The 288,358-nt window shown below is 42.5% G+C and overlaps 1 protein-coding gene and 1 long non-coding RNA gene across 2 annotated transcripts; one reads left to right on the top strand and one right to left on the bottom strand.

Moving 5' to 3' along the window:
- Nucleotides 1–23,062: 23,062 nt before the first annotated feature.
- Znf462 (zinc finger protein 462) lies at nt 23,063–157,300 on the bottom strand. The gene is given in 14 exon segments (XM_037202640.1): nt 23,063–25,998; nt 27,355–27,478; nt 33,704–33,836; nt 47,389–47,612; nt 56,748–56,884; nt 58,292–58,559; nt 83,808–83,999; nt 87,445–87,563; nt 90,606–90,709; nt 92,868–93,032; nt 93,810–96,136; nt 96,139–99,429; nt 99,900–100,152; nt 156,852–157,300. Coding segments are annotated over 13 exon segments (7,512 nt in total). The 5' UTR covers nt 100,120–100,152; nt 156,852–157,300; the 3' UTR covers nt 23,063–25,790.
- Nucleotides 157,301–159,219: 1,919 nt separating this feature from the next.
- Nucleotides 159,220–161,149, top strand: LOC119087410. Its single transcript, XR_005090844.1, has 2 exons — nt 159,220–160,112; nt 160,235–161,149. It is a non-coding gene; the product is annotated as an uncharacterized LOC119087410 (long non-coding RNA).
- The last annotated feature ends 127,209 nt before the right edge of the window (nt 161,150–288,358 follow it).

Genomic DNA, 288,358 nt, shown 5'->3' on the forward strand with positions numbered 1-288,358 from the left:
CTCCAGCACCATGTCTGCCTGCACACCACCATGTGCCACCATGATAACAATGGACTAAACCTCTAAATTGTAGGCGAGCCACTGTTCTCCTTTATAAGAGTTGCCATGGTCCTGGTGTTTCTTCACAGCAGTAAAAACCCAAACTAAGACAAAAAGCTACTGAAGTGGAGGACATCCTAATGCATAGGAAGGCACTCTGCATCCCTCACGTATCAGAGGTACTTCCAACATCACAAGAATTCCCAGGCATGTCAAGCAGTGCTCTCAATTTATAATATTCCTTCACCAAATGATGATTAAGTACCTATGTAAGGCTAACTCTAATTGCCTAATTAGCAGCTAGTATTGCCCTTTTTCTTAATTTTTTTTATTACTTTCTTATTTATTTTGTGTGTACAGTGTGTTTATGTGCATGATTTTGAGTGTGCCACCGACAGAGGACAACCTGGAGCAGTTGGTTCTGTCTCTCTATCAGGTGAACCCAGGGGATTAAACTCAGATTACTGGGCTTGGTGACAAGTGCTTTTCCTCTCTGAGCCATCTGTCTCACGGGCCAGCTCCTTCTTAATTGAACCCAGTTTTTGCCCCTGATGCCATTTCTATTCCAGACAGAAATCCCAACTCACAGGAGAAAAGCAGATGATGGTCAGGAGTGCTAGGCACTGTACCTATAGACTGATCTAAACTGGCAGAAGCAGATTTCAGGGAAGGTACAATAGTCTTCTTGGCAGATAGGCATTTTCTCTCTTTTAATGTGAACAGCAAAGTAACTAGGGATTCTGCTAAGACGTCAAGGGAAATCAGCTTTAGGGTGCAGGTGACATTACTAGTGACCAGAGAAAAAGATCAGCAGGATCCAAGCTATGGATGACTTCATGAATCACTGACCTTTTTATATAGTGTCTATAGATTCTGTTACTCAAAAAATTACATTTAAATTGTAGCACCAGAAACCGGACAGCAGCCTCCTCCCCTGCCTCCCATTGCCAATCATTTTCCCCTGTGCATTGCCCATGGCCTACCTTATGAACTCTTTTGCTTTTCTTCTCTTCATCACTATTAGATGTATTGGGAGAAATGGGTATATGGCCTGAGTGTTCGTCTGTGGGCTGCTGCTGCATCTGTGGATAGGTCCTAATGTTGCTCAAATTGCCCCACTGCGGTCGCACTCGGAGAAGGTCATGAATGTCGCTTGCTCGAACATCGCGACTTCTTCAAGTGCTCTCCAACAATACCTAAGCTATGCCTCCAGAGATGTGGCCAATGCCCTGTTACACCACCTTGGTGCAATCAACCTCAAATTACATAAACTATCTTCTTTCTGGGGCTTAAGGGGAGTTTAAGTATTTCAGCTCGAGATCGGTCATGTCATATGGTAGAACTCAACTATCTCCTTGACTACCTGATAATGGATAAAAGTAGGGTACCACTCATCACGAGAGCCTACTTCTCTCATACTCTTTATGAGAGGGTGCTACACAAAATTTTGACAGCCAAGGAAGCAAGGAGTGTGGTTAGATTTACACACTGCGCCGTGCAAGAACACAATTCAGCAAACATAAAAAGCTTATACAGTATTTAGCCCCAGGCTCTTGATCATTTGCCCTTCTACCCTTAAGAGGGAGACACCTACTTACGCTGCATGTTTCACCTGATTTCGAGAAGCACTATCTATTGCCATGTTTACACACGCTTTAGGGCATTTTCAGGATATGAGCGATTTGAAGTTCAACAGAAGTCAGTGGCGATGATACGAATGGAATCACCTATAATAGGAAGATACTTATAGAGGAGAGCTCTGTCCACACAAACATACAATTTGTAATGGAAGATGCTTTTTCCAAACAAAACGCGAATACGTGCTTCTTTATTATTATCTGAAAAGAGATGGAATTGAAGAAAGATTTACTTCTATGAAATATATTTATTTTAATGAATATTAAGAGAGTGTGGGGGTTAGAAAAGAATAAACGGAAAAGACAAAGTAAAATATGAGAGATATTAAATAACCATTTTTTAACTTTTTAATTATGAAAGCCAACTGAACCTTCAGAGTGGCTTATAAAATTAAACTCTGTGTGAACTAAGCGTAACATGGCGCTGGCCTGTGCTAAGACTCCTTATTCAGTCAGACGTCAATTGAAAGCTCGCACAATAGACTTACAACTTCTATAGTATACAAAGTAGAACTGAACGAGATTGTTGCCTGAAGAAAAAAATGTATTGCATGATCTAGAGCTGGGACTTCTCACACAGCACAGCTTATAACTTTACACACACGAGCAAGAGTTACACACCACATGAATAGCAGAATACTACTATACAATCGCAGAAGAAGAATTGAGAATAAGATAATGGTAAGAGAAGATAAGTGAGTTATTCCACAGCAGAGATCACATAATGTATATCTACAATCTGCTAAATTTTTGTGATAAGAAAAACTTGTAGCATGGAAAAATACCTAGGTGAGCAAGCTCCATGTTCATTTTTTCTTTCCTTCCTCCTCATATGATAAAACAGTATTTTTCAATTACTTAGTATGGGATAGAGTCTATAGTGTATAACCTCAGAAAATTAGGAGGAGATATGATATAACTAGCTCTATCAGATATGTAGTACTCTCTACATATGTAAAATTTATATATTTTCTTCATGAACCAAATACATCCTAGGTAACGCAAATAATAATCGTGTACTCGAGCAGCTCCAAACGCTATATAATGTAATAAGATAATGCACACATATTAACGCATACAAGAAGCAACTTATCTCAGAAACACCAATATTTTACAATTTGCTAAAGATACATCTCCAAAATTATTTTCGAGTGTATGTTAATTAAATTATAAGTCCATAAATATTGAGCCTCATTTTTTCACAATTCAAATACCTATACAGCTATATAATAAATGTAAGGATAACTTTAACGATTTAAACACGCGGAAAGTGGAACAAGAAGGACATAGATTAATGCCATCTAAAGGCACAGTATTACTTAGTCAATGTTAATGTATGCAAAGAGAATTGCATGGAGATCTCACAGTACACTTTTCGGTCATATATAGTGGCAGCAAAACGTCTCTATGGAAGGATAAACATATGAGTCTTTTGTCTCTCGGGATTAGCATCAAATCCTTGACCACAGATATATGTTCAGCTACGCTTCGAGACTCTTTTGGGAAATAACAATCTACATTAGCTTTCTAAATCTGTCTGTGATAAATACTAACGTGTAAACATGCAACAAAAGCTTATTCTAATTTCCAACTCACTGATAGAATTGTGGAAATAGAGAACGAAGGCAATTTTCGAGTGCACAAGAACCCGAGATGAAAAATCATTAATAATTATTCCGCCAAATAACTGTTTATTTTCAGGAACTGGTTCAAAAATTCGAAGCAAAGTCCTCCGAGAGCTAAATATATATAGCGATCTCAAGACATTGTAAAATAGTATTACTAGATGGAAAAACTCTGTTTCGATACATACAAAATACCATATAGGGCAGAGTATGTCCAGTCAAAGAGTGTGACAAGAAGCATCGAGAGATCATAGATAATATTAATGTTCGACACTCAAGAGTCAGAGATCGCACCACCAATAGAGGAGAGGAGCAACGTACACTACATAACCACACTACACACACACGCACGACAAAACAGATCATGATACATCATTCTCTAGAGAATCTAACTGTATCCGTTTAGAGTTAGAGACTGAGAGTAAAGCAACAAGAAAGACATAGATATATCACACACTCTCTCTATTAGATGCATCTGAAGAGCTTGGGTCCTATGGCTTCAATGAAAATATCATGATCTTATATTCAAATAGTGTGGGATGCCTCACATTTCTTGACATAAGAATATAAGGCTCACAATATATATAGGAAGGAAAAGTGTAGTACTAAGTCAGTATCTAATAACATTGGGTTGTTGCTCATACACATAAAGAGTTCTACATAACAAATTTTCAATCCCCAGAGTCACTGTGTTGTGGTGAGGGCCTGGATTAGATTGGGCATTGGGTACAGGTCCTATAAGGTTTCAAATTATAGCTCTAAAATTAACGTGGTTTTTTTTTTAATTGGAACTGTCCACACGCATAGTGATGAAGCGTCTGTGGAGGTTCTGAGCGTGGCAGAGCAACTATGAGTCACTTAGAGTAACACGAAGGAGCACAATGGTGTTGCCTCAAAGGACAGAGGGTACTCTCTAATAGTATACATAGTGTTAGAGAGCTTCTCCGTTCTAAGATGATTCACAACAATAAAAAATAAAAAACCTAATATAAAAACATAAGGATAAAATGAACAAAAAAAAAATAGATCTCGCGGACAATGACTAACAGAATTTGTTGCATAAGTCTAGACTATTCTTGTGGAACACATCTCTCAGGTTAGGGTTTATACTAGATATAGATGCTAGGTATTCTCAAATAATAGAGAGAAAAATCACGAAAAACCTATAATGACACGACAATATTAACTCATAGAGATCTATTTGAGATCAGAAGAGTACTAGCGGGTAGGGGAATAATTTCTTGTAATGGCTCTAAGTATGTAGTGGATAATTACATGAACATAGCGTGGATAGTTCATGGAGATATGCCTAGGATGATAAGAGTTCCTTGACAAATATAAAGAGAACCGTTCAAAGAAATGCGCACGGGCAATAAAATAATAATTAAAAAGAGTACAGATTGGGTATCGAGAAAAGCACCTGAGCATATCGGTACTATATGTTCTCTCTATAGGAGCAACTATGTTCGAGAATGGACAAATAATCGATAAACTTCAGGTGTGTTATGTACAATACATTATACCTCTCTACACTCATGATTGAATATGTTCTAATTTTGGGGTTGATTTTTTATTGTGGCCTTCTCTCAAAGTATCTAATGAAAGACAACAAAGCCATTGGCTATAAAAGATTAATAAAATGTACTAAAAGCTCTGATAATTTATCACTAACATTTTCAAACCTACCCTCGCTTAGATTTAACAGTTATCTTACTGAGCGTATTAATAGTGAAAATCCAGGGAATTAGATGATCGACTCACGGACGCTTACCACTGAGGAAAAACAGAGGTCATGTGACCAAAACAGAAAAAACTAAGAGGTATACTAACAAATGTTATGAAACTCGCAAGAATGGAAAACTAAAACATGACATATGAATATTTTTCAACGCCAAACAGCAAAAGGATATACATTTTCTCAACACCTCAATAGATGGAACCTTCTCTCAAATTGACCACATACACTCGTTAACAAAACATAATTCTGCAACTCACGCATATAAAAGAAAGTTGGATATATAACACTCATACTATTTATTGGACCCACCATGGCTACGTCTAGAAATTAATATTCAAACACAAAATGCTAAAATACGCTTACAAAGTCATTGGAAAAACTGAACAATGTCAACGTGAATCAGTCAGCCTCAGAGAGTCAAGGGTAACGCAAATATACAGAAAAGCACAAAGATAAACGAATCTTTCCTAATTCTTGAGAAATAAGAAATATATGACATACAAAACATATACCAATATCAATACTTGATGGGGTAACACTATAACAAGCACAGTATGCCATCAAGTTCGAGGGAACTAGGTTCATAGCTCTCTTAACAATGCTCACCAGGGACTTAGAGGAATTATGGAGAAAATCTACAACACCTAGCAAGAAAAGACTTACCTCAGACGAGATTTCTTTTGAACAATGTCATAGAAACAAACAAGAAGAAAACACACAAACTACAACTAGACGAGAGAGGACTGAGGGAGTGTTAGCAAACTCCAGGGAATAAAGTATCAAAGTTGAAGCAAAAGGCTAGAATAATCAAATAAAAATAGTCAAATAGTAAATGAAGAACAAATACGATAAAGGATCAGTCACTTGTAAAATCAATAGAGAGTATGGCGCTTCTTTGTTATCAGAGAAATCCACACAAGGATCTATAAAACCATAAGAAAACACCTATCGATCGCCGTCGCCATACACTCAACTCACAAAATAATCACTCACAGGACAGGAGAGATATATCACAAATATAACAAGAAAGCAGCAAAATAGAAAGATAGGTATAGTCATCAATCTACACAGGAGCATTCAATAAATATCATACTAATAGGATCAAAAAAAACGACTGTATAGCGTGCCATAAAAATTGAGGTGAGTAAAATGCTGAAAAGACAAAATGACAATTTTTCTTGACGAGACTAAGTACCAATTGCTAACCAGAACTGTATGGAGAAATACTATACGACCACAAATATCAAAATTTAATCATTCAAACTAGAATCTAGACTATTAAGGAGTAAAAAATAGACCATAAAAAGAGAAAACCGCTAAGGGGAATAGAGAGGCAGTTCAACATGCATCTTTTCAAATATATGATTCTCACACATTCATAAGTTGCAGTATAATATTCAGATATATAAAATAAACAAGAATAGTCCTGAGGGCCACTGTATTATCTATGGAGTTATTCACATACGGAGTGAGAGTAATCTTAGATACCCTCAGAATTTTCAAATAAAGATCGATAGCATTAAATTATCATATAAAATTAACTCCTAGAAATTGTATCTAAAACTACATATAAAAAGAAGAAACATATTATTGCCAAAATTTTTTATTTAACAAGGCTACAATTACCCCCTTCATACCTGTGTGTGTGTGGTGTTGTGTGTGTCGTAAGGACCACTACTCAGTAATAACAACACACACACACACAGCACACACACACAACACAAACGCGAACGCACACAATAGTAATGATAAAAATAGATAATAAGAGAGATAATTACACAGCATACAAACTTTCCAGAATGCTACCACTATGGAATCTTTGGTAGTAGATATTGGTGGAAATAGTAGTTCTCAGAGCGTAGCTCAGAGGAGTTGGCAAGAGTACATGAAAGATAATCAGGAAGGTTACAAAATCTATTTAATATGAGTGTTATAGTTTGACTTATCGCTTGTAGTTAGTATTCACAATATTTATGTCTTGGAGTGTCAAGAGTATATATATAATCAGACAGGCATTAGATATCTCATTAAGGCGCTATATATTGGTTGGGCATTACTAGGAAAAACTCACTCCTTTTAATCTAGTGCATTTCAGAGCATAGAACCTCTCTAGGGATCTCTGTGAGTTCAAGGGCTACATCAATTGCTTTACATATTCACGAATCAAAGATCCCGCCCCTCTTCCCTCCTACATTGGAAATAGCACGCAAGCATGGTGGACCCCTTCATTAACATTTAATATCACTCCAGACAACGCCTAGCCAACTTTCACATTCGCTACGCCTGGCAGCGGGAGTGGTGGGCAGTAAAGAAGGAAAGAGGAGAGGATATTAACGAGGACGGTGCAGGTCGTGAGAAACTAGAAAATTTTGGCCTTGGCTCTCAGAATGCCATATGGGATGGTATATCAGAGACCGTGGCTGGTTAAGGGAACATCACTTAGATACTTTTGAGCAGTAATTTCACTGAGACCCATTCCGGATGAAGGACTCAGATGGCTTCCAGTCTGAGAGAGAGACATCAGCAGAAAAACGAACAGGTCAACTATGAGCCGATCTGGTGAGCGTGAAGATCATGCTTCGGCCTTCGTTCTCGTTCCTCTACATCTTGATTGTTATGTGAGAGGTGCATGCAGCCACTAGGTGAGACCAGGCCAGTGCCGTAAGTGACTACTCTGCACACAACGAAACTGGGGTTTCAGCATATACTCTATCCAAATTAAGAACTTGTCATTCAAAGGATGATGTGGAGTTGCTAGCGCATGGATCCAACATGAGACTTGAGTGGTGAGAAGTAAGTCACGATAGCAGTAATAAAAAGTCACCAACATAACACATAATCTCGTATACATATGGCAGAGGGCCTAGTCCTGCCCCTCAACCAAAGATGACGAAGATTATCACATAAGCAACATAAAAAAATATAAAGTACATAAAATAACATCAATGGCACAGATACACTGAAAAGAAAAACAGTACATAATGAAATTTTGAGTAGGTCTTATATATACTCACACATTAGATATAGGCTGCAGAAAACAGTCATTCCCTGTTACGCTGAAGGATATAGCATCTAGGGAACTACATGGACAGTAGAACATGTACTATCATATTTATCTACTCGCATCCATTTGACAAGTGGAATTAACAAATACTAGAAGTGATTAAAAAAGAGACAAATTAGAGAATGAACGCAGACTCCGATCGCATTATGAGTGTGTACGAGTAAGCTAGCCATTACTAAAGGAGGACCAAAGCAGCGGACAAGCTGAAAAGCTGACAAAATTCCAAGCACTGGATCACCACGTAAAAAGGAGGGAAATAGATGAGATTCCCCATGAGTAAACTGGGGATGAGGGGGGCCCAATGGAGGGTAGGGAGGATGAAGAACATAAGTTAACAGGATGGAATGCCCTGATGGATGTGGGAGGAGGGCAATGGGAAAGAATAACCATGATAAGGGAGGGAGACATCATAGGGGATAGGGAGAAAAACAGGTGCAGGGAAGTTCCAGGAATCCACAAAGGATGACCATCTTAAACTACTTAGCAAAAGTAGAGAGGTGCCTGAACTGTGCTTTTATCCCAGTAATCAGATCAGTAAATGCAGCCAACATGTTAATGCGAGGCTATGAGCTGTATCCAGTAAGCTGGTGAAAGGAGATGTCAGAGTGAATTCATCGCCAAAACAGGCTGAACTCAGAATACAGTCAAAGAGAGAGCCACGCCAGGATTCTATGCAGCTAGATCACACATAATGAGAGAGGGCAATATAGAAAGCCATATACTATTTTAGCCGAATCAACATAATTGAAGTGAGTACCTACACATACAGTGAAAAACTACTTCATGCTAGGGGAAACGTACAATACAAAGTGATTGTTCGCAATAGGGGATATCACCTTCGGGAGTTCCATAACCTATTCAATGCACATAGTACTTTTGTATTTAGAGTGGCTATAGTGTGTAGCTATAGATTAGAAGTAAGGTCTTTAAATAGGAGATCAAGAATGATACAAATTGGAAGAGGAAAGATAGAGTATAGGGAAAAATGGTCACGTATTTCACTCTCGTTGAAGACGATATGATATGTATACATAAGTGACGCGCCAAAAATTTCTGCGCAGGGAACATCTAAGCTGATAAAGCACTTTCAGTAAGTGGCAGGATTACAAGATTACTGAAAAAAAAAAAATCAGTAGGTGCGTATAAGTTATCCTAGGATCAACTATGATGACTCACTCTCACGCTTTTAAAGGAACAGAATTGAGGAGAAGTGATAATTTTTTCAGAAGTAAACAATATCGATCCTTTTATTCAATAAAGTTCAGACGACAAAAGATTAAACATCAGAAATATCATTGGCAGAGAGTTACATAGCCTTCTGTTAACCATAACTCAATAGGATTAAAACCTGTGTTGGATATAGTTTTAGAAATTTTTTCACAAAGTATACTTTTGAAGAATGGATAAAATTGAAATGAAGATTGTGTTAATTACAGTGAATATAGGAAAGTATATAAAGCTTCTGTCGTGCATTGTCAGTCTCCGTATTTCAGCGAGAACCTTACGAGGTAGACGAATTTAATTACAGATTTAAAGAACTGAAAATTTGCGCCTAAAATAGGCCTCGCAAAAGCTGCAATAGACAAGTAATACTTAAACAAAGGATGAATCAAGGTCGCTCTTGTATGCTACGCATCAGAATCCCATGAAGTACAACTTACTATTATGTTAACAGACTTTAGAATATAGAAACAATACTTTCATACAAAATAAAGTTCTTTGTATACGATAATATTACCTAAATAAGACGCACCATAGAGTTGTATCACTCACAATCGCCTAAATTCGAATTCCTTTATTATGGGAACGTTTAAATCCAGTATACAGCGGGATAAGGGAGCTTTCTGGGAGGCTCATACACTCGAGATATATTTCTGCTTTCTATATATAGGATTCGCTTATGACTAATAGTTTACAGTCGGTGTCTATATGTGAATAAATAAAAAATCATGCCTTTATGAGTGTACTAAGGGTTGAACTCACCATATAAGAAGCCGTTTGTTAAACTCCATTGGCTTGTGACCAATGAGTGTGGGAAAAATACTGTATACAGAATTTTGGAAGGAGTGTGTGAGAGAAGCACCCGTTTGGACCAATTAAATCCACAACATCCTACAAATTACAAACGATTCAGGAGTTTTATATGATCTGGCAAATACATACCAGAACCAAAATTATAGCGCCAACATAGGAAATAATCAGAATAGCCATACTTCTAAACAAATGTGCGCTCAATATAGTATGTATTTATTTTAGATAGACGGTCGCTTGCACATGCAGCACTAGGAAATAGTAGCAAGTTTAGGGAATATTTATGTTGAAAGTGTCGGGTACTTTGAGGCACGATGCAGGGCAGAGAGAGAACGGCCAAAGAGAGGAGAGCATCGAATTTCATCAGTAAGTAGTTGGGATCAAAGGAGGGTGACGAGAGCACGCAACTCAACATCATCGATAAAGTCTCTCGAGTTAATTCACTTTAAGGGAGGATTAAACTTCACATTCACTATTATATAATACTAAAATAAAAGAAAAGTAGTAAAATTTACACCTTTTCTATTAGAAAAAATTGTGGCAAAAAATGTGTGTGTAAAAGGAGATATGACCATTCTAATTAAATTCTCTCTGAATATTTTTAGTCTCACTAACCAATGTTTACTGTATGTTGCTTACGCACATGGAAATGAGTCTAATTGAATAAACATGTGTGAGGGTGAGCGCATAATGATAAATACATCTTCGTGAGGAGTATAGCTGTATGGCAGACAACTTAGTCATTGCAACATATATCATATTTTACATTCTGTTTAATGCTCCGAATCTATGTACTTAAATACATAGTTTCATACTGAGAAACTTAGAAGAATGACAGACATACTTTTATTTATAGGAGGAGAATTGAAATGAAATATTGGAAGGTGACACTGGTGGTGATTCGTAGCTAATGGCGAGTCGAAAACAATTGGGGCACAGCCACTTGTTTGGTCTCATATGGGAAAGACCGATCTACGCCAATCCCGACATCTTTCTGACCAGAAGGGGGGGCTTATTTTCTCAAAATATTTATACCACTTAAAGTGATACTGCAAGTTAGAAGACTTATGAGTCAGAGAGATATAGCATAAAATCTAATTAAAAAAATGGAGTGCAGATCTAGAGAATTCTCCACAGAAGAATCTCAAATGGCCAAAAGACATTTAAGGAAATGTTCAGCATCCTTAGCAATCAGGGAAATGCAAATCAATATGACTCTGAGATACCATCTACACCTGCCAAAATGGCTAAGATCAAAAACACTGATGACAGCTTATATTGGAGAGGATGTGGAGAAAGGGGCACACTCCTCCACTGCTGGTGGGAATGCAACCCTGTACAGCTACTCTGGAAATCACTGTATCTCCAAAAACTGTGAGTCAACCTACCTCAAGATCCAGCAATACTACTCTTGGGCATATCCCCCAAAATGCTCAAACACACCACAAGGGCATAGCCTCAACTATGTTCATAGCAATATTATTTGTAATAGCCAAAACCTGGAAACAACCTGAATGCCCCTCAACTGAAGAATGGATTAAAAAAAAAATGTGGTACATGTACATGATGGTACATGTACACAGTGGTAAAAAACAATGTCATCATGAAATTCATAGGCAAATGGATGGAACTAGAAAATATCATCCTGAGTGAGGTAACCCAGACTCCAAAAGACAAACACAATATGTACTCACTCATAAGTGAATATTAGACAAAAAGCAAAAGATAACCAGGCTACAATCCACAACCCCAGAGAAGCTAGGTAAAGAGGAGGACACTAAGAGAGACATGCATGGATCGCCCCAGGAAGGGAGAGGGTTAAGATCTCCTGAGTAAACTGGGAGGGGAGAATAGAGGGGATGGGATGGGAGGTGGGGACATGAGGTTTCAAGATGGCCAAGTTGGGAAAGGGATGGAGAAGGAGAGCAATGAAAGAGATATCTTAACACAGTGAACTATTAAGGAGTTAGGGGGAATCTGGAACTAGGGAAATCCCTAGGAACTCACAAGGATGTCCCCAGCTAAGTCTCATAGCAAATGGTGGACAGGGTACTTGAACTAGCCTTCCACTGTACTCAGATTGGTGTCTACCTTAATTGTCATCCTAGAACCTACATCCAGTGACTGATGGAAGCAGATACAGAGACCCACAGTCAAGCACTTGGCCAAGATCCTGGAGTTCAGTTGAAGAGAGGGAAGAGGGATTATAGGAGCAAGGAGGGTCAGAATCATGATGGCGGAAACCACAGAGATAGGTGATCCAAGGTATTGGGAGCTCATGGATTCAGGACTGACAGCTGGGGAGCCTGCATGGGTCCACACTAGGCCCTCTGAATGTGGGTGACAGTTGTGTGGCTTGCTGTGTTTGTGGGTCCCCTGGCAATGGGACCAGGACTTATCCCAGGTACATGAACTGGCTTTTTAGAGCCCATTCTCTATGGTGCAATGCCTTACTCAGCCGTGATGCAGGAGGGAAGGGGTTTGGTCCTGCCCCAACTTGGTCTTCCAGCCTGTGTTGACTACCCAAGGTAGGCCTTATCCACTATGAGGAGGGGGTAGGGGTGGGATGGGGAGAGGTGTGGGGGAGTGGGAGAAGGGGAGAGAGGGGGAACGGGTTGGTATGTAAAATGAAAAAGTTTTAAATTAAAAAAGATACAAAAATTACATTTATGTATTTATTATCATTGGGGGGCACACAGCATGTTGTGCTTATGAAAGTCAAAGGACAACTTGGGGGGCGTCTGTTCTCTTTTTTTGCTACGTGTATCCAGGGACATCAGGTTTCACAAGTTCCCATTCCTTGAAATTATGCATTGCCTCATTCTTTAAGCCACACTGAGTTGGGATTCTCGATACTGCAGGGCATAGCATCTTAGACACATTGGTGATGTCCCTTTGCCAGGCACAGTGACAGGCTTGGGACATGTCAGTGAGACACAGTCTTTGCTTCTGGTGGGATAGGGGAGGCTCACTGGTTAGCAGAACATGAAGTTCCAAGAAATCAGGCCAAGGATTTCAGTAAGCCCTGAAGGTTATGGGAGCATCAGGGAGGGAGGGAGGCCTCATCCAATCACAGGGTAGAAGGACACTTCCTGGAGGAGACGGTACATAAGCTTAACCCTGAATGATCAATGGTGATTTGCTGGAGACGAATTTGCTTGAGCCTGAGAAAGACAGGCTCATATTTAAATTTCAGAATGATTCTTCTTTGAGACTGTGGCATAGAGAATGTCTTACTCTCAAATGCTCATACATATTGGTACCCTGAGGAATTAGGGTCAGATACCTATAATCAATCCCAGCACTTGAGAGGCTCAGCCGGCAGGGTTGTATGTTCAAGGTTAGCCTAATCCATAGTGAATGTCTAGACAACCTGAGGTATAGAGCTAGATTCTGTCTCAAAAACAATAACAATTGGGGGGGGGTGGGCAGAGAGAGACAGAAAGACAGCTAGAGACAGGGAGACAAAGTTCTCCACGGATAGAGAAACAAGTGCTCCCAGTCATCAAGGAACAAACCACGAAGGCGATGGGGTGGAAGATCAGTTGAATCAACTGAGCATACTTTGGGAAAGGTGTTATGACAAAGGTGCTGTGGGAATGGTACTAGGCTAAATGCCTCACATTTAATTTAAGTTGTATAACATGCACACTTGTCCTCTGTAGCTGGAGAGTTTCTGCTTGCCACAGTCAGGACAAATCTCTGCACCGCCAGTCCCACAGCCGCTCAGACCCAACCAAGTAAACACAGAGACTTATTTTGCTTTCAAACTGTATGGCCGTGGCAGGCTTCTTACTAACTGTTCCTTTATCTTAAATTAATCATTTTACAATCTATACTCGCACGTGGTGTGGCTTATTGCGTCTTCACAGGCTGCTGTCATGCGGTGCTGCAGTGTCTCTGGTCATGGCGCGCTGCAGCAAGTCTTCTGCCTCCTTTCTTTTATTTCTCTCTCTGCTAGTCGGCCTATCTTTCTGCCTAGCACGGCGATCAGGTTTTATTTATTAACCAATCAGAGCAACTTGACATACAGACCATCCCCCAGCACAGCCAAGTGCAGACCATCTCAAACACCTGCACTCAGGCCCATGGTCCTAATCATCCTCTATACGACCTGCTGGTAACGCACAAAGAATCAAGAAGGCTCCACAGACATACAAATCATCCCACAGCATCCCTCACTATCTGTTGGGGATTGGTTCTAAGACATCCCATGGATGCTCCAGTGTCCCATACAAACGGGCCTTGTCTATTTGCCACCCACGCATACATCTCTGTCCAGACATAAGTCCTCTGTCTGTCAGTTGCTTGCAATCCCCAAATGCTAAGTGACTAGCTTGACCATGTTATTAAGGACCTAATGACAAGCACAAAGTGTCTGTGCACGTTCAGCACAGATGCACATTTCTGTTAAGTGAATGTTTTTCCTCCCTGTGGTCGGTTGAATGTATAGTTGCAGAAGCTACATGGAAAGAAAGCTGACTGTATATGACTCCGTACTGCTGTGCCGATAATACAGATGGAGCAATTGGGATAAGAAGAAGATCAAGTTAATTGCCCAAAGGCATAGAGTAAGTGGAATAGTAAGGATCTGAGTATTATTCACAGTTCACAGTCGTGACACGGTTTCAAAATTCAGCCACCTTAAGTTCCTGCTTGCATGCCTTTTCTCCTATCCCGTGGTGTCCAAACACCTGGATTATCATCCAAAGGCCCATCAGAGCTGGAGAGCTGGCTTAGTGATTAAGAACATGTACTGCTTTGAAAGAGGACCTGAGTTAATTTCCCAGCCCTGACTTCTGGCGGCTTACAACTGCCTCCAGCTACAGGGTATCTGTCACCCTCTTCTGGCCTCCTCTGGAAATGCACCCATGTGCATAAACCCCACACAGACACAAACATGTTAAAAAGAAAAAGCAAAACCTCTAAAAGGCTCCTCAGAGTAGAGCCCCTTCCTCCCTGAGCCAGTGATTGCAGCCTAGAACCCACTCACCACCCTAGGGAAAGTTTTTGTTTTTTTTCTGATACTTGTGCCTTGATTGCCTCTATACTAATTGCTTTTCTCATTGCTGTGGCAAAATACCTGGCTGTGTTTTCAACAGTCCAAGAGCTCAGCCCATAGAACAGTGCTGCCCACATTTCAAGGTGGGTTTCCTTACCTCAATTAACCGAATCAGGAAAACCCCTCACAGACACACCCAGAGGTTTGTTCTATATGATTCTAGATCAAGTTGACAATCTGTATTAATTACCACAACCCCTGTCCTTCTTTGGTCCCAAGCAGTACTCCCTTTTCTAAAACACCCAGCAGCCTCTAGGCTGATGCTAGACCTGAAAAGGACAGACAAGAGGCAGGGCCACCAACAGCCGGAGGAATGGGGGCCACGAATGAGCTTGGGCCTGTAACTGTAGTCTGTTCACACAGCCTCCTGGAGTGGGCCCTTTCAGCTCCAGGGAAAGGTCAGAACTTCAATCTGATGTTTTCACACATATTAAATGGATTTCAGAAGTACTGTTGCTGCCTGGCTCCTGTCTTTAAACAATGTGGTTAAGCTGCTGTTGCTGTGAGAGGCTGCATTCCTTCTGCATTGTGATGTGGTTTTTGGAAGTCATGCATGCAGTCAGCTAAACCAAACTTAGCTGTTTTGTTAATGAGAGCAAGCTCAAGAGAGAAATGATGAATAGAGAGTTTGCTTTCCAAGTCTAATTCAAAAAACCAAATAATTAATTAAGTTGGAGGGGAAAGGAAGTGTCCCTTCAGACTCCTGGGATGACTCTGTCCTTTCTTCACTCAGTGGGTGGTGGGGGTAGTGGTGGTGTGTAGGATGGGGTGTAAGGGAAGTTCCCCCATCTCCTCCGACTAACAAAAATACCTTCTGAGTGCTGTTCATGTTCACATTAAGCATGCTGACACAGTCCGTTTTGTGTCTACACCCCTGTGGCAGCTAATTCTGGCTCCTGCCACCCTTCACTTCCAGTCAGTCATCACTGAAGGCCTTACTCTGTCCACCTCTGAGAAGAAAAGGATTGGTTAAGGAGCCTGTAAGCAGGAGTGCTGGAGTTCAGTGTTCTGGTGTTTTCTTAGGGAGAGCCTGGAATTGCAGACAAAGACATTTTTCATCTACCGAGCTGCATATTTTTACTTAGATATTTAAAAAAGCAATATCAAGCTCAGAGAGTAAATGTAACATTGATGCCAAATCAGATGAGAACTAACACTTGGTATCAACAGGAATATATTTGAATTTAAAAAGGCTAGCTGCATCTGACAGCAATGTGTCTCTGCTTCTGAAAGTCTGGGTTGAGCTGGGGGAGGGGAGAGCAGAGCGTTCCATCATCCGTCCATCCATCCTTTTCTCCCCGAGACGTTATTGAGTTCTGATACGGGGCCAGGTTCTGTGGATGGCAGCTGAGAGACAGACACAAATGAGACAAGAGACGTGGTGGAACCGTAGTGGGAAAAGTACTTGGGCTGCTTGTAAACCCTGTGTGAGCTGTGACTCGTCAGCAGCTACTGAACCCTTCACTGAGGACCCTAACCTACAAAAACACACCAATAATAGCAGTCACCTCAGATGTTAAGCTCATGTTGGGCTGGATAGTGATCTGCCCATCCTAAAGATACATTCATCTGGGATCCACATGATTCATTTGGAAAAGGAGTGCTTTCAGGGTGTTGGGAGGGATCTTGGGATGATGTCATTTCCAATTGGGATGGGTTCTGAATCCAGTAACTTGTGTTTTTAGAAGAGAAAAAGAAGCTCTGGTAATGTAACACTTGCCTTGGCATGCCCACTGCCCTGGGTTCCCATCCCTAAGATCATAATAGCAGGAGAGAGAGAGAGAGAGAGAGAGAGAGAGAGAGAGAGAGAGAGAGAATGAACATAGAGGGAGTGATGTGAAGAATGAAGCAGAGGCTAGAGTCATACATCCATCAATTACAAAACACATCTCTGCCACCAGAAGCTAAGAGGGGCCCCGAGCAGAGTCTCCCCAAAAGTCTACAAGAGAACACCTGGACTTTGGATTTCTGGCCTTCCCAACAATAAGAATATTTATACGTGTGTCAACATTGCTATTGCTTTAACCCACCAAGCTTGTGGTCATCTGTGACAGTGTTGCTGAGAAAAATGCATGCAAGGTCTATGAATGACAGAATTCTTGAAGCTTGGAGATCTGTTCCTGGAATATGACCAGTCTTTGTGGAGTGTTTATTAAAACAGGGAAGAGGTGAACGTGAGGGCGAGGCTCTATGCCCTGGGACGTGTAAGGAGATAGGGAAGGCTTCCCATCTGAAGTGACATTTAGGTTAAGTGTTAAAGAGCAGATGATTCCAGGAGAAGAAAGGAGTTGGCACCAAAGCCACATGCAGTGTGAGCTGCCTGACATTTTCAGAGAGTGATGACTACAATCCTTAGAGGTATCATATGAACTCCGATTGAATGGTGCTCTCTACATACTCTGGGCACACGAGACTATGGAAACCTTTGACATATATATCATATCTAGTGCCTGTCTTTTGTGCACCTGAGGTCAGTAGACAAGGGGTGGGGTGGCAAAGAGGTTCTGTGTGTTTCCCTGCAAGTAGGCCCTGTCATATCTCTTGGTGAGCTCTGACCTTTGGTCAGAGTGACCACTAGGGTTGAAGTCTCTGTTCCAAAGGGCTGCAAGAACCCACCAACTCAGCCTCAATCAACACAGAGAATGGAGTCTTCCATTTTAACTCAGCTTTGGGATCTTTTTACTCATAGGGCTCAGTTAACTAAACGAAAGTGAACTTGCCTTGACTTCAGCTAGGTATCACTTTGCAGCAGTTAGAACGGCTTCTGTCTAGAAATATCAAACCATACTAAATGCCAATAGCTTAAATACACATCCTTTGACTCCCCAGCACCACCCCCAGCACACCAACAATACATTTGTGGACCAGCCTCCTTCTATTTACTGAACCATTGAGCACCATCGAGTGGAAACAAATCACTCATGCTCATGTGGTCTCATGATTGCTGCTGCCATCTATTCCAGGAGAAATTCCAGTAAGAAGGAAAAAAGTAAACAAGTAAAAAGGAGTAGGAGTAAATAAAATAATCTGGAGAAAGAGATGGAACCCATAGCCAGAGAGGAAAATATTCTTAGAAAATTTCAAGAGTCCCTTCTCTTACATTTTTCTGATCAGAATTGTGATTGCTGTGGGTTGTCCTTCTGTACACTAAATGTATGTTGCTTTCATTGGTTGATAATAAAAGCTGCTTTGGCCTATAGCCAGGCAGAATAAGGCTGGGTGAAAAAGCCAAATGAAGATACAGGGAGAAGGAGGGCAGAGTCAGGACAGATGCCCCAAGACACCCAATAAACAGGATGCTGGAGGACCAGTAAGCCACAGACCATGTGGCAATAAATAAATTAATAGGAATGAATAAATTTAAACGAAAGAGCTACTTAATAACAAGCCTGAGCCATTGGTCAAACATTTATAATTAATATAAGCCTCTGTGTGATCATTTGGGAAGTGGCTGCTGGGTATTGGGGAGTTGCTGGTGGGACAGAAACTTCTGCTTACGTGTGATGTTTGTTACACATATCTGCAAAAGAAGCTGAAGAAGCCAGGAGTGGTGGTGCATACATTTAATCCCAGCACTTGAGACACAGAGACAGTGAGAGCTCTGTGGATTCAAGGCCATCCTGGTCTACAAAAAAAGTTTCAGACCAGTCACGGCTATGAAAACAAAACAAAGCAAGACCAAGAAAGAGAGAACAGCTGAAAAATATGTTTTCAAAAGCTGGGCATGCCAGGCATGGTTGCTAAACACCTTGAATTCCAGCTCTTAGGAGGCAAAGGAAGCCAGATCTTTGAGTTCAAGGCTAGCCTAGTCTACATAGTGAGTTCCAGGCCAGTTGAAGCAACATATTAAACCTCTGTCTCAAACAAACAAACAAACAACAACAGGACAGTGAAGCACTTAGCTACTCCATGCTGAATGGAAAATGATGAGGCATAGGTACTTTAGATTAATTTGACAAACATACTTTTTCTTAAACTTAAACCTGTCAATACCTTGGTTAAACTTCCTTACCAGGTTTACAGTTTCTATCAGCATCTCTACTTCTTCATATTAAAAATTCCCAGCATGATATTCAAAGCTTTGATGAGTTAATTCCATGGCCAACTGGCTTTGGGACTCCTTGAGTGGGTCACCCAACACTACTTGTCACTCAGAATAACAGACAGCATTTTGTCCCTTTGTCTGCCTTCAATGTCCCCTCTGATCCCTCCTCCCCTTCTTCCTAGTATGTATCCCACACCCATCATTTAAATCCTTATCAGGGGTTCAGCCTCTTTCCTAAGTTCTTTATCCCTGATCCCTGAGGTGTTCCTCTGTATTTATCTTTTCAAATATTTTATTTATCTGTTTATTATTGTGGGGGCACATGTTGGGTGTCAGAGGGCAACTTGTGGTGTGAGTTCAATCCTTCTATCTTTTACGTGGGTTCCAGGATCAAACTCAGGTCATCCGGCTTGGATGACAAGTATGTACCTGCTGAGTCATGTCACTGGCTCCCTTCTTCCTCCTTTCTGAATCATTCTGTTATGCATTGCTTTGCAGGCTTTGGTAACAGAGTTTTCAGTTTGCTCCTGAACACTATAGAATGGGCAAGAATTCTTCCCTTTCTGATGAAGTAGACTTGTGTTGAAGACTCAACTTCTTAGAGGCAGATGAATTTGACAGTCTAGCCTTTTTGTTATTAATAAATTCTCTGGGTTGAACTATGTAGAAAATTTAAAAGCTCATTAAAAGTAAGCAAAATGCTTGTTAAGTCCTGCGTGTTCATCTTAGAAATAAAGCTAGGAAGCTGCGGGGGGTGGTGGGATTTGGAGGTGTATGGCTCACACCTTTAATGCCAGCACTTGGGAAGCAGAGGCAGGCAGATCTCAGTGAGTTTCAAGGCCAGCCTGGTCTACAAAGCAAGTTTCAGGACAGCCAGGACTGTTGCACAGAGAAACCCTGTCTCAAAAAAACCAAACTAAACATAATAATAATAATAATAATAATAATAATAATAATAATATAGCAAGGTACATGGGTTTAAGTAACCTGCCCTTGAGTGCGGGTGACCTGAGTTTAAATCCAGTCCTGACAAGTAATCTCTGCTTTGTATATTCATGGCCTCTACTTCAGTTCCTGCCCTGACTTCCTCCATGATGGACTGTGGTGTGGAAGTGTAAGTAAAACTAGCCCTTTCTTCCCCAACTTGTTTATGGTCATGATCTTTTGTCGCAGCCACAGAAACTCTAATCAAGACAACTCTAACTTTCAACTTGGGCAGGCGAGGAAGCTGCTGACAAAATGGTAAGCGCATCGTGATGTGAAATGTAAAAACTAGTAAGCTTGAATGTGCAATAACTCCTAGGAACTACAGATCATGCTTACCCGTTCCTATCATCCAGTATGCTAGGTGGTCCAAAAAGTTTCAAATTTTGATGACTGTGCAGAAACACGAAAATTATTTACACCATGAAGTAAAAAGAATTTTTATAAAACTATTCATCACATTTGTTTATTTGTTGATGTATTTGGTTTTTTGTTTTTGTTTTTGTTTTTTGGGTTTTTTTTTTTTTTTTTTTTGGAGACTGGGCTTCTCTGTGTAGCCCTGGGTGTCTTGGAACTCACTCTGTAGACCAGGCTGGCCTTGAACTCAGAGATCTGCCTGCTTCTGCCTCCCCAGTGGTGGGATTAAAGGTGTGAGCTGCCACCACTGGCTGTTCATCATATTTGAACCGTGGGAGGAGAGACGGACCATCAAAGGGCTAGAAAACATTCCAGGATATGAGTGTGGGAGGGACTGAAGTGACTTTAGTATCCCCTCCCAGCTGACATTTCTTTAAGAACTATAAAATTCATTTATTTATCTATTTATTTATTTTGAGACAAAGTGTCATTATATATCCCTGACCAGGCTAGAACTCAACAGATCTACCTGTCTGTGCCTCCTGAGTGCTGGGGATTAAACATCCACATCACCACACCTAGCTAAAAAGAAATTCTTAAGGTTTTACTAATGCTTAAAGCCCATTTTTTCCCCCAGCTCATGTGTACAAGGCAGGAGGTGCTTAATTTTGTTAACTTTATTCCAAAGAGTGATGATCTAACAGTGGGCAAAATGAGCAAATGGGGGGTGGAGGCAAGACATATCGTACAGCACCTTTTGCTTAAGCACAGGACTAAAGGCTCACGAAACAGATGATGATGCCATTTGCCTTCCTACACCCAAGGCACTCCCTAAGTTGGAAAGAAGAAAACATATTCACTCTCAAGATCAGTATGTAAAGGGCTAGCTACATCAACACAGAGGCCCAAAGGTTCCTAAGATGAAATGCAGGCTCTGGCAGAACCCAGCACCTTTGATGGAAGCTCCCTTTCCAAATCTCACATATCCACCTACCTCATTTGTGAGCTGTAGAAAGACCTGAGCCATGTCAGTCTGTCTGTTATCCAGCACCAACTCCCTGCTCAGAAATGTTGTGCTGGCACTTGACTGATGGGACCAGCATCTATGTTGTGAAGAAGACAAGGTGTCCGTGTATTCTGTTGTTTTGTTTTTCACTGTGGTAGAAGCTCATAGCTCACATTCTTTCTGGACTCAGTGGTAGCCTGGACCAGATGCTTTCCAGCCCCTATGTGGATAGTTGGAGCTGTGACCAGGTCTAGCTCATGACGTGTGTGCTATCACCTGGGCTCAGTGCTGTTAAGCTCTCATAGCGACCCTTGTTTTATGTGCCGTGATGAAAGCATCATCATGTCATCATGTGAAAAAAGCTAGGGCTACAAGAGTGAAGACCACTCCACAGACCTGAATCAGACCCCTACCAAGCCAGAGGGGTCAGACTTGGCCTTGTGGCCCCAACCACAGCCAAGGAATCTGCAAATTCCATCCTCTCTATCTAAAACAGCAGAAGCATAGGTTAGACATAAACTCAGTTAAAGATCCTGTTCATAATTATTGATGGAAGCCACTGGAGAACAGCAGCTTTGCATCAAGGAGGCCAATTGAATGAGAAACTTAATGCGACGTCCTACAAAATCCCGAGGACTCCTGAGAACTTTTAAAAAATATTCTTATTGATTGATCCTTGTTTTGTATTGTCTACCGAGCAAGCGCAGACCCAGACACCTGGTGGAGTAGTCTATAGTTTCACAAAATGTATTTTTGTCAACTCACAGCTACCATCCCTTGGCATCCTTACCTGGTTTCATTTCCATCACACATACAGCCTTGTGACGTCTGATTATCTCATTTCCTAACTCTCCATTGGTGAAGGGCATATAAAGGATTAAGGAAGGGTGAAGCAACCAGGGTGTTAGTGTGACTAATTCCTCCTTTGGCTTACAACAGGGTAGCTCAGAAAACATTAAGAGAATGGCGATAATGTGTGCCTGATACACAGTAAGGTAACGTGTGGCACAGGGTTTGAAGAGGTAAGGGTGACAATCAGGATATTCCAGGGACTGTGACTATCATGGGCTCAGAATTCCTGGATGATGTTTCAGGATTGACATTTGTTCCCGAAGCTTCACTTTGAACCACAATTTTTTTTTGCAGGGGGTTGTGCACAGGGGTGGGGGTGGGATTATTGTAGTAATCCTGCATCAGCCTCACAAATGCTGAGATTTCAGGTGTGAGCGACCACAACCAATTGATTCTCATTTTGGGTGGAAAACATTCCCCCCAATAAAATTTTCATTGGTGTTGCACATGCTGATGCAGGGATGCTGATATTTGAAAACTCCAGCTCACAGCTCACCCTGCTCATCTCTGTTTTTCACATCTGTGTAGATTCAGTACATAGATTGAAAAGTGGTTTTGTCATTCACTGCCAGCCTCCCTGTCTGTAATCACACCCATAAATGACTTACAACAGATGCACATAGACACATGTGAAAAAAATTCTTTATTAATTTCTCACATTTCATTACAAAATGTATGTTGCAAACAACTTGAATAACCTACTTGTGGTTTTTATTTTTATTTTTTTTATTATTTTTTTGTGTTTAAACCCTTGGCTTCAAGGAGTCAGGATCCCTCTGTCTTTCATCAAGTTTCAGGAAACACTGATTATTGGAGTCAATAGGTTATCATTTTGCTATTTATTTTCTTCTCTCAAGCTCTGAAAAAAAATGTCCTCTGTATAAATTAAACAACAACAAAAAAATGTTGTAAATTCTATGTCATTACAGTCAACAGAAACAGAATGCATCCAAAATGTGCGGCCACAAAATATCAGGTATATGTTCAAAAAAGAAAAAAAAATGACATTCTAGCCTTGTTAAAAGGATAATGGTCCCATATTTTTATTAACAGGTTAGGAAAACAAAATCCAACAGATGACAATATTTACATGTTATTTGAAAAATAAAGTAGTGATAAAAGCATGTCACAATTATATTCTTTTTGTCTTTTTCTTTTTTCCTTTTGTTGTTTTGTTTTTTTTGTTTTTTGTTTTTTGGTAACCATCATAAACATCCAATCCAGGTATGAAACTGTTCAGAACATTTGAAATGAGGCCAATCAAAAGCAAATAAGGACACAAAAGAATCTTTGTCTAGATATTTCACACTTTCCCCTTTTTTCTGATTTCATATGATGGCCCCCCCATTCCTAAAAAAAATTAAATTAACATCCTACAAATAAAAATTCTTAATAGCAAAAAAAAAAAAATAAAAAAAAATAAAAATAAAAACAAAACCAAGAACATGCTTTTCAAGTAAGTACTTCACAAATTCGACATCTTTCCATGGATTTTATTTGAAGCTGTGTGGGACACTGTCATCTCAGTAATCCCTCTTCCCTTCTGACCCGCCCTCCCAACCCATCAACCCTTCCAAGTTAAAAAAAAAAAAAAAAAAAAAAAACAACAACAAAACAAAACAAAAGAGACATGATAACCAAAGGACTTACATTTGCCCACACACATTCATCGCACATGTGTACATATGCACATGTACACACACACACACACACACACACACACACACACTTCTAAAACTTAAGCTTCAGGAAAACTCTTCTCTACTTTTGGAACGAAACCCCTTGTTCACAATCAGAACATACTATAAATGTAGATTTACGTTTAGTCTAAGCTGCTCTCGCAAAAAAAAAAAAAAAAAAAAAAAAAAAAGAAGAAAAAAGACAAAAAACTAATGCGGGGAAACAGAACAGCTAGATGGAAAGAAAAAACCACTTCTCCAGGCTCCCTGTAGGATATGCTACCTCTTGCCCGTGCTCACGAAAGGGATGGCTCCCCAAAGAGATGAGAAAGCCTCATCACACACAAGGTCAACAAAATACAGAGTTCACGTCACACACGAAAGCCAGTCCAATCGAACAGAAGCTGTTGGTGCGAGATGGATGACGTGTTCGTTTGAGAAGAAAGGAGAGGGTGAGAGGACCTCTTTGTCTGGCCCACACGCTGCATAGCTGTGCCGGGAGTTTGGTTCTTTAGTTAAATTAAAAACAACAACAAAAAGGGCAGTTAACCTCTTTGTTATTTCCATGTCTAAAATTATAAAAATTCCTATGCGCGTGCGCACACACGTGTACACACACACACACACACACACACACACACACACACACACACCCTCTTACTCTCCCTTGATCTCAAATGAAAACAACAAAACACACGAAGAAGAACGTATATGGAAAAGGACCAACTGAATTTTGTGCTGTGTTTGGAACACTCCAATTGAGAGAAAATAAACACGTGGCCAACAAAACCCCACAATCACCTTAAAATTAGTTCACATGAACCTACCAAATTCTAAATTATAGCTGAACACTAATAAACAGCTTACCTGGAGTACAGGGTGACAATTCACACACAGTTATCTAGTAATTAAAGTCTGTTTCTTTTTTTTTTGTTTTGTTTTTTACTAAAATAATTAAAAAAATCACAGTATTTTAAGAAATAAAACCCACGTGGGGATTTTAAGCACAATTTGTGTTCCTTCTTTAAAACTCTTTTTTCCCCCTCCATTCACCATCCTGTCCAGCAGCTCTCTCTACATTTAACCACAAGGGCGACAGGTAGTACAGACAAATGCAGAGATATCCCTTGGTTAAGTCTGAGGTACTAGGAAACAGGTGACTGTTTTATGCAAAGCAGTTTTTTTTTTCTGTTCTGTTATTATTATTATTATTTTTTTCTCCCAAAGCGGCTGCAGTTAGGTCTTGAAAAAGCTTAAGGTATTAAAACTAGAAAAACGCACTGAAAGTCGTGCGCCCAAAAAGTTGTTCCCCTAGGAGAAGTCTTCTACTGTCCCCGAGCTTCGGTTTCCACACACTGTCCGAGAGGGTCGCGGAGGAGAGCGCCATGCCCGTGGAAGGTACTTCCCAAACCGCAGCAGATGACAACTTCCGTGGTGAAGATCCGGAAGGATGTAGCGACGGGAAAGGAGCCACATATTCCAACCATTTAAATAACTTTAATTTACATACTCACTCACACAGGTACCAGTGCTTTGAAAATAGATTGTTCAGTCCTAAAAGCAGCTTTGTTCTGTCTTCTCTTCTCTGTCCCCTCCCTTCTCAGCCCACGCTGGCCCTCCCACATTTTCATCACGGTTCAAGTAAGGTTTGATAAGAATTTCACCAAACTCTTATTCGTTTTTGGCCTCTGCATTCTCCAGGAGAGATTTGTCGGCAGCTACTACACAGATGGCTACTGTTTCACTCTTTAGGGAAAAGTCTATCCCGATTGGCTCATCGTCTTCCTTGGCCTCTATGGAGGGCAGCTGCAAGCTATCCTCCGCCATCTCTTTTGTATGGACTTCGTCTCTGCTCACTTGGTTTGTATCATGCAATGCCCTGGAAAAGCAAAACAAACAACAAAAACATTCATAAGCCAGATGCCGTGGCACATGTCTCTAATTCCAGCACTTAAGTAGTGGAGCCGCGTGCATGGGCTTCTGGAGGCCAGGCTCGAGTTCAAGGATCATTCCCCAGGCATCATCATCTTTTTGTTTTTGTTTTGAGACAGGGTATTCTCACTGGCTAGGCTAGATACAGTAGTCCGGCCAGCTAGTAAGCACAAGGGATCCTTCTGTCTCTGCGCCCCCAGAGCTGGCATTATAAACACACACCACCATGCACATTTGCTTTGGTTTTCGGAGACAGGCTTTCTCTGTGTAACAGCCTTGGCTGTCCTGGAACCGGCTCTGTAGACCAGGCTGGCCTCGACCTCGGAGATCCTCCTGCCTCCTCCTCCTCCTAGCAGTGCAAGGATAAAAGGCGTGCTCCACTCTGCCCAGCACGTCCAACTTTTAACCTGGATTCTGAGCATACAGCTGAGATCTTCAAGCATTTTCCGAGCAATTGCTTCAGCCGAGCAATCTCCCTGGCCCCTCCCATGCTTTTCCTAACTAAATTAATAAACTCTATCCTTACTTCTCTGATTCTGAAAAAAGCATTGGAATTCTATGTGTATATAACTAAATTACCAGTAATTTTCGAGTTCTCACGTAGACCTTTCTTTCTAACAATTTGGATCCTTAAAAATCTTCAGTGTTGTACTGTGCTTTGATTATGCCATGTTTTGTTTCTGAATTAATATTATGTTTTGATATCATCTCCTTCCCTCAGCTATAATGGAAAAATAGCAAGAACAGCCTCATGTTCAAACTCGTTAGCTGAACTCCGCAGCTTAGGTACTGGCCAATAACGATGAAGACAAAAAATCTAAAAACTTTACAGGCCACTCACACAAACCACTACCTACTTCTCTCTGTCTGGCAGACTAAGGGTTCCTTGCAAAGAGAACCATTTTATGTTCAAAGAGGTTCTTGGTCAGAACCTAACAGAGATGTTCTCATTTGCCTGGGAGGCAGGTGGAACGGAGCTGCATCTCTGAGGTAAGTCAGGGGCACGATCAAGGCCACTCATGGAACGAGCAACAGGGAAGCCAGAAACTCAGACCCAGGCTCACATTGTCTCAGAGAATGCCCTGTAAATGCCAACTACAGGGACACACTACCCTTGAGTCTGGGGGATTTCCTTCATCTGATTGGTGTTGGAGCGGCCTTTTAAAAAATAAGAGGAGGAGTCTGGCTCCTCTGTTATCGCTCCCTGTCCTCCGTGCCTGTAAGGTGGCACGGGGCGGTCTATGTAGTATCAACCTCCCTCCCACTCTCTCCTTGGGTCAATGGTCTTCTTAGGGCCACTTACATGCCATGTCTCAACACATGTCTTTCCCACTCAGAGCCCTGTGAGAACGACCGTCCACAGAATTCACACGGAAATCGCTTCTCAGTGTTCACACCAGTCCCTCGGTCAGAAAATCTCATCAGCTCTGCAAACAGAAGGAAAGGGCGAGCGTTACCCGTGTGCTTCCAGAATCAACACACCCTGGGGAATGGCTCCTGACTTACCTGGGAAGCTACACTGCGGGCCGTCACCAGACTCCTCACTGGCTCAGGGTTTCTCTTAAGCACATTTCCTGAAAAGCTTTCGTGAACTGTCCTGAGTTCCAGTCACCAAGGCTCCCCATTTCTCACTTACACAATAGCTTCCATCACCAACAACTTTCCTGCCAGAAAAAGACTCCCCAGCCTACTCTAAGGTCCCATAGCATTTATTTTCTAATTAACCCATCCCTTCTGCATGCTCTGGGTGAGGGCTTGGCAGCTTGGCAGCAACTCAGTGTCTCTCTGAAACAGGTTTTATCTTTTCACTCAGAAGAAAATAGAGCACAGAAAGTACCTGACCTGCTTGCGCGGTATAGACCAAAGAACTTTCTACTCATCCCAAGTGAGGCCGATGCTTCACAACGTGGGCAACACTTTTGCGGGATGCTTAGGAGCCCTGCAAAGAACCTCCCATGAACAGGGTTCTAGACAACTGTGAGGTGGGGGTGGGGGCCTGCATAAAAGCATGTCTGGGACACCGAGATGGCTCGGTGGATTGATGCTGCTCGCCACCAGGCTTGATGATCGGAGTTTGTCCCTACAGCCCACATAATGTGAGAAGAAAACCGGCAACTCCTCCAAGTTGTCCTGAGACCTCCACATGTGCCACACTCTCTCCCACACGCAATAAATAAATACATGGAATAATTAAAAAAACAAAACAAAACAAAAAAAAAAAACCATGTCCCCAGCCAATGACGGATCCTGGTCAGCTGCCCAACATTTATTCCTTAACCAGTGGTATTCACAAATGCAGGGATACACAGACGTTTCTGAATGGGTCTGGTGTACACATCAAATATTGACCTAGCTGTTTTATGTACTCCTGTGTTGCTGGCACATGTTAGGGGTCTGATAAATGTGGATTGTTTAGCTAATTGTTTTTAAGCCACACCTCCTGGCAAGCTCAAAGATGAGGGCTCGCACTGCCTTTGTGCTGACCTGAGTCCTCAGCCCATATGTCTTTCATTCGTCCACCGAGAGCCAAGTCCTCGCATTGGTAAGCCAGTCTGCAGAAAGGGTGGAGTTTGGGGAAATTGAATCATCTTCATCCCTGATCACTGGGTCCCACGGACTAGATGTCACAGGAAGACATCTCCTTGTTGAAATGCCCCATATTTCATGAAATCTTCAGGACATTAACTGGGGCTCTGTGATGCCTTCATCCTCTTCACAAAAAGCTATGTGAACAAGGCCAGTTTTCACAAAAGACGAGACATTTTCTCACAAATTAAGAAGATCACCACACAAGCCATTAAAAATAATTGCACAGACTATCTTCCTTGATTCTTTTCACTGGAAATGAGACAGCACCATCTGCTCTGCACATTAATTCCTTAGCAGGGATTATCTTGGGCAAGAAATCAACAGAATGCCTTCCTGACTCCTCCCCGCTGCATAATGAGAGGGGGCAGGGTGGGCAGTGTTCCGCTTGGGTTCCTTTCAATTTCTTCATGCGTGGCTTCTCTCTGAAATCCCTCTGAGCTTCCCAGGCCGATCTTGCCGAGTGTCTGTGTGGAGTACACTCCCCAGTTCTCTTGTTTGGAAAGGAACTGGGTAGCAGGAAGGCTGTGGATCCCCCCCAACGGAAGGCTGTCTATATGAAAGCCCAAATTATTCACAAGGAGAATCTTGCTCCTTTGCCCTCAGGAAACATGAAGCCAGTCATCTATTGTCTCAGGGGCACATGTGAAGCTTCATCCTCAAAGAAGAGGACATTCTACCTGTCACATCTCAAATCACTCTCCCTCAGCTTGAGAGCTGAGCTAATACCCCCTCCTGCCCTCTGCCAGAAACCAGGATGTCTGGCAAAAACACCCCAGGCTATTGTTGGCTCTGTCTTCTTGGCAAGAATCCACTGAGATGGTGGAAGATTGATTCTAGATTGTTTCAAAGGAGATGGGACAAAGGAAGCCGTTCTTGCAAGGATGGTGGCAGGGAAGGGACAGTTTCGGCTTGCAATTCCCAAGGCACTCAGGTCAGTCTCCCCTACCAACTTGTCCACCCGAGAAGGACTTTTGCTTCATGTGGTTAGGTCTTGTGGATGCAGACACAACAATTTCCAACGAGAAGCAGAAGCCCCCCGCCCCCCCATTCTCTCTAGTTACTAGAGGTCTCATGCTGAGAGCCCATAAGTAAAGGGGGGGGGCGAGCTGGACGAGCATGGAGATGCGCTTGCCATCCCGCACATCTCACTGGTTGTGTTTCCTCATGGCCTAGGCTTGTTTTATCTATTTTGGGGGAACATCATTGGGGAAACGGAGGACTCTGGCATGCTGATAGTCTCAGAAATAGCTCGTGCTCAGCCTTAGACATGAAGTCATAATACCCAACAAGAAATCTTTTATCACCTAAAGAGGAGCAGCAAGGCCACAGAGTACCAGGAAGAAGAAGGAGCCTTTGTGCCCTTCGGTGAGAAGCACCTCTCCCTCCCTCTCCCTGAGGACATTCAAACAGTGCAGAGATGTTAAGGATTTGCTGTGAAGAACATATTTGTGAAAAGGGTTTTAAAAAAGAAGAGAAAAAAGCCACACTTCTGGAATCACAAGCGTTTCCCTTAGAAGACATGGCAAGACCCACAGGTGAGGCAGTTCCGTTTGTGTAGTCTTTTTAGGCTGGCCACAGGCAAGCAGCTTTGGACTAGTTAGCACACCTTGGCTGTCAGACTGCTATCTTTGTTGATTGGAGATTCAAAGGCCAAACTAGATCTCTCGGTTATCACAGTGGAAGAGCATGGGTGAGAAACACGCCAAAAAAGAAAACAGAAGACACCTGCTCAGGCCAGCCAGATGTTCTGCCATGGACCCTTAGAGTCTAGCCCTAAGGTCAACTCACCCCCAGATTTTATGACTAGGTTCTTGTTTGGAAACATATGCAGTGTGAGAGATCTGCCCTAGAGCCAGAAGATTGAGATTCAATGCCCACTGGGTTTATAATTTAGCTATCTACTTTACTTTAGATAGGTCATAAGTTTGTCAGCCCTATTGTTTATAGGTCCATGCCTTGGTGGTCATGTCATTTAATTACTGTTTTTGGCAGTGATGAGGGGGTAATCCAAGGCCTCTTACACTATAGCCAAGTACTCTATCAGCAAGTTACATCTTTAGGCCTCACTTACCTTTATATCAAGGTAAGCACAAAGACCCCAAAGAGCCACAAGAATCTAGAGTGAAGAGGATAAAAAGTTCAAAGCCAGGCAGTGGTAGTACATGCCTTTAATTCTAACATTCAGGAGGCAGAGTCAGGTGGATCTCTGTGAGTTCAAGGCCAGCCTGGTCTAAAGAGCGAGTTCCAGGACAACCAGAGCTACACAGAGAAACCCTGTCTCGAACAACAACAACAACAATAACAATAACAACAGCACTACAATCTGTGACTTTAAGATATACTGCAAAACTAAGGTAATTAAAACAGCATGATACTGGCCTAAAATCACATGCACGGACCAATGGAACAGAGCAGAGAGTCCAGAAGTAAATCACACAGTCACAGTCAATTCATTTTGGAGCAAGTTCCCAATATCACATAATAGAGGAAAAGAGAGTCCTGTAAATAATTACTGGGACAATTGGGCATCCAAGGCAGAAGAAAGAAACTAGATCTGATCTCCCAGCAAGTAAAAAAAACTACTCAGAATAAGTAAGAGATTGAAATGTAAGCCCTAACGCCATAAACCCTGCTGGAAGGAAACACGGGGAAATCTTCATGACACTGGTCTGAAAATGATTTTTGTAATTTTTTTTAACATGACCTCCAAAGCACAAGCAAAAAAAAATAATAGACAAATGGGAGCTAAATCAAGCTGAAAAGTTTCTGAACCTCGGAGACATCAGAATGAAAAGTCAACCCACAGAAGGGGTGGCGACATCTGCAGACTACACATCTGACACAGGGTCAACATCCCTGATATATGCGGAATTCAAACAACTCAGTCAATACTTGAGTGAACAGTTTCCCCAATTAAGAAACAGACAAAGGTTCTGTGTAAGCATTTCTCAGAAGATATGCAAAGAGATACCAGCTATATAAAGGCACTCCGAGTCACGAATTGGAGGGAAGTGCAAATTCAAACCTTAGGTACCGCTCCATAGCAGTTAGAGTGTCTATTACCAAAAGAGAGAAAGCTAACACATGTTGGCAGAGCTAAGAAAAGAACAACACTGTAGACTAGTAGTAAAGTAGGAATATAAATTAGGGTAGCCATTATGGGACACCGCAAGTTCCTCAGCAATCTCACTATGGAGTTGACACACGAAAGAAAAGGAAGCGAGTGTACCAAAGAGATGTCTGCCCTCCGGCACTACTCACAAAGACACAGAGTCCACCTCAGTGGCCATTTGTGTATGAAGGGACACAGAAAATGTGACGCACACACCCTTCGGTATACCGTTTATATTATTTCACTCTAAGACAGGAAATCCTGTCATTTGAGACGACATGGATGAGGACTGCACGTTAAAGGAAGTAAACCTTTAGGCACAAAGGCAAATACTAAATAGTTCCACTCCGTGTGAAACCTCAGTCAAATTCAGTGATGCAGAGAGTGGAATGGATATTTCCAAAGCCCAGGGGTGGGGAGCTGGGGACACATTGGTCAAGATACCAAATTTCAGGTAGGCAGGAAGAATGAGTTTAGGAGATCAATTGCGTAGCTTGATGACTATAATTAATAATACTATTGCAGTTTGAAATTGCTCAGTTGATGAAGTTCTTACTTCCCAAGATAAGCATGTGAGGGAAAACTATGTTAACAGATTAGTTAACATTTAGCCATTCCACGATGTATACCTATTTTAAAACACCATACATACATTTTTTTTTACTTGCCAACTAAAACCAAAGAAAATACCAAAGTTCAAAATCTGAAGTTTTTAAGTTAAAAAAATTATCTATATTGACCACCTTAGAAGAGAAACACTATAATTATCACTGTCACCATCACTATTATTTGACAGCTGGTGATCTCACAAAGACATAAAGCAAAGTCCTATAGACTGGGGGCCAAGATCTGATGGGGGAACTGTAGAACCCTTCATGCTACAGGAGACTGACGAAGCTCAGTAATGGACACTAACAGGATTTTCCCGTCACTGAAATGTGTAGCTACAATGTTTTTTCCTCATATTTACAATATCCACGCATGGACTTTTGCTCAGTCTGTAGTAACTCAAGTGACACAACCCAACCTATGTTCTTTCTTACTAATTTTGAGTATGTGTGTAGGTATGTGCATATGAGTGCTGGTACCCACAGAGACCAGAAGGAGTCTGATCCCATGAAGCTGGAGTTACATACAGGTGGCTGTGAGCTGCCAGAAATGGGTGCTAGGAACTTAGGTTCCTTCAAGAATAGCAAGCATTCTTAGCTGCTGAGCCCTCCTTCCCCCATCCCTACACACACACACACACACACACACACACACACACACACACACACACAATATTCGATGTTCAACCAGTAGACAAGGACAACTTTCCAGAACTACTCCTAAACATGTTATCTGCCCCTAAACACATTTGAGTCTTTTTATCTTAGAATAATGGCAGATTGGTAGGGGTTGGAAAAATAGTTCAAAACTCCCACAAAACCTTTGCTGGTGTTTTCTGCGTATACAGGGAAGGGTGAGAGACACTGTTTCTCCCTCTTGACAGAGTGGAAATAGAGAAAGGTCCTGCAGGGGGCACTTAGAGAGTTCAAGTTCATTGCACCCTCTCACTATGACCCTAGCAGCGATCATTCTAACGGAGCATGCAATTTCAAGTTCACTCCTGTTCCTCGATAGCCCTACAGCATCATTCAGCTTGCTCTTTGGCCATCTTCATTTTGAAGGTTCCTCAGAACAGTTTTCCTTGCTAAGAACCATATTTTCTCCCTCTAGCAAACATATATCTATAATTAGGAAGAAAATGTCTGTTTTCCTTGGAGTTTCTTTAGCTGGTAATAGTTTGTAAAGACAAGGCCCCCGATGGCGCCTAAGCCAGTCTGTTCTGCTACTTAACCAAGAGGGATCATTCCTTCTGTTCTTCCCACAGCAGCCTCCTGCCTCCCGTCTGTCTCGTTGTGGACGTTCTGGGTGCCATCTGGGACTCAGAGGGCAGGGTGAGACTAACCTCTGTCTTCAGCCTTGCTGCTCACTTCGTCGTCCTTGTCCTCATCATCGCTGCTGGAACTCTCCATCTTCTCCTTCATCTGTTCCAGCTGATCCAAGTTAACCCGTCCAACCAGCTCAAAGTTACGGCTGACCTGAAAAAGGGCCAAGCAGATGATGGAATAATGAACCACAGACTGCTCGGGCTCGCTCTGGAGGATATGGTTCCAGCATAATTCCCCCTCTGTCAGTGTTTGCATCCAAGACCAAGTGAGCTAGGAGCCTGAGAGGTCCTTTTCTTCACCCTGGCTCTCAGCAGCAGATCTGTCCTGGACTCTCCATTCCACAGGGAACAACACTGGAGCTCCTTACCAAACTTGTGAGACACAGGTACAGAAAACAAAGCCCAAAGCATCACAAAACCTACAGCACAGAGTCAACACTGTGTTAAAAGATATGACTATCTTTAACTAGCCAAGCTTCCAATAGTTCTGCATGCAAAGAGGCTCTTACAGGTCTCCTGACCACCAGCAGTGAGAATCAGAACTTTCTTCCATGATCCTGTCAACCTGTGGTTCCAGCCAGGACCACAAGACTTTTGACTCTTAGCTCTAGTTTAAATGGAAGAGTCTACTACTGCTACTAGTTTAGCTGCATGTTTGAAACTAACCATAGCCTATTTATGAGACTAGGGTTACCTGCAAAAAACCATGGCTAACTAACCATAAGAGCTCACTAAATGTGTTAACTATGGTTCAGTGGGAAACAGCCTTACTGCTCAAATATGAGGACCTGAGTTCTGATCCCCAGCACCCAAGTGAAAGCCTGGATGAGAAGGTCCAGGTTCAGGAGACCCATCTCAAAGTGGAGAGCATGCACACACACAGTGGCTAGTTTTTATTTACCTAAAATGTCGTTAGAATAAACCGGGACCTGAGCTCAAAGTATCACTCAAAGGAAGCAATAATCCAGACTATAAAGTCTAATGAGTTCTGGTTGCCAGGTCAACAGTAGCACAAAATTTGCCTTCTCTGTTCATCTCATCGACCTTTGGCAGCTGCACACAGGGAGCTGTAAGGGATGACAGGGAAGGCCGCGAGAACAAGCCAGAGATTACGGCTCTGTAGGAGGTGGGTGCTCCGATCTCCTTGTTGAAGGCCAAGGGAGGGGGATGCCAAGACAAACATGACTCTGTTTCTGCCTCCAGAGGCTCACAGTAGAGTTGACGGATGAAGGCAGACGTCATTAATTAGGTAGGCCGACTCCACAGCTGCCATGGTAGACAGTGTGACGAGGGCACAGGAGAGGAAAGAGGGCTTACAAGACAATTCCAAATAGTCTCTGGGGCCAGGCTGGGACAAAGATTTGCTGAGCACCACCAATTCCATATGCCTGGCAGATGGGATCGTCATCATTTGCTGTGACAAATGTGAGGGAACTTGACTCAGTACCAGGGCCAACTCAGGGCTGTGATAAGATTTAATACTGCCCTGGCAACTGGGTGTGGAAGATAGGTACATCTGAGGGGAGGCAGGAAACACTTTCGTGATAATACACTGGTCTACCTAGGAAAACGGAACCCGGGAAATCAGTTGATTTTGCTCTCTCCTTGCCAGGCCTGGGGTTCCCCCTCGAAGCCCCTAGTTCTCACGAAGCTCATGGCAACAGAAGGAGATCTGTCATTAAACCAAATGCTCTTTTGTCCCTCTCCTGTTTTCATGGATTTCTGATGAACTGGGCTGGTGTATTTTTCCTCCCTAGAAAACTGTTCACGTTTTGGATTCTGCACAGTTTTAAAACAGTATGTGGCATTTCCATGGTAGACGTTCATCCCGGGACAACCCGGGATTTATCTGTCCTGAAGACGGCTATAATCTTCGCAAGGCAATTAAGACTTAAAACTACTTTTTTTTTTGCGATGTAATGAGAAGATTTCTAAAATTAAAAAATCTTTATAGTGCAGGGTTATTCTAACATTTAAAATCCCCAAACTAGCCATCTAAATGCTAATCTGAACACAGAAGGAAGATGCCTTTCTCCTGTCCTGCTTAGTCCGCCATTACATCTGTCTGGATCACTGTAAGCCCCATTCCAAAATTGGTTCCGCAGCATCCATTCTCCCCTCTTCCTGTATCTGTTCCCTGGTGTGGTCACAGTCATCTTTAAGGAAATGGTAGGAGGCTGGGGAGACAGCTAAGTCAGTAAAAGCTTCCTATACAAGAGTGAGGAGCAAGGTTTGGGTCCCCAGGACCCATACAAAAAGTTGGGCATGGCCGTGCACTCTTCAATGCTAGCTCTGAGGACCTGGAGACAGGAAGGTCTGCCAAGTCTGACTGGCCAGCCAATGAAGCTGAATGGGTGAGCTTGAGAATTGGTGAGAGTTCCTGTGGAGAGCAATTGAGGAAGACACTCAGTGGCCACCTCTGGCCTTCATACATGAGTATACATAAAAGCCATCTACATACACACATATGTCACAGACACACACACAGAAGATATTAATCTTCGCCCTGAGGACAAAATTCAATTTTTTTTTTTTGCTGTGGTTTACACACCTTCCCCAAGCTGCCCTTGTTCCCATCTCCTTACTTACCAAGCTTCCCAGCACATCCCTTTTCCTTACCCTGTACTCCCGAGCCTACTGTATCCCTCATACACAATATCTCCGTCCCCCAGCCCAGCCCCATCCCTTCGCCAAGGAAGCCTCTTTATCATTGACTCTGCTGGTTCTCCCTGTCATAGCACCCATACTGGCTCACCTCCTAGGCAGATGTCCCATTCCCTAAACAATCCCCCTGCCTCTCCCTCACCGAGCTGCAAACCCTGAGGATAGATTTTCTGTCCTCTTACTGCTCCATCTCCCACGTCAGCAGAGTCTACTTCAGAGTGGGCATTACTCGTATCGCCTGGCTACTGGCTAGCTTCATTTTAGTGTCTCCAATGTCTTCTGCCCTGCATGACATAGTGTTCTGTGAGTGAATGTCATCTGTAATCACCTTATCATATTTCATCAAGGGGATATGATCTTCCAATTCCCCTATGTATTTATCTGGGGTTATGTTATTCCTGGCTCTCGCTCTAGTGTAGCAATAAACCTTATTGTATATAAGCCTTTCTTTCATGTGAAGTTTTCATTTTACAACTGAAATTTCCAGATGTGAAGTTAAAGGGTCCAAGTCAAAGGGGGTAGACTTGATTAAGGTTCCAGTGTGTTTCTCAGTTAGCTTCTGAGAGGATCAAAGGTCCTCCCTAGACCTGGTGATTGGTGGGTAGCTCACTAATGTCTTGATGCCGAGGGTGAATTGAGGGCAATTCACCTCCCCAAGTCCCCGGTCCAGAAGCAACCTATGATCACCTTATTTCCATAAAAGGTGACAGCTAGGAGAGAAAGGGCAGGCCCAGGGGCTTTGCATTTAGAACTTGGGTTCTTCCCAGCTTTTTGAAGGTAAAAGAAGTCACATATGTTCCTTAAACATGCGTTGTTTAGATTATAAAACTGTATGCTGACCCACAGGTCCTGTGAAAGCCACAGGTGAGTGTCCCTAAACCAAAGTCCCCAGTGCCTTAGTGCCTAGAGAATGCAGCTGTGCATGGAAAACGTGAGACTTGAGGTGTATGAACTGATTGGCAAACACTGACTCCTGAGCTCTGAAACGATGACCCCATGAAATCCCTTCCCCAGCCAATGGCAACTTTCACAGCCTTTATCTTTCGTTTTTTTTTTTTTTGTTTGTTTGTTTGTTTTGTTTTTTGAGACAGGATTTCTGTATATAACAGCCCTGGCTGTCCTGGAACTCACTCTGTAGACCAGGCTGTCCTGGAACTCACAGAGATCTGTCTGCCTCTGCCTCCAGAATGCTGGAATTAAAGTTGTGCACTACCACACCCAGCTACAGTCTTTCTTATTTGTTGGTTTTAAACCATTCAGGAGTTGGGGGATAGGAGGAGAAAGAGATTTACATCTGTCCTTAGCATGCATCTTCCCCCCCCCCCAGATTGATTTAATTATGCAACTTATTAAAATTACCAAGTTGAACATGCATTTTCATACGGAGCCCAGATGGGAGCCCAGACTTAGAGAAAAGACTGATTCAGATATGCTTACTGGAGACAGAAAGGAACTTGTCACCCTCATCTTCAGGTGACATCACAGACATTAAGCAGGGAGACTGTCTTGAAAAGCAAGTCCACCTTACATTTCCAGAGCTTCAGGGGCAGAGCTCAGCCTCCCGTCTGCTGCACATATTTATCCTCACCTGAGACACCCAACCGGGATGCGTGTATTACCTACAATTTGCTATCACCATCCGAACAGCCAGAGGGAACTTCCCATTTTAGAAAAAGTAACAGTAGAGAACAAGGAACCATGGCCCATTGCTTACGTCAGTCATGCCTGGTGGTCGCTAGCCAAGACTGTGGTGTTGAGAATGACATACACACAGGCTGAGAAATTTGTTCTGCAAAGGGTCATGTAAGTGACTCTTGTAAGCTTTCCGGACCACAGGGCCTCTGCCACAGTGACTCAACTGCTCAAAAGCCACCAGGAACACTATGTGAAGATGCATACAGCTGTATGCAAACAAACACCTCATTACAGACAACGAAATAGGAAATCTGTACTGTTTCACTGGCCACAAAATATGCTTTTGAGTTGTTCAACTATTTAAAAATTTCAAACACTTTCTTGGGTGATGGGCTATGCAAACTCAAGTGGTGTGCTGGAGTTAGCCTATGGGCCACCCTTTGCTAATCCCTGACTTAGGCACAGTTGCAAGCAGATGGGAATACAGAAAGGGTAAAAAACAAAATATTATCTGTATGATTGCCCACAGGATGATGGGCAGAGATGTAGATTAAAAATGTTGCTGAAGGATCTGAAGGGATGGTTCAGCAGCTAAGAGCACAGGCTGCTCTTTCATAGGACCCAGGTTTAATTCCCGGCACCCACAAGGTGGCTCACAGCATCTGTTACTCCAATCTCAGGGATATAACACCCTCTTCTGACTTCTGTGGGCACCAGGCATTCATTTGGTGCACAGATACACATGAGCCAAAACACCAGTTTACATAAAAATAAATAAGATAATAATTTATTAAAAAGTATGTTGCATTCTCAGATAGCAGCACCTCTGCTAAGAGTTAAAGTAAATGCTTAAAGAGAGGACATTCAGTGTTCATCCAGGTTGTCCTGAATGGCAGGGTTCCTTTCCTTTTTCTGGCTGAATAATATTTCATTGGCGTACACACCACAATTTTCTTCATTTATTCACACACCAGTGGATACTTATGTGGTTTCTATGTAAAGAATATAATGAATCAGGAGCTTCAGGGTCTCAAGGGGATACTATATCTTCACTTACATATTCAGAAGAGGAACTGTTGGATCATACAATGGTCCAATGACTTCATTCAGTATGCCTGGCAAGTCTCCCACTAAGCTATATCTCCAGTTCTTTTACTGTTTTCTTCTTTTCCTATATGAGACAAGGTCTTACTATCATACTAAAGTAGCCAGGCTGACCTTGAACTTTCAGGCATCCTGCTTCAACATTCGGAATAGCTGGGGTCACAGGTCTGAGTCACCAGGTCTGGCTCAATTTTTATCTTCTTGAGGAACCTCCTGATTGTTTTCTACAGTGGCTGGACCAATTTATATTCTTGCCAACAGTGCACAAGGATGCTCTTTCCTCCACGTGGTCCACAGCACCACACTGTGAATCTCAACAATAGACCACTTTAGTTGTCAGATATGCCTCAACTAAGTTGGAAGAAAAATGAAACATCCCAGCCAAGAGAAGCAGCTGAGTGGTCTGAAAGTTCTTCAGAGACCAGCTGTGAGCTGTGTTGTGCCCTCTGACTTTATGGCTGCTTCTATCAAGCACGAAGCATGCTGGTTTGTGACTCTCAGTTTAAGGTAAGTCCTATCTGCTTAGAAATCATCTAGGGTAGCAAACATGTCTTACTTTGCTGTGCATGGCCAGTGTGGACTGTTTGGTCAGGCATGTTGTTCACATTCATTGAGTGTTATTTAAATTTATTGATGATGAGATCACAATGTATGAAGAATTCATAACATTCTCATCTCATAAATTTGCTTGCTGGTATGAGAATAAAATTGGACACTTTCTAAGAAATTAAAAAAATACTAGTAAATATCTGTTGTACACTATAAATGTATGTGGTAGTTTTGACATGCATCCCTTTATCCTTAGATTGCTGTGTACAGAATGGTACATACAGTCGTCTTCCACATCAGAAGATGAGGCTACAACAGAAAACAAGCGCTAGAGTCATGATGTGGGCTCTCTTCTCTTCAGGAGTCATAGCTCAGGCTTTTTCTACTTTAACAAGCCACCTGTGAAAGCGCAAAAGCACTCACAGGATGCAGGGAAAAAATGCCCACTAATCCAGGCCAAAAAAAAAAAAAAAAAAGTATAGATAACCATGTTGTGTTGCAAACTCTGATGGGCAAGTGGCATGCCTTGAGATGTTTTCTTCAAAACACAAGTTTTGTTAAGAACAGTACAGACAACAGATGATCCTGACATAGTTACAGGGGTATGGGGCACAGAAGAGAAGAGCCAGGTCCACTTTCTTGAAACACCTTGTGTTTTTGACCGACTTAACTTGACCAAAGTCCAGATGAAGTCTACTTCCTGGAAACCCTGGTATCTAACTCCAGACACGAGTTCTGAAGAAAGCCAGGAGAAGGACGGCATCAATAGGCTCTGATCTGGCCAGCTGAGCTGTTGCCAATCTTCTGGACCCAAAACACAAAGGCAAAAGATGCTGGCAAGGCCACCAAGTTTTGGTAAGTTGAACAGACAGGCTTCCTCAAATTTCATCTTTGAAAAGTGATTTCACAGATTCCTTTAGTGGAGTATCTGTAGCAGGAGAGGTGCTGGTAAATTGTGGAAGGAAATACAGGAATGTGTCTGAAGAGAAGCAAGCTGAAGTGAGAGCATTAGGCTTTTGACTGGGGAAGACAGTGGATACTTTCAAAGGTTATGAGTAAATAATGTCTTCGTTTAATGTTGACATGATAAATATTGTCCAAGGCTCTTGGAGGCACACACCTCTAGAAAACAGTCACATTTCTTCCTTATCTGATTCTGGTTTCTCTGTCTTCTCAACCCCATGAAAGAGACAGATGTCCAGCTGACACACCATAAAGCCAACAGGAGGGAGAGCAGTGTTGAGATCAAGCAAGCCTCCAGAGAGGCCTAGAGCCTGTGGATGTCTTCAGAAGCCCTGGGACTGTTCACTGGTAGTTAGTTTAGAAATTAAATACAATAAAAAATGTGGCTAATGGTATGTCTGATGGCTTGGAATGAGGGAAGATCTATGGAACTGAGATTCCTTTTTTCATTTTATTAAAGAATAAAGCTCAGGGATAAATATTATGAAGTAAATCTGAGAGATCCACAGAGTGAGAGACACGATCCTGCCCCTCTCCACTTCTTGGATCAAAAAGGCCACACAACCCCTCGGCCCCTCCTGTTCCTCCTCAATGTGTCCTTCTATCTCCCTCTCAGTCGGACAGGAAACTCTTTGGTCCACTTGGGCCAGCTGAATGTGAACTCAGCTCTCTGAACTGGTCAGACTCTGTTGGTGGTCTCGGAGCAATCAACACAAACAGATCTCCCCCAACACTATAGTTTAAACTTGAACTCAATTTCTGAAACTTGTACTACTGTTTATTTCATGAATTCAGAAAACTGAATTAAGAGCCTAGAGCTTGTTGCTGCTTGCTTCTGTTTCTCAGAAACTGGCACACACACACACACACACACACACACACACACACACACACACACAGTCAAAAACACACATTTCTTAGAGTTCAGTTGCTTGAGGCTCCATTTGTATAAAAAAATTAAAACAACTTCAAAGTAAATTCAATTAGTAAATGTATAATGCCTCAATAGACTATCCTAAATGTAATATACTGAGCATGATAATTTTATGAGAAAACCAAGTTAGAAATAATATATTTTTATGTTCCTTTAAGTAGAAAAAGACTTCAGAATCATAAAGAACATTAACAAGGTACTGTATATATTTAAAATTTCTTTTAAAAAGTGTGCTTTTTCTTTTTATAAATGTGAGAAGTGTAAGTTTTTTTTTTTTTTTTTAGCAAGACTTAAAGGTTTCTAGAAGTGTTAAGTGTGTTTCATGGGGACTGTGCGAAGTAGCATCACTGACTAATACTTCATTGCGTATGGGGGGGGGGAGAAGGAGGAGAAAATGACAGAGAATAAAATGGGGCCTTCTAGAGGACCTAGGAAGATGAGAAAAAGACAGGGAGTGAACAGCTGATAAAAATGAAACAGCTGCACTATTTACTTTAGACCCCAGGAGATTACATGTGATTCCTTGCTTGCTGACAGAGAAAGGTCTAGAAGGACAGGATTCTGTTAGTCACCTCTAAAATGAGGGTCCTGATTGTCACCTTTTCTCCTCTGCACTCTGGCTTCTGAGGATAAACATGGCAGCCTACATCAAGTGCACTTGACATTTTGGTTCTTAAATGCAATGATGTATTTGACTTTAAGGACCCTTTCTGCTATTAGCAGCTTTTTGTCCATCCGACACATGATACCAGTATCTTTAAAGATCCTCCTCAGGTTTACAGCCTTGGCAGTGAGAACTCAGATGTCCAAGGTTGGAATGCCCAGCTTTGTTTAATAAAATCCTTTGAAGGAAAAGCACATCCTATAGTGCCTTATAGTTTCTTTTAGGTTTTCTCCTCCGTAAAACATCCCTCAAAGTGATTTGTGACAGAATATAAAAAACAACACACTCAATAGTGTCTTATTGAAAACATGGCAGCAATCCCCAATTCAAATTTTATTGTTGACAGCTTATGCATTAATCTGGTTCTATTGGTCCAACAAGCAATTTGATAGGAAATAGTACAGAAGTTTAGTAACTACTGAGGACTTACTCTGTGCTTGAGTTTGGGGATTAGAGTATAACTCACTGACCATCTAATTTATCTATTTTAACTAATAATTCAAATTTTTTTAAAAGTAGATTTACTGTTTGTACAACCCTTACCCAAATCAGCTTAGGAATATTTTTACCTCTGAGACAATTCCTCATATCCTTTATAATCAAACCTTACTTCCAAGATTCAGCCCCAGACAACTTCTGAGTTACTATCCTGGTGCTACAGTTATGCATTTTCTAGAAACTCACATAAAACAGAAGTCTGGCTTCTGTCCATTTAACATGATCTAAGATCCATCCATGCTATTAAATGTTAGTAATTCATTCTTTACTCATGAGTAGTTTTCCACTGGACAGACGGTCTGTATTTCATTTATCCATCTGCTTGAAGCCAGTGTGGTGGTTTGAATAAGAATGGCCCCCACAGGCTCATAGACTTAAATGCTTGGTCATTTGGAATGATGCTACTTGACAGGGATTAGGAGGTGCCCAGTCCTCTTGTTGGAGTAGGTGTGGTCTTGTTGGAGGAAGTATGTCACTGTGGGTGGGCTTTGAGGTTTTAAGGTCCCAAGCCAGGCCCAGGATCTCTCTTCCTGCTGCCTGCCGATTCAGATGTAGACCTCTCAGCTACATCTCCAGTACCATATCTACCTGTGGACTGTCATGTTTCCGAACATGACAATAATGGACTAAACCTCTGATTGTAAGCAAGCTCCAATTAAATGCTTTCTTTATAAGAGTGATTATGGTGTCTTTTCACAGTAATAGAAAATTTAGTAAGAGAGACAGAGTTGGATTGCTGGGTCTGATGCTAACACGATACTTAACATTTCATTAGCCTGCCAAACTGCTCCAAAGTGGCCATATACTTTTACACTCCTACCAGCACCCCATGATATTTTTCACTTTCTCCACATCCTCAACAACATCTTAGTATTGACAGCTTAGTATTGACAGTCTGGTATCGAACACCTTGGTAGATAGTGAAAACTTAATGTTTCTTTAATCTCTACTTTGCTAGTGGTAGATTGTGTCAAGCATCTTTGAATAGACTCATTTACCCATTTGTTTTTATCATTTTTAGAAAAGTATCTATTCAAATCATTAAGTTGAATTGGAACAGTTCTTTGTATGTGCTGGTTCCATGGCCTGGTACATAAAAACTTGGGCAAATATCTGCTTCAGGTCTGTTTCTTGGCCTCTTTTCTTAATGCCATCTTTTAAAGAGCAAACATCTAATTTTGATGACATTCAGCTTATATTGTTTTTTCTCTTTATGTCCACAGCTTTGGTGCCTTATCTAAGTATTATTCTGCCACCCAATGTCTCAGAATTTTCTATTTCACTAATGTTTACAGGTTAGCACTAATATTATGATCAATTTTAACTGATTTTTGTATAGAGTTATGTAAGGACCAAGGGTTGAAATTTACATGTGCAAATCCAATTGTTTCAGAAATACCTTTGAAAGAACACCATCTCTCTATTGTATTGACGTGCTTGGTGGAAATCAATTGACCACATCCACATGACAGTCTATTGTTGAACTTTTTCTTCTGGTTCTTTAATCTGTATCTGTTCCTGTGCCAATGCCACACTCTCTTAATTACTGTAGATTCACTTTAAGTTTTGGAAGCAAGAAGAGTTGAGTTCCCCAACTTCACTGTTTCTCTTCACCATTTAGACTAACTCAGTAGTTCGCAAACTCTTAATGCTATGACCCTCTAATACAGTTCCTCATGTTGTGGTGATCCCAACAATAAAATTATTTCGATACTACTTCATATGGGTAATTTTGCTCTTATTACGAACCATAACATAAATATCTGATAAACAGGATATCTGATATGTGATCCCTGTGAAAAGGTCATTCATTCCCCAAAGGAGTCACAAGCCACAGATTGAGAACTACTGGCCTAATCTGCAGTCATTTACATCACCACAAAAATTTTAGGTTTAGTTTATCAATTTCTATAAAAAAATATTTCCCAAAAGTTTGGACAGAGATTATATTACATCCATAGATCAGTTTGGGAAGAAATGATCAATGCTGAACTTGTTGCCTATTTCATGAACATGGTATGTATTACAATAATGTAGGTCTTTCAGTTTCTCAGTGGGACTTGTGCTAGCTCTCAGTAACTAGGGCTTATAGCTCTTAGGTTAATTTCATCCCAAATTAGATTTTATTCCTTTTGATGTTAATTCATGTAATTAATCTTTTACAATTTTTGTTTTTAGCATTTAGGAATTTATTTTTGTGTGCCTGTCTTATACCCTGCTACCTCAATAATCTCCTGAGTATTCTAGTAGCTTTTTTTTTTTGTAGTTTCATCAGGATTTTGTAGCTACTAAGGTTTTCGAATACAAGTTATATTTCTAATTCTCTCAGGCCTTTGATTCCTTGCTTTTGTCTTACAGTCACTGACTTTTACATCTGAATCATCAGCGAGTCTCTTGAGCACACTTACAGCCCCATTCCTTTCCCATGAATTCTGATACTTGTATACCATTCACCTTGATGAACAACCACACTTTCCTAGTGCACAGCACCAGTGCCCATCATCGGAAAATCATCATTTAGGAGGGGGAAATGAATAGAAAATGGGAAAAGGAAAGTGCTGCTATCTAACATGAATCTCATGAACTTAAGAGACAAAGATGAACACCACTGGGCATGCTCTCAAAGTGGCAACTCCTCAGCCTTAGGCAGGTACTCATTAGACTTAACACACTTGTCAACCATAAGAAAGGGCAAAATTTAACAACATACCACAACACGGTAAAAATATAACAAGAATTATCTAAAACACAAGATTTTATTACTGAAATTTTTTTTAGTTCAGGCCTTTTGTACTTCATTTTGTACCTCAGGCCTTTTGAGAGCAGGGTTGTCTTGATGCTCCATACAATTCTTGCTATACAGGAGCATAATTCAGTTCACAAAGAGTCTATGGAATATAGACTGAGTGTCAACATTCAGGGAGTACAAGGACTTCATCTCCTCTTACTAGGCTTCTGAGCATGTATAATCATCCCCATGGTTAAACTGGAAAACGACCTTAATATCAAAGCAGCTTCCTAATGCATACACAACAAAGCAATGGAGCAAAAGTAATCACTCAGGTTTCTTTGTTCTAACGTTCTAAAATCGGCCCCTCTTTCTGGAGAACCCCACTTCTCAGCCCACATTCCCCAGCTCCAGCCTTGAACACACTGTTCAGGAAGCCTCTGGCTCCATTATTTGGTTCAGTTTCTAACATCCCCTGGATATCCTAGTAGCTTAGAAGCCACTGCAACAACTAGGGAAGAATTTCTCTTCCTGACTTGCTCTGTTCCCAGATACCAGCCTGAAGGCTTGAACGCTATAATAAAAAGACGACTGTGCATAAATGATGCGTCCATGAATGACTACAAGAAGCTTGATCTGAAATACAATTGCCCCCGAGTTAGGATGAGAAATGCCTAGAAGACAGAAGAAGCTTTAAAGGATATGAAAATTTCCAGGAAGGTAACCTTGGCTTTCGTTCTCAGCTTTTACTTCAGGGGCAGTCATGGGCAACTGGAAGTTGCCATCAACCATGAAATTGTGAACCTGAGACAAAGCTCAGGAGCCAGCAGAAAAATTTTAGTCCTTACCAAGAAATGATTCAGACTGAAAAATCTATCACTTGGGTTTGGAAACATAAGAAAGAGTGGCTGAGTTTCTGCTGAAGAGGTCACAGAATGAGAAAAATGGAAACAGCATCAAAAGTGCTTTTCATTATGTCTTGAGGAAATGCTTAATAGATGTTTTGGATCAGCTAATTAGAAAGGATTTCAATAGGCTATTTCCAAAAGCAAATACTAATCATAACTCCTCCTGTGCTTGGGGCCATATGCAAAACCTGGGTAATCACCTAGAGCCACAGTAAGCCAAATAAACCCTACACTGAGTAAGATAGCCATTATGTATGGCTCTAATTCTCAGCAAACCCACAGAAGAGAATTTACCCCACAAATCTCTATCACGTGTCCTTCCTAGTCCATTAAAAAAATCAGTTTCCTACATTGTTCAGATACACATAGTGATGCCTTTGAAAGTCTGTGTAATTAGCAAAACCCTGGGAAGAACTTACATGGCTGAGAGTCAATGGGTTGGCAACTAAGAGCCCACAGCCTGGCACCTTTTGTTGGATAAAGTTTTATTCAAACACTTCTGTGTTCATTCACTGATGCACTGTCTGTGGTTGCTTTCTTGTTATAGTAATTGTGGGTTTGAGCAAATTGCCACTGAAATCATAGACGGCCCACAAAGCCCAAACAGAGCTACTGACTGCCCTTTACAGGAAGTCTGCCAACACTGTGATAACATGTTTAAAATAAGACAGAAAAATTTTGTTCAGGATAAAAAACAAAACAAAACAAAAAAACAGGATACGATATTTTATATATAGTACAAACAAAATCAGATAAAACAAATGAAAGCAAGTATAGAAAAGATGCCTCAAAGTTTTGGATGGTGGAGGTATGAGTGACTCCTTCACTCTACCTATTTTTTTTAACAAGTCCTACAATGATCATGTATTTCTTTTATTCTAAGAAAATGAAGGTTTACTGTAATCATTAATTGAATTCATCTCCCTATTTTGCACACAGTAGGTATGACTACAGTGACCTATCTTCTGAACCACACGCTGACCTGTCTCCCCACTGGGGCCCTCCCCACAGGAGTGCTGAGGTGGTGGGGGGAGGCAGGAAGTCCTGGGTGAGTACCTTATGCTCATCCCGAAGGTGAGTGTCCAGTTCCTCCGTGTGCTTGGTCTCATAGTAGCAGAGCTGGCATTTGTAGGGTTTCAGTTCACTGTGCTTTTCTATGTGTTGCTGGAGGCTCTCGTCACTGGAGCAGGTGAAGGTACACTTATCACAGCGGAAAACTACTCCCTGCAAGTATTTTGACAGTTTGGAACGGCACACTTCAATGGGGACAACTCGCTCTTCTGTGGAAACAAATCGAATGGAGAGATGGGCATTTTTACTGATGGAAAGCAGATGTTCCTTCTTTGGGATATAAGAAACGGACCCATTCAATGCTGATACTTCTGGTGGGTCTTGGTCTGCGAACAACACACACATGCACACTGTCCCTCCCTGCCTTCCCCACATGGCACATAAGCCTCTGGCACAACTGGGTACTTTGAAGACCAGATGCTTCTGTGTACTCAATATCAGGTGTGATGTATAAGCAGACGTGGGGCAGGTGGAAAGGTGTTAGATAACTTCTGAATGGAGGTGATGAAGGCAGGTTGGGCATGGAAGTGGCTGCCATCTTTACCAACATTAATAACCACTGACAAAAACCATTATAATATCCTTGAACAAGTGCAATAATAGCTGGATGCCTGGTGTCTCTGAGGGAAGGAAATGGATATTAACTGGGCACCTAAGTACCACCACTGTGTTTCGTCTTCTAATGACATCATGGCTGGAGTTACTCCCATTTTCAGAATAAATAAAAGTATGAAATAGCCCCCTACTTACATACTTGGGATCAAAGCCAGGGTCTCAGACATGCTAGGCACGTGCTCTATACTGAGGTACATCTCCAGTGAGAAACAAACTTTAAAAATGTCCTAAAGTTCGCAGTCACTGCAACCGACAGAGCTGAGATGTGAACCCAGGTTGGCCTCACTGCTACTTCTATTCCTGTGTCCCCTTGAAGATGCTCTTAAAGATGCCCTTCTCTGGTCCTGAAGGCAAGGGGATCTCAAATAGAACAGCAAATCTAGCAACCAACCAACCCGTACATTTAGCTTACAAGTGAAATGGCTGTGGGCAGCACTGAGGGGAGGGGGTAACCCCTTGGGAACCACTGAAGGTTTGTGCCACTCTAGAAAAATCTGTAATCCAATTGCCACAAGAGGAAGAAAACTCAGAGCAGGGAAGAGAGGATGTGAGTGCCTTTCCCACTCACATACCAAATGTTGTAGGGCTGGAAATGCATGCACTTGTGTATTTTGCTCTCTCTCACCCTTGTGTTTAACTGCTCAAATTAAATTTCACACCAGTCTGCCCAGAGTATTGGCACACGTGCCAGATATCCATAACTGGGATAAAATTAAAATCTGTGCTATATATGCAAGAATCAAATATAGCATGTGTTTTCATGCTGAGTCTGGATTTCAGAAGACTCTGGAAGTTTACAAATGGACGCACACAACATATACTTATATTATTTAGAAACAGCAATGTATTATTAAATCAGAAAAGCATGATTTTATTCCCAGAGACTCTGAGTAGCTAGTCTTTTGCACGCCGATGCGACTGCCTCCTCCAGCTTCCCCTTCGTTACCGGCTGCATTCGGACCCGAGGGAATTCCCCCCACCCAACATCATGTCTCCATCTCAACCACAACATTCTAACTGTGGGGCACTCACTGCCTTGGAGCCCTGGAATGTAGCGCCTTATCGGCCAGCAAAATGCTGGGCAGAGGAAGCGTGGAGGGTGGTGTCTACAACATACTCCCCAGAGATCTAATGCATATGTTATTTTCCCTATACAAAGAATCAGTTGCTTATTTAGAAATATAAATATTTTTAAACTAAAGTATAGCAGACAGCTAAGAAACACATGATTATAAAGTAATCCACACATTTTCTTAGAATAGCAAATGTGTAACAGTCTTCTAAGCCATTCAGTTCCACGGTTTGGTGTAAACGGAGGAGGGAAATGTCTTGGCATAAACTAGTTGGCCTGAAGAAGTCCATGCTAGTATCTTCTACTCCTGGGCTCCTTAAGAGAAGCCTAGCTGACATCTGCGGGCTAGACAGTTCTCTGTTGTGGGGCACTGTCCCATGGATTGTAGTACTTAGCAGCTTCTATGGTCTTCATCCACCAGATAATTCTAGTATTCATTCCTGTGACACCCCAAAATGTCTGCAGGGTCGTGCACCTTTGGGAGGCTGGAAGGATTGGCTGAGAGCCACTGCTTTGAGCACTACCAAGCATGAACTACTGTGGCTCCATGTAATGTGGACCTGACTAAGACCCTAAACTACAGTGTAGGGACAGAGGAGCAGCAGCCACACAGAGACTAACAGGCACACTGAGGGTGCAATTCACGCAAAGGGCTGCCACGACCATTTTTGGCACTTCCTTGAGGCTACAGCCCTCCTGTTCCCTCTCTACTTGTTCCTGATTTATCTTGTCATCTTTACGGCTTCCTCTTCTATTCTTTGGCTCCAGCCTGGCCCATCTGCCCTAGATCTGTCAACCTCCATGGAGATGAAGAACAGCTGGGCACACTTTTCCATGTAACAATGCCTCCAATGCCACGGCGACAGCTATTTGGTCACTCAACAGTCTGTTTCCCACAGTCAATTATTGGTTCTCCCAAACCCCATTCTGATGGATCCCCTTTCAGTTCCTCTCCACCTGGGTTAGCGTTCCTTGCAGTTTCTAATTTCACAATGTATCATTAAGAATTTTATCCAAAGGTCGAAGCATTCAAAGTCATGCCCTGGAGTTCAAATGCTAATAATAATAATAACTAATACATGACTTCACAATTGATTAAAAGCCTGCTATGAGGCAAGCTCTATTAGGTGTTAGTGTTGTATATGGAAATATCAGTTATTATTAGTGTTATCATTCGAAGATGTCTGCACAATCCCCCCAACAATAAACAAATAAGTAAATGTAATTTTAAAAATTACAAAACTTCCCATTTCCAAACTAAGCTATAAGTTAAAATGGACCAAATCCCTTACTTATATAAATGTGTGTTTTCATTACCTGCCAAGCTAGACTAGAATGTTCCAGGTATGGACTCGATCCTGCCTTGGCTATAGGAGCTCATATTTCAATGAGAACTCATGGTTCTTTCTTGACTTCACACCCCTCAAAATTACCCTGGGTAAGAAATGGCCTGAATTGTACCCATTGTGACTCAGCTCCCTCCCAGTGATGGTTGCAAAAAACACAATGATGTCACCAGTTCACCACATGATGGATGGTCAATTTCATCTCCTCCTACCCAACTGGCACTTACTGCTGCAGTGAGACCTGAAACTGGACAGTCTGGCCTCCAGAGTGATGAGACAGCAAAACACCTGTGTCCTGAGGAGTAGCAGCAGCAGCAGAGCCGAGCATGCTGCCATGCTGCCAAGGAGCCCAGCAGAAAGGCTGCAGAAATGCAACCACCGAGGGCCATTTCTTAGAAAGAAGCCGCAGGACTGTGGGTTCTGCAACACTCTTAAGTTCCCTTCCAAGAACACCCCAAGTCCTAAATGAGGCAGCGAAAAGCTGGAATTCCTTTATACCCACAAACTTAGCGGGCAAGGCATCAATCCAGAAGACTGAGCCCAAAGGTCCACTCACTACTTGTTGTTAAGCAATGAGAGACAAAGGCCGAAGACAGGAGAAAACCATTGAGAAAACAGGCCAATGTCAGCGCACTTGGGAGATGGAGGCAGGAGAGTTTGGAGTTTGCCTGGGCAAGGTACTAAGTTTCAGGTCAGGTTGGGCTCTCTAAGACCCTATTTCAAAGGGTTGTGAGAGGGGTGATAAGGAAGAGGGGAAGGAGGAAGGAATGTGAGAAGTTGGAGGGATAGGAAGAGAAGAAGGAAAAGAAAAAGACATCATTATTTTTTTTTTAAACATTCTAAAATAAAGCCACAAATAGATATAGAAGCAAAAGCAAGCAGCTCCTGGTAAGAGCTATTAGGTTTTGACATTAGCACGTTTCTAGAGAGAGCTGGGAACAGTTAATACCTCTATCACGTAAGGATACTGATGGGAGGGAACATATAATTTCACTAAATCAAAATAATATTGGCCGTCTGATTGATTTTCTCTCCTAAAACCAGTGACCTAACCAGTTAGGGGAGATGACTTCCATTCAGCATGGCCACCTTCAAGGCTTAGCTTCAGTCAGCATTCATTTATAAAGCAGGAAACAGAACCTTGAAGTTAACAACTTAAGAGCAACCCCCGCAATTACACAGCCACATAATCAAAACATAAATATTTGTGAAAACGATTTCAGCCCTACAAATTCAAATCTGTGCCCCAAATTTCAGGCTTGCTATAAAGGTACACGGGACAGCTGGGCAAGCTGTGTATGGGCACCATACTTCCAATGGTCGTACACTCACAGCCATGCAATCATGAAGTTTCACTCACCCGTTTACTATGTCTCTTTCCACTAAAGCTCAACTTCCCTCAGGGAACAAATGTTGCCTGGCTCTTCATGGCTGAATTGCCCAATTTCTTAAAACACCAGTAGGTATGCTACAAATCCACCACTCAAATGAAAATCACCCAGAGTCCTACCAAATGAGTTCATGAAACAAACTTCCAAGTTAAACTTAACATATCTCACCAGATGTTGACTGATATAAATCCATAGCTCTTAAAGAAAGGGATAGGTCCAATGATTCCTTGCTTCAACCTTGCCTAAATTCTTATTTAACAGGTATCTAACTGACAATCTGATTTAAAAAGACCTCTCCTGGCTTCCTATCTGTCTACTAAACAGAGGTCAAACTTCTGCCTCTAAAGCCTCCAGAACACACTTTCTTCAAGGCCTCTTATTCTCTTCAGGTACCTGGAATAGCCTGATGCCATGCTGCAGATAGATCTTGCTTCCAGTGGCTTCAGTGGTTTATTAATAACCCCCCCCCTCCAAGCAGCGGTTGATAGTGTCCCCAAAGTTTATGTCCACTTGGAACCATAGAATATGACTATTGGGGGGGGGGCTGGAGAGATGGCTCAGAGGTTAAGAGCACCGACTGCTCTTCCAGAGGTCCTGAGTTCCATTCCCAGCAACCACATGGTGGCTTACAACCATCTGTAATGAGATCTAGCATCCCTCTTCTGTATACATAATAAATAAATCTTAAAAAAAAAAAAAGAATATGACTATTGGGATAGAGTTTTTGGATGTAATTAACATGAGCAAGGTCATATTACATTAGGGCTGGCCTAAAAGCCAATGCCTGATGTCTTTATATGAGAAATCACAGAAAGAAACACACTGGGAATGAGGCCCTGAGAAGAAGAAGGCAGAAGCTGGATGGATGCCACTGTAAGCTAAGGATACCAAAGAATGCCAAAGAGCTAGGGCATGACAAGGAATCAAAGCCAGAGTCTCATCCAGGATAGGAAAGAGATCTATCACTGACTTGTCACCCCCTTATCCCATCAAGGATGGTTTTTGTCAAGTTTTACATGATGCACAGCCCTGCTGATAATTCTAGCCTCTGTAACTAGGAGAGAACACCTATTTAAAGCCACCGAATTGGTATCCATATATCTCAATGCAGCCCAAGTCTTCCCTGTGAAATGCGACCATGGCTCAGTTCGAAAGCCATCTTTGTCCATGACCTATCTCTTTCCTGGGCATAAATAGGACTCCTAGACAACCATTATTCACTGTCTTGTATATGCTCTGAATGTGTTCATCTGGAGGAGGCCAAGATGGCTTTTCTATTCTGCATCATCCACCAACAGCCACACAGAGTGCAGCAAGTAACCAGCAAACAATGAGTGTTTGCTGAACTCATGAATCAGTAGGATGCTCCCTTTGCCAGTCCACATCCTTGATTAGTTCTCATCCAGACTTCCATGGGATGGATTCCTCTCCCCTCCTCTCTTACTTAAATGCATCACTCTGTCCCAACAAAAAGTGACAGCAACTATCCTCGTCAGTAGCAAGTCTGTCTCAGGGCCAGTTCAGAAGTTGTTTTTCTTGCCTTTCATCCCAAGGTTTTTAATTAACTGAGGCCTCAGAAACATCTCATGCTGTGGACCCTAGAGACCAAAGATGTTTATTCATCCGGAGCAGGCAGTGCACAGGTGCAGAAGCCTCATCTTATTACTCTGGGATCAGCCCCAGTGTTGATCTGCAAGGCAGACATCTGACCGCATCGCTGAGATGCCAAGACCAGGTTCTCTCTGATCTGCCTTCAAGGGGAGATGGACACCAGAGCAGAAGTCAGCAGGTACAGCTGTCTTGGGGCCCTCTGCCACATGTGGATTGGGGTCCTCACCTTTGACCTCTGGCCCTACAAAGAGATCTGTCCTTAGACCAGTTTTCCCAGCCTCTAGAACACTGAACAGGTGATATGAGCTTCCCAAGGGTAAGAGTGATGCCTGGGAGTTAAAGCAAGTGCTGCGGGTCTAACACACCTGGGTTCCAATCCCAGCCTGTTACCCAAGAGTCCTTGGGCCGTAGGGAAGTTATCCAGCTTTCCTGTACCTGTTTTTGTTGTCTGTCATCAGGGAAACAGTCATATCGACCATGCTGGGGTTGGTGAGTTTACTCAAGCACTCAGCAGGGTGCCCATGGCTGAGTAAACACTCACTAACAGCAGCCACAGGCTCTTGTCCTCACTACTGATCCTTAGCTCCACATATCGGGACCACATTCCCACCTTGGTGAGGACAATATTCACATATCCAGAAACTCTCTCCCTAGACAAACAGAAGAGACAGTGCCACCAATGATGGGGAATGGCGTGAGACCCAAGAACAGAAGATTGGGGCTGATTCCCTGCCTGCTGGCTGAGCGACTCTGGCTCAGTTACTTTAGCTCTCTACGACCCTACGGGATAAATTGAGTCACCCGAAATCCAAAACTTTGCCAGCACCAACTGGATAAAGGATATTCAACTGACATCCTATGTAAATATTCCAAAATCTGAATACTCCAGAACTCAGAAACACTTCTGGTCTCTAGCATCTCATACTGTGGAGCATTCAACGTGCACTGTATGTCTGGGCCCAGTACACACTGTTGCACCCGTGTCTGTTCACTGCAGAGATTCCTTCCAGACTTTGGTGTCTAGATTGTGGGAAACTGTTTGATAAACACCCCAAAGCCAACTTTCTTTCCTTCCCTTTCTTGGTGGGCAAAGATCGCAAGGCCAAATCTGCAGGTGTGGCCAACGAGAGATGGGGCTCTTGCACACGCAGGCTTCTCCAGACTGCAGCTGAGGTCATCCCTACTGTCAGCTGCACTTTGTATTGGCCTCACTTTCTTTCACAATTGCCTTCATTTCTTCACTTGTTTTTAATGCAACAGCTCAGCGGGAATGACTCTGGGCTACTCTAAATCCTTTGCGAAATGAAGCACAGCTCCAATAAATACACCGAATTAAAAAAGCAGAAAGGGTAGAGACCAGCAAAACCTCCCACAGACTTCAGACTTCCTCAGCTTTGAGCTTCGCATCTGCCACACAGGAGGCCATGTGATGCTGCTGCTGCCTATAGTGCTGCTGATGAGGCAACTGGGTGCCGGGAGCTCTTTGTCAAGTGTTCCTGGCCTCCTCACAGAAGCACTCTGCCTCTGTCTTCCTTAACTCTGCGCTCAGCCAAGGAAAGTCATTGAACTTGTCAGCCACCAAAGCTCTGATCCCACCGTGCAGCAATATGGGAAATGATTGCAGCCAGTGAGGATTCACCGCAGCCAGCAAGGACTCACTGTTGATGTGCTCTGGGCACTGGTTCTACTGATGGCCTCCACCCAAGCCAGGATGGGCACACAGCTACCAAAACACATGGGCTGGGGGACCGGAAGCCAGGTGACTGAGGCAAAACACCAGGCAGACCGCTGAGGGCCAAGAATCCCTGCCTAAATACTGCTGCGCTGCTTTTGCCTGCCTCACAGGTGGTTGGCCCAGCCAGCTACCATCTCTCATCTCATTAGAATGCAATGGAAGGAAGAAACACACAGCGCCCTGTAGGTGTTGTGTCTTCTACGAGATGTTGGCAGATATAAGCACATCACGAGCATGCAGCCTAAAGGTGGTGGTTCTGGAGACATGGAAGCTACTTGATAAATGTCTCCACCCTGGCAGCTGAGGGACACCAAGGCAGGAAAGTGGGTGACACGTGCTGCTTTGGGCATGTGTGGCAGATACTGGAAAGCTTTTCAAGGTTAGAGGCAAAAGAAAAATGATGAGGAAGGAAGGGTGGGAAGCAAGGGATGTGAAGGTGAGTAGACTGCAGAACAGACAAGACTGGCAATGGGGACTCCTCTTTCCACCCTCCCGCAAGAGGATCTTTTGGCCAAAATGCATTATCAACGTGTTTCCTTCCAATACTAAGGACTCCCATTCGCTAATGGTATGGGTTTTTTGTTTTGTTTTGTTTGTTTGTTTGTTTGTTTGTTTGAGACAGGGCTTCTCTGTGTAGCTTTGCACCTTTCCTGGAACTCACTTTGTAGATCAGGCTGGCCCCGAACTCACAGAGATCCACCTGCCTCTGCCTCCCGAGCGCTGGGATTAAAGGTGTGCACCACCACTGCCCGGCTTGGTTAATGGTATTTTAATCGGCCAAGAGCAAACTTAAAAAAAAAACAAAAAAAAAGTCCAAGCGGGCCAGTCCATGTCTGTTTATAATCCCAGCAACCCCGGGAAGTTGCTGAGGCAGGTGGATTTCAAGTTTAAAGCCAGCTGGGCTCCACGGAGAGATCCTGTTTCAGAAGTGCAAAACAGAGTGGAATGACCCAGCCCAGCGCTCTCAGAAGGATCCCTGCTGATCAGGGAGAATGCACACTCAAGTACCCCCCACCACACTGTGCAGCCACGAGGGAACCCCACCAGCTACTGTCTCACAGAATGATCATGGCTCACAGAGAAGCCATACAGAGTACGATCCAAACCAGGATGATCCAGCGTTCAATCCATGGGTTTGCTGCCCAGCAGCCCACTTTTGTGCTTTGGAACTTTCTCCCTGTCCATTTCAGAGAAAATTTCACTTTGTGCTTGGGAAAGCATCATTTTTGTCTTTGTTTCTCACGCTTTCCTTCCCCAGGCTCGCTTCACACATAGCTAGAATCCCTTGGTAGCAAAGGATTCAGAATGGGAAATTCCTGACCCCCAGAACCCTGATGGAAAGATTCCTGAGGACCCCCCCCCCCCGCCCCCTTCTCCCTCCAGGAAGGAATTCTACTGACAGGAATGTGTCTTTTCCATGGATATCAGTGGTTGTCACAGTGACTCTTCCTGGGAGGAGCAAAGCTCAGGGAAGAGGGCAACACTGCTGTGGTACCCAGGGAACATACTCAAAATGCTGCAGCATTACCGCCCACCCAGGACCCGAGAGAGAACTGAGCTCATCTGAAGGTTACCTCGGTGCAGCACTATGTGGTCGATCATGTTGCGTTTGTATTTGGTGTGATAGAGGCAGAGAGGACAGCGGAGGTCTTTGGGGCCTTCCTCTGGGACCGCCGAATGCCCAGCTTCCACGTGCATAGTAAAAGCAGATCTAAGAGAGAAGGGACAGAGACCATGACAAACAGTCACTGATGTGTCTCCTGCGGGCACACCTCTCACAGGTGTCCACATCAGGCTCTGCTGCTTGAGAAGCCTCAACTGAAGCTGTTCTGTTTGCTGACCACAATCCCCTTGGCCAGTTAACCAACCCATCAATGAACAGAAATACAGTGGCAGCTACTCAGAACCTTTGCTACTTGGCTGGGATCAAGGTTTCGTGTAAAAAGAAATAAATACCCTACATACTTCATTCTTGAAAATTAGAAATTGCCTGTTATGCCAAGTCTGGTGGAGCGTGTCTATAAACGGCAGCTGCTCAAAGGGCTGAGGTTGAACGATCACCTCATTGAGCCTAATGTGGGCTAAGTAATGAGTTCAAGGCCAGCCTGGATAACTAACTGAGAACCTGGATAGATCGCCCAGCACCACACAGACACACAGAAATTAACTAATACAAAAACAAAATCCCTCAGAGGACCAACTCTGTCTCCCATCGGGTATTGGAAGGGCTGTTGGAAATCTTGGCTGACTCATAAGCTGCCTTCATGAATCTTCACATCTTCACACGTAAAGCATGATGAGAACAGGTTGTTCAGGTGTCAGTCATGGTGACTGCGACTAGGTCCCCTCAACTCAGAATTGCAGGCCCTGCTGCCTCTCCCTCCGCCCATCTGACATCTTTGAACTTGGCAAAACCTTGAATGCCTCATTACAAGTGCATGATGGGCAGATAGGATTGCTCAGTGGTCAAGCCTGCTGTCAGGTCTGATGACCTGAGTTCAACCCCCAAGACCCACATGATGTTGGGAGAGAACTGACCCCCACAAATGTGGGACCTCCCGTGTCCTCCTGCAGCCCCACATGCGCATGGTGACATGGGTGTGTACACACACGGATAAACGGATCAATAAGTGGTAAGAGTTCCTCATAAGGAAGGGAGTGGGCGTTACCCTTTGGCAATCTTTCTCTAATGAGTTCTTTCTCACATTTCCTTAATATATCTACATTTGCTTCAAAAAGACAAAAAATGAGAGCTAGAGTTTAAAACACACACACACACCCCAAAAGAGGATGTTCTCTGAAAGAAAAAACATGTTCCATTCCATTCCTGGTCCTGCAGCGGACCAGGGCAGTCCTTCGATCCAATCCCACATTGTTTAGAAGCCCATAGGCTCTGACCACTTGTTCTTAGGTAACTCTTGCCCCCTTCCTCAGGTCCCAAGCAGTCTTTCTGAAACTAGCTTCCTTCTGTGAAGACTGAACCCAACCTTCATTCCACACACTGGCAGAAGAACCTTCCTGGAGCTGCAGGCGGGGAGGTGTAAGGGAAGAGTGTGGGGAGGGCTGGAGCAGGGGCAGCCACTTGAGGTTTGCTCAGCGGTTCTTCCCCGCCACTTACTTAAAGCCCGTGTAAAAGGAGCAGTCTTTGCACTTGAACAGCTTCTTCCCTCCGTGCTTGTCCCGGTAATGGCGCCTGATGCTCTGGATGTAGCCAGAGGAGAATTCACAGAATTCACAGTGAAGGACAGCTTCCGCCTTCTGGTCCGTGCCGGCGGCGGTCCCAGAAGAGGGCACGGGGCTCACACGGCTGTTGTTTCTTGCCAGGGCAGCTGACTGGTAGTGATTCAACTGCTGCTGAACATCGGGGGGCTCCGAGTAAGAGGAGTCTGTGGAGAGACAAGGGACAGTGACCTGGGCTGCGGAGGACACCGTGTGGGGCGGTGCTTGCTTACAAGCCCTTCACCTCAGGGTCTCCCCCACCCCGCCACCACCTCTGTTAAGACATCATCTACACCTATTGGGGCTGGCACGGTTGGCATGAGTGTCATGCCAGCACCTTCACACAGCATAGCAGACCTGTCATCCCAGCACCCGGGGAAGCAAGGCAGGAGGGTACCCGGGAGCTACTGGCCAGCTGGTCTAACCACACCCTACCTCAAAAAAAAATCAAGGTAGACAGCCATTGAGGAAGACAAGAAGAGATGTTGGCCACTATCCTACACGTGGTGCACACACACTTACACACATAGCTCACACCACAAAACTATTACCACAATTAAGTCCATCAGCTCACCGCCTTCCTCCCGTGGCTAGCATTCTCTGGTGTGTGGTGGGCACACTTTAGACCTCAGATGACAAGAGGCATCTTCCGGCATTAACTATGGCACCTGCTGCGCACAGACAGGCCCCTCCCGCAGCTGTCTACCTTTCACCTGAAAGTCTCTTCTGGCCAGCATCACCTGGTCAGTCCTGAGCAGTTCTTTCGGGGGAGTAACAACTCTCATCTTCACTACACTATTCGACCCAGAGCTGGGAAGCACATGTAGAACGACAGATACTTCTTCTGAGTCTGACTTTGAGGGCTCATGGCATTTAAAAATAAAATTCTGAGGTTAAAAGTTTCAAAGAGAAGGAAGAAAGTTGATTTATTTTATTTTTTAAGGAAACTAGAGTGTGACAACAGGCTACCACAGAACACCCATCCTCATTGGTGGGAGAAACGGACCGGCACAGTGTACACAGCCTCCGACACGGAAAGAGACTAGACCATTCAACAGCCCCCCACCCCCGCCCCCATCCCCTGCAGCCCAGAGTTCTTCACACCATCCACACTATTTTTTTTTTTAAATCAGTCTTTAACAGGAGTGCTCAGGCACATGGCACTCCCACAAATACAAAAGTGTTTTGTGGCTTTGGAGTCAAGAGATTTACAATTTAAAATATAAAAATCCGATAGTGTTCTCCTGGAAGAGCCGTTTAAAGCTTAGTCAGCATTAAGATGGAGATTTATTCACAAATCCCATTAAAATGAAATTCCAAACAAGTTTCTCTGAAAGGTATTTTTAAGTTTGCAGCTCTGAGGGAAAATGATGGCAGGAACCTTAGCCCAAGGAGCTTTAATGGCAAGTCCTCGTGAAATGGGCGGGGCAGGGGTAGGAGGGACACCTTTTCCCAGCACACTCCTTGGGACTTGGTGGTCCCAATTCAAGGACACTGTCTCACACAACCTGCAGCTGCCTGTGAAGACTTGGGGAAGCCTGTGGGGACCACCCTGAAGAACGGCATGAAAACAAAGGACTCTCTCTTCTTTGTAAGCAAAGCCTTGTATACAAGCCTTCTCCCCATCTGATGGACACCTCAGTCTACAAAGTTCCCCCAGGTGGGAAATGGACCAGTCTTGTGAAATCTACTATTTGATCAAACCAAGATCAGCTATGGTCCCATTGGCCTCTTGGCCAACCGGGAGGGAGCCACCTCCCTGACTCCAGGGCGGCACACCACAGTCCCCCACCCCCATCAAAACGCTAAGATGCCTTTCACTTCTTGTTGCCTTGTCTGTCCTCCAGTGTACATTCCTTAAGATAGAGAGAAACCCTTTTGTAAACAAACCCAACCTAAAACAAAAGGGAGCCGAGCAATCTACAAGCCTCCCCGGGTTCACCAGCCGGGGTACACGGGAGACAAAGGGAGAAAGGAAGGACATAACCCGTGCATTGTCTCAGTTCCTTTATCTCCACTCCTTTATCCTTCTACCTGCTGCTGACGAACCCACCCAGGACCACAATAATGGACTGACTGGCAACTCCCTCCCATTCTTTCCTTCAGTGGCAGGGTCGTTTACCATTTCTCAGATTGTGTCTCTGTTTAAGCCCCAAGACCCAGTTATATCACAGCTCAGTGAAGCTCCAAACACTGCACTCTCCTGTGTTCCAGCGTGGGCTGAGCACAAGCAGCCAGTGTCCCCAGAAGTCCCAACCCTCTTGATAGAGACAGCCCTCCTCTGTCCCCTCAGCACTACAGCACAGCTTTCTGAAAGCAACAGGTCACAGCCCATTCTCGCTGAAGGAGGTCTGTTCCCCAATGACAAATCCACCCAGAGAATAAGGAAAGGTCCTAAGGAAAGGTCCGCTTCTTACGAAGTGGTGGAAGCTTCCTCAAGAAAGGGCACACAGCTAGGGAATCTCACAGGTTAGTATTCACGCAGAGCACATCTCAGATAGCAGGTACCTGACAGCTTAAATCCCTTCCCAGCAAAGCTATAAAGAAATAAATGGATGGCTCCTAGTCAGGCATTAAGGCAGGCTAACCCCTTTCCTCACCTGCCTCTCACTCAAGCAGACTCATGTACCTATTGCTTAGGTACTCCCCTGGAAGGGAGTCAGTCTCCATTTAGTAAACACACTTCGTTGTGGCTGTTTCTCGACTCTATTGCACATGACACCATCCATCATAAAACAAAAGCAAAACAAGAGCAACAAAAGCCACTCAGATTCTAAAATGCAAATTCATATATTACATGAAAGTCAAAGAAAAAGATGCAAGAACTCTTGGCGTAACATTTCAAGAAATGAGACTCAACAATGCAAAAGAAACAGCTGCCACTGTCCATGCTCTGAGTGCCTTTTCCCCCCTCCTGCTTAAACCCAGGACTGGTAAACTCACACATGCAAAAGCAAATCCCAGTAGCTACGACACATGTGTAACAGTTTCCAGGGCGGCAACCCACTTTGGGGGACCTTTCAGAGCTTGGCTTTCTCCCAGGTGCCAGCACCCACCCCTTTGTTTGTAAATAACCTGACACTCTGAGCACTGATGTCCAACGCCTGAATTTGTATGACTCCACTGATCTTGAAAAGGCCAGCTTGTTATGCAGTAGAAGGGTCCAGTTTGCTCATGAATTGCAGCCCTGAGGCCCAGAGGAGGCTTGTATGTTGGAAGCAGGGACAGGCAGACCTCAGACTAGCCTGGTTTATCTACATAATGAATTCCAGGCTAGCCAAGGCTAGGTCATGAGATTCAGTCTTATAACAATAATGAGATGCTAGAAAGACTATTCTCACACATCACTCTAAAATTCCTCATGCTGAGAGGAGGCTGGAGAGGTACACATTTGTACCTCTAAATGGTGGGTTAGCACTTGGGAGGAGGCAGGATTCTAGGACAGCTGGAAATTTCAAAGCAGAAAAAAACTGCATTCCAGAGGCACCTCCCCAGCCCTCTCTGGTTTACTGTGTTCCTTAGAGGGCTACTTGGAGATTTCTTGCTAATTCTAGAACTCCTTGAGTGGCTAGCCAGAGCTAGGTGTTAATCCTCTCACTTTTAGTTTTTCTCCATCCTCCAAACATTAGCTATTGCAGAAACAACCACAAGAAATTTGCCTTCACAAGAGCAAAGGCAGAAAGGTGAACTTCGCAAGAATGGTGTGCCTGGAAGAAGGAACCTTTTGACAGATCCACAGTGCTGAACACACATTTGCTAGCACTGTCCTGGGGCCAGGGTATGTTGCTGGCTCTGGGGACTCAAGGCCAAAGAAGTCATGAATGGTATCTTCTAGCAACTCAGATCTGTTACTAAGTGGTTGCAGCGCCCCAAAGAAATGGCTCAGGGGAGGGAGCTAGTCGTTGACTGTTAGGAAAATTCAGGCCTTCTTCACATCTCCAAAACTCATTTCACTCACTGAAGCAATAAAGGAGGCAAAGAAAACAAATAGGCAGTCTCAGAGAGCTTGTCCACTTGAGAGATGGAGGCCAGAAGAGTAGGAATCAATGGTGCAAGGGTGCAAACTCCGCTTGCGTGCTGAGTGATACAGAATGGTTAAGTCTCAATTTTCTGCAGCTTCAAAAAGAAGTTGGGAGAGAGAGACAAGGGTAGCCAGCAACCACACTCAATTGTATGTGAACTAAGCTTTTAAGACAGACTTGGGAGACAAGCTCGATTATTAGTAGGAATCAAATACCAGGAAAAATAAAGACAAAAGAATCTTAGGTAAGTCCATTTCTGAGGTGGACAGAAGGTAAAGGATTATTCATCAGCAAATATTTACTGACCATCGAGTAAACAGGAGACCTGTTCCGGGACAGTAAGACTTGATCCCTGTCTTCAAGCAACTCATTGTCTCAGAAAGACATAGAAGTGATTGATTACAATATAATGCAAACAACTGGACATTTTACAGAGACATCTGCACAAAGAAGGAAGAGGAAGAGGGACAATCAGCATCATTTAGTGACTGATTGTGGGAGTGAGGGAGATGAAGCAGGGCTGTCGAGAGAATCCTGAGTATCCATTAATAAATATGTCTGATATTAATTACTGTGCTAATTAATGAGATCAACCTAAGACCTGCAGATACTGAATGTTTCCTGCACCCCAGCTCTAGCTTACATCATACATTTAGAGATGAGTAAAGAGAAATTTAAACAACTTCATTCTTACAATGGAAAAAAAGGATGATGGGCATGAGAGATGGCTCAGTGGCAAGGAGCGTATCTTTGCTATATCTGCTACAGCAGAGGACCCAAGCTGGTTCTCAGGACCCACATCTGGTAGCTCAAAAGCTCCTATACTTCTAGCTCCAGGAAATCCAACACCCTCTTTTGGCCTCCTCAGGTACCTGCACTCAATTGCACATAACCACACACACACACACACACACCACACACACACACACACACACACACACACACAACACACAACAACAACACACACACACACACACACACACACGGACACACACACGGACACACAGAAGGGGTTTAATTAAAAATAAAAACAAGGGCTTGAGAGGTAGCTCAGCAGTCAAGAGCCCTTGCTGTTGTTGTAGAGGATCTGGGTTCATGTCTCAAGACCCACACTGGTAGATAGGTAGCTCACAACCTCCTGTAACTCAAGCTCCAGGGGATCTGGCCCTCTCTTCTGACCTCTTTGGGCACTCAAGCACATATGTACATTAGATACATGAAGACACAAACATACACAAATAAAATGAAATATTAAAAATGAGTCTTTTTAAAAATGAAGATGGGAACAAGGAGAGTGAATGTAACAGAAAAGCAATAGAAAAAACAATAGAAAGGAGGTGGTATAGATTGTGTAAACAAACCTTTCAAATCTCAAAGTTCAACAACAGTACAAAAACATCAAAGCAGATAAGCACGCTGATGTGCCCTTGTAATCCCACCATCGCTCCAGAGGCAGAATCACGAGGGTCATGACAAGGTCAAGACCAACCTTGTCTACATGCTAAGTTCCAGGCCAGCCAGGATCATATAGCAAGACCTCATTCTAAAAAACCAAAAGGAAGGTTTAATAGTACTACATGGATTATAATTCTCTTCAGAAAAGCAGATAATTCATCAGCTAAAGGTTGGTTAATGTAAACATGTGGAGATATCCAAAACAGAATGAGGGATAAAAGGGTAAAACTGAGATAAACAGGAACATGGTCACCACCTCTAGCCAAGAAATGATGAAAATGGAGAAATACTCACTGATCATGGAAGGAGAAGAGCTAGAGATGTACTGTAGTTGACAGCAGGGAGCTTCTGGCATGGTATACAGCTTGTATGATATAACCACTTAGAAACTTTGACAAAAGACCAAAGCAGTCTGAGTATTTATGTGTATGTCAACAATATCCTAGGAATCTGGAGGGAAAAGAATTCTGTTGCTCTGGGAAATGCCCCATTGGGATGATAACACCAGTCCTTCATCTACAGCTCAGAAAGGGGCTCAGGAGATGCCTCAAAACCACTCAATATGCTAGAAACCAGCTATCTCAAATTCTTCCTCTTGCATTTGGAATGTTAGTGCATGGCTCCTGTATTCACTCACATTAGAGGTGTAACCATGTGCTAGACAAAGATCTTACCACCCCCCATCATTGCTGCTCTTCCTCTCCACCCCATACCTTTATACCCATTGATCTCTTGGGTCCTCACAATCCACAATTACAACTCAGCATCCTACCTGCTCCTACTTCCTCCAAGATCTAGACTGAGCATCATACACTACTGAATGATTATGGTACAAGGATGTATCTGATGTGCACACAGCTCTTGAGTCTGGCCCATGCCGTGACTCCAGCCTCACTTTCAGCTAGTTTCTGATTCCTTGAACATGCCAAGCATGTCATTGATCTGGTCCTTGGTCAGGCTAAGTTACTTACTGTTCTACTACAAATTGCTACCCGGCCTTCAAAACTCTGTTGAAAAGCTACCTCCTTTGTGAAGAATTTCCCACCAAACCAATGAAGTTTTTGTTCAAGTCAACACATACACATCTGCAATTCTCTCCATTACCTCATTATACCTTGTGCTACGTTAAGTCCTCTTAAGCACTGCCAACATACTAGGCCAGACCAAGGTTGCAGACAACAAAAAATCTGCTACAGCCCCATCTTATGGAGGCATTTTCTCAATTGAGGTTTCCACCTTTCAGATAACCAAGTTTGTATTAAGTTGACCAAAAACTAACCAGCCCATTCATGCAATACATAAAAGGCCTAGAGATTTACTGCATGGCAACATGTAATGTAGCCAATATGATGCTTAGTATTTAAAATTTGGTAAGAAGGTATAAGTTTTGTGTCATGTTGTTCTTTTTTTTTTTTTTTTCCAAGACAGGGTTTCTCTGTGTAGCCCTGGCTGTCCTAGAACTCACTCTATAGACCAGGCTGGACTCAAACTCAGAGATCTGATTGCCTCTGCCTCTGGAGTGCTGGGATTAAAGGCGTGCACTACCACCGCCTGGCCCATGCTGTTGTTTTTACAGTAATGTTTCAGTGTGTTTGGACAAGATCATCTGTTAAGTTTACTTAATTATGGTACTTAAGAAAATATTTGTTGGGTTGATTTTTGTGGACAACTATGGCTATTAAGGCAAATAGGTATTGCTTATGCTGAACTACAATGTGATATAAGCCCCACAGGGACAAGGTTTCTTGGTTGGCCCTGGCTCCCCAGGAAGAATTTCAAGAAATGCCTGGAAAAGGTACATAAGAAAATGTTTGATAGGCTGAGTTTGTGAGGAAAATATGTATAAATGTGTATGTGTATATACACATATGTGTTACTGAGTGTGATGGGTTGCATAGGAATGGCCCCCATAGGCTCATACATTTGAATGCTGGGTCATTAGGGAGTGTGCTTCTTGACAGGGATTAGGAGGTGTGGCCTTGTTAGAGGAAGTGTGTCACTGGGGGTTAGTTTTGGGGTTTCAAATGCTTAAGCCAGGCTCAGTAGCTTTCTCTTTCTGCCTGTGGATCTGCATGTAAAAACATCAGCTCCTTCTCCAGCACCACCGTGTCTGCCTATGTGCCAGCATGCTTCCTATCGTGCTGATGGTGTCTCACAGCGATAGAACACTGGCTAAGATACTGAGTATGTAGCACAAAGCTGTCAAGAGGATTCATGGACTTCAATAAATCTAAGTATTTAAAAAAATATTTCTTGCACTCTATATGAGTTCCTTTGTACCTCAATTCTACTCTCCTTCTCAGGATCCTTCCTGCTCAAGAAAACTGGCATGCGGGGGCGGTGGTGGCACACACCTTTAATCCCAGCACTCGGGAGGCAGAGCCAGGCGGATCTCTGTGAGTTCGAGGCCAGCCTGGGCTACCAAGTGAGTTCCAGGAAAGGTGCAAAGCTACACAGAGAAACCCTGTCTCAAAAAAAAAAAAAAAAAAAAAAAAAAAAAAAAAAAAAAAAAAAAAAAAAAAAAAAAGAAAGAAAAAGAAAAAGAAAAAGAAAAGAAAAGAAAAGAAAACTGGCATGCAAAATTATAATAATAACTACAGGTGGTCACTATAACCTTCTAGTTACTTCTCCTAAGCTGTGGTGTTTCTATAGACCATTGCAAAAGTGTGTATGAAATGAAGCTTTCAAACACATGCCATCTTAATTCTGGATAGTGTCTGTGGAGGACCTTGAATCTCTAGAGACAGTTACATTATTTTATTTCCTCCTTTTGATTATGTCTTGAGACTCTCCAGGCCAGGGACCCTGGCACCTCCCTGTCTTCTCTCATCAGTGGAGTTCTCTGGCCTGGGTGCAGAAGATTATGATACAATGGCCAGGGGAACAATGGATGCTGGATGACTATATATAGGAATTCTAGGCTTGGTTGTCATGGAAACAAACGGAAAAACAAACACCTAATCCTCAAAATAAAGTCTGAGGCTAAACTTGAAGGAAACAGACTTTGAAAACTTCCTGTCATTCTGATGAGTAGAAACGAAACCTTGAAATATGATCAGGGAGTAGATGAAGGGGGGAAAATCACAAACAATATAAAATCTCCTAGTCCTCAAAACTACAGAAGAAGCCAAAACATGGGCATCCTCTCTCTTTGAGATTTATTTGCCATTACATTTAAGGTCTCTGAGAGGGTCTCTCAGAGGCCCAGCTCTGCAGGAACTTCAGGCTGTCACTTTTGGAATCTGGACCCATCTGAGCTAAGTCATCTGATCGTACTAAAAAGTCTACTCGTCTTTCTGTATCTTTCCACCCAATGGCATCAGCAACCACCAAGTCAATGAGATCAGTTAAACCTGATCAATTCATTTTCCTCTTTTTGTCTAGCATAAGCCAACCATCTGGAAAGCTCTTTGCAGTCTACGCATGAATCCACTATTGCTGCTCATTCATGTTCAGGCCATCATGGTTGTTCACTTCAAGCATTCCTCACAGACCTATATTTCTACTGCTTTTCCCCCTTGGATTCCTTTTTATTATAAGACCCAAGTGTAATCATGACTTCTACCCCTTACAAGAAAAAGAAAACATCCTCACCCCAGATCTACATGTATGTAACACCAAACACAAAAGCTTCTCAGGTATTTCAACATGAAATAATCAAACAGAATGCAATTCAAATTTGCTATCACCAAGAAGATTCTCCTAGATACATACTCATTCGATTCTCTTATGGGTTTCTTCTACTAGTACTCCTGATGCCATATTGAGATTAACTTATTTAGCCTACACACTCTTTCTTTCTTCCTTCCTTTTTTTTTTTTTTGTTTGTTTGAGACAGGGTTTCTCTGTGTAGCCCTGGCTGTCCTAGAACTCTCTATGTAGACCAGGCTAGTCTTCTTCTCAGAGATTTGACTGTCTCTGCCTGCCAAGTGCTGGGATCAAAGGCATTCACCATCACCACTGAACTCTAGTCCACACTTTCAAAGTATCCTATGCATCAGGGCATCAATCTCTCTACTACTTCCTAATTTTTTGTAAGTTGACTTCCCTTGGAACCTTGCTCAGGGACTATATTAAAACAAGAGCCCAGCAAACCTGCTGTAAATATCCAGAGTTCAAACTGAAAACATGGCTCTGCAAAACTGAGATTTAAAAGCAAAATCCAATTGGCCAAATGCCACTCTCATTTTGGATGCCAGTTTAATAGAGCCTTCCCACTGAAACACTGACCTACTTTCACTGAAACAAGCTTAGATCTTAATTACAAGGACAATGGTTTCTATACACTGGAATTTGAACAGAAAGGAATTCAGAATCCACAGCCATTCTAAGGAGCCAAAGGCACTCATTATTGGCTGTGCCTCTGAATCAGCTGTAAGACACCACTGTGAAATAGAGGGTGCAGGAACATCTGGAAGCCATGTGCAGCATTCTCATCTTCCTTTTACGCAGCCATTGGTAGACACAGATGTTTGTGCGATGCTCAGCTGTATATAAGCAATGCACACCCATTGAATGCACCACGACTTTAATACAGTCAACCAAGGCCACTCGTGTAACAACAGAGCACTTTGCAACCAATGACAAAGTATCCCAGATTGCCTTCAGGCATTTTCATCTGCAGAATATTTTCCACCACCAGGAATGTGCTTTCACTCTAGATAGGTAATATTCACGTTGCTCAACTTACATAAGGGCTTATGGTGGCTCAGAAAAGCTGAGATGGCTTCATGTTAGGCAGACAGTCCATGGAGAAACAGCAGCCTAACCTGGGGCGCCTGTGTGGCCCAGTTTTTAAAAAGTGTCTTTCCTCCCCCCCAGTTCCTGCCACAGTCGTTAAGATACATTCTTCACTAGATGTTTTTCATAACTCAAAGACTATTCTTTAAAATCCTCCTTGAAACAGGCTGGAAATTGCAGGGAAGCCAATGAATGCAAGGGGAAGGGGCCTTTTCCTAAGATTTTTTTTCTTTCTTTAAGGAAACTCTGGGTGGCATCTGCCATTGTTAATTGAGAGGTTCTTACAATACCAAATGCATAATTCACCTGTGACTCTTTTGAATTGTGTGATGAGGAAGTGATGTTTCCTGCTGCTCCCTTAGATCCTATAGATGTCTTTATCACACCGAACTAGCCAACACAAAGCACAGAGTACAAAGCCTCCTTTCTAGAAATGACTTGTCCTCCTCCACAGAGAGCTCCTGAGTAACCTCAGAAGGTATTTAGAGCTCACAGGCCATGGGTGAAACCATGGTGCTTCCTCAAGACCTGCCTTGAGGGGAGATGCCCACAGACTTCAAGGAGCTGGTCACAGTGTATGGAGAGCTGGCTACAGGCCGAGCTGTGTGAGCCAGACAGGAAACCAATGTGGAGATCGCTTAAAAGATTAATCAGGAAGAAAGCGCATCTGGCCTAAGCACATATATTTAGAGACATGTAGTGCTCTGAGGGATGGTATGGAAATCAGGTGAGAAGGGTGATGCCTGATCAAGAACAGGAATGAGCAGCCACACTTCAAAGCACAAAGCTATTCTAAAACCGGCCCCAAGCTGGAGTCTCTGAAGCAGCAAACCCAGTGGGTTTCTTACCCTTTATTCCTTTATTTCCACATGTTCTCACTCAGTGGAAGAAAACCCTCGCTCTGGGGTAAGCTATATTTTTAATCACTGTTAAGGCAGTAGGTTCTTCCACTAGGGTGGCTCCCCCACCCACTTCAGACTCACCCAGAGGAGCACTGCTCAGAGAAGCTGCCTGGAGGGGGCGCAGGTAATGCAAGTCTCCCTGATGCTGGAGGGTTCAGCTGGCAAGACAGACATTCACTCAGTACTGGCTTTATGTTTAGTGGCTGTCTGGCATGTGTGATAGTCTTTTACGAATCTTCACCATGACTTTATAGAATTATTGCTTCCCATTTTATAGATGGGAAAATTGAGGGGAGAATAAGAACCAGGCCACATTCCCTCTTTAGAACATGCTTTTCAAAAGTCTCTCATAGTCCTGGAGAAACTCTCAACCAAGCAGACTTCGGGCTGCCCATTTGTCATAGGGAGATAGATGCTAATGCCTAACTTGATGTGGCAACTGTGTGTGAGGGACAGGGCCTGTTACACAGGTAATGCTTCCAAGACTTCTCAGGTCCATATCAATTAAAGCCCCCATCACACACACTTTGCACTGAAGCAGCGTACCCCGCCATTGTTTTTCATGAGTGAGAGAATCCCATCACCTTAAATGGACTCTAGGGTTGAGTGGAGTGGCAACCTCTCACACTGTCATGATGACGGGACGGGACAGTCACTCCATCTCCACATCCAAGGTCGATGCTCACAGCTCCCTTTGGCTGCTTGTCTCTGAGCAAAGCTACATTCATGGCTGCTGCCAGCTGGATCGATATGTTGGAAGTAGATACGGTTAAAGTGGGGAGGGGGCCACTGTGGGACCTGGATCTGGATCAGAGGCAGGGCTCACCCTAAGTAAGACAGACAGGATGGTCACCCTCATTTTGTTAGGTAACAGTGCACCCAGAATGGACACCTATCAGCCTGCTACAAAGGGCTGGTTGGAGGAAATTTAATTCCCAAATTGCAGTGATTTTCCTGGCAAATAGTCTAGGATCCATTTCCTTCTGCTGTTTTCAGACTGGCTTGCAGTTTGAGCAAGGTTCTTGAGGTCCCGTTTACAGGTGTGGCCTGTCATCCCGTAGGTGGATTCCCAGCCACTTTTGCTTGTTTTCCTGTGACAGCATCTCCTGCTCCACCATTCTGAATGCCAGCTTCTCCCTGACGTCTATGAGGGACAGTGTCACAGACTTCTAGGCCTGGATGACTTTGGACTTTGGGTTTTACTGTGTGACTGAGGAGGACATCTTGGATTCCCCAGGAACCTGGCTTAGCCTGCCCCGCTTCTGAGGACTGTCAGTCCGTCTAATCTTCTTCCAACTGTAGGTCCATAAAACAAGTGGAAGGCAAGCAAGTCCAGAAGGCCATACAGAAAGAACATGGTCACGGGCTAGAATGTGAGACCTGAATCAAATAGACAAATCATAGGCAGTCTGTAACTCAGTGTGCAAGAATGAAGATATGATGAGGAGTGACCCAGGGGGAAAGTGAGGGCCACAGAAGAACTTTCCACACTGATTTGGAACTTATTTTGAAAACAAAGATTACAGTCACTGAAGGGCTTGAAACGGGGCAGCCTTATATTTTAACCATTTCCAAGCCTAGAGGTTTTACCATAGCGCTGCCCAAAACCAATGAGGAAGGCAGCTTGCTTTAAATGGACTCCCCTTCCCTACTGATGACATAAGTCCTACCACAACCCAACTCCATGCTCTGTTAAGTAGAAAACACTACTGTTTCTCATCTGGATTTTACTAGTATATTGGAACTGTTCATCTGAAACTCAGTCCCTACTGTTTCTGCCACGCACATCTGGAATGGATTACAGGTCTACCCAGGGAGAAGAAAGAAGGCAACTCAGGGGCCTGCCTTTCCTGCTCCTCACGTACCCTTCATGTGCAAACAATGAGCACAGGCAGCTCTGTGGTATATTGGCACCCTACAAACAGCATGTGCTCGGCGGCATCCTAGTGGGCAGTTAATAGCCTGGAATCTTTGGAACATTTCTAGACCACTGAGTCCCAGTAACATCCAAAAGGACCCAAAGCTGCATTTTACTCTTTAGTTTTAACATCCATGTGACAACTCAAGGACACTTAATACCCATGTCCTGGTTTCATTTTTAATTTCACCGAGTGGTCAAAATGTTATTTTGTCAACTAATACCATATTCTTCCAGGTTTATTAGGTCTTTAGAAATGGTTTGCTGATTCATAACAAATAAAAAATTATTCTATATTAGTAATTTTAAAGGATGAATTTTCTTTAATTATGTGTATGAGTGTGTATCCATGTGTAAGTGTATGCATGTGAGTGCAGGTGCCAAAGGAGACCAGAAGAGGATGTTGGAATCCCCTGGAGCTAGAGTTAAGGACTGCTGTGAGCTGTCTGAAATGGGTGCTGGGAACAGAAATCAGGTCTTCTGCAAGATCTGTTCTCACTCTTAACGGATGAGACATCTTTCCAGTCCCTACATTAACAACTGATAGAGAAAAAAACTAACCGGACATCATTTCCCAAGAACTCTTGGGTTAGCAGGGGGATCAGTATACCACATGAACAGTGAGAATGAAATGAACAATCTGAGGTTGTTACCTGCTTAGGTGAAAAAGTGTGGAGCTCTGGAGATTCACACACACACACACACACACACACACACACACACACACACACACATGAGTTTTTAGATCGTGATTCAGTGCTTTAAACTTCTGGAATGTGGGACACAAATAGCTTTTATTTTGCATTTATAGGACATCTCTTTCAGGAAGCTGTTATATGTATACACACACTATATATACACTATATATATATATATGAATATATGTGTGTATATATATATATATATTTAAACAGTTCAAGGATGATCTTGGCTATAGAATGAAAATCTATCTCAAAAATTAAAAAAAATCATTAAGACTAACAACAACAACAAAAGCTATTCTTTTCAAGGATACATTATGGAGGTTATAAACCAAGACGCAAAAAAGAATCCTGCAGATGAATTAGGAAAAACTATCTTATTTTGTTGCCATAACAACATATAGAATTCACTAATTTTAATGTGTCTGTAGGGAATTTCATTTACAATTCAACTGTCTGCCTGTGGTTTAGTTATAGTCAACATGCTTCTTCTTGTAGACGTGTTGGTGGCATTAGTCTAGCTTGCACACAAGGTAGACGAGAATTCCTTCATCTTTCTTTCTCCGAATTCCTAATTAAAAATTTACCCATGGGCAAAATTTTAAAACACTGTAAAATCATAATAATAATAAAATCACAACTTACAAGTACAATAATTTGTGATTGCCATAGCTATTAACTATACAGCTGCTCACTCCATTTTCTCTGGGACAAGAAAGGTAGGCAGCAGCTATTTACAGCTTCATTCACTCTACTCCCATCTCCCTTCCAGAAATTACTGTGGCATACTCATGTATATACTGACATTGTATAGAGATGAATCTGAAGAATCTCACATTTATTTTTAAAAGTAAATCGGATTTGTGATTAACAAAGATAACCTGGAAAAACAGATTGGAAAAGATTGAGGTTAGAGCCAGAAAGATGGGCTAACATCAGAGGATGATATCAGCAATGGAAGGGGTCATTCAGGGTTGAGATTTAGCAACTGTACTTGCTAGTTTTATGTCAACTTGACATAAGCTAAAGTCCTCAGAAAGAAGGGAGCCTCAGCTGAGAAAATTCCTCTAGAAGATCTATACGATCAGGCTGTGGACAAGCCTGTAGAGCATTTTCTTAATTAATGATTGATGGGGCAGGGCCCAGCCCACTGTGGGTGGTGCTGTTCTTGGGCTAGTAGTCCTGGGTTCTATAAGAAAGCAGGCTGAGTAAGTCATGAGGAGCAAGCCAGTAAGCAGCACCCCTCCATGGCCTCTGCATCAGCTCCTGCCTCCAGGTTCCAGCCATGCTTGAGTTCCTGTCCTGCCTTCCTTTCCTTGACAAGTTTCTTTGGATATGGTGTTTCATCACAGCAATAGTGAACCTGACCAAGGCAGCAGGTTTGAATCTGGAGGAAGACAAGGGAGCCAGAGAAGCCAGTATGCTGGAAAAGGTTTCTCTGAATGGCTGAACTTAGGGTCTGCATCTGGTTTGGGGTGTGTGGTAAGGAAAGCTCCAAGCAGTAGCTACAGAGAATTGGAGTTTATGATGCTGGATATGGATGGAGTGTTATGGCAAATCCAGCTACAGATGGGCAACTGGACATAGGCAGGGGAAGGTAACTCTCCCGACCTGGGGAGGCCAGGTTTTGGTTAAGTTACTCCCTGACTAGGATCTATTGGCATTCCAGAGTTTGGTGGACACAGCTGGATGAGAAAGGAAGGCTGCGAGCCTAGCACCAAGTTCACAGAGGAAGATAAAAGATAAACATGCTGGAACATAAGAAAAAATACAATAAAAAGAGAATACCAAACAAAGAGGCACAAATATTCTTGAACAAAAAATAAGAAGAATTAAGTCACCAGAGTTACAGAAAGTGGAAGAGTAGATAGAGAGAGGTGGCTGAGCGGGTAAAAGCACTTGCCATGGAAGCCTGGGTTCAATCCCTGGGGTCTACACAATGAAGGAGAAAACTCACTCTTGCAAGTTTTCCTCTAACGTGCACTGTCACACACACACAGACAGACAGACAGACAGACACACAGACACACACACACATATGCGCGCACGCATGTGCATGAGAACTGAAACATGTATGGTGGTGCCAGTGTGGGCAGAAGTTGTAGAAGTTCATTACCATGGAGGAAGGTGATTGGAAAGATGTTCAGCACTGAAAACCAGCACATCCTGGGATACACACAGCCAGATCTGACCAGTGCGTCCAAATCCTACCCTGTTCATGGTAGGTAGCTTCTGAACACTCCGGTGAACTTGTGAAACTCCCCAGGCCTTTTCAGAAGAGAGCTGTTGCTTCATTGGCTTTCTTTGTCTGTGATTCTTTTTGTAGCTCTAATTCAAGCCAATTTAAGAAATATTTATTGAATGAACTGCCAAGTGCTAGGCCTCTGGAAAAAATAGGAAGCAGTCCTTGACCTCAGATAGCACACTGTTTGTAGTCAGAGACAGATATGGTAGCTGATAATTAGAGATATTTGGCAAGTCAAGCAATGGAAGTGACTGCAGGGGTCAAAAGCTATCAAACAGACTCTGTATTTATCCCCTAGCAAAAGTTCCCTTTCATCCCATTCCTCTCAACAGTCTAGACAGTCTGTAATCTTGATTTTGTCACTTAACTTATAGACCATTTTGTTAGGCTTTAAAATGCATCAAGTTTCAAGAAAATATCAGAGAGATTGGCTCTATTGAAGTATTGGGGGGAGGGGTGAATGAGCAACCCCCAAAATGAAATTAACTTTTGACTAGCAAACTTCAAAGGTCTTGTATGATTCTGAGAATTCTGTATATATATATACCACACATGTAAAACCAACATTTCTTGTTGGAAAAGGATGCTTTTGGCTTGCTTCTCTTTAGAAGTGGATTCTCCTATTTCAAATGTCTATGTCTATGTCTCATCAAATGATGGAACACATCAAGTGAGCACAAATTTCAAAGGGGAAAATTAATTTGCTATGTATGGTTCCGGTTCTTTAAAAAGTGATTAAAATAATAAGTTGTTTTTTGTTCTGTTCTTTTGCCTATTCACAGTACAAATGTGGAGATGGCTCCACAGTGAGCTTATATGCTGGGTAGGGAGGGGCTAGTTCATAGGGGACCCCAACATTTCATGCCATGTGTGACCATGAAACTGGTCTCTAATCTTGAGTAGGTGAAAATGTTGCAAACAGAAGGGGGAAATTTTATGTAGCTAAATCAAAAGGATGATGATGACCCATTACTATTTCTCTTAAGATGACTTTTTTAAAAATTCTATATATGGGCATCTGTGTGCACATATGAGCACATGTATGGTGTGCCCATAGAGGCCAGAAAAGGGTATGAGATCCCTTGGGGCTGATGTTACATGTGGTTGTGAACTGTCTGATATGGGTATTGGAATCTGAACTCTGGTCCTCTAGAGGAGGAAGAGAGTGATCTTAACCACTGAGCCATCTCTCCAGGCCCCTCCTGACTATTTTTAATGCATTCTCATTCCTGAAGAGCCAGAGACAGTCTTAGCACAAGCTCCATCTCTTCCATCATGTCCTCTGTGGGCCAATTCCTTCTCCCTCCCATAGCTACGAGCCATTAAAAGCTTGAAATACAACTTCTCATGTCCTATTTCTTAATACTATCTGCATGTCTAGTCACTTAAGCTCTAAATTTCAATGAATAATGATACCACACCTCTGGCCTTCTTCGGAAGATTCCAAAACCCCCAAACATGCAAGAAGAGGTATGCTATACTAGTTAGTCCATAGCACTGCCTACATGTGTAGTTTTGCTGTTAGACCTTGATGAGACAAAAAGGTAAAGACAACCACATCTAGGTTTTACTAGGTTTTGTGATTTTTTTTAACTCATCATCTCAGCCCTCAGGACTTCAGTTTCCTTCTTATAAAATCAAATTAATCATCTGTACCTCACATTTGTGAGACATATTAAGGCAGATGATCAATTTAAGGCAATCAGCAGAGTCAAGTCAATAAAAAATGATTATTTTTAATCACTTAGAAAGCAAACCAGGAGACATGCAGGGTCCTTAGAGAAACCACAATGGATGACTTTCCCTCTGGCGCAAGGGGGAAAATCACCAGCAATGCAAAAAACTAAGAACTAGATTAAAGGTTTGGAAGGGCTGACGTCTTAGTGGCTTTCGCTGCCGTTGTGGTGGAGAACTTGCAGTGCGTGAAAATAAAAGATGATGTAAGGGGACTGGCTCGCGAGAGTCATCTAAGAATATTGTGTGTCTCCGAGGAAGCTGGAGAACCTTGAGGTGGAGCAGACTCCCCGGGAGCAGTGTGCTGGGACAGGAAACTTAAGCTGGGCCATGCACTCTGCCAAACACCTCCCTGGGTGGAGCCTCCAACAGGATTAGAGCCCTGAGGCCAGAACTGCTTCCTTCCTGGGCCTCAGCAGCAGGGGACAGAGCCCTGTGGAAAATAAATACATCTTCTACCTGAAACCTCAATTCTCAGGCCACCTTTCCTTTTTCTTATCTCTCTATCTTTGTTGAACCATCACCATCATCACTGGGATTTTTCTTCAGGGTATGATAAAGGATTCTGAATGACTTAAGAAAATGTACATGTTACTACAATATGCTTTCCTAGTCACACCATTAAAACTTAGATAACTAAAAAAAAAAATAGCAGTGGTTTCCAGAACTATTTTTGGTATCTTGTCAATTGTGCACTTAAAAAAATTCTTATTACAAGCTAGTCTTTCTCAGGACATATCCTTCGCCCCAGCAATGCTGGCCCATATCTTTCCCCCTGAATCACAGTTTATTCCTACTGTTCTTCCCAGATCCATACCCTTTCTGAGGCTTGAGTAAAATTATCTCATAAACAGTCGTATTTGAAATACAGGGGGAGGGATTTCTGGGTCATGTAAGTCTCAGGACAACTTGAAGGGCTTTTGATTAAATACAATCAAAGTAAAACATCAAGTTTTAGCTCCCATGACAGAAAACTCAAGGTAGGCAATAATATGAAAAGGGATTTTTTTTCCTTCCAAAAAAGAATAAATATTATTCCAGATGATTGGAGTAATAACTGAATGTATTTTCTACCTAATTTTTTAAAAAAGGTTTCTTTTACACCATTGGTTCTCAACCTGTGGGTCATGGCCCTTTCAGGGGGTGGGGGTGTCCAATGACTCTTTCACAGTGGTCGCCCAAGACCATCAGAAAACATAGATGTTTACATTATGACTCATAACAGTAGCAAAATTACAGTTATGAAGTAGCCATGAAGATAATTCTATGGTTGGGGGTCACCACAACATGAGGAACTGTATTGAAGGGTCACAGAGTTAGGAAGGTTGAGGACCACTGTACACAGCCATTTCCCATGGGACTCTCCAGAGAGACTTCCAAGTCTCTATCAGAAGATAGTCTCCAACCAAGATTACCAAAGACAGATGTGGAATTGTATAGCAAACTCCAGTAAACTTCAGTGTGGCTTGGAACTAGTCATGAGTGTGTTTGGTGACCAGTGATTTTTATATTTCTGATGACCAAATGTCTCTGTTGGCTTGCGGAGAGGGGGATGGGCTAGTTGACTCGGTTTCCAGGACATGGAACGTCTACATTTGAAATGTTATCTAATTCTTCACACAAACAAATGTAGCTGGCTCAAATGTATGTAAATGTATGAAACTGTCAAACAGTTAAAGAACATTTAAAATCCCAAACCCCAGGCAGGTGGGTTTCCTTGGAAGGGTCTATCACACGATCAAGTTCAAGATGAGCATCAAGATGGAGGGTCCATGTGTACCACTCATGCCAGTGCTTGGAACTTATCCTCTGGGGACCATGGAGTGCAAACTGGAGTCTTTGATGCCTCTTTGTTTCTCGGGAGCCAACGACTTTGAAGACTTTACACTAGAACTGTCCTTCTTTATAATAAGCATAAAATAAACTCCAGACTGCAGTTTATGAAGAAATTCTAATGTCAAAGAGGGAAGGTTAGTAATGTCTGGTCAGATAATTCTGCGACCAGCTGAACCTATTAAAAATTATAGTCAAGCCATTAAAATTACGTCTTATAGTCCATGTGCTATAAACGATGTAAATCTTTGTATCTTACAGTCATTCACTCAAGAGCCTCCATTTCATAACTGTCATTTTTTAGAGAAACCACCACATTTTTTTTGCCACCCCCAAGAGAAATCTGATTGCAATTGGAACCTGTGTGGAAGGTCTGACGCCCTAGCAACTAATTGGATCCTCTCAAAGGTTGAATTTTATGTCTGACCTATTTAGAGATCTGAAAAGCTTCTCCTCAGAAAGCAGGCATCCCAGATCTCAGTTTTTAGGTGTCAAGTATCACTGCGGTCAAGGTTAAATGAGTTGATAGTTTAGAGATAGAATCAACACCATTCTCCTTTTGTGCTTATTCACATGTAACGCACACACTAGTGTTTAAGGCTTTCCCCAGTGTCTTGCATTTGACACCTTGGAATATTCCATACATTAACCAAATTGACACAAATGAGTATTTTATAGCCATTACATCGTTTCATATTAGCAGCCTGGTGGGACAATCTTTCGAGGAGAATTAAAAGTTCTACTCACCAACAAATTTTTTTTAGGCTGCTTCATTCTATGCAGGATCTTTGAGTCTGGATTTCATTTTCCCCCAAAACATTGTATGGTCAGAAACACAGAAAATAATCCTCCACTGGAGGGACAACTGTTTACACTGACTCCAAGAGGCAGCTCGATTACCTGGCAACCTTCTAGCAATACCCATCTCTCTCCAGCTCTAGCACACTTCTAGTTTCTTGACATACCCCATCTCAACGTTCAGTTTCCCTCCTACACAGATGGTCTCATGTAGGGAAAAATGACAATATTTCAAATACTGCACAAAGGCAAATCTGCTAACTATGGCAGGATAGTTGCATCAGAAACTCTCTGTGAGAACTGTCCCCAAGGCTTCATCTTCAAATTGTTGCCTTTTGAACATCTCTCTTAAACGGATATAAACTTAACACTGCGTCACTTAGCTCTATGGAGTTTAGGTAAGTCCGGGGTCTCAGTACAGTGGACTGAACTGAAAATTAGGAAGCTTCCAAGAAACCAGTTACAAGAACACTGTATTTCCCAGATACCTACCTGACTCTCTGTCCCATTTAGAATAGGGACAGAACCAGGGGATATCTACAAGTGCAAATACAGCCTTCAGGTAAGGGACAGAAGCGATAAAAATCAGGGCAGGGCCCAGAGAGTTTAAAAAACATGCTTCACAGGAAGGAAAAGTCATAAACTCATAGAAAGAAGCAATCAAGGAGAGAATCCTTCAGCACGCCCTGCGAAGCTCATTCAACAGGTGCAGGCAGGGAGGAAGACGTGAGCAGCTACGGGACGGGAGGAGACATCAGGATTTGTTAATGAAGGCATTCTATATCGGAGAAAGAATGACTGAAGTCAGCTTTGAATGAACGCAGAGCACTGTGATTTTCAGATATTAGGTGCCCGTGGTTCCTCAGGAAGACATGCTTGGTTTAAAAAAATGTGTTTGTCAAATGCTCTATAACCCCCAGTTTTAAAAAGGCAACTAAAAAAGTTATGGTAACAACAACAAAGTCACAGAACAGCCAGGAACAGTAGCAGATGCCCGTACTCTGGAAGCTGAAGCAGTCAGATATTTGTAAGTTTGAGGACAGCCTGAGCTACATAGTGGGTTCAAGACCAGCCTGTCTTAAAAAACAAACAAGACAAAACAAACAAATCACATTGGTCCTTACATTTTCTTGTTACCTCAAAAATGACCAAAATCTAAAAAATTCACATTGCTCATTATATTTTTTACTAATAATTCACAAAATCAAAGACTCCTCCATTGGAGGGGTATTATGACTAAGAGTTCTTTGTGTTATTTCTCAGAGCTGCTACCTAGGTGTCGGGTTGAAGAGCTTACCTCTCTCTCCTCCCTTTCTCTCTCTCTCTAGTTCATTTTACACTTAGTCTTAGTGACTACTTTTTGATTTAACAGTCTCATGGTAGCTAATTCCTAAAGCAAGCAACGTCATACAGCAGAACTGGATAGGCAGAAGAAATCATTTGTTTGCTTGGTTGGTTAGTTTTGGCCAGGGGAAATTCAAGGAGTAAAAAGGCAGGACATGGCTGAATTTCCAATTACATATCCACTGCTCATGTCTTGTGCAGCTTCTCAGGCCTAAACAAACCCCATGGCTAACCTCCATTGGCCCACTTTCTTTGTTATCGTATAGCTGTGCCTGTACGCATTTCTCTGGCCTGAAAGCAGAGACTTGGAAACAGCCTGATAAAAGCCAGTCCTATATTTTATATGGCAGGAGAAGGAACACAGTAAACACATCCCTGCGGAACACTTCCCTTTGTTGACAACCTCACTGCCTCCCCTTAATGCATTGTTTTGAATAGCAAGTGAGTGCCATTTCCCATCATCCAACACACAAAACCAATACCACACAGCCGTCGCTTTTCTTCCCAACAACTGATCATGCAAAGTATTTAGAGGATTCGTGAAACATGTCAAGACTGACAGCTCAGAGCCCAAGAGCCCTGTGGAAGCTCAGAACAGGTGTGTGGCCAGGCAGCTGGGGTTGAGAGCTGCCCTCTGCCTCCCAACTTCACTGTCTCAGCTCCCCCCGCCCCCTCCCTTCACTCCTTCCCTCTGGGTTAGGATTGAGAAGAGCCTAGACAGAACCTCCCCTCTGGACCGTGTCCCTGTGCCAGAAAGAACTGGCTTGCTCTCAAGATAGCAAGCGCTTGCCCACTGCAAAACAGCAGTGAGCATGTCAACTCATTTTACTGTCATCGCGCACGAGGGATTTAGATAGCCAAGGACATACTGGCCATTTCCCTGGGTTTATGGATCGCCACTCCCCTAGGCCTGCAACACATTTTTGGTTCATGTGTTCACAGTGTCCTGGCATCTGCAAGTGTGGGAAACCCTAAATGAGAGCCAATCGCCCCACAGCGTCTCCCTATTAAAATGTGCAATTGGATTTCACATGTGTGTTTCAAACACCATTCAAAGCATGATTTACAGGCTACTGTCTAGCCCCACAGCTGTTTTTCCATCCTCCAGACTGAGCTGTTTCTAGGAATCCACCACGAGCTCCCTGGCAAATAGTCCTCCCAGCGTGGGCCTCCTAAGTCATTCCTGGCCGCGCTAAACAATGTGAGGTCTAACGCGGGGCTTTAGGAGAACACTTACCGAATGCATAAACTATTAATTACTCTTTCCACGCAATTATTCCTTCACAAGAGCAGCCTATTTGATGCCTCCTTTCTGTTCACCCCACGTCCTAATCAACTTTTTTTTGTCATCACATTAAACTAATCGTGGCTGGCCCTTGGATATGGGTTATTTATATACGTTAAAAACAGTACAGGTCCAAGGAGTTTTGTGTGGGTCTCAGCAAATGGTTACCACCTAGAGCTTTTCAGAGCAAATGTGTCCTTTCTCCAGACAGAAAACAAAAAGCACCACTGCATATAGGAAATTATCTTCCTGCAGCTGTGTGCTCCAGTCACTCAATGTCAGACTGGCCTGTTGTTGAGACGCCCACCCCTCTCCACAGTCCAGCTTCTAAGACTCTGACACCTCCTCTCCCCCCAAAAATAAATAAATAAAATGGTTAGGCTTCAGGCTTGGGGCTGTAGTAACCTCAGATGTACATGCTGATGTGTTCTAAGCATTTCATTTTCTGGTGCCTGAGGGCCAGAACAGCCTTGTGTTTATTTAGGGTTTGTCTGTGCCTAGACCAGCTTATAGCCGGTACAGGTTCAGAGAGTTGGCAGAGCCCAGCTCTTTTTAGCCTAGGTAGAAAAGAGTGAGTAAGTGGTCTACAGGATCCCCTTATCCTGGGACTGAGACCCGGCTCACGAGGGAGACAAAGGAAGTTTGATATTTCATGAAATGTCCCAGGAAAAAGCTTTACTGGGAATAGTATGTAAGTGGATCGGTTTCACCCAACTGGCTGCAGGAGTATAGCTTCCATTTCAGATTAAAAAGAAAAACATTTAATTAAAATTCACATTAATAAAAACCTTACAATTTAGGTCAAATTTGATTTTGCCCTCTGGTCACAATATACTGCAACCTCCACAGGGCCAGGGAACAGACTCTGAGGGTGAGAAGGGTAATCTCTCTAGTCTTCCACGTGTACTCTCAACCACTGTGGTTTAGAGACTCTTACTGCAGCCACACACAGCTCCGACTTCCTTCTGCAGTGTAAGCTACAGTTGTGTGGCTTGTGTGCTCAGTCCACACACAGAGGAGGCAGAAGAAGCCTCCTTGTTAGTCAGAAGCCCTTAGTTCTCGGTCCTGTCTACACTCGGGCTTTTTAGTTTCTTTGAATTTTGGTCTCAGGGCTTACCTCTCGGTTCTCTCCTACTCACAGACTTCATGAATAAAGATCCTTAATTACTGTTTTGATAACCTGAGAATTAGTCTATGTTGACAAGTTGGACTATCAGAGTGTCGGGTCACCCTGACCTCTCCATTTAAGCCCTCACATGAATAAGCCCAAATCCACACTTGCCGTAAATGGTCTCAAAGACCACAACTATGATCAAAAGATGAAAATCACAAAAATAAAATGGCCACTCACCGACACTTCCTGTGTGTCAGACATTATAGCAGCCATTTTACATGTGCACCTTGTCTCACTAATCTCTCCAGACTAACAGCTGAGGCTTTCATATGTCATTATTCAACCTCACATACAGGAATAGAAAATAGGACTGCCTAGGGAAACATGACTGCCAGAGGGAGACGGTTGAAATGCAGGCCTTTGTTCCACTTTCTGTATGCCCAGCTCCTCCCAAGGATGGAATGGTAGATCCTGGGAGAAAGGCCTCCTGAAGCCGGGAGAACCGTAGACCACAGCGGATACTGGCTCAGACACACACAGGAGGTATCACGAGTCAGAGCAGGAGGGAGAAGCTTCAAGCTCTCCCCCACTCTCATTTCCCCACTAAGCATCCCGTCCTACAGACATTCTGGGAAAGCTGATTGGTCAATCCAGGTCTCATCAAAACAAGAAGCTGTCCCTTCACTCCCAATGCCATGCCAACTGATTGGCCCCAAGTCAAGACTGCCGCTTTGGCCACAATGCCAGTGAGTGGGCACATCTCTCTACATCTTCCTGCCTGCCTTTTGAAGCTCTGACACACAAGAAGGCAGTTCTAATCCATTTGCCGATTAATGCTTCCTCGACAAACTTCAGTTCTAAGAAAACACTGTCGCCCCTAATATATCAGGTGACCCACTCCGATATGAGTGCCCCATTCATTCGCTTTTCCCTTCTGTTCTGAGCTTCGGTTAGCTTACACAACTGACACTCCATACACCTCCCAGAACATTTTCCTACAAGACAAAATAGTCATAAAAACAACACACAGTCCATCTTGTATTCCATTCCTGTCTCACTAGAATCCACCATGGGAGAAGCCAGCACTGGTGGACCCGACCCAGCATGATGCTTTATTGGTATCCATGGACATTATTACCAGGGAGGGCACCATGCAAATGCAGAGTTTGCACCTCTTCCTACTCCAGTCTCTAGAGTTTTTGTATCTTTTCCTTCATTTGAACCATCATATTTTCACATAAGAATTTCCTCTAGAAAAAAAAAAAATTAATCCCAGCTCACCCCACGCGACATGGTTGATTCCATCTTAAGAACCCATTCTTACCATTCGAGTCTTCCACTTCTTCGGCCGGGGTAGCCTTCTGAGAGGAGTGGTGGGCGTGTGAGGAGAGGAGACTGACAATCCGTGGCCGGGGAAGGGTCAGGGCTTTTCCGTGGACCTTGAGGGAGTGTTCCTTCAACTGGCTGATTGTCATGGTGGAAAAGGAGCACCAAGAACACTTGTAGGCATGTTCACCTGGAAGGAGATGGTGGTGAGGTAGAGAGGAAAGGTGGGAGTCAGGAGGAAGAGGGCTAGAAAGCAAAACCACACTGTTAATTGGCTCCCTCGAGAGATGCGTTCTAAGGGTGCTCGGTCTAGAAACCCTCCGGGACCAACTCCCTGCCCATTCTCACAACCACAGGTCCTACGTTAGAAGCCCTGACAAGCTCCATGGTAAAGCCACCTGTCCCGTGTGTCTCCTGTTCTGCCTGTAACAGGGCAGCTTTGGGGTGGTTCCCACCCTCTGTGCTACCTAATTCAGAAAGGGAGTACGATGGTGTTAATTCTCAACGCTCAATTCTGCTGAAGCACATACCTCCTCATCTGACACATTGGTAGCCGTTTTCTCCCCACATATAGTTGGGGCTGAGGGTAAGCTCATCATGAAACCCATTTCCTGTCTAACCAACAGTACAGGAATGGAACATTGCTTTAGGAGGGAGAATTGTATGTGTGAAGCGTAAGTGAGAAGGGGCCTGTGGATACTGTTTTCAGCATTCAATAAGTAATACATTTAAACTGAAACACAGCACAGAAAGCCATGGTCAAATTAAGCCAAGAGTGTGGCTTACCTTTGCTGTAAACCAACTTTCAAGTTCATTACATTTTAAGAATGAAGGTTGTCGGTGAGATTGTCTGATATCGGACAGATATACACTAGTCTGATCAATCCGGAAATCAATCTCATTTAGAGTAACAACAAAGCAGTTTGGTCCCCAGTCTAATAACCCTACCCCTGAGAGTCTCTATTAAGAAAATAGCTTACAAGCCATAACCCTAGCGTTTGAGCTAAAGCAGGAAGGTCGTGAGTTTGAATACAGCCTGGCTGCAATAGCAAGATACTGTCACAAAACCCCCAATGAGCAAGGAAGGGAGACAAGGAGAAAGGGAGGGAGGAAAGGAGAAAGGAGGGAGGGAGGGATACACCCTTAATACAGAGAAAACTTGATTTGGAGATTAGTATTATTTATAAACTGGCAAGGTGGATCAATGGGTAAGGCAGGTGAGGGCAGGGCTCACGACCCAAGTTACAATCCTGGATCCCACATGGTTGAAAGACCTGACTCCTCTCCTACAAGAAGTCTTCTGACTTACACTTACACACACACACACACACACACACACACACACACACACACGAATGGCATACACACAGAAAATATAAATAAACAAACTGAAAATAATTACTATTTATGCTGGAAAGATATGGAACAACCTAGACTTTGAAACAAAAGAAAACAATTAGACAAATGTAGGTATATCATCTTGATGAACCACCATTAAAATAAATTCTTGAGAACTTGTAATAAAACAGAAAATTAGGGATGAATTGAAACATAAAACATACGTGACACACATTATAATCACAACTGTGGAAAATGATTATAGAGAAAACAGTCAACAGTATCAGATATTAATAGTAGCCTTTATAGAATAGCATTATGGATGACTGAAGAGAGTCCTTTTGTTTTCACATTTCTTCCAATAAATATGTACTTTTAAAATGTATTTTCTTAAAGGTGGTATGTTGCTGTGTTCCTGAAGCTTGGCTCAAACTCCTTGACTCGGGGGTCCCCCGCTTCAGTTGCCCAAATACAAGAACTATAAATGTGTCCCACTGTTCCTGGCTACTTCAAAGTTTATTTTTAAGATTAAATGTAAAAACCAGGAGAAATTACTGTTCTCATTAATTTTTTAAAAGGTTTATTTGCTTATTCTTACTTATATGTCTATGTGTGTGCCTACATGCATTTATGTGCACCACATATAAGTGCCCACTGAGGCCAGAGGGTGTTGGATTCCTAGAATTGGAATTACAAGTGTTTGTGAGCCTTGCTGTGGTTACTGAGAACCCAGCTCAGGTCCTCTTGAAGAGCAATAAGTGTTCTTAACCACAAAGCCATCTCACTAGTTCCTCATAGTAATGTGAGTTTGGTTACATGACTCTTGCTAGGTAGCTATGAGTCCATCTCACAACCTAAGAGTCAAATCCAGATTATCTGCTTGGTCCATCGTACCATTTAGCTCTAAAGCACAACAGAGTGCCAGGCATGAAACACACGCTTGTAATCCCAGGACTCGTGGCTGAGGAAATAGGGCTATTGCAAGTTTGAGACCAGCCTGGGCTAGACAGTGAGTTTAAGGCCAGCCTGAGCTATATAGCAAGACCCTATATATAGACAGCAATAAAAATAAAACAATAAATGGAGAATAGACAAATTGAGAGACATATAGCAAACATACTGCTTTCTCCAAGCCAAGGATCTCTCAGTGGCTCAGAGCCACATCAGTGCCCAAGCTCCCACAGTGTACTGATAGCAGAATTATATTGCTTTTTATTTTCTTCTGGGTATTTCTTCTGGCAAATTATTGAGCACAAGGAGGCTAGCCAGCTTAATCAGCTCTAAGAACATGCACTCAGCTTAGTGCTTTGAAGTTGCAGTATCTGGATTGTTCAGAGACCTTCACCTGGGCCAAAGCATTCACCTAGCCCCCAACTGGTAAAAATGCTTTTTGACAAGGCAGAAGTCAATGAGCAAAGTTCTCCAGGAGTCTGTCCCTGCTGAATAATTTACAATCTACATTGAGCATTAAAAAGTAAGATGAACTCTGAAGTTACTTATTCCTTGGACTTTATAAGTTTCCCAGAGACATAAAAATACTATCAGAAACAAACCTACAGGATCTCCTTGCTCCAGCTCTGATCCCCACCGGGGGATAGGGGCAGTTGTGGGCTTAAGCAGTTTCATGGCACTAAAACAGCTCAACAGGTCCAGTGCTCACGAAGCAGAGAAAGATACTGGTTATGAGTGGGTGGTAACAGTGAAGAAGCAGGCTCTGGGCAGCTTCTGTAAGACTGTTCAGAGTAAAGTGCGACAAAAGGCGGACAGGGAATCACACACACCTACCCTTTTGGAATGCTGTAGGAATGACTACAAGGATGGCTGTCACAGCTTAGTGCCCAGCCTGGGACAAATGCCATGCAGTGACAGAAACAGTACCACTCCTGGACACTTATGACTCAAGTGAAAAATCATGGCTTCCTTAAGGGCATCTCCTGGGAAACCTCATGCTTCCTGAGTTTTCTGTTAGCTTACATTCTATCTCAGCTGTTAGTAAGAGTTTTGGTTTGTTTTTTTTTTGTTGTTGTTGTTTTTATAATTCTGTGATCAAGCTAAGATAATTCAGAAATTTCTTTTAAGAACAAAAACAGCATACTCTAAGCTAGTGGTGGCATCAGTCGAACAAAACATTGGTGATTACTTTGGTTTTATGAATAAAATTCAATTTTGCATTCTCTTTAAAAGTGAACATGCAACTACCCCAAGAATAAATTATGTTCATTCGAGTAGACTTTAAGTTTCACTCAAGGCCATGAGATAGCCAACTCAAGAGAGGCAGAGCACAAACACCAACTCACCAGCATGGGCTTTAAGGATGTGTGTCTTCAGTCGGCTGTTGTAGGAGGACTTGAAAGAGCACAGTTTGCAGCGGAACGGTTTGTGGTGTCCGTGATGGGTCTGCATGTGGCGATCCAAGCTGGAGATGAGAGAAAAGGAAACCAGGATTAACAACCGCAAACCTTTTCCCACTGCCCCTCTAAGCATCAGACTTCTAAACTGTTTCAAGTCTTCCCTGTTGTTTTCTAAGGACGATGCACACCATTACCAAAAAATAAATAAAGAGGCCAAGTTCTGAGAGGAATCATAGCAGGAGGAGAATCTGGAGGAAGCGATTAAAGGATGTTTTTAGAAGTCCAATGTGGTTGCACATAGTTAAAATCCTAGTACTTGGAAGGTAGAAGCAGGAGTATCAGGAGTTCAAAACCAGCCTTGGCTATATGGCAAGTTCTAGGATAGCTGCATGAAACTAGAGGGGTTGGGGGAGACGGAGAGAGAGACAGAGACAGGTCATTTTGGATTGAGAGATTGGTTTCATAATAACAGGCATAGCAGATCATGTTTTTTCTCTTCTCATAGCATGGATCCCTGGAAGATGGTAATCCAAATACAGAAGGTTTTTCTGCCCTGCTAGTGAGAGTGCCTATCTAATTCAGAGAGAGACGGGGAAGGGGGAGGGGAGATAGGGGATAGAGGGAGGTTAGAGGTTAGAGAAATCTAGCAAGGGTTTTCTTTTCTCACGTCATTAATTCCACTTTCATCAGGAGCAGGAGGGACAGGAGAGTTCCAAGTGCATGACCTGCTCACATGAGCTGCCTCGTTCCCAGGATCTACACCAATGCGGAGCACAGTGCAAGTGTTTCGAGGAGGCAGGAGTCCAAGGAAGGAGTGGGCCGCAAAGCCTTTCTCATAAGTACAACCACAGTTGCCACACATCACTCTTCCAGAAGCAGTTTATGAGGACACGACTTCATTAGAATGAACCCCTAGTACTTCTTAATAATTATCAGTCTGAAAAATAATAAATCTAACCAACAAGGTGTGGGATGTTCTCATTTATACCGTACCCTAGAGATCCACATTCCATTCTCGATGACTCACGTGGAACTGTTACTGCTTACCACTGAAACACGTAATGTTCTCCTGAGCTCCACAGCTGCACTACCAATTGCCTCCGGACAGCTCCCTCTGGATGTCCCTTAGCTAGCCTGCACTCCAGCCGCGCCACATCACATACAACCCCAGCACACGTCCCCACAAAACCGACTCTCCTCATTTCTGCAAGTGGCCCTGCCATTCTCTCAGCCAACCAGACCCCAATCTGGATGCCACTTCTACTTTGCTGTTTGGCCTTTACTGATTCATTCCTGAAACCAATCCCCTAACTTCTTAAACGAGCTCCTATTATTTCTTTTAAATTGATCTCCCTGGCTGAGCTACACAGTCAGACCGCCTGAGACAGAATCCTAGCTATTTACTTTTGAGCTTGTAGCCTCAGGAAAACTATTTCATCTCTTTAGGCCTCACTTTCCCCATCTATAATATGGAGATAATAATGGGGCCATAGCTCATAAGGCTGTTTTGTAAATATAAAGAGGTAATAATTGAAGATACTTAGATAGAGCCTGCTATATCAGCAGGTGCAATAATTATTAGTAATTATGAATATGTTACTCCTTCCAGACTCTTCCTTTTGCCAGTACTGTAATTATAATGCACTAATTCCTGGCATCTAAAGACATCCGAATAGGGTGTCTATTTAGGTAGCCAGGAGGTAACTTCTACTATTCCTTTCACATAAGTTAAGGCTTATTTAAACCAGCAGCTTGGCCTCAGTGAGGGTGACAACTTCTTTACTTTGAGCCGTCTATTTCTCTCTACCCTGACTCTTCAAACTACACCGATTCCACCTTCCCATGTAAGACTTGACTCAATGTCCATAATCTATAAAACCCTCCTAACTCTCCCAAGCAGAGGGTGTATTGTCCTTTGTTAAATTTCACTGAAATCTCTTTTTAAAAAGTGTACCTTATTTTGCCGAGTCACTTTTTTTTGGTTATTCTTTTTTATAAGTCAATTATATCCTGCTCATCTTCATATTTTTCCAAAACATAATGCCAGGTATAAGTTATTTTTTTATTCAAAATAACTTACAGGGGCCTCTGTGTATTATGCAGTGTGGTTTAATACTCAAGGAACTGAAAAGAATAGCAGTTTTAATGCGACAGTATAGATTAGATGTTAGGCTCTAGATTAGAATAAAAAGTATGTCATCTGTTCTACTCTCCAGAGAAACATGGCTTCCTCCTGCCTGCAGTAGTTCCGTCTGTACTTTGTCTCCTTGAAACAAGCAAACCTCACTCATTTTCAGTCACAACAGAAATAAACAGTAAGCTAGCTACCTTCAATATTCTGCCAGTCTTAAGAGGAAGAATATTTATGGGACAAAAAGTTGACTCTTCTCAGAACTACCCAGGCCCTGCTTCTCATCACTCCAAGTTCCTACTTTCAAAGCTGTGGTGAGAGATGGGACATGGGACATTGCTGCTTCTTAGCCTCCCCACATTTTTAGCAATTTGTAAAAGAGAGAGAGAGAGAGAGAGAGAGAGAGAGAGAGAGAGAGAGAGAGAGAGAGACAGGAAGGCAGACAGACAGACCCAGGAACTGAACTCAGGTTGCCAGGCTTGGCCAGAGATGCTTTCCCCGACCCCTCCACCTTGCTGGTCCCCAAGCAACTCCTCAGCATCCATAGCCTCGTTACCTTCCAATGACTCTTTAGTCGTGCCAGTTAACAGGACTCATTTGCCCACTTTAACGACTCAGTTTTCCAAACAGAACTTGACTTCTTCAAATGATACTTAATTTTTGGCTAAATATTTGGTGGATCTAGCAGTAAAAACATCTTCCCTTGGGTAAACCATAACAATTCCACAATTTCTCAATTTTTAAATGCCAACATTGGCCATCTAATGTCATCTCATCACTACGGCTCTTAGTCCCATTTTATAGATGACAAGAGTGAGGGTCAAGGTCTCCCTATATTTGGGGACACCTTAGTGCAGGTGGAAGCCGTGAGCTGAGCTTTCAGACTCATCGAGTGTCTGTCTCCTGCTGTAGTTTATCTGTCCTCCCTAAAATATCTTCTCCCAATACCAAGGACGAACGACCCAGTGACACTTACTTGTGTCTGAAAGCAGAAACAAAGGAGCAATACTGGCAGCTGTACTTGTCCTCGCGGGTGAACATGGCCAGGGCCAGGTGGCTCCTCTCGTGAGAACGCAGCCCCTGCATGGACATCAGGACTCGGTCACATTGACTGCAATGGTATCCCCCCGGCCGGGTTTCATCCGCCAACATTCCATCAAGCAAGCAGTGTCCACCATCCACCCGGCCCACCAGGCTGCCACTGTCGTCTCTGGCTGCTTCCACTCCATCCAGGAACAAGTGGGAAGGGTCTTCAGCCTCCTGCTAAGAGAACCACACACACACACATGCCCCACCAACAAAATAAATATCCATGGTTACTACCCCAGCTTTCTTCTTTTCCCTTCATGCTCCCAAGCTCGTCAGCATTTCCTGTCAGTGTTCTCTCCCCTGCCTCTCCGGCCACCGTAGAGGAAGGGCAAGCTTGGGTGTCATTTCCCTCACAGTAGTGTTGGTTTGGGGGTGACATAATTTGGGAATGGAGAGCCTGAGACATGTGGCATGGGCTTTCCCAGCCTGAAGACAGTTCGTTCATTACCAGTCTAGAAAGAAAATTGAAATTGTGATCTCATCTATTCCAAAATAAAGTTGGATTAGGATTATCGCTCTGATAGAAGGAAGCGGGGAAACTGGAGGGAGACAGGTGGGGAGGGGAAGGAAAGGGAGGGGAAAAGCAAGGTCTAGCTGTGGTGGTTTGAATGAGAAGGGCCTCCGTAGGTTCATGTATTTGCATTCTTAGTCCTAATTCATGAACTGTTCGAGAAGGATCAGGAGGTGTGTCCTTGTTAGAGGAGGTGAGTTGCTAGGGATGGGCTTTGATGTTTCAAAAGCTCATGTCAGGCCTAGTCTGTCTGTCTGTCTGTCTGTCTGTCTGTCTCTCTCTCTCTCTCTCTCCCCCGCCTATGGATCAGGATATAAGTCTCTAAGCTACTTCTCCAGCACCATGCCTGACGGTGATCCATCACACTCCCCACACCCACCATGATAATGGACTAACCCTATGAAACTACGAGCAAGTCGACAGTTAAATGTTTCATGTATAAAAGTCGCTTTGGTGATGGTGTCTCCTCACAGCAGTAGGACAGTAACTAGGACAATAGCCATCGAAGAACTTTGGGCCATTTGGAAAGGAAGCTGAGCAGAGATCTTTGCTCCCTGCCTCGATCTTGCAGATAAAAATGCCACCTCCAAATGAAGGTTAATGTGTGATTAATTCCAAAAGTTAAAGAGCAGTCTGAGTCTGACGTTATCAGTTTTTAAAGTAGCTCTTTGGCTAGGAAGCAAGCCTGGGACACTGCAGTAAAGTACAAGCTATGTCCCTTGTCCCTGGGTTGCCAGTGTTCTCATCAAAGACAACGGTTCAGTGTTCAGGAAAAGATAAGCTTTACCTTCAGAGTAAACAGGACACAAAGGTCAAGGAAGAGCAAATAATAAAAATATATTCCAATATCCAGATGGAAAGGGCAGAAACCTGAATTCATTTCTGTGTTCAGAAGTGGGAGGTACCTAACTGCATTCTAGACGGAACGGTGGAGAATTAGCAATCGACACAGCAGCTGCTATTTGGATTATGATATTCAAAACAGATAGTCAAGTAAAGGTGGGGGCGGAGGAAGACACTGGCTTGTATCATATGGCAAGAAGTGTACAGCAGACAAACCAGGTCTTAAACACTTTTAGTTTTATATTTGATCAATGCCCCTTGCACGCCTCGAAGAACCTGGAAAGAAGAAAACAGCTGATTCTCCAGGACTGTCACATGCCCAGGCAGATGACAGCAGGGGTGAGGCAGTGGGGTTGGGGGGGCAGACGATGGGGGCAGAGCCCACTCAACTCCTCCCACGAGCTCTGACAATTCAGAATGACGAGGTAGTGACATCAGCATGAACAACGTGACCCCAAGCCTCCTACATGAGAACGTAGGACCATCTTTGTCCACTAAACTGTCCCCCAGAATCAGAAACCAGAGCAAAACCAAACCTTTCCCTGAACAGAATGATGCGGAAGGTCCAACCTGCAAGGAAATCAAAACAAGCCAAAGCAAGCCAAGCATAACTCAAGAATGCCCGCATCCCAAGCCACACTCTGCCCGGCGCTTCAAGTAATGGGTTAATAAATAACTCAGATATGTGCATTCGCATTCACATGCACACATACACGCACACATGCACACACACACACACACACATGCACACGCACACGCACACGCACACAGGCACCTGGACCTTCCCCTTCTCACCTTCACGGCAGCCGACACAGACGAGACATTGCCATACTGGACGTGCTTCCGGAGGTGGTTGCAGATGGCTCGAAGCGTTGGGTGCACTTCCACGCAGAATTTACACTTGTAGCCCACCACTTTCCTCTCCTTGATCTTTGGCACCTCTTCTAAGTGACCAAAAGGCTGGTAAAATACAGTAGTAGCCATCAGTATACCACACCCTCCCTCAGAGGCAGGCATTTTACTCTCACAGTTTACTGGATGTTGTATTTTAGAGAGGATTAGCCGGTTAAAAAACAAAGAAGACAGAGAGGCAAATACTTATATATATATATATCAACTTCATCAGTCACGACACATCGCCTAGTAGATGCAGTCTGTGGAACCCAGTTAGGCTCCGGCTAGTTAGGAGAGATTTCTGTGAAGCCCATAGTCACTGCTACTAAGTTATCTGGCTTTCAAGACTAGTTTTGACTACGCAAGTGGAATGTTGCACAGCTATTCTTTTAATGAACTTCTTGATTTAAAAAAAAAAAATCTATTCCTTGAGATGTTAAGGTTCCTGAAGCAAACACTGGAGACCGAGCCACAGCTGAGACGGGCTACGGATACCAAGAAACAGCCCACAAATGCCTTAGGAAAATCAAGCATCGTCGTCTAACTAGGCTTCAGTATACACTCCTTGGCAAGAAGACATACATAGAAACCACCCCAAACCTCCCCTGGGGAGCCATGGGAGGGAGGAGTCAGAGGGAGAAGGGGAGGGGAACAGGACCATGGAGTGGGGTGAGTATAGAATGGGAGATAATCAAGCTCGAAATGTTTAATTGACTTATTGAGCTCTCTGGCAAGCTAAGTCACTAGGAAGCCTGCAGCAGTTTGGCTGGCAACGAAGGAGTGCGTGTGGGCACCAATGATGAGAGGCCTCCTGGGGGAAGGGAAATCAAAACATATCCTTACCCTCTCTTGTTTGAAATCTGCAAAAGCACCATCTGCATATTTCTGCTTGCTCAAAAGCTGTTTCCTCCTCTCCTGACGTTTGGCACGCTTCTGGAATTCCTCATTGTGAATGTTCAAGTGTGAGGTCAGCTCGGCTGTGCTTTGCAATTTACTATCACAGTGCTTACACTGGAAGGTGGAGTTCTGGAAGCGGGGGCCGCTGCCGAGAATGATGAAGTCCCTCTTGAGGTCCCGGCTGTGGTGGTCTGTGTAATGCATGCACAGCAACTCTGCCGTGCTGAAGGACAGCTTGAAGCATTTGATGCAGCGGAATGGGAGCCACTCCATGTCCTGAGCTTCGCCCTCCACCTCGGCTCTCTCAAAGTTGCTTCTCTCTTCTTCTTCCATCAATGGGGGCTTCTCATGTTCGTCTGCATAGACAGCTGTAAAGTAGCCCCCCAACTTGCTCGCATGTTGCTTCTTTGGGAACACCCCTGGGTGGCGCTTCATATAATGGGACACGATGCCTTTCTTGCTGAAAGATTGGAAAGAACATAAGGAGCACTTTTTCTTCTCCACAGCCCGCCGTAGTTCCTCGCTCAGCTGAGGGGAGTCATCTTTGGGTGGGGATGGGATGATCACCTTGTTGGGTTTGTCACTGATGGTCCTGGAGGCTGCAAGGCAGTGGGTGTAATACGCGTCAATGTCGTGGCGCTTCTGGTAGTGGGCTGCCAGTCCCTTGCGGATGGGGTTGGTGTAGGCACACAGGGCACACTTGAAGAGATTGTTCTTGCCCTCGGGCTGGGCACGGACGTTATTGTGCTTGATCCGGTAGTGTCTGGCAATGCCCTTCCTCGTGGAACAGAAGTACTTGCAGAGCTGGCACCGGAACACAGTGTGGGAGACCAGATGCGAGGTAGAGAAGTGAGAAGTAGACATGGGATCCTCTCCCACCTCCTCCTCGGTCACTGAGACCTGGGAGGGGCTCACTTCAGTGGTTATCTCAGGTTCGAGGGTGACTGGCAGCTTTGGGGGAGATGGGGAAAAGACATCAAACTCGGGCTGGTTGTGGTACTTCTCATAGTGGATTTTGAGTTTCTCCAGCGTGCCATGTGTATATGGACACAGCTTGCACCGGTAGGCGCCATACCCTTGTTTGAAAATCCTGCTTGTCTCCTCCACGTCATTCTGGGATATGTCAGCGGACTGCTCCACATCATGCACAAAGTCCTCAGCGGTCACCTTGATGGCCGGGTGTCGCTTCTGGTAGTGTGTCAGGACGCCATGGATGCGAGTGTTGATGTATGGACAATGCCTGCATTTGTAGACGGCGCCCGGGTTGATGTCAATATCCTGTGCAAAGTCAGCAGCCTTCACTTTCATGCCAGGATGCTTCTTCCCGTAATGGGTGAGGAGGCCATGCAAATTGTTATACTCAGACTGGCACACTGTGCATTGGTATGGGGTGGAAGATATAGCAGGGTTAGCTGAAGCCAGATGAATGCTTTTCTCTGGGGAAAGTCTTACATCCTCTGGGCACTCAGCTTCCTGCTCAGGGAGGGGGGTGGGCATACTGTTTTCACAATTCACAGGGCCTATCAACTCTTCAGGTGCAAGGATGGCCTTGTCTACACCATCTTTCTCCTTGATGATATCCAGCAACACAGACTCATCACCATTCATGGCCCAGGGGTGGAATGCTTGGTAATGATTGGTGATGTCCCAGATGGAGACGGCTTCAAAAACACAGTCCCTACATCGGTATGTTTTGGCTTCAGCTGGCATGGTGAGAGTGGGTGAGGATGGGTCTGGCCCAGCCCAGAGCTTGGTAGCCATGTAGGTATAATCTACATAATGCTCAGGGTGCCTCCTTTGATAATGCAGGAGCAAACCACTGGGCTCCATGTGGGAGTAGATGCACCACTCGCAGTGGTAGCCAGCTTCTATTAAGCCATCCAGAAACGCCCACCGCATGATGGACGTGACCGTGGCCTTCAGGGCAGGGTGGTCTTTCTTGATATGCTTCCTCAGTGCATAGAAGTAAGGAGAGGTGTACGAGCACTGCCTGCACTTAAGCGCTCGAAGTTTTGTTTTGTCCCGTTCCATGCCGGCAGCGGGGAGAAGCACACAGCCGGCGGCGGGCTTCTGGTTCCGGTCACAGAGGCTTCTGATGGTGGCCGTGTGCTGCCTGATAACATCCGCATTGGCCTTGAAGTCCCGGTGCTTCTTCTGATAATGAATGAGGACCCCTTTGACCGTCCGGTTCCCATAATCACAGTGCTGGCAGAAGAACATCTCGGTCTCCGCAGGAGGGCAATCTGTCTCCGAGCTGCTCCGGTTCAGCGGCAGGGGGCAGGAGGCCGAGGGGAATCTTGGAGCCCTTCTGTCCCTCGCATCATGGCAGCTGTGGGAGGAGCCTGTCTGATATATTTGGCAGTGACCTTTATTTCTGGGTGTCTTTTCTGGTAGTGGACAAGCACCCCCACAACTGACCGATTGCTGTAGGAGCAGTGTTTGCAGTAGTAAAGCTCAATACTGAGGTCTGGTGGCGGGGGCTGTGGGGGGGGTGGGGAACCCATGTTGGACATTTTGGGAGACAATGGAGCACCCACCTCAAATGATAATTGGGAAAGGGCAGAGCCTCTGTCCACAGACACCATGCGCATGGTTTTCTGGATCCTAAAGTAGGAGGCCTTTTCTTCAGGGTGTTTCTTCTGATAGTGAACCAAGACAGAGTGCATGTTGGGGCTTGCAAACGAGCAAACATCACAATCATAAACGACCACGGTGTTGACTGAAGGGTCCTTCTGGTTTTCACATTCTGGAGTAAAGGTCTTGGGAGGAGTATTTTTGTTAAACGTAGCGGGCATACCACCACCACGAGCCACGGGCGTGGATGTCGCCATACTCTTGGGAGCCGAATTCAGAATCTCCCGCAGGGTCTGAGACTCAGCATTCAGCCCTTCCTGCTGCTCTACAACATAGCTTGAAAATATCATGGCGTTGTTGATTTTCACCGTGGGATGCATTCTTTGGTAATGTGGCATCAGGCTTCTGACATTTGGGCTTGTGTAGGAACAAAATCGACATCGGTAGATCAGGTCTGAATGGTCAAAGTTGAGTACATTCATGGCCTCTGGGTGATGTTCACCGTAATGCTGTTGGAGGTCTTCAAAGTTGGTGTAGTCGATGTAGCATTCCAGGCACCTGTACACTGCGCTATGGTCATTGGGGTCCAAGATATACCTAAAGCTGAACTTAATGTATGGGTGCATTCGCTGATAGTGTGTGCTAACACTCCGGGCAGACTTATTATTAAAGTCACAGTGTTTACAATAGTAAAGCCTTCCAGAGTCACCGAAATCTGTATTTTCATTATTATGTTCCGTCCCATAGATAGGGGGTTGGGTGTTTAGCAGAGCCGCATTGGACACTTGATGATCTTTCATGCTTGTTGAAGAGCCATAGTAGTCCTCTTCATCTTCAGAAAGCGTGAGTTCAATCTCCGCCCCATTGGTGGCATTGTAATCGTGGGTGATACTTCTGTAGTTGGGCTCTTTCTGGGACTCACTGGTGTCTCTGACCCAAATCTGTTGGGCTGCAAAGGAAGTGGGAACCTCCATGATGGATTCTGTTGGCTCTTCTTCCCTGTCCAGCTCAACCTCTATCTCTACTTCATTGTCATCCTCTTCCTCCTCATCATCCTCTACATTGATGATCGCATCTTCCTGCAGTTTGGTTTGGTTGATTTTGCTCTGCAAATTGCTCGCGATCTCGTCAATCCTTGTTCGCTTCTTCACAGGCGATAAATCAAGAGGAAAGTCATTAGCAAGCTTCCTAGAGGCCTTAGCTACAAAGTTATTCTTGGAGGACAACCCAAGAATTGAGGTCTGACTTTTCTTCACAGTGTTGCTGGAGGAGGGGTGGCTCTCTGTCTCGTTTTCCAGTGGCAGGCTTGAGGGCGGCCCCTCGAATTTTGGCAAGTTGTCGCAGAACGAGTGCTTGTGCTGCTGATGGACTCTTAGCCCTTTGAGAGTCATGGTGGAGTAACTACACATGGTGCACTTGTAAGGGTGCAAGGGTGGGACCTGGGTGGGCGGCTGGGGCTGCTGTGTTGGTGGTGGCTGTGGTTGGGGTGGCACCTGGTGTGGTGACTGCAGCGGCGGCGGTGGCGGCGGCTGCTGCAGTGGCTGCGATGGTGGTGGTGGCGGTGGCGGTGGTGGAGGTGGCTGTGGTGGCTGCTGCTGCTGCAAGGAATCCAACATGACTCCCGACTTCCTGCCATTGATGCTGGAGCTCTCGTAAGACACCATACCTTCATTCAAAGAGGAAGAGAGGCTTTCGCTCTGAGAGTTCACAGCATCCCAATCTGACGTACCCGTGTGACACTGTTTATGAGCCCCAAGTTTTAAGGAGCTCTTACAAGTAAATGGACACTCGTCACATTTGTAGACAGCTGTCTTTCCAGATAAGTGGATGTTTTCTATGTGGCGGGAAATGCTGCGCCGATGCATGGTGAGGAAAGGACAAAAGGGACACTGGAACCTATTCATGAACCTTCTAAATGGAATCCCCTTGGTCTCTAACAGTTTGTTGCCATCAGAGCCCATCAGCTGCTCTGCAGACAGGCCCGACGCCTGGTGATCCATAACACTTAAACCGTTCTCACTGTCTATCTCGTTTAACTCCTCGTCAGAACTAGAGTCATTCAGCATGCTGTTAGTGTCCAGGTCAGCAGACGAATTTGTCATGTCAGACATTCCATAACGGGACCTTTCTGTCAAGTTCACAAGGCCAGAATTATGAGGTGACTTCGGCTTCATCTGAGGGTAAGACATAGAAGAAAACTTGGAAGCTGAAGAAGAATTGGGTCTCATGATGGAGTTGCCGACGGAGCCCCTGAAATTGGAGACATTAGTGTTGGGCATCTCCCGGCTTGCAGCATTCATGGACAGGTAGGGGGAGGTGGACGTGGGGCTGGGTTCATTATTGTTCTGCACTTCCGGCACATTAGTCCCTTCTTGCTGCTGCCTGATGCTGGAAAGGATCTTGACCATACTTCGGTGTTTCTTCATCATGTGATCGCACCAGCGTTCTCGGCGGGGGGTCTGGTAGCTGCACCACTCACAACAGAAGTTGCCTCGAGACTTGGTCAAAGGCTTGACCATGGACTCTAAGATGCTGCGCTCCACAACCTCTGCTGGTAGTTCCTTGCAGGGGTCCTGCAAGGACACGGGTGGAACCACAGGGTCTGGCAGTGGGGCAGGAGCAGGTGGGGGCGCGGTGGTCTCCTTCAAACTGTTTTTGTGGTACATCTTCTGATGTTTAATTATCCTTGCCCTCCGAGGTGATTTGTATGTGCAAAACTGGCAAGAAAAGACCTTTCCAAATCCTTCGTGCATCATGATATTATAATTTAAGGATCCTGGGACAGGAGGTCCTGCTGAACTCCCTTCAGCTTGAGCTCCATGGACCTTCCTAGAATGTTCTATGAGGAGATTTTTTGACCTGAAGTAGCGTACGCAGAACTTGCACTGAAAAAATTTGTTGGTTGGTTTGGGATTAGGGGCAATATGCTGACCGTAATATCCTGGACTGTGGCCATAGTAACTTCCGCTCCCCAATGCAGCTGCACTTTGACCTAAAGAGAAGATTTAAAAAGAGTAAAATGAGAAAAAGTAGAGCCAAAGAGAATATAAAATGCATCCACACAAATCAGCACAATTGTAGTTATTCTTCACTAATAACACATCACATTCAACAGGCACGATGACTCAGGATGCAGTCCGGAAGACTATCCACAGAGCACTAATAATGAAGACGTCATAGATAGCTTTAGGTATAGAATCAAGACAACTTTCATCAACTGTAGGGTTTATTCCAGAGCTTTCCAAGATAATTTGTTTTCAAAATTAAAAGTAGGACACACAGGGATGCTAAAAGGATCATCACCTAAGATAACTAAGAGAAAAATGATATTTAAACAGTAAAAATGACTTGCAGGGAGTAAGAAAAGTACAGAAGCCACACATAAGAACTATGGTAAAAGTAATAATAACAACGAAAGAGCAATTAAGCTTTATCCGACACGTAAGTTTAGTGTAGAATTACCTGATAAATCTTCCGCAATCACAAACTCATCCTTTATAGAAGAAAACTCCACCTCTGTCTGATTACTTGCATTCATGGACCCGGATGGTGGTTCCTCATCATTGTCCTCTGCAACATCAGTGGGCTGCAAGAATGCTGTGTGGACATCCTGGATGTGCGCCTTGAGATCTTCATAAGATGGGGCTCGGAAGTCACAGCCATCACACTGAAGCACCTCCATGATCAGGCGCTACTCCCCTCTCACATCAGGAACCTGAGGCAGAAGTCAGAAGGAAGCTCATGAGGAATGCACTCACCACAAACCTTGAGTGGCTACAGCCGCTAATGGAATAAACCCCAACATCAGTACATTTCTCCTGCTCCTCTTTGCCAACTCGAACACTGGCCAAAGAAAGGCAATCAGATATAACAGAGACAAAGTCCTTGACTTCCTAACTTCAAAGGAAAGAAAATCTAGATAAATGTTTTCTGGTTTGCTAGATCTTCAAATGCCACTTGTCAAGGAAACATTAATACTTCAAAAGTTTGTGCAGATTTTTGCGTTTCTCCACCACATTCAGAATTCTAGGTAACTTAATGTTGATTCTGATTTCCCCTTGGACCTTTTCTTTTTGAACTAGAATCTTCTCAGAAAGAAAGAGGACATACCCAGAGAAGGGCAAGGAAATTTTCATTTCTTTTATCCACTTCCATATTGTTGCATTAGTGTGTTTTAACACCAAATGGTAATAGGATTGATTCTTAGAAACGGCTGTGGCTTTTAGTATTGCTTTTATTATCTTAATAACTATATTGATACTGGGGTTCACATCTTTCTTCCTTTCCCCAAACAGTGTGGCTCTCCCCCATGAGGTAAGTGGTTATTTGCTCTTTTACTACCTACCAATTAAAACCTAACAGCTTCACCAGTCTAATTAGGTCATAAACTATTTCTCATGAGATTTCCAAGCAGCCAACTTTAGATGACAATCGAGTCTGGTTTAAGAGTGTACTTTGGTACTTTGGTCTGCATTAAGACCACAGAAAAACTAGTAGTTCTGAAGAGGGGCTTCTGGGGTCAGGGCTTCCCTTTTCCACTCCTTTCACATTTACAAACAGGAAGTGTATACTTGGATAAAAAACAACACAACAAAATCAACCTGTGAGCCTGGTGTGGAATAAGGCAAAGCATGGTCCCTTTGCCTTATTCTGTAATTCACCATGTGACTGAAATCTACGGAAAGCTTCACGCTACCTCCATGGAGAGTCTCACCATGAAGAAGTCAGCATATTGGGAAGGTGTAGTTAGTTCTTCCTATGTTAGTATATATTCCTGCGAGGAGAGTTAATGTCTAAATGAATTAGTTAGTTCATGAAGTGCATCACAAACCCAACTAAGTCATTGTAATCTAGAACCAAGTGTCTTAAGAATTCCAGCTGCAGCCAAATCCTTTTATGATACAATTTTCTATACCTCTTATAAAAGTCATGTGATTTCTGCTGGAGGAACAAAGTCCAGTAATAATATGTCAGTGGAGTGCAAGGAGCCATGGCATGAGATTTTCTATGAAAGAATGCTTCAGCCGGTAGCCTGCTAAAATAAGTTCTGGTGAAGTCCAGCTCCGGACAGAGCTTTGCAGAGTGAGACAGAGATATTTTACCTCCTCTTCTTTCACCCAGCAATTTATCCTGTTTCAATAAACATTGAACTGGGCACCAGAGTCCTTTCGGCTAACTAAGTCTCAATATTCCAGATACACAAGCTTTTATGTCTGAGCACCAGCCTAAATTGTGTGGAAGAGGTTGCTATCAGCTCTGGATCAAATTACAGCAGTCACCGAGGCCCCACCCCACTTCTCCTTTCGCACAGTCCATTAGACCTGAAAACAAATTTTTCCATGGTGCAGACGACTCCTGCATTTAGAACACTTCACAGAAAAAAAGCAGCTCATCCAATGCGCACTCCCCATCCCCCAAGCTTAGTCCTTTCATCTCAGCCAAGCCAGCCCCAGCTCTGCTGAATGTGTTTATCACACTTGCAGGAGATAGGGGCTCCTGCGTCACTGAAGCTCTAAGACTCACTAAGCTGCCCTAGTCCTCTGAGCTGGAGGAGCAGCCATTTTAGCTCAGAGCCTCTCCTCCGTGCACAACATGGCTTCTCTTGGATTCTGCTAGGCTGACAATCACAAGTGAAACGCTACAAGGGCAGGCTGGGCTCCTCCTAAGCTCTACTCTTCCCAACAAAGAAATAACTGTTTTCATTTCTTCCCGAAAAGCAGCACCTTTCTCCTCCTCAGATGTCATTCACCAAGATCTCCAAAGGTTCTTTTATTCCATGATTGATAGGCTGGTCCGTTAGTCCCAGCAGAATACTGGTTAGATCAGGACGTCCCTGGACCAGATTTAGGGGTGTCCTGGAGAGGGGACCTCCAGAATGCCTTGGTTTCTTGGGAGTCGTCTTTCCACACACAGAAGACATACCATCCGAGGCTGCTAGCCAGATTCCAAAGTCGAATGACCTTTGTTAATCACCAGCCAGTCTGTCTGCATCAGCAGACCCTGCCAAAAGACACACCCTTCAACACAAAGGCTGTAGCTATTCCTTTTCAAAGAGGTTCTGTGAAGGCTCCATTGTGCAGCTCAGAGGAAAACAAAATCCCTTCCCTTCCAAACTTCAAGCCTTTAGAAATCACGCAACAAAGGGCTTTCTGCTGTGTCTCTTTTGGAGACTTTGAGCCTGGTTTGCGGGAAAACATCCACAAAAAATGGCCCCTGCTTGCCCCAGGAGAGCAGAGCACCTTCAGCATGGAGGCAGTCCAACCTACAGATGAAGTTTGTCTCTCCACACACTCCTCTAATATCTTCGTGTCTTCTGAAGCTGTTATCTATCAAGGATGCTAACCTCATTGGATGCAAACACTAACAGTCTCCTTGTTCTGCTACAAAGGAGATTAAAGGGTTATGAGATCAGAAGGGAAAAAAAAAGAGCCACTGATTTGGAAAAAAGAAGAGATGATGAAAGTGATTTTCTAATGGGTTCTAGCTTTAATGTTGTTGCAGTCTTGACCTCAAAAATAGCTCAGAGCCTTAGAAGAGGTTAATCTCCAGGCAGCTCCTACAACCACCAGCAGGTAGAGCTGAGTGGCCTTCCATCTGCTGTCTGCATCAGTACTGAAATGAGGATGTAGCCTCCTTTGAAAGCCATTTTGTCTTTGTGTACACGGCTCTCCTGAAGATGCTGACAGAAGAAGAAAACAGAAACCGCTGCTGTGGCCCAAACAATCCAAGTAATTTGATGTATTTATGAGACTGGAGAAGTACTACACAGGCAAAAAAAGCATGAACGGGAGAAGTAGGAAAGGCTAGCCACCAAGCAAGCTGGACCTGGGGAGGACCCATCCATCCATTCATCCATCAAGATGTATGTTTCGGGAGCAGAGCGTAACCCTCTAAGAAGCCAACAACACAGAACAAAAAAGATGATGCCTTAAAGCCTGTCTATCGACTGTTTCATCAACTCAGAAGAGCAACAGCTGATAGAGACTCACCTAGGTGTCTGCTATAAAACGGTGATTTAAAGTGAAAAGCCTTGATCTTCTATTTACCTCATTTAATAACACCTGTGATTATGAGATGAACAATCTTTTTCTCACTTATCAAATCAGCACAATCAAGAGGAGAAGTGGAAGTTTCTGAACTAACTGAAAAGAAATGCTATTTTTAAAGGTCAGGAGGTCAATATATGAACCAAACAGACATCCCCACCTCCCACTACCTACCCCTTCCAGGGCCATATCTCCTCCAGGCCCCTCAAGGCCAAATACACTTCCTTCAGATAACTCCATTTCTCTCTCTCTCTCTCTCTCTCTCTCTCTCTCTCTCTCTCTCTCTCTCTCTCTCTCTCTCTCTTTTCTTGGTTTTTCAAGACAGGTTTTCTCTGCATATCTTTGGCTATCCTGGAACTCACGCTGTAGACCAGGCTGGCCTCGAACTCACAGAGCCTGTCTCTGCTTCCCTAGTGCTGGGATTAAAGGTGTGCACCACCGAGCCTGGCTTGATAGCTCCACTTCTAATGCCTTGGGTGATAACTCCTGTGAAGTGAGTCGACTTCATTCTAAAAGAGCCTCCACCTTCAGTAACCAGTTCTCGGTACACGAAACCTTAAGCCATCCGAACTCTTCTTCCTCAAACTAGTTTTAACGAATGGCCTCTTCACTCCATACTAAAAGTCTGAGTTCAAAGTGTGATTGGATGAGAAACTCCCAGGTCCATTGTCTATGTTTAGCAACAGCTTGAAGACCTACCTGAGAGTGTTCACAGCATGCTAGAGATCTGGAAAACATACATTGGAACAAGGGAAAGGGTGGTGGGGACACATTCTGCACTTTCTCTATCTCGACACTAATCTACATTGATCCCATTGCCCACCCACTGGTGCTGAGGACTTCAGGGTCCACTGTGCCCCAGGTTTCCTCCTGGGGATGAGAAAGCAGTCAAACCACAGTGTCCCTGTGTATCCTTCCAAGCTCTCGTGTCACTGGAGACGGGATGTGTCCTTGCCGCTTCACAGAGGCTGACACTTTCAACCCTTGTCCAGGTCAGCTTGGTAAACACTACTCTTCTAGCTTGATAGCCAAGAGTATTATAAGGTGGTCCTCAAGTCAAGGTCTAACTGTCTCCAGGAAGTGACCAAATGAATACACCCAGGCCCTTCCTATCTAATCCTCTCTGTGACCACAGGACTGCAGATCAGAAATGAAGCTGTGTAGCCCCACAGCCATGTGATTAAGTAGCAACTAATTATAACCTTCAAAGCCTTGGAGAACCAGATCCAGATATACCAGAAGGTGCTTTTCCTCTGTCCACTCCAGAAACCTACTTTCATTTATAAGACACTGAACTCCCCAGATCTCCTCAGCGACAATTCTAATGATGGGCTTGAGTTAATACATGCTATTTGTCCTTGCTTTTCTTACTTTCCTCTGGGTGGAAATGTGAATTATCCAAGGAGAAGATGGGTAATAGAATGAATGCATAAATGTTACAACAGCTGGACCAGAAATACACAAAAATCAGCAACCTACCCACCACCCTGAAAAACTGTCTATTTCCAGGTCAGAGGTTATTCATACAATGAGGTCAACAGGTTAGGAGATGTATTAGGCTGATATTGCTAGTAACAAGCTCAGAACCAAAGAATAAAACAGAGAAGTCAAATACTAACTGACAAACTTGTAAATTCAGAGTTGTTATTCTTGGCAATGAGAGCTGTTTTGTATCGTTATTAATCATGTGCTCCTGCTGTGGCCAAAGTGAAAGTTCTACTTCTTTAAAAACCATTTAGAGACTCTTTCTCAACAGTACTTAAATGGGAATATGAGGTGGTATCTCCTTCAGAACAGTAGCGAGAGAATGCAGTTACAAATACAGATATAAACTATCCCATTATATAAACACATATTTTATATGTATATTATATATATATATATATGAGTATGCATTTGTGAACTAGCTCATTTTGTTGGTTTAACTTGATCTCTGTTAGCAAGACCTAGGACAGTCCTGAATCAGTACAACTGGTGTGTATGCCATTCCCGTGTTAGTTAAGAAAACGACAACAAAGGATTCCAACACCAGGCTCCTTTCATTGATCCCACAGCATTTGGTAGTAGTATAGATCGGGGCTCAGCATGTGGCGTCTTCAAATGTCCTATCAAATGTTTATACGGTTTGCTACATGATCTAAGCAGTTCTGTGTGCTCTTGGCAATTCACCACATTAACGAAAGGTTTAACTTATCAGGGAGGATAAATAATTAAGGAATTCAGAAGGGAGACACAGCTGTTCTTCAAAAACAAATTTTCAGAAGAGAAAAGACTAATTCACAGTCACATATATAACCCCAAATATGATACTGAATACCAACAGTAGCAGGAAATACCATGAGGCCAAATCCTGCCAATGCATGCAGCCTCTGTGGTACATGACCAATCTTGTCCATCTGCAGGACCTTGTACACAAACACGTCTAAAGCAAGCAATCTGCAGATTAATAACCCAGTCATCTTCTGGACAAGGATGCCAGTCTCCAAGTTATCTCTTATTTTAGGATTGCTTTGCTGAATAAAGTTTTCAGCATTATAGAGTATGCCAGAGGAATATTTCACAGTAAATACCCATGGAGGTCATCATTAGAATGAGATGAGCAAATCAGGAGATGTAATTTAAGTAGCTAAAAAATGTCAGCTATGTAAGCAAGAAGTGATTCTGGCTGAGCAACCTGTTACGAAAGCAGGTAGTGAGTGTCTTGTACAGAGAGCTACTACAGACCTTGTGGAGAACTCATGAATTCCTTTGCAATGATAGAAGGCTAATTGAGGCCAACTAGCCAATAGGCAGTCTGCCAACACTCCTGATCTTAGAAAAGGAAGCCTGTGATTTGAACAAGATGATAAAAAGAGAGAAAAGACAAGAAAAGAAAGGAAGGAAACTGGGTGGTGTCTCAGCAGCTTTAGACTTCATTGTCTATGGAGGCAAAACTGCAGTTCACCAGGTAACTCTCAATTTTGAGAAATGTCCGGGCCATTTTCTTGAGATGTGGCTTAGAAACAAAATGAAGATGCCTCTCCCACACTGAAATTCTCAAAATGCAACCAGGAAAGAAAAAAAAAAAAAAACAAAAACCAGAGCCTGGCTCATCATGTTCTTTCAAATAATGGGAAAATGTGCTTAGTGTCAAATAAATACGTTAGAAGTGATAAGGCCAGAAGGATTCCCTGAAATGCCATGGGCTCACAGGGAAGTTCTTTGAAAACTTTGAAGCTATTCTCACCCCTGAATTTCAAACAAGAGAGAACGGATTTCTCTTTTCCAGAGCCAAATCTCACCCAAATGGCAGAGACAGGAAGTCACAGTGTCCTTTATAGACACTTCAGAATGCTGGCTGGGTTTTCTGCAGGCACTTTCCACACGACAAGGACTCTCATTATAGAAATTGTAAAATTAAAGGGAAGTTGCAGACACGCTGCTGGGTCTCCATTACAGCGCTGATTAAGACACAAAGTAAGCAGAACCTACAGTGAAAGCTATCTTCTACATTAGGAAAGACCCAAAATGAGGATTTCCTCTTTCCTCGTGGGCTCGCCAGTCCAACTGGCATTGGACACTGGATGTGTCTTCACAGCCAAACTACTCCTGGCTCCGAAGAACCAGCCACACACACTGACATTAACTCTCCATTCGGGTCTCAATGAATGAACCAGAAACCATTCTAATGTGTATCAATCATAACTCAAAGACAACTATGGGGAATGGTTGCTGAGTTGCAGAGTATTTGAAAAAGATTTGTCTGAGGAACACCTTTTTTTCTGGTGAAGGCCCACACTCCCAACCTAATCTCTTGGGAGATTTGTTCTCTTGCTGTTTTTTGCACACTCGCCAGTTGTACTGATTCAGGACTGTCCTAGGTCTTGCTAAACTATCAGAGATCAAGTTAAACCAACAAAATGAGCTATTTCACAAATGCATACTCACATATATATTTTACACACACACACACTGTGTGTGTGTGTGTGTGTAAAAGAATTTGAACAAACTCATGTGTGATGTGGATGGAACAGAAAACTACAAATGATAAGGATCACACTTTCTCTTATATGTGGAAACTAAAGTTCATTACAAAGAGACAGAGCCTGAGAAGGGTATTGGGGCATGGAGGTGGAGAGAGGATGGTGAACGTGTTAAATAGAGTTGCAAAGACAAAACTTATTTTTTCTAGTGCTAAGGATCAAACATAGGCTCTCATAGATGCTCAACACTACTGTTTGAGCAAATTCCAGGCCATGGGTAGAATGAATTCTAATCTTCATATAGCACCGTGGGATAACTTTAGCTGACAATCGTTAATCGAAGATTCTCCAGTAACTAATAGGGAGGATTCCGAATGTTCCCACACAAAGAAATGGCACAGGTGAAGCAACAGATGTGCCATTGACCCCAATTGGATCATCACGAACGTACTGAAGAATCACACTACACACCCAATAACGTTAATTTCTTAATTACAAGAGAAACTATTGAAATTAGTTCCTCTCTTTACATGAGAACTGACCTGAACCTACCTGAAAAGGTTAGGCCATGACACAATTACTCTTTCAGACGGGTTTCTTTTCCCAAACAACACTAAGCATGACAAACCATGGCTGCTCAGAGATGTAGGGATGAAAGTGCTAAGCAGCATGCTTTCTGGAAAGGCAAGCCATGGCTGTGTCTACAGGGCCCTCACACAAGGTTCTGCCCTTATTTATAAGGCATTCTAAGATGGGAATGTCTGTTTGATTTAAATATTGATCTTCTCTTGGCTTCTACCATACTGAGCCCTTCAGTAGATTGTGTTTCTTCCTTATCAGATTAACAGCACTCCCCAAAACCCCACACACAACATACTGTATATTTACATAGGAGATGAATAGGTACCTAAAAATTGGGGTTTGAAAATTTTTGTCCTGTGGGTTTGTTTCTTTTTTTTTCTTTTCTTTTCTTTTTTCTTTTTCTTGAGGAGTCTCAGGCTGGTCTTAAACTCTCTACAGAGCTGAAGATGCATTTGAACTTTTGACCCTCCTGCCTCTACTTCTCCAGTGCTAGGATTATGCTTGTGTACCACCATGTTTGGTTTATAGAACCCAGGACTTTGCGCATGGCAAACAAGCACTCTAACAACTCAGCCATTAGGAGATGGTTTTTGACAGCTAAGGAATATTTATTCTCTTACAGTTCTCAATATACTTTCACCAAGTCCATCTGTCCTGAAAAACTGCTGCCCACCAAGAACTACAGAGAAACATAGACATTTGCCTGCCAATGCAACTGTGTGGACTTTATGGCCCTGTGGAAACACTACTGTGCTTAGTTACTTGGCCAAGGCCCACATTCCAAAAATCTTTAATGATAAACCCCACTTCTGTCCAAAGAACTTAGATATGCTGTCTTAGTCACTATTGAGTCATTGAAAAGAAAGAAGAAAGAAAGTGGGTGAGTGAGTGAGCCTGCAGAAATGCCTGTCCCGCCAATTAAAGAATCTGTTCTCAGGTCGCTAAAACCAAAAAGTGACAGGAGTGTGATGTCTCTGCTGCCATCTTTACCTTGAGCAAGTCTTTTGAGGCTCTTACTTTGATCATGTTGCTAAATGAAGAGATTAGATCATGATATTCAACCTTTTTGTATAAGAGACCATTTTACAAGATTTTTTTTCCTCATATTTGAAAAGCCACTTTGCTGATTGAGTTCATTTGGTTACTTTTTATCATCTTCCTGTGGCTGTCTTTCCATCACTCAAAGAGTCTGTCTTCCAAGTGTCGTTTCCTGACAACCCCATCTAACATTAGGAACCACCTTCCCCTGTGAGATGCCCTTCACACATGCTCAGTTTCTCTTACGCTTCCTTATTTCTTTCATTTCTGCCTTGATCCCCATCTTTCTGCCTTACCAGAACACACACTTGGAACAGAGTATTTCAGATGGCTTTCTCCTTAATCAATGAACCAACTGAGAACAGGTCTAAGTCTATTTTGTATATCTGTCTTGTTCACATAGTTATCATCAGTCCTGGGACAGAGTTACTTAGTACAACCAACAGATACACAGCAAGTATAAGTTGAACTGAAATAATGTAATGAAGAAATGAATCAGAGCTTCCAAAAGACAGGAGTCTAACATACCAGAAACAAGACTGGCCATTAGAGTTAGAGTCTGCAAACTCATGTCACCAGCAGTGATCCCAACCAGAGGTGGATCTGCCCCCATCATCTCCAACTTAAGGTATCTGACAGCATCTGCACATTGTTTTAATTACCACAACTCATGAGGGTGCTGCTTTTGGCATCTGGTGGGCAGAGTTCAAGGATGCTGTTAACACACCACAATTTACAAGACAGCACCCAAAAGAAAGAATGGTCTGATTCTCAATGTCAGTGTTTAGAGTGGAAACCATTCCACAAGTTATTTCCAGGTTATTTTTAGTATCCCTGTTCAAGCTCTTCCTGGGGTCATGGCTGGTTAGTTTCGGGCCCAAGTAGCTAACAATTTCTGTCCCTGTTTTAAGAAGTATGTCCCCGTGACTCTAACTGATCTTAGCAGTCCTTATGCTAAATGTTGTCAAATTTAGTTCTTTTTTTTGATTTTGGTAATTTCACTGAAAATCTTCCAAGAAAAATCCAAGATGAAGGTACCTGATTATTCCACCCTTCAGTAGTGTTAAGATCCATGCACTGTTGATGATCTGGTTTTGGTAAAGGCAATAACTGGGCAAGTTCTACACTAAGTAACTTTATGGTCTTCAACCAAGATTCTGTGGAAAACACCATACAGATTTTCTTCTGTTTGGTGTGTAAACCACCCTTCCCAGGTGACAGGGCACCAGGCTACTCAAAAATCCCTCTTCAAAGGACAAATAATTTGTTCCTTTTTGTTCTTATATCCCCAGGGCCCTAGCACAGGTCTGGCTCTGGTTAGTGTGAATGAGTGACTGTATATACGCCTACTCTCCAGGAGAAAAGTAGTGAGTAGTACAAACTCAAACTAAGGCCACTATGAATGAAGGAATGAAGCTAAAGAGTGCCATAGGACACTCCCCACCCCAGCTAAGAAAGCTAATGAAGCCACATGACAGCCATGTGACACATGACTACTGACATACTAAGAATTCTGAGGCTTCTTCAAGGAGAAGAAATCTCCAGTAGCATTATTCCATCCATGCAAACATCACACTGCTAAGCTGCCTGAACTGATAAGACACCTGTAGCCACTCTGGAGACCATGCGATCACCTTTCCTCCAGAAAACTACTTTATGCTTATCTACAAAGCAGTCTCTGGGAGCCTGAGTAGCATTTCTCCCCCTTACAAATGGAAACTGTGTTTTCAGCAGAGGAAAGTAGAGCACATTTATGTAGGGACAGCTTCTCCTCCTTAGCTAAAGCAATGCATGATTTGAGCCTTCCTGAAGAATCAACTCTAAAAGCTGATCATCTGTAGACTTGCCACATTTACTAGATGAGAACTCTTAAAGGACTAGCTAGTCCAATCTGAGCCAACATCTTCCTCTTTCAGACAATAAACTGGTTTTAAGAAAAACTAACCTATCCAAGACTTCTTGGGACTTTTGAAAATCCATAATTTGAGAAATGAAGTCAGCAGTAAAGACATACATGTTATTCAGTTTAGTAACAACTATTCCTACTTCACGTCCATGTTTGTGCCTTTCCAGGTATTCTCAGTAGTAGGATGAGTTTCTTCACCATTACTCTAGTGTCTCCTCTGCTCTGAATTCAGACTCAGGGGAAGAACAGAAAAGGTACAAAAGCTGTTGAGTATTCAAAGGACGTCTTAGGCATGCAAGAGGCGTGTTCATACTTCTGGAAAGCACACTGGGGAGGCTGAAAGTTGCTGACAAAGGTAAGAAGTGAGGAAGGAGTGCTGTGGCACTGAATTATCTTTCTTCAGACTCCAAGTTCACCGAATAAGAGCAAGGTTATGGAGGAGCTTGATGCCTGCCAAATCCATCCTGTGAGAAACATCGTTTTGTTTCTTACGGAAAATGTGCTCTGTCAACAAAGTCACTGGTGAGCTTGGCTGAAAGAGCCTTAGGGACAACTGGAAATATTAGGGTCAGATCCATGTAAGGTAGAAACAGGAGAGCAGTCAGAAACACCTGGCAAGGAGGGCAGCCTCCCAGGGGTTTAGCCACTGAGAAATTGAGACCAATAACACCAAAGCATTGTTGCCAAATCTTGCAAAGTCAAAGTACATATTTTCACCTCAAACCCACTGCAACATGGAATTCTTTTCCCTTCCTTCCTTCCTTCCTTCCTTCCTTCCTTCCTTCCTTCTTTTGTTTTGTTTTTTGAGACTGGTTTCTCTGTGTAGCCCTGGATGTCCTGGAACTAGCTCTGTAGACCAGGCTGGCCTCAAACTCAGAGATCTGCTTGCCTCTGCCTCCTGAGTGCTGGGATTAAAGTGTGCACCACCACTGCCAGGCAGAATTATTTGTCTATATTGACTAACATATTAACTTATTTTTATCCTTCTTTTTAGTTTAAGTTTTTGTTGTTACTGTGACAGGGTCTGACTATATGGAGCTCTGAGTGTCCTGGTACTCACTACATAGCCCACACTGACCTCAAACTAATAGAAATGATTATTCTGTTACAGCCTCCCAGGTGCTGGGATTGCAAGTGTATCACCAACCCCTCTTACCATTATCCTTTATTCCTTGATTAATATGATAATATTAATTATTAGGGGATAATATTTTTCAGATTTTTTAAAAAGTTAAATACCTCCAGAAATCTAGGAATGATCTTAAACTACAAAAATAGTTTTCCACTGGGTGGTTGTGGCTCAGGGCCTTTAATCCCAGCACTCAGGAGGCCATGGCAGGTAGTAGATCTCTGTTCAAGGCCAGCCTAGTCTACCAAACAAGTTCCAGGACAGCCAGGGCTACACAAAGAAACCCTGTCTCGAAAAACAAAACAACAACAATTCCAAAAAAGTCTTTTACAAAAAGGTCCAGTATCAATGATGAGAAGATGCTGAGAAGCCACGCCTGCTCATGTTCTGCCTCTACACAGAATATTTTCACTGGCATTTTGAGGTCCTAAGTAATTCCCAATCTTCAAGGCAATGGTTCTCAAAGGCTGGTTTCAGGAGTGCCTGCAGGAACTGAACTAGTTTGGAATTCAAATTCTCAGGTTGCAACCTAGGCTTGAACCAGAAACTCTGTAGGTGAAGATCAACTTCTTACAACTTCAGAGACACTATAAAGCCCAGTTTTAAGAATAAGTTCCATTTTTCTCGGCAGTGTGAGGCCCTGAGACCACCAACTCGACCCCAGCAATTCCCTTTTCTGTTGCACAGCAATACTGCTTTAGATGCATTTCTGGCATTCCTAGTCCCTCCAGGCATAACATGACCTTGCCATCAAGTAGAGACTTGGGGGCGGGGTGACCTGCAGGAATACCTTGGGCCAGGGAAATCCCTACCCCCAGGCTACTTATGTTCCCCATCACAATAAATTTAGCAAGACAATATAGCAACGGCTGAGTCTATAGAAAAGGTTAACATTCCCACCTGGGAAGGGGATTAGATCAGACCCTTCCCAGAAGACCCCACCCGCCATTTCCCTGTGACCTCAAGCTTCACAGGGTTTTAGGAGGTGCGACAAAGGAGGGAGAAGGTTGGCTGAGGGTGCCATTCCAGTGATTCAGGAGACTGAGTCACTCAAGTTTTTGTAAATATCCTTCAGTAAACACATTGGTTCACCCAGCTGGACTTCTCACTTTGGTTGGTCAATGTCTTTCCCATCTGGAGCAAACAGACTTTTCTTTACATTATCCCAAGAAAGTCACAAGCCAAATGCAATTGAAATGAATATTAATTGTACAGTTTTAAAGATCAGGTAAAAGGATCCAGCATCATAAAGGTCATCGAAGCATCTTTTAAGAACAATCCTTATCCTTAAAAAGAATGAATGATATGATGGATGCAGTTCATGGTCTTTACAAACTTCAGAATGGTTCATGACATGATATCCTTGGCATTTCTAAAGTAGAACATGATGACCCTTGTGGGGGAGGGGTCAGAGTATTTCTAAGAGTTGACTAAAGCCTCAGGACACTAGATTCTTCCATAAGGGAAGCTTTTGTGATGAATAGGCTATCTCCAGAAGATAAGTGGCTTGATTGTTTTACTAAAACTGCAATGCAAAGCTAAACTGTCAATAAGAAACTCCAGAAAACACCAAGATGTTCAGAAATTCTTCAGAAGAAAGGTCTATGCTTTAATCCAGCCAAGAACTTCCGGGGGAGAGGGATGTTGCTGCCAACAAAAGCTTGGCTAAGGGCTGAAACTTTAAAATCCGAGTTCAGAGACAAATCATTAGCCATGCCCTGTCTGAGAACACAACCGAGATCCCTTAGACTGCTGAAGGACTCCAACAGAAAACAAACCATCCAGCCCCAAACTCACACTTACCTGAGAACCGAGCTGGGCTAAAGGAGATTTTACTACCCAGAAGATTTAGGGGTGGGAGAGGAACCCCAAAAAGTTCTAATGGTTATATCTCAATCAACAAGTTAGGGGGAAATACACTAAGGGAGGATGCAAGGAAGAATTGGCATGGAAAAGACCAATGAACAATCTCTTCGGAAAGAACAGGACGCAGAAGAAAATTATATACAGCAATTAACAGAAAGTCGATGGAGGATGAGATCAAAGATGAAGTGATAAGACTTGGGGATGAGATGAAAGGGAGCTGGCAACTGAAGAAAGAAGCTGATGACACCAATAATACCACTGTAGAACTAATAAATATGTTATAGTTAGAAGAGGAACAGTCCGCAAACCAAAAACAAAGTTGATGATATGGAAAACAGTCTTCAAAACACTGCAGGAAAGGGACAAGCAGATGAAAGCAGGAGGGGAAGATGACAGATAAGGGCTGAACACAGAGACCCAACAACATACAGATGAAAGTATCGAGAAGTTGACAGCACAGCGAAACAAGACATGCTCAGATCTGGGATAGAAAATAGTTAAAATGACAGAGTGGCTGATGTTCCTGGAAAAAGTAATACAGACTCGTCACCACTGAGACACATTGTGATCAGGATTTCAAAGTGTAAACAAGGAACTCTAATAACTTTGGGACATACAGGGGAAATGCTCAGTGGCCTTTGTGTCTTTCACTGAGGCGTTTAGCAATGGCCAACAGTGAGTCAGTGTCCACACAGGCTTGAGAAAAAAAATTAGGACCCGCTCAGTCAGTTCCCAACTAAAGTTCCCACCATGTATAAAAGCATCAAAAATTAAAACAGAAAACAAGAGCATACCCATTAATAACTCTTTTTCAATGTGCTACTCAGGAGACTGGAGAGATGGCTCAGAGGTGAATAAGAGTGTACCTCTTACTCTTGCAAGGGCCAGACCTGGATTCCCAGCACCCACACTGGGCTGCACACAACCACATGCAACTCGGGGACCTGATACCTCTGACCTCCTCAGACACCTGCACTCATGTTCACATACCCACACACAGACATACAACTAGAAATGAAAAATTAAAAAAGTACTCAATGATAAAAACGCCCAACCAAAAGAAAGTTCAAATCTCAAGATCTCAAGAGGGAATTCTCAAATTAGTAGAGGGTGTGTGCAATGAATCCACTTACACTTTCAACTACAATTAAATGATTTATAATACTTGCAAACAAAATATGACCTTTTAACTGAATGATTATAATAATAAATGACTCCATTGTGGTCCCCAAAGTATATACAAGGTTAAAAAAAATAAATCCTCAAATATTTTAACAAAATGGCAAGGAGGAGTGAAGAGGGTAACTACATTTAGCTAAATATTCATAACCCATACAAAGTATTATGTAAGTAGCGTATAGTGACGTTAATAAAACTCCCAAAAGGGGCAGGGCTATGGCTCGGTTGGTAGAGTACTTGCCTGGCACACATGAAACCTTAGGTTTGGTTCCCCACACTGCATAAAATTATGTAGTGGCACATTCCTATAACCTCAGTGCTCGAGAATTGGAAACAAGAGAATCAGAAGTTCAAGTTCATTATCCACTATAGCAAGTTTGAGGTCATCCTAGGATAATGAGGCCCTGGCATTAAAAAAAAAGTAAAACAAATAAATACACAATTACATGAAACTTCAAATAAAAGTATAAGTGCACTAATTAAAGTTAATGTTCAATTAATAATAAAATAAAAACAATTACATAACTTTCAATTACTTGAGGGAGGAAATCAAAGACAACATAAATGGTGTTGTAAATGCACAAGACAAATAAGATCCAGTAGAAATATAAACCAGAATGTAGACGATTAATCAAGTTCAAGTGTATGTGTTCTATCAAAATGTGTGAATTGGATCACCTCTCCTCTGGAAAATATCCCAGAGCAGATGAAAAACTAAAATTCTAATTGTGTTTTGCTTATAGAAGATATAGACAAATGACATAAAGTTTGAGAGTGATGGTATGTATCAAGAAGATACCAAGCAAAATAAAATAAATAGAGCTTCTCATCAGTATTATTCATGGCTAAATTCAAGACAGAAGTTTTCTGGGTGAGAAAGACAAATTCTTCATAATGTAAGAGCACAATCTACAATGAAGATTTATAATGAATATTTGTGCCCACCTAACAGCACCAAGTAGACACCAAAATAATGGCAACAGATACAAGAAATAGGCATAAGCATTTAATAGACTAAATGGAGAAAGACAACTAAGGATATAATTAATATCATTAACAAAATTGAGTTAAAAGATACGTTTCAAATTTTAGATCCTAGAAATAGAAAACATACTTTTGTGTTTTTCGAGGATCTGTGGGATATTTGCAGAGGTTTTCAAGTGCCCATGGAGGTTTCTGAAAGTCCTTAATGCCCAAATTGAGAGATAATAAATTACAAATCGAGAAGAGAGTCTATCATTTCTATTTGCAATGCAATAAAGCTAGAGGGAAAAGGAGGCAGATTTCCAAGCACTTGGGGAATTTTTTTTAATATTCTACTGAATAATTTCTCAGATAATCACAAAATCTGAACAGCAGACTATAACTTTTGGAAGGGCACATATCTAAATGTGGAATTTGGAGAAAAAAAAAAGTTACCTAGAGGACTTTTTGTAGTTATATCAAAATTATAAACTGATAAATAACAGGGCTGGGGGTGCCGCTCAGTTTGATACAGTACATGCCTAGGATGTGTAAAGCCCTGGGTTCAACCCCTCATACCACATAAATGGATTTGGTGGCCTCTACCTGCGTTCCCAGCACCTAGAAAGTAGAGGCAGAAAAATCAGGAGTTCAAGATCATCCTTGGCTACATTAAAATCCTGTCTCAAAGCATGTCATGAATAAATAAGTAAGGAAAACAAAAAGAAAAAAAAATTCTTAAAGCAAAACCTATTCAATGATCCATACACTTAGCATGTAAAGGAAAGTGGGAAAATCAGGAGTCAAGATAATAACCAGGCATGGTGGTGTATACCTTTAATCCCTGCACTTGGGCGGCAGAGGCAGGTGAATCTCTGCAAGTTAGAGGCCAGCCAGGGCTACAGAGTGAGACCCTATCTGGAAAGCAAAACAAAACAACAAAAAACAAACACTAACAGGACACAGTAAGTACATTACTTAAACACAGATATATACATATAAAGCTATATAAAATTTAATTAAACCAAAGAATAGCCTAATTAACAATAAAAGGGGTAGAGCAAAACACAAACACAGAAGAGTAAGTACAGATGGAAAAGGAAGCACATTGTTGCAAGTTGCAGTGTTTAACTTATGGCAATTGGTTAATGAATATAATAAATAATCGTCTAGAAATTCAGAGATTATCTAAATTAATTGACAAAGGGACACCCCCTGCCCACCTCCCCCTCCCCCAATGGAAGACTAGTTGAAAACCTTGTCCAACAGGTTGAAGAAGTTTACAGGAAGCAGTAAAACAAATTCTTTTCAAACTGTCTTGCCTACTGCACAGGATCCTTACCAAAACCAGGGTAACAGAGCCCTCAAAACTCAGCTTCAAGTGACGATGACAGCTTGATTAGAACTAGGTGAGGTGGCCCCAGGCCAGTAATCCTAGCACTCAGGAGCCAGAGGTAGGCAGATCTTAGGGGGCTTGAGCCTAGACTCATCCACACAGTAAATTTCAGGCCGCCAGGGCTCTATCATCTCAAAAAAACAAAACAAAAAGACTGCCACTGTCTCTTCCAAATAATATCTGGGTACCCATTAAAGGACTGCCAGTCCATGAACGAGTGCGGGGATGCCATAAAGAGGCTAGCGTTTCAATGCAACGAGTCTATCAGTGCTATTTGAAATCAAAAGACAAAAAACAATTTGTTCAATTCAGAAAAGGCTGAGGACACGTGATACATTTTAAGGTAAACTCAGCATCATAATTAATAATTAAAATAGAAAAACTCTGAGCTTAAGAATAAAAGTTGAAAAATTCAGGCCAAACACAAACAAGTCCAGGCTATGGTGGCCTATGGCTATAATCCCAAAACTAAGGAAGCAGAAGCAGGAGGACAGGGGTTCAAGGTCAGGCTCTTGCTAAACACTGATTTTTGAGGTTATTCAGGGCTCCAGGAGATCCATTCTGCAGTAAACAAAAGTAGATGAAAGAAACCGGGTAAGAATGCACACTGTGTGCTGTGGACATACTGAGCAATACATTTGTACTAGATAACAGACAGAAAGCTGAGGAGTGGGGGAAAAGATTAACTAGGTTCAGTCCCAGGAAATGAGACTTCCATTCTATGAAAGGAGCTGAGGGATTTACTCTTACAATAGGTAAAATACATTTACAATCCAGGGTCATTTGGTGAGCAGACTGGCCATCTGGGAATTTCAACTCCTTATTTCCAGTCTCTCCTCCAGACACCTCGCATTCTTTTGCTTCCTGGGCCTCCCAGTCTCTAATGACTTCATTATCTCAGATAATCTGTACTGAGATTTTACAACTTTAGCCTTCAGGTCACAGAGATGATTTTCAGTTGATACCTGTTTAACCCGAGTCTCAGTCAACAGGGTGCTACAGTCCATTTAAAGGTCTTTGGTGTCCACAAAAAGAACAGCTACATTCTAGCTCCCTCTTAAAGGGAGTTAAGAAGGTGGAAGGAAAACTGGCCAAAGTTCACAGCCCGTTGTCTAGAACAATGTTAAATGAGAATTCTTCTTCAAATTCTCTTTTCATAGCCTCAAATTGGTGTCTCTGAAAATTCACCAAGCAACCCAGATGTTTGCAGAGCTAAGACTGTCTTCCACTCCACACTGCCTGGGTTTGAAAGAGCTGTCTATTTTTCAGGGGTCTTTGTCTGAACCTCCAGACACTCCACCTCTCCCTTGGCTACTTCCTGCCATAATGGAAGGTACACTCCCATTTCCCATCTAAGAGTGATTGCCGGACTTGGGCTCCTGTTCCATTACTGCTTCTTCTTTCCTGATAGTAGAGTTAGAAACCTTGGCTTAGTTCTTAACTCCATAGCTTATAAACTATTACAAACTTGAAATTCTCCAAACCTCTACTTCTTTACTTATGTGAAGTGACCCTTGTATCACGGGGCTGTTGTACGAAATGATCTAGATTAACGAACATAAAGCTTTTCACATCATTCTCTGGCATAAGCAAAGGCTTAATTATAATTGCCATAATTACTATTATTTTTTTCTTTTTAAAACAAACTGCTTTGTGTTCCTTGGATTCCAATTCTCTACAGCTGGCTTTTCTAACTGCCAAGATCAGGAACAACCTTCTTAGGAAGAATGATAGGCTAGTTTAACTTCAAGCCCTTGCTAAACCACTGTTTATACAGTATGTGCCATGGAAGCCCAGTTTCCTTTAAAGAACTCCCTTCCCTGGACACCTGTAACTCTCCACTCTCCATACTTAGCAGTCCCCCAGCACCATCTAGTTTGCATGTATCTTTCAGACTCAATTTAGAGTGTAGCTTCTCAACCTCAGCACTCCCTTGACAGCAGAAGCCAGATCACTACTTCTTTGGAGGGTTCCCAGGGCACTGAGGACATTTAGCATCATTCCAGAGGCTATCTAACCAAGCATCTATATCTGAATCAGGAATAATAAGCATCATTACTTCTAGTGGTCTCCCCAAAGACACCACAAAATGCCCCCTAATAGGGTGAGATAGTTTCTAGTAGAATACCATTTATTTTTCTACAAAGCCTTTCCTGATACCCCAAAGCTAGCGTTTTCCGCACAGCATCATCTGCCTGTCTTCCCCACATGAGCATTATGAGTTCCCTGAAAGCAGGAACTGGAGCTGTTCAACCCCAGCTCTAGCTGCAGCCTAGAGCCTGCATTGTGTTCCTTCATCACGTGGAAGTAAATGGAAGCTATAGTTTGATCACAGGTTTAAGGACAAACTTCAAATAAACTTTGGTTTCAAGGAACCTTTTTCTAAAGATGCATAAATGTTGGGCAATGCTCTCTGTGTTTTTGAGTGGTACAGAGTGGGACATGGTGAAGAAGCACAGCTAAGGTCCCATCTGGCCATGAATCACAGGCCTGGTGGCTGCAGGCTATTCCAGGGCAGATCAGCAAAGCCCTTCTGAAGCCTTGTTCCCTGTCCTCAAGGACATGTCATCTCCCTTTCTCATCTCAATGCAACCTTTGTCTTAAGACTTGAGACACATTTGGCAGTGTGGGGCTTAATGATATGTTTCCACCTCTGTCCTCCTTTTCTCTAGCCTTGTGCTCATTACTCTGTTCCTCATACTGCTCCTGCCTCTAGCAATGACATTTCAGACAAAGGGTGTCCTCACAAAATCTAACTTTCACTCATAAAACATGACTGTGTTCCAGGAGACTGGTGTATTTGGAGAATGAGAATCATCAGGGCTGGAAAGAACTAATCCCAGTTTATTTCTGTGGATCACTCAAAAACATGAAGTCCTTAAAAGATTCACATATTAAGAATGAGGTTACTGATAGACAAGGCACAATGCAGAGTAGGCAAGGCTTTAGTCACCAGAGCAGAGGACCCCAAATATCTAGCTCCTACATTCCAAAATCTTTACTTCTCCTTAAGGAATGTGTAAGTTGGAAAATATAACACATAGTCTTTTACAATTTAAAATACAATAATATATGCTAGCATATAAATAATTGGAAGACAGGGGCCCCAAGCCCTGAACAGTGAGGTCTTCGGCATGGAGTTGCAAAGCACTTTCACTTTGTCTTAATTCCAGCCTCTTTAATGATTGTAGTTTTTTATTAGTGTGTGGGTTTTACAAGCTAGAAAACGATTTTAAAGTTTAAGTGTTTTCACTAAGAACTAAGAAAACAAGCTAACTCATCTCTCTTTAAAGAAAAAAACAAAAAAAACAACTCCAGGTCCACAAATGGCTAGCCAGCAAGGCAGCCCACATTTCAGAGAATGTGGGTGTGTGTGATCACTTTGGTGCTTAAATACTTTATGAGTTCACACAATAACAAGGTCATGTGACCAAAATGGCACAGCCAAGACTGACCACAGAACACTAACTGTCTATTAGCAGATGGACCAACCTCAATGCTCTGCTAGCAGACTTCATAAACTTCAACCCACATCAGATGGACCTCAGAATAGAGACAGGAGGCTGTAAAAGGAGTCCACATTTGAACTTCCGTTTTAATCAATCAGTGGACTCCAGTGATCGACCTTCTATCACACACTCTACTTTGCTCCATCACACATATGGGAGGGTATAGACTCTTTTCTTCTGGGACCATATTCTTGACCATCTACCTCAAAACTCATAGAAACACCTTAAATGCCTCTCCAGGAAATCTGAGCAGCAATATTACCCTCTAAAGGTATGTGGGACAGCAACTAGGCTCACCTCATCCCACAAATGAGATCCAGGGATCAAGGTGGAAAATCTGAGATTCAATGAGGTAAAGTCTGGCTTTGAAGCGTCTTGTCATTGCCAAGGTCCACCCCATCTCACATTTAGAAATGGTGAAGAAGGACTCTTTGACCTAGAGGCTCTCTGCCTTCATTAAAAAAAAAAAAAAAAAACCACATTTCTAGTTGAGCCCAAACCAATAATTTATTGATCAGCTACTATATGCCAACACCATTCCCTTATGGAATATTTGTGTGCCTGCCAGAATGATTCTAGGCATAGAAAATTTTTTTAAAAACACAAGTATGATGAGAGACAAAGACTGGTTTAAGGTGTGCCTTTTCTGATATAGAAATTTAAATATCAAGACCAACATCTGAAAATTAGCAAATGGAGAATGCTAAGCACTCTAAAATGAAGTATTGGTTATTATGGGTACAGCGTCCTAGTACAAAGGCAGAGAGAAAGTTACTGATCTGGGCAACTGGGAAAAGAAACATCAATGACTTACGATAGGAGGGGTGGGTTCCATACCAAATATTCTTGAGCCTGGGTACAATAGTATATACCTATAATACCAGCAACTGAAAGACTGGGGGTAGGGAATCAAGGCCAACCTGGGAGTTGAAACAAGAGTCTAAAAATAACAACAAAAATAAAAAACCAACACCACCACCAGCAGAGCATTCTTAAAAGACAAAGATCATGCTGGGCAGTGGTGGCACATGCCTTTAATCCCAGCACTGGGGAGGCAGAGGCTGACAGAGGTCTGTGAGTTCGAGGCCAGCCTGGTCTGCAAAGAGTTCCAGGACAGCCAGGGCTACACAGAGAAACCCTGTCTTGAAAAACAAAACAACAACAACAACAAAGACAGAAGATCCTAGCTGGAAGATTAATGGGACCTCATCCTAACTCCGCCTACTGTCTTGACCTCAGGCAAGACCCAGCACTGCTTCTTCACCTGCAGAACAGGACTGCAGAAGATACCATCAACACAGCCTCAAAAGTCAGTTTCCTCTCCCACCCTGTATTTAGAGAGCAACAGGGAACACTTATCAGGTCTACCTGGGGGAAAGGACTCAGTGGAATCTGTGTGCTGGAGATGAAGAGGCAGCCTTCCAGAAGACTTCTGGAAAAGGGGGAAGTGTGCAGACACGAGCAGCCAAGGCACGTGCTGAGATGGGTGTCCAGGGACGAGATAAAGTAGGTCTGGGCTGGGAAGACGCACTGCGGGTGAAGAAGAAGGGTCAAGCCTACAGGATATTTAGAAAGGAGAATGGACAGACGCCAACACTCGATGAACTCCATCTAATAACCGGGTCACCACTCTCTGACCTGTCCAGAGTAACTAATGAGATGTGACCGAGCTTGGGTTTTTTTTTTTTTTTTTTTTTTTAAACCATATGTCAAGCACAGTATGTTCTTTGTGATAGAAGAAAAATTATGCTTTTAACTGCATTTTAAAAGATAGTTTGAAATAGTTCAGGCAGACAGTCAAAAGTGCAGCAGAAGTCTGTGAAAACTACATTCCCTATGTAACTAGAGAGCAGAAGAATTAACTACACCAGCATTGTACACACACACACACACACACACACACACACACACACACACACACTTTTAAAATTTCTAGGAGCCAGAAACAGGTGTGTAACTATCCAAAAATATTATTTTATCACTCAATATAAAAACATATAAAATCTATTTTCTTTTCTTAGTAAGTTTCAAAATTCAGTGTATTTCAGGCTTAGAACAAACACATCCACTCAGACCTGGCACATTTCAAGTGTCCAGCAGACACGTATGGCTCAGGACCACCATAATGGACGTCATAGACTGACAGCCTCGAAGGATCCCATTGAACAAGGTACTTATTCCAGAGTTTTCATGGGTACTCACCTTGCAGTAGTCACCTCAGGCAGCTAAACATCTAGAGGGATTTAAAATGCTAATCTAATCACATCAGGTGATAGACTGTCAGCCCTGGAAAACTTTTCCATTCTCCTTAAGATGATGAGCAACAAGCTACAGATACTTCTATTAAAAGGTGGTATTTTATTTTATGGACATTGAACTATTATTACTTTTATGCATCCTCTCTGTAATCCAAAGGTCTTTTCCAAAGTGCAATGTGTACTAACATTCCATTGCCTAGCTGGACATTTTGAGAATGTGCCCACCCCATGTCAGTTCAGTTGAAAACAGTCTACAGCTAACAAAAGCTGCTTGTGGAACTTAGCACCTGGTTTGATTAGCAGCACTCAGTGTGGGAGTCAGGAGCACAGGCTGCGAGTCCACCTGCCTGAGTTTGGATCCAGTCTTTCCACATGACAATTGCTTAGACTTGCTATTGCTGTTATTTGGAGGCAGAGACAGGGAAGGGATGAGACAAACTCCCACTATGTAAGCCTAGTCTTTCTCTGTCTCCCAAGTGCTGATACTACAGGTGTGAGCCTCAATGTCTTGCCTTCATAAGACAGACAACTGCTGTGTGCTTCCATTTCCTCCCCTCTAAAAAGTGGTAAACAGAGTAGTGTTTCACAGGATTGTCCTAAGGATTAAATGAAGTAATATCTGAAAATTCTTTGGACACACAGTCTCATCAATAATTCTTCACCTTTAATTTCATGGACTTATGAAATCCTCCAGAAATACCAGTGTCACATGTCTCAATCTCAAGCATGTTTCCAGGCAGCTCTGCACCAAGTGCACAAGGGACCTGACTTCACACTCCTATTCTGACCCTTAGCACATCCCCAACCGTGTGCAAGCTACTCAACTTGTCTGAGCCTCTGCTTTTCCTCAGGCTCCACAGGAGTAACAGTTCTCATATGCTAGCTAAGAATAACACTACCATTGGGTTATCTGCAAAATATAGGAAAGATTACATTAGGCAACCAGGACCACAGGTAATCTGACCAGTAAAAAGAGTTTCTGAGCTAGGCATGGAAGACGTCCCATGTCAGTTATCCCAGCATTCGGGTGACAGAGGCAAGAGAATGGCTGCAGGTTTGAATTAGCCTGCTGGGCTACATAGTGAGACCATGTGTCCAAAAGAAGGAAAGGAAGAAAGTAGGAAGAGAAGGAGGGAGGGAGGGAGGGAGGGAGGGAGGAGGGAGGGAGGGAGGGAGGGAGGGAAGAAGGAAGGAAGGAAGGAAGGAAGGAAGGAAGGAAGGAAGGAAGGAAGGAAGGAAGGAAGGAAGGAAAGAAAGAAAATAGTTCCTATCCTCTCCTAGGTATCAGTACAGAGTAGTAGTTTCTCTTTCATTTCTCCATCTGGCCCACTTGCTGCTTTAAACACATCAGTTTGGGGGTGACCTGAAGGATACCCTTCTGAGTGGAATAAAGGGACAGGGAAACAGTTATGACACTCCTGGCTGTTTCAGTGAGTAACTGTTATCTTACCGAACTATTACCAAGTTCTTAATCACCACTGCAATCCACAGAAGCTCCAGTAAGCCATGTCAGCTCCCAGCTCCAAGGACTAAGCTGAGGAGCATGGAGATTTCCTCCCATGATGATACATCCTCACAAGGTTAGAGGATGTTCCCTGAATATCCCCAACTTCCTTTAAAAGGTTAGGAAGCATCTGTCATTTGTGGGTGAGTCATCCATGGTGTCCTGGAAAGGACTGGTCAGAAGACAGAGGTTGGGTCTCTGTGCTGGCATTCAACCAGCTATGTGACTTTGGGGAAGTTGTTTGACCCCTGTGGGTCACAGAGAAGCCTTGTTTCATGGGGTTGCTGCAGAGTGTGTATTTATATAACGTGTCTTGAGAGGCCCTGTTTACATTTACAATGAGACTTGCAAATCAATGTTAGGTGTGGATTCATCTAAACCTCATTCACCTCCTCTCAGGCTTTGGTAGTATATTTTTAGAATTTGGAAGATATAAAGGAATTCTTGCTTCCTATCACCTGTGTCATCCCCTCTCTTCTCACCCAGCTCCCAAGTCAGTAACTAGAGACCCAGACCTCTGACTCTGAGCAGGAAGAGGATGAGGCCAAGGCAAGAAGCCTGGGGCCAAGATGACTCATGGCTGTGGAATCCATTAGCAGTGGAATGCTCTCTGCCTTTCTTCTCCATGCTAAGTTTCTGGGTTAGCAAGGTACAGATGACTGATAAATGAAACAAGAACTTTTCTCTGCAGATTCAAATTGGTTTGTATCTACACACGTACACACACAGTACGCACACGTCTGTGCCTCCAGATCCACAGAACACATTCGTCTATTAAGCTGTATGAAAACCGAGAGTTGGCTTGTTTGGAAAAGAGGATATGTTTGATAAAGTACAGTATATCGTCCAGTTGTTTTCTCCACTGGAGTTAGGTAAATCAAACCCTACAAATCTTCAAATAGGAGTATAATCTTAAGGAAGGGGAGTCAGAGAAAAGAGGGGACCCTTAGGTGAGCTTCTGAAAGTCTGCAGGATGGTCAAGATATTGGGTTGTAGTGCTAATGGAAGAACACGGGAGCCATGCAGATTGCCTGGGGAGGTCAATGATGCTGGAATGTTTTGTTAAAAAAAAAATGGTCAAAAGCCTAAAGCTAATAAGGTTGCATTACATGCTCATATAGAAAACCACTTAATCTTCTGTCTGGGTTGCTCTTTAGTTAAATGGATGCCAGGATTACAGAACAAGAGGAAAGGACCTCAAAGGGGACATTCCAAATACCTTGTGCCTGGATTTTCTCACACTGCGGTTCCTATTAAAATTCTATTAAACCAGCTGCTAATAATTTTCAAATGGCTCATTAGTTCTACCCATGACCTTGGGCCACTACCAATTTCAAACCTTGTCTTCAAGACTTAATCAACAATCTTGGATGGAGCCCTCTTCTCGGAACAGCCAATGCATTGAGGGAAGACTATGAGCTGCACAGAGGTTCTTTGTCAGGTGGGGATTTTTCTAATATGGAACTCAACCTAAAAACTCCAATATTCCTGAAAGGGAAACTGGGAGTTCCTTCACTAGAAAAGGGTAAAAAAATAAAATAAAACAAAACAAAACTAAATGTTTCTCTCTCTTTCTAAAGGAAAAAAAATCTTTTTTCTTTGTTTAACACTGGAGTGTCTAGATGGGTCTTTCAGGACTTTGGAAAATTCTCTTGAATGTGCTTGGTCAACAATGGGAATTCATCCAAAGGGAAAAGGCAAAAACTTTCCAGGAAAATATACCCTAAACTCCTTCAGAGGAATCTGAGAAAATGTGCGCTTTTCTATAATGAAGGGCGTGGAAGGCTGAGGAGCTCACAAAAGTGATTTCATTTTCAGACGTGATTTATTAAAGCAACCGAAGACGACTCAGGAAGAAATCAATACCATGAGCCGGAGCGCGCCAAGACCAAAAGGAATGTCCTTTAACTTGGGCTTGGAAGAGAAAATATTTTTCTTTCTCGCGACCATCATAACTTCAAAAGCAGAAGCAAGAAATGCCAATCTACTTGGAGCTTCTCTGGCTCTATGTTTCCATTTTTTTCCACGGAGAAGGGAAAAGGTGGCCCATTGTGTGTCCCCAGCAACAGAAAAAGAAAAGAAAAAAAAAATCACTGTTCCTTAACTTTCAGAGAGCACAGATAACTCAGAGGAAACAAAAAAAGAGATGGTCAGAGATTATTTTGAAATTAAACATTCGATTTTTTTTTTTTAGATATCAAGAAAATGGGAGAATTCCAGACATGTTCAGAATTTCCAGTGGCAAAAGCAAAGGCCTCGTGGTCTGTGTCTACGGAAAATGCTCTTTTCTGCCTTGACTCCTCTTGTATCTTTCCAGTGTTTTCATTCCAGGAAGAGAGCTCTTCTTCAACATGGTGAAAATATCAATCAATCTTCCCTTTTCTAGAAACCCAACTCCTCACTTCTTCAGCCAAATATATTTTCAGTTCCACCTTTGACGTCTTCTTAACTCTCACCAAATTAGCTAAAACCCTTGAGTTCTTGCACTAGCTGTATTCTTTATTAAAAAGAAAAAATTTTTTCTTCTCTCTGCTTCAAGGATATACATTCTAAGGATGCCATTTAGTCTTCAAGAACAAAAGTGAGAAAGTTGCTTGGATCGTCTCTTTGTTCACTGTGCTGGCGCGTTTCCAGGCAGGAGAAGGCGGTAATCTCAAGATAATTGAACAACATAGTCCCTTACTCGCTCCCTACCATGCAATATTGTTCAGCGTGACAGCATGACGCAAGTGACATGAGCTTTGGTGCAGAGGACAAAGGCAGGGAGTGACCTCTAGAATCCCTTACCAGAGCATGTGCCCTCTGACCCAGTCACATTTGGCTACCCTAACACCAGAGCTCTGAAGACAAGCCTGAGTGCATCATTGCCAGTAGGGATCAATTTATTTTTTTCTCATCTTAAATGGACTTTAGCTCAACTGCAGAATGTAAATGTAAAAACCTGGAGTCCAGGCATGGTAATTCATGCCTGTAATCTCAGCACTAAGATGGAGGCAGGGGATTCTCTTGAATTTGAAGCCAACATGGGCTACAGAGTGAGTTCCAAGCCAGCAAGGACTTCAGAGGGAAACCATGGCTGAGAAAGAATGGCAGAGAGATGCAAAGATGCTATACCTTATGAATCATTTCATGTGGTGACCTGGTGTATACCCCAAAAGAATACTAGAAGATATTTTGGAAAACTGCAAGCCAAGAGGCTAGGTCACCAGTATTCTTGGAAAGAGTACTGCAGATATTACTGCATTTATGTTTGGGGATTGTTTTTCCTGTCCACATAAACAGCAAAATTGAAGAGGATACACAGCCTTGTCAAAGCCAAGGATGCCATTTTTATATCTTTCACTACCAAAAGAGTAACTTCTATCACCATAGTTTATAAACTTTGGGGCAAATCATCATCTAAGAATGCTTGAGTTAATCAATGAGAAAGTCTAACCTGAGAATATTGAGAGCAAATCAGAAAGGTGATGGGAAAATGAGACCAACATGGGAACTCCTTGCAGCCCCAAATATGAATTCTCAAAAAATACGGTCATACCCATTGTTAGTCCAGAGATGCCATAGTGATCCTACATTTTAGTCACCTGAGCCAAACAAGTTTGAAAGGATAGCCAGGATGTCCAAGCAACTTTATTTGGGGGAGTTGATCACCAGCAATTAAAGATGAGCTAGAAGCCAAAGAAAATCTACTGCAACATGCCACTTGTATGTGGGCAGTAGGTTACACACGTGGGTGACGGCAGACATAGGGACTAGATTATGGGAGCCTGGAAGGCAGACTGTAGGTTTTTCATTTCTGTAGAGCCAACATTTACCACCAACCTGGAAAGCAGAAAATGCTCAACCACCTTTTGGTGGTGGGGGGGCAGGGTATAGCTCAGTGGCAGAGCATCTGCCTGGCATACATCAGGCCCTAGTTTCCAAGTCTGTCACAGACTAAAACATAAAAAAAAAAAAAAATGAATGAAAGAAAGAAAGGAAGGAAGGAAGGAAGGAAGGAAGGAAGGAAGGAAGAAAGGAAGGAAGGAAGGGAGTAAGAAAGAGGGTGAAAAGCAAGTCAGCCTGATGTCTAGCTTTCAGTAACAGGGAAACAGGGTTGCTCTCTTAAACTAACCAAGCAGAAGACAGAAATCTCGACAGCAGACACAAATCAAAGAGCAAGGCAGGGGGACACACAGCCCGACAAAGAGAGTTCTCCAGACTGGCTCCTTTCTAACCAGTCTTCCCTGTACATACATCGTACACCATGTCCCATCCCTAGTGCGACTTTCCAATCCAAAAGACTGCAGCATGGCCAGCCTGAGCTCATTAACGGTCCCCACCCTCTGAACTCCCAGGGCACAGGGGAGCAAAAGAGACGACAGAGTTTTACAAGGTAAATGGGGAGGCAGCAATTTCACAGATCCCCCCATTTAAAAAGGGTGGGAAGGAAGGGTGCTTACATGGGGTGGGGGATGTACTGACTTCCACCTTGGCGCCCCATTAGGCCACTATTTTGCAAAACCAGGTGTGTACAATTTGCTTATTAAAGTTCTCACCCTGGGGCAACTGACAGGGCTCATCAGTCCTAGAAGACAAGTGCTGTGACCCCAAGGCAAGTTAAAGCATATCCAGAATATTTTAAGCTAGAAAGAGAATCTTTTTGTTAAAGTGAACAGGAATCATTCCACCGAAAACAACTGACTGAGAGGAAAAAGAATTAAGAGAGGTTTGTTCCAGTGTAGTGTAAAAATTATACCTTTATTTTCCAAAACAGGCTCTGGACTAGAGAGAGGTTTCTAAAGGAATGAGAGAAAAAAAAAATCTGGATTCATGAACCTGAAAAAAATATTTCATCAGAAGACAAAAGCCCTCCAAGGTCTTAGAACTAACATGTTGTTGCTATTTTGGTTTTCTGAAATAAGTTCTGATTCTATAGCCCAGTCTGAACTGGAACTCACTATGTAGCTCAGGGTAACCCTGAACTCATGGTGGTCTTCCCACCTTGGCCTCAGAGTTCTGAGATTGTTGGTGTGAGCCACCACACTTAGCTTGAGCCAAAATGCTTGAAGCATCAAGGTTCTCAGAAATCTGGGTTAACACTCTCTTCCTTGGAAAATGAGAGACAGGAAGCAGCCAGCGGAAACAGACCACCGTGGCACTGTCCAAGACAGTGGTTCTCAACCTTCCTAATGCTGCAGTCCTGTAATACGGTTCCTCGTGCTGTGGCGACCCCCAATCATAAATTATTTTCATTGCTACTTCATAACTAATTTTGCTACTGTTGTGAATCATAATGTAAAGACCTGTTTCCTGATGTCCTTGGATGACCCCTGGGAAAGGGTTGTTTGACTCCCAAAGGGGTCTCAACCCACATGTTGAGAAATGCCAGGGAAACGGCCTGATGCTGAAGACACCAAACAAACAAACCAATAGCCCCAGTTTAGTTGGCCAGCCCGCCAAGTGGGACAAATGGATGCACCTCAGTGGGGAACAACAGTCGCTTTTTCTGCTATTATCAGCAGCATTCATCTCAAATTCGACATTAACGGATTGCTCTACCTGTGAGATACAGCTCCCTCGCTGCTAAACACTAACCTTATTCAGGCCAAAGCATTATCAGTTAGGACTTAAGAGGATAAGAGTGACAGTTCGGGGGTGGGTGTCCTGGGGGATAAAGTCTACATCTCCAGAACAATTATCACATACCTCACATTGTTCTAGAGAACCACAAATCCACAGCATCCCAGATTGCCAGGCACATTGATCCTCTACATCTGTTCTCACAGCAGTTCTCTTTGGAAGTTGGAAAGGATTCCAAATTTATACTTAACGTCTGAGGGTCTGGTTTCAAGAAAATCTCTGACCAAAGACTTTTCCTCATCTAAATTGACCGAATATGGCATCCTGAGGATAGCCCCAAAGGCCTTCTCAATCCTGGTTGCATTACTTCTATCTACATACAATTTATAGATGCTAGTATGCTGTACAGCAATTGTCTTCCCTGTGAACTTCTTGATCAACACTTGACTTGTCTCGTTAAAATAAATTAGAAGAAGAGAGAAAGGAAGGAGTGCACAATGTGGGCTTGACTTTGCTCAACGTCCTGAGAGGGTTTCTGCAATTCAACAACTTAGTCACTTGGGCAAATCTCTTCAATGTTTTTGGATTCAAATTCTCTGGCTATAAAAGGAGATAAAAATAACCTTCAAGACTCCTTCTGGTTTCAACACCCTGATAACTGGTAGGGAACCCGAGGAAACACCTTGGTGTCTTAGGCAGTGTCCTATTACTGTGAAAAGACACCATGACCCCCACAACTCTTATGAAGGAAACACGTTTCAATGGGGTGGCTTACATTTTCCAAGGTTCAGTCCATTATCATCATGGTGGGGAGCATGGTAGCATGCAGGAAGACATGGTGCTAGCTACAACTTGATATTCAGGCAACAGGAAGCGGACTGTGACACTAGGAGTAGCTTGAGCACAGGAGGACTCAAAGCCCACCCCCACAGTGACACTACGCCACACTTACTATAACGAAGCCATGCCTCCTAATAGTGCCGCTCCCTTTGGAGGCCATTTTCCTTCAAACCATCATGCTTGGTGTAGTGAAGTGATGATGAGGCACCAAGGTCTGAGCTCGGTTATATGTTTCTCTAAAACAGAGGTTCTCAACCTTCCTAAGGCTGAGACCCTTTAATACAGTTCCTCATGTGGTAGTGACTCCCAACCATAAAATTATTTAGTTGCTACTTCATAACTGTAATTTTGCTACTGTTATGAATTATAATGCAAATATCTTTTTATGGAGGATATCTGATATGTGACTCCCCGGCCCCATGGTGGTCATGACCCCCAGGTTGACAAACACTGCTCTAGATGATTCTGATATTTTGAACTGTCTCTCCCTTCCATCTGCAGGAGAGAATTCAATATCTGGCTTATGAGATCACTTGGTTCAGAGTGACTGACAAACTGGACAGCGTGTAAGAATGGTCTCTAAGAAGACGGAAAGGCAACAGGGAGCTGGGGAATCCTTCAGCAGCAATGTACAAAGCGCTCTTCCTGTTAGCTGATAAAGCCCAGGTGAAGGCTATTACTGGTTCAAACTCCTACTTACCACCCATTACTCTGGATAAGTCACAGGGATAAGCTATTCCCAATACCTTGTCTCTGCTTTCTTGTGAAACATTCGCTTTTTCTTCATCTTAAAACATTTGGAAACAGGATGTCTCCAAGAACGTCAAATGAGAAGGTGTTTAGCTAGGGAGTAAATCTGATTTTAAAAGGGACAGCAACTGCGGGGGAAGTGCCACCTCCTGTCATTTACCTTCTCCCGCCCACTGCCACATTCTCTGCTTGAACTCCACTCTTTTCCAACAAGCCCAGACAAGGCACAGAATCCTCAAAACGAAGCTCCGGGCAGTCTCCACCGATCAATCAAAACTGGCATGTGAAAGAGAAGCTATCTGCCAACACAGTTAGAGTGGACTAACTGCAGGGATCACCAAGGCAGGAAGCTGCAATTCCATTTCGGGTTTCCCTAGCTGACTTCCCTGCACCTTGGACTTTGCACCAATCACTTTAAGCCTCTCCAGAGCTCTGTGCAAACTGAAGGGGCTGGGTAAGACAACTTCATGGGTCCAATACTGAGTTCACATTCACTACAGATGCGAGTCACTCCTTCCCTCTCAACCCTCTCTTCCCCTTCTGCTTTTCATAGCTGACACTGCTGTATATTTGGGGATCGGGGTTTAGAATGTGCTCACAGTCTATGTCTGGATCCTCAAGGCTGCATCCTGGCATTTTATTTTTGAAACCAGGATCCAGTATCATTGCCAACATGCAGTGGCTTGAAGCTCGAGAGCTGGGTACCCTTGAGTCATTAGCAACTTTTGAAATGGGCAACGAATTCACACAGCTGAACAAAAACACTTCAAGCTTGAAATTTGGGGATTTACAAAAACAGTGAAGTCAGGAAAGATAAAGTCTAAAGAGAAGAAGCAACTCCAACCACCCTCTTACCCCCAACTCTCATCTCTTTTTATTAAATCACTAATGTTGAAGAGTTCTTATGCAGCCTGCCAACCTAAGACCAACAAACCCACTTCTTGGCTAGGTATTGGCTATTATTTAATAAAACAAATAATCAGGTTTTCTATTTTATTCAAAATACGCATCACACAGTTTCTAGGCTACTTTGTGCATACTTTACCTTTCTCTGGGGAACACAAAGCCTCCGTCTATTTAGATGAAGAAACTTCCAAAGAGCAAATCATTATGAGAACATGCCTCTCGCTGGCACCCTCTCCTCACCAAGTGGTTTACATGAGGACAGGGAGCTGGAGTCCAGGTGGGAACTGGAAGCTCTCAGGCATCGAGTGGACTTCAAAACACCAAGCAATCAACACCAGTCTTATGTGTAGAATGGCCATTTCAAGTTGTCCTGTTCTCAAGTCCCGAGAGTCTCATGGGCTCTGCACCATATGCCTAAGGCGTGACCTCATGCAGATTTCGACTGGGGAATCTGGAATGGGACAGGATCATTTGCCACAGTGATCTGAGTCACAGCTCAGGAACATGTCAGGGTTAACAAGATCACATGTTCAGCTGCCACTTAAAGCCTTGGAGGCACTTCAACCTCTTAACTTGGGTAAGCATTAGGAGCCTAGTAGGTAGTGTCCAACTCCTCAAAATAACTTTAAACTATACTCCCTTCTTGGAACTTCTAAGCATGCCAAGGACATGAGCATGAGTTCTTGGGCTATGATTACTACCTTTCTGTTACTAAAAATGACTGGTAATCAGATAAATTTCTTCTATAAAGCTCTTCTCAATTGTTTCTCCTCATTCTAAAACAACATTCTTCTCATCCCCTATGAAACTTTGAGCATTAGAGCAATAAGTAAAGAAGAGTCATTCTTTTGATAACACATAGTCCATGGCCAACTCACTGTAATGTAAGTTTGGTATTTTATCATTGAAGCAGTAATCATTTTAGGGGTAGAGACTATGTAAAAAAATAATAATGCCCCTTATTTTCTCAGGAAGCCACTGTCCAGTCTTGTACCTGAGTGATTTCTCTTCGTGTTGAGATGAATACACAATACATTCTAGGGAAATATGTTGGCTCCACCCACTGCTTTGGAGCAGAATCTTCATCTTCCACAGTTACCTCTTACCCTTTGGGGCAAGGTTTACTGAGCTGGTCCAGTCAAGTCACTCTTTACACTGACCAGCAGGACTGCATATCAGGCATATTACTGGTCCTACACCAGGCTGATCTTGCAGCCAGGGTCACTGATTCACAAATAGGTCAACTAACAGTGGCTTAATGTTAGAGGCAAGAGTTTTAAAGCAGGCCAGGTCTGAAGCTATATGGAGCAAGTCAACAAGTGCATCTCTTTATTAATAAAAAAGAGTTTTTACTTGGGTAAGTCAGGAGCCATTTCTTTGTATTTAGATATTAACATAATGACTTCTCTTTGTTTCTGCCAAATGCATTAAGATGAAAACCATGCATCTACTTTAATTGATGAAGGCAGATTTTGCTGACTTTGCCTTCATGGTGGGAGGGATGAAATAGGGCAAAGGAAGAAGATGGAAAAGATGGAGCTTGACAATGAATAGCCTGCCACTACATTTCCCAAATGTAAATCATTCATATTCAGTACCCTTAAGGTGCCCTAAAGGTACTAAATTCCTGGGGAAGAAAATATGTAAGGCTATTATTCCATGGCACCAACAAATATCATCTACAGTCCTTTGCATGCTTTCTGCATGCAAGCCACTCAAGCACTGGCTGCATCTCTCTTCCTCACTGCACAGTGACAACTGCAGTCAAGCCAGTGGGACTCTGGCTCCTACCCATCCTCTGCTCTCCAGTGGGACTCTGGCTCCTACCCATCCTCTGCTCTCCAGTGAGACTCTGGCTCCTACCCATCCTCTGCTCTCCAGTGGGACTCTGGCTCCTACACATTCTCTGCTCTCCAGTGGGACTCTGGCTCCTACCCATCCTCTGCTCTCCAGTGGGACTCTGGCTCCTACCCATCCTCTGCTCTCCAGTGAGACTCTGGCTCCTACACATCCTCTGCTCTCCAGTGGGACTCTGGCTCCTACACATCCTCTGCTCTCCAGTGGACTCTGGCTCCTACACATCCTCTGCTCTCCAGTGGGACTCTGGCTCCTACCCATCCTCTGCTCTCCAGTGGGACTCTGGCTCCTACACATCCTCTGCTCTCCAGTGGGACTCTGGCTCCTACACATCCTCTGCTCTCCAGTGGGACTCTGGCTCCTACACATCCTCTGCTCTCCAGTGGGACTCTGGCTCCTACACATCCTCTGCTCTCCAGTGGGACTCTGGCTCCTACATATCCTCTGCTCTCCAGTGGGACTCTGGCTCCTACCCATCCTCTGCTCTCCAGTGGGACTCTGGCTCCTACCCATCCTCTGCTCTCCAGTGGGACTCTGGCTCCTACCCATCCTCTGCTCTCCAGTGAGACTCTGGCTCCTACTCATCCTCTGCTCTCCAGTGGGACTCTGGCTCCTACACATCCTCTGCTCTCCAGTGGGACTCTGGCTCCTACCCATCCTCTGCTCTCCAGTGGGACTCTGGCTCCTACCCATCCTCTGCTCTCCAGTGGGACTCTGGCTCCTACACATCCTCTGCTCCCCGTCTGTACCCAACAAACCTAAGAGCCCAGTTTCAATAAACCTTTCTAGTTCTAAGTTCACAGAATAATTCTGAAGATCAACCAAGCTTAAGGATCACAGTGTCATAGTGACTTTTAAAGGGAGATGCTCACCCTTTCCCTGTGTACACACACACACACACACACACACACACACACACACACACACACACACACACACACACACACACACACACACACACATACACAGTTCCTCAGACATTTCTTCACCAGTAATGAAGAAAGCAGAATGACTTGTCCACTACTGCTCAGATATCCCCAGTTGGCAGCGTAGGCCCACAGATTCCTCACATTCTGAAGTTCTTAAAACAAACAACTGTGTGTCTGGTGTAAAGTTTGCTCACCAGCCCCCACGACCGCTGAGAGCTCCTCTACCCATCTCAAAGAAACTAGGGCTGCTGATTCCAGGTACAGTGATGAATAAAAGTCAAAGGAGCCTCAGACTGAGCTCTGGACTCCAGCCAAACTTCAGACAAAAAGATTTACTAATCCCTTGTATACAATATAAAAATAATAACACAAAAACAAAACCACCTGCCATTAGCCAAATCTAATCTAATCCTTCCTTGCAGTTACAATTCTACTCAGAACACTTCAACACTGAACTTGGCCTTGCTTGCACAATAAATGAACTAATGATGCAGGCCTGGGTCCAAGGCGCTCTGGGAAAATGCACCTCCTTGCAGTGAACTGGGATGAAAAGTGAGGATTAAAATCAGAACTAGCAAACAAGACCACGAGGAGGAAAATCTTTTCATTTCTATCCATGCACCATTCTGCCTTCCCCAGCCTGCCATCAATGTGGTCCCCTGCTTCAGAAAGGCTTTGACTTTCTGCGACTACCCTAGTCTCACTTTAACACATACTTTGTATTAGAATGCGTTCCAGGAAGCATATGGCAAGAGAACTAGGTCAACCATTAACCAAATAACAGGAAACTGCTCTGCAGCGCATACCCTTCAAAAGCTTGCTTAATGAGCTGGCTCTTCAGAATATGTCCTTCAGTCAGGTTGGAACTAACAGGATCCATGGGTTTCTTTAATGCAGCAAGGTCACCTAAGTCCTAGACGGCTTCTGCACATACTAGACTTTCAACCATCTAAACCTTTCCATTGAAATGTTCAGGAACTAAAGTCAAAGGTTCAAAGAAGAATGTTTTCTGAATCCGCTTGACTGGCCGCAAAGAACGTCCACTATTATCCCTGCTTCTGTGAGCCATTCTTCTAATTCTGTCAAATTGATAGGGGATGCTACATACTCATCTCTTCTTTCCAGAACATTTCTCTCTGTGTTGCTTCAGCCATCCATACCGCCATGCACATAAGCCACAATCCACTTAGACTTAACAGGTCAAACAGTCTTAGTTTCATGACAAACTACAAATGAGCTTCCTCTAGAATCAACTATGGCCTTGAACAATTTCATACTCTTGAGTATGAACTCTTCTGCTCCAGTATTTGTGAATCAATGCTAGAAATATCTAATTTACTAATGAGCTGAAGGGATCATGCTTAGTAAACCATCATCCTTAAATCAGTATCCTTCTTCAACTACCAACAACCAATTTCTTCTTGGCCTCTTTAACCTATACTACTAAGAACACTTCTGAAATGTTACGTAACACGGATTTGTAGAGTTAGGTGGTTTCCTCTGATGAAGAACTTACATGTCAAGATAAATCTTCACTAACATTTAAAGCTGTCTGTCTAGTGGGATTTATGTCAGCAATCATGACTAAGAAGAGACAAAGAGATACTATTTTGTTCCAGAAATCTAGTTCTCTTCTGAAATGCTTGGTTTGGTTTACTGACCCAACATATACAGTTTGAATACATCTGTTCTAGACACCAAGGAAAACAACAGGGATACATCAGAGGTGACCCTGGGAGACCTCCAACCTGCCTTCCAGTAACTTCTAGTCCAGACCTTTCAGCAAGTGATATGAATCACAATTTAATTGCTGGCCATCAAAGTTTATTTTGTCAAATGTTAACTAACTAATGTAGTTTTCTTTAAAAAGAGTCATGGAGCCTTCAAGGAACATGATCCCAAGGAACAGTACATTGGACTAGAGGGAGAAAGGGAGATCCTTAGAGACAATAAGGTTGTTAAGTCTTTTGGACCCTGGATGACCACATCTCCCACGTCTATGCTAATCTTGGCCAGTTTCAAGTTTTTTTTTTTTTTTTTTTTTTTTTTTTTTTTTTTTTTTTTTTAATTTTACAATACCATTCAGTTCTACATATCAGCCACGGGTTCCCCTATTCTCCCCCCTCCCACACCCTCCCCTTACCCCTAGCCTATCCCCCATTCCCACCTCCTCCAGAGCAAATCCTCTCCCAAGGACTGCAATCAACCTGGTAGACTCAGTCCAGGAAGATCCAGTCCCTTCCTCCCAGACTGAGCCAAGTGTCCCTGCATAAGCTCCAGGTTTCAAACAGCCAACTCATGCAATGAGCACAGGACTTGGTCCCACTGCCTAGTTGCCTCCCAAACTGATCAAGCCATTCAACTGTCAAGTTTTTTTTAAAGGTGTAAGTAGCATATGTAGCAACAGTTAAAAATACAGAAGCCAATCTAAGGAATTTAATAAATAACCTCTAACAGAATGTTTAAGATAATGGAAGCAGAGGTTAAGTTACTATTCTTTCTCTTTCCAGATTTCTCAAGAGTGCATGGCTATGAAGTCACTCCAGAATAAAAGGCATTGCTCAGCCCTGAAGCCAAGAAGTTAATGTTGATCAATCCCACCACTGCAGGCTTCAAGGAGCCCCCTGAAGGGGACTTCATGGGCAACTCAAGGGCATTCTAGCCCCAAAGCAGACAGGCACTGTTTAACCTGCTCTGCCTACCATTTTATGAAAATTTAAGGAGAGGAAAGGCAATTGCTGTTTTTTTTATATGCCCACTATATGTCAAGCTCTGCAGTAGAGATTTATATTCATGATCTCATTTCTTTCCCCCATAAGAACCTTACAGAGTAGATTTTCTTTTTCCAGATAAGGAAACTGGGGAACAGACACTGAATCATTCACTCAAGGTCAGTCCACTCCTGGCTGCCTCCGAGGCCCAAGATCTTCTCTGTACTGCCCTGCTGCCAAGGTCTTCATAGGGCTCCAGATGCTGAGAGCAAAGGATTCCCTTCTATGTGGCCTTCCTCATGAGAAGTAGTCAAAGGTTCCTCCCTCAAAAGTATTTCTCAGAGTACCAAACACGGCTGATGTTGGGTACTGATGGTACAAGGTCTGAACTGTTCCTGAGATATAAAACAAGACGAAGCCAGTGGGTCCTCCTGCCAATGGCCGTCTTTACTCATCAGCTGGAACATGCCAAGACCTGCCTAGAATGACGCAGGAAAGGTCACCATGGGTGATTCCGTACTCCTCCAGATTGCCACAAAATACCAGCTCAGTGCTGAGACAGGCTGATCCTTGGAAAGCTGCCAACCTTGTTTCATAGGAATCAAAATTCTTCAACTACTTGCATCCATCAACCTGAGTCAAGCTCAAGAGGTGCAGGAAGAAGCTGAGGGTCTAAAGGTTAAAGGACCAAGAATCTGTGGACCCAGTCTACCTGGAAGACCTCACCTTCACTCTGGCCTCTGGGCATTCCACTGCAACTGCTAAGGAAACAGAATGCTTTCTTTCCCTCATTAGCCTGAAGTTCTGACTGCAGACATTTAAACTGAGAAATTCTGATGAGGCTCACAGTTATAAAAGACCTAACTTATGCCATTATTAAAAACAGACCATGACAGGCACACAGCTCCATGGATAGATACCAGAATGGCAGGGCTGCTGAGACGTAGAGCTACCGAACAAACAAACGACAAGTCCGTACTTGGGTTGGGAGATGTGGCTAATTTTAGAGACCGATGTTTGACATCAGAAGGGACAGAGCCGGAACTCCTCATTGGTTTAACGGAGCCTTCACACCTCTGTCTAGCCAGCCCCACCTCAATGTCTTCTTACCTATGTCAGCGAGTGACCAAGTAGCTGAAAGGAAGACTTGGTTCTGATGTTGAGGTTCCCCACAAACTATCCAGTCCGCTCCAGTCTCTGAGCCAAAAGAGCCCCATCATTAGTTAACGGACAAAGATGTTCTCATGTAGGCGTCTAGGACAATAGCTTTTGCAATACTTCTACCATGAGTATCTGAGGCAGGCATTTATTCCAAAGGGCTGTGAAAATCCTTCTGAGGATTCACAAGGCAAGAGAAGTTGAGAGTGCTCCTGATTACAGACAAGTCCGTCAGCCCCATTCCTAGGGAAGCTCTAGACTAGTTCATGCCTGGAATGCACACGAAACACAGTGTTGGGCATTATAGGGCTTGCGGATCAGATAGCATGGTGAATCCACTATTCCAAGAGTCAGTAAGTTATTCTCTCCCCATCCCAGACAACTGTGCAGTCCACTCACTGTCTGGCAGTGTGTACTCATTCAATGTCGAGGTTTCAGGCTGGATGGCCTGATGTCCTTGCTTATCAGCTTTTAAGTTTAACGGGGGGAAACAATCTACCCCTCAAATTGTAGAAGCTTTCTTTCCAGAAGAACTAGACAGTCCTGATGGCTCTCTCCAGCTACATAGCAATTATGTAATTGCTATGCTTCTGCAGAATCACAGGAACCATTCCGCAGCCTTCTTACGGACTACAGCTGCAGCACAATGTTCAAAGATGATTGCAGCCTTTGAATGGATGGCCAGTCTCAAAGCGGAGCACAAAGGGACCTACAATGGAATCCCATCTCAAGCACAAAGATGCTCCTGTCTAATGAAGCCCTCTCTCCTCCTCCCAGTCTGTACAGCAAACTCTCCCCTCTGCCCGCCCTCCACGAGTGTGGACTGTGGCTGACTGTTGATGCTGACAGGTTCCAAAAGAGGCAGAGACACCAGCTGAGGTTTTGCCATGGACCATCCACAAGATAATCATTGAACTCGGAATGTGAAAGCTCCAGAAGAGGACAAGAAGCAAAGGGGGCGGGAAGCATCTCTGTAGGCCTCCTGCACTGGCATGAAATGACTGCTTCCTTTCCTTCTGCCAGCTCCAATCCTTCATGTTGACATTACACATCCTGTACTGGAGATCCACCCCCATGCTGCCGCTTGCCCGGCTGAATTATCTCCTGCGTCACAGCGGTGGTAACAGAACTGCTGGCTCGGCAGACCTGAGAGCACCATTTCAGTGCTAAATGCATTCAGCAACTGGACACATTACCAGTGCAGTCCGGGCGGCTGGTCTGTGCTCCTCTCAGCAGCCATGCAGTACTTGACCTAACCTTCTGCTAACCAGATGGTCTGTTTGCCTCTTGGGACCAAACCATTAAACTTTACTTTATTAAATTCCACCCAAATGTGGGGACAGTTTACAGCAGCGTGTCTGGTTCATCTCCAACAGGGTTGCTAAGATGAAAATGACCTAAAAATAACTGGAAACTCTACTTCACACCAACAGAGAACAAGATCGTTTGGAGTAAATATTTAAATGATCTGCCAGATTAGGAACCACAGCAGCGCTGACTACATAGTTAGTAAATTGTGTTGTACACACACACACAGAGAGAGAGAGAGAGAGAGAGAGAGAGAGAGAGAGAGAGAGAGAGAGAGAGAGAGAGAGAGATAAAGAAATGAATGAGCCGGGTGGTGGTGGCGCATGCCTTTAATCCCAGCACTCGGGAGGCAGAGCCAGGTGGATCTCTGTGAGTTCTAGGCCAGCCTGGACTACCAAGTGAGTCCCAAGAAAGGCACAAAGCTACACAGAGAAACCCTGTCTCGGAAAAAAAAAAAAAGAAATGAATGAATCCATAGTAGAAGAATCCACTACCCACAACCTAAGTCACCCTGCACCATGCCCCAGGCTCCAGGCTGTTTTAATGTGTCTGAAGACACCATGTCCATCATAACCTCTCAATCACCAAAAAAAAGCTAAACACAACTCTGCTAGAGAGATCCCATATTCCCTGAGCTTGACCATCTAGGCACACTGCAGGTGGGCCTGGTACTCAAAAAAGGCTCAAAAAAGGGAGGGTGGGTTATGAATGAGTATATGAGTAGGCATACATTTCTTTAAATGTAACAACTTCCAACGTAACACATCTCATTGCAATGAAGACATTAAATTCTTTCTAACTCCATCATCAACCCACATTGAGGCATGTAAACCAGGCCTCCGATGAATGGCAAGGAGTAAGTCGTCTGCACCAGAGTCATTGGGTGGCCACTAATTCATCATTGCAAATGACCTGCACAAGTGGCCACTTACTGGGCACCTGGCAGGGTGCTAGGTGCTTTACATATGTTATACCTTTTAGCTTTCACCAGAGAGAATGGAATTCTCCAAAGACAAGAAACAAACAAGGAGACTAGGAGCCATTAAGATACTGACCTAGGTTTACAAACATGACCATTTTCTCAAGTTGCTCTGGACACAGTGTTTAATGGCAACTATAAAGTTTTTAAATATATATTTATAACTAAAAAAAATTCCACTGACATTTGTCTTTCTGGAAAACCCAAAAATGTAAAAAAAAGAAAAAAAGAAAAAAAAACTTTATAAGTAATTTTCTTAAAAAAAAAAAAAAAACTGGGTCTCACATAGCCCAGACTGGCCTTGAACTCCTGATTCCCCTGTCATGATTTCCTGCACCCTGAGATTATGGGCATGTACTACAACACCTGTGTTGGAAGATTTGCTTTTAAGTGTCAAAAATCACTATGCAGTTTTATCAAAGAAACATTTAGACATTAGTCATTCTTTATCTTTGTCACCAACATTTCCCACCATCACCACCTTGCCATCAATGAATGTTCTATGACCAAAGCAAAGCAGTTAAGGGAAGCGCTACAGAGCCTAACCAACACCTACCAGTGTTTCCAACATTTTGAAACCTACCAATAAGATTCTCTAAAATTAGCCTCCTTGTGGTTGACATCTCAAAGCATCTGATGTTACAGTACGGGGAGACCAAGTAGACCTAGACTGCTAGAATAAACATTTGCACACAGTAAAGCCAAGGCATCTCTAACCAAGGTTTTAGGGCAGCGCTCAAACTGGGTTGCATGGGCAATACAACAAAGAGGCAACCAACGTTTACATAAAACAGCAAGACTAGTATTCCTCTTGCAGTAAGTACCATCTTCATCCAGGGCAAGACATATTTGTAAGAATGTATCAAATAGGAAGGGTAATAACATCTCAGAAGTTCAAAGAACTTCACATTTACAAGCATTGTACCCTTATACCTCTCCAGGAAAAAAACTCTACGAGGTGTGAGAGGCAGCCTCTCTACCCTGCAGATTCACTCTTGCCAAGAGGAAATGGCATTATTGTTGATCAGTTTACGCCTTCCTACTGAGGCAGGGTTTGTTTGGTAGCTAATGTCTATTAATTTCAGCATTTAGGAGGCTGAGGCAAAGAAGACTGCCCTGAGTTCTAGGCCAGCTTAGGCTACTCAGTGAGAGACCGCATCCAAAACAACAACACCATACCAACTGGACACTTTCACAAGACCTAGAACTGCTGCTGGGTTTCAGAGTAGCAGACCACACCATAGCTGAGTCTCCCTCTGAATAGATGCCAGCAATGCCCAGCAAGAAACAGGTAAGCTCAGAAATGGATGCGGAGGCCAAAGACTAGACATGGAGAATAGAGGAATGTGGCAGATCCCTGGTAGGTCACCACCTTGGTTTCTGCATCAGTGAGAAGTAATTATCATCTGTCAGTGCTTGCCATAATCCGGCACTCAGGGATGGGAGAGAAGACTTCTTAAGAACACTGGATGCTCTTGCAGAGGACCTGAGTTCAGTTTCCAGCACCCATAGGAGGGGGCTCATGACTACCTCTAATTCCAGTTCCAGAGGATCCAGTCTTGTCTTTTGGCCTCCACAGGCACCAAGCAGGCATACATTCAGGCACTCACACATACACATAAAAATAAATAAACAAATAAATAGCTAAATCTTTAAAGAGGGAGAAAGCTTGGAGAAGAGTTCTGCCCTTCTCAAATAAATAAATAAATAAATAAATAAATAAAATTAAATAAGTAAACCAAGACTCTCCTACATGTATTTTGGGAGCCCTCATGTCAGTTTGACCATTCATAGCACCCTGGGTAGGAGACCATGGGACAGAGAGGGGTAGTGACTTAGGCAAGAAGCTACAAGGAAGGGACAAATGTCAGTCAGTACTTACAGTCCAATATGCTTGACACACTACACACCCCTTGCTTCATGGAGACCCCTGCACAGAGAAGGGAATTCTTACTAGAGAACTTTGTAATGCTGATGTTATAGAAATAAATAGTGACAGATATTCATGTTCTCTCTCTCTCTCTCTCTCTCTCTGTGTGTCTCCAAACATACACGCGCACGCACATACCAGCCCAGTTGCCTGCGGTCATTCTTCAGACAGATGAACTAAGGTCTAGCCATGGTGTACAAATTTCAAGTGTATTGCTTTTCCGAATAACTGCACATCCAGAGAGAAAGGCCGCCAAAAGGCCAATCTGGCCCAATGATTCAGTTTCACAGACATACCCACTCCTGACAAAGGTTGTTGTTGGTATTCCTAGAAATTGTTGCCTCTGTTTAGGAGATTAAACAGCAAGTAAACCTGGGCCTGGGGGCACACGTGTGTAATCCCAACACTCAGGAAGTGGAGGCAGGAGGAACAAATGTTCAAAGTCATCCTTGACTATAGAGTTTAAGGCCAACCAGGGTTACAGGAGACCATGTCTAAAAAACCAAACCAAAACACGGCATACAGCAAACAATAGCCATAGCAACGGAGCCATGAGTTCTTGTTCTCTCTGTCTCTGTCCCACTATATAAGAGACATACATGTACACATACACATGCATGTCTCTGATGTAGCTCAGGCTGACCTCAAACTCTCTATGTAGCTGAGGATGACCTTGATCCTTGATCTTCCTGCTTCTCCTTCCTCAGTGCAGGGATTTCCAACCAGGGCCACCACACCCAGTTTATACAGTGTAAGTTGGGATCAAACCCACAGCATTGTGTGTAACGGGCAAGCACTGTCCTGACTGAGTCCCACCGCTAGCCTGATGTTCTCCTTATACTACAAATACATTGACAATAAGTTTCACAAATTTGGGGGAAAGGGAGGAGTAGCTAAAAGGTTCTAAAAAGTAATTAAAAATTCCTGTCTAGTGTTCCTCAGACCTTAATGTTGACATGGCATTATTTACAAACAAATAATGCTCTCACTTTTACATTCTGCCTTATCAAGCACACCATCCCATCAGATGAAGCACATTAAAGCTACTGACAGACTAATAGGCTAAGGAAAAAATCATCTAGCCAATTTTTAAAATTTTTACACTTCAAGAATCTCACCTGCTGGAGTATTTGTGGCTTTCTGTCTCATTTGATGCTTAAAATCTTAAGAATATACTTTTCTGTAGAAGCCCCCACAAGTTAAATAGTGTGTGCAGTTGCAGACAAAATAATTACTGTCACAGGCCTTTCTACCGAGGAAGGGAAGCCATCATGGGAAGCTCACAGTGGGGAGACATCAGGGATTCATCACCCAGTGCTGCTCCAGGTAAGATCACAAAGCACTTACCTGTGCTGGGGTCAGTTCTGATAATTGTAGTTGACGTCTAGAAATGGGGTTATGAATATAATTATCGTGAAGCAGCAATTGGGCAATCACAACCTAATTAAGCCCACTGACTAGATTATCTTGTTTTCCCCCTAATAATCACATAACGTTTAACACTTGCTAATTTCTGGACCTATGGGTGATGTTCATTCATGACTAACAAGACCAGCCACTGGTCAGAAAAGGAACACACCAGAACATAGGGCACAAAGTCAAGCACAGAGCAGAGATGGATTTCATGTCAGCCCACATCTGCTCTTGAACACCTCTTTATTCCCCAACCCCATCAAATTACTAATTGGAGGCATGGAGCTAAGGGACTGACTGAACTTTCAAGAGGCTGGAATGATAGAACTCTTGCTTTCTTGAAAGCACATGGCTCATGTAATCTACACGGTATGCTTTTTATTTTTTAATGATACAGTTGATTCTGCCTTTGAAAATGTAATTTTATTTTATTTTCCTTGCAAATTAGTGGCTAATTCCTCTGCCAGGCCTGCATACATAAACTTTATCCTTTTAGCCCCCTCACACATGTCTCAAGGACTCCTCTCTCTTGCAGTACCTCTCATATTGAGCATGCTGACAAATTGAACATCTTATGCCCAATTGCCACAGTACCCAGAGATACATTGACCCAATTCACCTTGCTGTCTTCAAAAGCAGTTCCTGAAGGCAGCCTGGGTGGGCACCTCTCCAAGGAATTAAGAAGATAAAAGAAATAGGTTTATTGAAGACTGGTCTTTGAGGTAGGCTGATGTGGGGAACATGGTTTATACTGTGGCTAAGTGAGTTCCAATCCCTGTGAATTAGTAATTCTGCTCAAGGAATCACATGTTTTGGGGATGGAGAGATGGCTCACCGGTTAAGAGCACCGGCTGTTCTTCCAAAGGACCTGGGTTCAATTCCCAGAACCCACATGGCAGCTTACAACTGTCTGTAACTAAAGTTCCAGAGGATCTGAAACCTTCACACCAATGCACATAAAATAAAGTTAAGTAAACTTTTAAAAAAAAATATTACACACTTTGCTGTAGCATGAATCTTAGAGGTCTTATTAATAAAATCAAACCTGAAGTCAGGTACTGGGGTGAACACTGGAAGATCAGAGAAGCAGAAAAAGCCACAGCCACCTCACCTTGCCAATTCCTCAGCTGATCCTGTTTCCTCAAACTGGAAGCCTCTCTGTCCTCATTTGAATAGATCTCAGCTGAACTGCTGCTCAAAAGCCTAAAAGCTTAACCAGCTCTAGTTCCTGGTCCTCATGCCTTACATAGCTTTCTGCCATCACTTCCTGGGATTAAAGGCTCTTGTAACCACGCCTGGCTGTTTCCAGTGTGGCCTTGAACTCACAGAGATCCAGATCTCTGCCTCTGGAATGCTAGGATTAAAGGCGTGTGTGCCACCATTTTCTGGCCTCTATATCTAGTGGCTGTTCTGTTCTCTGACCCCAGACAAGTTTATTAGGGTACACAATATTTTGGGGAACATAATATCACTACACTTTGCTCTAGTTTACTCTCTTCCATGAATACCTCTTACATCCTCATGTTCTTTCCTTTTTTTTCTTTTTTGAGACATAGCCCGGGCTGTCCTGGAACTCACTATGTAGACTAGCCTGACCTTAAACTCATAGAGATCCACTTGCCTCTGCATCTCAAAGTTCTTTATCCAAGCAAACAGTAATTTTAGGGTTGGGAATGTAGCTCTGTGGTAAAGTTCTCTACCATGTGTAAGACTCAACATAGCTTGATGGTTTGGGTGAATCTGATAGGTAATTATCCTAATGAGGTGAAAATGGCCTTCTCTTGTGCACTTTAGAAGCAGGGTGTACGCTTCCCCTTCTACAAAAGTTTTGGCTATGTATCTGTACCAGAGTTCAGAGGAACAGAGCTGCAGTGACAATGGGGGCTGCTGAGACCGCTCAGCCATCAGCATCCAATGGCTCACCTCACAGAACAGCCATGGTCCTGTACACCTAGCAGTGTACAGACCTCCTCTATCTCCGTGAGGACAGCCACTCACTCTGTGAAGGATATCTGCGGTCACCTCTAAACAGCGCTTCTTTATTGTACGAGAACAGTCCACAAAGAGGCGAAGGAGACCAGAACCTTCCTGTGTCTCTATGGTCTAAGCAGAAGGCATGGCGACCACGGAGTGGTGCTGGGAGCCGTAGTGCCCACTTTAAGAGAATCGGCCCCACTTTTCACAAGTGATCATTCACTAACTTTTAAATGTCTGTCTATGTAGCTTCTGAAAACATTCTTCAGCCTCCGGTCACTAAAGCCAGTACAGGGCATCAAGATTTCAAAAAGAGAGGAACACAGCATGTCTGTCTGCCAGTTCAGATCAGTGCTTTTTTTTGAAACTCAGCCTGCAAGCCAGGCAGTGGTGGTGCACACCTTTAATCCTGGCACTCAGGAGGCCGAGGCAGGTGGATCTCTGTGAGCTACAAAGTAAGTTCCAGAACGGCCAAGGCTACATGGAGAAACCCTGTTTCAGAAACTAAAAGAAACTCTAATGAGTTTGATACAATTTAAAAATATGTACTCCTCCAAGTGACTCCTACAAGGTCTCCTTTGTAACTCAGAAGACAAAGAGGGTGCTCTTGGTAAAATACTTTCTCAAGTTATTGGAATGGGCTGTCTCTTTCCTCTTAACCAATACATTACAATCAATCAATTTTCCATTATGTGCGGATTTCCCTTCCACAGCACAAAGACTCCTGGCTACTGGAGGAGACAGACCATCATGAACATAAGCTATTAGCATATAGGTCAGGTTCTATCAGCAGAGAGCCAGGGCTCTGGAGGAAGGCACCTCTCATGTGAACTCTGGCCCCCTACTTCTTAGCTCATGACCCTGGGCAAATTATCTCCCTAAGCCCTGGTTTCTTCCACCACACGGACAGTCCCTGGTTCATACTAAATGTTAAACAAATGTTACCTGGTATTAATATCAGCTATGAGCCCATCCAGGAGGGAAATAGCATTTTGAAGCTTTCTGTGGTACTCCTATGCTAAAACGGAGTTAGCAGAATTTTTTGATGAAGCAGTCATATTTACTCTCTATTGTTTTCACTCAATATTAGGACAGGAAACATCCAACTGACAGCAGAAAGGGGGGAAGCTTTCTGAACTCTGACATTCAAATGAAAACCCTCTCTTCAGACTCTCCCCTCCAAGTTACTACTATTTAATACTAATTAACAGTCTTCAGAGACTATTCAAGATGGAAACACAGAAGAGATTCTGGTGGATAAGTGATTATGTGGAAATCTTTACATGATCTCTAGCTGCTGTCTGCCTCAGGGAAGCTTTAGTCTGTAGCCCAGGGTTCATTTTGCCCCAACTGAAGAACCCCTAGCAGAGGCCCACAGTCACCTGAGTTGAATGTCCGTTGTTCAGTTGCAGATTAATTGTTCATAACACAAAGGGATGATGTAACCAGGCATGGGAATGGCTAGAGTATCTTGCACTCCAACAGCCTAGTTCTGGATTTTAAAATGCTGGGAGCAGACTGGTCCACCAGCCTGTGCTGACCTTTGGTTCAGACAAATGGTTTAACCCTAAACTGGACACCATACGGTGATGTGGTGTCCACTCTCTTCCTCTCTGAAATGAGCAGGTCTTTGTTTTTCATTCCCTCTAATACCCAGAGCGTAGGCTGAGAAGCGCTATGGATAACCTTAGAGAGGACTATCACGTTTTCTGCCCATCAATAATGCAGCTATTTGCTACAGTGCTCTATTCTCTGCATCATCCATTTTCCAGGAAAATCTGCATCAAGCCTACTTAACTAGCTCCCTCAAGTTTCCATCTGTCCTTTATCAAAAAGGCTGCAACTGTAACCCAGAAGTTTCACGAATCATCTTCCAAGTCCAATTCTGGTTTTTCCCAATAGGAGCTTACTAAAGAAAGTGTGTCTTAGCCGTTGCTCTTCATATTTCACACGCAATGGGTAGCAAGTTACAAGGGCTTTCTCCGTTTGCTCTATTGTTTTCTTAAGAGCAATGCCTTCCTTCCCAGTGGACAGACCTCTTCTATTTTGACTTGTCGATTATTCCTCTACCTCACTTCTTTTCCCCTTCCCACCCAAGCGGGCTCTCTCTTTCCCAGCAAATTTTCACCATATAATTACAGTAATGCTTTAGCCTACTTTTCTGTTAGCTTAACAACCCTGTCTATTTTCTACTTGTGCTGATGCTACTGTTTGCTTTTCTGACGGGCTAATCCATGTATCCTTTCAAGGCCTAACTTCCCCTACCATGATAGCAGCTGGAGCTCTAATTCACAGGTGCCTTCCAAAGCTTTTCATTAGCAATAGAAATGAGATGGTTTAGAAACCCATTTCTTAATCTGCAGGTGAGTAGTGGAACCTTTGTGCAGCAAACATCTTTCAAGTGTCCCACATTGTGCCACTACACAATTATTTTCCAAGTAATAAGGTACAATGTGATAGGCACACTTGCAATGTTAACAGGGAGAATGTGCCCTCTGAGGTAACCAGCTTCCACCCCCTTGCCTCTGGCATTTCCAAGCTCAAGAGAGAAGCACTCGGCAGACATGAGAAAACCTGAAGAATGGCTTTGCCTTCTTGCACCTGCATGAGGAAGAGAAGAAGGTAAAATCCCAGGGCCTTAGCTTGTGTTCTGGTCCAACTGGCCAGACAAGGGCTTAAGGGGTGAGTTTGGCCTTCCCCAGCTGGGCTCTGTGGCAGATAAGCCTCTCCACAAATCCTGGGCTTAATTACTTCTGACACAGTTGTCCTGCCTGGGCCTCCAGCTCCTTTCATGCTCTAACCAACATGAATCCAAGGTAAGACCCTGCTTTCCGAACCTTGGGCAATGCTCACTTCCCTTCTAAGTGATCCTAAAACATTTAACCAGGACCCACTGGGTCCTGGGAACAGTTTCTCTCTTTTCCTTTCATGGATCCTGTTCAAAGTCTCCTCAACTGCCTAGCCAATAACTTTCTGAATTACATAGTCTTGTCTTCAACCTCCCCCCCGCCCCAAGATAGGGTTTCTCTGTAGCCTTGGAGCCTATCCTGGAACTAGCTCTGTAGACTGGCCTCAAACTCACAAAGATCCTCCTGTCTCTGCCTCTTGAGAGTGCTGGGATTAAAGGCATGCGCCTCTGCTGCCACCACCACCAGGCTCAAGTATTTTTTTTTTAAGACAAATAAGAAACCTACCAATCCCTTTCCCCCTTGAGCAGGTTCTACCTTTTAAGTGAAGTTAGGGGTGAGCGTGGATGGGTAGAGCATTAAACATTTTACTAATAAACCAGAAGATCTGAGTCAGCAAACACACAAAAGCAAGGAAATCAATACCAAAACATCCATGGGCTGCCATGAAAGGGAAGCTTCCCTCCAACCCTCCAAGAACAACTCCAGAAAAAAAAAAAAAAAAATGTGTTCAGCTAGGAATTAGGAAAGAATGCTTTGAAGACCTGAAGCAAGCTGCTCCCCAGGAGGGAGGTGACAGTAGCAGCACCTTCTCCTACCATGCCTACTTGCATAAGGTCAGAAAGTTCAGCTGTAACAAAGCCAGGCCTAGAACACAGGTGGGGTTGGATGACTTGGCGTTGGAGTCACCATCCGAAGACTTCATGAATCTTATAGATGCTCCAACTGCTGAGGACCGTGGTCCTTAGCAAGAAGATCAATTTTATGATGGCATGTCCAAGCAGGAATTGTAAATCCAAGTCACCTCTGTTGGACTTCTCCTTTACCAGTTGTACAGTTCAGGGGACAGAAAATTCAGAAGAGCTTCCTAGTAAGCTGCAGATTCCATCTAGATTCATAAAAACCCGCTTCCCTGTGTTTGGAAAGTTCTCCTGGGTCTTATAAATCCAGGAGATAGTTCAACTCTGATTATCTTCCTTCCAGTGCCCCCCCATCTAATCTTTTTCTTCTTCCTTCAGCCCTGGCATGCAAACCATGCCGTTTTAACTTCTTTCCTGTTCTCCCAGTTCTTCTGGAACATTTTATTTTCGACAGTCAACTCATTTGGAGGAGTGCCACACTGAGGTTCAACTGTTTACAACATTAACTATGTTTCTGCCAGAAGTCCTGTATCCAGCACTACCTTCTCCAGGCTGCCTCGTAGATTAAGAATTTATGCATTTGTTTGGAAGAAGCTTAGAAAATGTGGAAACTTCCAAACATCACTCTTCTTTCTTACAAAATTGCTCGTGCTTGTCCAATAGGAGACAGACATGGAAACTCATCTCACCCTTTCCAAAGTACTCTCTCCAAGTCATTTGAATGATGACTGCCTGTTTACTGGGAGGTGGAAAACAGCCATTGATTTTCAAGAGAGAATTAGGATTCAAAAAGATACATAGAAGGCACATGGGTTTTTTTGTTGTTGTTTTTTTGTTTTGTTTTGTTTTTTTTGAATGAGTAGCGAATACTAGAAAACCACCAATTAAGACTAGATTTCACCTCTTGACCATTCATCAATATTACAAAATGGCATGTCTGAAAGCAGCCAATTTGAATTTGCACCATGTTGCAAAACAGATCCTCAGAGTCCAATTGTGGACTCTTTTGCAAGTTGCAATAGACCCAGACAAATTTCCAAAGAAGGGCATTTGAAAAGCACTTCTAAGCCCTGGATGGTAGAACAAGAGAGGAAAACAGAAAACTTAAAAGAAAAATACAGCTACCACCCAGTAGCTAATGGTTCACTAACAAAAATGGGTCTCTGCTTCCATGAAGGAAGTATACATAATACCTCAGCCCTGAGTCCCCACGTGTTCAACCCAACTACAAACAACAACAACAACAAAATTCATGTTCCTGTCCTACAAGGATAGGACCACAGAGTTTCTCAGGGAGTTTAGGCCCTGAAGAGGACAGCTGATGAACAACTACAACATCAGACACTGCTGAGGAAGTGGAGAGGGCATCAGGCCGCAGTCATCCAACCCCACCTGTGTTCTAGGCCTGGCTTTGTTACAGCTGAACTTTCTGACCTTATGCAAGTCACTTCATGTCTGTGTGCCAGTTTCCTCTTGGGTAAAATGAGGGTAATTAAGGATATTGGAAATATATTATCTCTTTAAGGTATAAAAAAAAAAAAATCTAGCTTCTAAACTGAAAGTTTTGTCTAGTGAATATTAACTCCTTATTATTCTTCACTTACAATGTAAACATTTGTCAATTTTTAATGACTTGGATGTTAGTTTCTACTTGGGAAATAATGGTTTTGTCTATCATGCCCCCCCACAAACTCTCAGTTTACTCTCCCTACAGTTCTTTCCTATTCCATAAAATGCTTCTTTTCCTTTCTTTCTTATTATTTTAAGCAACCTTCCCCAAACTAAGACTTGTGCTATTAAAAGAGCTTAGAACTTCCCATTTCCTTGCTAGGGCTAAAATTAAACTGTCCATTCCTTAGGGCCCCACATAACATCTGCCAGATGTCTTGGCATATTACACAGGGAGAGGAATATACTTTTAGCATTATCTATTCTCTTCTCTGTTTTCTCATAATCAATTAATAGGTCACCAACACTCAGATAATGTTTCTCTCAAAGCCATCAACTTCAGAAGCACAGGACTCTCACAAGCTGCTTTCACACACACACACACACACACACACACACACACACACACACACACACATCCCCTGGCAAATGTCTTGCTTAGTGAATTTCATCCATACCCCCTCCCCTCTTTTCTTTTTCTCTCCCAACCATAAAAGTTCTGGGGATTAAACTTAGGACTCACTCCACCAGTGAACTACGGCCCCACCTTCCTTTGAGTTTCTGGAGTTTCCATATAGTTACAGACATGCAGTCATATTCATGCACAGTCTTCTGCGGTTGGGATTAGCTGCTTATACGCTTCTTAATCTGTGACTGTGGAATTGTGAAATAGCACTTCAGTTCTCCAGCACCTCAGCTCTCAACTTAAAATACTCAACCCAGACTCATCAATTCTCTATTGGGTAACATGGTGAACTATAAATCTGAAAGACGCACATACCACAAAGAAGATAAAGGTTACCTTAACTAAAACTCTCAACATCAGGAATAATTAAAGGAAGACGAGGCCCTATTAAACTCCATCACATTTAAAAAAACAAGACTCATTCTCAAAGCAACTTCATCCTTCCTTCTTTCAAGAAAACTGACCACAAGTACTCTAAAACCCATTAGGAAAGTTGGAATTCCCACCTTCTACTGTCTTCCGGCAGACACATTAGGAAAAATGGACATAGATTTTTCTTTTCACCTAAAAGTTGTCTCCAACACAGGGTAGGGGTAAGAGTGAGGTAAGGAGGGTCTTCAGGGGGTGAGGTCAATCAATGGATTATAAATAAAATCAGTGAGAGAAATATTAGTGAATATGAAGAACCAACAACTATCTCTTGTATGACAAGAATAAGCATGGACTTGATGTCTCAAACCAAAAAAAGATCTGAGCTTTGATAGCAAAATATAATGTTCAAGCTGACTTTATTATTATTTTTTAATTCCTTTCATGGTGCTTAATCCAAAGTATTTGTGTCAATTCAAGTGTGTAGGTCTAATGCCTTTAAAAATGTTATTGGACTTCCCATATTGATTAAGTACAAATCACATGGAAGTGTCTTTTAGATTATCAGCTAAAATATATTCCCAAACTCAAAAATGTCTATTAGGTACCTCATTTCCCCCCCCTCCAGATAGCTTAAACTCTAACACTATCTGAGAAGATACCAAATCATCTGATTTCCAAGTAAAAGGTGTAGAGAGTCAAGCTGTAAGAGTGATTGGCAGGTTTTCATCACCCCCAACTCCCCCAACCAACACACTAAAACAAATTAATTACTTGCCCCATATTAACAACCATAAAAAAGATATCATGAAAGTTTGTTTCAAGATCAACATATTTATGTTTACATAAACATGCAAAATTATCTGATAATTACTTGCCCAAATAGCTATCTACTGCATTTAAACTTCCAAGCTGAACATGTAGCATCATCCATATATGCATTACCAAACTTAAATATAACACGACCACTTAAAAACCAAAGGGATTCAGTCAAAAGATAACATTGTAAAATGAAAAAAAAGAAAAATGAAAGGTCTTATTCCAGGCAAGAATTTTTTTCTAAGTGCTCTTGGAGACTTCTAGGTCTTTATTAAAGGGGCAAAGATCTGAACATTGTATTTTTAAATGAGCATACACATCCACTGAAAACCATACATCTTCATCTGTACAAACAGGGTTTTACTTCATTGACCATGGACAATTATCAGCTAAAGAGCCATGTATTTCCCTGTCTCCTTTCACACCCCTCAGAAGAACAATAACCCTCAATTAATGACACAACAGTTTGGTTTGAAAAATGTGGCGTTGTCATATACAGCAGTGTGCATTTACTGAGTGACACTGCTACCAGCTACTCAACAGAATACAATTACATCTGGAATCAAAAACCACTTCAATATGCACAAAAACACTGTAGACAGAAGGAACTTTGTGTACAAAAATCTGACACAGAATGAGAAGGCAAGGAAAAGGCTGGTGAAAAGTGGCTCACCAATGTGTTCCTTATTTCTGTGGAAGCTGGGACCTTTCTGCATTTCTCCTTGGTTGAGAGCGAGGTCCAATTAGCCCCCTTAGAATCTGTTAATTGGTTCTGAATCTCCTCCAAGTTTTCATCCCACTGTGAAGCCTTCCTCACCTAGCTCAATAGTCCATCTAAAATTCTTCCAACATCTTCCCTCATCCTCAAGATGGCTACCTGACCTAATGGAAAAGCAACATCTTCATGGTTGGCTTTTGTAAATTTCTAAAGCATCTCAGAATTCAGTTCTTTCCTTGGGTCAGTTACACACAATCTCTAGAACTAATCTGTGAAGGGCTCCATAGCAGTGTGTGTGTGTGTGTGTGTGTGTGTGTGTGTGTGTGTGTGTGTGTGTGTGTACTGAGGTAGGACTGGCTCCTGCTTTCAAGCTATCCTCACAAAATGTCTTCCTACAAGATTAATAAATTCCTCCAATTAAAAAGGTTAAGATACCTGGACATAAGGTTTCCTCAACTGACATCATTTGTTTCCATAGTGACATTGTTAAGAAGACAGAGTGATAGGATTTCTGAAGACTTACAGTGCTGGAGAACAGAGGAGGAAAAACAGCAGAAGGCAAGGGGGGAGACAAAGGAACTAGGAAGGCCTAACACACAAATGGAGCAGCCTGAAGAGACGTGGAGAACCCGGAGAAACAGCCAGTCTGAAAGGGTTCCTCTGAGATCTGGAAGGAACAGATTCCATTCTTTATGGCAGAAATCACCCAAAACCAGACAATAAACTCTTGCAATGCATCAAACTGATGATAACCAAGCCTTCAGAACTCCAAAGAGAAAAGAAAAGAAAGAAAGGAAAAAAAACCCACAAATCTCAGCCTAGGGCCACCAAGCCCCCTCACAATGAGGGGGTAACATTTCCTGGAGACATTCAGGGGACCTGGAACAGCTGAAAGTAGTGAGAAGATCTCAGTGGAAATGTTTTAGGTTTTGCCTTGCCTTTGCTGAAGGAGATCACAAACCCTTCAGGTCCACTCCAAAGGAGAAAAAAATTCCAAAAGTTTACTTTAAAATGGAAACAAACATCTCAGTAACTTGTGAAAGCGCTCCTTGGGTAGGAGAAAAATCTGAGGAACCCTTTAAAGCCCTCATCCCCTTGCTTAATGAATAGATAGTGAGGAGCCACCACAAGGTCTCCCTCTGGAGAGGGAGAAGGAGTAGGCAGGCATGCCTCTTCCTCCAGCCATCACCAGCAGAGCTTCAAAATGGAGACATCCATAATTTTATAAACACTTCTCATCCCAGCTTTGTCTCCTGGAAGCCCGCTCTCCTCCATTTTCTGGTGGAGTTACAGCATGACAAGGCTTAAGGCTTACCTGACTCAGTTCCCAGCTCTCAACCCAACTAGTCACTTCCTACCCAAACCTGCAAGCAACCTCCAGAAACAAAACCAAACCACGCCAAACAACCAACCCAGACAGGGAGACACAACCCCCGGGAGCCCCTGGAGAAAGCCCCAACTGGTTGGTCTTTTCCCATCCCAGGCGCGTGCTTAAAAATGAAACTTTTTTCTTTTCTTTCTCTCTTCTTTTTTTTTCTTTCTTTTTCTTTTTTTTTAAGGTTGGGGAGGAATATAAAAGGAACTCCAGGCAACCTCTTCCCCTCCCTCTCTGTAGGTTAGGAGCCACAATGAAAAGAAAACCAGGGTTCCTTCAGGAATGGTGAACAGCCTGGAGAATGAACGTGAGAAGGAGCTTTGTGTTTTGGAGTCTGGACTGGAACCAAAGCAGACAGCTTGCAAATGGAGGACAGGGAGATAAAGAAAGGGAAAGAGAGGGGCTGCTCCAATGGGGGGCGGCTGCGGCTTCCCCCCGTGCCTGGAGGGAGGGCAGACCCCTGGGAACCGCACCAGGAGTAAGACGCCCCCCCTCCAGGCCCCTGCCTTCCTTTCTCCCAGCCTCAGAGGAGAGCCAAGCGTGTGTAATGGCTTCTCCTCTCCAGAAACCGTTGTCCTCCTCCAACCAGATGCTTCTGAACCTTCAGCCTGGAGACAGCTCCTCAGCTGTCCCTCAACCTGCGCCCCCACCCGGCCCGCAGCCCCCCGCTCGTCGCCTCTCTCCTCCCCAGCAGCGGCGGCGGCGGCGGCAGCCACCCCCTCGACACATCCCGACCCCGCATCCCAACTTCGGAGAGAGAGGAAAGAGAGAGAGAGAGAGAGGAGAGAGCCAAATACCTGAGGAAGAGGGGGGTGCCAATCCGCACGGCTTTGCCATCGGGCGGGGGACAGGCAGACAGAGGAGGGGAAAGGAAGCAGGGGACAGAGAAAGAAAGAGGTCAACCCGCTCAGGTCGGGGCCGCTCGCTCCGAGCGCTCCCTCCTCTGACCCCTCGCTCGCTCCCTCTGGCTCGGGCTCAGGTCTCTCCTGGCCTTCGGCCCTCCGCCCCCCTCCTCTGTCCCTACTCTTGTCCCCACACTCGGAGCATCCGTCCTAAGCCTCCAGGTCTCTCCACTCACACTCATCTCATTTTTTTTCCTCTCTCTCTCTCTCTCTTCTCTTCACAGAACTACACGAAATTAATTAAGCCACAGGGCTCATCTCCCCCCCCCAAGCAGAAGGCAGAAGGAGCAGCCAGCAGGAAAAGCACAGCCACCTCCACAGCTACCACCACCACCTTCTCCTCTTCCTCCTCCTCTTCCTCCCTAGCTTCTTCTCCTCCTCTTCCTCCTCCCCCTGCTGCTCTCCCTCCTCCCCCTCCTCCTCCTTCTCCTCCTCCTCCTCCTCGGTCTCTCCTCTCTTTAGCTTCTTCTCCTCTCTCTTCATAGCCAGCCCAGGCAGGGGACTTCCTCTCCTCCTCCCCGCGCCGCCAGCCCTCCTTGGCCGAATGAATGAGCGCGTTTGTGCCTCCGCCGCCCCGCGCTCTCCTCCCCGGAGCACTCAGACCACCCCGGAGGTGCTGGTTAATTGCAGTAACTTACAGAAGAAGCGTCCCGGCGCCGGGAGGTGCTTCGGGTTCTCCAGCCCCACCGCCTCCTTATCCTCTTTCTCTTTCTCCTCTTCCTGCTCGGGTTATTGTTGTGGAAGTTGTTTGGGAGTCTCATGTGCTTCTGCCGGGTCTCAGCAATGGAGGATCGCCATCTTCCTGCCTTCCTCGGCTCCTCAGACTCGCTGCAGCTGCAGATGACCTGAGATATCCGTCTCTCTCCCCTCTCCCTCCCTCCCTCTCCTCTCACTCTCTCTCTCTCTCCCCTCTCTCTGCTCTTCTCTCTCCTCTCCTCCCTCTCCCTCGCGAGCGCTCTCTCTCTCTCTCCCTCCCTCTGTGTCTCTCTCTGAATAATGAGCAACCAGAGGGAGAGAGAAAGCAAGACAGAAAGAGAGAAGACAATCTTCTCCTGCCACACAAAACGCCAGAGCACCAGGGGGTGCGCGAAGCCTTTCTAATAACAACAACGTGCGGGAGAGAGGAAGGAAAAGAAAGAAAGAAATGAGAAAAGGGCTGGGGGGGAATAGGAAGAATTATCCAAGAGCTGGAGAAGCGCAGGAGAAGCTGGAGGAGATGCTGAAGCTGCTGCCCGCCCCCCCTCCCGCGCTGAACCCCAGAAGGAGGCAAGGTGGTTGCAAAGTTAAGGCTGGGACATTGTCTTTGTCACTCTGAACAACACAGAGCCAGGCCAGTGAGATGCAAGAGGAGGAGGTGGCCGTGGAGGAGGAGGAGGTGGTGGTGGAGGAGGAGGAGGAAGAGGAGGAGAAGGAGGCAAAGGAGGAGGAGAAGGGGAAGAGAGAGATGAGATGAATAAAGACCTGCGGAAAAGGCGGCGCGAGGAGCGCGACCGCCGGGCCCCAAGCGTGCGCGCTCGCGTCCCGGAGGCGCCCGACCTCCCTGGCCAGAGGAGCAAGCCCCCCGTGAGCACCCTGCTCCGCTCGCACCATCAGCCCTGCCCCAGGCGCCCAGCCTGGGTTCCAGAGGGTCCCTCAAATGTATCCATCTAGAGGCCAATCTTTGCAAAGAACAGAGATGAAGAACCGAAGGTTACAAGTCTAAACCCAGATCAACCACGTGGGGCTTTTTAATTCCTTTCCAGCTTGCAGTGTATCTCCAGTGAAGGGCTCAAGTTGTCCATTGCTGGCACTTATTTTTAAGTCGTCGCCCTCTAAATAAAGGTTCATTGTGCGTTTTATGTTTCTTCTGATATGGAAAGGAGGAGAAGGAACCCATCATTCTGAACTACAAGCCACCACTTTCTTTTCCGAACTTGTGAAATGTTTTGACGGCGCACCAAAAAGGGGGGGGGGGTGTCGTACTTAAATAACTTTCCACCCTCGCGCCCCACGTTGTTTGCACTTTCCGGCTGATCATCTAAAGGCTTGGAAAGTAACAATCATCGCTCCTAATGATAAGGTGTCATGGTGTTGAAGACAAGAAAGCTGAGCTGCAGCATCACACCTTGAATTTTTATTTAGTGTAATTTCCCCCCAAATCGCTCTGAACTATGTCTTTTTCAAAGAAATGGGTTTCCACCCCCTCTCTCACCAGGTCAAAGATCTCCTAAGGCTTTAATTTGATTTAGGACGGGTGATGGGGAGGAGGGTACAGTACAAAAAAAAAAAAAAAAAAAAAAAATCAATGCAGCAAGTCAGGAGCAATTGAAGTTCAAGGGCATGGGCTGGTGGTACCATTTCTATTTCTCAGATCCTCTAGTTGGACATCAACAGCCCCAGGAGAGAACAGCACGCAGCGCCGCGCGCGGGGCAGAGACCTTAATTAAAGTTTCTTTTGTCCGCCTCTGAATTAGGGGTTGTTGCTGGATTCCTTCGCATTGAGGAGCGCGCATCCGGTGAAGGCGCGATGCTGAGGATCCTGGGCAAGATTGTCCTCTTTAATACTCGCCTCCTCCCCCCTCCCCCACAGTTGGGGCAGCTAGACCGGTAAACCCATACAATAAAAGCAGATGAGGCGCGCACGGAGTCGGTTCCTATCGGATAGCGGCATTTCCTAAGCACATCTAAAATCCTCATTTCCCAAGATTTTCCCGATTGTGTATTCCAGGGCAGAATGTCTCACCCTGACGCACGATCTAACCCCCTTCCAGTCAACACTTCCTGCCCTTTTCTCCTCCCACTCACATTGAAAAGCTCGGGAGCCCTAAAAGGGTGTTGATGGCTGGGGGTGATAAATAAATAAATAAATGACACTACGCGTGCGGTGGCGAAGAAAGGAGGGGGAGGAAGGGGGGGGTCAGGGAGAGGAAAGCGAGGAGAAAGGACTCAGGCGAAAGGGAGCCGGGAGTCAAAGAAAGCAGAGGAAGAAAGGGGAGGAAGATCGGTGAGGCTGCTCCACAGCGAAATCCTCCTGGCTTTGTGCTTCTTTCCAGGTACTAGAGGGACCTGAGCAACTCTATCTGTCCGGAGCTCTTCCCCACCCGGACCCTAAGGGTGTCTGAGTGCTGACCGCCGCTCCCCATCAATTCCTCGTGGCCACGAGAGGAAGCGCGCCAGGTCTGCGCCGTCCCGACTGATAATTTACCTCTTTGTCTTTAATAAAAAAGCTTACTTTTTTTTTTTCTTCTGTCAAAATCTCTGCACCGGGCAAAATAATAATAATAGCAATCGTATTTCAGATTGAAAGCTCCTATCAGCTGCTGGCTTTCCGAGGCTGCGATAAATATCTTCCTCGACGTGAAGGTACCTTGTGGGCTAGCGTGGTTCCGAAGTGCGGGGATGGGGACCGCCCCCCCCCTCCCCCAGGCGAGAGGACCCAGCGGCAGGGAGAGAGGAATGAGCGGAGGTCAGGGGAAACCTGGGGTTTCCAGAGCTTTCGCGGTCGGGGGAAATGAGCCCTGGGGAGGAGCCTTGCGCCAGCGCCAGCGCGCCCCAACACGCCTTCGACCTCGTAAACCCACTTGGCAAAGGCCGGGGAAGCCGCTGGCGGAGCGGCTGCGGTGAACTCCAGAAATGAACCTGCGGCGCGACGCCACGGGCTGCCACCCTGGCCAACACTCACCTCGAGCGACCGACATTGAGAGAGCTCCCGACGCGGCCGCGGGGGCACCTTGCTCCGCCCTCCCGTCCCAGGAGAAGAGGACAAAAAAAGGGGGGGGGGGAGATGGACTTGGAGATGGCCCCGCCCTTCAAACGCTCCAATCCTTGGAAACCAAACCTCCTCTCCAAGCTTCCACGTCTAGAAGGGACAAAGACTGCCAGGAGATCCAGGCGCTGATGGGGAGGTGATGGCTCCTCGCGCTTCTGGGGTGGGTGCTTTTGCAGGGGTAGGTATCAAGGCTAAGTTTCCATCCCAAATGTCACCAAGGGATGATCTCTAGGAGGACAGACTGAGTCTTCTGGTAAAGAAGCAAGCTGACTTTTCAAAGCTGTGAAGCAAACAATTGCAAAACTCCGGCACAGCCCTGCTGTGTTGAAGGTGGAAAACTAAAATTTCTATTCCTGATGCCACAATCCTTTTTAGTTTTTCTACTTTTAGAAGTCCCAAGTTCTCTAACTCCCCAACTAAAATAAATGAAAGACATTAAACCTAAGGGGAGTGGGGAGGTTTTCGTGGTTTTTTTTTTTTTTTTTTTTTTTTTTGAGGGGGTGCTTTCTCAAATGATAGAAAAGCAGTTGGGCAATGAAGGTGAGAGACAGTGAAGGGAAGCGCTGTGGCTGGAGGTTTTGGTGAATACCTTAATAAACTTGGTAGGAAGTAACTGTAATTAGGTTTTGTCATTAGCAGCCAATTTAGATAAGCGGGAGAAAGTTCACACCTCCTGTTATTTCACTCCCTACAAATATTCACAAAGATAACGCAAGCCTGGATTATCTTCTCCTTCAGGAGGTTTGATGCTTGATTTCTTTCTTTTAATACGGGGGGGGGGGGAAGCTTAGGTTTTACACACAAGCAACAAGAAAGTCTCTGACGGACACATTGACACCCTGAAATTTATTGTTTGATGCTATACCTTATGTCATTATCCCCTGGAGTCAGATGGGATTTCAAGACTTTATTAATGGCCTAGAGCATAAGAATATGTCGAAAGTCTGGACTTTTCTTCTCCTACATCATGAGTGACTGGCACACACACTCTTCATAAAGAGAAATTATGGCTCATCAAAAGAATGACTTTATGAACATTAATAGAATAATAAATCTTGCAATTTTAGTTCAAGAAGTGGAACTCCTGTAACCAGAGTGACCCATGCAACTAGGACCTACTTACTTGCCTGACACTAGGAGCGTGGGGATAGTCTATAAATCATTTTGCTTACTAAAGACTTGAAAAAGGAAGACACCGAATTCTCTTGAAGAAAGTGTTTATTGAGGGAAAGGAGGCTCATATTAATCCTATACAGAGGGTCTGAAGGGAAAAAACCAGTTGGGTCACAGGCTTATTAAAAAATTTTCAACAGAAATAATTATATATAGATATAATTGTCTAATCTCATCGCTTGAATATTTCTATTTTATCATATATATATATATATATATATATAATATATATATATATATATATATACACACATATATATGTATATAAAATCCCCCTTGTTTCCAGAATGCCAAAGTGAAAGACAACAAAAACTCCAGTTGCTATCTCCACTCTCCAAATTCCAGCTGGAAAATTGTTCAAGATGATGATTTTAGCAAAACAGAGCAGATGAATAAAGACCATGGCTTTTCAGAAGTCTGAATTACTCAGTCCTTGAACATTTAACCATTTGGTGCACAGCCTCTTAACTTGCTGGCCCTTCCATGTATGTAAGACTTCTAGGTGCTGAGTTAATGATTCCCAACACACTGTTTTTAACTCCTAAGGTCTTTACTCTTGTTGTTTTGAAGACACTCTGAGTCTTCAAAAAGGTTTTCTGAAAACGAATTGGATAATTACGAATCTTCTAAATATTGAGACAATGAAGTCACTAGCACACCTTACTGTTGTAATAGAAAAGGGGTGTTTTCATAGCCCAGATTTCAAACATGTACCTGGTTAACTGGTGTCCATATCTAGGGACTTAAAGAAGATGATCCCTTAGTCTGAACAGCTCTCAGTGGAAGAGGAATTGTAATAACTTATATTAAACTTACTCTCCATGAATCTCTGTATATATACCTTTAGATACCCAAGAAGATGTTTCAATAGTAATATTCTCAAATGCATAAGGAAGTCTTTCTCACATAGGTAGAAGTTAAATTTACATTTCCATCAAACTTGTTACTATAATATGAAACACCTGCACTATCATTCAACCATTGAATATTTGTTTAGTGTCTACAATGCGTCATAATGGAAGCTGAGTACTAGGACACAAAGATAAATGACAGAAGGTCAAAATGTTCATATATGATGTACTTCCTGAACTGACTGCAGAATTACATTTCTTGATCATAGAAATTTTAATCTTTTTTTTTTCTTTTTTAACATACACAAAAGCAGTATGTGAATTTGGCCATTGAGGAGGATCTGCTTGGTTTAAATTTTTCTAGTCCTGCAATGAAGTTATTTGGGAATAATATTTTTTGTTAAAATAATTTTCTTGGAGCTCATTTTAAAGACTGTATAATCAACAACATGAAATTCTTACTTAGATCTTTCTGAAAAGAAAGCAGTCAGGAGGTCTAGCTCTGTGGAAGAACCCTTGCCTAGTATGTGCGAGGGATGGGGTTAATCCCCAGCATTGGAAACAAAAATGGAAAAGGGAAAGAGAATGATTTAATATCAATTATTGTTAGGTTAACCAAAATTCTGAAGGAAAGACTCAGCGGAAGAAAATGCCCATTTGTGGAGGCACACCTTCTCACAGAAAGACCAGTGTTTTCACAGTTCTATTTGGACTCGAACTCGAGTCCTGAGAGGGGAAGTGACTTGGTTAGAACACAGAACTAACTGCTCAAAGCCAGTCAGACCCAGAGTCTCTGCAGCACTATTTAAAGTGGTTCTCATACGACGTCAAAGATTTATTTATTTTTTGACATATTTTCATGCTACTTATAAAATATTTTAATCAACTTTTTAAACATTTAAATTCATGTACTAGGGGCTGTGGCTTAGTGCCAAAGTACAATGTGGGTGGGGAGAATTCATTATAAGCAACAATACCCATGAGACTCCAGGTCTCATCTACTGTGTGTACGCACCACTTTTCATGCAGACCAAAATAAATAGTTACATAGATTGATATGTTGGAAAAAATTTAAGATTTTGGGGTCATTTTATAATTCAAAAATAGCTTAAGAAAAAAAGGTTATGTGGACTGATAGTAGCTACTTTACAACCAAATTATATTCTTGGTAGGAATTTTTAAATATCGCATGGTTTTTTTTGTTTGTTTGTTTTGTTTTTGACAAGGTCTCACTATAAAGCCCCAGCTAGCATCAAACTTACTGCTAGGCTGGCCTAGAGCTGCCGATCCTCCTTGCCTCTCCTCTCAACTGTGCTGGGCTTACAGATAGGGACCACCACACCCAGCCAATTCGTGAGTCAATGTATACATAAAGTCTTAAAATGCTCACACCTTTGTTTCTCTGGTTCCTCCTCTTAGATTCTACCCTGAAGAAACAGCCAGAAAATAATAATGTAAGAAATGATAAAGGGGGCCAGGCAGTGGTGGTGCACACCTTTAATCCCAACTCTGGAGGCAGAGGCAGAGGCAGAGGCAGAGGCAGGCAGTCAGATCTCTGTGAGTTCAAGGCCAGCCTGGTCTACAGACAGAGTTCCAGGACAGCCAAGGCTACACAGAGAAACCTTGTCTTGAAAAACAAACAAACAAGAAAGAAAGAAATGATAAAGGTAAATAAAGTAATTAAAAATAAGTGATTAGCCGGGTGGTGGTGGCGCACACCTTTAATCCCAGCACTCGGGAGGCAGAGGCAGGTGGATCTTTGTGAGTTCGAGGCCAGCCTGGTCTCTAAAGCGAGTTCCAGGAAAGGCACAAAGCTATACAGAGAAACCCTGTCTCGAAAAACCTAAATAAATAAATAAATAAATAAATAAATAAATAAATAAATAAATAAGAATAAAAATAAAAATAAGTGATTAAGGTGAGTATGGGGGCTGGCTCAACAGGGAAGAACATGGTTGGAGAGCACTGTATTTAGTTCTCAGCATCCATGCCAACATCTTGAGCGGACAGCTCACAACTGCTTGTAACTACAGCTCCAGGGTATCCACCTTCCTCTTTTGGCTTCTTCTGGCAAATTGCACCCCTACCCTATACACACATAACTAAATAATTTTAAAAATAAATAAAAGGAGGTAGACAGGTTTAAGATGCGTTGCATACATTTAAGAAATTGTTAAAAAGTAAATAAAAGGGGTTTTGTTGTTTGTTTGTTTTGGTTTTGGTTTTCAGTTTTGGAGGCAGAGTTTCTCTGTGTAGCTTTGACTGTGCTGGAACTAGCTATGTAGACCAGACTGGCCTACAACTCGCAGAGATTCTTCCTTCCTCTGCCTCTCCAGGGTGGGATTAAAGGGGTGTGCCACCAATGCCCGACATAAAAAGTATTCTTAAAAAGTTAAGGTAAATGATTAAGAAATAAAGACTGTTTGCGTAAATAATGCTTCCCCATTATTATATGTTAAGCAACTTCAAATTGATTATGAGGATTTTATAATTAAAGAGAAAAATAGCCTGTTAGTTAAAAGAACCTGGGTATAAAATTGTGATCATTTTTTTTTCTTTCTACACACCCCCAAAGTCACCTTGAAAGGAAATAAACTAGTGTATTCCTAAGTTCACACCATATTTTAAAAAACTTTAGAGAAAGTAGAACTTATATACAAGTTATACAAATTTAATAGTTTTATCATGATACATAAGCCCCATATACTATGGTGTCCAGTGACTTATTTGAACTGAATCACATACAATCTCTTTAAGTACTTAAAAAGTTTTCATATTCAATGTCAGTACCAACTTGCACATAGTCACAGATGAGTTCCAAGTAACATGTTAATATGGATAATAAAACAGCAATTCAGTAACTGGTTTTCATATAGATATTTCTACTTGATTCTCACAGGGAAAATAGGACAAAGATTCAAGTGAGTATTTTAACTTATTTTATATAAGAAAAAGACATTTAGGATTAAAGAAATGAAATTACTTACAGTAAAGTGTGTTCCAGTTTTAATGGTGGTGAAGACTGAAACCCAGTGCTGGGTATCATGGCACACATCTAGAATCCTAGTCGTTTGGAGGTGGAGGGAGGAACTGGAGTTTCAGATCATTCTTGCTTTGTGGGGAGTTCAAGTCCAGCCTGAGCTACATGAGACCATGTCTCCCTCCACCCTCCCCCCAAAAAAAGAAAAAGAATCAGGGATGTAGCTCTAGTGGCAAGGTGGGGGCCTACTATGCATAAAGCCTTGAGTTCATCCCCAGGACTACATAGACAGGGCACAATGGTGTATGCCTATAATCCAGCACTTGTGAGGCAGAGCCAGAAGGATCAGAAGTTCAAGATCATCCTGAGCTACATAGTAAGGGTAAGGCCAGCCTGGAATACATGAGTGAAAGAAAGAAAGAAAGAAAGAAAGAAAGAAAGAAAGAAAGAAAGAAAGAAAGAAAGAAAGAAAGAAAGAAAGAGGGAGGGAGGGAGGGAGGGAGGGAGGAGGGAGGGAGGGAGGGAGGGAGGGAGGGAAAAAAGAAGGAAGGAAGAGAGAGAGGGAATATTCAAGTCTCTTAATTCCTACTCTTATACTTTAGAATTCAAGTAAAAATTTTAGTATTTTATGCAGATGAGTGTTTTGCCTACATGTCTGTATGTGCACCTTGTGAGTGCCTGGTGGCCAAGAAGCCAGAACAGGGTGTAGGATCCCCTGGTACTAGAGTTACTGACAGTTATGAGCTATTGTGGGTGCTGGGAACCTGAACCTAAAGAGGATCCTCTACAAGAGCAGCAAGTTCTCATAACCACTGAGCCATCTCTCAAGCCCTTACATTTTGAAATTTATTAATCCCAGAAACCCATGTAAAGATAGAAGAAAAAAACTAACTCAACCAAATTGTCTTATAACCTCCACACAGCCTACACACACACACACACACACACACACACACACACACACACACACACACACACACGATTAACATTTTTAAGTGAATAAAAATATTAACAATTCCATTATAATTTCATAAATGTTACGGGATATTAGTAAAGATAATTACTAGTGCCCTATATGTTGGATGGCTTTTTGGTTTTGGAGACAGGGTTTCTCTGTGTTGCCTTGGCTGTCCTGAAACTGACTCTATAGACCAGGAAGGCCTAGAACTCACAGAGATCCACCTGTCTCTGTCTCCCAAGTGCTGGGATTAAAGGCGTGTGCCACCACCACCACCACCACCACCACCACCACCACCACCACCACCACCACCACCAGGCTAGACCCTACAAATTTCTGGTGGTGGGTTCATGGACAGTTTTGATCTTTCTGAATATATTAAAAGTACTTACCTAGGAATCCAATTTTTAGAAATTAAGGAAATATTTCATCAAAATTTTGAATGCAAGAGATTTCCTATGGTGTCAATGTCAAAGACTAAGTACTTGGTTAAGGAAATTGTGTTAATCTCTAATAGAACATTGTATAGCTATCACATTATTTAGAGAGAGTTTATCATTTATTTATTTATTTATTTATTTATCTATTTAACTATTTTTGGCTTCTTGAGACTGGGTTTCACCTGCCCCAATCTTGAACTCCTAACCCTCCCTCTACTGCATCCATAATGCTTGGATTAGTAGAAAAACTTAAAAGGCCATTGAAGTATTTACACCTTTTTTTTTTTCCAATTAAAAGAGTTTTACTTCCAAGGCAGCCAAGAATGAAAGTGGAAACCCTTGTCTCAAATCTACCTTCCTGAGAATAGGGTTTAGAGATGTTAATGGGATAAAGGACCTGGATAGCCAGGCCAGGTGGAGTGGTTCCTGCCTGTAATCCCTTGGATTTGAAAGTAAAAGCAGGAGAATTAGGAGTTCAAGATCAACCACAGGGGCTGGAGATACAACTCAGTAGGAAAATGCTTGCCTAGCATGCGCAGCTGGGTTTGAATGTTAGTACCACCAAAACAAAAACCCAGTAGTGTGATTCAGTAGTCTGTGCATGAGTAATCAACCTCCATGGCATGGTTCTCCATAAGACTTGTCAGGAACTAAGGGTAGTATTGTCAAGTCTTCTGACACTAAAAAGTCACTCATGGACACCTGCAGAAGACCAATAAATAAAAAGCCAGTGTTTTCAGCATAAATGACATTCAAGTTTGTTCCAAAGGTTTGAGTCCATACCCCTTAGCTCTACTAATTCCAAACCTGTGATAAAACAGAGTGTCATGGCAGCAGGAACATCGTGGCGGGTACATCATGGCGGAAATAGAGGATGAATGACATGAAAAAAGCAGATTTCAGCCGGGCGGTGGTGGCACATGCCTTTAATCCCAGCACTAGGGAGGCAGAGCCAGGCGGATCTCTGTGAGTTCGAGGCCAGCCTGGGCTACCAAGTGAGTTCCAGGAAAGGTGCAAAGCTACACAGAGAAACCCTGTCTCGAAAAACCAAAAACAAAACAAACAAAAAAAAAAACCAAAAAAGAGCAGATTTCAATATAATGTATAAAACACTAAAACTGCATTTGTGACTCTGTGTGTGGCGTGTATATGTGTGTGTATGCATATGCATGGATGTGGTGAGTATGTATGTGTCTGGGGGTATGTGTTGTGTATGTGAGTGTGTGTGTATATATATGTGTGTTGGTATGATGTGGTTTGTGTATGTGAGCGTGTATGGTGTGTGTCCAGACATTGGAAAATGATGAAACAATTAGGGGAATGCATTCAGAGTGTTATTAGTAGTTTATAGTTTTCCTAGGTGATGTAATTCTGGGTATAATACATCAAATATTTAAACATTCCTACAATAAATTTAATTGAAGTTAAAAAAAAAATTAGAACTTCTAGATGGATTTCACCAACACAAAAAATTCCAAGAATTACCCCTCTGTAATTTCAGCATACAAGAAGATAAAGGAGGAGGATTGCTTTGAGTTGAAGGTCAGCATGGGCTACACAGTGACTTCCAGACAAGCCTGCACTACAGTATAAGAATCTATTTCAAAATAAACAAAACCCAGCAGGTGAAGGCACTCGTTGGCATACCTGACAACTTGAGTTCAATTTCTGGACCCCACATGGTAGAGGGAAAGAGCCAATTCCTTAAAGTCATCCTCTGACCTCAGTGCGACATAACCAAACTAAATAGATGAAAAACAAAACTTCCTCCCATACCACAAAGATTGACTACACCAAAAGTTTTCAGATTTATGAAGAAAATTTAACTTTGATATTTTATTAGTCATTACTTTTAGAAGCACATTGTCATAGTTATTTTTCTATTGCTGTGATAAAATACCATGACTAAGGCAACTTACATAGGAAAGCATTTAATTGGAATTACTCTTTCAGAGGTTAGAGTCCATATTGGCAGAGCAAAGGCAGGAGTAACTGAGAGTTCAAATCTTTTTTTTTGTTTTTGTTTTTTTGTTTTGTTTTGTTTTTTTCCAGACAGGGTTTCTCTGCGTAGCTTTGCGCCTTTCCTGGAGCTCACTTGGTAGCCCAGGCTGGCCTCAAACTCACAGAGATCCGCCTGGCTCTGCCTCCCGAGTGCTGGGATTAAAGGCGTGCGCCACCACCGCCCGGCTGAGAGTTCAAATCTTGATCCACAAGCAGGAGGCAGAGAGAGAGAAAGAGAGAGAAGGGGTAAGGGGGAGGCAAAGAGAGAAAACGAAGGAGGGAGGGAGAGAGAGAGGGGGAAGAGGGAGGGAGAGAGAGACAGAGAGGCAGAGAGACAGGAGGGAGGGAGGCAGAGAGAGAGAGAGAGAGAGAGAGAGAGAGAGAGAGAGAGAGAGAGAGAGAGAGAGAGAGAGAGAACTCACTGGGGATGGTATAGGTCTTTTGAAACCTTGACGAAGCCTACTCTAAGTGACATACCTCCTCAAATGAGGCCATACCCACTTCAACCAGGCCACACCTTCCATTTCTTCTCCAACAATGCCACTCACTGGTGACAAAGTGCTCAAACATCTGAGCCTGTGGGGGTCATTCTCATTCAAGCCACCATATAATGCAAAATGCATTTAGTTCAACTTCAAGAATTCCCATATTTTTTCTCCCATAATGCAGCTTGAAAGTTCAAAGCCTTTTCAGAGACTCAGGGAGACTTAAGGCAATCTCTTAATTGTAACTCCCTGTAAACTCAAATACTTCCAATGTAAATGGCATAGAATATACATTATTATTCCAAAAGGAAGGGATAGGGATATAGTGAGGAAATACCCAACCAAAGCAAGACTGAAACTTAGCAGGACAAAATTCAACCCATATCTTATGTCAAAGGGCTTAGATGGATTCACTCTTTCAGATTTGCTACCTGCAAAATACACTTCTCCCTCAAGCTGGTTCTACTCCCTGTGTGCACCTCTCCTTGACAGATATATCTCATGGTTCTGGCATCTCTTAACATCTTGGAGTTGCCAAGGCAATCCAGAACTAACTTCACAGCTTCATGTAATGGCCTCTCAGGGTTTCCATGCAAGGACTCTCTTGTCACATACCTGGCCTCAGTGGATCTCCTTAACTACAGAGGAAGATTCCATAATTCCTTTACTTATGTATCCTTTGTGACTCTAAACCCAGAACCAGATGGATGACACTGCCAAGTCTGATTATCAACTTGGGGTGGGGCCTGGCCCCTTTGAATCATGTTTGTAGAATGGTTCCTTTGTTGTTACTTTTTAGGAGCAGAAAATCCCTTAAGACTTTTGTTTTCATAAATTGGAAGCTTAGCTCACTGGCGTCTTACCCCAAAGCAGATCAGCCATTGCCTTGATCTCTTTATCTCTTTCAGCATGAACTTTGGTTACATTGTATTTCCTACTGTTCTTTTTCTCTTCAAATTGTGTATTTTCTATTTCTTTTTGTCCTGCTTGCTCCTTTTCATTGTAGACCTGCATCAGAGCGATTACTAATAACCATGCAACAGAGTCAATATTAAGCTACCTTGAAATCCCCTCTGCCAAAGAAATTAATGTACTACTTTTCAATTTAGTCTGAGGCAAATTCTTAGGACAGGAGTAGAAAACAACCACATTCTTTGCCAAAAGATCACAAGAGTGGCCTCTAGATCAGTTGCCAGTGTAGTACCCCTCTGAAACCTCTTGAGCTGGGCCTCTGCAGTCCTCATAGCTCTCAGCCTACTGTCTCCAGGATCCTACCATGATTACTCATTAAGCTCTGCTTACAGTGTTCAACTACTTTCCTAGTTCAAAGTCCCAAAGTCCTACAAATTCCTCAAAAAAACAGTGTGGTCAGGTCTGTCACAGCCATAACCCATTTCCTGGTACCAGCTTATGTATAGATGCTTTTCAATTGCTGTGACAAAACACCATGACCAAGAAAACTTATAAAAGAAAGCATTTACTTGGGCTTACAGTTTCAGCAGGTTAGAGTCCACAGCGGCAGAGCAAAGCCCTAGCAGAAGGAATAGCTGAATGCTCACATCTTAAACAGTAGACAGGATAGAGTGAGAAAACACTGGGATGGCAGGAGCTTTTTGAAACCTCAAAACCCACAACCAGTGCCATACCTTCACCAACACAGCCAACTCTTAATCTTTCCCAAACAGTTTCATCAACTGGGGTGGACTACTCAAATTGTATGAGCCTATGGAAGGCCATTCTCATTCAAATCACCACACACACACACACACACACACACACACACACACACACGAGAATGAAGGTGTTGTTTATTTGGTAGAATGTTTACCTAGCGTACAGGAGGCCCTGGAATTGATTCTCAGCATAGTCTACACCAGATGTAGTAGTGTGTGCTTCTACTCCCAGGTAGAGACAGGAGGCTCGGAAGCTGAAAGTCATCCTTAGCTTCATAGCAAATTTGAGGCCAACTTGGGCTATATGAAGGCAGGTCAAATAAGTAAATACAGAAAGGGGGCAGGGAAGATGGAGGAAGGAAGGAATGAAGGAGAAAGGCAAGTGGACAGGCAAATTCATACTTTAAATCCTTGTGCCTCTACTGCTTACATTTCCCAAGCTGCTTTGGCTTAGAGTCAACATATCTAGTAGAGGGTAGACTAACACCCAGTTGACTTTCCTTTGCAGCCATAAACCAAGAGCTCATAGCTGATGCCTTGTAGATTTCCCATCAGGTGCCCTTTCTCCATGGTGTGGAATATACACATATCCTCTCCTGTGTGCTAGGTTGCAGTTTGGTTTCTCAGCAAGATGTTAGTAACAGCCAGTGCTTTGCAAAAGTCCCTGGTTGGTTTTATGTGTCTACGGTGCACAAGAGGTGATTTCTTTTGCATGTTGACTCTGAACATTGGCTCATTCTAAAGACAGGTTTAAAGTGAGTATTTAGAATAAATAGGAACATTTACAGTAAAGACAAAACTCTAGCAATGGATATCTAGTCAGTTTCTAGTTCTTGATTTTGTTAAAATGGTGGCCTTTGACATAGTCTGAATGTATGCTTTAACATCTCCATGCACCACTTTTCTCATCTATGAAAGAGGACTGAATTCAATAACCTACAGAATTGCTATGGGAGAGAGAAGCACAGTCCCGCTTGCCTGTTATCCCAGCACTCAGGAGGCAAAGGCATGAAGAGCAGGAGTTCAAAGCCAGCTTCTGCTTCATGGTAGGTGAAGCCAGTCTAGGTTCCACGAGAGTCTCTCAAAACAACACCAACAACACCAATATTGCTATTGAGGTTTTTATAACATAGCAGTTTGACAAGGGACATGAAAGGCTGTTTTTGTTTTTGTTTGTTTATAAATATCTGTGCAGCACAGTGCTTGCCTAGCCTTTGCTCAAGTCCTCCATCTCTCAAAAGCACAGGACGTTTGTGACTGTAAACTAATATGATCTGTGTACTTACACGTCTATGTGAGGTAGTATAGATGAAGTTAGAGCCATAAGTTCAGAGTCAAGAGCAAATTCTCTAGTTCAGGAAATCAAACTCCAGTTATGTATCCATAATTTAAAAACAATCATCATATCATCATTCTTTAAACAAAAAGATCAACAACCAGGGCTGGAGAGACAGCTCAGTGGTTAAGAGCACTGGTTGCTCTTGTAGAGGATCTGGGTTTAGGTCCTAACACCTATGTGGTGGCTCAAAACTATATATAACTCCAGTTCCAGGGACTCTGATGCCCTCTATTCACCTCCACAGATACCGGGCATGTGCTTGGTACACATATGTAAATGCAGGTGAAATACTCATACACGGAAAATAAATAAATACACGAAATAAAAATGAGAACATTTATGCTAGGTGTGGTAGTGCACACCTTTAATCTCATTACAGGAAACAGAAGAGGGTAGCACTCTCTGAGTTCCAGGCCAGCAAGGACTACATAGTGAACTCCTGCACGAGGCAGGAAGGAGTAGTGACAGAGACACACAGAGTGGACCAGTTGGAGAGATTGCTCAGCTGTCGAGAGTACTTTCTGCTCTTTCCATGGACTGGAGTTCAATTCCTAGCATCCAAGTCAGGTTGTCCACAGGTGCCTGTAACTCCAGGTCCAGGGGACCTGATGCCCTCTTCTGGCCTCTATAGGCACCTTCACTCATGTGCTTATACTCAAACAGACATACACACAAATAAAATAAAATAAATCTTAAAAAAAGTGATTAACTTGACCTAAGTTCTTCTGTGACTGTTTATTTGCAACTTATTAATTAGCTTTGTCATTTTGCTAGCCCTCAGCTGCTAGACATGTAAACAGTTGGACCCAAGTTTCTTAAAAGAGAACAATGAAAAAAAGAAAGAAAAGAAAATAAAAAGAAAGAAAAAGTTGTATTCAGGCAGTGGTGGAGTACGCCTTTAATCCCAGCACTGGGGAGGCAAAGATAGGTGGATCTCTGTAAGTTTGAGGCCAGCCTGGTCTACAGAGTAAGTTCCAGTACAGGCTCCAAAGCTACACAGAGAAACCCTGTCTTGAAAAAAAAAATCAAACAAACAAACAAAAAAAGAGAAAAATATTACAAAAAAAAAATCAAGAATATTTTCTCAAGAACTTACAAAAGTTCACAATATAAAGGAATTGTGAGCTTCTTCCTTCTTCTTTTTGTGTACACACATAAATTGTTGTAATTAGTATTACTAAAACACATCAAAGACCAACATTTTATCTCAGCTCAATTCTCTGAATTGCAGACCTATTGTTCATCTATCTAGCTTTGGGAGAGCAGAGTTATGCTGAAGAAGGTTAGAAACCACTGTTCTATTCAAGATAAAATATGTTCTCAATGAAAAGTGATTTTCCCAGGATTACATACCAAGTTTTGGAAGAAGCTCAGATCCAAATTCTCTCTTTTGGCTATTTCTCCTGCAGACAGCTTGCCTACCTTAGCATAGCTAATTTCCCTGAGCAGACATTCGTCTTCTCATTTTCATCTTGTTATGGAAGAGATATGCTCAACTGAAAGATTGCCTCCATCAGATTGGGCTCTGGGCATGTCTAGGGGCATTTTTTTTTTTTTAAACAAAACAAGCAAAAATAAATAAATAAATTGGATGTTTGAAAGTTTCTGTGTTCTGCATGCATGCAGTACCCTCAGAGACCAGAAGAGGGTGTCAGATTCTCTGGAACTGGAGTTAACAGATGGTTGTAAGGCCACACATGGGTGTTGGGAATTGAATCCCAGTCCTCCGGGTAAACAGACAGTGCTCTTAACCACTAAGCCATCTCTTTAGGCTCTTCTTAATGGTTAATTGATATAGAAGGGTCCAACTCACTGTTGACAATGCCATCCTAGGCAGGTGGACCTGAGCTGTGTAAGAGACAGCTGAATAAGCCAGAGGATGCAGCAATCCTCCGTTCATCTCTGGACTTTCAGTCCAGACTCTCAGGTTCCTGCCTTTTCTGTAACCTATGAGCTAAAGAACACCCTTCCCTAAGCCCAAGCAGCTTTATCGACAGAAAGCAAACTAAGTTACCTCTCTTACATCCCATCTCCCTCCTTTGCTTCCTTCGTCCGTCCTGTAATTTCCCAGAGAGGAGATCGTGTCCTTACTTGACCCTTGCTAATTAACAATGAACCCAGCCAACAGGTAAGTTATACGTTTTTCACTGAATTATTATTTTAACGACGGGTCAGGAGGTGGCGCAGTGGGTGTAAGCGCTGGCTGTTCAAGTCTGACTCCCTGGCTCTGGTCCTCAGAACCCACAGCTGGAGAAGAAAACAGACTCCTGGAAACTGTCCCCTGACCTCCACATGTGTGCCTTCTCCCACACTCTAGTAGAGATCAATTTTAAATTAAATCCTTATTTTTGATGATTTTCGGATCATTTTATGTTCCTCTCTAACCTCCCAGGGCACTGGAAAAGCTAGTTGTGTCCTCCATACATCAGCATCTTCAGTTCCTTGGGAATGCTTAATATAGCTACCTTCCACGTTTTTCCTCATCCTATCCTCCAAAGTGATTTCTACAGACAGGATGGGAGGGAAAAAGACAAAGGAGGCATGAAGCTTTTCCAGGGGAAAATGGTAATTGTGCTTTTATTTCACATAGAGATGTAAATGGAGAAACAGAGCCTGTTCTGCATACCAGGACAACATAAAAGAAAACTTGATTCTCCTGGTTCTTCTGCATTTCCTCAGTGTCGGGGATGCTCACAAAGGAATTACTTCTATTATTGAAAAAGGAGGTCGGTGATGTTCCCCTTTGACTTCCTGTGGAGTACAGCATTTGAAATTAGTCAGGACTCTTTTCATGTCATGAACATGAAATTATAGTATGAGCCTGGTAATTAAATTATGTCTGTGGATACCAGAATTGAATGATAAAGCTTTTGGGAAAAGGCCAATGATGGTGACAGTTATTACAGTGTCATTGACTAGAGCCTGTACCCCAGATCTAGTAAGTAATCCTATTCCAGTCACTGACAAAATGACAAAATTCAAGACACCTCCAGCCAATTGTCAGTGGAATGACCCAGGGACATAACCTGTCATCAGACACAGGGACATGGGGTTTGCCAAGAAAGTCCCTGAGTTGGTCTAGCAGCATTTGCTGCAAAGACTGACAATCTAAGTTCCATCCTCAGGACCACAGGATGGAAGGAGAGAACCAGCTGCTGCAAGTGGTCCTCTGGCTTCTGTATGCAAGTCATAGAACACACATGCTCTCCCCATCACACATACACAGACACTTGTGGGTGCGTGTGCACGCACACAGATGCACACACTAGCATGCACACCCAATGAATAAGTAAATAACAAGTAAACAAATAAAATATTTTAATGCTCAGAATCTAGCTGGAGGCTAAGAAAAACCCTAATCTACCAGGTCAGTAATAGGAATGTCTGACATCTGTCAATCACCCTACAACTTCTGACGTGGAATTGAACTCTGTTTTATATTCTGTAAAATTCAAATGAAAGCTGTTCATTGTCTTACCTACATATGGTCATTCAACTGGGATTTGAATTCTGAACTTCTTTTCATGTTCTTGATTTTTTAAGAGAGGCTCTTACTATGTAGACCTGGCTGACATGGAACTCCCATTATAGACCAGGCTGGCCTTGAGTTTGTAGAGATCCTCTTGTCTCTGCCTTCCTACTGTTGGGATGGCAGGCATGTGACAGCATGCCCCGCTGAAGACTTCAGACAATACTACCTTTTCTCACGGTCAAGCATTTAAACGCAGCATGATGCATTATTATAGTGATACAGTTTGGGACTTATACAGGTGGCCTTGTTGCTGTTGGTGCTGGTTTTGTTTATGAAAACAAGGTTTCCCTCTGTTTCCCAGGCTATCCTCACACCCACTGTGATATACCTGCCTCAGCTCCTGAGTGCTGGGGTTGCCATTGTGAATCACCGTGCCCACACCCATCTGCGTGGATTTATAGTTATACTTTTAAAAGAATATAAGTGGTCGCAGTACAGTAGTCTTTTTGTTTTGTTCAGTGGTGAGCATCAAACCAAGAGCATTGGGCATGCTTGGCCACCAATGAACCCCTGAGTTCCATTTATAGCCTTAGCTAAATTTGTTTGTTGTTTGTATTAAACTCATTAGCCATTTCTTATGTTTCTACCATGTGTGTAACATTGGAGAAGACTTTAAAAACCCCAATAGAAGGGCTAGAGAAATGGCTTAGCAGTTAAAAACACTTGTCATTCTTCCAGAGAACTCAGGTTTGGATCACAGCACCCACGTCACTTGGCTCACAACTCCCAACAACTCCAGCTCTAAGAAACCAAATACCCTCTTTCAGGCCTCTACACACAGATAAAGATAAAATATTTTGCCGGATGTGGTAGCACACATCTTTAATCCCAGCATTCAGGAGGCAGAAGCAGGAGAATCTCTGAGTTTGAGGCCAGCCTGGTCTACAGAGTGAGTTCCAGGACAACCAAGGGTACACAGAGAAACTCTCTCATTTGTTTGTTTGTTTTTCAAGACAGGGGTTCTCGGTGTGGCTCTGGCTGTCCTGGGATTCCTGCTGTAGACTAGGCTGGCTTTGAACTCACAGAGATCCATCTGCCTCTGCCTCCTGAGTGCTAGGATTAAAGGTAGGCACCACCACCACCTGGAGAGAAGCCCTGTTGTAAAAAAAAAAAAAAAAAAAATTCTTTTTAAAAGCCCTCCTAGGTGTGGTAGCATATTCCTAGCACTCATGAGACAGAGGCAGGTGGATCTCTGTGAGTTCAAGGCCAGCATAGTCTACATAGTGAGGCCAGCCAAGGATACATAGAGAGATCATGTCTCAAAAAAAAAAAAAATCTTAAAGGATTATTATTCATCAACTTGGTTTGGGGTTTTCAGTTTCATTTTTCTTTCTTTCTTCCTTTCTTTTGTTCTCTCTCTCTCTCCTTTCTTTTTCTTTCTCTTCACTCTATAGCTCAGGCTGGCCTCAAACTCCTTAACTTTCCCCAAACTCCTCAATTCTCCCAACTCCTCTTGCCTTAGTGTCCCAAGCAGCAGGATGACAGGTATGAGTCACCCCACATCTACCTATAAAGGACTTCTAGAAGTCAGAACATAGTAGCCCATGCCTTTGATCCTAACACTTGGGAGGCCAAAGCAGGCAGAACTCTGTGAGTTCCAGATTAACCTGGTCTACACAGTAAATTCCAGGCCAGCTTGGGCAACACAGTGAGACCCTGCCAAAAAAGGGAAAAATATTTCTAGTTTATCTACCTGAGAAAACTCTATTGTTGGGTTTATTTACTTATTTATAATCAGTTTATTCCATTTATTTATTTGTTTATTTGGTTTTTCGAGACAGAGTTTCTCTGTATGTAACTCTGGCTGTCCTGGAACTCTCTCTGTAGACCAGACTGGCCTTGAATTTAGAGATCTGAGATCTGTCTGCCTCTGCCTCATGCATGCTGGGATTAAAGGCGTGTATCGCTACTGCCCGGCCAGTTTATTCCTTTTAAATGGAGAGATATAGTAAGCATATTTAGGTCTTATGAACTATTTAGCCAGTGTTTTCTGGGCTCTTCTCACAAGCCTCACCTTTTCTTCCACTAAGTGGCTCTTGACACGCCTGAGATTCAGACACCAGTGGGTGGCAAATTCAGGCAGAGCTTTGCCACAGCCCTTTCCGTCTCCTCTTCCTCCTCTTGCTTTTATCTTCTCGAGACAAGCTCTCACACTATAACCCAGGTTGGCCTTCAATGTACTGTTTAGTCCAGGGTAGAATCAAACTCATAGCCATCTTTCTGCCTCAGACTTACATCAGGTTTTTAATTTTTGAAAACTTTTTACGTTTATTTAAGGGTTGGGGCGAGGCGACGTGTGGCAGGGCACACGAGAGGTGGTTGGAAGACAACGTGTGGGAATTGGTTCTCTCCTTGCTTTAGGTCGGTCCTGGGGACCAAACTCAGGGCATCAGGCTGTGTGCCAAGTGATTTTACCCACCGAGCCATCTCCCGGGACCTGATAAATAATTTTTAAAAATGAGTTCTTCAGTGTCATGACTCAGGTCAAAGACTCAAGTTACGTTTTAGCGAATTCAGAACTGTGTTTTCGCCTTTTTCCTGTTCTTTTTGTGATGTTGTGGCCGCTCTGCCCTTCACCTCCCCCCCAGCTCCCTTTTGGCCTTTTCTTTTTCTTTCTTCTTATATTTTGTTTCTCGGGTTTTAAATCATCCTCTGCAGTGGAAGGTCAAGAAAATCTTTTTTTCCGCTTCTCTTTTCCTTCTCTTCCCCATTTATCCTTTTCGCCTGTCGTTCGGACAGCTTGGTGAGCTGGCTTTCCAGCCTCTTCCTTGGCCTCACCTACTTTTGCTGCTGGTATCTAAAATGAAGTCCCTTTGGTTTTTGTTTGTTTGTTTCTTGGTTTGTTATGGAGAAAATCGTGGCATTAAAAAGGCAGATGACCAGAGTAGCCGTTTTGCAGCCTGCTCTGTCTGACACTGGGTCGTTGCAACCCGGAGTGCCATGGGACTGGTAGGAGGGACTCTCCGGAGTCCTTAGCTTTTGAGAATGTGTTTGGTTTCTATCAGCTGTGTAGGTTACTTATGCGAGAAATCTCTTCCGCCCCTGCTTCTGTAAGGTGGGTGCAACATCGAAGAGGCCCTGTGAGTGTCTAGGGTACTTCCTTCATCGTTCATATATCTTACCAGAAAATTCTAAGAAAAGCCTTATTCATGAAATGTTAGAAGAATTTCCACTAAGGTCAGAGAATTAGAGGGTGGGAATGCAGTTCAGTGAGAGATCACTTGCCAAGCATGACAGAATGGCTTAGACCCTTGGGGATGTATGCATTGCTGTTCCCAGCAAAATCAGGATTCTGTTAGCAAGATTAAACACCATATACACAAATATATATGTATAAATATGTGTATAAACAACACACACACACACACAGAGAGAGAGAGAGAGAGAGAGAGAGAGAGAGAGAGAGAGAAATAAATAAAAGGGATTTTTTTTTTTTTGCAGTCTCCTAATAAAAGTAAACATCCCATCGAGTTTCTGGCCTTTGAGATAATTCTGGGATAACAGATAATAAGGGAATGAAGGGTTAGAAAGACAGAGCTCAGGTTTGTTGTGGTGGTGTGAACAGGAAGCCTCCTCGTAGGCTTGGGTTGTGAACACTTGGTTCCCAGTTGGCATTGTTCTGGGAGCTTTAGAGGCGTTAGGAGGTTTAGTCTTGTTGGAGGAAGTACATTACTGGGGTGGGCTTTGAGAGTTTATAACCTCACCCCACTTCCAGTGCTTCTTTAGCAGTGGAGGATAAACGCTCTCAGCTTCCTGTTCCGGCCACCAGCTTGCTGCTGGCTGTCCTGCCTCTGCACCGTACAGGACTCTCGTCCCTCTGGAACCACAGCCCAAACAAGCTCTCTCTTCCCTAAGCCACCTTTGATCACGCTGTTTCATCGAAGCAACAGACACGTAACTCTGTGTTAAAGCACCCAGTACCATAATTTGCAAACACAAAATAAAAATTCTTAAATGGAACTGGAGAGGTGGCTCAGTGGCTAACAGCACTTGTTCTCGTGGAGGACCTAGGTTCAGTTCCCAGCACCCACATGGTAGTTCACAACCATCTGTAACTCCAGTTCTAGGGGATCAGAGTCTTTCTTCTGACCCCCAAAGGCACCACCAAATAAATGAACAAATCTAAGAAATTTTTTTAAAAAAAATTCTTAAACAGTCTTTAAGAAATGTTAATAGCATTCATTAGACTTCAAAGACATCCGTGCAAGGTAAGCATGCAAAAATTGACTATGTTTACTTAGACCTGGAGGTGCAGACCTGCAATCTTAGCTACTTTGGAGGCTAAGGAAGGAGGATCGCAAGTTTAAAGCCTGCTTAAGTCACATAGTAAAGTCAATGTTAGTCTGAACAATTAAAAAAAAAAAAGCAAAACTGTTTTTGAGACTGTCTCTCAATAATAAAAAGAGAACAATGTACCCCTAAACCTAAATCTGGACATGGTGGTGCACAGCTCCCAGCACTTAGGAAGCTAAGGCAGAAGGACAATGCATGGCTCGGTGTCAGTGAGATTGTTTTCCCACCTGCTGGTCAAATCCTCCTAAGTTTGGATGCATTCCATAGCAGTTAGGGAAGCTGAATGAGATTCCCCCCTTTCCTTTCAAAGGGCATCTGGGGGATGGCAGTTCACTGAGGCCAGTGACTCCCCATGCCTTCAAGGACCTCGGGGTTGCGTTTTCCTACCCTAGCCTTATAACTTGTTGACATTTTGTCTACAACCAGACATCACGGCTGCTCATGTCCACCGAAAACAGAAAGAATGGAGCTGGCAGAAAAGGCTTGTCACTGTATCAAAAATTTACCAGAGTTTCTGTTATATTTCATAAAGCTAGGTGACCAGTGTGTCATGAAGAATTCATGTAGCACAAAGGCCCAGGCATTTGGACTGACAGAATGGCTTAGACCCTTGGGAACAGACACACTGATGCTCCCGGCAAAATTAGGATTCTGTTAGCAAGAGATGAGTGTCAGAGGGTCACCTGGCCGATGACTCCAAGGATGTGTTACTCTGTGAAGCAAGTGGAGACACGACATGGACCAAAATATACCATGGGAATAAAAAACCCAAACATGTGCCAATCAAGAAAATACATAATGTATCTAAAGAGTGAAATGTACAAGGTATGATACTTAAGGATTTTACTGACAGTTTTAAATTTCATTGATTGATTGATTTTGAAACAAGATCTCACTATGTACCCTTGGCTTGCCTGGAAACATTATGTATACTAGGCTGGCCTCAAACATACAAAGACCCACCTGCCTCTGCCTACAAAGTGTTGGGTAGGACTAAAGATTTGTTCTACCATGTATGACCTGAAAGATTTTAGAAGAAATACACACAAACAAAATTGAGACAGGAGCCAGGCGGTGGTGGCGGTATGCCTTTAATCCCAGCACTTGAGAGGCAGAGGCAGGTAGATCTCTGCAAATTTGAGATCAGCCTGGTCTACATAGTGAGTTCCAGGACAGCTAGGGTTACACAGTGAGACCCTGTCTTAAAAACAAAACAAGAAAACAAAAATTGAGACAGGTCGTTTTCCTTTGTGAAAAGTTCCAATATGGTAATGTGCTGATTTTGTATATTCATAACCTAAAGATCTGTAACAGTCCTATTCAAATTGCAGCTTTCTTGCCTTGAGAACTGATCCTAGATTTATGGACAGGAGGAAAGGTACAGCTCATGGGCCCATCTGAGACCCTGGCATTGCAAAGAGATAGTGACAAACACAGTGTGGGAAGTGCAGGACAATAGAATCCTGACAGCAGAGTGGAGAATGGTGTGTACCACAGTACACAAGACCTGGGAGCGGACTTCAGGCCTGTGAGGATCGCTATACGACAGAGACAGTATTTCGAGCCAATCAGAAATGACTGTAGTTTTGTTTTGGTTTTGGAGACACAGTCTCATGCAGTCCATCCTGACCTCAGACTCACTGTTACACAGAGGATGACCATAAGCGTTTGATCTGTCTCTACCTCTGGGGTGCTGAGATTACATGGTTTAAGTAGTGATGGGGACAGATGTAGGCTTTGTGTATGCTAGGCAAGCGCTCAACTATTTAATCTACCTTTATAGCCCCTTAGGTTTTTTTTGGGGGGGGGTGGAGGAGGCACAGAGTCTCACTCAATAGCCCAGACTGACCTCAAACCGATAGAAATCTTCCTGCTTCATTCTCTCCTCTCATGTGCTGAAATTACAGGTGTGGTCCACAAAGTCCAACCTACAGTTGATTATTTTCTATTTAATTTTGGAAAAAAATGTCTTCCCTTAGGAAGAAATGCCTTTCTTAGTTACACAAAGTTCAAAAATAAATGCCACACAGATTTACATTGTAAACATAGCAAAGTATCAATAGGAGACTATTTTATAGGCTTGGATATGAAAGGAAGATCTAAAACAACATAATATCCCAAGACTGACCACTGATGTACATAATAAGTTCTGCAGGGAAAGGAAGTTCAAAGACGACCGATAGACTCAGAAAACTATGTGTAATATGTATAGTAAAGGAAATTCATTCTTTTACTTGCAAAGAATCCCGATGATTCAATGAGATAAAAGCAATCTGTATTTTAAAATGAGTATAAATGACCCTCAAGCAGTGCAGTGGAAGGCACCCAAATAGCACAACACACACTAAAAAGGTACCGTCACTGGTGTCAGACAGATGGCTCTGTGGCTAAGAGCACTCTCTACTCTTCCAGAGGCCCTGAGTTCACCCGCCAGCATCCCTCTCAGGAGGGAGGTTCCCAGTGGTCTATAACTCCTACTCCAGGGCATTGGATGCCCTCTTCTGGCCTTTCTGGATACCAGTACACATGTGGCATGCACACACAGACACACAGAAATAATAAATGTGTATAAAATCAAAACAGACGGTGTTCATGTTTTCTGATTTTAGAAAGACTTAAGCTTGTTCAGTGTCCAATGTAGTGGAGATATGTTAGGACTTAGAGCATATAGCCTCACACTCACTCAAATTTCTGTATTTTCATTAATATTAACTCATTTCTATTGAAGGGAAAAATTGTGAAATATGTCATCAAATAAGAAAAAATTGTCACGTGTCTTTTAAATGTTACATTTTATATTACTTTATTGTACATTTATGTTGTATATTGCTCATATATATATTTAACTTTTAAATTTTACTTATCTATTTATTTATGTATTTGTGTGTATGTGCTGGGGTGTACATGCCATGAAGTGCTTGTGGCCGTCACAGACATCTTTCAGGACTTGGTTCTCTCCTTCTACCATGTGGGTCCTGGGATTGAACTCAGGAAATCAGGCTTGGCAGCACCTTTACACACTGAAACATTGAGAAGACCCACATTGTTTGTTTGTATATTTTAACCATATAATAATGTATAGAACAGTAAAGAGGACCCTAAGAAAGACACAGGGATCACCCAACGACAGAGAAATAGATGATGAGATCTACATGAGCAAACTGGGGGTGGGAGGGTAATGGAGGGCAAGGGTCGGGGAAAGAGAGCTTAGGGGAGAGGGAGGTCCCAGCTGGATCAGGAGCAGTGTGGGAGAATGCAGAGGGAGATACCATGATGAATGAAGACCCCAGGAGAATAGGAAGAAGCAGAATGCTAGAGAGGTCTCCAGAAATCCACAAAGATACCTCCACTGTAGACTACTGGCAATGGTTGAGAGAGTGCCTGAGCTGACCTTCTCTGGTGATCGGATGGCCAAACACCCTGGCTGTCATGATAGAACTCTCATCCAGTGTCTAATAGAAGCAGATGCAGAGACCCATGTCTGAGCCCCAGGTAGAGCTCTGGGAGTCCAATCGGCGAGAGAGAGGAGGGATTGTATGAGCAGAGATGTTGAGACCATGGTTGGAGGAAGCACAGGGACAAATAGCCAAACTAGTGGAAGCTCCTCTTGAACCGTGAACCAATGGCAGAGGAGCCCCCATGGAACTGGACCAGGCCCTCTGGATAAGTGGGACAGTTGATTAGCTTGAACTCTTTGGGAGGCCCTCAGGCAGTGGAGCCAGGACCTGTCCTTGGTGCATGGGCTGGCTTTTTGGAGCCTGGGGCCTATGCTGAGACGCTTTGCTCAGCCTTGGTGCAGGGAGGAGGGGACTGGACCTGCCTGGGCTGAGTCTACCAGGCTGGGCTGATTCCCCAGGGGAAACCTTGCCTTGGAGAAGGTGGGAATAGAGGGTGGGTTGGAGGGGAGGGCTGGGGGTTGGGAGGAGGGAGGATGGGGGAATCCGTGGCTGATATGTGAAATTAAGTTAATTATAAAATAAAAATATTATAAAAAATATTCCTACCATAGAGTTAGCATCCTAGTTTTTCGGTGAGTATAAATAGCTTGCTGTAATTAATCATAGAGAGGAATTTCTCAAATAGGTTTTCATATAAAAGTTGACAAATATTCTTCACCGAACTTCTTTGTTTATAATAAGAAATTATGAAAGCAAATTGAAGTTATGTGTTGTAAACATACTTAATATGTAATTCACCATACATAATAAAAATCTTAGAGAAGTAGACTGTGGCCAAAAGAAGTCTCTAGTGGCTGCCTAATCTGCTTCCGTGATCTTTCAGCTTTCACTCTTGATATCTGATTCTGGGTTTTTAATGTTAAGACTAATTAGGATTGCACTACATGTTTGTTTGTTTGTAGACAGGGTCTCAGGCTGCCCAGGCTTGTCTAACTTGCTATGTAGCTGATGCTGGCCTTGAACTCCTGACTATTCGGCCTCCACTTCCCAAGTAGTGGGATTACAAGCATATATCACCTTATCCAGCTTTCCACATTTTTCTTTGACAATTAAATGAAATATTAATCCACAGATGTTTTAACAGATTAAGTGAGACTATTATCTGTGAAAGACCTTTGGCTTCTCTAAAATGTCCCACAAATGTGGGCAAGAAACTATAAAAATTTTTTGTCTTTTTTTTTTTTTTTGTGACAAGGTCTCACTGCAGCCCAGGTTGGCCTGAACTTACTAGAAAGTCTTAGCTGGCCTTGAACTTGGGGCCATTCTCCACCTCCTGACTTTAGTCCCTGGATCCTGGGATTATAGGTGTTATGAATGGCCGGTGGTTTATAATCTTTTATCATTTACCTTCCTCCTAGAAGTTGAAAGAAAGAAGGTTAGATTAAATAATTTTGATCAAACATTTTTTGTTTTTGTTTTGTTTTGGAGACAGGGTAGATCTTTGTGTAGCTTTGGAACCTGTCCTGGGACTCACTGTGTAGACCAGGCTGGCCTCGAACTCACAGAGATCCACCTACCTCTGCCTTCCGAGTGCTGGGATTAAAGGCATGCGCCACCACCACCCGGCTCGATCAAACATTTTTACTTGAAATTTTCATTGAAAAATGGCAGATATGGTTCTGTGTTTTCAGACAAGTTAAATGTTTAGTTTGTGTATGCAGTGAATAGAGACAGCACTATTCGCCATATGCCAGCCAGTGTGCAAGGCTCATGGAGGTGGGAAGATGATGAAGGAAAGGAGGTTCCATTTGTTGAGGATTATTTTGTGAGATAAGTGCAATTCTGGAACTATTTATAAAATCTGAAGACAGAAAAAAAGTAATGATGAAAAGTCACAAAATCAGAGAATTGTTTTGTTTTAGGTTTTTTTTTTTTTTTTTTTGAAAAAGGTTTTTGCTACAGAGCTCTAGTTGGCCCCAAAGCCTCCCAAGTGCTGGGATTATAGGTGTGTGGTACCATACCCAGCTCAAATTCTTAGTATCTTTGGGTTAGAATGAACTAAAATATTTTGTCCAACTTCCCATCCAGTGCAAAAACTTGCTTCCGTGATTCTTGGAAGACTCAAATAGTTTCTGCCCGAGTGAAAATTGCAATTTCCTGATGTTGATGATTATTCTTGAAACCTCGCTAGTGATAATTTTATCAAGTTCAGCATAACACAAAGTTGAAAGCTGGTTACCACCATACAGTTAATAGACAGAAGCAGAGATCAAATGTCTGATGTCACATAGCTAGTTCAAAGGATGGTAATTTTTAACCTAGATCAGCTTCATCCCAGGGTCCATGTTCTCCATCGGAGCCAACGCACACGCTTTGTCTTCGTTTCTGGAAAGTTTCCAATGATCGAAACTCAATGCAGCAAAAGGCACCTGTCTTTCTTATAACGTTCTCCCTTTCCTTCAGGTTTTGTGGTTCTGCACAGACTAAACACAAATGCTCTCTGTCTATCCAGTTTGTTTACGGCATGCCGCCTGGCACAAAAGTTGGTGACTTTGGTGACCCAGCTTTAAGTTCTTGGGGGAAACATGAATGACATCACTCCAGTAAGATTTGTTGCCCTTCAGGAGCATTTCCAGCTCTGGCCACTGTGCACCAGAAAAGCTTCCAGAAGCTCCTCAGTAACGTGTGCTTTATTTTCTTGTAATTTGTTCACAAGCAACGTTGAGTCATCAGGATCTGGCCACTGCAGTCAGTACCTCTGGTTTTCATCCAGTTCTGCCTAATTTTGACATATCCATCTTATTAGTGCCCATTCAACTTCTTAGCTCTGTTTTTAAATGTAATTAATTTAATAATTAAAGTATTTATTTAATTGTATTTTGAGATAGGCCTCTTGTGTGATGTTTTGATGAGTCTTGAACAATTATGTGGCTGATCTTGAACTCCTGGGGCCCTGCTGTTTCCTGTAATCCCAAATGCTGGGATTACAGGCATGTGTCCAGTGATTTTTTTCTTTGTTTTGTTTTGTTTTTCGAGACAGGGTTTCTCTGTGTATCTTTGCACCTTTCCTGGGACTCACTTGGTAGCCCTGGCTGGCCTCGAACTCACAGAGATCCGCCTGGCTCTGCCTCCCGAGTGCTGGGATTAAAGGCGTGTGTCACCACTGCCCGGTGTGTCCAGTGATTTTTTAAGATATAAAATTGAATTAAAAACAAAACAGACAAAAACAAAAACAGACTTGCAGGGGATAAAGACAGCTCAGTGGTAGAATACTTGCTCAATCTATACAAAGCCCTCGATTAGATGCCCAGAACTGGGGAAAAAAATGTGATAGGGCCTCACTCTGGTGCTCAACTTGGCCTCAAAATCCTGGGCTCAGATAATCCTTTTGCTTGGGAGTCACCAAACCTGGCTGGATTTAAACTTTTAAAAAAATCAAGATTTTATCATTTGTCTCTTAAATACAATTCAAAATTGCTTTTGGTTTATCACTCCAGACTGTCAAACCTTTTCGGTTTGATATTGTTTTCCAATTTATTAGATAGCTCTTCAAGTTTTATGAAACCTTCAGTCCCCAGAGCCCAATGCTTCTATGCTCTCTTTTGAGGGATTGAGGGAAAATGAGGGAGTTTGGAATTGTGATACTAATGACCTCTTCCCAAGTTGGAAGAGGTTCATTAATCAATCCTCTTTTGTTATCATTGATCAATCAACTCTCTTTTGTTGTCATCGTTCGATAAGGGATGACTTCACCTATTAAGTTAGCATCCCACCTACGGTATTGTAAGAAACAGAAATGTGTCCCTTTTTTCTTTTAGAAAGACAGCCTATTTTTATTATATTTTATATTTATTTGTGTGTGCATGTACGCTCACATTCACACCATGATATGTGTGTGTGTGTGTGTGTGTGTGTGTGTAGGTCAGAGAACAACTTTCATGAGTTAGTTCTTTCTTTGCACCATGTATCCATGTGTGTCCCAGGGATCGAACACAGGTCATCAAGTTTGGCAGTAATCGCCTTTACCCACTGAGTCATCCCACCAGCCTGAAATCATATTCCTGAAACTTCCATTTTCCTGTCCTTGTTAATTTGGCCTGGTTTGTTCTTGCTGAACCCACCCTGGATCTGAGAGTCATCCCATTTCCTCCTATAAGCTCACAAACTCTTTTATCTTCCTGCTTGTCCCCTTTTTGTTATTGTCTAAGAACTTAGGTAAAATTATAAAAAGAAATTCAATTACAAAGGCAGAATTATTCAAATAAATCTCAACAACACACATCCACACAAATGAGTAGAAAAAATAGCAGGAACACACATTGAATTTGCATTCAGCAATGTGTAACATGGATTTTACATGTGTGTTTGGAGTGGGCCAAATGATTCAAACATATCGCTAATGGTATGGCATGGTGCTCAGATCAACTGAAACAGATTTCTGTGGGTATCTCTAGGTATTTATGCATTTTTGCATTTATCTATATACATTTATTTTACTTTTGTTTTTGAGACAGGGTCTCCTTATGTAGCATTGGGTGCCTAGAACTAGCTATGTAGATCAGGCTGACCTTAAACTCAGAGATATGCCTGCTTCTGGCACTCCAGTGCTGGGGTTACAAACGTGCACCATCACACCCAACTTATTTATTTACTTTTTGAGGCAGGATTTCATGTAGCAGAGGCTGGCCTTAAACTATTGAGATATCGGATGATGGATGACCTTGAATTGCTGATCCCTCTCTCCACATCCAAAGTGCTGGAATTGTATGCCTGCATTATCACAGCCAGCTGATATTTTGTCTGTTTGAAAAAGGACCATAGTAGGGGGTGGTACAAGAAAGAATAAAGAGAAAGAAAGAATGGCATGCATATAATTGTCCTTCATTTTTTTTTCTACACAGAAAACTTGAAGATTTTCCAGAAATTTCTAGGTAGATGACTTCAAGCAACATGTTGTAATTACTAATATTTGTTATATTTTGTTACTCTGAAACCATTATAAATATTACCTAAGAAAAACTCTCACATAGTATATATTTTCTCTAATTTATGAATGCTTTAAAAACATCACCTGATCATTTGCCCAAATGAGCTACTAGTTTATAGTCCAGACAGTTTCCAATCAGTGGTGAAGAGCCAATGTCGCTAAAATCAGGTTTACATTACCCTCCATCGTAGATACCTACACTACTGAGCCCATCCCTTGGTTCACCTGGAGCTCTGATGGGAAACTCTGGGGCATGCAAATGCCTTCTCATCTCAAGGATCTGTGCCCTGGTTAGTTTTTATTGTCAACTTGACACAACCTAGAGTGGAGTGGGAAGAAGGAGTCAACTGAAGAATTGTCTTGATTAGGTTGGTCAGTGGCTGTGTCCGTCTTGATTGATAGTTGATGTAGAAGGACCCTGTCCACTTAGGGTGGTGTAGCACAAATCTTAAAAGGTCTTACTAATAGCTGGAAGATCAGAGAAGCAGAATAAGCCACAGCCACCTCACCTTGCCAATTCCTCAGCTGATCCTGTTTCCTCAGACTGGAAGCCTCTGAGTCCTCATCCCAATGGATCTCAGCTGAACTGCTGCTAAAAGCTAAAAGCTTAATCAGTCCCTAGTTCCTGGTTCTCATGCCTTATATACATTTCTGCCTCTTGTCATCACTTCCTGGGATTAAAGGCATGTGTCACCATGCCTGGCTGTTTCCAGTGTGGCTTTGAACTCACAGAGATCCAGACGGATTTCTGCCTTCGGAATGCTAGAATTAAAGGTGTGTATGCCACCATTTTCTGGCCTCTATATCTAGTGGCTGTACTGTTCTCTGACCCAAGATAAGTTTATTAGGGTGCACAATATTTTGGGGAACACAATATCACCACAGGTGGCAACATCCCTAGACAAGTACAAGACAGCTAGCAAAGCATGAGCAGGACAGTGGGTCAGAAAGGAGTTCCTCTATGGTTCCTGCCTTGAGTCCCTGTCTTGACTTCCCTCAGTGGCAGATTGTGACTTGGAAGTGTAAGCCAAATAAACTCTTCTCCAAGTTACTTTTGGTCATAGTCTTTATCACAGCAATGGGAAGCTAACTAGAGCTCTGTGCTTGTTTGTTTTTCTACCTGGGAACTTGTGTTAGCACCACAGAACATGTATAAGGCAGTGTAGAAATGTGATGTGTTTAATATGCTTGATAGGTAACTGACAACCAAGGAGTCTGTGACTACCTACCCTACTTTGAACCTTCTTTATGTATGTGTATGGATGCATTCATGTGTGTGTGTGTGCGTGTGCGTGTGCGTGTGTGTGTGAGGTGTGTATGGAGGACAGAGGACAACTTTGGATGTTTTTGAGAGCCTCTGTCTGTTATCTGTCACTCTTTCTCTGACTTGGAGCTCTCTAGGTAAGCTTGGCTCTATTATCTCTCCCCAGCACAGAGATTACCAGCATGCACTACCATGCTCAGCTTCTTTTCACATGGGTTCTAGAGATCAAACTTAGTTCTTATTTGGTAAATGCTTTACTGACTGAAGTACCTCAGAAGCCCGCCCTCCACCCTTTAGACAGATGTGAAGCAAGTTCTACATGATTTCTCCGAAGACCCTCCAGAAAACCTCAGTGGCCCCGGGAGAGTAATATGCTCAGCAATATGTAGTCTTTCTCCCAGTCTCATTTCAGAGTCTACTTTGGGAAAATCACAGTTGGGTATTCTCTTTTACCAACCCTACTAAAATTTCAATGCACTTGGTTAGGAAATGACTGCTTGTAGGAAGTCCTGTCTATGGCTCTGGCAACAGGGTGGTGGAGTAGAGGAAAACGGCTGTTGTGGAAAAGTGTGGAACTGAGTCAAACATCCCAAACTTGAGTTAGGTCTCAATGAATTATTTCAATATGTGCTGCAGTTGACCTGAGAAGCTGAGTTCTTATATTGTGATGAGCTCATACAGCTAAGGGTCCTCTGTGGGACGCAAAGCATTTTCCCAACTTTAATAGTTGGAGAAATCTAAGTTCACACTTCAGATTCTTTATCTTGATACCTAATTCATTTTCCTACATCATCCTGTCATGTGATTTTAAGTAACACATCCACAAACACCCCTCCACACCCCCACAAACATACGAGAAAGAGAGAGAGAGAGAGAAAGAGAGAGAGAGAGAGAGAGAGAGAGAGAGAGAGAGAGAGAGAGAGTCAGTCCAAACCATGCATCTATAACAGTGGTTCATGACTCTTTAGGGGTCAAACCACCCTTTTACAGGATCACCTAAGACCATTGGAAAACACAGACATTTACATTATGATTCATAACAATATCAAAATTACAGTTATGAAGCAGCAATGAAATAACTTTATGGCTGGGGGTCACCACAACATGAGGAACCGTGTTAAAGGGTCGCAGCATTAGGAAGGTTGAGAACCAGTGATCTGACTCTCCCCTGTGATCTCCATTGCTATTCAGCACCTATACTTGGATGCCTAATAGGCATCAACTGACCATATCCACACTGGATCCTTGATTTCTTACCCACCCAAGCCCCCACCCCTATCTTCTCTGACAGTATGGAATAGCTTCATTTTGTTTTTTTAACCCTCAGCCATCATTAATGCCTCACTGTTCCAATATTCAGTCCATCATTAATTCTTCCCCACCCTGACCCTCATTCCCACCCACACTACACACATGCGAAAGTATACCTTTCTTCTAGAAAAATCTTTACTTTTGTATGGTTAATCTGGGACTGGGCACCATCATCTCTTGACGAGTCTGTTCTAGTAGCCTAATGACTAATGTCTCTACACTTCTTCTTTTTTTTTTTTTTTTTTTTTTTTTTTTTTGAGACAGGGTTTCTCTGTGTAGCTTTGTGCCTTTCCTGGAACTCACTCTGTAGCCTAGGCTGGCCTCGAACTCACAGAAATCCGCCTGGCTCTGCCTCCCAAGTGCTGGGATTAAAGGCGTGCTCCACCACCGCCCGGCTTGTCTCTACACTTCTACTCTCCATCCCTTACAATTTATTCTGAGTGACCTTCATAAAAGTATTAGTCAGATGCTGCTGGAGTGTGTGAAGGGTCCGCTCCTGCGGAACAGTAGTAATTGCAGATTCTCCCTGACTTGGGGCAACAATAGGATATCTGAGAGGAGCTTCGATGAGGGCCCGGTGATGATGGTGTGCCAGAGGCCAGGGTCTTTAGTCAGATCAACAACTCATTGCAATGAACATTGTGTGGGGCGTGCTGATTGGACAAAAGGTGTATACTTCATGACACACCACAGCTCCTGATGCCCCTTGGATGAATGAGGAGGTGTTGGAAAGATGGAGGAGCAAGATGAGGTTTTTTTTTTTTTTAATTAATTTTGGGGGGCATACTGCAGGGGTGAGGGGCAGATATGGAGGCACTGGGAGGTGAGCAGAATTGGGGTGCATGATGTGAAATTTCTAAAGAATCAATAAAGAATCATTGTTTTAAAAATATGAAATCAGATGAAGTGGCTGATATGCTATGGTAACTCAATAGAAAAATTCCACTGTATGCTGGATGATCTTAGGCTGTAGCATCTTTCTATGACTTTGTTACTACTTCTCTTCTGCTTGTATCTTCTACTACCTCCGTCTTTTCAGACGGTTGTGATTTCACTGGGTTGCTATGTCTTATGGGATTCCTGCACTTACTGTCATATATCCTTAGGGACACTCTCTTTATGAAGGTCTCTCTCAACTCAAATATCACTATATTGAGGTGCTTTCCTTTACCTCTATCATATCAGCTTCCCACACAAATACACACTCACATGTGAGCACACATGTGTTTTAAGGCCCTGTTCGTGCTGCCTGACATAATTTCTTTCTTTTGGATATTTTCTCTCTCCACCAACCAAAGCATGACTTCTGTGAAATCAGGGACTTTGGTTTATTCTGTATATATGCCCAACACCACACTTTCTGGTATAAATCAAGCAGGTATTGATGCTATTAATGAGGTAATGAACTAATTCTAAATCAAGGAATTTTGGCCTACCAGATCTTTAATCTGCCTTTCCCTCAAGAACAACATCTTAGTTGACTACAAAAAAGTAAAAAATATGTTATAAGTTGTTTCAGAAAAAAGACTGGCCGGGCAGTGGTTGTGCACGCCTTTAATCCCAGCACTTGGGAGGCAGAGCCAGGCAGATCTCTGTGAGTTCGAGGCCAGCCTGGTCTACAGAGTGAGTTCCAAGAAAGGCACAAAGCTACATAGAGAAACCCTGTCTCAACAAAACAAAACAAAACAAAACAAAACAAAAAGACTTACTCTTTTGTTAAAATTTTAAAAATTAAAATTTTATTTTCAGTTATGTGTATGCATATGTGTCTGTGTGTGAGTATATGCATGAAAGTGCAAGTATTCACAGAGACCAGAATAGGGCATTGGATTCCTTGAAGCTGGAGTTACACACTTCTGGGAGCTAGCTGATGTGGGTGCTTGCTACCAATCTCAGATTCTCTGAAAGAGCAACTAGTGCTCTTAACCAATGAGTTGAGAGTTGGGAGTTGGAGTGAATCATCTCTCCAGCCTGTGTCTTTCACAATAAATTTTAGTCTTTCAAAGTTGCCTATCAACTCAAATTATTAGTGCATATGTAGGAATGCTTATGTTTAAACATTTTCTTTTTTTAGTAAGTTTAATAATACACACTATTTGTACATATTTGTTTAGACCAACTTTATGTTTACCTTCTATTTTTTATTTCAATCTTGATGACATTTTACTTGAGTATTCTGCTCTGCTCTTGGTACACTGTGTTCTACTAGGATTTGGATTTAGGAGCAGAAAAGACAGTAAAAGCACCTTTCCATTACCCATCAGAATATCAAGACAAAAAGAAGGGACAACTAGATACCAATTTTGTATTTGCACAAATAGCCAAGACATGGAGTCCCACCCTTTCATCTTCTCTACTCAGTCAATATGTGCTCATTGCTATATACTTTCTCCACTCATCTCAATTAGCCATTGTTTCATTTCCAAGTCAAATTATTTAGCTAATTATAAAATATTTATTTAAAGTTTACAGACACATGGATGTTCCCTCTTAATTCTTTGAAGCTGATATCAAGGTTTTTTCCATGTTTACCAAAGTAATGAGGACTGACATTTCTTTGACATCTGTCCAGTAGAAGACTGATTTAAGCTTTTCAAGCACCTCTCTTCAGCCTCAAGTACAAAGCTGTAATTCATGCTCAACTGCTCAACTGTACATCATAGTTGCATTCTTTTCCCTGCAATGATTCTTAGTCATTTCATTTGTAAATCTTTCCAAATTCATAAATGACTTCCCTCTTCCCATTTGATGATATTCATTTATTTTGGTGGTTCAGAAGAGTTTTATTATTTTCTGACCAACAGAACGACACTGATTCTTTCATTTATCAAATATCTCATTGTTAGAATAAAGATATAGTGTATATTACAAGCAAATCAGCTCTGAACAATGATGATTTTAGTGTTTCTATCCTGTGAAAATAGGGGTTGATTTGTTTTTGGAGGGCCCTACCCTCCATCTCCATCTTAGTGTGAATAACCACCTATGGAGCCTTCTGGAAGGTTTCTGTCATCCTCCAGAATACCTTTTTATCAACAAGATGGAAATGGAAGGGGCAAGTGGAGGAAAGGGTAGACAGTGACAAGAAGACTGGACTCACTGGCTGGTTTCCCAGTGCTCACTAAGCACTTGTCCTGGGCCAGGAGTGTGCTACAGCTGTACACAAATCCAGCTTCCGGGGCCTGGGGGTCCAGCAGGGTGGAGTGGAAGAGGATGAGGGAGTGGAAAGAGAAGCGTGTCTGCATGGGAACTGTTCCATTGCTGCTGTGAGAGGTGAGAAGGAGGAAAGAGTCACCGTGGTTGAACACCAGCAGAAGCGATGCCTGCCTCCGTAAGAGCATCTGCAAGAAGGAACTTTTTCAGAAAAACCATAATTCCCACAAAAGTAGCCTAGCAGCAGCCTGAAGGAGATATCTTGAGAGATTACACTGTTCAGAGAGGTTACCAAAGGTTTCTTTAGGAAGGACAAGTGAGATCTGAAAAAGTAAAAACAAACAAACAGATAAAAAGCCCTAAGTGAAGAAAGTAGGGTGGGTGTGCAAATGAGAATGGACTCAAGGGGCCAGTGTGCAGAAAACACAGATGATGCATGGTGGCCTGGAGAAGCTAAAGACAGGATGCTGGATTGGAGGGCAAGAGGAGGAGAAAGCTGAGAGGTATTTGAAGCCCAACCAGATGAACTTAAACTTGCATACTGTGTTCAAGAATGGAGAGTGGGCCAGTGAGGTAGCTCACTGGGTAAAGCTGCCTGCTGCCAGTCCTGATGACTGGACCTCAATCCCTAGGCCCCACATGTTGGAAGGAGAAAACTGACTTCTGCGAGTTGTCCTCTGACCTCTACACACACATCATGGCACTCACATATGCGTGCACACGCACACACACACAAAATTAACTGAATGAATAAATGTAAAAAAATTTTTTTTTAAGAGAGTGGAAAGTGAGCCAGGCAGTGGAGGCGCATGCCTTTAATCCCAACACTCAGGAAGCAGAGGCAGGCAGAGTTTGAAGCCAGCCTGGTATACAGAGTTCCAGGACAGCCAGAGCTACACAGAGAAACACTGTCTCAACAACAACAACAACAACAAAAACCAATACAAACAAACTGAACTGTGGAAAATGCTGATGCTGTAATGTGGAGTGTCAAGGTCAGAACAGACAAGTTGGAAGGCGTTGCAGCCATGGGCAGGAGATGTTGAAGACACTGTCTCTGGACACGGCAGTATCTGCAGAAACAGCCGATCAAAGCATGTTCAAGACGTGGAGAACACGCTGTTGACCAGAAACATCGCAGAAGAAAACGCTGCTGTAAAGAACAGAACTCAGAAGCCATGGGAGCCGAGGCATGGCTTCCTGCCTTAAGTGAACAGAGCAACACAACAGTGGCTCCTTCAGTTCGTGTTCAGGAAAACAAAGTTAAGAGGAGTTATATTAATTTTAATTTTTATGTGAATATCCTAGGGTAATGAAATGATTCTATGCAGTCTTAGATGTGCACCGAATTTAATCTCTGAAAATTGTTGGTGTCAGGACTTATTACCATTCTTTACCTTGTTTGCATAAGTGAGCTATTCAATGTGCCCTAGCAGGAAAATTAACAATCTAATTACTTTAGCAATCTAACATTGTTTAACGGTTCAGTCTCTCCAAACTCTATGTTCTTCCTCCTTTCCTGTCTCCCTTCCTTCCTCCCCACCCCCTTTCTTTCTTTTTGGACACATAGCCCAGTCTGGTCTTGAATGAGCAAGCCTGTCACATAATCTTTGCTATTTCGACATGTATTATTGCTGTTTTGCTGAGGATCAAATCTAAAGCCCTACTCACTCTAGTAGGCACTGTACCATTGAATTACATCCTTGGCATTGCTCACTTTTTAAAAAATTCATGTCATTTGTTCATTCACAAACACATCTAGTATATTCTCTGAGTTTAACTCATTTTTCAAAGATATTTCACCACTTAAAGTATCCTTCATATTTATTGCATAGCTGAATTAAAGTGTCCTTAATTTTAAGCACTTGGTGCCTGACTATAAAGAAAGGTATAGTTTATGCAGACCCAAAGTGCAAGGTTTGGGGCTGGAGGGATGGCTCAGTGGTTAAGAACCTGTTCTTCCAGAGGACCCAAGTCTGCTAGGTCATAACCTCCTGTAATTCCAACTGAAGGGGATCTGACACCCATTGCTGGCCTCCTTTGGCACCCGCATACATATGGCACACACTCACACAGATATACACATACATAAAAAATGAAAATTAACCTTAAAAAACAAACAAAAACCAAATTGCAAAGTTATCATGTAGCTTCTACGAGTTTGCCAGTAGAAATGGCAAGTTCTTCCTGGCCCGCTCACTAGTGGCTGTGACAGACCACAGAGAGAGGTTTGGACACCTCAGATGTTCTCCCCCAAATGGTACTGTTCAAACCTCTGTGAGGGTCACAGACAGAACGGAAAGAATGACACAACACAACCAAGTCGGATTTGCTCAGTTTTACCTATAGGAGAAAAGCTTTTTTTTCCTGGGGTTTTAAAAACGTTAGGGAATGATTTTCAAGGAAAATTAAATTAAAATTGAGCTGTGCTTTTGCAACTGTCAGCATGAGTGAAGCATTAATACTTTACCAATTCACTTATTCTCTACCCCATATTTGAATTTGAGTTTTATAGTAATTTATAATTGTGTCTAGAATGATGACTTAGAAGCAGACGTGGTTGGTTTTAAGATAGAGTCTCGGGTAGCCCAGGCTGGCCTTGAACTCCCTGTGTAACTAAGATTGACCTTGAACTTCTGGGATTACAGGTGTGTACCAGTGTACCTGGTTAGTGGGAGTTGAGGATGCCTTCCCGTGTGCTAGGCAAGCATGGAGCTACAGAACTAAAGTCCCAGCCCCTACTAATACAATTGGTTCTCCTGGAGTTGAGGACGTTCTATGACAAAAAAAAAAAAAAAAAATTCCCTTCACAGATAATTTCAAACTACCACTGTGAAGTTCTGTAATGGACTCTGGAAAAGTGGTTTTGCAACAATGCAGGATTCTAAAATGTCACCTGAGTCATCAGCCTGGTTAAGTTTGACTATCTAAGTATTGTCACAAAGGTTTCAAGTGTCAAATGAACAAAGAATGTTTGAACAATCAGGAAACCTCAATCACCAAGTGTGCCAACCAAATGAAACTCACGTCTTTTTTTTCTACTTAAATTATCATCATGAGAACTCTAGGAGTCTTTGGATAAAAGAAATACTGAAATATTTTCATTCGGTTATTTTCTAATATACCAAATAAAACCCATCATATGAATTTGGGTTGATTCATCTAGCAAAGAAAAAGTTAAGATTTACCTCTATAACTTTCAGCTCAGTGATACGGTACTTAACTACCACACACAAGGTCCTAGGTATCTCCATCTCTCTCTCCAGTTATCTACAAATGCCCCAGGGCTGATGACTAAACAAAACCCATGCCCCTCACACACTTCCTACTTCTTTATTTCTAGAAGGTCATGAACAAAGAAAAACCACACTAAGAATGGGGGCTCTTAGGTTGAACTGAGTAACAGCCTACTGAGTTGCAAAGAATATGGTTAGACTGTAAGAGTGTTTTTCTTCTCCTGGAAGTCTGTTGAAATCACAGCCTTCTCTCTTGTCTAAGGTCATTTTGATGTGACTCTGTCATAGGCCTAATGAGCTGCACTCCTTGACCACATTGCTTTAGCTTGTCATGACAGATGGGGACAGGGGTGTCTTAGCTTACTGAGCAATGTGCCAGCCTTGAAACCCAAACATTTACAGCGTCACTGAGCAGATGACTGATTACTTTAGGTAAGGGGACATCACAATCCAGGGAGGGAGGACTCAAGATGAGGGGAGGGGACTGGAAAACTCATCTGCTTGCTTGAAAAGATCAGCTTAACTCTGGCTCAAGATTCTCATTTCCTACTGTGTCCTGTCTTCAAAAATAAAGAAGAAGAAGCCAGTAATGAGCACATGTGTGTCATAAATCACCCTGACGATTGTTAGAAAAAAATGAGGAAGGGTTCGCAACAGTCTCAAAGGGCCCTCCCCGGCTCATTTCACTCACCTTGAGAAGAACCTCTTGAGGAAGGACACAAAAGCTATTTCCTTCTCGCTTCCTATACCGGTCATCAGCCGTGTTCTCTTTGGACTCCTGGCATCTGGGCCCAGTTGCTGGGTTACAGGCAAATATAATCAAAACAAACACTAAAAGGTACTCTTTTGGCTCTGAACGTGTTGGAAAGGTCTTCTGCCCTGCTGCTTCTGGGCCACCGGTGACTTTCTCATTAGTTGGTGTCCTTTGCTTTCCTTCCTGCCGTATAACTCTTGATTAGGAACTTGTGAGCAGAAGTGGCTTGTCATGAGACCATTAGACCTTCAGACCTCTGCTCCAACTTCCTGCTGAAGAACGGAACATTTAGCCTGCTCCCAGTGACACTCTTTTAACAGAATGTGCCACCCTACCCTCCCATCTTCTGAGAACTGGGTGCTGCAGTGTGTCCTGTTCACAGTAGTCTTAACCCCTTGCTCCCATTTTTTCCCACTTACCAAGGACACATTGCCAAGGAAACAAATGGTATTTTCCATTCAGGACTATGGTGCCAGGTTCAGAGATGCACTTCCTGCCTCTCGGCTCTTGTGGTGTGTTGTTATACTATATTTGAACTTGGACAGGAAAGCTACAGGCATGTTTTGAAGTTTGGGAAATAAGATCTATGACAAAAGTCAATCTATTAGCCAGTTTGTCCAGAGTATTTTATTAAGGTCCACAGGGTGCCAAGCACTTTAATAGAGTCAGGGCATTCCAGAGTGCTCTGCAGAAGTCAAAGAAACCAGGGTGATTTGTCCTGGAGAAGGGCGAGAGGAACTGTCATAAATCCTCCAACATTTAAACAGGTTTTTTCTTGAAAGGGTAGGAAGTGAGTGGACTCCAGCTCTGCAAAGGAAGAAGCGTGAAGAAACACACTTTGAAACACAGGCTTTCTGTTTATTTCCACCAGTGTGAATGTCTAAATACTTTGATGTTGTCCCTAGAAAGATGGCCACGTATCCTTTCTGGAAACCCAGCCCGAGCGGCTTGAAACGGTCCACTTCTGCATGGCCCTGTGAGTGTGCATGGGTTATAAGAAGCCAGGAGTGGGAATGACTTTTGATGTAGGTGACGTCTAACCATGACTGAACTTTGAAAAGCAAACATTCAGTGTGCTTCTAGAAAGGTCACTGGTAAGTGTTTTTATTCCTGTGTTCTGTAAAATTCGAGCCAAAGATGACAGGATATCTTTTCCAGGATCACCAAAAATAAGAGTGTTAGAACCAAGCACATATTTTTCAAGTGTGTGTTGTATTTTATTAAAAGTGTGCAGGCTCTGAAATGAGTTTTCCCTCATGGCCTTTCCAAGCTGGCTTACACTGGTTTTCTCTTTTTCCTCTGTTCCTTTTCCTTCCATCATCTGAACTGCTACTCATTGACTTCTTGCTATGCCTAGCTTCATGCTCTGAGTATTAGTATAAATTCGTCCTTCAAGCCTCCCATCAGGTAGGCATTGTTTTCATTTACCTCATGATGACATTGAGATGGAGACAAATTCTGCTGAACCTTGTTCAATCAGAGTTACCAAACTAGGAGGTAATGGAGCCACACCTGAAAGCCCTGTCTCCGGATCCAAGATTCTTTCTCCACCATACTGTTGGTCTACCACAGAGAACCTGACTCAATAGTGCTGAAAGGATTAAACTATCGTTAATTAAATGTAATTAATTGCTAAAACACGTGTGATCTGTGTCCACCAGCACATTTGAGAAATGACTTCTGTGGGGACTGGGGAGATGGCTCAGTTGGTCAAGTGCTTGTCTTGTAAACCCAAAGATCCGAGTTCAGTTCCCAGGACCCACGTGAAGAAGCCATGGGAGGAGTTTGTAAATCCAAGCACGGGGGAGGCAGCTGAGGCAGGTGAATTCCTAGGGTTTGCTGGCCAGAGAGCTTTGCCTGTTCTGTGAACTCAAGGCCAATGAGAGATCCTGCCTCCAAACAGGGTGGATGGCACCTGAGGGAGAGAGGCTGGCCTCTGGCCCCCTGTGCACATACATGAGCGTGCACACCAGAACACTCACACACAATGACCCAAAGCCTGAAAAACACCTAGCAGTGTTCAAAGCAGAAAACTGGTTTTCTTACCATCATCTTTGCTAAAATGTTTTTTTTTTTTTTTCACAGTGACAATATGGATGTAAGATTGAATTCATTCAGGAGGCATTTCATAAAAACACCAGTGTAGCATCAAATTCTGGAAAACTTAACAAATGGTGTTGATATTTTGTCCAACAATTTAATGCTATTTTATAATTGGGCAAGGCATGCCGTTGACTCCTGGCCTCTGGAATGTTCCAAATTCCTTTTAGAGATGCCTCTCTATTTGAACCTCCTCAAGCTGGAGCCATCATATTTTTCCCTCTCGTGATGAGATTTACCGGTGCTGCAGATAGAACAACTATTGATAGAAAGTGCTAGAATCTGGTTTGATGTTAGACAAGGCTTAAAAAAAAAAGTTATTTTAAATTCTATTTGTGCGTAGAAGAGGAGTGATGTGCATGTTAGTGTGGGCGCTCACAAAGGCCCCAAGAGGACACCAGATCCCCGAGAGCTGGAGTTACAGATGAAAAGGACGGTAAATGCTCTTAACTACTGAGCCATGTCTTCAGCCCTAAGCCTTTTTTAAATATCCCAGTTGAGGCTTTTCATCTGCAAGGTGGTAACAAGGAACCGGAGGTCCCCCGGTTGTTGTGGGGTTTCTTTCAATGAGGAAGTCAATGAAACAGTAAGAAAGACAACTTGGTGAGGTATTGCAACTGGTGGGAGCGTTTGCAGCCCCAGGTGAAAGGGTTTACACCTTGGTGGACACTTCCCCCATCAGTGGTGAGGCTGAGAATTAAGTGTGTCGAGGGCAAGCACTCCACTGTTAAGCTACACTCAGTTGCTGTCATAATGAAACCTGAATCTAGAAACTTCCAACAGTGAATTCATTAATTGTTTGTGTCGGCCAACCTTCAGATTCTGATCCTCTCTAGAGAGGAGGCTGCTTTGAGGGAAACATGTTTGTCTCTTCGCTTTGAATTTTCTCTGAGCTGGATCATTATAAAAACAAAACTCACTGATTTCTCTGTAAAATGTGTTGCTCTTCCCACCCCTCCTACCCCTATTGATGCTATGAGAAGTCACTACTACAACCCCGTCTCTCATATGAAAAATCTCTTTCTATCTTTGTCTCACCCCACCCCCGTTCACTTCTCTCCTCTCCACCTGGGCTCAAATTCAGCCGATTGGATCACAGGTGTGTTTCTTAGCTCATCTTCCATTCGCGGTCACCCCAGCCGCTGTTCTAGGCAATGCCCCTTCATCTTTCACCAGGATTATTGAATTATTTTCTTCCAGGAGAAATGGAAACGTGATTTCTATCTAGAGCCACTGCCTGTCAATGAGTCCAAAGGAAAGTCTATCAGCAACAGGCTGCCCTTGTGCTGGGTTTTTCCACTGGGCCGAGTTCCTGTTTTAGGAATTAGGTTGGACGACACTCGGGGAGAAGAGCTGCCCCTGTATGAAGCAGCCAAGCTCCTGCCTCAGGCCTCTTTTTTCTAGGGCTGCTTTTGGTTTTCTCTTTGTTCATCTTCCTGGGACCTGGGGTAGGTTGGCAGAGGTGAAGGTAAAGCTGAAGTCTGTATTTTCTCAACGACTACACAGACCAAGAAGCATTCCAAGCAAGGAAGGCAGCAGGGTAGGTAATGGAGCAGGGAGGCCCCTTCAATGCTTCTCCACATGAGATCCTTGTGGAGAGTTATTTCTAAATTCTACTCTGTTTCTACCTTTTTTTCTTTCCTAGGAAGCATTAGCTCCTGGAACCATGGTCCAACTCTGAGTTCCTGGACTTCATCTGTTACTAGAGCTTGGCTACCACCAGAAGCAGGGCTGGGGAAAGGAGAGAGAGCTTAGCGTGAAACAGACCCAGGGTGGTGTCATGTTCAAAGCTGTGCTCCACATTAAAAAGAGAGAAAAAAAAAAGTTAGAAAGTGAAAAAGACTACGATACACAGAATAGAAAGCATTCTATTACATAGATTTTGTAAATGAGGCGAGACCCCATCAGGACACTACTGTTTGAGTTATTTGTGGGAGTATATGTGCATGTATAGTTTTGTGTGAGCATGCACAACTAACATATGCACTGTAGTTGTTACTGAAGACACCACTAAATCAAAGAGCATGAGCAAGTTCTTCTAGTTTCCTCTTGTTAACTAATCCTGTATCTCACAAATGGACACATAGACAGTCTTCCTCCAAATCAGGGTAATCATATAATCCCTTCATGAGGAGCTGCACTGTTCGCAGGAATAATTCATGAGCATGGCCTTGAAGGTCACCAGTAATGCAACTCCAGTTTCCTTCTGGTTTCATGGACACTGCACTATACACTCTCCTCTGTGGCTTCCAAACATGCCCTTTCCACTTGTCTTTTTGCCTTTATTCTTATATTGCTCTCAGTGCTAAAATGGTGTTTTCAATTCTGTCTATGTTCAAGTGACTTAAAAGTTGTTCTAAAACAGTGGTTCTCAACCTCCCTAATGCTGTGACCCTTTAATACAGGTCCTCATGCTGTGGTGACCCCCAACCATAAAATTATTTTTGTTGCTGCTTCATAACTGTAATTTTGCTGATGTTATGAATTGTAATGTAAATATCTGATAGATAATTCCTGTGAAAGGGTTGTTTGACCCCCAAAGAGGTTGCGACCCACAGGTTGAAAACTGCTGTTCTAAAAGAGCTATTCTTCTCTGTTTAAAAATTTGGGATAGTTCAAAATTTAGGAAGGATTCAATAGAATCATATAATCCCTTCACCCAGAGGCAGGGTATCTTTAGATATACTTTTTCATCTTGGCTTCACAGTACATGTACATTTTATATATAGACATGCATATATATTCAGAGCTCTTATTTCTTACTTAGTATATTATGGAAAATTTGCAAGCCTATTAAATATTTTTAAAAATATAAACACTGTGGTTGGGTGTGTTGACTAGCACTTGGAGGTAGAAATGAGGCTGAGGGATTGAAGACTATCCTCAGCTACATAGTGAGTTCAAGGCCAGGTAGGGCTAGATAAGATCTCAAAAAAAGAAACCCAAAATAAATAAATATGCATATTCTACTACACACATTTTTATATATGTTTCCTGAACATATTACTATAAAGATATTATTAAACATTTAAATTTATATAAGTCTTTGAGTTTTTCCCCTTAGAATTAAATATTAGATTTGGATTTCTTGGGTAAAATTGTAGCACTATTTTTAAAGGACATAATAAATACATATTGCTTGATTTCTCATAAAAACTACGCACAATTCTAATTTGTGTCAATACGGTCCTGACTATTCTAGAACTCACTCTTTAGACCTAGACCAGCCTTTCCTTGAGATCTGCTTATCTCTGCTTCCAAAGGGTTGGGATTAAAGATGTGCATCACCACAGTCTGGCCTATAGTTTACTATTTTTTTTTTTTTGAGATAGGGTTTTTCTGTGTAGTTTTGGTGCCTGTCCTGGATCTCGATCTGTAGACCAGGCTGGCTTCGAACTCACAGAGATCTGCCTGGCTCTCCCTCCCCAGTGCTGGGATTAAAGGTGTGCGCCACCACCACCCAGCTTGTCGTTTACTTTTTTAATTTGAATGTTTTTCAGTCAGAGCAAGGTGAATATACTATGTTTTTAGAAAACTGCCTGCCTATGGCCTTTGTTCAATTTCTTTTCTTTTAATTAGGGGGGTTGTTTCCCCCCCTTACTAGATACACTGCTTATTCTTAAAGTGCTAAACTTAAAATATCTTCCCTATGGAACTTTCTTTTAGTGTCTTCGCTGAACATTTTCGGTTTTTTCCATCACTATTATTTGTGCCTCTGTTTACAGATCAATTTATTTTGCCATGTTGCTTGCTATCTTCCTCCCTTAATTAGAAGACCCTTGTGACCAGAAAGCTTTTCTTGTCTCTTTCTGAATCTCTTTCTAGGAAAAGACAAGAATCAGGTATTCAGCGATTATTCATGGTCTTTGCTAAGACATAAAAAGCTTTTCTTTTTGAGGTGAAATGTTTGTTTTTATTTTTACTTACATGTATGTGTGTCTATGTGAGTGTATGTGCACATGTGTGCAGGTACCTTTACAGGCCAGCAGAGGGTGTTGGAGCCCCTGGAGATCCAACAAGCTGCTGTGAGCTTCCTGCTTTGGGTGTTGGGAACCAAACCTGGGTCCTCTGCAAGAGCAGCAAGTGCTCTTAACTGCTGAGCCATCTATCTGGCCCCTTCAGCATGAAATTTGATGTTGGTTTTCTTGTCTGCTTTTAGAATATTCCGTCTGAGGATGCACTCACATTTGTTTAGGAGGATTTGCCAAGCACAGATCTATATCTTCCTGGGGCATGAGGAAGGGGGAGCAAGCATTGCCCTCTCTCGGGTCTGCTTCTCTGTGCTTCCTAGATCCACTGAAAGTCATTTCATCAATGAGAGGCTTTGCACTGAGCTGATGCTGTTTTGCCTTTTCCCCTCTTCTCAACACCCAGGTTGTCTGCTTTAATAGATGTACAGGACATTTGAGACCACTTAAATGACTCTTGTAAATTGGGCAGAGGTTAGAATCATCAAAAGCTAGATGGAACCTCAGAGATTATGAAATCCCAGACCTTTGACTCTCGACCAGTTTCTCCTCTTGAGACTTCCTTCATGTGAGTTGAATTTGGCCTTCCACAGAGAGTAAAACTCAGGCCCAGATTCAAGATGTAATTCTCCCTTTCACTGTCCATCTGAGAGGTCATTTGTCTGAGCACATCCCCAGGAGGAGAGTATGGCTTTCACTTTTGGAAGCCTGGACCAGTAGCATGCATCTTTCTAGGGTCCCACAGAGTGATGCTCCTGTCTCCGTCTCCAGGGATGGCATAACCACTGCATACCAGTTTTTACTGTCAGTTTGTGGTTGTTTCATGTTTCCACAATTATTTTTGAAATTATAATATAATTCCAACATTTCTTCCTCCCTCTAAGCCCTCCAAGATAACCTTCCCCACTCTTCTCCAAATCATGGCTTCTTATTTCACAAATTGTTTTAACAGGTTTTCTGAAGAAATTGGCGACCAGCCTCTTGTCTGCCATACTGTTCTAAAACCTTTGCAAAATTTTAAAAAAAATCATTATTTCTTCCCATTGTTCTAATTTTGTGTTTGAAGAATTGAGGTTCACCATAGTTAAGCTCTCAGAACTGGAGCCTACATTTCCCCACACCAGGTTTCAATGTCAAGAAGACAATTTGAATCCTTCACACTTTAAATGCTTCCCACGCTTGCTTTCTCCTGCTAAGGCAACCGGCGACTCTTTGGGGTGGAGGGAGGGTTGTTTTAGGATAAATCTATTTCAAAAGTTATTTCTGTGAGTTCAGAACGAGCATATATAAGAATAGTATGAAAAAATACAAAGAGAGTAGGTAATCAAAGCTATGCATCGGATGAGGGCTGAGGAGGTGACTTAGTCAGTGAATGTGGAGACCTGAGCTTGGATCCCTAGTACCCAAGCAAAAATTCAGGAGCAGGGCCACACACCTTTAATCTTATCACTGGGTCTGCAGAGATGGGTGGATTCCTACAGCTTGTCAGCTAGCTAGTTTAGTTGAACAGTAAGCTCAAGAGTCACTGAGAGCACCTGCCTTAGAAAACAAGATTGGAGAACCTCCCCATGATTGTGCCTGCACCTGGGCTTACACATGCAAAACAAAAATTAAAAACTTTATTGAATGACAGAGAAGGATAGAATGAGAGGATTATTTCAATTAAGAATATGTAGGCCAGTGAGGTAGTTCACCTGGTGAAGTCACTTGCTGTCAAGACTGATGACCGGGGTCTACAGGGTGACAGGAAAGACTCAACTCGCAGGAGGGATGCACTTGTACCCCTCACCCCCAAAGAAGTGTATTAAAAAACTTAAAAAAAAAAAGAATATGGAATCAGACACAACGGTACACACCTTTAATCCCAGCACTTTGGAGGCAGAGGCTGGCGGATCTCTGTGAGTTCGAGGCTAGTCTGGTCTACATAATGAGTTCCAGGGTAACCAGGGCTACATAGCAGAGAGACCCTGTCTCAATAAAAAATAAAGAATATGAGTTGGGTGTCATGGTGCCTGCTTTTAGTGCCAGCACTTGGGAGGCAGAGGCAGGTAGGTTTTTGTAAGTTTGAGACCAGCCTACTCTACATAATAAATTCCAGGCCAACTAGGGCTACACGGTAAGAATATGTCCCAAGGAAAAAGGAAAGAAGAATGTGTTTGACTGATTGAAGAAAGTGAGATAATGAACTCAAGATGCCAGGGGACAAAGTCATGTGTCGTGGCACTTCAAAGGGTGCTTGCCATATCAGATTTATATTCGCAAAGATGAATTTGTTTATGTGGGTCAGAGTACCATCATACCCGAAGTCCTTGGGGTCATTCACAACTGGATTTAAATCTTAGTTTTGTGGTAAATTCTTCACTTCTCTGTTTGCAAGTTCACCCTATCTGTTATGAGAAGTAATATTCCTTAGATCTTGGGCATTCAACAAGATACCATTTATTCATCTATTCATATTTTTGACAGAAGTATTTTTAATATTTACCATTTATGCGATGCTGAGCAGTAACCTTGAAAGAGCCATATATTATACGCGCTTCCTGAGGTAAGAGAATGCAGCATCTTGCGGTTGAATCTAAAGTGTTTGTCATGGTGTCAGGCACACTCCAAGCAATAAGTGGCAGATGTTGTTATTATTACATTATTATCATTATCAGTGTGCTTTTCTACACCTGCTTGTGATTTTGACATATCTAATATTTGATAATAGGTGGGAGGCCTAGTTAACATTTTCCTGTATTGGCATTTCTAATTAAAGGATAATGTTGTAAGGTAACAAGCAATTACTGTTAACAAAGGAAGTACTGTATAATCAGAACCTTGTTTCAAAAATGGAGGGTTTCTTCTCCACTCCCTACGTGACTGCTGTTCTGCCTTTTCCCACATGAAACACTCAGAACAGGGGCTGGCACCATGAATAACTATTAGCTGAAAAAAGAATGTATGAATGAATGAAGGTTGCACAGACTCTAAACACAGTATTTGACTGGTGCCCACTAAGGAAGATGCTATGGTACGAGACTGCATAAGACTGGTCTCCGTGGAGCAAGAGCTCTAAAGTCCCCTTTATAAACTCAAGTGTTTTCACTTGGGGGAGAATCTACAGTGGGAGACTTTATGCAAGAAAGATATTTTTTTGTGTCACTAGTAAACAATGGGGAAAGAAAAAGTGCAAATGCTGTGTGTGCAATAATTATCTTCCAAACATTCCTGAGGGGAGAAAATGCTGAAATAGGTATGTTTCCATGTATCTGTACATTTCACAATGAGCGCCATTAAATGTAACAGTTTGTGTTGGTAGTTGATAATAATTTACTGCATTTAGAGGTTCACATGTTAGGATTTAATGCCTTCTCAATAGAAATAACTTTTACGTGTACTTAGTGTGTATCCTTGAAAGTATTCAGTAATGGAAAGAGCATGTGGTGTGGCACTTCGAAGGGTTCCTGCCATATCAGGTTCACATTCATAAAGATGAATTTGTTTATGTGGGTCAGATTCCATTTCAACAACTATCAGTTTGCAAAAGATGAAAAAGCCCCAGGTAATAATGTATTCATTTCAGATTATAAGGTCTACTCATTTATTATTATGCTCATCTACTCATATGAATATTATTTAAGAGGTAGCATAACAAACCCCACATTTTTATTGAATTTCAGATTGTGGAATTTGACCCACATATTATTTAACTCTGATTTAACTGACCGGTTTTCTAGACCGTCTGGAGAGCATTTGTGGCTAGAAGTTTCAATGTTTTCACATATAATTCAAACTCATTACCACCTTAGGAAATGAATGTGATCAGTGTGAGGATATTTTTAATTTTCAAGACAACTCACAGTAACTTAAATGTGGAGGCCAAATTCTCCTGATAATGAACTCACAGGGAAGTTAATTTTTCTTTCCATATACCTACCACCTTCCCCCTCTCAAACATACATCATTGTAGGTAAACATTGTAAAGTTACAAGTATAAGACTTATTTGCTGACATATTCCAGGAATTAAGATCTGACCCATAAATTCCACTCTACAGCAGCCAACTGTTTTTTTTTTTCTCTTCTAAAAGAAATCTGCTTTCATTCTTCATGTGTTGAATGTGAATCAGGGAACCAACGCATCAGGAATGAACAATCTATCCATCCACAAATGCTCATGTATCTCCAGCCATAATTGTATGCATGTGTGTATGATGATCGTGTAGTGTGTAAAAACGCTGTTATGGTGGGTGAGCACTTAGGAAAATAGAAATCAGTCAGTACTAGTTTAATCCAGACAGTGTGTGGGTAGGTAATATAAAAGCATATTTTTTTTCTCTAGACCTCCTAAGTTGTCTACAGCATCTCAATTCCGAACTAAAGCCTTCATTACTATTCTAGTCATAGAATTCAAAGATGGAAAACACCTATTAGGTTACTTAGCTTATCCCCTGAGGGCCAGCATTGAAGATCACTCCGATAGCATATTTGATTTCTTCTTCTCTGTCTTCAGCACTTGGTCCAGCTTCATTTTAAAATGTCTGTGCTGACGAGGTTTCAGTTTTTTTCCTGAGGTAAGTGTATTTACTTGGACTTCTTTGCATTTCTTCAATATTCAGATATGTTTTGTAGTCTGCAGAAACTATCGTTTGTCTGTAATCAGGTCTAGGCAGGTGACCTTTCCCTCTTTATAGGATTGATCATGTGGCTACGGATCATAGCATCCAAAGCAACGTAGGGGTAATAATAGCAATAACTGCTGCATTATCTCGCCTTCATGCATATTTATGTATATGCATGTTCATCATTGTCAACAATTTCTTTCTCAGATTGCTCATCAACAGAAACTGGAGAAAAGACAAGCAGATCATTTGAGTTATGTAAAACTCTGCATACTGAACTAGCCACCAACCAGATTGCTCCAGATCTTATTATCAGAGCAAACCGTGTATGGTAAGGAGACCTTGACTCAGCTCAAACTAAGACATCTGGAATTTGAGATCCGGAGTTTCAACTGGCTCCAGCAGAATGAACGGTAAGGGGTTGAAGTTGAGTCTGAAACTTTTCTAAGCCCTCACACATGTGAGCCCAATCTTCTGAATAGCGTGTGTGTGTGTGTGTTTGCACGTGTGTGCTCACACACACACACACACACACACACACACACACACACACGCACACACACATGCTCTAAAAGACCTTTCCTTTACTGAGAAAACTGAGGCACAAGACCACTTGCTCCTTGCCGCAGGACTGGGGAGGGTTCCAGCAGGCTGACCCCAGAGTGCTAGAACCTCTGTGCTGACTGGAGGGGTGAGAAGGGCTGACTGAGTATGTGTTTTGAAGTCAAAGGGGCCTTGTGTAGAATATTGCTTCTGTCACACATATGTACAAGTCAGCTGTACCAGTTCCATTGTCTGATAGTAGGACTGGTAATAGTTTCCTCTTAGATTTTATGAGGAGTAAGCAATTGCATGTCTAGTTCTTGGACAGTTTGTGGCAGATGGCTGACAGCAAAGGTTGTTTAGTTTCCCTTTCTATTCCCTCCCTCCCTCTCTCTCTCCCTCCCTCCCTTTCTTTTCTTTCTTTCTAATACATTGTCTCATGTAGGCCCAGACTGGCCTCAAATTGGCTATGCAGTGGAGGATGACTGAGACTCCTCATCCTCCTGTCTCTACGTCCTAAGTCTTAGGATTAGAGGCATGTGCCACCATGTCCAGTCATGCTTCCTTTTGAAGAGCTTCTTAATGTCACCGAGGTGGGGCTAGCCCTCTCACTTTCTTCTTGCCTGCCATTTGAAAGTAAAATATTTCCAAGTGTCTGGTTCTGATTCTGTCCAGGCAGCCATCTGTTTCTGTCATTTCTCATTTTTTTTGGGGGGGGGTGGGTTCGCTTGCTTACTCTTCCTGCTTACTTGGGTAATATTAATTTCCTTCTCAGGTCTTTGATAGGGTTAAAGACTAGATAGTTACAGTTACAATCCTCTTGTGTCCTAGCTAGGGCATGTTAGGTACAAGACTCAGACTCTTCAGGATAGGACAGGTATTAGAATAACCTTTGTAATTTGCCAATTACCTATGGCCTGGACATTTAGAATGTGTTTCTTGCTTGATGTTTTTCTTGTTGGTTGTAGTTTCATCTTTGCTTATGTTATTACCTTTTCTTTCTTCTGTACAATACTTGATAGTTGTTCTTATTATATATAGTTTTAGGATTATTGTATATAGTTAGGATTAGAACCTTCTTAATTAAAAATAAAAGGAAAAATGTGTGGGAGTTCAATCCGTTCAGCCAATGACTTGGGATGTCTGGGCTGATGGGTATGGTCTTCTCTGGGTACGTGGCCAGTTAAAACTGAGGAGGGGCATGCACTCACTCTCTTGGGTAGCAAGGACCAGGTCAGAGTGGCATGGAGCAGCACCGGGTCAGAAGGACAGGACAGTAGCAGCTGGACCAGCAGAATCAGCAGTGGCATCTTCCTTTTTTTGTATCATATTCCGTATCAGTGAGTGTATTATCCCCATTTTATACCTTAATACATTGTTGAGATCCTTTAGCAGACTCTTGAGCCATCCCATCTATATAAACATATATAAATATATATATATTCAGTATTTAGTAATGCCCATCTCTTTCATTTCATCTTTATGTTTATTATATTCCATTGGTAAGTGCTCTGTAAAAACCACCCCTAAAAATAGATTTTTTTTTCCTGAAAGTTTGTTGTAATATAGAACTTGAAATATTTTTTCTTTTAATAGGATGCTATATATGATAGTGATGTCATTATACCAGCACATAAACCTTTTAAATATGCATATGTGTAAACTGTCATATATTAGTAGTCTATAGCAAAAAAATAGTTGATTTGCTCACTATAGATAAATTCTTCTGTTTATCTAGCTTAATTTGTTCAACCTAGAACCAGGGCCTGAGAGGAGACACAACTGGGTACCATAGATTCAATTGGCATCTGATAACTGGAGGAACTACAGAACTACAGCTTTACCTACTGGCTTATGGTTAATCAAATGCTTCCCCTAGAACCAAGAATTCAGTGTCAGCACCATACCATGAAAACACTGGACTCAAGAATGGCTAGAGACAGGGTTTTTATTATGGCCACATTGTATCAGGCAAGAATGACTGAGCTGGCAGGCGTCAGAAGGGGACAGGAAGCAGATTTACAGTAAGAAACCACAGGGCTCAGAGTACCAGCTGGAGTGAACGGGTGCTTCCAGGTCACATGAGGCCTTGTTATATTTTACAGTTGGAACTTGCGAGGTCCTCCTTTTCATATCAATCTGTTCTACTTTGTCTGAACCAGTTTTAATGGGGTTGTTACAGTCAACAGGCTGAAGTTCTTAGAGTAGAGGCCTTCTGAACTCCACTTTTGGCCGTTTCTAGTGATCTAGCTAGGTTGTGATCACATGTGATGGCATTAATGGAGGGAGAGGGGACCCAGGGTTGGGAGTGGAAGACAGTGGCCACCTTGGTCTTGATAGCAGTAGGTTTTTATTAACTCGGTTCTCAGTGTGTCACTGTCATCTTCTCTGTGTCTTGCCTGCCACACATCACCACTTTTCTTTTCTTTCTTTCTTTTTCTGATTCACACTGTTCATATCTTGAATGCCCTTTTGTTCCTTTCCGCTTATACAAAGTTTACTTTGCCTTCATTATATCTCAAGATGAGTCATGGAGAGTTATAGAATTTTATGACAGGAAGGAGACAAAGCCATGTAGTTCAAAGGCTCCAAGAGGTTGTCAAGGTCATTCTACTAGAAAGTAACACTGCCCGAGCTTGAACTTAGGTTCTGATTTCAGTATGCTTTCCATAGACAGTGTTTTATCCTCTCTTAGTATGGGAGGGTGGCCATCACACAATGTGACATGTAATTCTGTGTTCTCCTGATATATACTTGACTCTTGTGTTTGTCTTTAATGGACTGCAAGCTTGTTGAAAGTAGAAGTGGTGCTTTCTTGTATTGTATTTCTTCTAGCACATCATATGATGTCTGGCTTTACAGTGACCAATAACACCTTTATGTGCTTCTTAGATGTCACATAAAGTAAATAAGGAGATGCAGAAGATTCCAGAATTGTCACATACATAAGCTGACATATGTCCCAAGAATAGACAAGTCCCATCAATTATTATTATTTTTAAACATCTTTTAAAAATTTTATATGCTCTGGTGTTTTGTCATGGTGTTGTGTCCCCTGGAACTGGAGTTACAGTGATTGTGAGCTGCCATGTGGGTGCTGGGAATTGAACTGGGTCCTCCGGAAGAACATTCAGTGCTCTTAACTGCTGACCCATCTCTCCAGCTCCTGGATTATTATTATTTTTAAATACCCACTGATGGCAGAGATTTGGTAGTGAGGTGAAAGGTTTGGTGCTTTACATCCTCTGAATGGAAGCTGGATTCCCAAGGCTGGAAGTTGTATTAATTGCTTGGTAGTGGCACTAGCCCGAGAGATGGTGCATTTGTAGCAATGTCCCCATCCAGGGGTGTGGATGGTGTGATGTGCCCAGTTGGGCTAGCTGAGACCTTCCATGGATTAGCTGTTTCTAGTGATAATCATGTTCCCTTTCCAGCATTGCGAATGGCCCTTCTCTACGAATTTATTCTCCATAGACAACATGGATACGAGGCAATGTTAACCTCTACTTTTGCTGGTCTTGAAAGCATCATCTTGCCTTTTGATTTTATTACTGACCAACTATCTTCATGGTCCCAGATCTCATTGTTCATACACCTTGGTCATATGTTTTGGGAGATATGAATATAACATTCAGCTTAAATCATACTAACCAGTAAGTAGTAGTTAAAGCTTTTGGGGTCTTAGATTCACAAAGCAAGTCTTCTTCACTAGGGGCAGAACTGTTACTTTCCTGTTAGATCGAGTCTCAAAGTGACTGTATCATTCATTTTTGAGAAAAACAATTGGGATTCCTGAATTCAAGAGGGACTAGCAACTTCCATATGTTCTCAACATTAAGATAATCTTTACTCTAACTGGGTCAAAGTATCGTTATTAGATCCTACTTGCTCCAAATAGTGAGACAGTGGAAGGCCTGTAATCCTAGCACTCCTACCCTGTGGGTTGGCTAACATGCAGTGCTTTACATAGTCCAGACAGTCTGTTTGCCTCATGTTCCACTTCTGTTGATGAGCAGTCTGAGAAAGAAACTGGTGATGTACAAGGTCCGTATATGCATGTGTATATGCACAGAAGTAACAATTAAAAAGACGTTAATAAAATACTGAGAGGTGACTGGGCTAAGGTGTGCTTTCTCCCCCAGTTTTATAAAATAAGCATTTATTACTTTATAGTCAAACAAGCAATGAATACTCTTTTTTTTCTCCCCCACAGCATGGTTTCTCTGTTTAGCCCTGGCTGTCCTAGAATTCACTCTGTAGACCAGGCTGGCCTCTAACTCACAGATATCCACCTGCCTTTGCCTCCTGAGTGCTGGGATTGAAGGCATATGGCACTACTGCCCAGTAGCAATGAATACTCTTAATTATTGCAAAAATTAACAATCTTGAAATTTAGAAAGTTATCCTCATCCACGTCTTGGATGCACTTTAAATGTTTCTAATTTTTGTTTTGTGATAGAAGGAGAAAGTTTGGGGGCTATGAGCTGAAATGAAGAAATAAAATCTTTCCTCATATTTGATTTCCTGAGTTATATGCTATATTCACTGACATCAAAGTAAATACGCTTGTTAATTTCCCTACAACCTTCAGGTTATGAGATGCTTAAGGGGAGATGCTGGCATTCTGAGGGAGAATTTTAGCTGAAATTTGCTACGTGATTTTCAGCAAGACAATAAATCTTTCTGAAGTTCAGTTTTATTTTATTGGAACAGGGTCTCAAATAGCTTAGGTTGGCTTGAACTTGCTATGTATTCCGAGATGACCTTAAGCTTCTGATCCTCTTGCCTCCATCTCTTAAGTGCTTGGGTTACAGACCTGTTTTATAGGGTACTAGGGATCAAATCTTGGGCTCTGTGCTTGCTAAGCAAGCACTCTACCAATTGAACTACTTCAAAAGTCAATTTTCTTATCAATGTAGCACCAATAACAAAGAGAATTATTATAAATACCAACTTCAATAATATGTTCAAATTTTCTTTGTTTTGGATGTATAACTCAGTGGTAAAATTCTTGCCTAGAATATGCAAAACCCTGTGTTCAATCCCTAGCAACACAAAAATAAAATAATGAAATATGAGATGCCGATATGTAATGATAGTAATAATTATTCCACCCTGGGTTCACAGGCATCCTTATAAGCCTAACTTCTCAATGTGTAGCACAGGCTGACTATGAATTTCCTTTTATGCAATGCTAAGCTTCACTGGCCATTCCTCTCACCTGTCACCATGACAAGAAATATCACCATGCTGTCTCCATGTTATCACCTCTACCTGAATTCTCTCTGCCCTGTTCCTTCCAACCTCCCTTTCATGGCTTAGCTTAAAAGTTCCCATTCCTATGATACCTTCTTTGGTCATCCTTCTAGAAGAATTAGTTGTTCTTCCTCTGAGCTGATTCTTTCTAGAATTTCCTGAAATTAGTTGTTTATAAATATGTGTCTAGCTAGATGAGTTTATTGATGGCTATGTTGAGATTGGTAGATATGCTATAATCCTTCCTTGATGTCTACCAGAAAATGATGAAAATGTGATACTTCCCTTTGCTACAATTCACTTCATGCATTTATCGCAGTAATTTATGCCCAGAGAGGTTGAATTGAACAAGTTGTACAATGTGGAGTGTTAGTTACTAAGAGGAGGGATATTAATTGTCAGCAGCAGGCCCTTAATAAATAAAGGCTCATTTTTTACACAAAACTCCAGTGGTCCACAGTTCTACCTCAACAAAAACAGTGTTTTCTGCATAGTGGAGGAAACAGAAACCCTTCAAATACATGGTTACATTTTTAGTATTTACAAATAAAATCTGATATAGCAGTGCATACCTGTAATCTTATCATTCAGATGGTAGAGACAGGAGGTTACGTTGCAAGTTTGAGACTAGCCTGGATTATATAGAGAGGCCCTGTCTCAAGAAAAAGTCAGATTATAAGCATAAGAAGAATTGGGCATCACCATCTTCATTGGCTGAGCTTTCCAAGGGCATTATATCAATATTTGAATGAAAAATAGTATATAGAAGTCAGTTAACAGACATAAAGAGTTAATGCATGAAGTCATATATCTTGAATCTGGTGGTTTCCTAACATAAGGTAAAGAGGTTTTTTTTGTTTGTTTGTTTGTTTGTTTTTTTGTTTTCCCTACTGCCAGTGGCCAACCATTTATGGAAACATAACAAAATGAGCCCTCTTCATTTTATGGTTAAGTATCTTGGGCTTTGAAATCAGAGAGTTCTGTGTCCAGATCCTGATTTACAAGGTGTGATTGCGCAACATCTCCAAACCTCTGTTTTCTGTGTATAAATGAGCAACAGGGAATGAATCAGGATGAGTTTGGCTATAAGTAACCACCATTTTGTTCTGTCGAGAAGAGTTGCCTGATCAGGAAGTTCAAAGGCACAGTGGAAATGGCCTTTCATCTTTCAACATGATCATTATCAGGACTGACTTTCCAAGGGACGGTAGAGACCACACATTCCTTCCAATGTTTCTGGATTGGGGGTAAAGGGAGTTTAATCTGGAGATCCTTGGGTTAGTGGCTTATTCCTAAAGTGATGACTGATAATGAAGAGAGAATTATCCTGAAGGGCACAGGCCAGTCACTTCAGCAAAACAAGCACTAAGAAGTCAGCCACAGCCTCTACAGAGTCTTTTTTTTTTAATTAATTTTTGAGAATTTTATATGTGAGTACTGCAAGTATATAATTTCCACCGTTGTATTTCCTTTTTCTCCCCCAACTCTTCCTGTGTGTCCCTCCACTTCCTTTCAAATTCCCTTCTTTAATTATTATTGTTACATATATAAATACAGATACTAACACACGCACACACATGTGCACGTAACCTATGAGTCTATTTAATGTTGTTTCTGTATACATGTGTTTAGGGCTTATCGCTTGGGATTAGACTGATTTTTCCCCTCAGCAGCCAATGACTGCCTGCAGCTCTTTATCTTGGGATGTGTCTTGGGAAATTTCTCCCACCCTTGTTGGCATGTCAACTGGTGGTGTCATTCTGCAGGTCATCTTTAGGCAACCACATTGTTAGGATTTCATGGGTACAGTTTTCTTGTCATGTCTAGAAGATACTGTCTCTCAGCACTCTCAGCAGGTATCCTTGTCCTCTGCTCCTTTTCCATACAGAGTCAACTTTCAATTCAGGTGAAAAGAAAAAAAATGTTGAATTTTTAGCTTATTGTTTCATACATGGTAAGCATAGGACAAGCTTTTCTTTCTTTTTTTTTTTTAATCAACCAACCATTAGTTCATACCTAAAATGTTCATCTCAAGTTTGGCATATGTAACAATCTGTCTTGTACTACTTTCTCTCTCTCTCTCTCTCTCTCTCTCTCTCTCTCTCTCTCTCTCTCTCTCTCTCTCTCTCTCTCTCCACCTGCATGTGGAAGAGGACAGCCGACAACCTCAGGTATTATTCTTCAGGCCCTTTTTCTTGAGGCAAGGTCTCTCAATGGCTTGGAGCTTGGCAAGTCGAATGGATTGGCTTGCCAGTGAACCCCCGTGAGCTCTGTCTGTCTCGTGTTAAGATTTGTGAGCACTTGCCATCCTGCCTGGACTTCTTAGTTAAGTTCTACGGAGTGAACTCAAGTCCTTTGCTTACAAGCCAATCCTACCTGAGCCTTCTCTCCGTTCTCACCTTCTTTCTTTTACTTACAAAAATCATTCTTCACTTGAGCTTCAGTGTAAATAGTCAAATAATATTTCGTATTACAAAGTAAGAACAAGTCTTCCTTGCTTCCTCTTCTGACTAAGATTTTAACTTAAAATTTCTTAATTTTTAATTTCATAAAATATGTATAATCTGTCTCTTGTTTTTCAAGAACAAGTTTTAGCTAAAATATCATTAGAAGGGATGGCTTTGGGACTCTCAATAAGAAATCAATAAATTAATTATGCAAAACACCTTTTTTTTGTATTTTTTCTTCATATTTTTCCAGCTACTGAATCTGACTGTGAGGATCTCCATGCTTTGATGACTGACTCTCAGTCTTTCTCAGGTGCTGTACTTTGGAAATGGTCTGAAAAGCATGGATTTTGTTGTGGGCTTCGTCTTGTGTTAGGAATGAAGTAATTCCCTGTGTAGTCCCGTGCTTTTGTATGAGGTGTGGATGAAGAAGACCTGGCCCACTCTTGTTCCTCCTACTCAGCAGTTGGGTCAATTCGTACAGACCATTTCTTGTGGGTCTTAGTTGTCTCTGCTGAAGAATAGAGATGATGGGAATGGAGATCATCACCATAGAAAAGCTCCCTGTGTATTTTAGCCCTGTGTCGAAGCTGATTAATTTTCTTTCATGATAACTTTCCTAATGTAACATGGTAGTCAATGGGCAAGACCATGTAAGAGGAAGGTATGAAATAAATAATACAGTGATTTGTTCTAGGTGGGATCTGTTATGCTTAAAGAAAGCACTCTTCTAGATCCTTCTCTACCCTTGACATTTCCAGTCTCCTCAATGGAGCCTCTAGTACTTAGAAAAAAAGTATTCTACTGAAGAAAAGATTCTTTCTTTCTCTGTCTCTCTCTTTCTCTTTCCTCCTTGCACTCTCTCTCTCTTTCTTTTGTGGGGAGAGTTTCCCATCTCACCAATGTAAAGTAGTATCATGTGGCTAGGTCTGATGATGCACACCTGTAATGTCATGCAGAGGATCTCTGAGAATTTGAGGTCATCCTTTTCTATATAGTGAGTTCTATATAGTGAGTCACTATGTATGACCTACATAGTGAGAACTTGTCTCAGATCCAAGCAAAACACGAGCAAAAACATGGTATCATCTGGTTTTTTTTTTTTTTTTTTGTGTGTGTGTGTGTGTGTGTGTGTGTGTGTGTGTGTGTGTGTGTGTCCCGAGGACAAAAATGCCATGCTATGCACATACCCATGAAATCAGTAAAATGTACTTAAGATTGAATGTCAACTTTTTTCTTTGGGGAGGGGGCAGGATCATGCAGCCTAAGATGACTTTAAACTCACTATATTGTCAAGACCTGTCTGAATTTCTGATCATTCTGCCTCTGCCTTCCTAGTTCTAGGATTACAACCATGGGCCATCATGCCCAGCTTGAATACTAATTTCTGTAGGGCTCTTTTCTGTCATTCAAGAATGAACCAAAATTATCTTTGAAAGACTAAGACCTACCATTCCTTAAGAAGTTGTGTCAAATAAAGTGTCTCTTAGGGTTGTTCCTTGGCTTCATCTTAATGGAAACAGATACTTTACATGTCTTTAGCTGTAGCTTTAAACTTGAACATGGAAAGAACCATTAGCTCAACAGTTTTCAAGCTGGCAGAAGCTATTTGATGTTGTCCTGGCAATGGCCCCCTGCCAACTCAACTTCTCTAGCTTAGGGAGTTCAACTCTGGTGCCAACACATCTCCTACCACCATGCCTTTTCTGCAAGAGAACAGGGCTACCTGGTGGTCTTCACTCCATCCACAAACCAACTGGGTACATGGCGTTCCTTTCTCTACTTCGTCCTCATATTTCCTTTTCTTCTCTTCTTCCATCCCATTATTTTACTGTTTTTTTCTTCATAGCTGTAAGATGGTAATTAGGTCATGGCTGTCTGATGGGGAAACCACTAACCACATGGGCTCATGTAATTTCAGTCAGTTAGAGTTGGAGAAAATGAAGATTCCAGTTTGCCTTCAGTCCTACCACCCATTATTCAAGTGTTCCATAGCACTGACTGGCCACTATAGTGAGTGCACAGTGAATATCTGGGAGCACATCATCTCAGGAAGGTTTCTCTGTCCCCCCATTTTTAGCTTGAAAATACTTCTCTCCCTCTCTTAAAAATTACAATCATTTATTTATTATGTATGTTGTGGTGGTGGGGACATGGATATCACAGTGTCAGTATGAAGGTCAGAGGACAACTTATAGAAGTAGGCTTTCTCATTCCACTGTGTGGGTCCTGGGGATTGAACTCAGGTTGTCAGGCTTGCTGGCAAACACTCTAACTGCCAAGTTATTCACGGAGCTTAACTGCCAGCTATCAGCCTTTAACAAACCAAGCAAACCAAACCAAACCAAACCAAAACATGCATTTATCTATTTACTTTGTGTGTGTGTGTGTGTGTGTGTGTGTGTGTGTGTGTGTGTGTGTGTGTATACATGCCACAGTACACATGCAGAGATCAGAGTTCATGTTGTGGGTGGTCAGCCATTCATGAAAAGATAGAACAAAAATTCTCTTTCAATGATATTTGTTTCATGTCTATTTAGGATATACAATTTATGTCTACTCTTTCTTCAAGGTACTGACCTTTCTGTTTTCTTTATTTCTTTCTTTACCTCGATTAAAACAGTTCTGCTTGAGAAGTTTAAAATTGGGGCTGGAGAGATGGCTTAGTGGTTAAGATCACTGGCTGCTCTTCCAGAAGTTCTGAGTTCAATTCTCAGCAACCACATGGTGGCTTCCAACCATCTATAATGAGATCTGATGCTCTCTTCTGTCATGCAGGCATACACACAAGCAGAACACTCATATGCATAAATAAATAAAACTTTTTTTTTTTTTGAGACAGGATTTCTCTGTGTAGTTTTGGTGCCTGTCCTGGATCTCTCTCTGTAGACCAGGCTGGCCTTGAACTTACAGAGATCCACCTGGCTCTGCCTCCCAAGTGCTGCCTGGCTATAAATAAATCTTTAAAAAAAAGAAAGAGTTTAAAAATTTTCTTGTTTCAACAGTGATTACTGGTTGTAGACTTGGTCACCAAAAGGGAGTCCTGTAGCTAGAGTTTCCCTGCCTTGCCCACAGTCAGGACAAATCTTTGTCACCTGCCAGTCCCACAGCCGCTCAGACCCAACCAAGTAAACACAGAGACTTATATTGGTTACAAACTGTATGGCCGTGGCAGGCTTCTTGCTAACTGTTCTTATAGCTTAAATTAATCCATTTCTATAAATCCATACCTTGCCACATGGCTCATGGCTTATCGGCATTATTTCATGCTGCTTTTCAGGGTGGCGGCTGGCAGTGACTCCTTCTGCCTTCCTGTTCTCTCCTTTCTCCTCTCTGTTAGTCCCGCCTATACTTCCTGCCTAGCCACGGGCCAATCAGTGTTTTATTTATTGACCAATCAGAGCAACTTGACATACAGACCATCCCACAGCACAGCCAAGTGCAGATCATCTCAGACACCTGCACTCAGGCCCGTGGTCCTAATCATCCTCTATGCGGACCTGCTGGGTAAAGCCACGAGGAACCTGAGAACGGGCTCCCACAGGACATACAGAACATCCCACAGCAGAGTCCCTTAGCAGAAAGCAGTGTGTTCAGCTTCCGATTTTATTTTTCTGCCATCTTGCTTTCCAGTCCTTGTGGGCTCTGACTTATTCCTCATATGGCTCTGCCCTGTGCCCTTCCATGCCCCACGCCCCACCCCCACCCCACTGCCATTAGAGCTGGTGTCTTCTTCACGGCATCAAACATGATGTTAGTCTCTCCTCGACTTCACTCTGTGCTGATCTTACTAACTTTGAGGACTCATCTACACTGCGGCCGTCCTCCCTTCCACCTACAACATGCTGTTTCTTTCATAATTAGAGAGCACACTTAAGACCTTCAGGAGACCACCACTGCTCTATTTGCACATCCCAGCTCTAACTTTCACTTGTCTGGAAAGTCTGAAATGAAAGTTTTTTTTTTTTCTTCCTCTTCCTTCTTCCTCCTGCTGTTTTTTCTTTATCAGCAAAGAGTTTGCTGATGGAGAGTAACAGAGCTCATCAGGATATCAGACAAGAAGACTCCCAAAGACCTCAACAAGCAGTGGAGTTCAAGAGCCATTAGAGTCCAGGTAAGAGTGTGGATGAAGTTTATGCAATATTTAGACCATCAGGGGGAGGGCTTCTCAAGAGGACACAAAGCAGGAGGTGAGAATCACCTAGGACCCCTCTTTCCTTCCCATTATTATTCATATCTGCTGAGCATTTTGCCCCTATCTGGACCCAGGTGTCCCCATCCTTCAAGCTGATGGTTCACTTTCATCTCTCTTCAAATTTCAGTCACAAAATAAGAAGTCTTTCCCCCTGCAAATTGCAGTCACTCCTCCTGAGAATTAGGTGCAAGTGGCTGACAGAGAACATTGCGGACTTTTTCTGTGGGCTTCTGAGTCAGTAATTGTTTAATGCCCTTCTCTGGAGCTCACCTTTTTACCTTATTCCCCAGAGATAGAAGAAGTCTAATCTTCCTGTTTGTCTGCATGTGACAGAGACATCCATCCGTCTGTCCGTCCATCCATCCATTCATCCATCCATCCATCCACCCACCCACCCATCCAGAAAAGGTCTCAAACTCCTTATACTTCTGAGGAGGATGACCTTGAATTTCTGATGACCTTGCTTTTCTCTCCTGAGCACTGAGGTTCTAGATATGTATCACCACGCTCGTGTCTTCTTGTTCCGGTTGTTCTTGGACAGCAGACTGATGTCGAGGCTCTGCAAGCCTCACTTCTTAGGTGGGGAATCAGTATTGAGAGACAATGAGCTGAGGATGAGCACTCCTGTAGGGCCTAAGGATGCTCTTCTTGCTTGTGTCTCCGTGGCTTGTTGCTCATTGCCGCTCTCACAGAAAAGCAGTGTGTACTGCAGGGTAGGAGCAGAGCTCAGCTGTGCTGACAGTGCAGAGCTCTGTCTTTTCACAGGGATCTCAGGTTCTTCTGCTTCTTCAAAAGTGTCTAACTCAGGCTGGGGGAGATGGCCCAGCAGTTAAGAGCACTTGTTTTTGCAGGAGAAGTGGGTTTGATTCTCAGCTCCCCTGACAGCTCACAGCTGTCTCTAGCTACAGTTCCAGGAAATCTAGCGCCCACTTTTGGTCCCTGAGGGCACCAGGCATTCATAGACATACATGCAAGCAAAACACTCTTAAACATAAAATAAAATAAAAAGACAATTTTCAAAAGAAAAAAGTGTGCAATGTTTATGATTGCATTCTCTCTGGAGTTTTGCATTAAACCCACTCCTGGTTACTATAGGCTTTATTGTATATAGTTTCATAACGCTTTCATCCATGAAAGTATGGAACAAAAACTCTCTTTTAATGATATATTTATATATCTATTCCTTTTTCAAGGTGCTGACATTTTTGTCTTCTTTGTTCTTTCAGTAAAAATCTCTGCTCGTGCCTGGTTGGGCACATGTCTATAATGCCAGGACTCAGGAGGCAGAGGCAGGCAGATTGAGTCCAGCCTGGTGTACAAAGATAGTTCCAGGACAGCCAGGGCTACCCAAAGAAACTCTGTCTTAAAAAACAAAACAAAAAACAATGCTTGTAAAATTTTAATATTTTATTAAATTAAAAATATTTCTGGTTGGGTGACACCCATCTTTGACCCTAGCATTCAGAAGGCAGAAGCAGGCAGATCTCTGTGAGTTTGAGGTCAGCCTGCTCTACATGGTGAGTTCCAGAACAGCCAGGGCTCTGTAGAAAAAGCCTGTCTCAAAACAAAACAAAATAACAACAACAACAATAACAAACAAAAAATTGGTATTGAACTTTTTTTTTTTTTTAAACAGTCTCAAGTATCCCAGACTGGACTTGAACTTACAATATAGAGGAGGAGGATCCTGAATGTGTGATCATCTTGCCTCCTCTATCTCCTGAATGCTGAGATTACATTGGGAATATCAAGATAAGAAAAGAGGAGAACCCGTGAAGTTTTGACCAACACCTGTGGAGCCTCTACGGGACTGGACTAGGCCCTCTGCATAAGCGAGACAGTTGTGTAGCTTGATCTGCTTGAGAGACCCCTGGCAGTAAGATCACGATCTATTCCTAGTACATGAGCTGGCTTTTTGGAGTCCATTACCTATGTTGGGACACCTTGCACAGCCTTGAGGAATGGGGAGGGGCTTGGACCTGCCTCTACTGAATGTACCAGGCTCTGCTGACTCCCCATGGGAGGCCTTACCTTCTTGTAGGAGGGAATAGGGGGTGGGTATGTGAGAGAAGGCTAGAGGAGTGGGAGGAGAGAAGAGGAGGATCTGTGATTGGTATTTAAAATGAATAAAAAATTTCTTAATAAAAAAAAGAAAAGAGGAGAACCTAGGTTGATGCAGTACTGGGGATTGAACTGAGGGCTTCATGAATGCCAACTGACCTACACCACCACCTTCATGTGGAATGTCTTCAGGAAACTGTCTCCTATTCATTTGTTTATAAGTTCAGTTCAGACCTTGTTACTGGTACATGGTAGGCACTACTTGGTCAGTGAATAGTGAGACTCCATGTGTCTAGTGGATGCCGCCTGTCCTCCTACACAAATGCTCTGGGATACCCTCCCACAGGTTCTGAATGTTTTATTTCTCATTATTATGTTCCTTAACCTTCCTGAGAGGCTGCTCTCTGGGCTCTTGGACAGGCTTTCCTCAGAGTTTCCAGGAGCTAGGTGGTTCACATCCTTTGGGAGCACCTTGGAGCTGGTGGTTTACCATATAGGCTCTTTAATGGGGGGAAGATGACTTAGCTTTCTTTAGTCAGTACTTTATGAACATAGTTGCTTCTAGGAGGTGCAGTTCTTTTTTCTTACTTTGTAATCATCCTGAATTTTCAGTTCACAAAGTGCAGCAGTATGAAACCCCAGCTCATTTGCCCCAAAGCAGGCCGAATGACAGCATCCTTCATCCTCTGCAGATGCAGGCTGAGGTTGAATGCAGCCTAATCTTTCACCACACTTGCTTCTTCCTATCCTGATCTCCCAACTCTCCCAGTTTCTCCAAAGAACCCTTTCATTCCTATAAGAATCCTCTTTGCAGGTCCTGCTTCTGGGGAACCCAAACTAACAACCTGTGTTGGTTCTGGAAGCTGGAATCATATCGCAGGCATTATTTTTCTTGATATTTATATTGAAATAATGAAAATGTTCTAAACATGCAGGTAATATCAGAAAGTGTTCAAGATAAGGCTGTTGTAATGATTCTCCAGTTTCATTTTTTATGATATAAAAATACCTCTTTTGGGAAAGTATACATACTGGGTATAAATATTGATAGGGAGAATTGCTAATTTTTGAACAAAAAATGTATATTTCTTCTCTCTCTCTCTCTCTCTCTCTCTCTCTCTCTCTCTCTCTCCCCCCCCCCCCCCTGTGTGTGTGTGTGTGTGTGTGTGTGTGTGTGTGTGTGTGTGAATGTGTATGCATGTGTGTCTGTGCATGCATGTACGTGCATATACATGTTTGTGTGTGTGTGCCTGAATGTGCTTGTGTGTGTGTGTCTGGAGTATCAGATCCAGAGTTTTATACATACTGAGTAAGTGTTCCACCCTTGGGCTGTAACTCTAGTCTAGAAGCTTGTGTGAAGAAGAAGGGGAAGAAGAAGAAAATGAGGAGGAGGAAGAGAAGAAGAAGAAAATGGGTAAAAAAAAAAAAAACCAAAACAACAAAAACAGAGCACCCCCACCAAACAAACAAAACAAAACAAAAAAACCCCAGGAAGTTGACATTGATGGCAAATGAGACTACCCACAGATTTGAGCTGCAGAGATGGGACCCTAAGGCATGAGTCACAGAGAAAACACAGCTGGTATGAGCAGAGCATTCCAGCACATTCAGGAATTTCACTAATTCATTTTTGAATACTTGGGGGAATGTAGTCAACTGTGTCACACATACCTCTCTGCTTACGATTTCCCATCTCACCTAGGGCTAGCTCCACTACTACATCTCCCCAGATCTGTTTCTCTCGCTGTCTCAAAATAGCCAGTCAAGTTTCGTCCCACCTCCTGATGACTCTAGCCACAGCAGGACCCGAAATGCCAACAGCAAGCAACAACTGAAAAATGTGGCTATCTTAATGCTTGCGTCTATTTTCCTAGAGCAGATCACTGGTATTTTAAAGGGATCGTAAATATACCATTAACGAAAGTGTAAACTATCATTTCAGCAGCCAGACTAGTGTCAGGAGTTGACACCATTCTGAGAGGAAGGAAGAGCAACTAAATAAAATTATCTGAGTCCAGATAGCTCCCCTCTGCACAGGCACTGGGTGACTGACACTTGGAGAAACACACACATCAATATCTTTGAAGTGCAAACTCTCCCTTAAACTCTTGGGCTGATGACAACTTGACACACAGACCACATCACTCTGTAGAGGCTATTTAACTAAGATAGATGATTGTCCATTTCCTCCAGTTTTATTTTCTTTCTTTTTTTTGTCACTGTTAATAGTTCATAAACATGGATGTTCCCATTATGTGCACTTTTTCTGTCTTTGAAATCACCCTTAAACCGCTCCCTAAAAACATTGCAGTGACCGCAGACCTCACTGTACACTAACTGTATAATCTTGCCCTCTCTCCCTTGGGCTTTGCATGCTTATCTGCCAGTCCTGTGGCTGTGAGTGTGTAATCAGTCCCCGACTCCTGCTGAGCACCATCAGGAAAATGGCAGCTCTTGCTGAGAGACAGCAGAGCCCTTCCCAGTCATGGAGATGGGGAAACATGACAGATATGACAGACATTTCCAAAGCGGTGTGAAGCATTAATCTTAATGTATGCTGTGTGTCCCTACTTAGTAAATATTTATTTGACTGTGAAAGATAGGAGCAGTAATCACTGCTTTCCCTCGAATAGAGTTTCTGGTTGAGCCCCAACCCCCTTACCTTGAGGGAGGCTCAAGACTCCATCCAGGAATTTTAATACAAAACACGAGGGAAGAAGAGATTCAAGAGGCAAGATTTCCATTCTGGAGTCAACTTGAACATTCCCTCTATTATGTCTAAAGTATTTCCTTTGTCAAATGGGCACAACGTTCCCTGGCTCAGCAGCTAACAAGAATCATATTTATCTAGAAAATAATTTCTAGGCTATCTGGCTTGCCAATGAGATCCTGTCTAAACTGTCAACTGAGCCGACATAATCTGTTCCAGCTTCCTTGCCTGAATTTTCTATTGTGGTCTTCCGAGATATTTTCTGTCCAGTCTTCTCAGAGCATCTGTCTGGGGCCACTATCATGTACAGAAGGCTATTTTCCTCATTAAATTAAATGGATGGAGAAACTGGAAGGCGGCAGACTGGGTCATAACAAAAATGCTACCCACAGAGAGGTATCTCTTTTCACGTGTGCTATCTCAGTTAATCCAAACACTTCCCTGTGATGCGAGTACTATTGTTTCTATGTCACTAAAGAGGAGGAAGAAAAAACTGGAGGAGTGCATTCTTTCCCCAGGGTCAAAGAATTGGGACAGCAGTCTGAAAATTTCAAATCTGGTCTGGTCTTCTGTCTGCAGTCCACTAATGGAGCATTGCATACATAAAGGCACCTTGTAAATCTTAAATCTTTATAAAAACGTTCCTTACTGCTACTGCAGATAGTGAAAAATGCGCTTGTTAGTTTTGTCTGGGTGGTCAGCCATCCAGGACATTTCTAATGAGGCAATGAACCCAACCAGGGTGAAGGGATGAGCTGCCAAGCTTTTCACATCAACTTTGTGTGCACTAATTAAAAATCATGCCTGGATAAATGGCCCAGGATGGCAAAGTCCACAGCTTCTCACAGATGACTACAGGAAGTCACATGGTAGGCTGGAGAGGATTTGGTCATGAATAAGATACAACCTCAAACCTCCTCCCTCAGCTCTGTGTGACCAGGTATATTAATATTTCTTTGTATAATTAGTAAATTCTGGTATGAATGTCAGGTGACTCCAGACATCAGTTTCCCTTTGGTGCATACATGCTAATAGTGTGCTTATTTTATTATGTATAAATGTAAACAAATGTTATGAATATTATATATGGTATATATTATAATAAATATTACATATTTAGTATATCACACAAGGAAAGTGGCATATACTGGACCATAAGACCGAGTTCTAAAATGTTAATTCATTATTAGTTTTTTTTTTTTTTTTTTTACCCTTTCAGTCTATGCTATTTATCTTGGCTAGATCTCTTAAATATCCTTTGACCTTTTGCTAACATTTTATTTACCCAGTTTGCCCTCTTCAATTCTCTGTATTAAGTAGAACTTCCTTGGAATGTTCCCTTGATAAAAATGTATATTAATTTTCTTAGGGAGTAGATATGTTTGAAAAATTTGTAAAATATTTCTCATCCTGTATCTCTAACCACCTGAACAGGCATATGTTTGCTGATGATGAATATGAAAATAGATCACGTATGGTCTACAAGTAATATGATTCAGGATCTATGACTTCAATTGTAGTCTTCCACTATGTAACTAGAGAAAAGGTTGAACACTTGGCACAAACAGACTTATAATCTTAGATCGCAAGCTCGATGTCAGACTTCGTATTAGTACTGATTTTGGAGGCAAGGTTTTATTTGGCACCATACTGAATATTTTTGCATATGTTGTCCCATTAATGATTAAACAAACCTGTGAAGGAATGCCATGTTTAGTGTTTATAAACATGGATAGTGAACTTGTGGGAGATTTGGTTATTTGCTCAAGTTCTGAGCTCGAGTGTGTATAGAATTGATATTTTGCTTGCTCTCTCCCTTTCTTTCTTTTTAAGAATTTTATGTGCATTAGTGTTTTGCCATGGGTTTTGGGTCCCCTGGAAGTGGAGTTACAGACAGTTGGGAGCTGCCCTGTGGGTGCTGGGAATTGAACCCAGGTCCTCTAGAAGAGCAGTCAGTGCTCTTAACTGCTAAGCCGTCTCTCCAGTGCCCACTCTTTCCCTTTCTGTCAGGTAGAATCTCAACTCTGTAGCCTATGCTGACTCTTCAAACTTATGGTAATGCCCTTGCTACAGTCTCCCAATTGTCGGGATTGTAGTCTTGAGCTACTACACCCAGCCTAAACCCAGAGTTTATAAGCTGCAATTCTATGATCAAGTGGTGATTAAGTCTAACCAGCTCCTATTGTTAACCAGACACAGGAAATTGGACAAGGAAGAAGGCAGCAAGCTGTCCTTGTTTATCTTGTCTACAAGTCATCTTGAAAGAAGTTTGTTGTCCAAAGTCTTTTTTTGCCCAACACTTAGCTTGAGAGAGACAAGTTAATGATGTTCCTGCTCATAAATTCTTTACACCTGGGTTAGTTACTTTGCTCACGGCTGGGACAAAATAACTTCAAAGTAACTTCCAGAAACACTTATTTTGGCTCGCAGTTTAGGTTATGGTCCATCGTAACAGAAGTCACAGCAGCAGAAGCCCAAGGCAGCTGGTCACATGGCATCCACTGTCAGCAAACACAGAGAGGTGAGTGCTGGCGCTCAGCTTACTTTCTTCTTCTTACTCAGTCCAGGACCCCAGCTCTTGGAATGGTGCCATTCTTATTCAGCTTGGGTCTTCTTCAATTAATTAATCTACAACCTCTCTTAGAGATCTGCTCAGGTGTGTTTGTCCTGGGTGATTCTTGAGTCTGCATTTTGATAATCACTCTTAGCCATCAAAGCACTCTACCAAGGTATAGAAATGGTGACTGTATTGGTTAAAGTTCTCTAGAGTAACAGAAATGACAGCACTGATATGTATATGTATATGTATATATATATATATATATATATATATGAATATACATGTATATATACATATAAAGAGGATTTGTTAGAATGGTTTACAGGATGTGGTCCAGCTAGTCCAATAATGGCTGTTTACCAACAGAAGGTCTGATATTCCAGTAGTTGTCCAGTACATGAGGCTGGATGTCTCAGCTGGTCTTCAGTATATGCTGGAATCCTGAAGAAGTAGGCTGTAATGCTAGTAGAGGAATGAACTTGCTAACAAAAGCAAAAGCAAGCAGGCAAAGAGCAAGATCTTCCTTCTTTCATGTCCTTTACGTAGACTGCTCCAGAAGATGTGGCCTACATTAAAGGTGGATCTTCCCACCTCAAAAGATCCAGATTGCAAGTGGCCTTCCTATTTCAAATGATTTAATGAAGAAAATGAAATGCCTCACAGGTGTACCATACCACTTGGGTTTTAGTTAATTCTAGATATAGTCAAGCTGAGAACCAAGAGTAGCTATCACAACACCTCCTATAAAAAAAACGATGATGCCTGGTCATTCATTTGTTTCAAACGATAGGCTTAGAGGTTGATGCTTGAGGTGGAAGGAGGTTTATCACCAATCCTTTAGAGATATGTTTTTATAATCTAGATTCCCTGTTCTAGAATAGTCACAGAAATCACTACAGATTTAACACAGGATAAATGGCATTTAGCCTTACTCATCTGTGGAAACTAATCTTGGGCTTGAAAGGAAGACAAATTGGGAAAAGTAAGAAGGATGGTCAAACTTTGGTTTCTTCTTTTTTTAAAAAAATAAAATTTTCTTTGAAAACTTTATTTATTTATTGAACTTTGATTTCCACAATGAAAGAATGAGGTTTTTTTGGCCAATTTGTATATATCTGTGTTCTGAAGATGCATTTATTTTTAGGTCATAAAGAGTGGTAGTTTATACCTCTAACATCTGGGCCTAAGTCAAGTCAAGGCAAAGTTTGCATAATAAGAGTCCATGATTTCTGTCAGGAGGTAGCAAATCCCTCCAAATCCAAGGAAGCATTTTCTCTTGATGAATTCAATGCTAAGTGACAATTTATCTGCATTAGAAAATGAGGTGGCTTAACTGTGGTTGTATTTTGTGTAATAAAACCATTATGAAAGTTAAATAGTTCTAGGATGGCTTGAAAACATTGCTTATGAAGACCATGTGACATGGAGTATGTCTCACTTAATCTCAGAAGAGTGAACACAACAGAAAGTAATGTAGCCAACCAAGAAGATAGCAAGTTCAGCTTTTCTTCCTGGAAGTTTCCCCAGAGTTTACTCGAGACTATCTGGTGACTCCTCAGTTTCTGTCTGTGACTTAGAGCACCGCAGTCAGCGCTTACCAGACTAGTTCCCAGCATCCTGCTCAACAGTCTCACACATAAACACTCATCATCTAACTAATAAAGTGCAATCAGTCTCTGTTCTTCTTGTCTTTCTTAACTCCAGTGAGGGAGCCAGGCGGTGGTGGCACACGCCTTTAATCCCAGCACTCGGGAGGCAGAGCCAGGCAGATCTCTGTGAGTTTGAGGCCAGCTTGGTCTACAAGTGAGATCCAGGAGAGGCACCAAAACTATACAGAGAAACCCTGTCTCAAAAAACAAAACAAAACAAATTCTAGTGGGGGGTCACTGTTGACACTTCTCGTCTCTTGTCCCTCATTCCCGTCAAACATCTTGTTTTATTAGCCCTGCCATCGCACCATCCTCCAGCTCCACCGTGTTTCTCTATCATTGCCACTACCTTTAATTTTTCTTGCCAATATTATTGTAGACATTTTCTACAACTTCCACTTCCCGATTTGCCCCTCTTGAACTCATTTTACACTCTGTTGCTAGGATTTTCTTCCTAAGAGTTCCATAATGTTGCTTCTCTGTTTAAAGACCATTGTCTCTCCTTGTCTGCAGGATAAAGTTCAAACTTGTTCAAATGGTTTGTAAGACTTTTCAGAATTTGAACCCAGTTTCCCTCTTCAGTTTCAGTACTTGCTCCTCCCAGCAATGAAACATTCTACAAAAGGACCAACTTGCACTCTCTTAGGATACATGTTCTTAATTCTGCTCATTTCTATAAGTGTTTTTCTCTGCCTTGAGTCCCATTCTCTACTTTTCTGCTCTAATGTTCCTGCTCATCTTTAAATACTTGACACCATGATTCGTAACATATGCATTCATTGAATTTCAGGCACTATTATAAATATTTCACACGTATCATCTCAGTCAATTAAAAAAATTCCAAGATAAGAGTACTAACCATGTTTTGGAGAGAAAGTAATTACTATTCAGAGGGCTTGGGTAGGAGTTGGAGAGATGGTTCAGTGGTTAAGAGCATGTACCATTCTTGAGAGGATTCCTATTTATTTCATAGCATCCATGTAAGGTGGCTCACAACAGCTTATGACTCCAGTTCCAGGGGATTCAGTGCTTTCTTCTGGTTTCAATGAATATCTATATTCAAATGCACATTCCTACACCCAAACATACACGTAAGTAAAAAATAATAAAAAATAGATCTTTACCGTGCTTGGATAATTGTCAATATTACAGGATGTTAAGGGGAGTCACTTTAGATCTATACATTGGCTTCTATAGCATAGTGCTTGGACATTTAAGTAGAAAAAGTAAAAATGAAAACAGTATTGGGGAGCCTGAAAGGCAACCATAATCCGGCTTTGTTCTTTAACCTTCAGGGTTGTAGCTACCAGGCTTCCCCCACTTAGAACTGTAAATTGATCTTGAAGGAACCTCTCAAAGACTCCTGTGACTGTCACCATAACCTATCTAGGTGAGGTGACTATGACTTACCACGGTCTTCCTACAGATTCATGCCAGCATCTCTACTTGTGGACCTACGATGTTGGTAGATTGACTTAATATTGGTTTGGGTGTTTGTCTCTTCACTAGACAATAGGTGCCTAAATAATCAAGAATAGTCTTGTTTCCCTGTGTAATTGCTGGTGTACCCAACACAGTATTTGGCACAGAGTAGGACTCGGGTGTGCATGTCGAAGGTAGTCTAAAACCCTTGCTTTTGGTGAGGACTAGCTGTATGAGATTTATGATGATGGATAAGTGTTTCTCTTATATCATCACTCAGTTAAAAACCAGAGTGAATATGAGGAGGAAGCTATGATGTTTGGTTGTTATGTCTGGATGTAATCATGTGACTCTTCCAGTGAGAACATCCTGCTATCCAACTCTGTGTCTAGAGGTCAAGACAGTGTCTATAGTTTTATGCAGCATAGCGGCTACACACACACACACACACACACACACACACGTTAATGGCTTTCTCTAGTGCTTCACCAAAGCATCTGTGTTCTGTTCTAACACTAGAGGAACAACTGGGCTTGTTGTAACACTAGAGGAACAACTGGGCTTGTTGGCCTTCTAGCATCATTGAAGCATTGTATTTCACAAAACTTTAAAATGCGTTAAAGGATTTTCAATAGTAATTTTTTTCCATGCATAGCTTTCTGCCACAAACAAACAAACAGAACCAAACAAAACACGAGAAATTAAATTTCAAGATGGACTGTAATGTTAAATGGTAGAGGCGAGTAAAATAGTGTTGTTACATACTAAAATTTTGACTTTGAAATTCTTACCTGTGATTTATAATTTGTGAAAATTATATCAGGCAACAGAAAGCTTTTAGTGAATTGACCTGCTTGCTCTTGGTTGCATGACTGATAGGCTGTTGTTGATAGACTGGCACAAACTGTCTAGGTCAAGATAGACCTACTGAGCCAATGCTGCTAACCAGGCCGGGCTGTCAGGGCTATGGAGTGTGTGTAGAATGGATATGCTAGCATATACATTATGGTTTAGATTTAAATGTCCTTCTAAGTCTCGTATGTTGAAAGGTGTCATCCCTAACATGGTAATGTCAGGCATGGGGTTTGGAGAAGTGGTTAGATCATGAGAGCACTAACTTCATCAGTGATAGACTCATAATTTGATGGTATTATTGAGAGGCCAAGGACATTATAGGAGCTGGAATACAGCTATAGGAAGGAAGTTATTGGAGACATGCTGTGGAAGGGCATATATTCTTTGTTTGATGCAATCTTTAGTTTTATATTTGTCTGTCTGTCTATCATTATTATCCATTTATTTTGTGTGTATGTGTGTGTATATCACAGCATATGTGGAGATCAGAGAACAGCTTGCATGAGTCGGTTCTTTACTTTCACCATAGAGGTTCTTGGGATTGAACTCAGCTCATCAGGCTTTGTGGTAAGTGCTTTTACCCACTGAGTTACCTTGCAGGCTCTGGAAGGGTATGTCTTACGTCCAGTGCCCCCATCTCATTCTCTTTACTTCCTGGCTGCTATGAGGTGAGCAACTTTGATCTGTAATGTGCTCCCTGACACCATGTTCTGTTTCACCATAGGACCTTAGTGATGGAGCCTATTGATCTTGGACTGAGACCAGGAGTTCATATGGCATCTTTTCCCTTTTAAGTAGCTTTACCTCAGATATTTTCCACAGAGATAGAAAACTGTCTGCTACACTGCAAGGAAGAGGAAAAATGATAATGATGGTTAGGGACAGTGGTCAGGGTAGCAGAAGAGTGATTCCAGATGACTCAGGTGAAGGTTAAAATCTAGGTTTGGATATGGGATAGGAGAGGACCCCAGATCAACATTGGCAGGACAAAGTCAATATACAAAATATATGAAGCTTGCTGAAGACCTATCCAGTTTAGAATGAGGTCCTAACTGAATAGTTATATAAATACAGGCGAGTTACCTTGAGATCTGTCCCTTCCAGGTGACACCAACTTATTTTATCACCCATCTATCCAATACTCATAACCCCCTTTCTATTTTCAGTTCAGTCTCTGATTCTCTCTCAGCCTCTAACCTCTTCCCCTCTACCTTTTTTCCCTCAGTCTAGACAATGCTCCTATTTTCCTATTCTGGGAACATTCCTCCTACTCTTCAACCAGACAAGGATTCTAGTGAACATAAGTTTTCTGTCTATCTGAGGATGACTGCATTAACACTCTTAGAGGAGTCTTAGCTTCATCTTTAAAAAAAAATGTATTTTAATTTAAAATTTTGTTTTATGTGTATAAGTGTTTTACCTGCATGTGTACCTTTGTACCCACTGTGTGCCTAGTACCCATGGAAACCAGAAGAAGGCATTGGATCTCTTAGGACTGGAGTTATAGATGATTATGAGTCTCCATGTAGGTGCTGGGAATCGAACCCAGATTCTCTGCAAGAGTAGCCAGTGCTCTTAACCGCTGAGCCAGCTCTCCAGGCCCAGCTTCATCTCTTTTAAGATTTATTGTTCTGACGCAGAGGTATTTTAAGAGGAAGGAACTTGAAACAGAAGGCCTATATCCTCAAATAGCCTTTCACAAATGACGGTTGCTTCATCAAAGATTATCTGTTGAGCAACTTGGACAGGCAAAGCTTTGTGAAGTCCCCAAGGAGATGTTCAAGGAGAACATCTAGAGCCAAATGCTCTAAGCATACTATCCATGGATGCTGCTTGTGAGTTTGTAGTTATGGTGACATTCTTGACAGTGCTTAGTTAAAGAGAAGGAACTGTCATGGCGAAAGGGTCCATGGTGGTTTCAAGACATTTCAATTATCTTCATAAAACCATTCACTTTTTTTTTTTTCTTTGAGATAGGATCTCATGTAGCCCAGCATGGCTTTGAACTCACTAGGTACCTACCCTAGAATGACTTTGAATTTCTGATCCTCCTACTTTTGCTTCCTGAGTTCTAGGATGACAGATGTGTGCCTCTATATCTGTTTTATTTAGTGCTGGTTATTGAACACGCTTCTTACATGCTAGGTAAGTGCCCTATCAATTAAGCTACATCCCTAGTCCTTCTTTTATTTATTATTATTTACACGTATTTGTGTATACCTTTGAGAATGCATGCCACACATGTTTAGGTGCCTGCAGAGGCCAGAAGAGGGCATTAGGTATGTTGAACTTACAAGTGGTCATGAACTTGCTGACGTGGGTGCTGGGAACCAAGCTTGGCTCCTCTGGAAGAGGACGAAGCATTCTTGTCTGCAGAACCACCTTTCCACCACAGTGTTTATTTGTTTGTTTGAGAGGGTATCTTGGTATGCAGTCCAGAATGATCTCAAACTCTGGACTCTGTGGCTGTACTCCCCTAGCACTGGCATTATGTGTGTGTGCTAACACACACACAACACACACACACACACACACACACACACACACACAACACACACACACGTATGAAATACACATCCTCTGAAAAGTAATTTGACAATATGAAGGTCTGAAAAGGATCATTGCTTCAGTTTCTCGGTCCTCTTGGTGTCTATCTGAAGAAAGCAACTTATTGAAAGAAGCGTTATGTATGAAGACCCATTGTCATGCTCTTTTGGTGAAGGCCAACTGGAAAATGTGAAAGGATTATTATCCTGAGAAAAATAAGAATCATGATAACAATGTCCAATAGAGTATTAGCCTCAAGTAACACAGTCTTAATTATGGCATGTTTTAATACTCAAGAAAAAAAATGTATATTGTATTGTGACAACTTGGTAAAAATGTACAAAACATACAAAACTACTCATTTTTCAGGTTTTATTTTTATTTATTTTTAAAATCATGCATGTGTGTGTGTGTGTGTGTGTGCGCGCGCGCGTGCACGCGCGCACGTGCATGCACACACAAACCTTAAGGGGGCATTGGATCCCCTGGAGTTGGAGTTACAGGCAGCTGTGGGCTGCTCCATGTAGGTTCTTGGAACCAAACTGGAATCCTCTTCAAGAGCTGCACACACTCTTAACTGCTGGGCCATCTCTCCAGTCCCTTGTTTATTTTTGAGACAGTATTTTGCTATTCACTCTTAAAAAGGGAAGCATATATATCAAAATGTAGTTGACGTGGAACAGTGAAGTTACATATTCCCCTTCCTGGCTTCTTCATAGTATTTGACAACTGTCTATAAAGATCAGGCATATTCTTTCATAATAATAATGGCAATCAAGATCAGCAAAAATATTAAATATTAAATACCACCCCAAGTAGGAAAATGGTCCTGAGCACTGAAGCCTACTGTTGTGAAGTTAGACTGCCATTCCCCCACCCCCGCCCCCACTCCACCCCCACTTCCTAACCCACACCTTTGGATTCACTCTTCTTGCAGTGACACCTCTGAGCACAGTCTCTAACATCATCAGCTGTGAGATGGCTGTAATCTCAAGGAATGCATGCTGGTCTTAACAACCATGGCAACAGACTTCAAAAACGTCAAATGGAATGTATCTGATTAAGGATCTACAGCAACTCAGTTCTATTTGGGTCTTGTTCTCCCAGTACAGATGGAGTTCTGTGGCTAAGTCTCGGGGAGGTGCGGGGGTGCTGTTGGGAGAACCCTGGCATTTCCTGCAAAAGCTTTGCTGCTACTGGCTTTCGTGCCCCTCCCCATGGCCCCCCCCCAGTTTTTTTTTTCTTTCAAACAAGAGTAGAAATAACTCCATCAGGGAGGCTGACTAGAGCAAAGCAGGCAGCTAATACACAAAAGTGCATGCGAACAGTAGTGAACCGTTCAGTGCTCAGTGAAAAGCTCCAGGGAAGGCAGTGTTGGGGAAACCTGCCTTTGATTCCTACCTCAGCCAGTTACACTTTCAGAGGGTGGCCCAGTGCTTCTGATTCTTAGTTGCACCATTTATAAAATGGTAATTATGATATCCATCTTGCCAAGTTATTATGAGGACAAGAGGTAAGGTTTGTTTAAAATGTTTTAACAAAGCATTTCGAATTGTAACCTTTATTATTTATTGGAAACAGCTCTACCTTGCATTCTCTGGATATGTTCCTAGTCTTGACACTATATTAGAACAGTCAAGAACTCCTCATGACATGTGATGAACACTAGTAGTGAGCCTCTGAATTCCAGTCTAGTAAGTATGCTCTGCCAGGAATATCCCATGATCCTTCCCTTTGGAGAACTTGTACTCCACATTACTAGTTGGTGTGTCTCTGCAGCTCGCTGGCGTTTGCCCTCCTTGAAGTTAATTACAGAGATTCTAGAATTGATGCTTTCCTTGGTCTGGTGAGCCAGTTTTAAAACTCTGTAGAACACACTTCTCATGGACACTGTGCCCTTTGGCTTCATTGCACCCACATGGCCCTTCCCAAATTAAAAATTAATTCTTTGAGAACTTTGTATGCCATGTTTTGATCATATTTACTCCCCTCCTCCAAGTCTTCCCAAATTTGCCCCCTACTCCCTATTCCTAACCCACCCAATTTTGTCTCCTACTTTCTAGAACCCATCAAGGACAGTTTGTACTGTCCATATACTCTTGGATGTGTGGCTTTCCACTAAAGCAGTGAGTCTCAACCTTCCTAATGCTGAGACCCTTTAACACAGTTCCTCATGTTGTAGTGACCCTCAACTGTAAAATCATTTCGCTGCTACTTCATAACTGTAATTTTGCTAACTCTTATGAATCATAATATAAATGATCTGAATGCAGAATATCTAATATGTGACCCCTGTAGGGGTCGCTACCCACGTGTTGAGAACCACTGCACTAAAGCTTGGTGAATATACCAAGGATCACATCGAAGAAAACCAACTCTCCCCTTGTCAGCAAATGTCAACTTCCAATTACCCCTCAGCTAGGATGGGACTTAGTGCATGCCTGTCCCCTCCAGGCTGGGATTCTGTCTGTCTCAGTGTGCACAGCTCTTATACATGTTATCACAGCTACTGTGAGTTCCTAGCAGCCTTGGTGTGTCCAGGAAACATTGTTTCCTTGCAGTCATTCATCAGCTCTGGATCTTACACTTTTTCCACCCCCTTGTCCACAGTGATTGTCCCTGAGCCTTGGGAGCAAAGGGTTTCATGTATATAACCCATTTAGGAGTGAGCATTCATGTCTCTCCGAGTTTTTGAGACAGGCTCTTGGATCATGGCATGCCCAATGCATCCCTCTACTGCCCTGGTGATGAAATTATAGATGTGTTCTTCCAAGCCAGGCTATATCTTTGATTTCTGAGATACTTAATCACATAGCCTTGTTGACAATGTTAATATTTTTCCATGGTCATTACAAATGACCACATTATTTCAGTTAGGCAGACCTTACAGGAGTTGGTTTGGGGTGATCTATTTAAACAGAATAATCTTTAAATATGCATGTTAATAACTGCCCCCCCCCCAAATTTGCAGACTTAAAGCAGAAGGGACACATCTGTGATTCAAACAGCTCTGCAGTCACCTGGATGTTAATTTTATTTGTAAAATGTCAAACTCTCAATAAGGACTAATGATTCAAAGAGAAATTCTGCTTTTCTAAGTGTTCATTTAACTTCATACTCTCAATTTGAGTAAGAGAGAATCTTTGAGAATTCTTCCCACATCATGAGGTCATCATAGCTTTCCTGGAAGTTCTCTATCTGGTTAAGGAGGATTGAATGAAGACATCCCAGAGCATGAGTTCTGTGAAGGATGCCTAATAAGAGCTCTTCAGCAGAATCCAGAACAGCCATCTGAATGGGGGGTGTCCTCAGGTTCAGGGGGATGCCTTTTGTTTATGAAGAAAAGAGAACAAAGACTTTGCTATACATTTTATCCATTTTCTCATTTTAATAGGAACACTTATTTCACTTCAGAGTGGAAGATTCAGGGATTGAAGAGATGGCTCAGCAGTTAAGAAATCTTGCTGCATAAGCTTATAAGGACCAGTGTTCAGAACTTAGAATTCACATAACAAGCAGAGTGTGGCTCCAACATATGTCTGTAACCTCAGCACTGAGTGGTGGTGAGTGGAGACAGGATTGCTGGGGATTATTGTTTGCCAAAATAACCAAAAATTGAAAGCTGTTGGTTCATGGAGAAGGAGCAAGGCAGGGATGAGTATACTGTTGTCCTCTGCATGTGTACACAGGTGCACAACACCATAAACATATACCCCCCCCCCACGGGGCAGGGGACAGAGGAGCTATATTAAGAATCTCTGATTATGATTCCAGCACAGAGATATGTTATGATCAAGAACTGCATAACCATTTCTTTTTGTCTGTAACATACAAAGAGACAACCACTCACATTTCCTCTGGATCAGGATCCTCCTCATCTAATATACACCAGAACTGGCATTGATGGGTTTCCAATATAAAGGTTCTCAGATAACTGAAAACAAATGCTCCATTTTGAAGCTTGGATGGGGAGTTAGTTATTGGTATGAAAATGTGAATGAAAGAAGAATGACATCAGCATTCTTGATGAGCAAACAGGACATCTAAGGTGGCAGAGGCTGTGCCAGGCATAGCCCTCATTCACAGTACTGTTAAGTCACGGTTCTTGTCTTTTCATTATATACACTAGGAGAACCTCTACCATCCAGCACATTTACGTCATAACAACAATTGATCTTTGGGTAAATAAATTAGTGTTTGGTGCATAGTGAGTTCTCAGCAAATACCATTATTATTAATGTCATAATGTCAGTATTCCTCATGGTAGTGTCATCCCTGCTTTTGATTTTATACATGGATGTCATTTCAAGATATGCCACTCCACTGATTCCTACATGAAAAACGTGGATAATAGAGAAGTTAATGTGAAAATGAAATCAGAGCAAGGCCTGAGCAGTTTTGGCTAGGAGAGCCAGACAGGTTCAAGTTTAGGGTCTGCTTGAGAGGTGTAGACATGATCTGATTGCACTTGGAAACATCTTACTACCATAATATTAATGATGATGGTGGTGGTGGTGATGTTCCATAACTCTTTAAGTACGTACATTTCAAGTCTCTAGAGTGGTTCAGAAACTTCCTGAGTACCAGGGATACAGCAGTAAGAAAAATGGGCAAAATCTTCCTCTCATGGACTCATTGAGGATATAAATATTTGCTTTGGCACCCAAAAGTTGGGGTGTAAGGAGCTATAGTTTTATATATGATGAACAGGGTAGGGCTCAGAGATATTTTAACAGAAAGATGTAAGAGACCATTCCAGAGGAAATAAGTATAAACACACTCTGCAGTCAGGATCATAGAGCTCAGCTAAGGCAACCAGGGAGAAGAGAAAGAGACCGAGTGGGAGGGTAGCAGGTGGGCACACTGGGCAGCGTTTTCCCCATAAGGTATCCTGGCATCTTGATCCTGAATGAGAAAGGATAATGCAGCATACTTGGGTGTGCTTCTTTAACCTGTAGACAAGGTGTTACCAACAGGTCCAAGCCAGAACTCACTGTTCAGACTGAGTTTTGGAACATTAAGAAGGAATATGGGCTGTGGCTAAAGAGTGCTTATCTCACATGCTTGAAGCCCCAGGTTTTATCCCCAGCACTGTATTAAATGGGGCACAGTGGTACATACCTCTAGTCTCTGGATTTATGAGGAAAGGCAGAAGCATCGGAAGTTCAAAGTCATTCCCCACTATATACTAAATTTGAGACAAGCCTGGGCTACATGAGGCACTATCACAAAATATTATACTAAATAAAATAAGAAATTTGATGATACCGATTATAAGCATGCAGTCATATTCACCCAGCATTGATGTGGATGCTGGGGATCTGAGTCCTGTCTGAACACTTACACATCAAGCGCTTTACCACTGACCATCTCTGCAGCATTGATGCGGATGCTGGATCTGCATCCTGTCTGAACACTTACACATCAAGCACTTTACCCACTGAGCATCTCTGCAACTCCACCTAAGTCACTTTAAAGTGATGATGACATTGATAACCACTAAGCTTGGTCCCAAGAATAGACAATTGATGACTGCAAAGAAAAAGAGGGAGACAATAAAGTATCCTGCCATTGTACCACAAAACTGAAAAGCAACAAAACCACAATAACGTTTCCACCACAGCGAAGTTCTTTAGAAATCTCCTATACCAAGCCCTAGACACAGTTTATTTTTTGACTCTTGGTAGTAAATACACTTCCATGCATGCCTTGCTCTTGCAAGCAAGATGTCATGCTTTACTGTTTAGTCCATTTAAAGTGACATGGAACTTTACAACTGGGCCCGTGTTTTGTTGGCTGGTGTGGTACTGTAGCAGGCCTTTGACTCTGTGGTTGTTAATTTATGTCCACAATAACCCTATTAGAGAGGTGCTATCACTCCCACTGTGTAGATAATATAATACGACTCAGAAAGATAATCCCCCCCACATCAAAGAGTTCTTTGTGCTGTCCTATTCCATGTCTTTACAAAGTTAAAAAGAGAACAGTAGTATGCTGTGGTTGGGATGTGAAATGCCACCCCATAGACTCATGTATGTGAACACTTCATCCCCAACTGGAGGGGCTGTTTGGAACATTGTGGAATCTTTATGATGAGTAGCTGTGCTGGAGAACGTAGGTCAATGGGGCAGGCCTTGGGGTCATATAGCATGGCCCCATTTCTTATATTAGCTCTCCTTCTTGGCTACAGATGCCACATGACCAGCCCCCTTAGGCTCCTGCAGGTCTGCCTTCCCTGACATAATAGACTGTACCTTTAAACTGTGAGTCAGAATCCCCAAAACGAAAACCCAGAACACCTTTTTGAGTTCTGTCTTGTGAGGGGTTTGGTCCCAGAGACGAAAGAACTGAAGACACAGTAGATCACTGGATGAGTGCTGGCTGATTAGGAATAAGCCTGAGACTCAGAGATCACGAAAAGTTTCAGGAAGCGTTTAGTCCCCAAGTGAGTGGCTTCCAAGTTTCCTAGGGGCTATATAATGTAACCTTATATTGTCTTGAAGTAACTAAACTGTATGAATTTGTGATGGCTATCTACCGCTTGAAAATACACATTAAATCTGGACATGATAGCACCCAATCAGTCACAGCACTTGGTGGGGGAAGGGAGGAAAAGGCAGGAGAATGAAGAGTCAAAAGTCATGTTCCACTACACAGTGAATTCAAAGGTGCCTGAGCTACCTGAGATCTTATCTAGAACAAAAACCAGAAAAACCCCAACAAAATAATAAACTAATTTATATTCAGGGATTGGGTTGTCTCAATGGGTCCTGTTAGTAGTTTTCACACACCTGGTAACAGAACACATGTGTTCAGAAAGACCGTGTGTGTAGAGGCACAGGAATGACCTGCAAATCCCAATTTTCATGCCAAAGCCTGAAAACAGTACAAGCCTAGGATAGGGCTTAATTCCAAGTTCTCAGAATCTCAGCAACCTTGTTTTTTTCAATCTCTTGTATTTTGCACGTGCCTCCTTCATTCAAGCTCATTGGCTTGTTGCTGGCTGTAGATCAGTGGTTGGAGGGATGGCCTAGCAAACAGGAGGCCTGAATTTGATCCCAGTATCACCTAAAGTGGAATGGTGGCAACACACTCAAGTGCATTTGCTGTGGGATGTTCTGTATGTCCTGTGGGAGCCCGTTCTCAGGTTCCTCGTGGCTTTACCCAGCAGGTCCGCATAGAGGATGATTAGGACCACAGGCCTGAGTGCAGGTGTCTGAGATGGTCTGCACTTGGCTGTGCTGTGGGATGGTCTGTATGTCAAGTTGCTCTGATTGGTCAATAAATAAAACACTGATTGGCCCATGGCTAGTCAGGAAGTATAGGCAGGACTAACAGAGAGGAGAAAGGAGAGAACAGGAAGGCAGAAGGAGTCACTGCCAGCCGCCACCCTGAAAAGCAGCATGAAAAGATGCAGGTAGGCCACGAGCCATGTGGCAGGGTTTATATTTGTGGAAATGGATTAATTTAAGCTATAAGAACAGTTAGTAAGAAGCCTGCCATGGCCATACAGTTTGTAAGCAATATAAGTCTCTGTGTTTACTTGGTTGGGTCTGAGCAGCTGTGGAACTGGTGGGTGAGAAAGGTTTGTCCTGACTGTGGGCAAGACAGGAAGACTCTAGCTACATGCATTGATTTGTACTTCATGGATTTAAGACCAGATGTCAAAATTTCAGCTTTCAAACCAGAGAAATTACCTCATAAAAACTTGCTCATTCCAACTCACTGAAGGACATGACACATATTCTTAGAGAATGCTCACTTGTGGATAATAGGTTTTGTTGTCTATCTTAGATTCCATTTAACCCTGTTTCCGAGGCTCTTTGGACTAGGAGGTTGAAGAGGACTCCCAGGAATCTCTTTGGACATGGTGGGCCCACATATGGTTCTAGCCATTTGTCATGTTTTCAAATGACACCAGGATAGAGCTCTTTCTGTTCTGTGCCCGTGTTAGGAACTGGCTGAGGCGGGTTCCACCTGAAGATAGACTCAGTATTTTGGAAGTGTTCTTCTGGTATCTTTCTGACTGGCTGACTCCTCCAGCTTTCTCATCTAGCCCAGGACTGAAGCTGGGTGAGAATTCCTTTGGGAGAGTAGCTGTATTCCTGATATCTGTTGAGAGCATGTGAGACAGGAGCATGTGATATTCTAGGGTGCTTACCTGTTAGCAGGTTGACCCGTAGGTCCACATATGGTGATACTGCAGTTCTGCAGGCCCTGACCCAACACTAGTCAGTATGGGCATAATTACACCAGGAAGAACCCAGATATGGGAGATGGAATTCTCTGTGAGTGAGGACATCTCTGATCAGGAGAGCATTGTCTACCAGCTCAGCCTCTGTCCTCTCTTAGGGACAGAAATCATCCCACAGAGAACATTAGTTACAGTTTATCATGAGCCAGACTCTGTCCTGAGAGTTTCATCAATGTCATGCATTCTGTTTTTAGATATTTTGAAGGTTTTTTTTTTTTTTTTTTTTTTTTTTTTTGTTTTTTGTGACAGGGTTTCTCTGTGTAGCTTTGGTGTCTTTCCTGAAACTCACTCTGTAGCTCAGGCTGGCCTCGAACTCACAGAGATCTGTCTGCCTCTACCTTCCACTGCCCAGGAGGTTTTTTTTTTTTTTTTTTTTTTTTTTTTTTTATAACCTCTTGGGAATAAGAAGTTCTGGAAGCTGTCCAAGGACAGATATTGAGTAAGTGGCAATTGCAGGATTCGAAACAAGTTCTTTCTAATTCCAGCTCTTACTGGCTGTGCCATGAGTCCTTTCTCTTGCTCCCTTGGACATTGGGACTTTGATGTCTGCCTGTGATGATATATATAAAGCTTGCCTGAAGATCAGAGAACAGAACAAGCCACTAGATTAAACATAGAAGCCAGGCAGTGGTGACACACACTTTTAATCCTAGCACTCGGGAGACAGAAATCTGTTTGGATCTCTGTGAGTTCAAAACCACCCTGGACTACATGAGATTGACTCAGTCTAGGAGAGAAACAGAGCTAGGCAGTGGTGGCACACACCTTTAATCCCAGCACTTGAGATCTCATGCCTTTACTTGGGAAGTCACACGCCTTTAATCCCAGCACTAAGAAGAAGTGATATGGTGGGTGGAGAAAGGTATATAAGGCATGAGGAGACAGGAACTAAAGCTTTTCGGCCGAGGACGCTCATTTGCCTAGAGGCCTATCAGCTAAGCTCTTTCAGGCTGAGGAGCTAGTGTGGTAAGAGGTGGTGGCTGCGGCCTGCTCTGCTTCTTTGATCGTTCAGCTTTCACCCCAATTTCTGGCTCTGGGTGTTTACAATAAGACCTTTAGAAATTTTTGTACATATGTCTTTTTTTCCTTGTCAGCTACTTTCTCCCAGCCATGCCTGCTCCTGCTTACTCACCCCTCTTGGCTGACTCCGCATGAGAATCCCAGGAGACTGTATAGCTAAGTCTCCATGATTATGGCGGGGACGAGCTTCTGTGACATGTGGTCTTTGGGAAGGCAGACTTAAGAGAAGAACTTTCCTCCTCTATTTCTAAAAGCTGGTGCTTGGAGGCTCTGACAAACTGGCAGCTAATGAATGCTGGACTATAGGACTAGAAAGCACCCCCACAAGTGACTGCTTGGCTAATGGAGATGTGTTACACATCTCAGGAGCTTGTGCCAGGTATCTGGGGACAGGGATCCTCTCCTGTTAAACTGCTGGTTTAGCACATTGCCTGCCCTCTGAGGGGTGAAGTGGAAAGCCCTTAGGAGAAATCCTTAGGGACTGGAAGGATGCTGCCTACAGGACAGATTGTTATTGGTGCAAACACTCCCAGCTGGTTTGTTTTTCTCCTGGGATGGAAGAAAGGTTAGAGGAAGGCATCTTGGAGAGGCTGAGTTATGAGTGAGCTCAAGAACTTTTGGAAGCCCTGTGGGCAATTGACTGTGACAGAACATTTCTCCAGACTCTAGCAGCATTTGTACCACAGTAGTAAATACAATCCCCATCTTCATCTACCTCACCAGACACTGGAGGAGGCAGAAGTGTAGGCCAGTTATGAGGCTATGAAGGCTGAAAGTTTATGCCCTGTGTGTGATGAGAACAGGCCAAGCAGGCTCTGTGTCTTCTTGGTAGAGTCGCTTAATTGTGAGTTACAGTTTTTCTGTCTCTAGAGTCAGGATCTCCTTTACAAGATGTAATGGGGAGGGTGAGGTTAGGGTCAATGTAAACTGGGCAGGAAGAATAGAGAGAAAGCAGTAACTAATCTGCACAGAGACTTTGAGAAAGGCTCTCTAGAGGGGCAGTCTAGGGACACGACCTGCAAATGAGGAACTAGATTGTGAAGAGCTCAGGCGTTACTGATGCATGCCTCTGCAAAGACAAGGGGAAGCTGTTCTCTTCCAAGTGACTTCACTTAAGCACTCACCAACTCCTCATCTTCCTGGATTCTGAACGAGACTCTCTTGACTCTAATTTGGATTAGGTCTCAACTCATGTGCTTGTATCAGTCCCACATGTCCCCATATGGCATTTGTTGAATTTGTCTAATGTATTTGTACTGGTTTGATGGTGTACAGATCCCCCCACCCCCACAATTCCTGTTCATCAGGGAACTCTGAGTGTGGTATTTGAAAACAGGACTCTACTGATATCATTCATGAAGAAAGGGTCATACTGGATCAGGAAGGACTCCATCCAATGACTAGGGTTCTTATAAGAAGGCCAGGTGAGGACACAGAGAGGAGATGTGGAGACACACAGGAAAAAATGCCCTATGGAGGGGTAGGCAGAGATTCCAGGATTATTGTTGCAGGAAGCATCAGAAATTGCATGCAGCCACCAGAGCCTAAGGCAAGGCAGAGAGACAGAGAGAGAGAGACAGGGAGAGAGAGACAGAGACAGAGAGACAGAGAAAGACACACACACACACACACACACACACACAGAGAGAGAGAGAGAGAGAGAGAGAGAGAGAGAGAGAGAGAGAGAGAGAGAGAGCCTATTAATGCCTTCATTTTGGACTTTTGATGTTCCAGAACAGTGAGAGAGTATGTCTATTGTTTTTAGCCATCTACCTTGTGGTAATTTGTTATGATAGCCCGAGCACATGAATGACGTGAGAATCTTTACTTCCTTTTGAGATTCTGGCTTTCTTTGTCCTCTATGTGACTTGCTCTCTTTTTGCCTATAGAGTTTCTAATTCAGAAAAGATACTAGATTTCTATTGTGGAATATATGAATGAAAGTCATTTGGCTGTTTAAGACATGACCACCAAGGTTGGTCATCACAGCCGTTGTACAAATGGGTGTCCAGGCCCTTGTCAGCATGTCCTCAGAGTGTTGTCTTTGTCTTGCATAGCATTCTATCTATGGCTTGTGTTTCTTTCTTGATTGATCTTGTTTCTTGTGTTTTGTTGTGCTGAGGGTTGAACCCATGGCCTGTCGAATGTTCGGCAAACACTCTACCAACTGAGTCACACCTCACTGTTTGCTTTTTGACTCTGTCTCATTTCGTGTAGCCCAGAGTTTTAACCCATGATCCTCCTGCCTCGGCCTCCTCTGAGTGCTGTCATTACAGGTGTGCCCCAGTACACCTGTGATTTCTGTGTCATTCCCCCACCAGGGTTCCTTGAGGGTGCATTAGGGCCATATGACCGAATGCAGTGTTTTGTCCTGAGCCATGGTCCAGTCTGTGCTGGTCATAATTCCACAGCTTCAGAGTGTGCTCTGGAGAAGTAGATGAGCTTCTGCGTGGAAAGATACTACCCAGAATTCTTCTGAGCACTATGTAAGGAAAGGAGCCTGAGGGTTTCTAATGCCCGTTAATCAGGAGATAATGGTATGATGGTGTGAGTCAAATCTACATTCTCTATAAGATCCCCAAATGGCTGGTTCCACCTGCAAGCCCTGTAGGTGAGAAAAGTCATCTTCTTCCATAGTATCTGCTGTTCAGAATTGTCCCCTAGACCAGCAGCTGTTTGGAAGAGTCACGTTGAAGTGCCGAAGACAAAGGTAGCTGTAAACAAGCATAAACACTACCTCATTACAGATGTCATAATCATACTTCCAGTTGCAGTTCTGGGACTTGCCCTCACTTCTGCTTAGGCATGGGATGACTCCCGCCTGCGAACACCGCGGAAACTAACTACTGCTCCAGCAACCCCAGGACGGTAGTGTGCTAGCTGCACCCATGGAAGGTGTGCGAGCTACTTCAATGTGAGTTCCAGCAACAGCGCTGGTCACCTTCCATGGCTTTGAAAGTGGTAGGCACTGTGTGGCATTTTTTTTGCAGGGGAGTCAGTACAGAAAGACCAAGGTGAACGGTAGGAAAAGACCCTATGGAGAAGTTAAATACAGCTAAGATACATCCTTTTCCTTACCCCAGAGTCCTAAGTGTTAGTAAAATTAATAGAGTCACACCATCTTGTGAGGAGCCATTTACAATCTGAAGCTGGTTTGGCTTAGGAGCACACAGCCCATGCTGCTCATAGGGAACCAGGCAACTGCATTTCTCCTTAGGGTTTTTTTTTTTTTTTAAGAGTGAGTGTTGGACCAAAAAAGATCTATCCTATAGAAGAAATTTTGAGCACATGGTTTGAAATAAGAGGGATAGCATTTTGTCTGGCAATCTTTGTTCAGCCCCAGACTACCTAAGAAAAGACTACTTTCTCACTTGTGGTAGAACTTTGAAGGGTTTTCTCTGCCTCTTGAATTAGAAGAATAATCTATGAAAGTGTCGTGGTTAACCTTGACTGTCAATGTGACTGGGTTTAGAATCACCATGGAAACACATCTCCGGGTGTGTCTATGAGGGTGTTTCTAGAAAGGTTTGACTGAGCAGAGAAGACCCATGGTTTCATGGATTATAGACCCACTCTGGGCATGGGTGACACCATTCATGGACTAGGCTTTTGCTCTGATTGAAAGAAACCGAGCATCAGCATTCAAACGTCCCTGCTTCCTGACTGCGGATGTCATGGGACCTGCTGCCTCCCATGCCTGCTGCTAGGCCTTCCCCGCCCATAGTGGATTGCATCATCAAACTATGAGGCAAAAGAATCATTTCCCCCTTGTTCATTGGGAATTATGTCACAACAATTTAAAAAGTAACTAATTAAAAAAACCCCATTTCTTGTTCAGTTTGTTGATAACAGCAACTTGTGTGGACAAGGGGCTGAAGTTGTACTTGAGGGCACTTCCATATTGGAAACCTGGATGCCAGTTCCCAGCTAGATGTGGCAGCCCTTAATCTACTTAAGGTATTTTATATTGTGTTTAAAACGTGTTTATTTTAACTGACACATAGTAGTTGTCCATATTTCTGGCATACACTGTGATAGCTAATGCAGTACACATGTGCATATGATGATCATATCAGGCTAATTAGCATTTCAATTTTAAAACATGCTTGTATGTGAGTTGTGAACCTTCTCTTTTCTAGTTCCTTATAGAATATATAATAGGTTTTTATGTATTCTCATCACAATACACAGAACATTGGAACTGTTTTTTCTACATAATTGCATACAGCGTCTCTATATCCTTCTTCCTCCTTGCGCCTTTAGTGATCATTGTTATATTTTCCAATTCCAGGAAATCAATTCTGTAAGGTTCTGCATCTGGAAGAGAATACATGATGTTTTCCATTCTCTGCTTATTCCACTAAATATAGTGTTCCTTCCAAATGACAGGGTTTCATTCTTTTATACTGCTGAGTAATATTCCATTGCATATGTATATCGGAATTTCTTTATCCATTCATCCATTTATAGACTCCTTTGTTAATTCCGTATATTGGCCATGACTGATAGTCCGATAGTATAAAATGGGAATTTGGATAATTTTTAGTATGTAGATTTAATTTATTTTCGATATATACCCAGTATTGAATCATATAGGAGTTTTCTTCCCTTTTCCTTAAATATTTTTAGTCAGCATACGAGTAATGAATGTTTTATACAAACACATCATTGCACTCTTTTGTTTTGCTTTTGAGGAAACTTTATGTTATTCTCCATTATGTATGTGCTAATTTACATTTCACAAGGATCTCAATACCCTGAATAGTAGAGGGGATCTTTAGGAGGTTCAAAGGATGACAGTTTTAGGCTCTGCCTCTGGTTTTCAGTGTCTCAGAATGTCCATTATTCACACAGAGGGCAGGAGCATTCCTGAGAGACTAGTGAGCCCCAGTGAGCCCCCAGATCCAGAAGACCACACCACTCACACATCCTTCAGTGTAACTCCCTGGTACCAAGGGCAAATGAAATGCCGTTGACTTTGGTACCCTTCTTCCTTGAGTGGAATTGAGGGGATAGAACTGGGATGATGTCAACTTCCTGCATCCAAGGTCAACAGTGAAGAGATGATGTACTTTTGCTATTGGGAGTCGAGAAGGACTCAAACCATAACTGTCTCTAACAAAAGCAATCCTCCTAAAAGCGGTGGGGAGATGGCTCACAGGGTAAAGGCACTTGCCTCCTTACCTGATGACTTGAGTTCCACCCCTGGCACCCAGATGGAAGGAGAGAATGGATGCCTACAAGTTGCCCTCTGACCTCCACATGTGGGCCATACACTCCTCTTACCAGAAATGAATAAAAATTTAACTTAAAAAAAAAATAAAACAGTGTTACCACTTTGGATATAGCAATCAGTTTAAATTCACTTTTTATAAACACAGCAAGTGACATTCATCTGTGGAGATGTTGCATTATGTGGCTAGTTTCTCTTGGAAGTGTGTCTGAAAGTTGGTTCAAACTTGTGATAGCTGTCACACCTCTCTGTATGCATGTGCTCCTGTGTGTATAGGTACACACGACTAATAGGAACATTACCTTATGCTCATGTTATGTAATTGTTTAGACTACTATCACTACCTGACATAATTTCTTTTTCTTTTTCCTCTGTCCCTCTCTCCCTTCCTTCCTCCCTTCCCTTCTTCCCTTCTCTTCTTTTTGAGACAGGATCTTATTGTGAAGCTCTGGAACTTATAAGTAGGCCAGGCTGGTCTTGAACTCACAGAGATCTGCCTGCCTCTGCCTCTCAGTGCTGGGATTGAAGGTGTGAGCCACCATGCTTGGCCTAATAGGGTTCATTTTAAAGAAACGTGTAACTTTATCTTATTTTGTGGACATAGTGAAACTTTCAATGGTAATTCTCATTTCCTTTTTAACACTGACTCCCAGGACATGCAGAACAAACTTTGGATTTAATCATATGTAATCCAGAGGATTTGCTACACAGAGTTTGTTAATTGAACTTTCCCCTTGAATCAAGTACTTTCATTTCTCTCTCTTTAAATTAAAGAAAAATTTCCATAATATGTGTGGTTTTTCCTGCATGTATATCTTTGCACCACATTCATGTCTGATTCTCAGAAGAAAGAATTAGGTGTTAGGTTCCTTGGAGCTGGAGTTACAGGTGGTTGTGAGCTGCCATGTGGGTGCTGGGAATCAAACCCAAGTCCTCTGAAAAGCAGCAAGTATCCTTACCTTCTCAGCCATCTCTTTGCCCTATTCTATTTATCTCCTTTTAAAGCTCTCTCTATGTCTCTCTGTCTCTCTCTGTCTCTCTCTCTCTGTGTGTGTGTGTGTGTACATGTGCTTGCAGGCACTCTCAAAGCAGGTATTAGAGTCTCTGGATGTGGAACATGTCCACCTGGGTGCTGAGAACCCAACTCCAGTCCTCTATAGTAGAAGTGAGCTCTTAACTGCAGAGTTAAGGGTCAGCCCCCAAGTCTCATTCTTTTCATTGGTTTCTCAAATAATCTGCTCTCAATTTATCATGCAGTGATCTATTTCTCATGTCCTCTTCTGTTCATGCAGAGTTGTGAAGAGACAAATACTGCAATATTGTTCTTTACCCTTCAGGTGAGGAAAGGGCGGTATTTAGAACCAGCAGACTGGGGCTGGAGACATGGTTCATTGGCTAAGAGCACTTGTTGCTCTTGAGAACACCCACATTGTGTGCCCCCTAAATGCCTTTAATTCTAGCTCTTGGGGATCCTATACCCTCTTATGGCCTCCAAAGACACCCTCACACATGTGTACACATGCATACACTCATGCATGAAAGCACACACACAATTTAAACATATTCTGCAGGCTTATGTAAAATATATAGCTCTTTATCCAAATTCTTCCTGCATTGCCTACAGGGAGCTGCTATGAAATCTTAGTTGTTTTCTATGATGTTTCTGTGAAGTCTATACACAATGCATATTGTGTGTTTTTTTGCTATTATATATCAGACTACTATTTCTTCCCCTTTTAATCTCTCAGGCTCCCAATACAATTACATAAGAATCTGGTGCCAAATCTAAAGACAAATCGATATTGCCACAAATGCATAAATGGTTCACAGTCCAGTCAGGCAGTATAGATTTTTTCATGACATTTTTGTTTTATTTGTGGTTAATGATGGCTTCAGTTTTTTCATCAATTTCCTATTTACTTATCACAAGAAAAAAATTCCTAAACATAGTAACAGATTTGTCATATCCCCACTAGTACACATTATAAGTGCTTAAGAAGATAAGATAAAATCACACCCCACTCTGGTTTTGTTTTTGTTTTTGTTTTTCTTCTGGAGAATTCTTATTTAGAGGGTGATAGTCCCAGATTAGCTCCAGTCGCTTGTCCTGGCTGGGTACACATAAAGAATTCTCTTTGTCACTCTCCAGTGTTTGCGTTTTCTCTCCTAAACATTTGACTTTCATTTTTTTTTTTTTTCAGTACAGTCTTTCTTTTGCTAAGGTACCTACTTTAGTAGCTCCTGAGGAAAGGCGTCTAAGAGGTGAATGTTTGAGGTTTTGCATGTAGAAAAAGAAAATCTGTCTGTTTTCCTTCTAATCTAAATGAAGATTAGTATGATTTTTTTTTTTTTTTTTGGTGTTTCAGGCAGGTTCTCATGTAGTCCAAGCTGGCCTTGAAGTTGCCACACAAATGGATGACCTTGAACTCCCAATCTTCCTGTTTTCACTTTGCTGGGATTGCAGGCATGTGCCACCACACTTGACTTGGTATAAAATTCTTACAATATGAATTTTCTCACAAATGTCAAGACTGTGCTCCCCTGACTGAGAAATCAATGTTGATGCTGAGAGGTCTAATCCTTTTTACGTGCCTCCCTGCTCTGTGACCTGTAATCTATTTCTAGAGGTTTTGTACTTTATGTCTGCCTCCAGGGTCTTGAAATTCCAGGATAATCAGCACTGTGTGAATCCCTTCCACTGTGTCCCATTTGTACACGGCTCTTTCCATTCTAAGATTCGTTCCCTCTCCCCCATTCCTTTCCTTGGCTTTAGTTTTTTTTTTTTTTTTTTTTTTTTTTAAGGATGTTCTACCTGATTGATTTTCTTTTCAATTTTTGTGTGTTTTTCTTTCTTTATGTGAAGATTTCATTTCACCATTATTATTGTTGTTATTATTATTATTATTTAATTTAAACTTGTTTTGTAGAGCAGACTGGCCTGGAACTCGTGGAGCTCTACCTGTCTCTGCCTCCGGAGTGTACCACCATGCTCAGTCATGTGGCTTTTCTACTTGAACACTTCTAATTTTCTCTACCCCAACACTTACACTAAATGTTTACATATTTTAAATACAGAAAAGTCTCTTTTAACATATATTGAATAGAGAAAACCCTCCCCTCCATTTCCTTTTCATGACTTGGTTTTATGGGTTCAATGTTTTACTCCTTTATAGCTACTAAACAGGGCTCTTTCTTGCTTGCTTGCTTTTGTTTTTGTTTTGGCTTTTATTTTTAATTAATTAATTTACTTTGAGACAAGTTCTTTCTATGTGGCCCTGGCTGTCCTGGAACTTGCTATATAGACAAAGCTGGCCTTGAGCTCACTCAGATCCACCTGCCTCTGCTTCTTGAGTGCTGAGATTAAAGACATATTCCATCACACTCAGTATCGGGATTCTTTTAAAAATAAACCATTTGGGTCAGCCAGATGACACATTGCAAAGGTGTTTTCCACCAAGCCTGTTGGCCTGACTTTGATTTCTGGCACCCAAGAAGTAGAAGAAGAGGACCAGCTCCTCCTCAGGCTGTTTGTCTTCCAGTCTCTGAATGCTGTGGAATGTAAGAAAGTTAGAGTCGGTTGCCTTATGTTTGCCACAGACTTATTTCAGTTCCCCACAATTAAAAAAAATCTTTTCAAATCTTTTTAAAAAGTTATGATGATGTTTTTTCATGACTACTCAATGACCCTCTACTGTCCTTGTTTAAAATGATGTCACATTTGGAAGCCCCTCCCACGCTCCCCCTCCGTGTGTGTGTGTGTGTGTGTGTGTGTGTGTGTGTGTGTGTGTGTGAGTGTGAACTGCTTATAACCCAGTGGGGTTCAGCCCAGGGGTCCGAAAGAGCCTGATCTTGGGAAGTTGCGGAGTTTGTGTGCATGCTCTTTCCTCTAGAAGGCTGTGGTGTGAAGTGGGCTGAGGCTGGTAGCTCAGGAGGGAAATGGAATGGCTCCATCTGATGTCTTGACTGGTTCTCCACTGCGGCTTGTGCCTCTGAGTCTGGGATGCCTCTGAAATGAGCTCTGTTGCATCCGATGAAGGATGGAGAAGTGATGACTCCCTGGCCGCTCACATGAAAGAGGACTAGAGTCCCAATCCTTGCTAGAGATACTCCCAGCTGATCGATCCATCATTCATTTTTGTACTTCATCCTGCCCGCAAGTGCTAAGTGTCCTTCTCCCCCACCCAAGGCTTCTCTGGGGACCCCCCCCACCCCGTTAACCTCCTGTGATTTTGCTTCTTCCATAGGCCACCACCAGGTTTGTGTCTCCTCTGCTCTGCTGGCTTCTGAAATCGGTTAAATCCTCTTGTGAAATCTCTGTTCTTCTCCTCTTTGTCTTTTTGCCATACTTTTCTCTCATTTTAGGGATGTCACGGGAAGGAGAAAGGTGAAATAAATCTAGCACATTTAGCTAGGAACCTGTTTTAAAATCCCCAGTGAATATATCACTATTTAATTTTTGTAAATAACAAATTATTGAAGTACAGTATTAATATAATGATGCATCAAGGTATAATCTATACACATGTACATAAAAAGCTCTGTGTGCATTTTAAATGTGCACAGAAATGAATACGTACAGCTCTGTAACCACCAATATCAACACACAGAACATAGCCATGTAGCCACCAGTATCAGCATACAGAGTATTTTTTATTGCTCTGGAGGTCTTTATTCTCCAAAGAATCAATTCCCCAATTCTTGGCTCCCAGCACTCTGATCTGCATTCTGTCACTATAGATCATAAATGTATTATATTTATTTAAACAATGGTAAGAGGTTATAAGGGTTATGAGATTATAAAGGATCCAAAAGCCTTTATTTTGTTTTGAAAAAGACTAACATATTTTTGGAAGAAATATGCAAAATGCTGTTCTATTTATATAAACCAAAACGTACTTGCCAAACATTACTAATAAGAAGTCGGGTGGGGGACAGATGTTTTCCTAGGAGTGGGTGGGTGGAGGATAGTTCATGGAGAAGGGCATGGGTGTGATAGTAGAACAGTCTCAAGGAGCCCACCCTGTATCCTCCCCTTTGCAGAAGTTAGCAAGTACAGAACAGTGAGTGATCTGTGCCTCTGGGGCAGGCTGCTGCTTTCATGTCCTCGAACCCTTCCCTCTTCAGGACAGAAATGGACTGTGTTGCCTGGGAACAAAGAGAAAACAGACCAGGTGGTTCATTCATGCTGTTTCTCTGACCTGTCAGCAATACCAATCCAAGCCCATCGAGTTGCTCAGTAGCAGTGGACACAAGCAATAGCATACAGATGTGGGTATGTAAAAACCTTTGAGTGTTCCTCATTTCTTCTGGCTATAAACAGATTTGAGGGCTGAAATGTCCTTAGACTTGGAGTTATTTCAAGTCTTTGGACATGTTGTAAAAGGACAGGGAACTTTCAGGGTAAAGTTGGTTAAATAGCTAGTTAGAATTGTAGGACATATAGACATTTCATTTTATTTTAAATTGCAATAAAAGCTTTGGAATTTAAAAACATAGACTCTTATTTATTTACCTTTACACTTATTTTAATTTGTGTGCATAGGAGGATCTGACTGGGGGTGTGTACCTGCTACAGTGAGCTTGTGGAGGTCAGAGGACCAGGAATTAAACTCAGGTTGTCAGGCCTGACAACAAGTGTCTTTATACACTGAGCTATCTTGACTTTTGATAGAATAAATGCCCTTTGGAGTTAGCATGTACTCTTAATGGATACGAGGTATGAAGACACTAAGTGGAAATGGGAGAGGAGAAACCATTTCCATCGTTTCAAACACTTAAACCTGGTTTAAGGAAGATCAATAACCATATCCAGGTTGTTCTGGAAAAAATGGAGCAATTAAAATCCACTTTATACATGAGGCTGCATCCTGCTTTTTTTTTCCCTTAACGCTGAAAGAGAAGCATATTTGGAAATGTAATATTTTAATTTATTGCAAGTATTTCCTAGCTAAGATTTCTGATAACTTTGAACAGCAATAAGGAAACCAGCAAGGCTCTATTGAAGGCGACATCGTAGAGCACAGGACAGGAGAATACGTGTTATGAAAATGACCTGGCTGCAGTCGGTGACGTTGATTTTACTGTAGTGAGTTGCAAGATCACTGAGCCTGGAGATTTTACTTAGTTTCAGCTTAGTTTTGTTAAAAATATATAAGAAGTCTGTTTGATGAATTGTGAGGTTTGGGGTATTCTTATAGCTAGAGTAGAGGCCTTGGTAACCTTGGTGAAATGTGCTCTTGGCCAGGTCTCAGGTCCGGAGGTTGACTATCGTTATGGCCGCTATCATTCCTACTTACTACATGTTTAAGTGTGAATTTCTGCTTCCACAGGGAGGGCAATGGCAAGTGATGAGTTTGATTCAGTTTGTTCAGTCTAGTTGGTATTTCAGAATGTACAGTACTCTGCACACACCCTTTGTTAGTTCACAGCAAGCATGACATCAACACTAGACTAGACTAGAAACTCATAATTCTAGTGAGGGTTGGGCCAGGAACATGCTCAATGTGTGATCTTAGGCAAAAGTCTCGTTTTTGTTACTCAGTTTGGGTTTTTTTGGAGGAGGGTGGGGAAGGTATATAACATGAAAGCATTTCTGCCCTTTTAATGCATAGCACTCATTCTTGGGGCTGGTGAGACTGACCGCTCAGTGGTAGAGACACAACACTAAGCCCAAGTTCAGTTGTTAGAGCCCACATGATAGAAGCAGAGAGCTGACTCCTGTGAGTTCTCCTTTAAATGCCATATGAATCAGTACATGTGTGTATACATACACATACACACACACACACACACACACACACACACAGGCACACACACGTTTGCAAATATAAAAAAAAGGATTTTTTAAAAAGCACTTTGTAAGTAGCATTACATTCATTCACAATATTATGTAGCTACCTATCATCATCCTTCATACCTAAATGTTTCATCATCTTGAACTGTAATTTCTTAGTCAGAGCTCATTGCTGGGAAGAGACCCCACGACCACAGCAACTTTTATAAAAGAAAATATTTAATTGGGACTGGCTTATGTTTCAGAGGTTTAGTTTATTATTATCATGGCAGAAGCATGGTGGCACACAGGCAGACATGGTGCTGGGGAGGTAGCTGAGAGTTCTACATCTGGATCCACAGGCAGCAGGAGGAGAGAGTGAGCCAATGGGCCTGGCTTGAGCATCTGAAACCTCAAAGCCCACTCCCAATGACACACTTCCTCCAACAAGGCCACATCTGCTCCAACAGGGCCACAGGTCCTAATTTTAAATAATGCCACTCCCTCCGGGCCTATGGGGGCTGTTTTCATTTACACCACCACACTCTGCATCCATTAAGCAACAGCCTGCGGGCTCCCCTCCCATCTCTCATATTCTCCTTCCTGTCTCTAGGTGTCTGGCTGTTCTAGGTATTTCATTATAGGTGGACTCCTACAGTCTATGTCCTTTCATTGCCTCACTTCTCTCAGCAGTGTTTCCAAAGTTCAGTCACATGGTAGCATGTTCCAGACTCTCACACTATCTGAAGGGTGAGTATTATCTCTTTGGATGGATCTACTGCTTTTGTTATCCACTCATTCTTCATGGGTGGCTGGCTTGATTTGACGTTCTTCACACTCTGAGCAATGCTGCTGTATGTGTGGTGTATAAAAGCCAATCTGACACTACACTTCTTTAGGGGTGTGTATCAAAAGTGAAACCGCTAGATCCTATTGTAATTCTAAGTTCAGAGCCCAAGCTGCACGGCTTTGCAGAGAAGCTGTGCCCTTCACCTTCGCAGCACATGAACAGTGGTTCCATTTTCTCAGAATTCTCAATACTCGTCATTTTTGTCATTGCTTTGCTGATGTAATGGGTGTTCATTTGCATTTCCTAAATGATTGGTGGTGTTAGGTATCTGTTTATGTGATTATTGGTAATCTGTAGGTGTCCTTTAGAGAAAAGGCAATTTGAACCCATTTGAATTGGGGTTTGTTGTTGTTGAGTTGTAGGAGTTCTTTGTATGTTCTGAACCACAATCCCTGGCCACCTACAAATGTTTTCTTCTGTTCTGTGACTTTTATTCTCCACTCCTTTGATGCACAGAAGTTTTTAATTTTGTTAAGGAGCAGTTTGCACAGTTTTGTGGTGTTGCCTGAACTCTTGGTGGTGGCCATTCCCAACCTCTTTGTCCTTTTGATGCTACTGTAGTGGATGGTTGTCTTCATTTCCCCTCTGGTTTGTTCTTGGTTAGTGAGTAGACATGGCACTAATTTTTGTGTTTCCCTTTTTGATCTATGGGGGTAATATAGCCTTGATGGGATTTGTGGGGATTAAACTCATGTTTAGGAGACACCTTTATAAGTCACAGGTGCTCAATAAATGGTAACTATTACTATTGTGAAGTTATTATTATTAATACTAATTGACACCCTGTTGGCTTTCTGTGCTAGGTTTCCATGTGACCCAGCTTATGACCAGACTTTAAGGTCAGGGAATGAGATACTTCTATAAGAGCTTGACTCAGAGTTAAACCAGGTCCTGACATTTATTATCCTCGTGACCTTGAACAAATTATTATCCAAGTGACCTCGAACAAATCACTTCATAACTCCAGGATGCATTTTGCCCACTTGAAAATTGGTCACCTTAATGTCCAGCCCTTGTCGTCTCCATACAGACAGAAGCATGTGTGGTGGTGCCTAGTCCCACAGCTAGGGATCAAGGTCAGGAGTGCCACGGCCAGTGGCTGGACTCAAAGTTAGTTGTACAAACTGCTTCTCCTGTGTGACTCAGTTTCTCCATTTTTAAAAGGATGATTATAGAGATATCTTTCAAGGAGTGACATTTGTGGATGAAGTGAATTAAGATAGGAAAAACACTCCGTGCCTCCCACCCCAACGCTTGAGAAGTCAATCGTTATTGTCATGATCGTTTGAGCTACAATAATTGTGTTGCTGTTCTGCGATGGGACGTCTACAGACCGTTTTAGAAAACCCTTTATAATTCCCTCTCACATGCAGTGAATGAAGTCTTTGAAACCAAAAAGGAGGAGTCTCCATCCACAGTCTCCAATCCCTCCCTCGGGAGTGCTTCCTCTGTCTCCTGCCTGCCGCGACACCACCTGGAGGGGAGCCCCCTCCCCAGCTCCAGCAACAGGCCTGCTGGAGAGCTGAGCAGATGTTTCTGCTAGGCAGACCCAGGCATTTCCTCTCCTGGAGCAGCACATGCCAGTGCAGTCAATATCTGGAAACCTGCTGCTTCACAGTAGGGCTGAGGACTAAACTGGTACTTTACTACAAAATCGTAATAAAGCAATTTGAATTGCTTTTCATCCTCCCTGCTCTTAACGGCTTTTAGGTTCATATGAGACCAATCAATTAATCCTGCTTCGGAGTTACAGGAACGTGGTGTTTTCCAGCTCCTGACTAGGAGATGGGCCCATAATAGAGCTTTTCCAGCCTCTTCCCTGAGGACTGCTCAGGCTGGCATCTGGGGCGGTGGTGTCCGAGGTGTCCACTTGGCTGGTTCCATCTTCTCACTGCTTGGCAAGCTCCCCAGGTGCTAACAAATGGCCTCTTAAGCCAAAGACAAAGCCTGGATTGTGATTCCGCTTGGAGAGAGCCATTCTCCTGCCCATGCGGGTACTTCCTTCAATCTCGGGTTTCTGTCCGGGAGAGTTAATCAGGTAGAAATGACGATTCACTTGGATGGAAACTGATAGGTAGATCCTGAAAGGGAGCCACTTTGTTCTTCCTGACCAAGTACAAGGGAGTTCCTGGAAGCTTCCTCCCTGCACTTAAGGAAGTGGAGCCCAGCATCTCTAGGACAGTGAGTGACACATGAAGTAGCCAGGTCAGGTCTCAGAGAGTAATGGATGCCGAGAATAAAAACAGAAATGGAATAACACTTAGAAACTGTGCAGGCTATTAAGGCATGACTTTTTTTTTTTCTTTTCATTGACCATTTTTCTTTTAGGAATTAATTGCTTTATTAACAACAATAAAGTCAGGATCAAAAGATGAATGACTAATCCATAAATAGAAGACAACAGATTGAAAGTGGTTAAGGCAAGTGTCCTGATTTGAGACTCTACTCAGACAAATTGGTGATGGGACAAATGAATATGCTCCCCTCCTCATGGACTCAGCATGGGGCATTCCTCCAGCTCATCACAGATTTCCCCCGGTTGTCTCAAGGTCTCAAGCACAACTTGTTTAGACATTTTCCAGTTGTAAAACTTTTTTTTTCTAAGCTGTTAAAAATATTGACTTTGACAGCTTTAAAATGATGGCCTCAAAATTGGAATAATTTCCATTCTGGAATTAAGATAATGCAGACATTTCTGCTGGTAATGATGAGGACAGGAGCAGGTTATAGAAATCCCAGATTTGAGGGAGTAGACACATTAGCATAGACTGGTCTGCTCAAGATATTCAGAGCAGTCACCTTCCCCTGTAAATGAATCTTTATGTCTATCCCAAGCGGGCTCAGAGTGTGAGCTATTTTGGGAACTCCTCTTGGATCTGATGATCTGGACAAGGGTTGGTGAAGGCCTTAGACTCTGGCTACAGTTGTGCAAGAGACATGGAGAGCCCAAGGAAAAATCAGCCACTGTCTGACTGTTGTGTATTTACCCCAGAGTTCTCCTCTCCCTCTCCCTCCTGGGTCTCAGTCCCAGGGAGTCAACACAGAAGCCATTCAGGCCTGCTCTGCGCTCCTGGCTCCAGCCCAGCGCTCTCTGCCAGACTCCAAACACCTGCTAAAGTGGTTCCTTTCTCCTGGTTCTCTGTGATATTTTCAGCTAGAACCAAAGTCACACTTCTGGTTCATAGTATTTCTCTGACTCCTAAGTAGACCACCTGTCCATACCATTCCTCAGTAGCTACTCCATGGTCTGGCTCAAAAGAACTGAGTCAAAAGGAAGCTTGGCCTAAGTCCTGAGTAGATGGCTAGAGAATGACTCAGTGGCCATCACATGCCACAGGAACAAATGAAAGCAACAGCTTCCCATTTGGAGTTCCCCTTCCTCCTTGGCATCAGGCACATGCACACTTGTTATACTTAACCACCCCTAAACGGCTTTGAGAGATCACCCATGTTTCATACAGGAAACAGAAACGAGTTTAGTAAAACTGAACAATGTCCTGCAGACTGCTGTCTGTGGGCTGGGTCAGATAGACTCTAAGTCTGTCTTTGGCTGTTTCGCCTGTCATCTTCATGTGACAGGTAAAAAGATAGCACCGATGTAGGGGCTTGAGTTAGTCATCCCAGTGGCATTAAGAAGGCTGAAGATTCTAGAGATGATGAAGGACTCTCAAGCAGGTAGCCTGAGGTGGGCTAAGTTCATAACAGCCTCAGTACTGGGGACCTTTGGAATTTGGAGACTGAAAGGAACTTGAAAGGATATTTAGCTCTGTGATAAACAGTGACTGCAAGCTTTAAGGACATAGCAGTGTGCTCAGGGCAGTCTTTATTGTCAACCTGACAAAAACCTAAAGTCACTTGGGAAGAGGAAACCACAACTGAAGAATTGCCTAGATTAGCTTGGACTGCAGACACATCTTTAGAGCAATGTCTTCATTGATAATTGATGTTGGAGGGCCCAGACCACTGTGCAATTAGTGTCTTGGCCTATATAAGAAAGTTGGCTGACATGAACCAGCCAGGGAGCAGGCCAGCGAGCTAGCCAGCAAACAGTGCCTTTTATGGTTCTTGCCTCCAGATTCCTGCCTTGAGTTCCTGCTCTGAATTTCCTCAATGATGAACTATGACCTGGAAGAATAAGCCAAATAAACCCATTCTTCCCCATGCTCCTTTTGGTCAGTGATCTGTCATAGCCACAGAATGAAACTAGAACACACAGGGTTCTCAGCTAGGGATTGCTTTAATTGCAGGAGTCTTTGGCAATGTTTAGGTATACCTTTACATGTCACAGTTGCAGTAAGAAGTTAGTGTGTAGCAGAGGCCAGGGATGCTACTGAATATCCTCTGATGTTCAAGACAGTGCCCTTCTCTCCACATCTACACAAAAGCATTGTCTGGTTAAGTATTATTAGTAGTATGAGGTTGAGGAATGACTGTATTCATTCCCTTTTCATAGCTGTAATGAAAATCCCAGAGAGAGCACCTGAGAGGAATATATATATTTTATTTGGGTTCACGGTTTCAGAGGGTTTAGCCCATGTTTTCTTGGCCCCATGTTCTTGGGCAGAACACCATAGCAGTGGGAGTATATGGTGGATGAACTTCTTCAACTCATCTAGACTGGAATCATAGAGCAAGGAAGGGAAAGGGGACCAGCTATGACCTTAAGTAGCATGTCCTCAGTGACTCATTTCCTCTAGCTTGGCCCCACCTTCCAAACCTTCCACCATCTCCTCAAATAACACCAAGATCTGGGGACCAAGTGTTCAGCACATGAACCTTTGGGGGACATTTCACATTACACTATACGGAGAACTTTGATATAGGGAAGGCATGATGATAGAAATATTGATACTGGAGGTGTTGTGGACTAAGCTCTTCATTGCTACAGTCAGGAAAAGGAGATCCAGAATGGCAAAGCCACTAACCTTTGGTTGCACAGAAAGATTATGTTAGAGCCGGATCTATATGCCACTGTACATGGACATATAAAATGTGCAATATTAAATGTCAATACTAGTAAAATGAAGGCCATGATGGTAATACAGACATAGAAACACAGGAAAAGAAGAACATCAATGGGTGTTACTATTAGGAGTACTCACATTACTCTTCATATGTAATTGCAACAGATATGAGAGGGAGACATTGTTCACATAGAATCCCCACTTAAAACAACTACCGAAGAAGAGAATGAACTAGGCCCAGAGAGAATAAACCAGCTCAAACCTGTGTGCGTAGCCATGATGTGCTCAGAACTGGACCTGCTCTGTCTCACTTTTCAATCAAGGCCTTTGGAAGGAGCAGCCAGGAACCTGGGTCTTCCTATACCTGGGGAGGCACTAAAGTAAGGATGCTCCTGGAGTTGAGATGTGGCACAGATGAGAGGTGTTTGTTTAACATAGAGGAAGTCCTGGGTTTTATCCCCAGCATAGCATAAACAAAGTGTGGTGGTGTGTGTCTGGAGAAAGTGGAGACAAGAGGATCAGGAGTTCAAGGTTACCCTGGGCTATATAATGGTTTCCAGGCCACTGTGGGTTTCTTGAGACTATGTCCAATTTTGTTTTGTTTTGTTTTGTTTTTTGAGACAGGGTTTCTCTGTGTAGCTTTGCGCCTTTCCTGGAACTCACTTGGTAGCCCAGGCTGGCCTCGAACTCACAGAGATCCGCCTGGCTCTGCCTCCCGAGTGCTGGGATTAAAGGTGTGCACCACCACGCCCGGTCAATTTTTTTTTTTTAAAGGAAGAAAAGAAAGTGCTGGTGTCATGGTACTTATTGGATTAAAAGCTTGATGCCAGGCCTGAGGACCTTAGTTTTACCCATGGGAGCCACATGGTGAAAGAAGAGAACCAACTGCCACAACTTGTCTCCTGAGCACCCCATGTGTGCAATGCACAGACATACTCCAAATAAATAATAATAATGAAGTCTCTACCATTACCTGCTCGCTGCTCACATCGGCCAGAGAGACACTTTCATCATATTACCTGCGGCTGTGTTTGCCTTGCTGATTCTGGGTTGGATATATAAACTGCTTGACAATTTCTGGGGGATAATTAAACATTATGTATGAAGAGTCACCCTTTGATACAGCGATTTTACCCATTGGCATCTGTCCTAAGAAAACAATCAGAGTTGCAGATAGATTTATGCACAGGGATATTATGGTAATAATAATGACTGGGATTTATCTAGCTCCTGCCATATGCCAGACTCCATGTTAAGTGCTTTTTACATGCAGGATCTTATTTACCCCTCATAACAACACTATGAGGTGCATATGACTCTCATCTCTGTGTAGACATGGGTGGCTGAGGCTTAGTCTCCATAGTTTGTCTGGGGCCAATTTGTGATACTAGGGATGAAAAGTCAGGCAGACTGAGTTCCAGAGTTTCTTCACTATGAATCTCCTAAGTTACAACTTTATTGGAGAGAATCAGGAGGAACATAGAGGTCTAACTTTAATGTGCTTCAGTTGGTGAACTGTGAACCACTTATTTTTTGCTTTTTAGGCCTGAAGTAAAACTAGATCATGCTTTTCTTGGGTGAAAAAAAGACACTGAATTTACTTAGTGGCTTTCCAGATGGTTCACACTCATGCAGATTATTTAGCTTAGCTCTGGCTATTGAGGGAGAACACAGTGGACAGGAAACCAGACAGACCTCAGTTTGAGTTCTGGCTGGGTTACATCCTAGTCCAGCCTTTGGTGAATCACCAAACCTCATTCTCTGCATCATTAAAGTGAACAAACGATGCTCACCTTGTGGGATTACTGTGGGAAGACCAGGCCTCTCAGATGTGTTTGGTAATACATGGTAGGCTTCACCAAGTTCCAGACAGTGGAATAAACAGCAGTGGAGCCCTTTATGGGCTAAGACCCTGAGGAGGACATCTTGCTGCTGTCTGTTGTAGCTGGAAATTTTCCTGTTCCCATCCTGGTCCTGCAGCCGCTCAGACCGAAGTAAACACACAGAGGCTTATATCAATTACAAATTGCATAGCCATGGCATATGGCTCAATTTTCTTGCTAGTTAGCTATTATCACTAAACTCAGCCCATTTCTATTAATCTATATGTCGCCACGTGTTCAGTGGCTTTACCTGTGTGCCATTATATGCTGCTCCCTGGACGGTGGGATGGCATCTCCCTCTCCTCTCTTTTCTTCTTCCTATCTACCTCCTCATTTTCCACCTAGCTATAACCTGACTTGCCATAGGCCAAACGGCTTTATCAACTAATCAGAGCAACAAATATTCACAGCATACAGAAAGACATCACACAGCAGTCTGTGGGTTGTGGATCTCAGACACACTCAGGACAGCAGGCAGTAAGGAAGCCTTTACCTTCTTGTGGTATAGTCTTCAGACAGCATCAGTAGGCACACTGGCCATGGGAATTGATACAAACAGGAAAAAACAGAGGATTTCCAGAGACTCACATGCCTGAGTTGTATGTGTGTGGCGGTGTTGGTGGAGCATCTCCTCTGAAGAAGAAGACCAAGGAAGTGAGGACAGGTCTCCAGGACCAGCAAGGCTGATCACTGGAGGGGAGCTGCCTTTGATATCTGTCCTCAATTTAGGCATCCCTACTCATCCTTGCCTCCTGAAAATGGAACTTGGGGTGGGACTTCAGTGACTCTGTTGTGTTTCCTGTTCAGTTCCAAAGAGTCCCTGCCTCAGAGATGACTCAGTTGGGAAAGGACAGGGTTGGTATGACTCATAGAATGTGAGCCCTGGAGGAGCCTCGAAGATTAACCATCCTAGTCAGCATGTCACTGGGAGTTGAAGAAGGGACAAAGGTAAGGGTTTGTGTAAGGTCCATCCAGTAGCAGAGGAAGAGTGCCATCCTTGCTATCCCATGCCAAAGCCAAGTCAGAGTTCAGAGAGGACGTCTCCCCTCCACCACCTCACTGTTGCTGATTAGGAATTACTGATAATAATTTTATTTAATTGTGCTTCTTTATTCACATACTGGGGAGCTTATTGATCATATATGGGCCTAAAATATGTACAGTGAAGACAAGGAGGTATATACCCAGTCTGTTCACAAATGCTGCCCATTCTTATCCCCAAATAACTTTTGAATCCATGTTCCTCTCTGGAGCTCTGTTCTGAGTTTTTACATATGTCTACCTGGTTGTAGCATCAGCTGCCCTTCCCATCTTTTCATCCTGAAGCCAGATCATTTTACAATGAAATATTTCCAGACTTCTGTTGCTTACTGGACAAAAATATCCCTTTTAGAAGGATGTTCAAGGTCTCTTATGATCTGAATATGCTTCCCTTGCCAGACTAATATCTAAGAGCTCTGCCTACTCATGAGTGATAGTCTCTTGTCACATTAGAAGGCATGGTCAGAAGTGTCACCGTGCTTCTAACTTTTCCACAGGGTTACCTTTGTCTGGAAGACCTGGCTACAGTACTCCAGCTAGGGACTTTGCTCATTCCTTCCATACTGTTGAAACATCATCTTCTCTCTGAAGCTGGCCACCATACCAGCCCCCGCCCCTGCCCAGAAAATGTGCATCACCTCTCCTCAGCGTCTCTGTATTGTGCATAGACTCATGTTGCAGCTCTCATATGGAATTGAGGTGACTTATGTATTTGCCTGTCTCCTCAAGGAAGCTGAACATGGACATTTCACAGCAGGGACTCTGTCTCATCTACTCTCAAGTCCTAACATACAGCCTGACAAAGAATAGGTGTTCAGGAATGCTTTATGAGTTAATGAATATATAAATTGTTGAATTAGCATATGTATTTATTGCTTATGGGTTTCTTCATCAAGAAAATGGTAGATGGATGTTCACTAAGCCTGCAGGGTATATTTGGGAAAGTGAGAATTAAATTACAGCCTATGTAGGACAGAAAAATGACCATGAATAGGGAAAATACCTGTGGTTTTTAAATATGGCACCAAACAAAAATTGTAAGGAGTGGATGTGTGGAATTGATGTGGAATGGTGTCTTAAGTTGCATTGTTTTTATAGTGAGAATAAAGTGATTTCTAAATGCTCCACTAGTGAGGCCATCTAGAAGAAAATGATAGAGCAGGTCTGTTGAGTGCTGATGTGTTACTGTTATGTAATGTGCTCTAGCCAGTCAGGATGAGGATGCTGCTGCTATCAAGAATATATATATATATATATATTTGACAAAAGAATCTTTTAGGGCTTGAGAGAGGACTCAGTAGGTAAGGGCACTTGTTGCTCTCATAGAGGATCTGGGTTTGGTCCCAGCACCAAAATGGTGTCTCACAACAGCCTCTAACTCCAGTTCCATGGGATTCAATGCCTCCTTCTGACCTCTGAGGACATGTGAGAAGTGGAAAGTGGAGTGGAATCACAACGTAGTTTTCTTTAACTTCCCCCCCCACCCAACAATTTTAATTTGAATTTTTCTGATGTTGAACATGTCAAAAAATTTTACTAGCCACTTGTATTTCTTCTTTTGAAAAATATGTTCAGTCTCATAACTCATTTATTATTGATTGATTGATTGAATTGTTTGTTTTCTTGATGTTTTATTTTTGAGCTGTTGTTTATTCTAGATACCAATTCTTTGTCAGATATATAGATAACAAAGATCTGTTCCCTTCCCATTGGCTGCTTCTCTACTTGCTCTTCATGGGGCAGTTTTCTTTGCAACACAGAATCTTTTGATTTCATGAATTCTCTTTTGATGATTGGTTCTATTTCCTGAGTGATGTAGTCTTACTCAGAAAATTCCTTTTTATGCTTTGAAGTGTGTTCTTCAGTTTTTCTTCTATCAGTCTCAGGACTTACAATCAAGTCCTTAGCCCATTTGACGTTGACTTTGATGGAGGGTGAGAGATAAGGATCTAGTTTTATTGGTCTACATATAGATATCCAGTTTTCTCAGCACCATTGGTGGAAGAGGCTGTCTTTCCCCTAAGGAATGGTAGTGTAGTCTTTATCTGAGTCCTCCATTCTGTTTCATTGGCCTATGTGCCAGCTTTTGTGCAGTATCATGATGTTTTTTATTACAAGGCATCTGTAGTATAACTTAAAATCAGGTATGAAGGTATTTCTAGAACTATTCTGTTTTTTTGATTGCTTTGATCTGGGATCTTTTGTGCTTGAATGTGGATTTTAATTTTTTTCCATTTATGTGTAAATTGTCTTTGGTAGGATGGACATTTTCACAATATTGATTCTTCTAATCCATGAATATTCTAGGTCTTTTCATGTAGTGTCTTTCTCAGTTTTGTTCTTCAGTTTTTAAAAATTTTCATTATAGAGGCCTTTCACATCCATTAGGCTTATTCCAAGGTTTTGTTTGTTTGCTGTTGTGAATGGAGTCCCCCTGATTTCTTTTTCAGTAAATGTCATTGGCATGCAGGATTTTTGTATGTTAATTTTGTAGCCTGCCACATTGCTGAAAGTGCTTATTAGTTCTAAGGGTGTTCTGGTGGAATAGGGTCTCTATTATAGAATCATGTCATCTGCCCACAGGGACACTGGGACTTCTTTCTTTTTTTTAATTACTTTATTTGCTGCTTTTGACTCATTGTCCCAGCTAAGTCTTCCCAAATCACATCAAATAGGAGGCACATGGGGAGGCACATGCAGTAGAGGCAAGTCCATGCCCTTTCCCATGCCTTAAGGCTGCACAAGGTGTTCCATTATAGGTAGTGGGCTCCAAAAAGCTCCTTCATGCACCAGGAATGGATTCTGATTCTACTCTCAGGCCACCTCCAACAGATCAAGCTATGTAATTGTCTCACCATGTAGAGGAGAGGACCTATTCCAGTCCCATGCACGCTCCACAGCCATTGATCCAACTTTCATGAGTTCCCACTAGTTTGGTTTGGTCACCTCTGCATGTTTCCTCATCATGATCCTGATGCACTTGCTCATAGAATCCCTCTTCTCTCTCTCCTACTGGACTGCTGGAACTCTGCCTGGTATTTCAGCCTTTATTATTACCTTGAGGTGTGCTCACTCTATTCTGAATTTCTTTAGGGCTTTTTTTTTTTCTTTCTTTGAGACAGCATTTCTCTGTGTAGCCCTGGCTGTCCTGGCATTTGCTCTGTATGCCAGGTGAGCCTTAAACTCAGAGATCCTTAGAAATCTACTTTCCTCTGCCTTCAAGAGCTGGGATGAAAGGCATGTGCCACTACTGCCTGCCCAGCTTTCTTTAGGACTTTAAACTTGCAAGAATGTTGGAGTTTACCAAAGCCTTTTCTGTATCTACTGGAATGACCATGTGATTTCTATCCTTGAGTCCTTGTAACATTATTGATTTATCTATGTTGAATTATCCCTGTATCTCCAGAACAAACTCAACTTGGTGATGAACAATCAACCTCATAATGAAAGATCTCTTTGATGTATTCTCAAATTCACAAGAAATTTGTTGAAAACTTTTGTGTTCATGTTCATCATGGACATTAATTTGTAATTTTAATTTTGTGATAATATTTTTTTTATCTTTTAAAATATTAGGGTAATAATACTAACTTCATGAAAAGATTTTGCTAATGTTCCTTCCTTTCCTATTTTGTGGAATTATTTGTGAAACATTGATCTTAGTTCTTTGAAATTCTGGTAAAATTCACTACTGAACCCATGTGGATATGGACCTTTTTATATAAGAAAATTTTTTAAATTACTTCTTCATTTTTACTCACTGGTTATTATAGATCTCTTTAAATTGTTCATTTAATTTTGACTTAATTTCATTAATTCATATGCACCTAGAAATCCATTCATTTCTTTTAGATTTTCTGAGTTAGTGGAATACAAGTTTTTAAGGTAAAAACTAATGATTTTATGAATTTTATTGATATCTGTTGTAAATATCTATATTTTCATCTCTAATTTTATTAATTTGGCCTTTTTCTTTTGGTTAGTTTGGTTAAGAGTTTGTCAATCTTAACTTATCTTTCAAAGAACCAACTCTTTCTTTCATTGAACCTTTTTACTTTTTATTTCATGAATTTCTGCATTGATCTTAATGATTTATTTCCATCTACTAATTTTCACATTTATTATTTATTAGTTTATTTATTTATAAACATGGGTATGTGTGTGGGTACATGTACTTGGGCAGGTTAGAGGACAATTTGCAGAAGTCTGTTTTTACTTCTTCTCTGTGATTTCCAGGGATCACACTCAGACTTGGTAGTAAGTGCCGTTACTCACTGAGCCAACTTGTATCCCCCTATCTACTGACTTAGGGTTTGTCCTGTTCTTATTGTTCCAGGTCACTAATGTGTATCAGGTTATTTATCTGAGTGCTTTCTTATTTCTTAGAAATAAGTATGCACTTAGAGCTACAAACTTTTATATTAGTATTTCTTTCATTGTGTTTCATAAATTTCGGTAGTTATGCCTTCATTTTCATTTGATTCTAGGAAATTTTAAATTTTCCTTCTTGATTTTTTCAAGGGCGTCTGACTGTTGATTTGTAGTCCTATTACATTTTGATCAGATAAAATACAAGGAACATATCAATATCTTGTATTTGTTGAGATTTGCTTTGATTCCTAATATTTCATATATTTTAAAGACAATTCTGTAGGATGTTGAGAAAAATGTGCAGTGTTTGGATGAAATGTTCTGTAGATGTATTTTAAGTCTATCTAATCTATAGTGTTATTTAATTCTTATATTTCTGTTTAGTTTTTGTTGGGACGACCTGTTAATTGGTGAGAATGGATTACTAAAGTTACCCACTACTATTACATTAGGGTTAATCTGTGACTTTACACCTAACAGTATTTGCTTTAAGAAATTGGGTACGTGTGTGTTTGGAGAATATATATTTTGAACCATAAAGCCTGTTTTGATGGATTGTCCCTTTAATCAATATGAAATGATTTTTATTTTTTCTCACTAGCATTGATTTGAAATCCATTTTGTCCACCATTGTAACAGTGACACCCACTTGTCTCCTAGGTCAGTTTTCTTGGAATACTTTACCCCATATTTTCACTCTACAGTAGTGTCTGTCTTTTGTGGAGAGACACGTTGTTGGAGTCAGTAAATAGATGGCTCCTGATTTTTGACCAATCAGACTAGCCTGTGTCTTTTGATTGGGAGAGACCATTAATATTCAGTTATTACTGTAGGTTGTATATTAATTCCTGTCATTTTGTTGATTTTATACTATTGGTTTTTCTTCTTCTCCTCCTGTTTAATTATTATTACAGCATGGTTAGTCTTCCCTGTGACCTCATAGATGTATTTACTTTTTTTTTTTTTTTTTTTTTTTTTGGTTTTTCCAGTCAGGGTTTCTCTGTGTAGCTTTGCGCCTTTCCTGGAACTCACTTGGTAGCCCAGGCTGGCCTCGAACTCACAAAGATCCATCTGCCTCTGCCTCCCGAGTGCTGGGATTAAAGGTGTGCGCCGCCACCACCGCCCGGCTTTGTATTTACTTTTTTTCTCTTCAGTCTGAAGAATTCCTTCAAACATCTTCTGTACACTGACTTATTGGGGATAAATTTCTTTGGTCTGTTTTTTATCATGGGAAGTTTTTATGTTTCCATGAACAGGTATCTTTGCTGGGTATAGTAATCTGAGTTAACAGTTATTATCTTTTAGAACTTGAAAGACATAAATCCAAACCCTTCTGGCTTTTACATTTTCATTGAATAATTTGCTGTTACTCTTACAGACCTTACTAATATTTCTTGCTGTTACTTTCAATATTTTCTTTATTCTGTATATTTAATGATTTAATTGAAAAATGATGAAAGGTGTTTCTTTGATACTTTTGTCTTTTTGTTGTCCTAAATATTCCTTGTACCTGGATTTACATCTTCTTTTTTCTCAAACTCTGCAAATTTTTTTGTCAAGATTCATTTGAAAATATTTTCTATACATTTAGAAAATTGTTCGTATTTTTCTGTGTCTATGATCTACAAGTTTGGTCTTTTCTGAGTGCCAGTGCCAGGTATAGCTTGGAATTCCACTGGTACCTTCTTTTTTGCCTTATACTTATTTGGTTGCTCCAATTTCCCCACCCTGTCTTCAAGCTCAGATATTTTGTTTTCACCTTGATCCATTTTATTGGTAAGACTTCCCACAGAGCTTTTTATTTGGTTTATTTTGTTGCTTAGTTGCCAGCATTATAGATCAGCTTTTCTTCAGTATTCCTATCTTTTGACTTCCTTTTATATCTTGTGTTACCTTCCTTATTTGTGTTCTCAGTCATGAGCTTTTTTTTATTAATTAGATTTATTCATTTATTTTACATCCCAACTGCAGTTTCTCCTCCCCCTCTCCTTCTATTCCTGCCCCCTTCCCCCCCCTCAATCCACAACTATTCTGTTTATGTTCAGAAAGGGCCAGGCCTTCCATGGATGTCAACAAAGTATGGCATATCAAGTTGATGTAGGACAAAATTCCTCCCCTTATATTAAGACTTAGTAAGGCAACCCAGCATGAGGATTAGGTTCCCCAAAGTCTGCCAAAGCAGCTCCCAAAGCTAGGAGTCCCACAAGTAGACCAAGCTATACAACTGTCATACGTGTGCAGAGGGCCTAGATGGGTCCCATGGGGGCTCTTTAGCTCTTGGTCCAGTGTCTGTGAGTTCCTATGAACTCAGGTTAGTTGTCTCTGTGCGTTCTTTTGTGATGACTTTGACTCCTCTGACTCATGCAATCTTTCCTCCTTCTCTTCAACAGGATTCCCAGAGCTCAGGCCAGTGCTTGGCTTTGGATCTCTGCATCTGCTTCCATCAATTGCTGGATGAAGGCTCTCTAATGACAATTAGAATAGTCACCAATCTGATTACAGGAGGTGGCTAGTGCAGCCACTCTCTCAACTATTGCTAGGAGTCTTAGCTGGGGTCATCCCTGTGGATTCCTGGAAGTTTCCCTGACCCCAAAATGCTGCCTCATCAACTTTTCTCTTTCATGACTCTTCCCCTCTATCCTGCCCCCAACCGGATCCCTCATGTTCCCATTCTCACTTGCCTCCAGTTTACCCAGGAAATCTCTTTCTGTTTCTCCTTCCCAGGGAAATCCACGCATCCTGTCTCACTTTAGGCCCTCCATGTTACCTAGCCTCTCTGGGGCTGTTGATTGTAGCTTGGTTATCCTACACTTTATCATTAATACCCACTTATAAGTGAGTACATACCATGTCTTTCTGGGTCTGGGTTACCTCACTTAGCATGACTTTTTGTAGTTCCATCCATTTGCCTTCAAATTTCCTGATGCCATTGTTTTTAACAGCTGAGTAGTACTCCATTGTATAAAAGTACCACATTTTCTTTATCTATTCCTCAGTTGAAGGCCATCTAGGTTGTTTCCAGTGCTGGCTATTATGAATAACACTGCTGTAACATAGTTGAGCAAGTGTCCTTGTGGTATGATTGAGCATCCTTTGGTTGCTCAATGTCCATGATTGGTATAGCTAGGTCTTGAGGTAGATTGATTTCCAATTTTATGAGAAACCTCCATATTGATTTCCAAGGTGGCTGTACAAGTTTGTACTCCCACTGGCAACAACAAAATAAGCATAGTGAGGAGTAGACTAGGATGTTAATTACTGAAATTAGACTTAAGAGGGAAGTTAGGTGGGTGAATATAGGTATTAGTATTAGACTGATTTTTGAAGTATCTGGGAGAAGAATGTTGGGGTGTTGGTCAGCTCCATTGATTTTAGAGATTGTTAAAGCTATGGAAGATTATAACTAAGAGGTAAAAAGGGGAGGATAAGAAAAAGAGAAAATTACATAGGAGTAAGAGGGGAAATACATGAGCCATTGGTGAAAGGTTTAGTAAAGAATGCCTTGTAGTAGACTGGGTGGGGAAACACACAGCAACCCTAAAACCTAACTGAACAACATACTGACAAAAGTCAAATCATCAAGAGACATGTATACAAGAGTTGCTATTAAATAAAAAATAATAAAAAGAATACTTATATAATGAGCAGCCAATCTTTTGCTGGGCAGCTTAATTATGCCATGTGTGCCTATTTGAGAAAATTTGAGGCTGGGTTTTTAATTGCCACATCTCCTACCTGCTTTCCTGTAGAGATCTCTTTGTGGCAAAGACCATTCTTGAAAGCATTGTCTTGAGATAGACTCCCTCTTAAAAATCACTCAAATATTTAATCCATCCTGACTTTAGACACACTCTTGTGACTTAATATATTTTGGATATTTACAGGAGTATGGACAATTTTCCAGTGGCTACATAACTGAAGAAAATGTCTGTTTATAACTGAACTATCATTAATGGTCTATAGATCCTTGGAGAAGTGCTGGGCTTCATAAGCCCTTTCAATTCCATGTTGACAAGCCCAATCAGGTCCAATCTTGTGCAGGTCTTGCATGGGTAATCACAGATGATGGGAATTCCAAAGTGCAACAGCCATGTCCTGCCCAGAAAACAACGTTCTACTTCACTTCACCATTTCTCTGCATACTTTCTTGCTGTGGGATGTCCTGTATGCTGTGAATCTATGTTGCTCTGATTGGTTGATAAATAAAATGCTGATTGGCCAGTAGCCAGGCAGGAAGTATATGCAGGATAAGCAGACAAGGAGAATTCTGGGAAGAGGAAGGCTCAGAGTCAGGAGACACCAGCCTGCCATCCAGGGAGCAGCATGTAATGGCACACAGGTAAAGCCACGGAAAACGTGGTAACACATAGATTAACAAAAAATCGGCTGAGTTTAAGTGTAAGAGCTAGTCAGTGGTAGGCCTGAGCTAATAACCAAGCAGTTTTAATTAATATAAGAATCTGTGTGTTTACTTGGGTTTGAGAGGCTGTGGTGGACTGGGCGGGACACACAAAAACTTTTGGCTGCACTTTCTGCTCCATCTTCTGTGATGTTTCCCAAGCCTTGGTGTATTATATAGATGTCCCATTTAGAGCTGAGCATCCAGGGTCACTTACCTGCTTCCCACGGAGGGGGGGGCAGGCTTCCTTAACCAAAGCTGACATCAGCACTAATCCATGGACACAAACATAGATATTTCAAAGGCAATTTGGCAGGCCCGTCATGTCCATTTAGCAACAATAACAGCAGTAGCTTTCCATTAGGGTCTATGACATCTGAGGCATGAACTTTCCACTGGGTTTACAGTACCAGAAGTGACTTATTTTTGTGGAACTGACTTCAATCCAGTCATAAAGTGGTTTGTTTCTGCTTTGACAGTCAGGCCACTATTGCACCAATGGTCACATCTTGCCTGATGTGACAGCTTGTTTTTTGAACTTTTATAAGGCAACACTTTGGGGGGAAATGTGAAGTTCTTGAGTCAGAGAAGGAAATCCGGGGACTTTGAACCAGTACTTTCATAGAGCTTACTGTGATTCTCAGTTGATTTGACAATGTTGCCTTTGAAGTCTGTCCTATCATATGCTAATACTTTGTATTTGCTAAGAAGAAGGGCGGAAATGGACTTGGAAGACATAGGTTGTATGTTATTTTCTTGAACTAAGAATACTGTATTGTTGTGTTGTTGAAGGTTGGACGTTGGCGCTAAAAAGATTTGGGTTAGTCATTATTTTCATCTGCACATTTAAGGCTGTTTTTCCACTTTCACATATGTGTAGCAGTAGTGTGGGTTGAGCCTCACTTCCTTATGGTAATGAGGCTCATTATGCTCTTACATTTGCCATCCGACTGCATCTTCTTAAAATGTTGAGATCTAGAGCACAGCACCCTCCTTGTACAGATGAGGAGTCTGAGGCATGGAAAAGTCATCTGTGAAAGAAGCAAAGTGGCTCAGATGAAGACTGAAAACAATTTCGTGACTTTTACTGCAACACTCCATCATGGATTAGAGCTCTTGGATTTCTGTTCTATCTTTATCACCTCTACTAAGAGTTCAGGATAAGCTGTATTCTGTAAGCTACCTTTGTCAGGATGTTCTGAACTTGATTCTGTAATTGCAAAATGCAGGAAAGAGATTGACCTGGGAAATCTAATGAATGCTACTGATTCCCTTTGTGTGGCTGGAATGGATGGTGTAAGCCTGGAGCGATGGGATTGAGGACCTTAATGTAGACATTGACGAGATCATTCAAGATCTCAAGGTTGCACTTTATCCCCAGTGGGGAATCATTGAAGGTTTAAAGGTCACTTAAGAAAGTGGGGGAAGAGAGGACATAGCTGCTTAGTTGGTAAAGTACTCATCTCAAAAACTTGAGGAATTCTGGGAAGTAGAAGGCTGAGGCAGAGAGACGCTGCCATCCGCTGCCATGAGAAGATGTTAAAATACCGGTAAGCTACAAACCATGTGGCAACTTATAGATTAATAAAAATGGGTTAATTTAAGATATAAGAGCTAGGTAACAAGAAGCCTGCCACGGTCATACAGTTTGTAAGCAATATAAGTCTCTGTTTGTTTACTCAGTTGGGTCTGAGCAACTGGGGGACTGGCAGGTGAGAGAGATTTGTCCTGACCGTGGGCCAGGCAGGACCAGGAAAACTCCAGCTACACTACTTAGTGGCGTCCGGGCCATCTAAAAGAGCAAGGTGGATGGTGTCTGAGAATGGAATTTAAAATTGTCCTTTGGCTCTGCACTTGGTCCACACTGACACACAAAGAAGTAGGGAGATTTGTGTTTTCTCGTGGAATCCTTCTGAGGTAGGTTGAGAGTGTCCAGATTGATCTCCCATTATATACTTCCCCCCTCTCCAATGCAGTCTCTCCAAAGTCATCTTTTTTTTTATTTTAATCTTTTTCTTTTTGTCAATACATACTGCCATCTCAACCACTTAGTTTCAAAACTATGCTAGCTCTGCATTTCTTTGTAGTGCTTTGGACTTTCAAACTCCAAAACCTGGATCTAAATAAGACTCTTCCTTTCTTTCCCTTTTTTAAAAACAAGGTTAGCTTGCCTCTAGTATTATGTTATGGTTCTACAAACTAGATCAAACCCTGTTGAGGGATGAAAACTATTCATGATCAAAGCGTAAATTGGCATTCTAGCTTTCCTCCCTATTGCCAGGGCTAATTCTTCTGCAGCAACTTTGCCACGACCTATGCTAGTGAAAATCACATGGTCATTACAGCTGTTTGTTGCTTTTATAATACTGCCTTAGTATTCTGCAAGTTAGACAATCTCAATGATCAGGATGCAGAGAAGCCAGCACTGTTCCACCTTGCTGTAATTATGTGTTTTCCTTCTGCATCAACTGTGAACTCCTTAAAAACAATGACATGGCCGAGGATGTCGCTCAGGTTAATAGAATACTTGCCTAATCCTGGGTTTGGTCCTTATTTAGCATTGTATAAACTGAGTGTGCTGGCCCATGCCTGAAATCCCGGCACTCAGGAGGTAGAGGCAGGAGGATCAGAAGTTTATGCTCATTTTCAGCTACATAGTGTGTTTGAGGCCAGCCTGGAATACGTAAAACCCTGTCTCCATTGAAATAACATAGCAGTGCATGAATAATGTTCTATTCATCGTGCACTTTAACATGGAGCACAGTGCTAAGTAGAGTGTGGACATAGCACACGATATAAGCCACCAGGGGCTCCAAAGTGAGATGGCCTGGGTTTTAAGTCCAGCTCCACAACTCAGTAGGTGCAGAGGTGCCTCCAATGTTCTTCATTTGTAAAGTGTACTTGCCTTCTGAGGGTGAGTCAACACATGGTATAATTGTGTGTAATGATAGAGATGAATGGAATTAGTGTCCTTATACAAAATGACTAAAGGGGATGGCTCAGTGGCTAAGAGTGCTTGTTGTTAAGCATTGAGACCCAAGTTTAAATCCTCAGCACCCACATTAAAAGTCAGGCATGACTGTGTGTGCCTGTAACTCCAATACCGAGGGTGGAGAGCTGTGGAGTGCAGTGGAATGTGAGAGCTGGTTGGCCAATTTCTGAAGCAAGTTAACTTTATAAGGAAAAGAGGTCAATCTATCCTACAGTCTTGTATATTGAAAGTCTGAACAGCAGAGTGCCAGCTCTGTGAAGGACTCTTGGCTTGGCTGCAGGATCTCAATGTAGATAGATGCAGCCACACTGGCAAAAATGAGCTATGGGCCTGGTTGTGCCATGCCCAGGTTCTCAGGAACAACTCTGTGAGTGTAACCAAAGGACGGTATTAAAGCCATCTTAACTTATTCCAAAGGTAGCACCAACAGGTGCCTTATGGGCTCCTTAAAAGTGTCCACCTTTGAAAGATTCCACCACCTCCCAGTGCTATGACTCTGAGACCAAGTTTGCAACAAATAAAACTTTGGAAGATGCGCTGAAAGCAAACCCAGACTCTGGCAACAGCCAGGCAGGGCAGACTTAACTGGGACCATGAGACTCAATGCCTAAGACTCTCAGATGAGGGCCAATATTGGGCATCTTAGTAACGAGCTCTGTTTTGAGGTTTCTGGTGACCTAAAGCTTACACAGCAATGTCTACATGCCCCATAAGTGACTATCAATTTTCTATATATGAGGGAGTATTTCTGTCTCTAGGTCCTTTTTGGAGGCCCATATAGCAAATGAATATCATGGAGATATTTATCAAATATCAAAGATGTCTGAGCAAGGCTCATTCATGATGGTGATGGAGGTGGGAGCAGTGGAGAAGAGGGAAAGACCAGAGAAAAGGAAAGCTAATAGAAGTCCCAAGAAGGATTCTTGTTCCATTTGGCCAACTTCCATCTCAGCAAGAGCTCTGGATGGCAAATAAAAGGAGAGAAGGTATTGTAATATGAAACTAATGGCCCAATCTTTAATATATTGAATGATTGCCTTATAAATAATACATAACTCATAAAGAAAAATGTTTATTCTCTAGAGCTGTTTATTCAGCTACTAAGATACATATCTGAGGATACTTTCTATTTTTCCCATTTAAAAAACCCATTTCATTGAAAAACAAAAATAACATCCTTCTAACATAGATTCTGATATAATTTTTTTCAGAAATGTGAAATTTGATGAGATATGGCGTCTCCTGCACAGTGCTCGCATGTTACGGCTTATCTGAAAGAACAACAGCCCCAAAGCTAACATGGAACTGCTTGTCTAGAGCTGAGACCTAGTGTCCTGCCTCCCTCTAGCCCACTGTGCTACCTGGGGCAAGTACTATTCAACCACTCGGACTAGACCGACCTCCCAAGGAGACTGCTGTTTTGTGTGGAGGGTCACTGAGTTCTTTTCTTGATCTTGAGGAAAATGCAGAGGAGCCACCAAGAGCTGCTGGGAGCCTCAGAACCTACCTTCCTACCCTTTTATCCCCAAATGAGCACCAATGAATGCTGTCCTTCTTAGAGCATCTCCTGGCACTTTTTTCTTAAAAGATCTTCAGAAAAGAGGTTTTACAGTTTGCTTCTATAATCCAATCTGCTGTTTTACAATCCCTACTCTCATTCTGGAGTTTTTTTTTTTTTTTTTTTTTTTTTTTTTTTTTTTTTTTTACAATGAACACTGTGGAATTCTTTAAAAGGCTTGTGTGTGCCTGTATACACACACATACACACATTCTCACACACTCACACCCTGACTTGCAGAGAACCTATTCAGAAGCAACAGGTGCAGTGAGCTACAGGTCATACAAAGAGCACAAAGAAGCACCCAGGCAGTAGGAACAGAGCTTGCCAAGATTTTAATTCATCAGTGCAAATCCAAATTTACAAAGAACTAATCCCACATAATGGATAAGGAGGGGGGTTAGTGAGGGAAGAGGGTGTCTCTGAAAATTCACATCTCAGGTCCACTAAAGTCCTCACTGAAACTGCTTCACTTTCTTTCTTTTCCCAATAGATATTAATTCATTTTTTCTTAAGAAAAACGGAGTAGGAGAGATGGCACAGTGGTTAAGAGCACTGGCTGCTCTTCCAAAGGACCCAGGTTCAATTCCCAGCATCCACAAATGGCAGCTCACAACTGTCTATAACTATAGTTCCAGGGGACCTGACATCCTCACACAGATTATACATGCAGGCAAAACACCAATGCACATAAAATAAAAATAAGTAAACAATTAAAAAAGGAAAAATGGAGTTGACAGTGATGAATAGTTGCAACTTAAGAACTTGCATGTGTGCCCAACTGATTGGAGGTTTTGGGGAGGTGCAGGAGTGCATTCCTGACTGGATTGTGGGAGATGGCAGTTGAGAATAACGAATCCTTTCTCCATGGCTTGCTTTGTTTTTGCAGATTCAAGGCAAAACCCTGTTTCTTCTTAAATGTAAAGATTTTTCTCTGTCAGGCATGGAAAGGATATTCTAGTCACAACTCAAGATGAACGACTCAGTTCACTACTTACCAACATTGTCTTCAAGGACTGGAGAGGTGTCTTAGTGCACTTGATGCTCTTGTACAGGACTTGAGTTTGGTTCCCTGCACCCATGTCCGGCCACTCACAACTGCCTGTAACTTCAGGGCATCTGATTACTTCTAGTCTCAATTGGCTCTTAAACACACACACACACACACACACACACACACACACACACACACACACACACACACAAAACCAAAAAAAAAAAACCAAAAACCAAAAAAACAAAAACAAAAACCTATAAAATAATAAAACACCATTAGCTCTGACTAGGTGGCAGTTCCTCTCCTAGCTGCTGTATCTTGGGAATGAGTCAGATCAAGAGGAATTGAGGGTAGAAGTGTATGCCTTTAATCCCAGCACTGAAGAGGAAGAGGCTGGTGGATCTCTGTGAGTTCGAGGCTAGCCTGGTCTATAAAGTGAGTTCCAGGATAGCCAGAACTGTTACAAAGAGAAACCCTATCATGAAAACACAAAACCAAAACCAAAAAGGAAAAAAAAAAGAAAAATGGAAAAAAAAGAAAGAGAGAAAGAGAGAAAGAGAAAAGAGGAAAGTAGGAAGAACAGCTTCTCAGCAAACACCCTGGCCTTCGGGGTCTGGGTGTGTGTCTGTCCCAGCCAGTGTCTTGGTCCACTTTCTAGGGTGTGCTTCCTCTCGATTTGTCCCTAAACATTCGTCTCCTAGGATGGAAGTCCTGTTCTTTTCCATTCTCACTTTGACCCCACGTTTGCGAAACCCATTCCCTTCTGCAGCTTTACCCAGAACAGTCCTGTGAACAGCCCTCCCATCCTCTTCCCTGGCTCTCACTTCCTACAACTTTCTGAGGCCATGTGCCCTTAGCCAGGACTCCACTTTGATTTCTGGACATTTTATAGCCTCCTTGACTGTGAACTGGTCCAAATGGAAGGAGTGTTGTTTCTTCTCAAAGAAAACAATACCCCGTGGTCTAGTTGGGTTTAGGAGGGGGCTCAGCCTGTGTTCACTTTTGTTAGGATGTCACTAAACCCTTTTCTGCTCCCATCAATATCCACTTAGTTTCTCACCTGTTGTATTTTGGTGCTTTTCCAAACCAGGATTTCTAGTGCTTCCTTTTTTTCCTCTCTATATCCTTTGTATCTGTTAACATCACATTTTAATGTTAATTTGACCTCTCTTCTTATTGTCACCAACTCCTTTTATTTACTGTTAACGACAACAACATAACAGACATAGTATAAAAAGATCTCAGGGAGCATTATGGAAAAGGAAATGAAAGAACATAGGAGCTGGACGATGGGGAGAAGCACTGTGAAATGTTATCGTCTGGACATGACATGCAGCTGCACCCATGAACTCATGACAGCCATAATTGTCTGCACAAGACCTGCACAAGACTGAGCCAGTCAACATTCCAGAATGGGTGGGTCAGAGGTTCATTAGGCCTCGCTCCTGGCTAGAAAGTATTGCCTGTTGATGACTGCTGAGCCCTGGGATGTGGAAAGCATTTTATTTTCAGGGTTGTGGACACTGGTCAGATGTCCAGGTTCTAGTGGATGGTCTCATGCATGCATGTAAGGGCAACAGTAATTGGACTCAGTGGGTTATAAAAAAAAAAGGAGACTCGAAGGCAGGAGAGAAAATTGTTGGTAGTTAGAGGGGATGGTCTGGATGGAGTGTGGGGTGGATATAATCAAGATGCATTGTTTATATGTATGAAATTGTCAAAAATAAGTCAAACATGTTGAAACTAAAATCATAAAATGCTAAATGCACCTGTTGATTCAATTATGTACTAAAATGACAATTTCTTTTCTTTTTTTTTTTTTTTTTTTTTTTTTTTGGTTTTTCGAGACAGGGTTTCTCTGTGTAGCTTTGCGCCTTTTCCTGGAACTCACTTGGTAGCCCAGGCTGGCCTCGAACTCACAGAGATCCGCCTGGCTCTGCCTCCCGAGTGCTGGGATTAAAGGCGTGCGCCACCACCGCCCGGCAATTTCTTTTTGGTTTTTCCCCCCTATTAATATGTTAGGGGTTTACTACAAGAGAACCTGTCTCGGATAACCCCAAATAATGAGGGTGCTTTAAGATGGACATTTTTCAACTTTTCATTTTATTACACAATATTATTTTTGCATCTCTCTTATCGCCCGCGCTCCTTTACTTATACTCGTCTTTTTGCTGTGTGTCCAATGGCAGTTTCTCTTAAGGAGTTGTATATTTTGCAGGCGCCCGGATTGAGAAGAGGAGGGTATTTGCGGATTTGCCGAGCGGCAGGGCGGTCCAGTGCCTGTCACGCAGAGGTGTAGAATCCCTTTCTTTGATCTGGGCCGGTAATGCCTATAGGTCTGCGGAGGAGTGTCCTCTATCGTAGGGACTTTCAATGAATCTCTGTTCCCATGATAAAGGACCGTGTCGTTGATGAGACCAGCGTCTCTCGTTGATCGCATAGCCCATGCTGTTACGATCGAATATTCATGAGCGGGCACAGCATGTCATGGGTCAGGGACGGTGTCACATTTCCGGTATGAACTCATTCAACCCCTGGTGTTTACATCGTTTTCTACTTCTTCTCTGATATCCCTGAGGTTTGGAGGGTATAGGTTAGCGCAGTTCCTCTTGGGTGCCCATCTTTACCTATATTCCCCATGCATAATCCTAGGCCTCTGTGCTGGGTAGTTCTGACTGTCAACTTGACACAAACTAGAATCACGCAGAAAGGAGAGTCGAAAGAGGAATTATCAAGATCAGGTTGGCCTGTGGGCATGTATGGGGGGGATTGTCCCGACTTCATTGAGTTGGGAAGACCCACCTTGCATAGGCAGCACCATTTCATGGACTGAGCCCTGGACTGTTGAAGAGTAGAACAGGCTGACTGAGCAGATAACAAGCAAGCATGTGGCAAGGATGCATTCATTTCTTTCTTCTCTTGACTGTGGATATGATGTGACTATCTACCTGAGTACCGGCCTTGACTTCCGCTCAGTGATGGACCAAAACTTGGAACTGTAAGCTAAAATAAACCTCTTTTCCCCTGTTTTTTTTTTTTTTTTCCTGTCAAGGTATTTTTCACAACAACAGCAATCAGTCTAGAACACCCTATAGGATGGATAGGTGCTTTATTTATCATTGAATTCATAAATATTTTCTCTCCTTCTGGGGTACCATTTCTACCAAGTACTTGCTTGGAGGATGATAGTTGGGTGTGGGAAGCAGACTTCTAAGAAGATCCAATGAGTTCTGCCCTGTACCCTGTTGTACGTTCTCTATAAAACCTCCCTTGCAGTGGTAGTGGGATCTGTTAATATGATGAATGCCACTATTGGGATTAAATTACCTTATATGGCTAAGGTGCATGCTTTTCAAAATGTAAAATCCATACTTAAAACCTTAAAAGATAGAAAGGGACTGAAGGAAGTGAGGCTTTCCTGGTTGTTTAGAAAGGAAGCTGCCGTGCTGTGAGAGGCTCAATGGAGGAAGCCCTGTAGTAAGGACTTGAGGGTGGCCTTTAAATGTTGAGGGTGTTCCTTAGCTGACAGTGAACCCACATATAGACCAGCACCCATTTAGTTGCCACTAATGGACTGTGCCCCAAACTTGAATAAACTCAGAAGTAGATTTTTCCCCAGTCAAGCTTCAGGTTAGTGGAGTGTCTTCTATTGCTGTGCTAAGACATCATGACTAAGGTAAATTATAGAGGAAAGTTTATTTGGGGATGACAGTTGTGGAGGCTTAGAGTCCATAACCATCATGGTGGTTGTCATGGCAGCAGGCAGGCAGGCATGACACCAGAGCAGAGCTGAGAACTACCTCTTGATCGACAAGGACAAGGCACAGAGAACTAACTGGGAATAGCATAGGTTTTTGAAACCTCCAAGCCTGCTTCCAGTGACACACCTCCTCCAACAATTCTCCTAATCCCTTCCCAAACAGTTCCATCAATCGGGACCAATATTTCAAACATATGAACCTCTGGGGGTCATTCTCTTTCACACAACCATAAAGTTAACAGCTTCATAAAACCTCAAGACAAGGACCCAAATAAGCTATAACTGGGCTACTGACTCACAGAGACAATGAGATAATATATCTTGTTTTCAACTACTAAACTTCTGATAAATTAGTATGTCACTATAGAAAATGAAAACAGTGCTTGTGTTAACAATTGGCTAAATGAATGAGTGAACCAAAGTCCTCTGGCATAGGCTCCATGAACTACTGTTGTGTGTTCTTGGACAGTTTACACAATTTCATCCTCATTTTGCATGATCCCCTCTTTGTATTTACCTATCCAAACCCTGTCCATTCTTTTTTTATGTGAAAATATTAGAAAAGGTGGACATGCAAAATGTGAAAGTAATGGGCAATGATGGTATATATTAAGTGATTTATGTGCCAGGCATTGTGCAGCATGGTTTACATTTGATTTCATTTAACTCTCATACTAATTTTGATATGCTTTCAGTTTTATCTCTGTTTTGCAAATAAGAAAACTAAGTGTCAGGAGGGTTTTCAGCACATGGTGTAGAACCGGGGAGCTACATAATCTCTGGGTTATAGCTACTGACTCAACTACTGAGACACACAGCTTCTGAGCTACAATGACCACAGAGTTATGTGAACATGAGGCTGCATAACAATGGAGCTGTCTATTAGCATAGGACAATCTGACTATAGATCTAAATGACTACAGAACTGACCTATGAGTTATATGACCATGAAACTAGCTATGTGCCCACTGAGATACATGCCAAGATGTTGCTCCACATGGGTGTTTTGGCTATAAAATTTCTACCTATTCCATTTGGGATCTTCTCATTGATGTCATTGTTAAAATGATTAACAATATGTAAAACACAGCTGGAACTTTGAAACACTACATGATGTAGTCTGACATCTTGTCTCAGCACATCCTTGTGGTTGTTTGACCTATTCAGTCCAACACATGGTTATTGAACATATGCTGGATGCTGGGGTTGGTCCCCGATTCCAAGAAACGTAGAGGGAAAGACAGGTGTTAAGTCATTAGACATGAGTGAGGGTTACAGACTGGAGTCTACTCTCATCACTTTATAGTCTGGTTGACCTTAATTTACAGATGTAAATAATGACAATGGAGTAATGCCTGCTGCTAATCTCATAAGTGACACAAAGTATCACTTCGTGTTAAACAGGCCGTGAGAAGAATGCAAGCAATAACAAAGCTGTGTTCTGGAATTGCCATTGCTGGAGGTACAGTCCTTTCTGTTACTCACTAAGACCTCTATTACATATTCCTTGTTTGTACGTATCACAATTTGGAGTTAAGAATTAACTCTTAGAAGCTACACTATTGACAACTGAAGGCAGCCAGGAGGAGGAATGGTCAGCTCTCTTAAGGATGTGTTCCCTGATAGGTAGATGCTGTTCTAGTGGATGGTCACATCTGTGAGTAGATGGGTAGCACAAATTAGACTCAGTGGGTTGAAAATAAAAAGAAGATATGAAATCAGGAGGGGATTCAGGGGTCAAGCTGGGAGGAGTTGGGGGGAGGTAGTGAGGGGTGAATATCACCAAAACCACTTATGCATATATGGAAGTTTGAAAGAATTGATAAAATCATTATTTTAAAAGAAGCTATAACTTTGGTAAAAGGGTGTTAGGGTATTAGGCAGGGTTTGAACTTCAGAACCAACAGAAATGCATCAGTGTTTAAAAACCTCGAACCATGAAAATGTTGAATGGCTGGGCAGGTGGAAGGTATGGATTCATCACCTCATTGCTGAGTCACTTGGAAGCTTGCTGGGAGGCTAGCTGTGACACAGGTGATAAATTTAGTGCCAGCTTTCCCTTTGTTTCTTTTGTCTCTTCTGTTTTTTCTAATTGTTCTGAGTGTTTGCCTCAAGAAAAGGAAGTGGTTCTATTTCCCTAAACACATGCATTTCCCATAAACTCTCCAGTCATGGTCTTGAAATGAAATCTCAAAACTGAATTTCTAAAGGATCAGTTGGAAACTGATGCTTGATGTAGGAAAGAAAAGCTTTTACTCAATTATCTACAATAACAGCAGGGGAAACACTGAGAATTACTGACACAGTAAATGGATTTTTTTTTTTTTGTATAACTGTTCTCTGTTTTCAAGTTTACTTTAGCGTGAAAGACCTTTATTATGAAATGGTCCTTCTAGCGCCATCTCTTGTTTTTCAAAAAATGAAGACGAATGTTTTTATTTATTTTTGTCTGGGGCAATGGAATCACCATGGTAGACTGTTTAGACTTCAACACCTGACACCTACCAAGATTTCATTTTCTGCAGTTACGTGGATGGCGTTTGGTGATGCAGTCTTAGATGCTGCTATGGTTTGAATATGAGATCTCCTCCACAGGCTCATGTGTGATCAGGTCTCCAATGGGTAGTGCTATTGAGAGGAATTTGATCCTGCTGGCAAGGGCATCAATGAATGAATCCATTAAGGAGTTTGTAGCTGAAAGGGTTTTTAGAAGGAGGAGGCTGGTTGGAGGAAGTAATTCACTGATGGATATATCTTGTCTTTGGATGTTCCTGTGTCTTCACTTCCTGGTACCAAGAGGTGAGCAACTGTGTCTGCCATGGCAATATTCTGCCTTGCCTCATACCTGGAGCACTGGAGCTATTCTACCTTAGACTGAAACTTTTGAAACAGTGAGACAGAAGAGACCTTTCTGCCATTTAAGTTATTTGATTCATGTGTTTGTCGTAACAATAGAAAACTGGCATGTAGAAATGTAGTGGATATTTCTAGTTAGATGATTTTCCTTCCTAGGGAAACAATTTCCTACACTTGGGAAACTGAGGCACAAAGATCATGAGTTTAAGGCCAGTTTGGGTTACAAAGTCAGTAGTCTCTGAAAAATAGCATGCATTTTTGAGATATAGTTTTTATATAGTTAAGTTCAGTTGCTCTAAATGCCCAATTCAAAAGTTATAAGTGTAGTTATAGAGTTGTACATCCATGATATAATCTAAATCTAAGAATTTTTCATGATTTCAAACCCTTCACATCCATTATCAATCATTCCCCCTTCCTCCCAACTCTGCCAGAATCCGACAGCCACGAAATTATATTCTGGGGGTGCTTGCCACATAATCCTAGTGACTTGAGTTTGATCCCTGGAACTCATGTAAGGGTTACAAGAAAGAACGGGTTCCACACAGTTGTCCTCTGACCTACACCCATGTGTTGTAATGTACACCCACCCATCATTAATAATACATTAGACTATTGAATACATTCTGCCTTTGTGGATTTTGCTGCCAAGGAAAGAAGCAGGCACAGGGCCATCTCAGGATAGAAATTGTAGTTTACATGTTGTCTTTTGTGATTCTTCTTTCTCTTTGTGATTGTCTTTTGTGATGCTTTCTCGTTGCTGAAGAATTGCATGGGCAGTTTGACTTTGTTTATTCACTGTTTGCTTTTCTCCCCTTGGAGACAGCATGCTGCTATTTGGACCAGGCTGGCCTGGACTTCACAACCTTCCTACCTCTGCCTCTCCAGTGCTGAGGTTACAGATGTGTGTCATCACACACAGCCTTTGGACCTCCCCTGCCCCCAACTCTGAAACAGCTGCCTCTCTTAGTAACTTCTTGGGCAACCTATGTCCTTTGATTTTGTAACATGCTTGATTTTCCTTTTATTTTTCTGGCCATTTTATATCAATTCCTTGAGCAGATTTTGTTTTTCTGACTACATTAAACTGTTGATGCTCATCATATGAGGGTTTTGACTCAGCAATAAAGACCTGTGCCTGTAGCAACATCTTCTTTGGAGACTCCATGTATCACACCCTCCTAGCACATTTATTGAAGAGCTACTGTGAGCAAAGTCCAGCTCAGTCCTGGCAATGACTTTCATGGCCTTCAGCTCCTGCTCTAATGACTCATTGTTCAGGACAATCCTCTACTTCTGCCTTACATCTTCCAAACAAAAGATGCCTTAGTCAAAATTTCAGAAAGGTGTGTGGGCTATGCTAGCGCAGAAGTCAAGAATGAGTATTGCTTTGAGGTGCAGGAGTATTTTGTTCACAGAAGAACTTATAAGATGGGAAAAACTAATTAATTGTGTCACTGAGCCCTTTCAGATGCAATGAATACACATACATTTCGCTTCATGACATTTATCTATGACACCATCACCCATTTTTCAACTTCTCTCCACAAATTTTTGTTTGTGATGTTGTGCCTGTCTGTAGTGTATGTACACATTTGTATAGCTGTGAGCATGTGTACATGTGGGCGTGTGTGCACATGTGTCGCATGCCGGAGACTGGAGCTTGATATCATGCGTCTTCTTTAATGGCTCTCCACTTTATATTTTGAGACAGGATTTATCACTGAGCCCAGAGTTAGCTAGGATGGCTGATCAATGAGCTCCAGAGTTCTTCATTTCTCCACCTACCAGAGCTGGGATTACAGTCTTAGATAGCTGTGCCTGGGTTTTTCTGTACTTGCTGAAGACCCAAATCCAGATCCTTGTGCTTGTGTGTCGAGCACTTGACTGCCTGACTCCTCAGGCCCTCCCTTTCCTTTTGAATCCATATTCTTAGAAATGTTCAGGAGTTAATGTGATTG

This window comes from Peromyscus leucopus, chromosome 2, assembly GCF_004664715.2.
Source record: "Peromyscus leucopus breed LL Stock chromosome 2, UCI_PerLeu_2.1, whole genome shotgun sequence".
NCBI classification, from domain to species: domain Eukaryota; kingdom Metazoa; phylum Chordata; class Mammalia; order Rodentia; family Cricetidae; genus Peromyscus; species Peromyscus leucopus.